Source organism: Lepidothrix coronata, unplaced genomic scaffold (assembly GCF_001604755.1).
Source record: "Lepidothrix coronata isolate B3197 unplaced genomic scaffold, Lepidothrix_coronata-1.0 Scaffold17, whole genome shotgun sequence".
Taxonomy (NCBI): domain Eukaryota; kingdom Metazoa; phylum Chordata; class Aves; order Passeriformes; family Pipridae; genus Lepidothrix; species Lepidothrix coronata.
Window position 1 is genome coordinate 7,091,122 of NW_016690197.1, and position 288,358 is coordinate 7,379,479.

Below are 288,358 nucleotides of genomic sequence, written 5' to 3' on the forward strand. Positions count from 1 at the left end.
TCTAAGTACGCCTTTCGTGGGCCAACACCAGTTAAGAACCATAAACAGCTGCACTTGAATGCCATCTATTAAGGCATTCTTGCTATCTCTCTCATAATGTAATAACTCCATTTCTACTTTACAGATCTACTCAGTCTGCCTTTTGCACTTTTCCTGAAATGGAGTACCCCATTTCCAGCATTTATGGTGTTCTCAGTTTAAAAGAGTCTGGAACCTGATCAAACTCAGGAGAAAAAGTCATTAAAAGGCACTTGCCCTGAGGTGGTGTGGAGCATTCCTGGTGGATTACAAGGCATTGTTTTGCTGTTGTGAGGTTTTATGACATGAAGTGTGCTTGATTACTTCTAGAAGGACGGTAGGTCATGGCCATATGGTACCAGAGGACCAGATGTTCCAAGTACAGCAGAACAGCTGCACCTAAGCAGTGGCTGGGCAAACTTCCCCAAAGCTTGCTTAGGAAAAATGAAATGGGGACATATTTCAAACCAGTTAATGTTATACGTTATAGTTATCATCATTATTTAGTCTGTTGAACTCGTTATCAGAACACTTGGAGGCAAAGAGCAAAGAAGAGTTAAGGAGAATATCGGATCGCCACATAAATTAAAAAAAACCACCACCAGAGACAATTTACACTGGAAGAAAATAAATAGTTTTGGAAAAGCTGTAAAACTTCATGCTTCAGGCTTCCAGCCAAGCTTCATCTAAGGAGGTGGAGTGGGAAGAGTAAACAGATTTTCTGTGAGGCAGAAAATTTATCCCATAAGTGGGGAGCACATATTTCATGTAGTTTCCTTTAAGGGGTTTGTTACTGACCACTGGCAGACACCAGACCAATGGCCCCAGCATGACAACTCTGGTGTTTCCCCATCTGCGTTGCCAGCAAGCTGGAAGCCTGTACCAAGTGGACTGCAAACATCAATCCAATTTCTGGCTCTCGGCTCTATTTGAGTCTAGATTTGGCACTCCATATACCATGAGATTACTCTGACCTGAAATCTGCTCTCAGCACGTCTGGGCAATTTTTCTGATCAGTTACATACCAAGTATCTACTATTTTTGTTTATTTTTTTAAGTGTGTTATGCTTAGGAAATAGGCTGGACCACACATTTCTGGAATCTCTGCAGCAATATGTTATTAATGATACAGAGAAGTAGAAGAAAAAAAATCTTCTTATCCCCATGAACAGTAAGAGTAGAAACAGACTGTGGCACTTTCCCAATTCTCTTCATCAAGACAATTAGGTGCAATCCTATGTGTCTTACAGTGGCATATTAGGGACAAAACCACTTTGAATTTTGGCAATGCCATTTTCTTTATAGGGCACTTTAAACACTACAACCAATTGGAGACACCCCATTTTTGGATCTGGGGAGCACATCAGGATGTCCTGCACAGCACAGAATGATGCACTCACTGGTTACTCCCTCTGTGCAGGATTTCTCTGGTAGGTGCTCTTCTCACAGGGCTTCCTCTTAGCACCGACTGAGCAACAGGGGAGTCAGCAGCTTGGGGCCCCAGGCTTTTCCTGTTCCCAGCATTCTTCGGTAAGGAGAGGTTACAAGAAAGCCCTCAACCCTTATTTTCCACATTACTATGCCTTGGGATCTATACTCAATTTCAACACAAATCTCCCAGAACAATTTTTCTGCTGACAGTGAGAGAAAAAGCAGAACAGTGAACAAAACGCCTTTCAGAGCCCTGGCCTCAGCCTCACCCTATAGGCCCAGGGAACCTTGTTCAGAACTGGGGTCCTTCCTTCCTAACTCCTCAAGAGCTTGCTTCATCCCTGGTCTCACATGCTGTGAGCTGTCAGCCCTCACTACTGCTGGGCGATTAGCCCTGTCACAGACATAGCAAGAGATGCACTGGCCAGTAAATTTGACTCCCATCAGGTCAAATCTAACTTACCCTCTTGACAATACTGCCTAAGAAGCTCATAAAACAGCATTTCTACTTGTTAAACTGCTTGGACAAACAACATCAACTGTTATCTACAAGAACACTTGCTTATTGACTAAAAAAAGAAAACAACTGCAAAACATAAAAAATGTACCACGAGCGTATAATTTCTGATGGATCTTTCAGTTCCTCCTATTTTGAAATTTCAGAAATGCTCCTTAATGTGTCAACTTAAAACACTCAGACTCCAAAATCCTTGCCCTGTGAAGCAAAGCTGCCCCTTTGATTTGATTTGCAGAATGGCCTCACAAGTCAACATAATTCTGGTTCCCCCGCTGATAGCAGCAAGCACAACCGACGTCCAGCTGAAACACAGTAATGAACACGACAGACAACGCTTATTAGGGAATCAAATAAAACTCTGAATATATCAATCAAAAATAAGCATACAACAAATATTTTCTGGAAATCCTTAACTAGGAGACGAAGAGAGAAGCACAAACTCAAACACAAACAGTAGGTTACCTAGGGCAGCAACTGTCATGTTTGTTCGATGGGTCTGCAATGCCTGGCTCAGCAGAGCCCCAACCCCTGATGAGGGCCATTAAGCAATTCTTCAGTATAAAGAGTAATTACACGAGTAACGCCAAACTAGATACTCATGCACGCAAGGTATTGTCAAAGAAGTTTTATGTGGTGCTGCATAAATGCCAGTTGACTTCAGCAAGACTCAAGGGCATGCAGCATTTTGTGAGGAGGGTGCATAGTCATTGAAAGCATTTCTCTCTATCTGCAGCAATCAAAACAAGTTATAGCCAGGCTACAACTATATGTCTAGTTTGAAGACTGCTTGTCTGTGCGAGACAGAACCATCTGGATTTACTTTACAGTTAACTTTAAAATATATATATATAAGGTTTCTTAACTTTTGCCAAACAACTGGAAACATAATGGTTTCTGCATGCTGTTAGCATCTCAGTACAGCAAATGTCTATTAGGACAATCTTATATAATTACATACTTATTCTTCCCATGAAATTGTTAAAATCCCAACTTTTCCAAATAAGTGCATATTTTGTAGTGAAGAGGAAATCTTCCAGATCACCAGGTTGGAATGGGGGAGGGAAGTCTTCTAAAGCAGAACTTTACTCAAAGCTTTTACTTTAAACTAACATGAAAATTTCAAGTCTTAGTGTGTCAGATTTTTCCAACTGTACCTCTAGTGTGGTCTGGCCAGAAACGTACAATTTCTTTTCCTTTTCTTTGTGGAAGAAATCCATTCCTTCTAAGATTTTTTTTTTAAACTTTTTTTTAGGATTTCTTTCCCCCCATCCCAACCCTTCCCTCTGGATGGGACTTTAGTTCTCACCCTTCTTACAGCTCCGTACTCTTGTACCAGAAAGTGCCACTTAGGATGCTGGTCAGTGGCACTTTTTTGGCCACAGTCTTACTCATTCTGCTTCAGTGTCATCCTTTTTCCCATCTAAGCCTTTGTTTCTTCCATTTATAGCATCAGCTCTCTAGGCTAGGAATTGTATCATGTATCTGAACAGTGTCTGGCACTGTTCCTGGACGGCCCTTTGACAGTTTCAGAACACATGTGAAAAATGAAGGGATAATGAATTTTGCCCTGGGGTCAAGTTCTAGGGCTGGGCAGTGGCTGTGCTCAGACAGGCACACAGGGACAGCGGGTGATGGCACTTGAGAATCCATCACCAACAGCAGGGACCTGCCCATGGAACATGAGCAGGCTGACTGCAGGCAAGGTTCCAGGAAGGGGGAGTGATCTGTGTGTTCAAAGCACCATCATCAGCCTGGCCAAGATTTTCAGAAATTACCAAAAACATGGCAAACATTGGCTTTTAGGAGTCGAAGGCAACTATTCAACTTTCCAGAAGGGAGGTGCTCACCTCTTCCAAAATAAGAGCCTTCCTGCTGTGTTTTCCATGTGTCCAGGCTCCCAAGCACTCCAAGTGATTGGCCACTTTCAAAACATCTCAGCAGCTAGTATTTTTTCATTAGCAAAACCAAAACTAATGGAAACACAAACAACTGGTCCCAAAAATTGGACGCAATCCTGTGCAATGTGCTCTAGGATGACCCTGCTCGAGCAGGGAAGTTAGACCAGATGACCCACTGTGGTTTCTTCCAATCTTATGCATTCTGTGACTTTTCCAGAAAGTGAAGGATCTTCCTCACATGTTCGCAGGACCCTATGGAGAGAGGGGCACAAGGGTTCATATTGTTTTGACAGCCAGTCAGACAGAAAAATACTTCTTTTTCAGATACTTGCCTGAAAAAAACAATACCACAAAACATTGTCATGCCTTTGATCTGATATCAGAAAGACAGCCTTGGTCAGAGACAAGCAACAGACCACTGCCCATCCTTGGGGCACAAGAACCGTCCACCACACACCTCCCAGAGCAGCCTCCTCTCACCAGCACTGCTGGTCTGCTGTATCAACTTACTCATATTCCCCCATACTGGGTCACCTGCAGGGATAAAAAAGCAACCAGTGCTAGTTTCTATTATATGGGGTCTGTATTTCCTTCTCCACAAAGTTTCTCTGTTATCAGTAAAGAATTAATTTGCACAACAACCTTACAAGGTAACTTAGAAGGCACAGCAGGTTTCTAACATCTAAGCTCTTTCTCATTTTAAGAGCAACTATCTGAATAATTGGCAGGGAGGAGCTTGGCTGCTCTGTAATACAGAAACTTGGCTAGAGTGATGCTGTTTGCATGAAACAGCAGCAGATCTAATGCCCAGAACTTGAACTGAAACTGTTTGTTATTACTTCACATCTGTACTGCAGTATTAGCCACAGGCCAAGACCAAGTCTGGCCCTGGTCTTTCTGGGATGAACTTTTATGTTTTAAACAGACAGGGGATGACAAAGGTGATTGAAAGAATTCGAAGCAATATTAAAAATAACTGATATGGTCAGGAATTTGTGTCCCACTGAAAATTAATGGCACCTACTGTGTGATTTGGATGCTTTGAAAAAAACCACTTGGGCAACCTGAAACTTTGGTCAGGCACAGAAGATTGTTTCTGTTCTTGCAAGAAATGAAAAAAGTTCCACAGTAGGTTTTCATCAACAGTTGGCTGCTTTTTGCAGGTACTGTGGTGAGAATAGAGAGCACTGTGAGCCAGAAAGATAGGCAAGCAGTTCAGGCAGGTCTGCTCAGAGAGATCACTTCCAGGATGGTCATCTCAACAGAAGGAAAGCAGGTCCAGAGACCAATGGGCTACTTCTCAGTATCATGTGCTTGCCCTGACTGGTCTCTTTGCCTCCTTTCCCCATTCCCAGGCACAAGGCAATGGATCTGAAGAATTTCCCTTGAGAAATATCAATACCCATGTGACAGCTGGATCTTCTTATGTCATTGCAAGCCTAGCTCCAACAGCACCAAAATCTCATTACTCCTAATGTTGTTGACTGAGCTGGGAGCTCTGAGGCAGGGTTTGCTGCACAACAAATGCCCAGACAGAGGATATTGTGTACCAGCTGCTCACATGTGATCACCAATCCCTCTAGCAAACAGCCCTGTAGGCCAGGAAAGTCACCACTCCTTCAATGGACAAAGTGCTGGAGTGGAAGAGGTGTGGCTCTGACACCAAGGAACCCAGATCTGATCTTTGATGAATCTGGCTGTGACTTACCAGAGAAAGTTTTAGGCTTTCTTCAATAGGAAGGCATGGAGCTTTTTGGGGAACCTCTTTAGGGAAGTAGAGAAATTTTCAAAGGTTGGAGAGTGTACCTCTGCCTTTTTTTGGCAAGCTATGCTCTTGTCACCAGAACTGAGCAGGGCTGAGCACCACATTGCTTTCTCAGCAGAGAAAGGCATTTCACAAGTCAGATGGATACCAGGAGTGTTGGCACTGAAAAAAACCAAGACAGTAGGTAGGGGAAGATGGCTTTCTGGTTGTGTGCACCAAGGGCCTTGCCAGGATGCCACCTTCCCTGTTGCCCATTTTTGTGCCAGTGCCAAACCACTTGTGCACAGCATGACAGGAAACAGCAGTGCAATGCTCCTCGCCCACGTGCAGCAGTAAACATAGCATCAGGCTTGACAAGGGGACAAGATAAAAGATGAGTTCTGTTTTATTACAGTCAACATGTAGGCATCATATTATCTTAGTCATACCAAGACTAGGTAACTAAATTGCCAGGTCTAATGTTTCAGGTCACATCAGGGAATAGTTTTACCAGCAGATATAAAGATCGTCATTTGGAGGGGGTAGCACTCAAGGTCAGAGTCAGCAAATCCTCCTCTAAAAATAGACTCTAGTTGCAAAGCTAGTAAGGTTTCTTTTGTCGTTCTGCTGCACTTCACAGGACCTGCTTACCTACAGCACCCACCTAAGCTTACAGGTAAGACTAAGCAATATACATTTTCTGCTGTACTTCTTGTGCTCCTTTTCTTCCTTTTATAACCTAGTTTAGTAAACCGGGGAGAGGATTGAGAGCTTTGCAAGGTAACTATTAATTTCATAAACTTGTTGCAGAGAAAAAAAAAGTTTAAAACTGTTACAGCATCAGAAAGGTTCTGAAGGTATAATTTATAATTTTAGAAAACCAAATTTGTCATGTTACAGGAATCACTTTAAAAATTAGATAATTAGATGTCAAAAGGGTATTTATTTTAGAGATAATTACAATTGAAAAGTTAGGAATAAAAATGCAATTTAAGATTTGTAACATCTGTCCCAGAATATTTTGCCTATTCTTCAATAATTACTCCATCCTCCAGTCAAATCTAACTTTTCCAATTGAATTGCAATTCTCTCAAATGATGGTGTGTCTTAAGTTTCTTTGGGCACTCTCACAATATTTAATGAAATCTCAGCTTAATCTGTTTTAAATTAACCAGTCCAGTCAACAATAAAGAATGAGGGCAAAAATAAGTTTTTAAAGTCATCAGTGGCTTAGAAATTCATTGAAATAACTGGTTAGTTTTGAATATTCACAGCAGGAGGGTCTGGGAAATAATTGCACAGAGGCTATGATTCTTCTGGTTTTAAGCTGTTTAAAGACAAATGCATTGGATGAACTATTTTACAGTCCTTGAATGCTTTAAGCACAAGAATGCAGGGGTAAAATAAAGGAACTGAAGTAAATGAATTTTGGTGAAGACTAGAACAGGAAGAGGGAACACAGGACTGTGTTATTCTTTGGCTAAGTATACTGCAGGTACCTGGGGAATTCCAGTTTTGGAATTCGCTTAATTCTTTTAGAGAAAAAATTTTTAGAAGGACTTCTCCTCTGTCCCAAGAAGTATTTGGAAAAGATTAATATTTTCATCCTCGTATAAGGAAGGGGGGGGGGGAATAGCCAAAACCAAGTCAAAAACGCACCCAAGGAACCTTTGCAGCACCACAGCTCTTTGCAGTACCCTGGGGTGCAGCAAGTGTAAGGTTACACAGGAAAGCACACAGCTCTCTCCATGGCTGCTGCCAGCCTCTGGAGTCTTAAGCAAAACATCATGGGCATGGCATATAAGGGAGCACCATTTTAAATTCATTTAGTTAAATCATCTGACAAAGCAAGCCTATGTTACTGCAGCTGACCAGCTCTCAGCTCGACTGATGTACTTTGAGTCACAAAAAGCTTAGAAACCCAAGCACTGTTTACCCTCCTCCCAAGTGCAAACACTGCACTCCAGACAGCATGTGCATTGGCTTCTGCAAGAACTTTCCAGTTTATAAAACAGTCCTCTGCTTAGTCATACTCAAAAAGGGTAGGAACTTTTTCACCCTGAAGGGAGGTATGTATCTGGCACGTGGGCTGGAAATGGAAGAACAGAACATTTCTTAAAAATTCAAGAACTTGCTCAGTGAAGATCCTCCTTCACTATTTCTGAAGACCCTCAGTCATTAGATCTGATTTTTGTCCGCCTTCAGCACTGTGCAAGTGCTTACCTGGAGACAGATTACAAAGAAGATTCAAGCCATTTTCATATTTTTTTGAAAGTATAGAAGAACCGGTATTCTCCATCCTTATCTTCTCTCAAGTATTTCCCTCTTGTACATACTTGTTACAGACACTGTATCTCCATGAAGGTCTTATCTAAGGTAGTTATTAAACTGAAAGGAGGAAGTAAATAAAAATAAAAACATTATTTTTGCAGTTGTCTGGAAGGCAAGAAGGTCTCAGTTTTGAGTCGATAGAAAATAGACATCCTTCAATTTCAGTGGTGTTGAATTCTACCTGATAAATAAAAACATTCAAATAAGTCAGCTCTCCATGCAACATCAGAAAAATGGGAATCAATTCTTAATAACAAGCTCTTCAAGCTCAAAAATAATTTCTCAATCAAAATTACAGAGTTGTTTTCCCCACTTTTTTGTTCTTCTGTCAAATTTAGAGTTCATGGCAGTAGATGAACTATTCCGGGCCCTGGACCTGAGGGTCAAACCACCGATTAATTTCAAGGGCACCATGTTTATCTCCCCCTGCACTGATGCAGGTGTAAAGTCTAATGGATATGTCATTACTTCTGTAGACTCCTCATGAAAGGCTCAGAGCTGACAGATAGTCTGCTTTCATTATTTTCTTTCCCTCCCTTGGCATCTTGGAAAAAACTCCCAGAAATACCACAGCTCCACTCCTTTCTCAGAGCTGACATGAGGAAAGAGGTAGGAAGCAAAATCTGAAAGCATCAAAACAGGAATTAGATTCAAATCTGCCTCCACATTTACAAACAGGTTATATATTTAGGTGTTTGCTAAATGTTGAAAACCTTCACTTCCCAGCTAAACCAGATAAATTTGTAATTGCTGGTATTTTCAAGGAGAAGTAGCTTTTAGATAACTGTGACTACAAAACCAAGCCTGGTACACTTGTGCACACCAAATTAAATTTAATAAAGCCAGCATCAAAAGCCCCACTAGCACAGGTGATTGATGTCATATGGGCTGGGAGAACTTCCAATAGCAGGAAACATGGGTGGCAAAGAATTTCAACTATTCTGTTATATAAATATGGACTGAAGTGGACATTAAGTCAAGGAAGCTCCATGCCCCTATGACAGGCAAGATAGAACAGCTCATACATCTGAAGGGAAGAGCGAGGAAAACTGTCCTCTGTCTCCATTTTTCCTCCAACTTTTTACTTGTTTTGCCTCTATCTTTGCATATTTTTTACCAATGCCACTGGGCTCTGACCTCATAGAAGATCAGTAGCTTCAGGCACACAAATACAGCCACAAGTTGGTGGCCGGAGTACATATGCTTGGGACAACAGCAGTGATGGAGAAACCCCCTGGGTCAGGGAGGGGTGCAGAAAAAAAGGGGAGAGGGTATTTAGGCCCTTGCAGAGGATAAGGGCAAATGCAATCCTTGTCTGTGCATGTCTGCTTTTTTTCTTTTCTTTTTAAGTCTCTACAGCTGACTTGGATCTTAACTCCCAGTCATAAATCTTGCCGAATTGTTTGGCATCTTTATACACAGCACTAGGGCTTGCATAGCACGTTGAGCCAAAGATATTAAGAAACACAGTATTTTGTTAGGTAGCTAATGACTTATAGCTTTCAGTCTCAAAGTACTCAGAAACTTCCACTACATGTGGAAAACCAGCATTAGAAATGTACACACCATCACTGAAGCTCTGACATTCACCTCTAGACATTAAGCTCAGGTTTTCTCCCCCATCTGTGGAATTACCAAACTGTAGAGCTCATGACTGACATTCCTAAAAGCATTAAGTAACCCCCTACAAATTTTGTGGTGAGGTTGCATATCTCTCCTGTTGAACATATTTGAAAGTGAGGACTACATTCTGTGACTTCACAGGGCTTTACTGGAAATTTTGGGTTAATTTGAATAGTTTAAGAGACTCCAAACATGGTGCAGAAGGGAAATCTTTCACTGCCATATTACTGCTTCAGACACTAGACTGTGTTCATGCTCTGAATTAAACAGCAGATAGACTGGCAGATTTTCCTTTTTCCCCCCCCTTGCACTTTCTTTCCTCCCTCCCTGTTTTGTTAAAAATAAAATAAAAAAAGCTAAAGAGCTGCATAAGAAATTCCATCTGGCAGCTGTAGAGTGGATAGTGAACATAAAGAAGAGATTCCTTTGCTGTGCCTAATGCATGCTGCTTATCCAAATTAGCCACACAATTACTTCTATCAATGCAAAACTAGTTTAATGTTTTTTTTTCTAGTGCACAGCACTTGAGAACGACTTAAAATGCAGTGTAATTTGCCACAGTGTATGTCCTGAAGTGGCTCACTAATGAAAAGAGGATTAACTCTCCATTATTCTGAATTACCATTTTGTGAAATCACTAACAATATTTTCATTTATATACATATAACCCAAGGGGGAGAAATATTTCAGCCATCCAAGTGATTAACAAATAAAATTTATTAGATAACATGCACTTTGGTCTTATTTATGAAGAGAAAAATTAGGGTATAAAAATGCAGATGACTGAATTTTTATCATCCTTGTTCTGATAATACACTTAAGCCCATGACAGCGCTGGCAGCTCAGTGTTCCCTGCACACGCTGGATTGAGCAGCAGAACCCACAGGATGTCGGGCTCAGCAGGTGAAATCTCACAGGCTTGAGCATCTGCAGGGCCCCACTGAGGTGGACCCAGCCCTTGGCTCCTGACCAGCACCACAGGGTGGGAGTGCGAAGGTCTCAGCAGCTCACACAGCCTGGCCTTGGCATAGCCCAGCAAGGCAGGAGAGAAGCTGTGGTTTGGGCACAGGGAAAGAGTGGGATGAGCCACAGATTGCCCTGCCTCACTGGAAGGGAACTCCTGCTACCAAGCTGGTACAGGGAAGCTGCACTGGTACATCATTCAGCCTGCACTAACTCATCTATAATGCAAAGTATTTTAGCCCAAATGAAGCACCACAGGGGGTGTGAGCCTGCTCCAACAAGCCTGTGCAGAGGTAACCCTGCAATCTGTCTGCCATCTGACTGCAATGGGTGAACACTCTGTAAGGGATGGTCTCCCTGCCCCAGAGGTCTGCAACAGAAATCTGAGCTTTCTCTGCCTGGGCTCATGCTGAACAGTCGTCCCTTATACCCACAACAGCATTAAGAATACCCACCCCCAAAAAATCCAGTCTACTTTACACTTTTTTTTCCTTAGACGGTTGGCCTAGGGAATAGTCTTCTCTCAGCTCTGTTTGGTGTACAGAGAATAACCACTAAGATATGAAGTTAGACATCTTTGATTCCTGGAAAAACACAAGCCCTTCTGCCCTTCTGCCACAACCAAATGTTTCATGGTAACTAATGCCAGAGTTCAAATAGCAAACCAGTCCCTTTCCCCCCCTTTCCCCTCCTGTTATTTAAACTCTGTTACTTCTTACTTAGTCTAGAGTCAAATCTGAAATACATGTTTTATTAGAGGAATTTCAACTGATGTTTTCCTGTGCTCTAACTCAATTTAAAAATCCCCGCAGCAGATAACATTGGCAAGGCATAAAAGAACACAGCGTACTTGAAAGTTCAGGGAGCATATGGCTTCCCAGGACAGACAGAAACAAGTATTTCTCAGCAGTGGTCTAACTTTCAGAGTGCTACCCAAGCTTCAAACTGCGCTGGTGTTACAGTACCACAAACGATCATCTGCAGATGTAATCGCCCTGTTCCAAGGTGTAACAAATCAATACACTGTGGCAACCAACTGTGACTACTGATTACACTGCTTTCTCTTCTTCCCTTCCTTTCCTCCTCTCCGTTTCATGGAGCCATGAATAAAATTAGTCAGTCCTTCAGCATCAAAGCAACAGCCTCTCAGTTAAGATAATTCCTCAGTAGACAAACAGCAGTTCTTATCAAGTTCTAGATAACAGCCTAATCACTCCCAAAGTCAGACTGTATTAGATTTGTATCTCTGATAGTCTAACATTATCTACAGATAATAATAAGTCTGCATGTAGAATTAGCATAATTCTGGAATGGTAAGGGAGAAGGCTGTCCTGGGGCATGGCTGCTGGGGCAGAGAGATGGGATTTGATGCTATGCCACAGGCACACAAGACTAAGCCCAAGGTAAGTTTGCTAGAAGCTGGAATTCTCAGAGCCCTTTACAAATCTCAACAGAGGACCACTTAGCTAAACATCATCATCATGTTTTAGGAAGCTTGTCTAAACCACAGATCCCCTTGCCAGTGAAAGCAAGCCAATTTTTGAACAAAGGTGTACACTTTGCCAAACAAAAACTGACTCCACAATCTTGCACAGCTTTGGAGTAGGAAAACAGGAATCATTTGGCTTTTTCAAGTTTTGCAGAGAAACAGAACATGACAAGTACAAAAGAGCCCAAACTGAACTAACAAACCCCATGGGTACATGGGATGTCAGTGAAATATGGTCATCCTGCTTTCAGGAGAACTCTACAATAGCTGCATGAAGGCATTAGCCAGATTTTTGGAACTAAAAGGACACAAACAGTCAACACAAAAAAATTTTGGGAGCCACTACAGGATTTGTTGCCTGCAAGGTAGGTGGATTTTTGGCAGGTTGTACTTCCTCACTTCATAAGATCAAGCCCAACTCCACATCTTCTTATTAGGAATCTCCTACAGAACCCCAAGGTTCAACCTGTCCCTTCAAGAGACATGAGCAACTGCTCCTCTGAGACATCAGGGAGTCCCAGTAGGAAAAACAAGACAGAGCCCACACATAGACAGAGATGACAGGAAAGTTTTCAGCTGGCAATATAGGAAACAGAAGAGTAGAAGAGAGTAGAACAGGTATAACCAACATTCACCTGAATACACATTTCATCTCCCTGCATTGCTGAAAATCACAAAAAGGACAAGGTATTAGAAAATTCTTAATTAATGACTAAAAAAAAAATTAAATTTCCTCCACTCAGTTCCCCAGGTGCTTTAGACCCTAGCTGTTAGACCTACCAAATTCTTACCAGTGGATTTTCCAGGAAACAAATTCCCAGTGGAGACTGAACTTCAGTAATCACAAACCTTTGGCTTTTGTTCCGATTGCTGGTGAGCTCCTCCAACAACATATTCCTTGCTTAGTCTGGGGGTGGGCAGAACTCTGGGTGCCAGTCTGTGATTGCCACAGAGCAGGGTCATCCATCTCATACAACATGCAGCCCAGTCGCACCTGGGCAGTGCTGTTCCCAGTGTCCCACAGCTGGAGCAGAAGTCACTTGCTTTGTGCTTCCTCAGGTTAATGATCTGCTTTGGTTGCATTCCAGTTTCTTGCACATCCCAAGAGCACTACTCCATGGATAAAATGTCATCAGGAAGTTGGAATGCTGGGAAGAAAAACGCATACACAGCAATCAAAGTAGATCCTGAAGAGGACTACTGTACCCCAGGGGCATTTGAACTGGAACGACTCCTCTGGAAGGGATGCCCAAAGTACACTCACGTCAATGAAGTCTGGCCCAACCTCTACATAGGAGATGAGTAAGTGTACACAGTACATCTGCCCTACATAGGAGATGACTACGCTGTAGTAAGCACAGCTCACCAACAGAGCAAGGTGTTTTGAACTACTGACAGACGCCAGCGTTCAACAGAGCAATCAGAGCCTGGTATGGCCCTTACTGTTATAGGCACACAGTGTCTGCTGCTGCTACAAAAAAGCACAGGTTAAGTGTGGCTGGGTCTGCTGTTAAAGGCAGAGTAACAGCACTGGTTGTGGCACCACTGTAGGCTGCAAAAGTTGAAGCTCATTGTGATCTATTTTTAAATGGTTCATATCAAGGAGTGATTTGTCATTCACCTCTGAATGAAAGTTATTCCACAGTTAGCACGGCCTAGATGTGTTGGACCACACCTTAGGTTAGTTTAGGCCTAAGATGTAATTCTTGAAAAGTGACAAAAGAGACCGCTCACCCTGCAGTGGTATTTCTGAATTTCCAAGCTTGTGTACATGGAACACTGTGCATTTCCAAATTGCTCAAGAGATTAAAAAAAAGAACCCTGTGGAAGGCAAAGCTGCAGAGATGTGTCTCACTAATCAGACCAAATGTGATGTGGAAAAAAACCCACAAAACAGACTTAGTTCTGCCAAGCACAGGACTAAACTAGAATCAGCCTATTCCAACAAGCAGAGATGACTGCTGCAGCAGGGAGACGTGCCATCAGAAAATCCCCCAACCCAAACCCTGAGCAGAGCAAGAGAGCTTTCCTTACCCCTTAGGCATTATTGGTCCAATTCCCACTTTCCTCTACACTCTGCACTAACATGACATTTATTTTACACCATCACTGAAAGGCACAAGTAGGAGTCCCACTGGCTCCAAAGTTCTCAATAATTTTTTAAAAGGTTCTAAAATTCATCTGTTGCCAGCTTATAAAAGAGGAAAGATATACAGCTTTGAGAGTTACAAGACTCCTAATATCATCCACCAATTACTTCTGTGGCGCCAGAGGCAACAGAAAGACACAGGAGTTCTGGGCTTGGACCAAGCCAGGGCTCCCACTTTTAGATGTGGGAGTGGGAGTGTGTGCATGTGGTGTGGGATAAAACAATTAAGCCATGGGAACAGCCTGGCCAAATGATTCAGGAACACAAGAAAAGGAGGTCTAGTTTTCCTTTCCACATCCTACCCTGCCCCTCTTTTAGACATTTCTAACTCAAAATTCACTGTAAAGAACAGCCTCTTCTGGCACTTATTTCCTACTTTCTTGTTCAGAATCACCAGCAGAATTATCCTGAATGAAGCTGTTAAAAGAATTTCCCTCTTATCTCTGTGATGAAGCTATAGCTGTGCCCTCTAAGCAAAGGGATTTAACAAGACAAGCAGTCAGTCTCTAAGCACAGGACACCAGTCACTGAGCCTTTCCTGCAATCATTCCTGTAGCAGTGGCTTGTTACACCTTGCAATTCAGTAAATGCTAGGAGGTGCTACTCTGAATACAGCACACACCTGGCACTTTGCATTAACTAACAAGAGGAACACAAACACAAGTTTCTTGAGAGGTACTTGGAGCTACACTCAGGCTGGGCAGCATATTTCTGCAGGGGACTGGTCTTACATCAGGAGGAAAACCAGTGGTGCTCCAAGGGGAAACAGGTCTCACACATGACAAGATAAAAGAATGAGAAAACCAATGGAGAAGGAAAAACAAGTGAGAAGCAGGTGGGGAGTGAACAAAAATAAAACTTCACCAGAAAATGCAACTCCCTAAAAGGGAATGACTATTGTCAGCCAGGTAAGGACAAACTTGACATGGGAGGAAATCTGAGACAAGAACTGGTCTGCAGGAAGGATGCAGCCTTTCATTACGATAACTAAAATTTGATTTGAAGCAGGCAAAGACCAGGGACTTCCATATCTTTCCTCAGCCAGTTCCACATATTACTTCTGACCAACAGCTTACCCCTTCAGTGTGGCAGGGGTTTTTTGTATCGTTTTATGTTAAGACCTAGCTATAGCACTGGTGGCCACAGAGCTGCCATGGAGACACTAACAGATGTTGGGTGCATTTGCATCTTTAGCCATGCTAAATTAAGATGGATCTTGAAAGAATTTAGTGGAACTCATCAACAAAATCAAGGGAACGCGCATGCAAAGTTTATCTTCGGAGCCTTCACATCTGTCCTTTATTCCTGCCTCCTGCATTCACAAGGTTAACAGGACTTGTGACTGCTTATGGAAATGCTAATTAATTACCCTGACTAGTAACCACATCTTCCTTCTAATGCAATACAGGCTATCAGGGAGCCCTGTGAGGCCACTCAATCCTTTTGTTACAAGGCTTTGCTGCAGATGTTGCCCAGAGGCAATGAAATCTCCATGAGCCTGTCAGACCCAGAATAATCAAAGCCTCAAAATATAACATGCTGTGTTCAGCTCCAATTGAAATTTTCCTCCAGCAAGTTCCAAGGACTTTTAAAGACCAGACACTGGAACTTGTATGAGACAGCTCAGTGATAGGAATAAAACACTTTGCCAAGATTTGATTCAACTGTTACCAGGATCAGTGGTTGCATGTATCCTCCTCACATCTAGAAGCCTTCTAAAGGGATAGAAAGCAGCTTTGTCTTGCTTCTTTCTTTCACTGGTCACCTGCTTACTTCCACAGGCAGTTTTACTGGCTAATCCCAAACCTGCTTGTTCCACCCCAATCACCTGGAAAATCTCTGCCAGTTACACATCTTGTAGTTTCTTCTTGCAGCTCTTCAGTGATGGCCTTATTACCTGCGATGATGTTAAGTGTTCCACATTTCTGGAGTTCAAAATTTGTCTTTCAGTTGAAAAGGTCCCCCAAGAATCTGTTTTCCTCTTAACTGTCCACTAGATCTCATTAGGATTTAAGGTCTGATCACAGTTTCAGTTCTTCCTGTGTTCTCAAACTACTCCCAGAAGAAAAGAAGTCTTCTAGGGTCTAATTCTCTACAAGTATGAAAAATAATTTTCTGGATATGCAGCTGAACTGAGGTTGCACTTTATGGTCTGTGCTTGTCCCAGACTCATGGTCTTGAGAACAAATACAGGAAAGGTTTAACAAGACACACAAGTAACTCAAAACTACAAACTGGAGTGCATGATAATTAAGATAAATAACTAAACACTTAAATACATGCTTAGCTAAAACTCATTCTATCCTCTTACCCTTCTGCAGAAAACCAGTACAGTATGGCTTTTTCCAAGTGACTAAGTAGAAAGACAATTTGCATTAACCTAGAAGGAAGCAGATTGTACTCACTCAGGGTGGAAAACAGTTACTTCCTACCATTTAGCATTATCAACCCCTAGCATCTACACCAGTATTAATCATATAAAGAGAGAAGGGTATGCAGATTTAGATTATAACAACACTCTTGAGGACATAGTTTCAACTCTGTTAATATGAGAATCTGCCAATTGTAACAGCAGTTTAACAATCCAGAAAATCAGATCTGTAACACTGGACCATAAACCTCAAAGCTCCAATGGTTTCCAAGACAAGTAACACTTTCCCACAAAACATCTCTGTCTGTAGGTGATTTCTAAGACTTGATGAGTGACTGAAGTCAAGACCAGGAACTGACTAACTACAACACATGTGCCTGGAGCCTTTGCAGAAAGCTATTTGCTATATCTAGGTTGTATCACTTACAAAAACTACATCCACCATTTTGGGCTTTAGGAAAATGAACTACTAAATCTTTCTCTACCACATATTCTGAAGATCCTGTTCAGTATTTTCAGTGGTACCTAAAAATTCTTCTAATTCACACTGAACAGGAGGTATCCACAGAAACGGAGCAACACCTCGGAAGGAAAAGGGGATACAATGCTGTGCTATCTCTAGACTCCCTTAGTGCTGGAGTTACCAAAGAAAATTGGGTCAGTATTATTGGAAATTCTCAACATCTCTCCCCAGGAGGGAGAACTGCCAGATTTTCTTCAGAAAGTGTCAATATTGCCTATATTCAGGAAGCTTCTTTCTGACACTGACCATCTGGTAAATTATCATCCTGCATCGAGCCTTCCTTCAATGTTTAAGAAAATGGAAAAGTTTGAGAGAGACAATTCCTCTCCTAGTAACATGTTGCCTCAGATTTCCCTGTGTTTTGTCAATCTGGGTCATGAAAATCTGTGGCTTTAACAGTCTATACTGAAACATCATTGCATTGCACAAGAGAAGATTGCATGAAGATTAAGAGGCTTGGCTCTACATAAAGTTTATAAGCATACCACTCATCTGGTTGACCAGTACCAGCTGTAAGGTGCTGACTCTCCTGTGGAAGGAGTTGCTCTGCCCATACCCTCATCAGGTATTTTGGAGGATTACTGCCCTTCCTTCAGATGCACTTGTGTTTTCATCATGAGCCGCCTTCTCTTCCCTTTGTTAGTTGCTTTTAACATACTTAATACTTCATGTGGAGGTGCAGGCTGCAGTGTCTGTAAGTTGTTTTCCCCTCTCTTCCAACTCCATTGGTTTGGGCAACTTTCTGATGAAAGCAGCTGGGACTAAAGCTTGTTATGACAGTATTTTTAGAAAGAGAGAGCAGGGATTTGGTACACTGGAGACAGCAACCTGAAAGAAAGCATTTCTTTCCTGTTATAACTACTTACACTGTTGCTTCCAGAAGAAGGCAGACTTTGCTGCAGCACTTGCCATTAATCCTATGAATCTTAGCCTTAAAACTGACACCAGGCACAGTTAAAGCCTTGGACAAACCCTCTACTTGCCCTTGCACAACCCAAGTGATGTAAATAGTCTTTTGAGAACCATCTGAAAATGGATGACACTTTTGTTTGGGTCAGTTTTCCCTCTTGGTGAGTTTCTTAGTATCAATATATCCCTATGTAAAATTGATTTTATTTCAGATTTTCACCATTTAGGTGGCATTCCCACATCAAAGTACTCCCCCTTACCTCCGAACTTTAAAAACATGTTTATGAGCCCATCTGCCCAACAGTAAATGCAGGGTCTGATTCAGAAAAGCACTGAGCTTTTGCTTAACACAGAGGAAAGGACTTCTGGGTATGCTTAACTTTTAGCATAACTTTATGTGCTCCAAACTGAAGAGCTCTTACATGGGACCAATCTGCCCAGCTCATCTCTTACTAAACTGAATTATACCGAAATTTTCACCATTCACACCAAGTGTGCCCAGTGGCACACTTCACCTTCCCTGCATAGGAACACATTCAAGACAGATACTGGAAACCTCAGCTGTGCCATGTAAAAGGAAATCAAGTGCTAATAGCACAGATGGTGGAGATATACAAAAGGAAAACAATTGTAAGAGCAGTCAAATGCTTATGACTTCACCTACACTGGCATTTGTAGCAAACTCTTCTTTAAAATGGCTACTTAAAATTCAACCATAATCACAAAAATGGAAGTATTAATTGCAATTTAATAGGAAACAGCAGCACCCAAGGAGGGGAAAAGAAGAATGTTGTTAGCTTGACTATTACATTCTGGTAGTGAGCCAAGTACAAGGAAAAAAAATCTGTGCCATTTCTAGTTGAAAGTGAATTAGAAACAAAGTTATAAATCCTTCAATAAAGTGTGTGAATCTTATACCCCTGAATGATCCTAAGCTATTAGTAACTTCAACCAATTGGATATTTTCAAGTATTTATGCTTGATTTATTCCTCCCTTTCCTCTAAAATACTGATATCTCAGGCATGATAAAAACTGCAAGGAAGACCAAAAGCACTCCCCTCTCCTTGGGGTGTAACCAGAACAATCATGCATGATGAAACACAAAAACCCCGTAGGCTCTGATTACAGTGGGCAGATAGAGGGATGCTTTCACAGTGGCATCTACACTACAGATTCAGTTGAGGTTGGAAAGCAAGCCAGTTCTTCACACAAAGCCAGAGCTCACCGATGGCTAAACCCAGTGCAAGCAGACATGTCGAGAGGCACAGTAACATTTCTTTTTACAGGCACATAGGTCCCCTCTATGAGGGCTTAACAGACTGCTTCTTGCTCTCTGTTAACTGGCAATCAACAGATTGCAGACCCAGAACGACCTCAAGTTTAACTGCCTATATTATGGCAGAGTCTCAGCACAGGCCATCTCTGCCTGGTAATATTTAAGATCAAAGTACAAAGTGAAAACATGGCTGATGGGAGTTGAAAAGGAGACAGACTTGACCCAGTATGAAAAGTGGTAGTCCAGCTGGGCTCTTTGCCTAGTTTTTGGGGACAGATTTTACAAGGAAAAGAAAAAAAAAAAAGAGGAAAAATTTTCAAAGAACAGTAGCGAGGATCTTCTATGAAAATATGATTATCCAATGCAAGACTGGGGGGATGGTGAGGAAGAAGAAAGAGCATAAAGTGCTTTCTAATCTCTGTATTAGGTTTGAAACTAAACATTTCTGCTCTTCAAAAAGACTAAGTGTCACTTCAGCTTTCTTCAAAAGACGCACATTCTAAAGCCCAAGGCAAGCACCTCTTGCAGTCCAATGAGCCCTATTTTCTGTTACACAACAACTGTTTCTTCATATGTCTACACAACATTATATGTTAGAAACCTTAGGAAAAGCTTTTCATAGAGAAAATTGTCCAGGATATCTTCTGTAAGGAAAGTGCCTGACATCCTCTTCACAGATTGCATGCAATAGCTCAGCCTGCAGATGCACTAGCCACAGAGTCACAGGGCCCATATTGACCCTGCTCCAGGTAGACAGGGCAAGTATTTTAGGTCTTTGTTCACCTAACAGGTTCTACAACACCTACACACAGTCTGAGTGATAGCTATTCCAGTGAAAATGTGAAGAACTTAACAGATTTGAGTGCTCAACACTGAGCATTCATTTTCTTGAAGTTTTTCAGATTAGCAATGTCAGTAGAAAGGAGAAAATGTGTATCTATATAATAAAGAAAACAATTTCATTGGGCAAGGTTCCATTCAGTCTAAAGGGTATTGCTGAATCAGTTTGCATATCAAGCACAATTAAAAAGCAGATGACATTTTAAAATCAGCCTATCCCAAGCATTGAGGAGAACAGCATAAATTCTTCAGTGTTAAAGACAGAGGAGTAGAAAACCTCCTAACTATTTCCTTGGTACACTTGCAATTTGCTTTAAAAAAAAAAAAAAGTTATTTCAGAGAAATTGACTTAGTTACATTTGAGCATTTATAACAGGCTTTTTGCAGCAGCATTCAAGGTTGATTCACTGCTGCTTTGGATTCCATTTCTAGCCCAAGTCATGGGAAACAGAGGGAATTAAGAGAGTGTATATACAATGTGTATATTCCTAAACTCCAGCAGGTCAAGGGCAGAAGAACAGCTAATGCATTTGTGGTGCAAAACCAACACCAAACTGCCTTGCCTTTGATGAAATAAAAAGGCGAAGCATTAAGTTCATCATGGGCCCCAAATTCACAGAACGCAGCTACAGGCAAGACTAGGAGGTGGAAGGGGAAGTTCTCAGGAGCTTGGCCAGGCTGAGATGACTGCTTAGGCAAGCTACTGAAAGACAGTATCCCTTCTTTTTCTGAATAGCTATTGGAACGGAGGCCACCAAACACTGAAAAATGAGATCCTAAGACACAGAACACGATGAAGTGTGACCGTCAGAAATAAATGCATTAGTTGCACCCACTGTGTCAAAAGGTAATCTCCAATCAAGGAAACAGGAAAATTTGATTTCATATAAATACAAGTGTCAAATGTTAATGATTGTCATGCAACCTACTGTTTGACGATGTCCTTGCTCAGAAAAACTTGATCATTTAATTCAAATGCTATTTATTAGCCTGAGCAATGCCTGCAGAAGCCAAAGCCTGGTAGTACTTACAGTCCATCAAAAACTTCGTTTTTCTACTGATCCTAGCTACTCCACAGTCCTACTTACTACTCAGCATGTAGAAGTTCTAGTTGAGCACAGATGTCTGACCTGAAGCCATCAGCCTTACACAGTTTGTTGGATACATGCTTTGGGCCAAGTCTGGTGAATGAAGAACATATTTCAGCACCAGGGAGACAAAACAAAACTTGACTTGAAAGCAGGTACATCAAAATAAAGAGTAGTATTCACTACAACCTTACTCTTTAGCCAGGACATTTAACTTGGACATTCAATTTTAAATACTGTCCATAGCCCAATACAAGGGGAAGGAGTAGGCACGTTATTTAACATGAGGTGAAGGTGACAAGGCACAGCACTGGCAGCAAGATGCTGCTGGTTCTCTGTCCTCCAGAGTCTACTGAGCTTATTATGTAGGCATCACTACATTAACTGGAGCTATTTACTTTTTCCATGATTTTATAGGTGACTTATGAAATTATTTCCTAGCAAAAATACAACTAATGTCAAGACATTATAATTCCTGACCAGTAAGGAAAGGAATTTCTGCATGTCTACTCAGAACAGCCAATTATCATGAGCTTAATTTACATAACAGCAAGCACAGGTAAAACCATCAGTATCCATATCCATTAAATGTTCTAATCACTAGGTCCTTAACTGCTCAAAGAGGGTTTTTGACTTAAAGGCTGGAAAGGTAGTGAATTTCAAGCTATTCTGGGCTATCACGGCTAGAATTATGAAAAAACAGGTAGTCCAGCACAATATCCTGTGTGACAGCAGCTGCATTTACACATGGAAACGTTGAGGAAACATTCCTGGAGAAAGGTACTTTTGGTTGGAAAAAGCTGCTGCACATCATTCAGTACTTTCGTGAAAATATATTAATGGAATAAAGCCTATGCTTTTTTTTTTTTTTTTTAAAAAAAGCTTAATAGTTTTCCTAGGCACTAATGAAACTTGACAGCTTTTTCAGAACAAAACTTCTCAAAACTAAAAGCTTTCTGTAATGGAACAGAAAAAGTTTTACATGCCTGTCCACAAACTCTGTATTTTTTGAGGAATTTCATCCTTCTGGCAAGCACTTAGCATGGGTATTGAGCATACAAAAATCTAGGATTTCCTCTCCTATCTGACTTCCCTTGTCCAAGGAAAGAGAGGACAAGAACATATGAGAACATTTGGCTAAACTACTAATATATGACTTTCAGCTTCCTCTGAAAGTTAATATCCAATCTCCATATCCAGTTCTTTTTGTTTTAGACCTCTGGTTTGACCAAACATGACAGTAAAATGTTCACAGAAGGGTGGGTTTTTTAACATTTTGTTTATTTATTTTTTAAAGAAATGGAGAAACACTCAGTAACTTCTTTTGGGGAAGAAGAGCTTCTTTTTGAATACCAGATGATTTTACTACTCACGTATTACTGACTTTTTATTAGTTCTGCAATACCAATTGGTGGGACAGAAGGGGAAAACAGCATTCGTGGGTGCTGTTTCAAGTTCTGCCACTTGATTTGCTTTTATGACTTTAAATAATTCATTCTATTTCTTTTTCTAGCTCAGGTTTCTTCTTGTAAAAGATGGATAGAAGCCAGTACTGCCTACATTACAAAGGCAACAGGAAAATAAGTTAATTTTCAACAGGCTCTAAGGACCTGGGAGATATAGTTATGAACTCCAGAAAGATTATTCACTCCAAATGGCAGTATCTTAAGATTCTTAAAAATGGTAAATGATGCATTATTACAGCATTATCATTTACATCATTAACATTTAGAATATGCCAAATCAGAGGTTTTCTTAAGTTTATTTTCTAGCTTGATGAATAAGAAGCTTCTTGACTTACATGACAGCTCTTGTTTTAACAGAAAAACTGCATTAGATCGCTACAGCCTGGAGAAGGAGGGATTCACCCACATCCTCAACGCAGCCCACGGTCAGCGGAACGTGGATACAGGACCAGAGTATTACCACAACATGGCTGTGGAGTACCATGGAGTGGAAGCAGATGATCTCCCCACTTTCAACCTCAGCCAATTCTTTTATTCAGCTTCTAAATTCATTGATAATGCGCTTCAGGATGAAAGAAGTAAGGAGGGTGCTGAAAATGGTTAAAAACAGTTCAACATTTACTCCGATTAAAAGCATAGTTCCACAGCATTTAACCTTGTAGGAACAAAACAAGTCCAATACAGGTTAACAGAAAGTACAAAGCTAATAGTAGGGAATCAGCTTAAGACAAGGTAGTGATGTAATTAGGACCTTTCTCACTAATACTAGCCCAAGAGCCCCTTACCAAGCCCTTTGATACAAGTCCTCAGCACAGGTGTCCTGTCTGATAGAGATTTTTTGTTGTTGTTTTGACTCTGTCATAAACACATCAGAGACAACTGGGCATTGCATGGGTGCCACAAATTAGCTGTTTTTTCTTCAAATTATCCTTATTAACATAGGTTTAATGAATATTAGTTGCATAGCAGCGGGAGTAGGACACAAGTGCTCCCAGAGATTCCATGCTGTCACTCCACAGCTTCATGCTCTACAGCATTAGATTCACTCTATAAACATAGAAACCACCCTTCCTACCTGACCATCAGATCTACCCCAACCTATAACATTTTACTCTCCGCCGTCTTCCAAGCAGCAGGGAACCAAAACAGCTCTGACAGCAGTAATCTAGAAACATTTCATTAAAGTCTTTGTAATTTCTCAGCTTGATTGCTACAATTCATTATTTGCTGATCTCCAGCAGTGTTCTATCAGAAAGCTTTACACTGATGTGAAGTGCTACAGCTAGGCCTCATACTGACTTTCAATATTACTCCTACTCCTTCCCCCCTCATACTTGTTAAAAAAAAATAAATCTCTACAGGATATTTTACCAGAAACCAGTTGAGAAACTTAAGACTTTCCTGCTGACATATAGAGACCTTAATATCAGAGGGTCAGATATCAAGTTTCTAGCCTTGTGTCAGCTTCTGTTCTTGCCTGTTTAGCTCAGCTGTAGGCAGCTACTACCTGACTTGCTTCCAGTAGCCAGCCAGGCCTTTACAATTCTACCCTTTCAGCAAGTAGAGTCCACAGCAACAGTCCCTTCCCTTGTTCTGGAGAAAATCTTGAAAGCAGATCAGTTTTAAAAATCAAAGTCCTAATAGCAAGAGAAACTGCTCCAGGAGCTTACTTGCTTGTGAAGAAATGTACCTGGCATTTCAAAAAGTACGTCTGAAGCACTGCCTTTGGAAAGGAGTGGATAACTAACACTCACCCGTGTCTAGCCATGGCTGGAGGCCAGAGGTCAGAATCAGACTGGAGTAGCTGGAATAAGAAATGCAGACTTTCTCATTCCCACCACCCTCCTGTTCCTGTAAGACCTTTGTCTGCTGTACTGAGGTAGAGAAACAAGCACAAGGGAAGCAGCAAAGGCTAGGAAAAACCCCTTGCATTCCAATAAATATTGTGGCAGGAAAGGACGACATGGTGCGGGGGAGTATTAACCTTTTTGTTTCAAAATCACATCAAAGTCCAGGAAGTTCTGAGACAGTATCAAGCACCAGTCCAGCACTGAAACATGAAACCAAATCCAAAAATGACTGAATGAACTACAAAACAAAAAAAGTAGATACTACCAACTGCAATAATTTCTGTAGCTGTGCAGTGCCTGCCACATTCACAGGGCTTTTAAACAAGATAGACAGCTAAGATCTATTCTGATGGAGACCAATAAAATAAAGAACTACTGTAATACTCATGAAGAAAAAGAGGAAGCTCTTAACTTTATCATGAGGGAAAAGCACACTACATGTATGCACATCTTATCCCAGTCAAAGACCCGCATAAAGACACTATGCATGGCCCAGGGAGACACTGAGGTTTAAAAGCATGACAATGGCTTTCCAATAAACATTTACAGAACAGAATGACTCCAGAAGCTAGACTGAAGAGTGGACTGATGCCTCTCAGAGAGAAAAGAGTAGAGGCAACTACTGCTCTCCTCCAAGAACATAACTGCACAATTTGTGGATGCACATCTAGTGTAGAAAGGTGTTTTGCATTTCAAGTGCCTAATGAACAGGTTTATTTGTGTGCACCTTCCTGACTGACAGAGCATCCAGATTCCTAAACAGGATTTTATACTAAGTACTTATCTCCAGTGGTAATGACATGGGATTCCAGCATGTAGTGTTAAATACTTCTGACCAGTAAAAACATTACACTGCTTTGCTGCTTTGTATTAGAACTGAGCAAATGTAGAGAGGGAAAAGGGGGGAAAGACATAAGTTTCAACTTATGTGACCAGAATGTATGTATTAACGATCTATGTTTTTTTACTTCAGCTGTATTACACTGTTTGGTATATGACCTTCAGCCAGTCAAGCGATCAAATTAATTGAATAGATGCCTGCATAAAATTATTTTTGCTGGGAAGGTGCTCAACAGCCAATGTTATTGAAACAAGTTGTCATTCAAATGAAGAAGGCTCTTTCTGCAACAGACCAGAAAGCTTGGCAATTTGGATGCTGCCAAAACAGTCCTAATGCAGTAATTCTGACTTAACATTCAAGATCTTTATGATGGTAAAGAAATTCCTTGATCAGAGCAGTATTTGCAGAGTTTAAGCATGGGCTGCTAGACTTAAGAACAGTTATAAGTTTTACAAGCAAACTGTAATGGTTCACAATTATGCATGCTGTCATTCAGCTGTGCATGAAGCTTTCCCAAAACATGCAATTCAGACCATAGGACAGATTAAAATTTTTATCAGAGAGGCCTCACTAACATGAAAGGAAGACATTATTTTAAGAGGCTTTTAGGTTCCATATTATGCTACAGATTTAGTACTTACTCCTTTGCAATTTTAGTTCCTCAAGATGTAGAAGGGAATGGCACTTTCACTCCATGTGAAAATGTCACAGGAAAAATACATTAAAGACACAGACAAAAAAAAAAAAAACAAAGTGAGAAGAAACATATGAGACAAAGACCCCAGGCATTTGACCAGACACCTCAATATTCATGGCTCCATCTTTGCTGCATCAAGAGAGATAAAGTTTCAAGAAACACAAATCCAAGTCAAGTCAACAAAATAGTGACCTGTCACCACTCAGCAGACCTCTACCTCTATGCACTGATACTGGATATTCAGGCACTCCTTGAAGGATGTAAGTGGTCAGGATCTGCAAAAGTAGACTCCTTTCTGAGGAAAGAAAGTTCAGAGTGGTCTTTGCGCTAGAATGAAAGAAACTACAAAACAGTACAGAAGAGATGTGGCTCTGCAGAAGAGTACCAGTGTTTTGCTGTAACAGGCAGTCAGATCTTGACTATTCACACAGAGCAAACAATAGACTTCTCTTCAAACCAGCAGACATTTCAGAAAATTATACAGCCCTTTTTTGCCTTTGTTAACAATATAAAACCACATTTTCTCCTAGATCCCCTGCATTTGCCACCCACACAAAGCAAAGCATTCCTTGTCCTATCATGTATTTTATCACCTCAACAGCAACCCATTTACAAGGTGGGAAGCTCTAAAGAGAAGCAGTGAAGGGTTGAACAAATGAGTTTTCATCCATTTTAAATATTTGCAGTAATAATAGAATGGATTATAATTTTCCAGGAGAGGAAGAGGCACTTTTAGTTATCAGAAGGACTGGAATTTTGCCAAGATGCCTCTAAGACTATCTGCTGGGATTAGGATACAGACTGTAACCATTAATCCTCTAGTGTTGGCAGTTCTTGATGCATCCATTACACAGCAATGCTCCTTGTGCCAAGACATCCTCTTGTGCCTGGAAGTAAAGGAGTTAATCAGCAAGAGTCATGGCTTTGCACCCAACACTTCTCACTAGGCACAGCTCACAAAGATAAACTATTATTGGCCCTGATACTGTTGTTTGTTTTTTTTTTTTTTCTCCTGTGGCAATTGCTTAGCAGGGTGTTAAAGAGAATGCTCCAGATCTACTTCCTTCAGCAGTTCAACCCTTTGTGAGACCCCCTCAAGGGCTCTGAATCATTTTTGGAAATCTTTTGAAGTGTTTCAAAACCTGTCAATCAGACCATAACCACTTACTGTTTTCTTTCTCCACGTCCCACAGACACTGCAAACATGGAAGTCTCCACTTTGACTTACCACCTTGCTAGTATCCAAAGCCAAGGACTCTCTGCCTCTGGAAGCCTCAAGTTAAACCAGGCAATGTCACAAAGCTAAATCTAAATCTCAAGCCACATTTATCCAGAGATGAAAACTATTGGCAAAGACACTGCATTCACAGGATACAAGACAGGCTCCTACTGCAAGGAGATGATCATATTAGAACACTCAGAGAGATGATAGTGGGTGGTGGTGGTGAAATATTACTTTCACTAAACACAACAGGGTGACTAGCCAGAGATTTCTACAGAAGCATTTTTACAGTGTAAGAGGTGGTTTCTTTCCACCCCCTGGTTATATGCCTATGGCCTTTCTTATCCTCTGCCCTCAAAAATGGGCATAAAGTGATGCAATCTAGATCTCAAAGCACATCACTGTCAGAACAACAAAACAAATTCAAGTTTGGTTATTTTGTGTCTAGCTAAGTAGAACTGAGAAAGGCACCCCACATGCATCCCATTTATCCTCATGGAAGGAGGGTATGACAGCATACCAAATCCTCCCACACCCTTGTGCTTTGTTCATTATTCCCAAACACAGAATTACATGCACACTGTTTGTGAGGCATGTAAGACTGGGCTGCAGTAGAGCTTGCTATGCAAGGTTGTAGCCCCTAGACCTTCTCTGTAAGCTTTGTTCACAAGTAAAAAGATACTTGGCTTAAAATTAAATGGATCATCTCTACTGTAGATGCTGTTCAGTTACTACAGTAAGGTTTACAGCCTCAGATTCCCCATATGTGAAAAGACAGGCCTTACAAATTGCTGGTAAGGGTATTCAGACCATCAAACAGAGCAGGGGCACTACAGAAACCTTCACTGTCAAAGAAAAGGATTACCCAGTGTCACCTCTGCATCACTTCTCTTTGTTCCCACAGACAAGGTTCTGGTTCACTGTGCCATGGGTCGCAGCCGCTCAGCCACACTGGTCTTGGCTTACCTGATGATTTACAAGAACATGACAGTGGTGGATGCCATTGAGCAAGTGTCAAGGCACCGGTGCATCTTGCCAAACCGGGGCTTCTTGAAGCAGCTGAGAGAACTGGACATAGCGCTGGCACTGCAGAGGAGGAACAGCAAAAACAGCCTACCACCTGACGGCAAGCAGAACAGCACCACCATCTAGTATTGCTCCTGGCAGGGCTGGAAAAGAAACTCCATAGAAGGAGGGGAGGGAAGGTGTAGTTAATTACACAGTCACAAGGATCATTTGTTATTTGCTGGAAAAAAACAAAGTCATTTCAAACGCTGTCAAGATGAGAAAGAAGGGAGGCCAAATTTAAAACCCATCGACTTAGAAAGTTCCAGCCTTAGCAGAATTCTTTGTTACATCAACAAATACGTTTCTCTCTCTCTTTGTGCTTTTACAGCACAAAAACTTAAAACTCTCCTCTAGCTGAGTACCCCCAAAATCCTGATCCTAACCCAAGGACACTGCCTTTAAACAAGTGCAGCTAGGCACTCCTGAAGAAATTTTGCAAGAAAAAAAATAATTGTTTAGTCCAGAGTCCTGAAGGATTTCACAGGAGTTTGCCTTTTTGTGTTGTTTCCTGCCATCTCCATGTCTTCTTTCAGAGCAATAATCTACGGCAGCATAGTGTTTAAAGAGTCTCCACAGGAGGATCAACTACTCAGCCTTCAAGATGTACTTTGCAGCACACCATGCAAACTAGAAACAAAGGAAAACCCTTGACAAGGTCAAATGCATAAGCAGCTACAACAGACAACAATTTAAGGAGATAAATACACATGACATTTTAGGAGTTTCAGTTTTAACTTGCTTAACTTGTCCTAAAACCTTCAATTACCTAAATTTTATAAGGTTCTATCTATACATAAAGAAGTGCCTTTACATTGTTATGAGGAAGTTCAGTGCTGAACATGTGGAGCCCTAATATAGCCCTTAAATAACTATGGATTATAACCAGTTCTAATGAGGTTTTAGAAGAGGCATGAGACACCAATGAAGCCTTTAAATAATACCAGTGACCTGACTACCCTGGAAAAAGCTGCTGCTGTGCTTCCAGACTGTTTATACTTATAACTACCACATGTTTCCTCCTATCTCAGCTTTAGTCACCTGAATAGGTCATTATGCTCCTATGTAGTTGCATTTGTTAATAAAATCATTTGTTGGCAGAAGTGGTACAAATACACTAATGGGGACACCAGACCTACTTTTCTGCCCAACCTTATTCCATTTACCCTATTCGACATAAATTATCAAACTGTGTTTTGACACAAATGAGAGTTTTGCCACCCCAGCAGCATTTGACATTTTTAAAATGTACTTTACAGGAGGATCACAATTAAGCCATGTTTACCTTTCCTGTATCTGCTAAAAGCTCAAGTCATCACCCTCTCCACCAGAATTTTCCCTATTTCAATGTATCAGGTAAGAGCTATTTGCTGCCTCAGTGCCTGAAAAGAATGACTTGGCCATCAAGCACACAGGAAAGTTCTCCTGGTCTTTACCACCTGACACAAGACCTTGCAGCTTCGGTGCAGTATGAAGTGTAGAAGGCTTGTACACTTAAAAAAGAAGAATACGGGACACAAACGCAACACTGAGAACTGTGAGTATATGCTACAAACCAGAGTCGAGCACAACTTTATACCATTTTTATATATGTTAACAGATCTTCACAGGCTAGCCATCTCTAGTGCGAAGACTTTCCTATTCCTTCACATCTTTTTGGGGCCCAAAACCCAGGAAATCATTCATCTCTAAACACTAACTGTAGCCAAGGCTGCAGACACCCATAATACAATGCTTTTGATTTATCATTTGTATTTATCTGCATAATAAATACCTTATCTTTAAATTCTCAGGCTGCAATAAACTACTGCTAAAAAACAAATGAGACATCACAACGTGAAAAATATTCATGATAGAGACACACAAACTCTGGGACTTTCAGCAAATTAAGTATCTCTACACTTAGATTGGGGGGGGGAAAATGCTCAGAAAAAAACCCAGAAAAAAATAGGAAACTTGGAAGTAATCTGACACTTCAAAAATAAATAAGCACTCACAGTATGGGGTTAGAGTAAAAATATTTTCAGATGAGGTCCCTCAACTCTTTCCATCTACTTCCACAGACATTCAAATGTAACTTTTTAGACCACCTTAGTGTCTACTGCAATTTAATTCACAAACTCAAATATGGAACAGTTCTCCCAGCCTTGTGTTAGACAAACCTGCTTTCAGATACATGGCCCTGCTCTTTCATTTAGGCTGATGGTGAAAGCTGAACACTCTCGCCTCCACGGCAGCAGCGTGTTTCTTCTCATTAGCTTTACAGACAGGAATTCTGTACCAAATGATATACCACAAGATAACAAATATCCACCAGGATTTCCCTCAGTCAAATTACATGTATCCTGCCATATAGCTTGATGACTGCTGTAACTGAAAGAGGATTTGTTGATTTACATGCATAATTGATCACTCTCAGCTCTACAGCCAGGGCCATTCTTTCTAGTTACCATGCTGGATATAAATGTAGTTTGTTTCCATCAACCAGCCTGCCTGATGGATAAATTAACAGCTTATAAAACTGAAAGATATTGACAGTGATCTAATATGAAAGATTAGTATGTTTAGCAGAGCATCATTTTCTGCTTATATCACAGAGATTCTTATAAAGTTAGTAAAAAACAGGTTATATTTTGTCCACTGTGAGGGCATCAGGTAGCCTGAGTGCAACAACACTTACCATTCCTGTCCTTACTAAAGGGCCAGAGTGCAGCTTTCAGTACTGCCTTTTGACAGCTTCTAGAGGAAGTATGTTCTGCTTCAAAGACAAGTAAATATCTTCCCTAGAACCAGGTCTTGCCTGAAGGACTCAGCTGGTACAGCTGTGCCCATTAAACAGCTCTGAAGTAAACATATTTCTCATTTACTTCCCAACTTTCTTGCCTACCATTCTCCCAGAATCCATTAGACTAAATCAGAAAAAGCAGAAGTTCTGGAACATGTGACTTCCACAAAGCAGGCAACTCTTGCAAGCTGCTAACTACCTACTAACAAGTGTTAGCAGCACTGATTTCATCTACAAACCAGGTCTGTAAGAAACATACACAGAACAAGGCAAGTTTACCTCTTTCCTGCCAATCACTAGTGGTATGGAGTATTCTATCTGTCAAACCAAAGACTAAGATTGCATGGGCAAGGAAGCCTCCTGCATTCCACAAGAATAATCTATTGCAATTCTGTGAAGAATTTTCTGGGGACACTAAAAGAAACGGCTAATTCTCATCTCAGATGGTGTTAGACTACATAGTCAAAACTGACACTGCAATGGGTACACAATACATAAAACAAGTATATCTGTAAAGGAAAAGACAGCCTTCTTACAAAACAAATTTTAGTGCAGTAAGGCAATTCATAGCTAAATAGTCACTACAGGAAAAGATGTAGCAAAGCTCCTCGTCCTCCTGACAGGAATTCAATTCCGAAATAAAAAAAAATAGATTGGAAACTCGCCTGTTGTGCACACGCTATACATAATTTTCCAACCAACCTTTAATTCATATATTGCAAATACAGAATTTTGGCAATATACTGGAGTCAGGATGCTCTGTTTCAGGTTAGCATAAATTTGAAACAGTAAGAAAGTCTGATTTGCTTTTATGTTACAGGCTTCGAAACTCAAAACTAAACAGCAGCAGATAAAAGACCCAGGTGCCTTTTTCATTCACTGTAAAAACACACAAATGAAAAATCACAAAGCATACTGCTACTTTGAGATGCAATTATTTAAAAAGATATGGTCCTCGCTAAACATACCTGAAGGCTGCAAATAACTGTGTTGAGTTCACCTTTCCCTTTCCTAAGCATAAAAAAGTTGACAGTTATTTTGTGAAAATGAAAACATAATTTAAGTACTATTAATACTCTCTGCCTTTAATAAACAAATTTGACAACGTAAGTGGCATGAACCAAGATCTTTGTTGTATTGTGCTCTCCTCATCAAGTGTTCTGAAATCCTAAGACACAAGTTACTCCAACTTACCATTTCATCAGCAATTTTAGCTCCCATTCAGATCCACTATCTTAAACTGCTGCTCCCCTGTACTAGAACTGAACAGGTTACACGCATGAATCTGTAGTATCAGTTTCTTGACTTGGCAACACCATACAGTAATGGTTTTATTTGAAGAAACACACATTTTTTTGACATTTGGGTATGTTAAATACTACCTATAAAGCTGCTTTATATACTGGAACAGGGACACAGTTTTCAGTCAAGATGACCAACGCTTTCACCTCAGCCAACCACCTTCCTGCAGTGTCAATGGGCTAGAGGGGGAATTCAGTGGCAACAATCACATTAGAAGCATTTTGAAAAATTGTGACAAGGATTTTTTTCTGGTGTAGATTCACACATACCACATTTGAACTTGTCCACTCACAAGCTACATGGATAGACAGCCCTCTTGATATTTAGAGACCACCTACTGCTAGATTAGAAGTGTTCATCTATATGTGTATGTTTGTGTGCACCCATATCCATATATACACAGAATTTGCATCATCTTGTCGCCCAGCAACAGTGACAAAGAAAGAGATTACAATTCTATCATTAAAATACAGTTCAAACACCATGTCAGTTACTATCATATATCCTTTTATATATATATATATATATTAACACTTTCTATAGGAAAGAAGTTTCATACATTAAATATTGACAACCTTTTAGCGTATTAAATACATATTTATTCAATATTTTATTAAGATTATTTAAAAAAATAATCTTAGATACTCTTTATTTTCACAAGATGTATGCAGTTATGATGAGTAACCTACACTTAGGCTCTAACAGCCTAATCCAAACCCCACCAACTTTAATGGGCTTTAGATCAAGCATGTGAGAGCACCGTAACAAACACTGTTTCAGAGGTAATTCCCATGCAACATCAAACTATGACAAGACACAAGAGGCTAAAAATGGCTCATCATAATTTATTTTATGTTAAAATGTACAGCTTGGGGGGGTTGTTTTTTGCAGTTTTTATTTTTGTTGCTTGGGTGGGTTTTTTGTGGATATTTTTTTTAAGTGACTGACTAAAAAGATAACAGATAAATACAAGAGTGTCACTGGGTCCTATTTTTACATGTATCAAGCCTCTTCTGTTCGGCCCTTACAGTCACTCTGTACAGGTACAAAGGCTACAAAAAAGGAAGCAATATAAACAGACACAAATAACTCTTGCCTTTTTACATGCGATCTGTAAGCTTAGTTTGAGCTATTCACACGCTACTGCTCTATTTTTTCCCTTAAAAAATAACTCCAATATTTTATAAAGATAGAAAAATCTACAGATGGAATGAAAATGTAAAGTTAGAGGCATTTCCATAAAATAGCAACTTTACACCAAATTCACTACTTTTTTTTTTTTAAATCCTGCCAAGTATTTGGACATATACGAAAATGTTTCAAAACTTGACAAATAAACACTGAGATGTTTCAATCAACAAAAAAACATAACAGTATTTATAAAACAGAAAGCTGCCTTTTTTCCTACCCCAGCCCCAAAGAAACTGGTCACAAAAATGGAAAAGAGTCTCAACTTTACACTAAACATACAGCAATAAAACCCTTTGAACTAACCAAAATGTGAATAGCTTTTGCAGCTTTTTTTATTATTTTTACAAGTTTTATAATTAACAAAAATATAGTTCTGAGTTTTTAACCCTTCAAACTAGGGTAACCTAATCAAGGCAAAAAAATTAAGAAATGGCTTACTGTTAAGCACAACACTTGTACAGTACTACAAAATGCACTGTCACTAACAAAGACATTAGCGGCATGCAGAAGTGTCACCTTCAGAAACAAAATAATACAATAAAAGAACTGCTAAAAGGCATTTACATGTGGGGAAAGGAGAGAGAAAAAGCTCATGATCCAGTACTGTCTGATAGTTTTGGAGTCTATTTATCCACATTTTTAATGGGAGCAGGCACATAAAATGGCTCTGAACCATCAGCTGCTGTGTAATTGCAGTTCAAAGAAAGAGTTCTTCCTTTCCAGAGAACTTCAAGTTCGATGAAATAAACAGAAAATGGAAAAACATCTAATTCCCCCCAAAGAGAAGTTAAATCTCACAAAGTTAAAAAAAAAAAACCAAAACAAAAAACCCAAACAAACAACCAAAAAAACAGAACAAGAAATAAAGAAAAACTTGTATAAGGCTTTCTGCTGCATACAGCTTTTAAATGGTGCCAACAAATGTTTTTGCATTCACACCAATTGCTGGTTTTGAAATCGTATTCTCCAAAAAGGTATTTGTGCAGATCAATCCGATATGCCAGTTTGGTAGTGTGTCTCTCCCAAGGGCCTACCTTCTCATGTAGGATCCATTGAGAGACTGTTTAGACATGCCTGTATTCATGTAGCCATGATGGCCTGGAGGAGTGTACATCATGTTACTGTGGGGTGCTGTCTGCATTGGCTGCTGTGCATATGGCTGAGTTCCCATCATTCCCATCTGCATCTGCATAGGGTACTGGGGGGTTTGATTCATATACCCATGATTACTGTGATAGCCACTATTCATCATTGGCTGGGACATGCTATAACCATTCATAGCATTAAGGGTATTCATATTCATGTTCACTGAATTGACATTATAAGCTGGGGCTGGCATCAAATTTACACTCATGTTCATACCACGCTGCATTGTTAAGGTCCGTGCAGGCCCTTGCATGGCCACAGTCTGTGAAGCACGCCCATAAATTTGTGGCTGATGGGCTGCAGCAGCCGGTGGCAGAGGCGTGGATTTGGTTCTTACAGAAACATGACCTTTGCCAGTCATCTGAGTCTGCAGTCTTTGGGTGTGGGATATTCCAATATTCGATGAAGTCATATTACGCTGCAAAAGGGGAGGTGGCAAATTCATGGGAGGAGGAGTAAGGTTGGGGGGAGGAGTCATGGTAGCCTGTGCTTGGGGTCCTCCAGGAACAGCATGTGGAGACTGAGAAAGCTGAACAAGCCCTGTGTTACTTAGGGGGGCAGACAAAGAGGCACTGTTTGCATAGGAAGTTACAGCAGCTGAATGGCTGTAAGGCAAAGAATGATCCATAAGCGTATTAGTTAACTGTTGCAGTTTGGCAAGGCTGAAGGTGGCAGATGGCTGTGAGTAATGCCCTGCTCCAAATTCACTCTGCCCCATTCTTTCATATAATCCAATGTTGGCATTGCTAGTCTCAGGGATTTCGGTTAACTGCATAGGTGGTGTAAAATTAGCAGCCATGCTGCACTGGGATAACTGTTGGTTGCTGCTGGGAGGCCTTTCAACAACACAACCTTGGGGAGATTTTACATTACAAGTGGGAGGAGAATTGATGTTTGCTTGTTGCATCATACTGCAGCTTCCATTAATGCTAGACATCTGCTGGGTCACTGCACAGCTACTCTGTGTTAGGTTACTAGATGTAAGGCTACTGTACGAGCAACTGTTTTGAGACGAGTTGTTTCCACAGATACTATTACCCATTGTAGAATCGTAACTGCTTGGGTTTTCATAGTTTTCTGTTGTGCTCTCAATACTTCCTAAATCACTAAACCCACTATCCACAACTTGTTGCGAATGATCAGAAACTGAGGGAACATCCATCATTGGGCTGGTCTCCATGTTCTGTAGAGACGGCACAGAAATGGCACTTTGATCTGGGCTGATCTGAGCATAGCTGTTCTCTAAAGGAGCAACATTTGGACTATTAACAGAACGAACTGACTGGCTGGGATGAGAGTGCACAGATGAAACTGGGCTACTGTGGTCAGACTGCTGACAGTCATCCAGTGTGGTCATTTGGGGACTTTGGTCATTATGGGCATAGTTCTGCAAACTTCTACAGGCCTCTTGAGTCTCTGCACAGTCCTGAAATGTATCTTCGTGTTCACTCGCTTCTTGGGTTAGAGACTGTACTGCTTGAACTGTCTCTGAGTCTATCTCCATGGTCTCAGTACTCTCTCCCTTGAAATCGGAATGTAATTCTTCACCAGCTTTTTGGTCCTGGTTGTTACCTGTATGATCATCATCGGATTCAGGCACTGGGTCTGAATCTGTAGCAAGTTCTTTCTGGTCACTTTCACACTCATCAGCTGCAAGGTCAACACCACAATCCATTAACTCCTCCTGATTCGAGTTACCAGTTTGAACATTTACGTCTAAAAAAGATTGTTGTGTTTCCAGCATTTCCTTGAAAGCTTCACCAGGCAATTCCTCTTTCTCTGCTTCTGTTGAACCCATGTGGCTATCATCTTCATCATCTGCATCATGATCCTCATTGTGAGAAGGTTCTTCATCCTCCTCCTCCTCTTCCTCCTGATCATCCAAATGCACGGACTCCTCTTTTTGCACAAACACTTCTTCTGCTTTGTCTTTTTCTTGATCTTTTGAATTGATTCCACCTTCTTCTATACTCCTTTCTTCTTCCCCAGCTTTCATGGTATCATTTTCTTGTTTTTCGAAGGGTTCACTGGGTGGATGCAGAGGTTCAGGTTCTACGTCTTTCACCTCATCCTCTGGTGGTGGCAATACTTCAAGGGGTTCTTTAACAGCTTCCTCTGTAACAGCAGAAACTGAGCAGGGCTTGTCTTCAGCCACTTCCTTTTGTTCTTCCACCAGCACCTGATAGTCAGGCTCCAGAGGAGTCTCAGGTGGAGTGTATAAATTAAGCTTAAAGCCAGGTTTTCTTTCTTTGCTTTGCCTCCATTTAGATGGACCACGCTTAACTCCTTTGGGCCAACCCTGCTTACTCTTTAAAGGTTCAAGATTGTCTTTAGTGCTTTCTTCCAACACAGCTACGTCCTCTGTATTATCTTTGGGAGGCAATAGAGAAAAAAAAAAAGTCTTAGCTTGCACAAACTAATCAATATTTTCAAATATAAACCCAAAAGTAATTTATAAAATCAAAATGTATTAAGAAACCAAGAAATGAGCTATAAACAGATCTCAAACCACAATGAAAGGATATAGTATCTACAGCTCAAACACAGCCTACTCAGACATGCTATTGTTTGGTGGCCTTTTAACAGTGGCTATCAAAACCACCATTTATACACTAGGAGAACCCCAGAGATTTAAATGACATGTAAACTAAAGCCAATATTGTCCAAATATTTGATTTTCAACATTTGATTTTAGAATATAAGTATGCCATCACGTTATACAGACATTGATTTAATGCATATTCATCTTTTTTGACAGTGAGAGTCTAGAGTTTCCTGTTTGACCATTCTGGAGGACAAGCCATAATAAACATACAATCATCTTTTAGTACCAACACTGAAAAAAAGTGGTTCATTATAGTATCTTCTCATGGGCAATATATCATGACACAGTTTGCAATAGATGATAGAAGGCAAAAGATAATTGAAATTAAACAGAGCGCATCAGAATACTAAATTAATCCACTGACTATAAAAAAGGTACCCAAACACATTCACCTCTTTCCTTTCTCCCCAGATAACACTTACATGTACACCAAAAAAAGGGAGAAGTATCAATATACAACATGCTGCACTTGGGAGTGTAATGGCCTTAGTGACACTCCTTTATTGTTATAGCACTCCCACAGTCAGTTAATGTGATGAACTGGTCCACGGACAAGTACACAACATCAGTCTAGTTAAAACAGTGCAAACCTGACCGCTGGGACATAGCTGGAACACTCAGAACCTGCTACTTCTAGTCTAATTAATTTCTGTTGAGAAGCAGGAAAAAGTGGTAATATTCTAATGCACCTGTGCACAGGTTTGTAACAGAACCAACACAGTTACTCTGGTCACATAAAAGCTGTTTAAAATAGAAATCAGTGCATGATCCCTCAACTGAGGACCACAAAGATGAAACTTCCCATGCAATTAGAAAAATACTGAAGTAATACCTACTTGCTTCTTAGAGAAAATACACAGACCTGAGAATCTAGTCATTCATTCTGGAATTGAAATTTATAAGCATAATTTGAGAGCCAGGAGGTCAAGGGATGAGTGTACATTCAGAATAGCTCATTAGTAGTTTCACTATTCATCCATTAGCTTTTCTGACAAGAAATATCCTTGAAATCAAACTAGATAAGCAGCTTTGAAAGAACACGGTTAAAATTGCCCGTCTCTTTTGTGGGGAAAAAAATAGGGACTCTGGTGCTGAGGATCTATTGTGCCACATAAGCAACAAAGATTTCACTGAATTACCAGCAATGCTGAATAGAAAGATATTTGTGTAAATCAAATCTTACTTTTGCTTGTACCCTTTATCAAGGATACAAAAACTATATTAGACAATATTCCAGTGATTCTCTTTGCTCTGTTGAGTATGAAAGGCCCTGTTGTAGGGACATAACAGTTGGTTTTGACAATATGACAAGGACTGCAATGGCTCAGACTGGAAAACACTTGTTTCATGAACACAAAAAGCAAATTATAATATTAATGGGTCAGGAATAGTAGAACTAAACAAAATAAAAAACAAAACAAAAAATCTGAAGCCACCACTGACTTCTGAATTCTAATAAATGACGTGAGATTAATGAAGAGAGCATTTTTAACAATGTAAGATTTTAAGACCAAAATGGCTAAATACAATAAAAATTTCCAGATTTATGACAAAAATAAACACTTGCTTTGAAGGCCACCCAACCAAATTAATTTTGCAAAGATAAGAACATTTTAAGTCTACCTGTGCAATTTTCATCACTCCTGTAGCAATGAGTATCTTTCTCCTTGTTCTGTTCCTCTTCCTCCTCCTGTTTCTGCTGCCCAGGTTGATACTCAAAAGCTTTTCTAATCACAGGCTTCAAGTCATCATCTTCTCCATCCATCTCACAGGTGGGTTCCAGCTGTGGCATGGGACGCTCTTCGTCTGAGTTATCAAATGGCTCGTTCAACACCTCTGTTGTTTCAGAAATTGTCTCTGTTGTAACACTGCTATTTATTCTTCTGCGTTTACGGCCCCTTTTCTTTTTCAGTATGAAAGGCCTCTGAAAAATAATTCCACAAATGTAACTCTTCTTACATTCCCATTTGTTAGCTGATTCTGGACATAAATTTTTGTAAAGTGAGTTTACAAAATCTATTTACTCATTCAAAAAACACCTTACGTTGCATCAAATTCAAATGTAGACAGAATCTAAAAGCAAAATGTCTAAACACTTAAAACAGGTATGTATACATGTACCCAAAGCTTTCTCTAGGTGAAAATTAAGACTAGAATTTCCTTCATATTGAAGTGCCTTTTGCCTTCTTCTGTCAAATAATATTCACAGCACTATTACTTAAATTGTACTTACACATTTTTCCTCTGTAGATTTACAATTCCCGAACAACCTTCACAAGTATCAAAGCTTATACTTCTACATTTCAGGTTTCTGCTATTTTTAGAAATAAGTATGTATACAGAAAAATAGATAACAGCAAAGAAGTGCATGTCAAGAATCCTACAGTTGGCTGCTTTAAAGAAAAAACTGTTCAAGGTTTTTTTTCTATTATGCATTCTCAGACATTTACAGTTACTTTAAAGTTTGCTCTTTTAAAGTATAACTAAAAGGACACTCCAATTTCCCAGTTCTCACCTGAGACACCTAAATACACAGGCTAAGGTGAGTGTTTTAAAATTTTGGGATTCTTACATTTACTAATTTAGGCCACTCAAAGAGCTGACTTTTCAAAGAAATTAAGAACTATGCAAATACAGCAGTAAGCAGAATTTAACATTTAGATCTCCTGTAAATTAGAATATGGCTAAAAAAACCCTTTTAAAAGGATTTCTTTTGAGAAACAGTACTCCACTTTAAGGAGTTCCTATATTAAAAAAACAATAAAAAGACAAACCCCACAAGCTGGACTCCATCCTAGTACGAAAAGAAGAACCATTCATATACTGAACCAATACCAATGCCAAACAGCAGAGGGCAATCACTAGTTTAAAAATTAACATGAAATTCTGATTTTTTTGTGTCACTAATATTTTATAGTTCCATGAAACATCCAAAAGATAAAAAATTGAACGGAGGGGGGGAAAAAAAAAAAAGAGAAGAGAGGAGTTGATAAGTGTCCAAATAACACAGAAAGGATTAATACAGTCTAATTAACGTTTGTAAGAAAACAGATTGTTAGTTTGATGATAATCATTTGATTGAAATCAGAGACAAATGACTTTATACCAAACCATTGAAGCAACACACCTTTCTTTTTATGGCCAGTGACTGTGGCTTTGTCAGCCGGGGAGGCGAACTCTGTTGATTCTCATCCCCGCCATCCTCCTCACTGCTTTCTTTAGATTGTTCTGTGGATTGCCCTCGCTCCCCCACCACTGCCAAACTTTCTGGAGATCGCAAATATTTATTTTTAGATTGTACTTTTGCAGGTGATTGCCTACTATTAGTTCTTGTGGAGAATATTTCTTGCTCTTCCTTTTCCCAGCAGCTAGCTTGTTCCATAAGACGCTCAGCCTGAAGGGTCGAGGTTAAAATAGCAGGTCACTGAAACAGCATTTACTGAGCCATATCCTTTGCGTTCAGCTAAATAGTTAAAGTAAGTCAACTCTGATTAGCACTCCTGGTTAACCTAGCAACGACATTTCAGCTGAATCATCTAGTAGCTCCTGTACAACAGTTAACAGATAACAAACCAAAGAAGATTGCATTTCATGGGATATTTAGCACTATTAATGATGCAGCGAATTGATTTAAGTCCTTCAGCACTACATTACATGCCCACTGACTGGATCACTTTGAGCAAGTTCAGAACACAAAGAATCGATTGACAGTGCAGCCCCTGAGCTCTGCACCAAATTTGATCTGATTACATGCTCTTTGACTACCTCAAGAGTGATAAATACAGCTCCACGACAAGTGATTCACATTTCAAGTTTTCATATTCATCCCCTCAAAGTTACCTCAAAGATCTTGCTGCACAGCTTCCAGAAATTCTGCATTACAGTATCAGTACCTTTTACCACTAAGCACAGTGGTCAAAGCAAAAACTGCTCTATTTAAGGCAGCCTGAAGTTGAATATTCGGAGTTATGAAATCCAAAGGAAAAGAAATTCAGAAGTCTCTGATATTACCTCCTTTTCTGCTTCTCTCTCTTCTTCAGAAACTGCAGCATTAGAAACTAACAAAGGAGTCCATCTCAAGCTTTCAGGATCTACTTCATTGATGCGTGGATTTGCTTTCAGTTTCTCCATATGACTTGAAATCAGCTTTTCCCTTCTAATAATTACAAATCTACAATCAAATAAACAGTAATTTAATTTAGAAAGTGATCACCTAAAACAGCCTTTCTGTAGTTTAAATCCTTTTGCACAACAACCTGTGAAAATAGATGGGTGAATAAATGGATACATCAAACTAAAAATATGAGCTGACACACAGCAATAACATGCTTAAACTAGAGACTGTTTACTAGAGGAAGTGAGGAAACAAGAGTTTATGAAGTGAAAGTTCTATATTAAACATCACTAGGGCAACACAGAGGAAAGTAAAGGTTTTATAGTTGACTACTCTATTCAAGAGATTTAGTGTTGGCATTTGTGTCACTGCCAGAATGATCTCCGATTTTAATATTACATACAAGCACAGACATAAAACACTGTGATCATCATGTCAAGAGTGAGAAAGTTGTAATATTACAACTGAAGATGTCTGTGAATGGGACAAAAAAGTAAGCTAGAAACTTAAGTTTTCTAACAAAGCATAAAAATGTACTGTAGTCCTGTGCTAATGCAGTACAAAACAACTTCCAATTAACTACAATCAAAACTAGGTAAAGCCTAATAAGATAGGACACTATACTAATACACTAGCATATATCCCACCAAACTCCTCTGTTACAAAGAACTATACAATTCCAAACAACAATTAGCAAGAAATTCAAATGCTGTAAAAACCAGGCTGGTTAAGGAACATTATTTTTCACTGAGATAAAGTTTAAAAACAAAATCAGATTCAGGTGAACCCTTTTCACGGAATTGTGACAAATATCTATTTCACTACATGTAAGAAAAATTAACAACATGTAGAAAACAAGAAGCCATACCCAATTCCCAAGGTAAGTGCCTGACAGAAATTTCAAAGATGTAGTTTTTTTTCCTGTCTCAGTCAGTGACCTTCTGGATACCTTTAGCCAGGTTAGTTGATGTCCCTGTCTAAGCTTTAGTATCTATGAAAAGAGACTAACTGACCTTGTTCATAAAGTATTTTAAATTCTGTAGGTGAAAAAAGAGTTATTTTCTAATTGGGTGTCAGTATTCAGAGCCTATAATAATTTGTGACAGGGCAGAAGCAGCATAAAAGTGATGAATACGTATTTTATTCTCCCTTAAAACACATTTGTCCTCAGGTTGTCCATAACTAAGTACCTCAGAAAGCTAAGGTTTTAATACAATGACAGTACTCCTCTTACTACTCTCATCACAACATCCTGAAAGCCAACTTCCTTTTCGAAGGCTTACATTCTTACTAGTTCAAAATTTACTAGTTTTGAATACTAGCACTGGTACACATAAAAACTAACAAGGTCAGCCTTTTCCTGATTTTAATTTTATTTTTTGGCAACCCAGTGTTCATAAGGCAGCTTTGTTTAATTATAAAGTTTCTATGATGAGAATATCCAGAAAGAATTAAGAAGCTCTTCAGAAACACAAATACTAATGAAAGTCATTTAAGACATTTTATGGAAAAAAACCAGCCCAAACAGGAACAACAACCCACTTAAATTCTGAAATATCCATCAAGATCATTAAGATATTCACAAAACAGGAACTCAGAAACTCACCTTCTCAGTGCACTGACTTTCGATACTGATTGTAACATTAAATAGAAACTTGCATTACCAGTACCTTGAGCAGGAGGACTTCACGTAGAGCTGATCTGATCCCACGGTTTACATGATTCAGTAATGACTGAAAACAGGGGTGTGGAAAGACTGCCACACACAAACCCAAATTTATCCCTCACTGGTATTCAAAGCAAAATATTTGCACAGCAAGAGTCAGGAACTGTACTTAGGGAAGATTATACTGAATGAAACTAACTTCTTAAGTGAAAATGTTTTGAGCTGGCTGCACACTTCTAACAACCATTAACATGAAAGAAGATCCGAAAAATCACCAGGAAGAAAAACTCCTTGTATAAGACCCTATTTAACAAGACCCATCTGTACTGACTTCTTCAGTAAGATGGTTATCACTCATTTTAAAGTCAGACTTTTACACAGACATTTTTCACATCAACGGTTTTGTAAGTAGAGAATGTTTTGTCTCAGTATTTTAAATTTTTTTTTTCAAGATTCACTGACCTATCTTCTCTTTTATCTATCATGCTATGTTGCTGCAGGGTTGTGGCAATATCATGTGGACACATTCCAGTAGCTCGGCTCATTCCTTTGATGCTGATTTGTTTTTCATGGTGGCAGTTCAGGTATTCCAATATGACACTTTTCCAATAAGCCAAGTATGAGAGACGACCCAGATCAGACAATGGCTTTTCAGGGGATCCTGCTTGACCCTCTCTTCTAGAAAGTAAATAGCCTAGAAGAAAAATCAACAGGACACTTTATGGAGATAACAAAAGTGAGGAATTTTAACTAGCCCTTAAGAAAGTTGGAATTAATATAAGGATCATCAGCATGATTGACTGAACTACTGGAAACTCTTGCAATTAAGGAAATCCTATCTGTAAAAGAGATGACTTTTCATCATTACAGTGACATAGGAAAAGATCATATCCTTGTGAGAGACTCAGCTCTTATGAGAATCAAACACAAACCAAAACCCCTCTTCTAATCACAAGGCAAGGAGGAGAGAAAAAGCCAACACGTTCCAGAACAGGTCCCATCATACGTGTTCTCATTTAGAGCTACAACTGTCTGGCCTTTTTAGAATGTGAGTTACCTCATTGAAGCCAAGAATTTTCAGAAGAATCTCAAGAGGAAGTATCATGGGTAATATCAGTTAAGTCATTTTTCTTCAAGAAGCCCCAAGTGACATAAGTTTTTGATTAAACAGTTAGTAGTTGTATTTCAGAGGTAACGTATAATTCACAAGATGAATTACTTGGAGAATTAGTTAGGAGAAATAATTAAAAAATAATCTCCCTTAATTCACTTTTAAGAACATTCACATAATTCCTGGTTGCAGTCTTCAAGACATTAACCAATCCACTATTATACAATATACCCCCTTCAGTTTATATTCTATATATGTTGTAAGTAATTTTTAACTCTTCAGCTTCAAGAAGATTTTACAATTTGAAGTAGTACACACCTTCTTGGAGATAACAGAAGATGCCATCAGCAAAACTAATTCATGATAGAGAAAAAAAAAAAACTAATAAAATGTATCCTTACATAGTAATTCATCCCTCCATGATACATATTCTACACCATGCCTTTATAAACACTACCAAAACATGGGCCTTATACACCAGGCTTACAAAATGCTTACCCCACCGTAAGCACAGGCATTATATTTATGGAATTATGTTACTCAGCATCATTTGGAATCCACCAACATATACAGTTCTTGTGCCTTCCAATTAATACTTCTTTTCCCCTCAAGTTTTTCACTCCTTTTATTTTTCAAAGCTTGCTTTAAAACAAATCTAGTACAGTGATGTCATATTTGCTAAACAAATCCTCATAACCTCTTCACAGAGTTTCACCTAATCAAGTTAGCCATAAATTAAAGGTATGTGATTAACATCCAGGTTTAAGGGAAGCAGTGACTGTTTCCTTATTTTGCTGTATGGTCTACCATATGCAAACTGTATACACACAGAGCTTTTTTTCTTAGATCAAAACATGAAAAACACACAAATATATCTCTAAATTTATTCAGCTTGAAACACTGGTCTTCCCTTTCTCAGATGCAATACAAAAGGTCCACAACAGAATTCAGAAGACACATATGCACAGGTAATCATAGTCTAACCTCCAGTTTGCATAAAAAAATATATACAGAAAAGCAGACATCCGACTACTTTTCAAGTGATCGCTAACAACAGAGATACTGAAGTAAGTAGTGCACTTTTCATATGTATTAGCATGATTGATGATAAAATGCTAGAGCTTCAGCAGGAATACCATCCCACATCTGCCTACTTCTACACAGCCACATAAAGCCTGCCTACATCTGCATAGTACCACTAGAAACTCAACAAGTAAAATATTCTGTTCTACAGAAGAAACAATATCATAAAACCTAAGAAAATTAAAGTGGTTTAACATTTGAAGTTGCAGCATATTAAACTATTTTATAAGTAGATGATACATCTTCGTACATCCTGGTACTACATGCAACTATTGTTGACGGGAAACACCAAACTTCACATTCAAAACCACAATGCATCCTGAATAGTTTGAAGGTAAAGAATTGTTGCTTTAGTTTCAACTGCACAAAAGCAGACCTATAGCATAATTTGCATAATTTTTGACAAAGCTTCACTTGTATCAAGAAAGAATTCTGGATCAGCTTGTTTGTAACATACAAAGACAAGTTTTATACTGAGACCTCACCGCCTATAGAAATACATGCAAAACTGAGGCAGTAGAAGAAGTGATAGAAGTCTCAACACAGGAACAGAGAGGGAGAATAACATAGATTTTTTTAAAATAAATCCATGAGAACTTAGTTGCTTCAAGTGACTTTACAGTTTACCCTACCAACTTCACATTCAAGAAATCTTGGGCACTAACAGAAAGTGTTTGTGCAGTGTTTGCAAGACCTCGACCTCATTTTTGTGTTTCACTATACTTTAATGTTACTTTGACAAAAACTCTTCCCTCTTCCTCCACTGTCATTTTCCTCATAGATAACAGGGCTGTGCCTATATTTTCTTGGCAATCATATGAAGCTTAATAAGAAACCACTATCAAGAGTTTGGAATCATTAGTTAGGCAACCACAAGTAGCTTTAGAGTTTTAATAGTATATCCTGGCTCATTGTATCTTTCCTGTGTCTGGGGATTTACAAACTAGTTCTTAGTGGTCGTTTTCACTCTACATTAAGGCAGTGAAACTTCACATTCATGGCAGTAACATCTGTCAGTATTCTTCTCCTACCATTATAAAATATAACCTATGCTTTTTCAAGATACTCACATTCTACAATAATACAAATCAGAGGTAACAGTGTCGATTACATGTAGCAAACACTGAATGGAAACTCTCTTAACAGATTCTGCAATTTGAATGACACCTATTAAATTAAACTTACCAAGAGACACCAAGTAATTGATCTAAGTTGCAGGTAAACAAAAACCACTGATCTTGGTAGCTCATGTAAATATCCTGAAGCATCTGAAATAAGCACAATATGCCCCTGTTAAACAGATACCCCCAGTCTCACTGTGTCTACCTAATCTTAATAATGGATAGCCTCAAAGTGGTAACCTGAAAGAACTTTTTTAAACTATAATCCCTGATATCAGACTATGAGCAACAGCAACGCTCAACAGGAAAAAAAAGAGCTCTCCATTCACCCCGAAGTGTAAACAAGTCAGACTGTATGCTACACAAAAAAGAAACCCACAACAAAATATAGGACCTAATCTAGAACCAATAGTTGTCTATCTCAGCTTCTGGGCATATGAATGATAGTATCACAAAATCCAACAGCCGAAATACCAATAATGATTTTTATTTCTTGCTTTATCTCCATCCTTCATAATGAAGCAACACAGCACATGCAATTTACAGCCTTCCATTTTTGTCATGCAAACCTCTCCAGAAACACTAAGGTTTTATTTTATTCAAGATTTAAAACAATTAGAAGAAATGCAACCTGAAAAAGGGAAAGTTATTATAATATACGTAAATTTTATGCCTTCAGCACAAATTCAGAAGATAATTAGGCATTAAAACATACATTTAAAGAAACTGACTTTTAATTATCTTGTACTTTCAATCTACAGCATTCCTAGTAACTCCACTGAAATAACTACAGCAGAGTCCACAACACACTTACGTGAAAACAATAACTTTAATACATCTTTGTCAGTCTCCAGAAACTTTTTTAGTTAACTGCTGATTTTGTTATGTTTGGTTCTGTATCGTCAAAGAAATTAAACAGCATGAGATCAGAGGTCCAGCTTAACAGTACCCTGTTCTGACAGTGGCCAACAGAAAAATGGAAGGGACAGACTAAAACTAGCAACCACCACATGAAACTCACATGCAAACAGAATTAATCTGGCTCCATGCAAACAACCAGGTGAGGATAACGTCCACACTTTTTGGCATTTTCTAAGAACTTGGTAAGATTTGTTAAGTATCACTTCCCTTTGCAAGCAGCGCAGAGTCCACCTTCCTCCTCCATTCACTGCATTTCCCTATGTGTTCCCTTGGAGGAGTCTTTATTGTCATGTCTGCTGATGTGAGGTGAACAGACTTGTACCTCATTAGCTCTCTCCTGAAAATCTTCTAAAAATCAGGATCATATCAGCCCCCTTTCACTCCTGTGCCATGAAAGCAGTTTTATGCATACTCCAAGTTACAAACTGCCATGAGCAGCTATTTCATTAAGTCTCATATCCCCAAATCCTCAAGACATATCCTTCTTTCCCTACCATAAACTCTTCTCAACATCACTACCTCAGCTTTATAATATTAAGCATAAATCACAACACAGTTTTAAATTTAGCTTGAGACAGCTGAATTGAATTTTATTATCTATTGAAGAAATAGACTTGTCCCTTTGCTTTCAACACTGTAGCAAAGACAGCCCTCAAAGGTGTAAGATGATAGAAATGTGGACTACACAGAGGCCAGTGAAATACAAAGCAGCAGCAAACAAAGACATTAAATAACATACTGAGAAAGACCAAGTGAAGCATTAGGCTTTCAGTAAGCTAAGGAATTAACCTTGATGCAAACAAAGAAAACAAAAAAACCCACCAATTTGTGACCTGGATGTAGGTGTTTCAATTACACTTTTTTGTGTTCACACAAGACAGCAGGGTCACACTCTGGCTCAGTTATACACAGAAGTACCCAAACTGTGGTGTGCATATTGCACAGGATTAAATGAAGACTTCATTTGTGGCTTCCTATTCACCTGAGAAGCTAGGGAACTTAGATAATATGAAAGTTTGAACAAGTATTTTTGATGCAATTATATTTACTATTTCTATTTTACAACAACTTTATACCCTAGAACAGTCCTAAAAATGCTGTATTTTATATTAAATACAAAGATTACTTTTAGCTTCAGAGTAAGCAATAGCCAGTCAGTTAGCATCCACACTTTGGAAAATAAATAATTGTAGCTGAGTATGTTCTAAGAAGGTGAAATGGAGGGTTATATTTGGCTTATAAGTAAGTATATCACTCCTCTTTTATGAAAGGATCACAACATTTCTTGCCTTCTTCAATGGTCAATACAATTGTACTGAATTTTACTGAAAATTCCCTACAGCCAGAATATAATCCATCCAGAGCATCCTGAGGCAACTTCAACACATCTTCTCCAGAAGAGGCCACCAGCTGAAACTCCAGTATAATTTCCTGTGTTCTATTATCCATGTGCTCCCTTAAGGGAGTATCTGACATAGCAACCTCACCACAAACAATAGTGCCATAGGCAATGGACACTGATCTAACACAATTCCTCCTCTCCTTGAACTTCATTGCTTACAGACAGGCAGGTTCTTTGAGAACAGTGCCACAAAGAGAGGCACTTCACTCTTTTGAGAACATCGTGTATGATGTTAAACTGTTGTTTTAAAACCTCAGTGCATTACATTGCAATGAACTGCATTGTCTTCAGCAGAAACAGAATCAGCAAAAAAGTACCTAAAGGGAAAACAGTACTGAATCTCACTCTGTAACTGGACAAGTACTTAGAAATTGCAGTTCCTTTCTCCTATGCTACTAGTAACAAATCTGTGTATTTGTTTTCCACTTATGGAAGCTAAAAACTAAAACAAACAGTCTTCAAAGTGGACCCTGAGGGTAGGGATTAATGAGTCCTACTTTTCAGCTAGGACAGATTTTTCTGTCTTCTACAAAAATCTGGAAATAATAGTTTACACAGAAAATTTGAAAAGAAATTCATCTGAGAGTCTATGATCAAGGAAACAGTTTTATGTATCTTATGTATCAATCACTCTGGAGACAAAACACAGTTCTGATCTTGTGTAAGAAGTCATGTTCCAATATCACTTTCTCAGAAATCAATAACATTAATCTCTCTGAACAAGAAAGTTAAAATACTAATAAATAAAGTCTTTTATATTCTAGTAATCAAGACAGAACTTACTTTACAGAAAAAAAAAAACAAAAAGAAAAATATCTGTAAACTGTGATGTGCCCTACCAGAGTATTCCGGAGTCCTTACTTTGGATTATCCTACCTGTTTTCTAGAGAACAACTTTCCACTCCAATTTTTTTAATTCAAACTTGTATCTTCACTTTTCTTAAAATCATCTACAGATTAGATTAGCTTTTACTTTTAAAAAAAAAAGCTGTGACCAAATGCAGTCTTTCTTTCAAAAACTGAATCACATTGATGGTAGTTTAATGCAAGAAAAGGAGATATTTGCTTCACTGCAAATACTCATTCCTGAGAAATGTTTACATCCTGTTTCATACTTCCACATTCACAGAATTATTAATAAACATAACATACCTAGCTCTTTAATAGGAGCAACTCTTACAGAAACAAGAACAACACAGAAAATGCAACATAGCAGAGGTCCCTAAGTGAGAATAGCTCCTGAGTCTTTCAGAAGTAACCCTGTCACTGGCTAGCAACCTACTACTGGTCTTTGAACAAGAGAGCACTTAGTCTAAAAAGCACAAAAAGAAGCTGTCTTGATAAAACCCTCCTGAGCAGAATAAAGATTTCCTATTTGCTATCATCTTAAATGCGTCCTAGTAAAATCACTTGATCATCATCGTGGTACCTTGCTTCAAAGAGAAAAATTTCTATTTTTCTGTACTGGGAATCTTTATTTCATTTACATGGAAGAAAATGACTCTTCATTTCCTAAAGTACAAAGGATCAAAATTTACGAGAAGTATCATTGCAAAATCATTATTTTATTGCTTATGTATTAAAATACCCACAAAACAAACACTATATTGTCACATTTGAATAATTTTCCAACACATTTAAACACAGAAAGTCAGGTGATATGTTTGTAATAGGTAATGACTGAGAATCAGGGTGGGGAATAAACCATATGATGAAGCAAATTCAAGTCTTTTAACCTTGGTTTCCAACATTAAGTCTCTTTTATCACTCTAATTTGCCTCATAGCAAAACACAAAAGCAAACTTAAATGGTTCCAAACTTGCACAAGCTTTGCCTGCACAGAAAGGCTATTTTAAAATCAGGTTTCAAGTCACAAACAGGAATGACGTGGCTTAGAACAAGCGTCAGGTTCTCAGTTCTCACAGCCATGAAACAGCTACTGAGCTGCTACAATATACAGCAAGTCATAATAAAATAAACTGTCACCAGCTTCCCTTTGCCTATGAGACGTGTCATCTGTATGTGCTGGTATTCAGCAGCCGAGCTGTAAACGGCTTAACTGCCTGAGAATCAAGGACAATACAGACAACAAAGACAGAATGTACCATTCTAAGGGACATGCTTCCTCTCCAGCCATGCACTAAAGCCACTGCTATCAGTTTGATTTGAACAGCTACACGGTATTGGGGTCAATGCACAACTAAACTTCATTTTATCTTTCTGGACATGTTCAGCTATACTAACAACAGTAATACATCACTGATCCTATAAACAGGCTTGAAGAAAGCTGCCCGTGTTAAGTACCACATTATCAAGTCCAGTTCAAAATGCACCTATGCAAGACAGCACTTAAACAACAGCCTAATGACAGCACTTTACTTCCAAACTTCCTGAAGTTTACTTCCAAAATAAGTTCTCCTATTATAAGCTAATCTAATGCTAATGACAGAATTTTCAGAAGACAGCATATATGGAAATACCTGTAGACAGAATTTATAGACTCAGATGCACCTTAGCATTTTATATGACTTATACCAAGTCATATACTCTGTAATCTTTGTAATATCGTGATGATACGGATCCATTTATTTCACTCATTGATGTAGTTGTCCGCTCTTCTTGACTATCTTCAAGATGCTTGTAACATTTGCCACCCTTCAGTTACCGAGGACGTTCCTGAATTGCACTGACTTCTTAAAGATTATAGGGAGAGGTCTTGCAGTCATGTCAGCCAGTTCTCTTGGGTGAATCTCACCATTTTCCCTAAGTACTCTATAACTTGACCTTCCTCTAGCAAAGATGGCATCTCACTCTGCTCCATAAATTCTGTCATACCTGAGAACTGGCCCCATCAGTAAAAGTCAGGGCAAAGAAAGTAGAGTACCTCAGATCACTTCTGAGATCACACCCCCATGTTGTCACATGCTTATTCCATTCATCAGCAGGGCCATGTTCTTCTTACTCTTCCTGTGGCTGTCCACATACTCTTCAGAGCTCTTCTATTGCTCTACACATCCCTCAGTTTCAACTCCAGCCAAGCTTCAGTTTAACACTGCTGCACATGTAAGTAATACCAGTGCCTTTTGCAGACTCCTTCTGCTCAACTCAGGAACTCTCCCTGTGGCCTAGCAGGCTTACTGCAATGCCTGCTATTTTCATGACTATTAGAATGAGTCATTTTTGCAGTCTGAGGAAACTGCCTACAGAGATCAACATGTCCTGTGTTCCTTTGCTCTTCACAGCAAACCTCATTGAGGACACCACTTAGCAGTTCTCTAAACAAAGTAAAATTCTGGGCCTTAGTCAGCTAGTTGCCCTTATCATTTCTCTCAGGATCTGAAACCCTACTATCTCCCAGCCACTACAGCCTGGACTGCCAAATGCAAAGCACTTGCCCTAGCTGGTCCTTCGAAAATCTATGTTTAAATACTGTCCCAAATATCCTGCTGTGCTGCCCTTGCAGAACTGTTTCAAGTAGTCCTTGGGAACAAAGGCCTTCCACTAGCAGATGTCACTCAGCTGCTTGGAAGGTTCAACCTCTTCCCTTTTTTGATCAGGCTATCTGTAACAAATGCCACCCACAGTATTAATGGTTGCTGCCCTAACCTCTGATTCTGAGGCACAGAGACTTGACAGGCCTATGACCCATTCCATAGCAGAGAACTCTGCTTCCAAGTTATTCCTTTGTGTAGAGCATGAATTCCTCTCCTTGGCTTCCCTGCCTGTCCCCGAAGAGACTGTTATCCATCTATAGCAGCAGTCACTCTTCTGAGCTACCCATTGGGTTTCTGTAGCCCCAATGAGGTTATAAGCTCAATGACAAAGTACAGTCTTCCAATTCCTCCCTTTTGTCTACAAGACATGAGAAATTGGAACAATGTAATCTCAAATGCAATGCAAGAGGGCCCCCTTCCCCTGCTCACTCCAATCACATTGTCTCCTACAAACCCACTCTTCAAGAAGGCCATGATCTGGATGGCTACTTATTTCCCTAGAAGATCTGTCTAAATTAGTTTCTGATGTGCCATCCAACTGATGCCTGTGAAACATCACCCTCATGGTCGTGTTAACTCCAAACAGCCCTCTGGACCCTCAGAGCAGCCAATTCTGGGTCAACTGTTCCATTAAACTGCAAGGTTTGCATGTCTTTGTCATTAATGATATTCACCTCTTTGTTACATAGTTCAATCACCTTCTGAGCTCAGGATCCATACCCATGCTTCATCCTTCTATGCTGTGCTCCAAAATGCACAAAATGAATTTGTTGTATTTTCTCCTTAACCACTATCATACAGCTCTAAAATGCAGCATCTTGTTCCACTTCTGGCTATTTAGTCTAAATATTGCTCAGTACATGAAACTATTACAATTATTCTATCATATTTTACAATGTACTGAGTTTACAGCAAAGGTCACTGTATTTGTATGTTTTTCTGTTGTTACAAAGAAGTGAAAAAACCCACAAAGTATGGGTTTCTCTATAAAGTGTTAAGATAGACACTTATAAGAAACTTCACCAAGAGGCAAATACATACTCCTATTATTTAGGATTCATCTTGGAGAGCACTTCTATTAACTTGTATCCAGACAAAGGCTGGGGAGGGTTCAATACATCTGTGCTTTTACATTAATATTCTAGATGCATTTCTGCCCATTTTAAGCAGTATTTTTCTATCAGAAAGTATTATATGTAGCATGAATATGCCCTCTAAACTATATATACTCACAGCTCTTTAAATACCAGATGACTCTCGGGTATTTCAAGCAATCATTGGGTCTAGAGCAATTACATAATAAACAGGGACATTTGGACCTCAAAAGCATGATGCACCTCTGCATCAGCTGTGTGGATTAACTGCATTACAAATTACAGGAACAATACCTGTAATTAAGCATTTGGATCATATTGGTTATTAACATCATTATGTTATGGACTTAAGCAGTCAGCAATCAAGTCCACTGATCTAGTCTATCTGCCAGTGAAGCCAGATCAAAAACATCAATACTGATAAGAGCTGCTGGAGAGTAATGAAGGGGTAGGAACAGTGTATTGAAGTCATGAAAATGGGAGTCAAATAGGAGCAGGTTTGTTTGGATCATAAGAACAGATTTTAGTCTACTGATCTTTCCAGAATTTTAGACTGAATGTAGCCTTCATAGCAGAAGTCCACTTGGAACTACACTACACTACATCCATAAAATAAGAAAGTAACACTATGCCAGCATTCTGGACTTCAGTCTGATTTATAAGGGTAATAGCTTTTTGCTGTGCACTGTGTAACTTAAATTTATCAATCTCAGGTTCACACTTATGCATGCACATCACAATCACACATATCAACATTTACATACACTTCCATGCATAGCAAAGGTATCCCAACACCATCAAAGTAACTCTTATATGGAAAACAGAATTTTATAAGCTACTTATGAATGCTTTCCAGATATACACTTTAAAGATGCCAATACACGTGACTTCTGGAAGTTGGAAACAGTTTAAAATCTACTTCTGAGACCCCTAGTCCCAAAGCAGAGCCTAAGCAATAGCTTGTGCTCAAAATATAGCCCTTATGTAATCAGCACTGTTCAGTTCCTATATATATTTTGTTAATATTTGTGTCAGAAGAAAACATATTCATGAGAATCTATCCAGAACAAAAGAAGCAACCAGTGAACTATCACACTTGGTATGTTCTGAGTTCTTCTCCATCTCTTTAAAGGCCATCCCCCACAAACTAATTACCAAACTCAGACAGATGGAATCAAGCTAAACTTCGTTTTGTTTGAAACAAATCCAAGTAAAATAAGTCCTCTAATATGGAAAGGAAGAACTTTTAGGTTTTCATGCAACATTCTGTATCAAACCAAATATCTGAAAGAACAGGAAGTACTAGTAACTGTTTTAATAATACACCAGTATCCCAAGTGAAGATTTACCCAAACCAGTGCTTCAAGTTATTCTAATAGATAATGTTTTTTGTCTTACAAAACATCATGTCCTTTGTTTTGATATTATATGAACAAGTTGTGAAGACAGGTTCAAAAGGGTGGTCAGAAATATCAAAGCAGCTGAGTATTCAGAAAGGACAGCTCAATACAGTCGGGTCAGCTCAACACTGCAAGTTCAGAGGTATGACCAGGAGTGGAAGGCAGAAATAGGAAAGGTGAAAGTGTGCACTTCTTAAGACTTACAATTCCTAAAACTGTAATTCATGTTACCATTTTTTCCATAACTATTCTGTGTGCCTCTGAACTGTTCCTATCTATGTCAATGGGAGGAAGGTCAAAGATAGAGGACCTTAAATAGGTGCTAGTACCCTCTTTGAAAGCACTTTTGAGACAGCTTCAAAGGACCCCGATCCCAAGATCCACAAAAACACTATTAAAAAAAAAAAAAAGACTAGCTGTAACTTGAGATGCTCAGATCAGTGAACAACCTGCTACATTCCCTTTTCTTTGTCTGAGTAAAGAAAAGCTTTCTTCACGATGAACAGAGTAAGCCAAAGATTCTCTCATTATTGTTACAAGAAATAATGTAAGCTCTCATTCCTCTCCACATCCTCAAGTAAACCCAACACAGGAGGCCCAAAACCTTTAGCTTCTTTATAGAAAGCTTCACAGAAGAGGTTAGAGCTAAACAAATTCCCTTCATGAAGGGAAGGAAAGGTAAAGATGACTGCATTACAGTCAGACCTACAAAAGGTACCCTTTGAGTGAATTAATTGGCTAACACTTATTTTACCTGTGCCAGTTGCCACTAAACCCCTTGAGTGGAGGTTCTGTGTATGAAGTGGACTACTTATAAGCAGAGTGAAAGCATAAGCAAGAGAAAAGGAACTGAAGTACCCTTAAAAGCAGGACTTATGTGCAGAGGGCATCAGTCTTGAATACCAATTGGATGAATCAATTTGTTGATAGGTTAAGTAGTTTAGAAGATCATTAAAAAGGCTGGATTGTTCTTGATTTTATAAGCAATGTTTTAAGTTATTATTTAAAGTTACATTTTTTAAATTATTCAATAAATGACACTGAGTAGTAAATTGTTTATTCAATTATAATTGTTGAATGAATTTCCTCGAAGAACTGCCATTACCCTCTGGTGTTACATGTTGACAGCACATGCATACTGTGTTAAAAATATATCTATTGTGCTCATTAGACAATACTAACTGCTTGCCTTCTTATAGGCTCTATGTACCTCTACAGCACTCAACTGACAACACAGGAATATGGACCTAAGAGGCTATGCCTAATATAACAATGTGCCCAGAATCTTTACATGGCACTGAGGCCAACCAACACAGACAGATGGCATCCATACCACTAAGCTCTGACTCTCAGCTGGAGTGTTAACCTGGCTGTTAACATAATTCTCCCAGATTCATGGCTTAGGAAAACTATTATCACATTTGGAAAGTGACAGATGCCCTGGACCAAAACTGTATCAGCGATGGTTTTAAACAGTTTTAGAGTAGATAATGACGTTCCAGAGCCCAAGAGCTTTTCCTATCATTATTTTATTCCTACCTACAATGGATAGCCTAGTAGTATTAAACAGCATGAACAAAAGAGAAACGGGGAGTTGAGTGCTGAGAAGCCAAAAGGCACACTTAGGAAATCACTGTAAATATTGTGTTTGCTCAGGTAAGTGGCCATGACACACATACTCCTTAAGACACTACAGAAGATATAAGCTGCATTTGTCTTATGTGAGCAGCAAAATGTCATTGCTATTCATTTGCTCTACTAAAGCATGCTGTATAACAAAAAATTAACCAAGTAAGATTCAGAAAAAAGAGTCACAACAACAGGTGAAGGAGGTTATTAGGGAATTTGATGGCAGTATCTGATTAGTTAGCAGATACAGAAACTGCATGATAAGAAAGTGCACATTACCTGCTAAGCACTGAACACAAACTAACCTATTACAGCACACTTCAAAAAGCTAAGCCTAAGACACGGTAATCTGCTAAATATCTACTGTTACTCTTACTAGAAGTAAACAAGGAAAAAATACAATTCCCTTAAAAGAAGGTAGAACTGACTGATAAAAATGCTGTCTCTGAAAACAAGACATGCCTCAAGAAGACCACAAGGTGTCCCGCTGTGCCTCAACAACAGGGTGACAGGGACTGCCTTCTGCAACTTGCGCACTGTGGTTGGAACACTTGCTGGTGAAGAGGCTGAAGCAAGGAAGTCTTGAGTACCTCAGTCTTTTCCATATCCTGGGTAATCAGGTCTCACATTTCCTTCCAGACAGGGCTCACATCTTCCCTATTCTTCCTCTTATCACTGGTGTATCTATAGAAGATTTTGTTACCCTTGACATCTCCAGCCAGATTTAACCCTATCAGGGCTTTAGCTTTCCTAACCTGATCCCTGCTAACTCAGACAATTTGTTTTCCTCCCAAGCTACCTTACCCTCTGTAAAAATTCTAATCAATAAAGTTGCAGTAGTTAATTAAAACCTGTTTTCAGCCACCAGTCTTCAGCAGATGGCTTTCCATGTTCACTAATGCTTATGAAGACAGCTTCACCAACAAATACTTGTTATCATTCTTACCGTGTTTAGCCTTGTCTTTTTGTTGTTTTTAATGCTATCTGGAATAAAGATGCTCTTCAGTTAAAATAGTCTTAACTTCTGCACCTTAAGTGACATCTGCTTTCTTTTGCAGTTCTGATAAATGTACAGTGTCTTGAAGCTATATAAAAGTGATGCCAAGAAATCCCAAGGGGTTGATTTTCTTGGAATAATCTTAAGTCAACTAAGCTTGATTCAAAATCCATCTTCATTACCCCCTCATCTAAATCTCAGCTTGACAGAATGCTCCTTATTAGTTATTTACGAGAGGCCAAACTCAAGCCTTGAGGTCAGCAACACAATCAATCATCAAGAAAAGAACAGAAAATAAGCAGCAGCAGTCAGGCTCACTCAAATTCACAGCTCTCAGAGACACTTTAAATTCCCTCCTAGAGGGGAGAAAAAAAAAAAAAAAAGGCAGATAATTCAACCTTTCCTTTGGACACAATGCACTTGTAAACACACCAACAGAAAATGATGAGGAGATTGACAAAGTATTCTGTACTGGGGTACACAAGTCAGTCAGTTGTAAAATACCCCACACCAGAGAATGATTCAATATGGGCCACCACAGTTAATGGCCACCACCGCAGGCCTGTTTTACACAGATCCTTAATTCTTCAGAAATGTAGTTTGAGAAAATACCTTTCCCATAAAGCCTATTAAAAAAAAAAAATCCTGTTCCTCTCTACTCCTAGTCTCACCTTCTCACCTTCAGTTGTTTGCCACTCCCTCAGCAGTAACAAAACAGTCCTTGTAATGTGAGAAACTGTAATGTGAGAAAGGGAATGCTAAAATGCTCTTAGTTAGAATAAATTTTATCTTAACCCCCCCCCATTCTGTTTAAAGGCCACAGCAAAGCATGACTGTAAACAACTGTTTTAAAAAGTGTATTTATTCCTAGGTGGTATTTCTGTTATATTTCAATATTTGTTAGAGCAAACTGCAAAACATCTCAACATCAGATTTTGGAAAATAACAGTGTAAGAGGTGTTTACAGAAAGAGTTCATCACTCCACAGACATCCTAATTTTTCAAATGCTATTTATACTTCATATCCATAATTGATTAAAGTTATGAGATACCTAAAAAATTCCTATGATTCTCTTATAGTAGGTTTTCAAAAATATTACTTTCTGGTCAACACATTACTTCCCATTGCTCATAAGGAGATTTAGACTATCAGTGCTAAATAAACACATACCAAACAAGTAGATCCAACTGCTTGCAGCCCACTGCAGCTTAGGCTAGTTCTAAACTGCAAGCAGGTATCAGACAGTGGTTCCCAGTAGTTGCATAATAGTACCAGAACTTACATGCCATACATGTGAACACACTTCCATCTAATGCATTTCCTTCATTACAGCATCCACCTTTACATTTTTTTCGAGTTTGCTTTGTTTTCCAGAGGTTAATTTATTAACTACTATAAAGAACACAGCTTTTCTCAGTTCAAGGTCTATGTCTTGTTTCCATCTGAATAGAGTTTTAAGCTAGTTACCCACCCTTGACCTGTTACTGTAAAAGAAGTCTACACAGCTACTTAACACAAAGTAAGGCTACACAGCAAATAAACTGTGTCAGTTCATCATAATGAAGAAGAAAAATACATATTTTCACTACTTCTGCTCTTTCTTGCCCTCATGGTGCTTCTGTTAATGGTTTGTCATTGTTTCCATTTTCAAGTATTCTTTAAAGAAGAAAGAACACCATTTCTGTACTGTAATGGCTTTGCTCATTTTCCTCATGCCAGCTTCCTACTAAAAAATTAAAGCCCTCAGTCAAGAAAGTCTGCTACCTTTTCCAAGGCTTTTTCTTTACTGATACACTACTTTCTCAGAGGCACTGTAAAAATCTCAGGCAGCATTTTTACTCTTATTGCACCACTTATTTCCAACACATTTATTGCATTTTTTAAAAGTTACTTATCTTCCAAACAGTCATGACATTTTCTCTAATGCTAGTGTCTTATCAGCAATATGGTGCCCTAAATGAGAGGCCACATGTTAGTCCATTACTAGTTTCAAGTTTTGCTCAATTAGATTTTTTTGGATGACTGCACAAACATAATACTTCACAAAAAATCATTGCTTTTCAGGTTTCCACAAAGGAGTAACCTAATTTGCTGTTAAAGCAGGAAACCTAAAAACACTATAGCAAGAACCACAGATAAGCAAGTTATAAAATTGATCTTCTGGCACAGCAACATTTTGAAACCTTCTTGATACACTAAAGTACCGCAAAGCCAGTTTGGAAGATGAAACTAGAAAAGATGACTGTCCAAACTGCAACTAGCCATGGAAAGCTCAACCCTCACTCCTGCTGAAGACAATGCAAAAACCCAAGACGTAGTAATGCACACGAGTGAGAAAACAAGGCTCAATATTGTCCAAAAGGAATTCTTATTTTCCATCAAAATAACCATTTGTTGATATCAGAAGATAGAGCTTTTCAAGTACTGGAGCCACAGAAGTTGGAAATAACTAGCTGACCCTAGAAGAGCAAATGCTGTTTGAATTGAACATATTCAAAAATAAGCAGTTTTATTTTTGAACTATATAATTTTCTTCAAGTTTAACAGAAACCAAACCTCTTTCCTTTCACAGAAATACTTATTTTACAGGCTAGACAAGCTCTTTAACAAACTTGTTGGAAGAACAAAATTGCATTAAACAACAAAGGAAAATCTCATACTTTTCAGTCTCCTTAAACTGTGCCTGAAGACTATCCCAGGTTTCATGTAATGCAGTTTTTTCAGCTTGTTTCAAAAGTGTCTCAAAACTGCTGGCTGTAAGAAGTAAACACACTGACCCCATTCTCATCAATACAGATGCTTGTGGGACAGACAACTTCTCTGCCTAAAGCAGTCTCTGGACTCAACACACAATGCTTACCACTTCTGTATTACTGAGCACTAAGGAATGAACAGTCTTCCACATTTCCACAGAGGGATGCAGATCTTCTGAAACAAGTGCAAACTGGAAGGAATTCAAGAATGCACTTTACAAAGCTATGCATCCTTTTTTTGTCTATTCACTGCCCCATCATCATCTCTTACTTCTCAAACAAAGTCCATACAGGATCATGGGTATAACAAACACCTTTGAGGACATCTGTACTTACTCCCCACCCACTTTCAGCACAGAATATTTCACTGATTCAGCTTTTGTGCACAAGAGCCCCTAAATGGTTATATGTGGACAAGGGATTGTAGGAATTTGCAGTCAAGAAGACAGGATTAAAACTGAGAGCAAAGAAACAACTTGTAGTTCCAGGTCTTCAATCGATTTCCTGAAAGCTGTACACAGCAAATGAACACTACACTGATCTTGTTCACGGGCCTTTGCTGAGCCATTTCCTATTGAGAAGCAACACAGACTAATGAATTTTGCAACTAACTGAGCAAGAGAGGGAATCTCTCTCTCCCTCTCTCAGATACCATTTTAAAAAGATCAGTAACAGTACTGACATCCTTTATCAATGGCTCTGATGCTCATTCATGAAAAGCATTTAGAAGGAAAGAAATGACTTCTCATCAACAGTTTTCCCCTTACTTATACAGTCAACTTTTCCTTCCTCTCATCCCTTGGAAATTTGCCTTCCCTGGTGCTGTACATGAGTTGTTGCCCAAGTGCTGATACTGCTCATACTCTGCTGCTTTTGCAAATCAGGACTTGAAGATTTATTCACCTCTTTGACTTGAACAGGAAAAAAACCAAACACGTGGCCAAGAAACAGATACCAGATTTGAGGAAATAAGCAAACAAGGACATTTAACAGAGCCACTTTTCCTACACCAGAATAAAACTCCTCAGGTACGACAAATTCTGTTTGTTTCTTTCACTGCCAGACTTAATTGCCCTTCCCTGTCACGGTTTCCCCACAAAAAAATCTGAGCTACACATCCCAGAAGGGAATCTGGGGTTAATTCAAGCTAACGGGAAAAAAATCCAGCATTAAAAGTTGCATGCAATAAATGATACAGAAGTTCAAAAAGTCAGCACCAACTTTCCCAAACACTCAGACAAGTGAACCAAAAAAAAACCCCTACACACAAAACATAGAATGTATGTAGCCCAAATAGTATGCCAGCATCCTTAAAACATGTTTCATCTCTCTAACAAGAATAATAATTTCACAGTGAACAGACAACCAAATGAAAAGAAGGAATTCTGAAGGGGAGTAAGAAACTGCTATAATCAGTTGGACCAGAAACACCCTGAAGATAAATAACAACAGGCTATCAAGGACTTTGCTCCTCAGCATTAAAAGCCCGGTTTTATAACTGTAATGTAAATGAATTGTCAGCATACTGGCCAGCATAGTTGGAAAGGTTTATCCTAACAGTCACATGCATTTCTTTTCCTTCAACTGCTGGCTAGGCCTCCAGCACAGAATTTGCAATCCAGTAAGCAGAAACACAGGACTGTAACAAGATGAGCTCTGTGAAGAAATGTGAATCAAAAGATGACTTTAAACTTACAGAAAACAAATATGAAATACTGCTGTATTCCATTCTAGTAATATTGAACTCCGTGTTAGATATGCCAAATAAAGAAATACTAGTATGTCCTGGCATTGCAGCCTAAGGAACAGAAATAAAAACCACGTGAAGATTTGCAAGAGCTCAAATCAAGAAAGCAAAGAAAAATGTCTTGTATAGAGAAGTTGATAAAGTTTATAAAAGAAATGGGTCTGCACAGAGAGAAGTCACAACACCGTAGCTTCAGTGCTTGCACTGTCAAAACCACAGCAGCAGTGCAGGCTGAACTGACAGAGGACATATAAAGGCTCACCCAAACGAAAATACATGTAATCCTTGTGACAGGAATGAGAGCTGTCTATTACCACAAATGGACTTGAAGTGAAACAAATCCAGAATGGGCTCTTACACAATAAAGCCTGCTTTATGGAGTCTACTTGCCCAAAAATTTTATTTACAACACATACAAAAGATGGGTGCAGAATTCAGTTATTCTCCCTCAGGTACGACCCTGCAATCACGATCCAGTCAACCTCACTGAATACAAGAACAACAAGGAAATGAAAACAAAAAAACCAGCCCAAACCTAAGAAGTTTGGCAAGAACTTTCCCTCCTGTAAAAGGCAGGAAGGTATAAATACAACAACCAAACTAAGACCTTTATTTATTTTCAGGAAATGCTTTGTACGTTTAAATACACTCCAAATAAAAATTAGGTTCCCTATCCCTACGTGAAACATCAATCATTATAATATTTATTAAAGTATATTCAGTGTAAACAAAGTAAAGACTTCATGTAAACCACTTGGTCTGCAGCATGACAAGCTTCAAGAACATAAAATAGGTTAAACTGATTTTATCTTACAGAGAATTAAGCAAAATGAAGCAGTATCAAGTCTTCATTTTTACAGATTGACAGTTTAGCCGTTTAATAAATATTTATAACAACTTTTTTCAATTTCCAAACAGCCCAACAAACTTCTGTAACAGTCAAAATCTCTAACTTCCCTACAATCAAAAAAAAAAAAATCTTCTGGTTTTAACAATAACATTGCTATCTAAATGATGAATGACATACAGAAAACTACAAATGAAATTTTTGCTGAAGACAATCAAGACTAGCGAACTCAGGCATTTTACAGCATGCTTGCTTCTCACAAAAGTTAATTTCTTCTTTTTTAAAATCCTTTCCCCACAGGTGAGATTACAGATTCCTGAAGAAACAGACAGATAAACCTTTACAGTGGTGTCTACAGAGTAAGAAATAACAGTATTATCAGTTTCAATTTGAAATATAGATACATTTAAATGTAGTTAACAGAATATAAGTTGAAAAAAAACAACCAAAAATCAATGGTCAGAAAACAAATACCTATTTGTCTTTCAGCAGACTTTCCCATTCAAGTTACAGCATGACCATATAAGACTCATCTGTGAACATTAAATTAGTTCAAGGCAAAAGAATGCACCACAATCTGAACAAACAAATGCATTTCACTTACCAAAAAGGAAGCAAATTTTTACCACAAAGTACATTTACACCAGACTGCTGACAAAGCAGAAGTCATGGAGTGGCTTAAGGCTGCGTGCTTTCCAGCCTTTCTATCAAGTGTCTAGATGTACACAAAGTAATGTGAGCAGCCAGCTGCTCGCACACGGTTTTTAAAACCTTCCCTTTTGTGTTTTTTAACTATCATTTTCTGAAAATTACTTGCTCAGTTACATTTTTATTATTGTAGTCTAAAAACTATTCTGGTTACTGTTATGAAAAAAGACAAGTATCAGTGACTGCTTCACAGATTTCAAAATAGAGCAGTTTACAAGCATTACCCACATAACAAATGAAGACTTAACATTCAAAGCATAAAATTTATCTTCCAACAACTTTATGAGAACATGACAGTCTCAATAATGTCACCGGCAAAGAATGCTTTAAACGATGATAAACTTGCTCTGTTCAAGTTTAGAATAATAATCGGAATTTTGTTATATCACATCTTCTCAGGCCAGCTAGAGCAACTTATACACAGGAGACCACAATTGCACAGAAAGGGTAAAAAGTACCAAGAAGATGGCAGTTAGTCAATTATAACATAAAAAGCAGAAACACAAGTAAAATTCCAAAAAAGAGTAAGTAAAATTGATTTCAAAGGGTTCTTCTGTATGAAGACAGATTTTGGGCTCAGTGATTCAGATGAAGCTATGGTTGCCACATTTCATGGCACAGTCTAGGAAAACTAGCCTGATAACTTGCCCTTCTCCTTTACACATCTAGGGAGAAACAGCCACAAACTGTTCTCTCACTACCTTTCATGCAATCTGTACCTCACTCACACTACTGAGCCAGATTTTCTCAGTCACCTCTTGGTTCTTTGTTCTGTCGGCAACTGAGACAGTCTGATTCCCAATTAGTTAAGGGAACCTCTGTCCAGAAAACAAAGGGAAAATACTGTGGAAAGGTACTGAAGGACTGATTGTGTGGTCATGAAGTGGGCAGTGTGTTAGCTACAGCAGAAGCTGAAAGTGTTCTCTGGACTATGCCCAGTTTTCACAGCTGCAGCCCACACCTGTGATATAAACATGTCTGCGAAGAGGAAAGACTGTAGGAACAGCACCAGATAAACACCAAGATAGAACACCATTAGGTCCTGTTGTAAGTTAACACATAAAACCTAATGATTCAAACAACTCAATGGGCTTAAAGATTTTTCCAGTAGGATAAGAAAGACAGAACACCTTAATGATGTTCCCAGATTAAGTAGCACATGGTACAGTAACAGAGCACATATCCAAAGAGACACAGCATACTCATATGCAGACCTTCTGTGGAATCTATGGGTTTCATGGCTATGCCATTGGTTTTGTAAACATAACTATTGCAAATTCAACCAGAATAACATTTCTTAAGAGTGCTCTTTTTTTTGAGAGAGAGATACCACATAGTAACAAACAAAGCCAAAGCCTGGAAGTACTTACCAATTGTGCCTACTAAGAGTTCTCCATCTCCTTTTGCAAAAAAGTATTTTAATCCTAAAACAGGGTCAATTTCTACCTAAGTGAGCCTAAAGTTCACTCCACAGTTCCAGAAATATGTGGTACTTGTCACAGCCTTTCCTAAAAGGTTGCAGAAGGTGCACAATGGAACAGCTGCTGTGTTCCACTCCAGTGATGGTTACATTTCAACGGCAGATTAAGTGGTCCAGAAACATCCTTACCTGATTCACAGGGGTATAGTGAAGGCTGTTTGTAAAGCCATACAATGATGAGACACACTAAGTATCTTTATACATTCTAGTGCAGTCATGCTGGGTAGAACACTGCAAGACACAGACCTTGAAAACTCTACAGTTACAAATTATTGTCTTTGTCCTGCTGTTATACTGCAATGTATTATTATTTGCATTTTAATGTTCTTGCATACACCTTCAGGGCAGGAATCCTATTATCTGAACTATCTCTGCTGTCATGTAATTCAACAGTGCTTTAAAAAACATAATAGTGAAAACCACCCACACACAATATACACTAATTCCTTGTCATCCTCCCTCTAAATTACAGTAGAAAGTTGGATTCAGTAATACTGAGGACATTTAACTGAGAAGGTTCCTTAGATAATTTTGTCTGGAGTTCTGCACCTTAAAGATTTGGAGAATAACAAACCGATATCTAAACAAGTGTGCCTGAAGCTTTCTAACAGGTCAGACAACTCAGCAAAACAAACCAGCAAGTACAGCCATGAGCACCTATACTTTTTTTGATAACCATTTTCTCTAAGGAAGTGATGAACACAAAACCCAAAATACACTCCTTCTATGCGGCAATTCTTCAATTAGAACAGTTTTCTAGCTAAAAGAAGATACAAGTTAAAAATATTAGAATGTAGACAATGCCTTAGACTAATACCTTCTTAGCTACAATCACAAATAATTGCCTCCTCTTATACTAATGAGCAAGGCAAAATGGAAGGTAATTTAGACAATTCATTCAGGGTAATAGCTTTGTGAGCTAATATTACTGCCGAGAGATCCATTCTCAATTTCCTTGAGTACAATAACAGAGTAGCACTAAGTTTTTCACTTCAGGGAGCTTTTCTATCCTACGTAAACATAAACAGAAATCCCATTATCTATTGATAAAAACAACAAAGCAAGTTAAATAAAGTTTCACATGTTATGCTTTCTTATAACAGCTGTCAGCTCCTTGGATCACAAGTGTAAATAAAACACTTCACTTACTGAAATCAATGAGAAACCTTCCAAATCCTTGCCTTTGGTATTGGGGCATGATCATTATGCAGGAGACATTGTACTTCTGCTGGCAAAGCTTTTCCTGTGGGAAGGAGAAACAGATCAAGTATGTCAAAGCACTGCTGAAGTGGGCAATTGCCTGCACCTGCCACTGTCCTTGTAACATATCCCAATAAGGTGAACAGATGTATGGGGTCAGTACCAAAGTCAAATAATTCCACCTTAACATTTAATTGTAAGAAGGAAATATTAGAAATATCCTTCAAAATATTTTTTAATTAGTTAACTACTCAGCATCTTAAAAATTAAATACATTGTCTGAACAGCATAATGAAGTTTAAGTAAAGGACGAAGATAGTAAGAAGAGGGAAATATTTTCATGCTTCACTGACCATTCTGTCAAGGATATAAAAATGGAATGTAATATCCACACACATGGTGAGGTTGTATTTTATACAACTGTTACACTAAGTGCCTGCTGGTTTTCATCTTTATTTTGTCTTCTCTCTCTGAATGAGTACGTGGTCAGGGTGCAGGGGAGGAACCCCATAACTGCAGAACTAAGAAGTTACACTTGCAATACACTAACTTTTCAAAGCTGAATGCTTCTCAACTGAACCAAAAATCAAGGCTCAGAAGCAAAAGCCCTTTCAGATCGAATGAAGTCATATGCAGGCAACGATCACACTGATTAACACAACAGGAGGAAGAAGCTGAACTAGGAAGCTGTTCTAACTATACAAGTTTACAGTTTCTTTCCAATCTACCGATAAAAAGGAAAAGCCATGTTACCTTTAAAAGATTACAAACAACAAAAACACCCTAAAAATCAGTGATACGTAGTTTTGAGGGAGATGAAATAAACCAACCAAAAATATCCAGGTCAGTCTAAGCGACAAGAAGTTGTGGTAAGCACATGTATAGTTTAAGACACCCACTATCACTTCAGCCTCCACACATAAGATGACACTAGACCAGTGATGATACTGACAGGATCACATGCCAGTATGCTCATTCCCAAGTATTTCTTCAGCTGTGAGAGCAGATACCCAAGCCATATTTCAAAAGGTTTCCTATTTTCTGCAGTATGGTTAAGTATTTTCTCTGTACAGACTTCCCAAACTCTCAAGAAACAGTGACACGGGATGGGGAAAAGGCTAAGGTGCTTAATGCCTTCTTTGCCTCTCTAATAGCAAGACCAGCTGTCCTTGGGGTATCCAGCCCCCTGAGCTGGAAGACAGAGACAGGGAGCAGAATGAAGCCCCTGTGATCCAGGAGGAGATGGCCAGTGACCTGCTGTACTACATAGACCCACACAAATCCATGGGATCCACCCAAGGGTACCAGGGGAGCTGTTGGAAGAGCTCACCAAGCCACTCTGCATCATTTACCAGCAGTCCTGGTTAACCAGAGAGGTCCCAGGTGACTGGTTGTTAGCAAATGTAAAGCCCATCTATAAGAAGGGGTGGAAGGAGGATTTGGGGAACCACAGGCCTGTCAGCCAGACCTCAGTGCCAGGGAAGGTCAGGGAGCAGATGATCTTGAGTGCCATCACACTGCACATGCAGAACAGCAGGGGATCAGGCCCAGCCAGCTTGGGTTTATGAAAGGCAGGTCCTGTCCAACAAACCTAATCTCCTTCTATGACAGGGTGACCCACTTGGAGGACGAGGGAAAGGCTGTGGATGTGTTCTACTTGGACTCTAGTGAGTCAGTCTCTTATCCCTTGTAACAAGTGACAGGTCGAGAGGAAAAGGCCTCAAGTTGCACCAGGGGATGTTCAGATTAGATGTTAGAAAAAATTTCTTCCTTGAAAAATTTCTTCCTTGAAAGAAAAATTTCTTCATTATCAAGCATTGGAACAGGCTGCCTAGGGAAGTAGTAGAATCACCGTCCCTGGAAATGTTCAAAAAACTTGTAAATGTGGCACCTGGGCACATGGTTTAGTAGTGACCATAGCAGTGCTGTGTTAACAGTTGGACTCTATGATCTCAGAGTTATTTTCCAACATTAATGATTCTATGATAAGGGGGAAAAAAAATAAAATCAAGAGAGACTCGCCTTAAACTGCTTTACCTTAAATAAATAGAGAAAATGTGCCTGAATCAAAGTTGACATGTTTTTAAAACACAAGAAGTTCTGACTGACATAAAAAACAGTGTAAATTGTGCCTACATTGTTGTGCCTCACTGTTACTTTAATTCCAGCAAGGCCCACCTCTCAGAAGGATGTGGTCAGACATCCAAGAGATTACTTTACAATATCCGGGTAATCTGACAAGACTTTTGGACTTTTCCAAAGTGTTATCTTCATACAAATCACTTCTTCAAGAAAGAAAATTATACAGTCAATAGGAGGTGGTGATACTAGGGGCAGGAAGTACTGAATTTCTGAGTAACTGCATCTATTCATCCCATCCCTTATTGGCAAATTATGGACAACAATGGAAGCTTTTCCTGTTGCAGTTACATCTAACTACACTGCATTTCTTGGTCATCTTTGTCACGATAGTTCCCATAAGTATTATTTTTGTATATAGCAGCCACCTATTGAAATTCAGCCACAACCAGAGGCATCCACTCTAAGCAAGACATCCACCATGAAGTTAAGCAATGCAATCTTACATCAGTGCAATAAGTAACTGCATTAGATTCCACTGTACACAAGAGAGGAACATCCCTGGCAATTTCCATCGAAATAGCCAGCTTGAACTGCTGGCCTCAAGCCCTGAAAACACATCAACATTCCAAGTACCTGCAACTTTTACAAGTTAGATTTGGCATACTAATGCAAAAACGTTAGGGGCAGGAGAAAGATTTAAATATTCAGCTGAAACCACAACACATTCTGGGAACAAACAAAACAAATGAATAAACAAGAAACCCAAATCTAGGAATAAACCACCCAAAACCTTGTGGCTGAACGCATTCTCAATTTGCATCACTAGCCAAGTACAGTGTATTTGAGACACATAACAGTTGAGATTTACAGAGAGGCTTTCAAGCTTCTGATTATTTTTTTTTAACTTGCGATTTTTTTTCCTTGCTGTTGACACAAGTATTAAGGAGAACAGGAAATTACAAACGTTAAATAAAGCCACTTTTTTTTTCTTTTTACCTTAGAGAAATATCCAACTAAATGGCAGCCTTTCTCATCATTTTTTGTAAGGACATAGAAGAGGAATGGTTCAACATCATAATACAAGGTTTTGTGGTCCAGAAAGAGCTTCGCTAACAGACAGAGATTCTGACAATAAATTTTGCTCACATTTCCATCAACCTAGAAAAGCAAGACAGATGCAGTTACTTGCAAGACACCAACAAGTTAGGACAAAACAACTTGTTCAATCAATCATATCCTAGAAAGAAATGTGAATAGTATGGTGTTAGGGAAAAACACCCAATAAAACACATTCAGGTTCAGAAGAAAAATGCCCCAGTTTCTTATTAAGAAGGAAATCTCCAATTAGTACTAATTACTTCGCATTTTTATGTAACTGAGTATCCAGATTTATTAAACAAAGTAACTTCACCTTTTAATTGTTCAAGATAGACTGACCTCTTTCACTTTATTCCTGGAATGAAAACGACTAGCAGACAACAAAACAAAATGCACTAGTTAAAATGCATTAAACTGTGGTTTGCTAGAAGGCAGTGTGTACAACAACTTAAAAAAAAAACAAAACAATGAAGTGTATTATGTTGAGTCCTTAAGGTGCAATGCCAATAAATGAGTAGCAAATTACATATCAATCGCATCAATGTTTTGGATAAATTAGACAAGACAAAATTTCCATGCCAGACTAAAACGCTACTGAGTGAGTGAAGTAAATTTTCAGGCTAAATACTACAATTAGTCTAGGTATATTATGAGTGTAAAGAGTCAAGCTGTGACTCAGCTACAGACACAGATGCAGATTTCCTAGATCAATTAGGTACTCCCTGAAAGGAAGGCTCAGTCAAAGGCAACAGCATTTTTGAAATAATCTTCCTAATAGAAAGGTTTGCTTGTATGATGTTCTTTGATAATGACAGTAGCTGTATTTCATTCACAGAGGCAGACAAATGGTATGCATACTGTGCTGAAAAAGAAGTCATATTCTATTCTAATTTGTTTTGAGTACAAATCCTAGTTAGAATTCTGAGTAAAATCCAACCTTTTGGACATACTTAGGGATTTTAAGGCTATTTCAGTAGTATAGGTGCATTAACTGGATTTAAAAACCTCAACATTTACTGGACCCTCACTGCTCCTAAGTGCAGCAGAATAAATTTGCATACAGCTCTTAAGAACCTATCAAATACATTAAGCTCTCGTAACACACTGTATTTTCCAGGTGCTTTTTTTACTTTTCACACTTACTAGCAAGTGTGCAAATTAAATGTGAACATTTAGAAAGTAGAAATTACCACTGGCTAAGCCATAAGTCTGAAAATGCAAATTATGTGAGCTGTCTTTTTCAGCAAGAACATTTGCACAGAAATGTAAAAAAACTTAAGTTACAGGCAAACACAGCTTGTTCATCAGTTTTAAATGTGAGAAGTGGGGGAAAAAGAGGAGCGGGCAAGCTCAAAAGCAAGCATCTGTCAAAAGTTTCCTGGCTACAGCATAGCAGTAAGCTATGTCAAAGTCTTCTCTCAAATCTGTTGAAGTCATGCTCTGGGCAGAGGTACATAAATCACAAAATGCCAAACTTATTTCTATTCCTCTCAAAAACATAAAGCATGAAGGAAATCACAAACCCTTCATTCTGCTGAAAAGAAAATGGTTGCACGGAATTCTTGAAAGGATCTATGAAGAAGGACATCAACTAATGACTAAGTTTCTACAGTAATCAGAGTAACAATCAACACTAACCTTGGAAAGAAAAAAACTCAAACCAACCACATTTATTTCAGAAGGCTTAACAAAAGTGCTTACTGAAGCACCTAAAACAGAGAAAGGGAATAAAAGCAGCGGAGTTGGGACGTTGCTCTCACACACACCTTGTCTGTCGTGTGCTTTTTGCAGCAATTCCCCACCTCCCCATCCCCTGTACTTTACTTTATTTTTTAAAGAATTTTTTATTTACATGTCGGGAGTAGTCAATGAAAATAAATGGAAGAGCACAATTTGCCTATTGTATGCTGCACAGCTCTTAACACCTCTTAATAGAGAAAATAAAGTTATTTTAGACTGGCTGGGACAATTTCACTTCTCGATAGGAAAAGAGTTAAGTCTGTTTAAAACATAAGTCCTTTGCTGGCAGATGTACAATATTTATAAAAATTGCTCAAGTCAGGAAAGAAGTAACCTTGATGCAAATAGCTATTTTTTTAATAGTACAAACACGAACAAGTGAACCAAACACTAAGATCTTGTTCTAATTTAAGTAAGAACTTCAAGACTGCATCTACCATTGTTTGAACCGATAAGGGCAATGATCAAGCAAAACAGACACTTATACAATATGAAAATACAAGTTTGAAGCAGAATATGACATTTGGATTTAAAAAGACATTATCAATATACACATCTAAATAACACTGTTGAGAAACAGTCTCAAAAGAAGTCCTAGTAACCCCAGCAGCCTCTTCTGTTAATGCTATCTGTAACAATGCTTGAGAAACAGAAATGTGAAGGCTAATGCATAGTTTTATATAAGTGCAGGTATGCTATTTGAAACACAGAATTCTATTGTCTGGGATACCCACAAAACCTCAAACTTACAAGAAGTCATCTCCCAAGAGAATAATTTAGATTAATAAGTCCAGAGTTGAGTTTGTGGATACATAATTTTTTATTAATTAAAGGCAGTGTGTTCTGGCCAAAGTTGGCCTAAACCTCTACCACCCAGCCAGGATGGTTTTGGCCAAGTTTCTCAAAAGGAAGGCAAAAGCACCCAGCAGCTACATTCACGATTTTAGAACACACGAGAAGCTGCTTTGCTTCCTTTTTTACTTTGGGAGCACGGACACTGTGATTAAGCCTTCTCCCTATACCCAAGACACTCAAACAGCCAGAAATGAATGGGTGGAAGAGGTACTTTTGCTGAGAAGGGAAAGGCAGACCAGCAATTGAAGCAAGAGGTTGGCTAATGCATGAAGCACAAGTACAAATCATGAAAGAACATGGCCCCAAAGGATAGAACTGAATAGGGAAGATGGACTTGTTTTTGCAGTATAAGAACAATCTCCAAGGAAGTATTTAAGCATGTTAAAGTTTTCACTAGTTCTACAATTGGTCTGCAATGTCTACAAACTGGTTACTTCCAAAAAGTTTACATTTTTGATAAACCTACCTCAAATACTGAAAGGTCATTTCTTCTGTAGATTTCATTAGCTGGAGGATGAAACCAGCCACATTTCTCTGAGTGCCTTAACAAAATGTTTTTACTTTTCATGTATTTAAGACAGAATTCACACAGGTAAAGCTTTGGTAATCTGTATGAAAATTAAAAAGATATTTAATACACAAAGTTTGTTACATTCTGTAAACAAAGTTACCACAAATGAAAAACTCTCTCCATTCAAATATAAGGTACCATAAGTAAATGCTGCTTAAGCATAACTAACTAAATAAATATAACATTAGAGTGAATGATTAAACATTCACACACTGTTCATCAGAAAAGAAAGATAGGAAAGGTCAGATTCAACCAATCACAGTGAACCTAATTCAACAGAGTTGAGGTGTGCTCAGCTGTTTTGTGATCCAGCCTCTAGTAGATCCCAGTTACTTCCCCCTTCCCACATTCCACCTAAGCTTTTGCTGTGGTCTCCATCAAAGTAGACACACTGGAGTAATACCTCAAATTTCACCCTTCTGGTTCCAAGTGAAGAAAAAGGAGGCACAAAGCAGAACACAGGGGATCTCCTTCCCTTTAATTTTCCTTATTTTTCATCTGGGGAAGGCTAGGAAATGATTTTTTCTTACAAGATTAATTTGTCTAAATGGCCACATGTTGGATATAAGTAATTGCAATGGTTTAAGACAAGAAAAAAAAAAATCCCCACCACCACAAACAAACTAGCCAAAACCAAATAGATAAATGAAAACAAAAGCAATAAAACGAAAGCATAAACAAAAATAAGCTCCAAACAAAACCACACCAATACACAGTGCAAGTTGATGTTTATGCAGGACTAGGAAAAAAAAAAACTCAGTCTTTTTATTGCATCTTTGATTAGAACTAGCTAAAAAGGAATTCTTGTTCTGTAATTTATAATTACAGAATAATTATAATAATTCTTAATAGTGCTTGTTTTGTATTTTATAATTAAAATGGCATATCTACTTTTAAAGGTTGTAAATTATAAATAGTTACAAAAGAGTAAGAAAATAAATTATAATTATCACGTCAGTAAAAATTCCAACCATGCAATCTTGACAACTTGCTACCTTGCATATTCCTGTGGGTAAGGTGAAGAGTACCAAGTCTGGATCTCGTATTTTCCAAACTCAATCACTGAAGGGTATCTCCCACTTGTTTCACCGGTGTTTTTACACCCAATTTTCTGTAAGGTGCAATAAAAAGAAAATATTAGTTACAGAAAAAGTAAAAGAAACTTTAGCTTTATATCATCATTTTCACCACTGAAGGCATGAGAAACCTGACGCTTCAGCAATTCAAAGCTGGACAGTTTGCAAACAGCAAATACAAACAGCAAAAGTTTCTTTCTAGTTGCCAAACAACTTAACATGAAGGTGAGTGATCAGTGTTTACAAGTGGATACAAATAAATGGTTCATGGCCCAGCCAAATAAGAGGAACAAGAGCCTCAAGTGCTCTTCTCCCACAGCATCTAATTCGAGGATTTCTCTACTGTTCTGATTCAAACTCAAAGCTGTCCTTCTGTCAAAATAATGAGAGCAAAGGTATCAGCACAACACTCATACAATCCTTGGAATTTATCTCATAACAGTCAACAGTATACTAACACACACTAATCTTAGATATATTGCAGTTGAGCTGATCAGAAAATGACTGCTAGACTCGAAAGGGCTGGCAAAAACGAAAGAGTAAGAAAGGTGGGGAAAAACAAGCAATTTCAATGTCACAAATTATAGAAATCTCACCACCTAACATTTTTTGACTGCATATCAAAGATAAAGAAAACAAGAGGTGGGAACTACTTCCATGAGCAAACAGAAGGACAAGCTAATAATGAAACAGAATCTTTAAACTCAATTTGAGTTTGTTGGTTAACATGCTCTGAATGAAGAATGTACAAACGTCACTGCATTGGACCCATACAGAAGGTAATGTCAGTACTTGTACACTAAACCTGAAAAAAAATTAAGTGAATTCTGTTACTGAAAAAGCACAAGACAGTCATTTATGATACCATTTTAAGAAAGCAGCAGTTGAAACATTACATGCACCAAACTTCTGACCCAGGTTCTCAAAGATACTGGTTATTCATTTCATGGACACAGAAGAGTAAAAGTCTGGTTCACTAGTCTGATTCAGCTCAAATAATTTCGCTGAAACTGGAAAGTATTTAAACTGAAAGTGCGGTAAGTAATCGTGTAAAATAAACTTACGAACTCACTAAACCCAGTTTTCTAACAAACAGTATTTTCTGGGACAGACTTAACTTCTCACAGCTTTTGCTTGATCTGCAGAGGAAAATCACCATTCTTACTGACCAACATCAACCCAGGATCCTGACCTGGATGTCTGCTACTTTTAAACCCTATGTTAAATCCTGTAGTCCTGTGTCCAAAATGCTCAAATATATCTTTCAAAAATCTATCCTAGGTGTAACTTACCATCTGACCCATTCCAAGACCATACCTTGTCTCCTATCCAGGAGAAGGTAACTGTTTTTATAGCGTCTCCCAAATAAAATTCACAGCAAGCATGACATATTAGATAAAAAGGAATATATTAAAAATTAAGACGAACAGACTATGAAAATTAACTGAGTTTTTATTTATAGAAATAACCGCATTTTATGCAACATGATTCTTACCTCCAGGGAAAGTTCTCGAGCCTGTTTAAATACTTCCAAATCTTCCTGTGTAACAGTGTCCTTGCTTCCCAACAGAAACACATCCGTATTTTCTTGTTTGATGCTTAGTTTGATTTCAGTATCTGTTATTTAAAACCAGCAAAAAGTTTATTCACAGACATGAAGGTTACATGTGCCTTACCAAATTGATACTCCTAAATAGGATTATAGCAACTATAGCTGTTATGACTCCCCATTTTAACTGAATGTGGGATTACTAAGCAACAGAAGTGAAATCTTACCCCCTTCTTTTGTAGTTTGCTGCTGTATGAGCTATTTTTTGGTATTTGCTATTATTTGCTTGTCTGTCTGTATAAGCCTTTATAGTCCAGTTCTAATAAATTAGTTTTGAACCTCATGAAATGAAGTATATTCTATCACTAGAACTATGCCACCTGATAAATTCTAGTGTACTCTAGAAGGTAAAAATAAATATAAGAGCAAAAAAGTTGCCCTTACAATTTGGAGATCAATGCTAAGCTACATTCAAACACAATAAATTAAATGTATTGTTTTCTTAAATAAAAGTAATTATAAAAAAGGTAGTTCACAGCAGTAAAGATCAAGTGTTGTGGAGACTAGTACGATGGAACTGGTCATGAAAAAGCAATGGAGCAGAGGGAAATGAATTGAAATGCCCACCATTATAAGCACTGACAGCACACAATCATGATGACAGCACTACTGCCAGAGAAATGGCAGGAGAAGAACAAGAAAGTAGCATGACAAGTGGCTACTCATGCGGTACTACACAGCCATAAGCAACATTATGAAGGCATTTGGGGCTCCTAGTGTCACTACAGATGCAAAAAATAATTAAAAGGTGGTGTGGTATTAGTCAGAAAAAAAAAACCAAAACAAAACCAAAAATGTTTTGGAGATTTAGTCAGTATTAGATAAAAGGTCAAAGTTGTGTTGCTTTTGTATGAAAGTGAAATAAGAACAAGAGAAATAGCTAAGACCTATGTGACAATATAAGAATTCTGGTTTTGGACGGGACGCAGGTTTGGTTGGCGCTTTGACCTTTGCTTACCATCATCCTGATCAGGTTTAATCCTTCCGTCTGTCAAGCTCCCCTTCCCTGGTGAGGGGGTCCCCATCTGAGGGGTCACTTTATACTTTAATCTGCTTAGAGTCCTGTGCATTTTAAGGAAAGCTGTTCTCCTGAGGTGAGCAATTGCTTTAAAAGCATGTCCTCTAGACACACCCCATCCAGAGGCACAGGCATGAGAAATAAACCTACTCCTAACCTCTTTCTTTCCATAGAAATTGCTATCAGATAGTGATGTGGAAGATAATTCTGGTTTACTACACAAATGCTTGGGTGGTGCATAGCTTGGGTGACCCTTTTTTCGAGACTGTCCCTGAGTGGTATAGATATGAGAGAGTCCATCAAAGAGTCCCTTTAGCAGACTGCTATTAGGAAGGCTACTAAAGGAGGGTATGCTTGACTGATTGGAAGAACTTTGGGGAGAGTTAGAAGTCGAAGTGCTGGATTTTTGAGAACTGGGGCTCTGACCAGAGATGGGGGTTGGGGGTAGAAGTGAAGAAGGTGGAGGTTTTAGCTTTTGTGTGGTACCTGTAGCCAACACAAGAGAAGTGCATGACTGTTTCTGAGAGACCTTTTTCCTTGGACGATAGTGCTTTGAAAAGTCTATTATTTCACCTCGTGATCTGCGACCATCAGGTGATGGTGTAAAGAACTTAGTAAGGCCATCAATGAGCCCTTTGGTTTTCTTGTTAACTTTAAGTGTAGAGGCAGATATGTAGGTGGAGGTGGTGGTGATTTTGGTGGTGGCACCAGGCCGAGTGGGGTCTGTAACAGGCAATCTGCTGCTTGAATCCTTCACAGATGCAGCATGACCAGATGAAGGTGTGGTACAGACTTTAGTCTTTTGACCCCTACCAGGTGACCCCCTTCCTGTGAATGCATTCACGGATCCTTCATCACTGGTTACAGACCTAAGCAAAAATTTGAAAAATAAAAATCAGTATTAGAAATCTTTACTGTCAAAAAGTCCTACAGTTTATACAAGTTACTTAGGCCACTGTACTTAATCTTTAAAGAAATTTAAAGACATACACACTTTGGAAATACATTTCACACTATGACATAATATCAAGCTACTTTTTTTTCCTTTTCCTTTATGTTCCTCCTCCCCTCTTTTCTTTAAAAGATAGTCCACAATACATATAACTGGAAGCAGCTGGCATAGCAAGACCTTCCAAGTATACAGCCTTCCCACTTACTTTTAGGCATAGTCAATGTGTGCTTATTTGGAGAAAAATACCAATGCACCATGTCTGTAGAATAACTGCTCCATCACCATAGTTTATTTTACACACAAAGGAGATGAATGTTTTCAGTGTTAATATATTATATCAAAACACTTAACTTCAGACTACATTTGCTTAAACTGTAGAAAAAGTCTATTAGTCCTTTAAAGCAATGCAGTCAATTTTCAAGAAATTGCTATTTTTCCCACTCTTGTTGGATTATGTATGCCAACACTAGTAGTAAAAATTACCACCAAAGACCTAAAAGCAAAATAAGGTAGTTTATTAAGAGGATTAAAACAAAACCAAAGAAATACACTCTGTTTTCTTTAGAAATGCTAACAATATTAAAAAAAAAAAAGGCAAAGGAAAGAGTAAAACTGTAAAGAAGGTGTGTCTATAGAAAAATCATGAACTACTCAGGCCTAACATGGAAGGTGTTAAAAAAAAAAAACAAACAGTGGAGGATCTTACTTAAATGCTAGGAATAAAAAAGGCACGCTGAAAGCCAACGTTTGTGACAGCAGAATTACAGGTTTAACTAGTTGCTAATGACTGAAGAGAGGAACTATACTGAGAGAAATACTGAATAGTATATTTTAGCACATAGAAACAGAACATTTAAAAATATCTGCAGTAAGAGAAATAGCTATCAGGATGCATGATCCAATTACAAAGGCAAACAAAGCTATATAGTTGCATCACATGCTTTCTTTCATTCCCTTTTCCATCCTGCTCTTTGAAGTCAGCTTATTTACTTTGCAGCGGAAAATTTTCTTCCACAGATTTTTGCCTTCTTAATTGAGATACTGAAGTAATTAATTGCAACAGGTTACATCTAATTAGAGATTTAACAGCCTAGGGCTACCATCTGGCTTACTGAACTCCAAAGGCCCACCATTTTAAGAAGTAGTCCCTTTTCCACCCACACATCCTTAAATTTGGTTAGCTCCTAAGAGGCAACAAACCCAAAAAACTTCTAAGTCTTTTGAATCCTTTGGTGTCATAAGCTTACATGTATCACAAGACCTATTCTCACTACCAGATGTAGTGGTGCCAGAGGCCAGCACACACCTGGTTTAAGTTAATCTTACACAGTAATTTGCCTGTGAAGAGCTTCCTACACATGGTCAACAGGCAAAAAATTATTCCAGTCCTCCTGGACAGATTTTCTTTGTGCTACACAAGAACTAAGTGGCATTGGCTAATGTTCCTGCACTTTTTATGTATGGCACTGTTGTGTTCTATACCCTGCAATCACTTTTAAATAGGATTTCACGAGGAAAAGTCTTATCTCCTAACCACTATTTTTCCAATACAAGATTACTTTGTTTATATTTATATATATCTAAAAAATAATAAAATATATATATATATATATTAGACATTGAAGTAATACAAAGAGCTCCCTAAAGTACTTCTCTAACATGCTCATACACCACAAAGGAAACCTTTATGAAATTATTCATAATCAAATACTAAAACAACTTCCACATCCTGCAGCATGATGTTCCCTTTAAAAGCTGTGGTTCAATATCAATAGTAAAATATAACAGTAAAACCTTCACAACATTTTCAACCTTCAAGTTCCTAAGTTATTTATTCAGGAGGAAAATGGAGAAGTAAAGCAACGTTTCACCCACTCTAACAGCATGCTCTCACGAGACAGTACAACTAGATCTTTTACTTTCACGTACTGCCACACTTTATCCTCGTCCTGCACTACTTTCCTAGAGCAACATACACTGAACTTTAGGATGAGGACCAAAAAGGGAGGATGAAAGATCCTGGCAGAGAGAAAGGGAAAAGAGAATACGGCAAGCTGCACAGCACCGAGTACATCAAACTTGACTAGTGCGCTGTACTGTGAGTACTTTTCTTTCTATTTTCTCATGTTGGCTCTATTGGCTTCAAAAATCCTTATTTTGCAAAATGCAAAGTTTTACAGCAGCTATCATGCAATTCTGGATAACATGAGACAGGTTTTTAGACCATAGAGAAAAACGGTTGGGTAACAATCACATGAGAGAATGAGTAGTTCATAGAGTTAGACAGCTGCTGAGTTGACATAGCCAAACAGTTAAATAATAGCTGAACAGGAGGAAAGAAAGGCATACGAGGATAAGAACATGGGATAGAGGGCAACATGCTACGTAGTTGACACACAGAACCTGTTCCTGTTTAACACTCAGTGCAATGTCAACTCAGCATTCAAACACTACTTAAACAATCCTCCAAACAAGCTTTACAATGTCCACCTACAGTGTTTCCTGGAAAGACAAACACCAAAGAAATTATAGCACGCTCTTGTCTTAGACAAACACAGTCCTGAGAAACAAGAGGAATTGCAACCTTTTCCTAGTAACCACTGGCAGCTTAACAGCAAAATTCAAGTAATCATCTTTTCCAGAGCATCACTGAAACCAGAACTTCTGTAGTACTTGCACAGTTTACTTTTTGGAATGGGTTTTGTGAGCCAATATTAACTAATAAAGTAATTTTTATATAGTTTTTGAACAGGTCTTTGAGCAGAACAGTCTCCTGAAGTTGTATATAATTGCCTTGTTATTATCCACTTAGTATAGATTCTGTACATACTTCAGTTATTTGAAGCTACACTTAAAATATAGCTGTGGCATATGTTATCATACAGAAATTCCTTTGCATCTGTTTGTTGTACAATTTTTGACAAAAATGTATGGGATCTGAAAAACTAAGTTACAGGAATTTTCTTATCACCTTCTGACGTGACACAAAAAGCACTTAGCATAATTCAGAAGGCCATTGGGCTGAAAAGCATATGTATTAAATCACTTGTCATCTCTTTTCCCCAACTTGAAATACAGTTAAAAACTGTACTTAAACCTGTATCCAACTCTTATCTGACTACATTCTCTAAAACATATAAAGAAATAAACCCCAAGAGAAACCTACAACATTCGTTGCTTTAGTTTATTTTTCGGTCGTCCAATAGGTTTTGCATATCGTCGCCTTATTTGGGCAGCTTTCTCATGAAGCAGCTTTCTCCCTTTCTTCTTTGGTCTACAGACCTGGCAAATCCACATCCCTACACAAAGGAAAAAGAGTTTAGTTGTACACAGTTTATCTAATCTGTACTGCGTGCGTCTACCATGATACATGCCAAGTATATACACAGTCAGCAAATTAGCTCTTGAACAGGACAGAAAGAAGGGGAACTGGACAAAAAAACCTGATCCACTTCTACCCGTTTTAAAAGCAAAGTGTTCAAGGAAAAGGCAAAACAAGAGGCAACAAGGACCACAGAAAACATTATAAGCAAATGGGCTCTTAGAATTTCTGTTCTAGCTTGTCCCTCTGTAAACTACCTAGATCTTCAAACACAATTAAGATAGGGGAAAAAAATGACATGTGTGTTACAAAGCAATCTACGTTAGGGCATGCTGAAGAACATATCAGATCACACCTAGGTATGTTTGTTTCAATCTACAACAACTTGAATTTAGCACCCTTTTAACATTAGTTGGCCATGTTTACACACTATTGTAGGTAAGACCGAGGAGTAGGAGGGAAGGAACTCAAAAAAACTCTTTAGTGTAACTTTAAAATTAAATAGGCAAAGCCATAAAGATGTGAGAGCAAAAGTGTGGTGCTGTATATCAGAAATCTAGAGATCAGGAAACCTGAAGACAAATGCATTATTTTGTTTGTCTGTTTTTTCAATTACTCTTACAAAAGGCATGAACGATAGCCTCTTCCATCTGCTCTAAGGATTTCTTTGTCAATATATATACTTCAAACATTTTAACAGCCTGTCTAAAATTTCACCTTCAATAGACTGGCCAACAACACATTTACACAGTGAATTTATCTGGTCAACTGAATGCACACCTTTATTATTTTCCTGAGAAAAAAAGTCCTCACGTAATGACAAAGTTGGCTTTGACATGAATGAAATCATAGTGTTTATCATTAAAAAACCCATAACAAATCAGCATGCTCAAGAGGTTTTGGTCACTTAACGTAAGAAAAGACTGCAAATGGGAAGTAGTATCATGGAAAGGATTTTCATGATCACCTTTTGGCATTCGGGATAGTGGTGGGTCACAGCACTCCATGTGGAACCCTCTATCACAGGAGTCGCAAAAAAGCATGTTATCCTGAAGGGTGGGCAGGGATGAGGGGATGGAGAAGAGGAAGAGGAAAAAAAGACTTAATACAGCATTGCTTGAAGTTGTACATCAATTATTTGTATTTGCACATGTGCTAATTATAAAGCTACTATAAACAAAGAAAAGTCAGGTAACACTCAAATCTAACTTACTGCATTTTTGCCTTGGATCCTACACGCACTGCATGTCTTGCATTCAATGCACTGCCATCTCAAGGCCTTCACATTTGTTGTTAACTCAGGACAGAATTTCAAACATGATGGATGTCCTAAAAAAACCAAAGTGTTTAAAGCTTGAGATTTAGGATTGGTTAGATTGATTTTTAAGTTCAACAGGATGTAGCCGGCACCACCAGAACCCTGCAAGCACCAGCTGCTTTCAGGATTTTGCTACACATTACTTAACTCACCTACTACTCCATACAGAGATACAGAATAACTTTCATGAAACCCATTCTCAAAGACAGATACAAAACTGATTTCTACTGTAACTGACACCTGTGAATGGCCTACACAAGCACCTAAAACTGAATTTTTATTTTCACTATGTTATTTCCATAGCATATTAAACTGCCATTGGTTCTGAAAAAAATATTTTTACGAACTTGACCCCACTCCCCTTCTTAGCAGCTCAAAATAAAGAGAAAATATTTAGATAAAACCATATTAGTTGTTTTTCTAAATATACTAAGTATCTACCAGAGAAACTTCATAGTCAAACTATATGTGTTTTTCCAATTTATTGCTTAATTATATACAAAGAAAAAATTTAGAGCAATAAGAAGGGAAAAAAAATTAATCTGGCAATCGGCACAAGAAAAGCTTATTGCAATGGAAGATTTAAAATTGAGGAGGTCAGGGGCTTGTAAGTAGTTGAACTACTACCTCCCATGAAACTGTATTTTATTCCTTAGCAGGACCATCCTCTTTTCGCAGCAGCCTTGAAGGCCTACATGACTTTTCCAATTAATAGAATACACCAGACAACTAAACACATATAACACCTTAGGCAATACTGGCAGTCATTTTTTCATGTCTTCAACAACCTCAGAGTGTACCCTTAATCCAGAAAAGATAAAAGCACTGCTAAATAGGAAGGGATAAGCCTTCCCAGGGAAACACTTTTTGACAGTATTATATTCAGAGATTATCAAGAACATCAACCCACAAGTTGTCAGAGATAAGAATCCCTGATGCCATGCTGCACTTATAGATGGCTGCAGTGATGTGGTGCACATGAAAGGTGCTTTCTTCTCCCTGTCAGAGTTGGGATGCACGCTTTCTTCTAGTAATGGCCTAGTCACGGTGATTCAGACTTTCTCCAGCGACTGTTTCTCAGTCCAAGACCGAGCTAAAAACACTACAAATAAGAACACAGTCTAATCCATGAGCATTTGTTATTTTTGTCTTCTAATGGACTGAAGCATGAAAGGCAAAGATAACTGACGGAATGCAAAAGCCACTTCAATAAGTGCAAATTTCAGATTTAACTTCCTTTTATTCCATGTACCCAAGGCTTAATCCACTTTTTGTTATTCTCAAAATAAAATGCAGGAATATAATCTATTAGTGAAGAGCAATCAGTAATAAACTCAAAGAGTAGTTTCAAAAACAAAGCTGTTGAAAAAGCATTGCCATTTGATTCTTAGCATACAGCTTAAGATATATCAACTAATTTTTGTGATTAAAACAGAGCATGCACTTTAAGTAACTATTTTTCTTGAACATGACAGATATACTGTAACTGTACAGCTGAGTTCAATGATACACTATTCCCTTCAATAAAACTTAACTAAGAAATAAGAAAAAAAGCTCCCTAGAGTGGTTGATATTAGTAATCAATATCAAAGAAAGACTTATTCCATCAACCATGACTTAACTATATGAACACATTAAGTGTAATCATAACCCAATCACCTCCATGTAAGTATATTTAATTCCAGTTATCTACCCTGCACAGAAGTGATTTATTTCAAGGAGCAAGAAAGTTGCAGTTAAAATTGTTCATTTTAATTTTGTTTTAAATAAATAACTGGGAAGTATAAGCATTAGAAACATCCATTCTCACTGGTTGGTAACCACTGGTTGCACAGATTAGGTGTAACTGTGTTACTTTATTTCTCAGTTATCTACCAACGCAGCATTTCTCATTCAAGCAATTACACAGCTTAATACATTTGTTAATATCCTTAAGTGCTAGATTTTATTATTGGACAAAAATTCAAGAAAAAATCCCATTGGTATTAAATATGAAGATTTTTTACTGCAACTCCAAGTCCTTGAGCCACAAGTAACTAACAAGAAGCTGGAAGGGTGCAAATAGGAACCATCACTATACATTTTTCATGTTCTTTCACTGTCCTTCCTAGGTATGGCACTAGCAGAGACAGCATAGAAATTTTTAGATTTCAGAACACTATATGGTATTGATCTATAACAGCTGATAATACTTACACTATTAATTTTAGACCAAAGTGACACTGCAAATATAACAATAATAAGTAGAGGGTAATGCCTCCCAGACATGAAGTGGTAAACAATACAAGTTTCACTTTTAAAAGGAACTCTGTTTAACTACTGTTCGTAGTTTAACAGATTTCTGTAGCCAATTAAACAAAGTTACTGTGCCCTTCATTGATTTTACAGCTAGTTTCTTTAAATCTGAAAGAGTTGAAGGAAAGCATGTTTTGGGCTTCAAAATTTGCAGTATTTCAGCTCTAACTAATCTAAACTGAAATAAAAAACACACTATCTTTTCCATATCCAGAAGCTGATAAATCTGCCAGGATTTATCAGCACTAGTTTGAAGTGTTTCAGCTGGTAATTTCTCTTGGTTCCATCACTTGACTTTCTTTTAAACCTCAGCAGCATCAATATTTTAACGTATCGCACAAGCTTAGCAGATTACTGGAAATTTAAGACCTTTGAAAGCTGGCAATTTCCACCAGGAATACATATAGGCTTATTTTAAAATTAAACATTTAAAATTCATTCTTATCCATCCCTGTTAGAAAAGGTTAAGATTTGCAATACACTGATGTGGCAGAAATAGGTGTGATCAGGAAGTCAAAACTGAACGTGTCATTCCTTTGTGACTGAAGACTCCTTTAACCTGCCCACCTCACAAAGTCGAGCCTTGTTTATTCATTAAAAGATTTGATGAAACAACTAGTCTTTAAAAAGAACAAGCATTAGATCAGTGACTATGATTAAGTACTGTGCTAAATTAGTTATGCTAATATCTCCAGTTATTTTTAACTTTGATACAAATGCTGGGAACTAACGTATAATATATTCACACCAAAAAACCCACCTCAACTTGTGTTTGACAACCTTTCAGGTAAAAAGCATTATTACTATTTAGCTACAAGCAGAGATGGTCAGAGCACCTACCTTGGGGATGTACTAGGTTTTTCCACCTGCAGGTTTCTTAGCAATTCATTTTATCCAACTAGCCAACATCCTTACACAGACAGCAATAATTAAGGCAATTCCTATATTCCCTCATTACTAAAGCATATCCTAAATCTCATTTAGAAAGCAATCTCTGCACAGTTCTTTCCAGACACTTTCTGTCTCTACTCCTCTTGACCTGAGTCCAACGTCTCTGTTGTTCTGTTCTCTAGCCTCTCCTACTCATCTTTGATCAGTAACCCTCTTGCCTCCTCAGGATAATATGTGAAAGGACAGTACCCAAAAGTGTTCTATTAGCTTTTTTTTTCCCCTTTTAAAAATATTTATTATAGTTCTCCAGTCACTCAACTTTTTTCCTTCCTCTTTCTACAACTTAACACCCTCATAAAAAAATCTGTCAGCAGCAGCTCTTTAATTGCTTCTGCACATCTCGACTGGAAAAACAGAAGTAGAGTTTGATTCTAGTTCCCAAGCGTATTGATTTTTCAAAATCAAAAGACAGGGAAAAAGCGGAAGGGAAAAAAACCCCAGCAAAACAAAATAACAAAAACCAAGAGGAGCTATGTCTACTTTCGTAATGGGATTTGTTTTCTCATGTCTGACATCCCTCATCTTACTTCTTCAGAAAATGCTCTGTGCAAAGTGACATAGCGCTGCATTTCATTTCCACCACACAAACACTTTATCCTCCCAAATACCACAAAAACGTGCAGATATCCAGCTAGTTTCTACTTTCAGAATGCATAAGCGTTACCTGGAAAGACAAAAGCAACTTGACACAGAAACAAAAAAGGAAAACAGACATGCCAGTAGTGGGCACTGCAATTTAATCTCTGATCAACTGAACAATTTGCTTGCTGTGCACAACATGCAATTTCTTTTCTATTTGTTAGACAGCAAGACCAGCTTTGAGATACACTCCAATGTGCAAAATTACAAATCCAATTACAATAAAACTCCACTTGAGTGAAGTTTTGTTATTTATAAATGGCATTGAGATTGGTTTTTATTTTAGTTAGGCACCAGTAGCTAAAGTTTAACCATCCAGCAAACTGATTGGCAGTCTCAACATTTCATTCTTTATATCTAATACATCTGAGGAACTAATTAAAGATAATTTAGTCTTAATGAGGCAGAGAGAATGTATCGATGTTAATTCAAATAGAAGCTGATCCATGAAAGTCAAGACTTCCAGTTCTAAAGTGTCTCAGACCCACCAGGGGATTATTATACAACAGAAGAATAGCCAGTATCTAAGCTCACCTGATTAATGTAAGCTCTATGCACCAGAGTTTAACCAAGCACAAATCCTATTAATTTTCCAAATATCAGAAAACAGATTTGAAAACATAGGAAACCTATAAAGCACTAAAGGAAGACAGGTTAAAATCTACGGGGTTTGCTGTTGCATACTGGGGTGAAAAAGTAATTTTCTTACTTCAGAGTGTAATAATTGGTTTAAATGTATTAAAAAATACACTGGCTAAAATACAAAGTAACTACTGGGGTGACAGATAAAGAAGCACACAGACAAAAACATACCCTGATGAACTGAAAAGACATTTTTATCCACAGTTTTGTTTTTACTCTGTCTTGGGCACTATGATAGCTATCTTCAGCACACCTACAAAATGATGATACACATGGACTCCGAATTCAAAGATAACAAAACTCTACTTTCACTTCCAGCCTTCTCAAAGTAGCATAGTACTGCTTCTCTGCTCATGTCCCTCCCAAACACCTCCTTCTTCTTCATTCTGGCATATAAGCTGGTAATAATTCTGCACGGAACTGGAATGAGGAACTGATTAACCTTAATGCATTTCAATTATATGTGTTCCTCAAGCAAGTTTATATATAAGGTGCCAGCACAAAGGGGCAGCACCAAGCACTTGGGTATTGCAGCCTCTGACTTTAGGCAGCATTGCTATTTTGTCTTGGAGCTGGGATGGGATAGTGTACACTGCAAAGCTTTACCAAAAGTATCTCCCAGTGCAGCTGCAAGCTTTTGGGAGCAAAAGTATTTTTACTGTCACAGCTAAAGAAAAGCAGTGCACTTAACTCACAAACTGTACCAATTAACTCCTCTTCTACCATAGCTATTTTCCACATAGGGTTTTTTAAGAATAGGTAAACTGATCAGAGAATTTTCACATCCAGAACTATAGAGTTGCTTTAGAAAACGTTTTATGGCACAGAGTTGTGGTAGAAATTTATCCAAGTTTCTTACCAAATCCCTCTGTGAACCAGCAATAATCCAGGCCAAGAACATGCTTGGTATCATCCATGCAATAAGCTCTGCACAGAGTAAGTGTGCTACAATATTTCATGTTCCAAGTTAACCTCATTGCTCACTTAGGGGAAGCACCTGCATTAAGAACAGCCACACAGGCTCGCAAGAGCTGCTGCAGCACATCGGAACAAGGTACACACAATCAGTAGAGTGTCACTATCTTGTGCCTGACAAGTAACAGGTGCCCAACTACTTTAGTATGTTACTTGAAACATTGTTCAAATTCCCACTAGAGTAACAATCATTTTATAACAAAATGAAGATTTGCAGCAGCAAAGACTGCTACACAGTCTTTATTACTATGATTACTCCTCATCTTCTGAAATGTTGCAGATCTGTGCAAGCAAAATTCCTGATGTCATTTGATGTCACAATGCAAAACTGAGTTTTCAGAGCCAACACAGATCTCAAACAATTCCTGCATTTCACAAGTGTGGTTTCCCTATTAATTTACTCAGATCTGTACTTTAACATAAAGATGAATTCACACCTCTCATTTATAATTATCCTAGTTATCCAGATGACAAAATTTGAGAGAAAATAAAACAAAAACCCCCAATCTCTTCTACACACCCCACCCATTTCAGTTCTCAGTCTATGTATGTTCAAAGACAGGATGAGGCTCACAAGTTTAAAATATTTTTTTAAAACATACTTAAATATGAACATTTCTAGTATTTGTAAATTCAGCCAACTTACCGCTGCTGCCACAGTCTGCACAAGACAAGAGCTCTTCTGGTTTTTTTTCACGATTTGATTCTTTCGTTCCCAAACAAAAGCTACATATTGGGATGGGATCAGCTCGTGGCTAGATTTAAAAATAAACAGACAGAGTTAGCTAGCAAAAAAAAAAAACACACACAAAACAAACAAAACCCACCAGCCTCAGTGGCTTTTACCTTGTATTTTGTTGTACCATATATTAATTACTAAGACAAACATTCCCTTTGCTAACTTCGGAATAACAAAGTTTTATTTCATATTTTTATAAAAAATGTTATTTTATTTCATAAACCTTAAGTTGGCCTGTAATAAGCAACCCTGTGCACTAATCCACATAAATGTCTCCAATACAAGATTAGTGTTAACAAAAACACTATTCTTGCACACACAATTTCAACTCCATTACACATTCACTTGTTCTTCAAATGTAATAGTGCTCAAAGATCAACACGTAAACTGGTCTTTATTACAGATGAATATGGTTCCTTTATGAAAGAACACAAACTTATTAAAACCTCTCATATTTAAGACATAATTTATTACTTGGAAATCCAATACAACTCACACCTCCCTCTGCAACTACCATTTTAGGGTAAAAACACTCGATTCAACAGATCAAGGGTTATCCATTCCAGTCTGATGAGTCCCATCAGCTATGCTACACAATTGTAATAAAACCCCATGCAAATCTTTCAATGTCCAGAAGCAACACGCAGAGAAGAACTTCAGAACTGATACAAATTTATTTCCCATTCTCCTAATCCACTATGAGACAAACTATTAGAGATTAAATACCTGTTAAAGAGTTTCTGCATTACATTTTGGAGCTTTAATGAAACTACTTACCTGTAACATCCAAAATATTAATGTATTAATGAATATGTGGAAGTATCTGTAAGCAGGTTTGCAACAAAATTATATGCAACTATTTCTCCCAAGTGGGATACTCAAATAATAGAGTACCTTCCCAGACTGGCATCCAGCAGCTCATCTCACAACAACACATAAATTAAAATAGTTTCTTCTGCATTCATAGTTTCCAGATTTAGGTAAGAAATGCTGTTAGTTTTATATATCAGGATAATTATTTATTGGTTTTACCTTCATTTTACATTTCCGCTTTATGATGTAATACTTTGAAAGTTGACAGACTATCTTCACTTGACCTATAAATCTCCATTCCATTACAAATCTGGGAAGTGGGGAATGCTTGTTTTTAAGGGTATTCTCATGAAGGAATTAGCTGCATGTAGATATGCCCTTATTTCAACATAATACAAAAATATTGAAACTACTGTTATGTTACTAAGCTTCATGATCACCTTAAGCAGAGCAGTAGATTCTGAATACTAACACCAGAAAGGCAAATTTGTCCTACCATCCAAGAGGAGCACACATATCCTTACCCTAGCCTACAACCACTTCCATATAAATATACTCCAAGGCATCCTACTTTTTCTGACAACTTAGTCCTCACAAGGTCTGCTCGCTGTTCAACTCTTCACAATCCAATTACTGAAATACTGACATACTTGTGTACCCCAAAGAATAGACAGAAAACATAAGAGTTGAAGTCTTTTCATAAGTATGGAAATGTGTGTTCTCTTTCATTAACTACAAAAGGGAACTGCTATTACCTTTTATAACTAGTAGGAACAAACATCATCTGCACTCTGTCATATTACTAAGACCTCCATTATGGATTGTATGGATAGCTGAAATATTAAATTGTTATGCGGATAAAAAAAATTGTTTAGGTTATAAAACTGGCAGTTTTTTGAAACAGTCATTCTTCCAAAAAAAAATTATTGATGTTCTTTGTCAGTTTTAGCAGGATGGCATTGAATGAGATTAGTAATTCTATAGGTGGGAAGAGTTTTACCGATTTGCAGGATTTTTCACTTGTTAAAAACAAATATATATACAAATAAAATAAGATTAGTTATTATTCTTGCAAGATATCATAATTCAGCAGATCTGTCCCATAATTTTGCTTTTATCAGATATGTCATTGGAGTAAAATGATATTAACAAAAAAACCCCAAACATAAACATATCAATAATCAGCAGCAGAAAAATGGTCCAGAGCTCTCCAAATGCAACTTGTAGCATTGTGTGGACATTTCTTAACTGCTAGTTAAAAGTTTAATACAGATAATTTAAAAAGAAATATTATTCTTTTAGTGGAATCTGGTAAAATCTCCTCTTGGCAACCGTACCATTCTCCTTCCCTTTGATATAACAGAGCTTTAGCCATTTCAAAAATGCTCGCGCTGATAAATAATTCACAAAACATCACATATCATTCAAATCCAGGTCCACAATCTCATCTGTCTTTCCAAGATTATTTTTTTCTTGCTCTAGGAAAAGACATGGCCATTAGCCAACATTCATTTACTTCCCTATTTCAAACCACCACCGCCCCCCGCCCTTTTTTACTGAAGGTAAAATAAAGGACAAAGGTTGTTGGCAGTTCAGGGCTACAAAGACTGATGTTCCCATACCAAACCTCATCACAAAGAGCTCGCAAATCCTATCACTTTGCACACAAGTTTTCAAGGAACTCACAGGCTCCAACATATATTTTGAAGCCATTTACATTAATAACTGTATTACAGGGGCTGATCCCTTAACTACTGAAAGTTAAGAACACACACACATGCTTGTCAGCACAGTAAACAAAACGGAGTTTCTTACTATTTTAGCTTGCACAGTCAAAATAAAGCTAAATTCATACTGGCAGTATTAGTTCTGGCCCACAACTGTCTCATTTAGGATAAACTAAGGGGGTTTGGGGTTAATATTTTGGGGAGGTGGTGGGGTTTTTTGCCTGGTTTTCTAACTGTAGCAGAATGTAGGACCAAACAGCATTGCACCTCCTACCTTAATCTATGAGAATTCCAAAAGAAAATCTCTTTTCCTAGTCATTAGTTTATCTTCTAAAATATAGCCATCATATATAATTATCTTTTTAAAAACAATGATTAGTCTTCAGGAAGGTTAATTTTATTTCATCTCCTACAGGAAGTAGTATAGTCAGTTATTCAACACTGCAACATTTTATATCAGATGAACCAGTAATATTTTTCTTGTTTTTCACTCTCAGTTTAAAAGGAAAGTACCTTTTTTATCTAATATTTAAGAACCACATTAATATTTGTGTTACAAAACCTTTAGGAGTATGGTGTCTGCTCTGTCACTCAAGATAGGTCTGAATAATGCTTACCCAGCAACATACCATTACTTCAACAGAACTAAAGCTGAAAAGAATTTTTCATCCCTTTGATTCCGTGAACAAGGTAAGTCACAACTTGCAAAACCACTTAGTTTTTCAGGTCACTGGAAATTGTACATCCAAATTTAAAGGGCTGCCTTGTTCTAATAACTGCGTTTCCAATCGCACTGAGACCAAATTTACAGAATATTGATACCTTATGCCAACACACACTTGTGTTCAGAAACTGAAGCTTCAGAAAGAGCAGTCAGGCAACAGGATTTTAAAAAAAAAAATAAATATATACAGACATACATACACACACACACTTGAGCAATAACAGACCATCAACTCAGCACCTGTAAACAGGTTGGGTTTTTTATTTAACTTTCCCAGTAGAAATTGAACCATATTTATTTAAGCACCACACATCCAACTGCCATAGTCAATCAATCCCTTAAAACCTCATACATACAACCACTGCAGTCCATCAACCCTCTAGTGTTAAAACCATGTACTGTATCATGATACAGCACCACCAAAGCACATCACAAAAAAATAATTTCATAACATTAATAATTTCAAAACCATTCTAAACAATAATTGATTGTGATTATCCTTATGCTTAAGACAGTTTTCACTAAAAATTTTATGAATGTGTGCACACTCAATTTTGTTTATAGCTTCATCATTTCAATCACTTCAGAACATAAGAATAAAAACCATGTTTAATAAATTTGTGCTAAAGACTAAACGTAACAGAAACATATTGGTTTAGTGCCTTCAATAAGTGTTTCATTACTGATTAAAATGAAAAAACCCCAAACCACCAGAAACTCCACCAAAGAGTTTCAACTATTCAGCATAGATTACACATTCTGAAACATTAAGGACTCACTATCCTTACTGCTCTCAGTCTTTATATATTTTGCATTCTGACTGGTCTACAAAAAAAAAAAAAAAAAAAAAAAAAAATCATAAAATGGTTTGGTTGGAAAGGAGCTTAAAGATCTAGTTCCAAACTCCCATGCCATGGTCAAGGACACCTTTCACATCATCACTAATTTAGAAAGAACAACACAGTTAACATTAGTATTTAGTTAAACTAGTACAATTCCCATATTTACGCAAAGACTTAGAAGTCATTTATGCAACCAGCAAATTATTTTATTTATTTTAATGACTCCCAGCTATCTATTCTGAGAAGCTAACAGGCTTTGCCACTGCATAAAAGCAGTCCTTGGTGAAAATTCAGCTGGATTTCTGTTACCTTACATCAGAACTTGTCTCAAAACTCCAGCCCAAAATAACAATTTTTTTACCTACTGTAGTTTCCGGGCTTGTGGAATTTATATGCTTATCTGACTATACTTATAATTCCCATGAAATACTTAAAGCATTTAGCATGTTCTAACATCCCACCCCCAAAAAGTCACATTAGGTCCTGAAAAGTCTTACTTTTGAGTATGCCATTACCCACAACTATAAATCCCACTGAAAGCAAGATTACTATTTGCATAGTATAGCACTCTGAGGCTTTGAACAGATTGTCTGAAAACTATTAGGCATTAGCTGTGTACAGACAATTACAGTTTTAAGTGCTAGTCTCATTAAGTGTTACACACACATTAAAAGAAATTAAAAGTTTAGCACACACAAGAAATTTAAGTTTGACTAGTAAACCAAAAACCTCAACTGTTCAGTTTGCAACTGCCTCTCAATACCTTTTCAGAAACTCCTCAACACCATCTGACAACCTGGCGGAAGACACGTCCTTATTCATGACACACAAACATTAGATCTCCATTACCCTATTAAAAAAAACAGCATGCAAGTGATTACAGGGTTAACAGGACAGAGAGGCAAATTTTACTGAAAACTAAAACTGCCATGACCTTCAGTACAGGTCCACTGTTCTGATCCCAGCCTATTTACAGCCTTAGGAAGGACAGAAGCAGCAAGTTTCCTTTCTCAGAATACTAACATTTTCACAAAGTACCTTCATGGGCTATCAATGCTCTTTTTTTTTATCATAGTTTGAAAAAAAAAAAAAAGTCTTTGAACAAGAAATACCACCAGTAGCATCTCTAAATACTGTTTTTTTAAATATTAATACCGAAAAGCAAAAGCTAAATCAGTGACACGTACTGATTTCTAGTCTCAGCTACTGAAGCAGCTGCTCTTGGTCACAGGCAAGACAAGGCAACATGAATATTTTCAGCTGCAATCCCTTTACTGCACCCATTCTGTGTGTAATAAATAGAGTTTACTTTCCACATCTGAAAAAAAAAAAATCCATCATGTTTCTGGAACTATTTATTCTAAGTTATTATAAGTTAAACTGAACTCCAGTTTTTTAAAACAACTTCTAGTAACTGTCCAGTAGCTTCCATGTCAGTTCCACAGGCCCACAAAGCCACTAAGTCAAACGATGGTAAAAACTATCACTGCAGAAGTGTGAAAACATTAAACCTGCTAAAAACCTTCATGTAGCCCATGCACTCAAAGAGCACAAAGCAAAAGCCAGCCCAAGGACAGTTTCAAGAAAAGAGGACTGACCAGGGTGCCAACTTTCTTTATTTCACCTTTAGGTCAAGAAATTGCATAAATGGTATGTGTTGAGGAAGAACTACAGCCTGAAACTTCTCCTCTTCCCCACGAAGATTATCACCACTGCTGGAACACAGATTCATGTTTTCTTTTGCTCTATAAAACCGATTTCTGTACTACACAGTGGCTTTCTCTTCTCACAGCCCTCTCATAGGCTTTCAAAGGTTATATCTGTGTTGGCATTATGATATACAATGTAACTGTCACAGTTACATAAATTATCCCAAACCGATAGGTTTAAAATGCTCCATGTCCTCCTGGATTCACACACCCCAAAGCCAGAGTAACACCAGATTTCAGAGTTCAAAGCACATTCTTACAAGTCCATGATCTCCACTTTGTGTGCACACCCCAAGCAATCAGCCGATGACTGCCGAAGATTGTAAGAACACACATAGGAAGATCGTCTCTCATATAATGTTCTTGAAATATCACCTTGAAAACTCGAAATCTCACTTCTATTCTGCACACCTTATGAGGTGGGAAACTCGTGAAAGTGAATCCAAATTGATATATTTCTAGAGTTAACAGCGGGAAGGGAAACACTCTCCCACACCAGCCCATAAGAAATCTACAGTTCCTTAAATAGATTTAGGAACTCTATTCACCTGAACACACCAGTGTTTCTGATTGTTTGGTGGGTTGGTTTGTTTTGAGTTGTTTTTTTTTTCAACAAAAGCCGAAAAGTGCAAACCAAAAAAAATTTTGCCTCTTGCTCCCCCCACCCAGAAAAATATGGCCAGGCCTACAGTGTGATCTTTCATGCTTAAAAAGTTCTCTCCTAAAGTGTTTTAACTCACTCTTACAGGAAAATACATCATCTATGTCCCTGGACATGATGTGTCCAACTTGATCACAGCTCCCCATGTGTCTTTGTGTGCCTCAGTAATAACTTCAGCAGTCCTCAAACAACACTACTGCTGATGGAACTGAATAGCAAAAAACTAATCTGCATCTTCATAAAAAAGCACTGTACTGAGGAAGACATGCATAAAATCACATACACTTATAGACACGTTTCTAAATACAGTTTCTTTTTTTATGTTACTAAAAGGAACATTCCTGCTACCTCTTCCAATCTGGGAAGCAATACTACCTACAATAGAGGAACTTGCAACAATTACTGCTTAGAAAACAGAATGCAACTTCAGGCTTCAAAAGTCTCTTTTCCTTGAAATCTGAAAAAGAAAATAAAAGTAGAGTTCCATTTCAAAAGACTTCTGTTGTTTCATCAAATAATACAACATATTAGAAACAAAACCAAAACTGACTTCAATTTATTACTGTTTGGAAGAAAACCACTAAGAATAGTGGTCTGCACAGTGAATATTGACCAACATGCAGGGAAGAAACCCTGATCAAAAAAAAAAAAAAAAAAAAAAAAAAGAAAAACCACAAANAAAGATGAATTCACACCTCTCATTTATAATTATCCTAGTTATCCAGATGACAAAATTTGAGAGAAAATAAAACAAAAACCCCCAATCTCTTCTACCCACCCCACCCATTTCAGTTCTCAGTCTATGTATGTTCAAAGACAGGATGAGGCTCACAAGTTTAAAATATTTTTTTAAAACATACTTAAATATGAACATTTCTAGTATTTGTAAATTCAGCCAACTTACCGCTGCTGCCACAGTCTGCACAAGACAAGAGCTCTTCTGGTTTTTTTTCACGATTTGATTCTTTCGTTCCCAAACAAAAGCTACATATTGGGATGGGATCAGCTCGTGGCTAGATTTAAAAATAAACAGACAGAGTTAGCTAGCAAAAAAAAAAAACACACACAAAACAAACAAAACCCACCAGCCTCAGTGGCTTTTACCTTGTATTTTGTTGTACCATATATTAATTACTAAGACAAACATTCCCTTTGCTAACTTCGGAATAACAAAGTTTTATTTCATATTTTTATAAAAAATGTTATTTTATTTCATAAACCTTAAGTTGGCCTGTAATAAGCAACCCTGTGCACTAATCCACATAAATGTCTCCAATACAAGATTAGTGTTAACAAAAACACTATTCTTGCACACACAATTTCAACTCCATTACACATTCACTTGTTCTTCAAATGTAATAGTGCTCAAAGATCAACACGTAAACTGGTCTTTATTACAGATGAATATGGTTCCTTTATGAAAGAACACAAACTTATTAAAACCTCTCATATTTAAGACATAATTTATTACTTGGAAATCCAATACAACTCACACCTCCCTCTGCAACTACCATTTTAGGGTAAAAACACTCGATTCAACAGATCAAGGGTTATCCATTCCAGTCTGATGAGTCCCATCAGCTATGCTACACAATTGTAATAAAACCCCATGCAAATCTTTCAATGTCCAGAAGCAACACGCAGAGAAGAACTTCAGAACTGATACAAATTTATTTCCCATTCTCCTAATCCACTATGAGACAAACTATTAGAGATTAAATACCTGTTAAAGAGTTTCTGCATTACATTTTGGAGCTTTAATGAAACTACTTACCTGCAACATCCAAAATATTAATGTATTAATGAATATGTGGAAGTATCTGTAAGCAGGTTTGCAACAAAATTATATGCAACTATTTCTCCCAAGTGGGATACTCAAATAATAGAGTACCTTCCCAGACTGGCATCCAGCAGCTCATCTCACAACAACACATAAATTAAAATAGTTTCTTCTGCATTCATAGTTTCCAGATTTAGGTAAGAAATGCTGTTAGTTTTATATATCAGGATAATTATTTATTGGTTTTACCTTCATTTTACATTTCCGCTTTATGATGTAATACTTTGAAAGTTGACAGACTATCTTCACTTGACCTATAAATCTCCATTCCATTACAAATCTGGGAAGTGGGGAATGCTTGTTTTTAAGGGTATTCTCATGAAGGAATTAGCTGCATGTAGATATGCCCTTATTTCAACATAATACAAAAATATTGAAACTACTGTTATGTTACTAAGCTTCATGATCACCTTAAGCAGAGCAGTAGATTCTGAATACTAACACCAGAAAGGCAAATTTGTCCTACCATCCAAGAGGAGCACACATATCCTTACCCTAGCCTACAACCACTTCCATATAAATATACTCCAAGGCATCCTACTTTTTCTGACAACTTAGTCCTCACAAGGTCTGCTCGCTGTTCAACTCTTCACAATCCAATTACTGAAATACTGACATACTTGTGTACCCCAAAGAATAGACAGAAAACATAAGAGTTGAAGTCTTTTCATAAGTATGGAAATGTGTGTTCTCTTTCATTAACTACAAAAGGGAACTGCTATTACCTTTTATAACTAGTAGGAACAAACATCATCTGCACTCTGTCATATTACTAAGACCTCCATTATGGATTGTATGGATAGCTGAAATATTAAATTGTTATGCGGATAAAAAAAATTGTTTAGGTTATAAAACTGGCAGTTTTTTGAAACAGTCATTCTTCCAAAAAAAAATTATTGATGTTCTTTGTCAGTTTTAGCAGGATGGCATTGAATGAGATTAGTAATTCTATAGGTGGGAAGAGTTTTACCGATTTGCAGGATTTTTCACTTGTTAAAAACAAATATATATACAAATAAAATAAGATTAGTTATTATTCTTGCAAGATATCATAATTCAGCAGATCTGTCCCATAATTTTGCTTTTATCAGATATGTCATTGGAGTAAAATGATATTAACAAAAAAACCCCAAACATAAACATATCAATAATCAGCAGCAGAAAAATGGTCCAGAGCTCTCCAAATGCAACTTGTAGCATTGTGTGGACATTTCTTAACTGCTAGTTAAAAGTTTAATACAGATAATTTAAAAAGAAATATTATTCTTTTAGTGGAATCTGGTAAAATCTCCTCTTGGCAACCGTACCATTCTCCTTCCCTTTGATATAACAGAGCTTTAGCCATTTCAAAAATGCTCGCGCTGATAAATAATTCACAAAACATCACATATCATTCAAATCCAGGTCCACAATCTCATCTGTCTTTCCAAGATTATTTTTTTCTTGCTCTAGGAAAAGACATGGCCATTAGCCAACATTCATTTACTTCCCTATTTCAAACCACCACCGCCCCCCGCCCTTTTTTACTGAAGGTAAAATAAAGGACAAAGGTTGTTGGCAGTTCAGGGCTACAAAGACTGATGTTCCCATACCAAACCTCATCACAAAGAGCTCGCAAATCCTATCACTTTGCACACAAGTTTTCAAGAAACTCACAGGCTCCAACATATATTTTGAAGCCATTTACATTAATAACTGTATTACAGGGGCTGATCCCTTAACTACTGAAAGTTAAGAACACACACACATGCTTGTCAGCACAGTAAACAAAACGGAGTTTCTTACTATTTTAGCTTGCACAGTCAAAATAAAGCTAAATTCATACTGGCAGTATTAGTTCTGGCCCACAACTGTCTCATTTAGGATAAACTAAGGGGGTTTGGGGTTAATATTTTGGGGAGGTGGTGGGGTTTTTTGCCTGGTTTTCTAACTGTAGCAGAATGTAGGACCAAACAGCATTGCACCTCCTACCTTAATCTATGAGAATTCCAAAAGAAAATCTCTTTTCCTAGTCATTAGTTTATCTTCTAAAATATAGCCATCATATATAATTATCTTTTTAAAAACAATGATTAGTCTTCAGGAAGGTTAATTTTATTTCATCTCCTACAGGAAGTAGTATAGTCAGTTATTCAACACTGCAACATTTTATATCAGATGAACCAGTAATATTTTTCTTGTTTTTCACTCTCAGTTTAAAAGGAAAGTACCTTTTTTATCTAATATTTAAGAACCACATTAATATTTGTGTTACAAAACCTTTAGGAGTATGGTGTCTGCTCTGTCACTCAAGATAGGTCTGAATAATGCTTACCCAGCAACATACCATTACTTCAACAGAACTAAAGCTGAAAAGAATTTTTCATCCCTTTGATTCCGTGAACAAGGTAAGTCACAACTTGCAAAACCACTTAGTTTTTCAGGTCACTGGAAATTGTACATCCAAATTTAAAGGGCTGCCTTGTTCTAATAACTGCGTTTCCAATCGCACTGAGACCAAATTTACAGAATATTGATACCTTATGCCAACACACACTTGTGTTCAGAAACTGAAGCTTCAGAAAGAGCAGTCAGGCAACAGGATTTTAAAAAAAAAAATAAATATATACAGACATACATACACACACACACTTGAGCAATAACAGACCATCAACTCAGCACCTGTAAACAGGTTGGGTTTTTTATTTAACTTTCCCAGTAGAAATTGAACCATATTTATTTAAGCACCACACATCCAACTGCCATAGTCAATCAATCCCTTAAAACCTCATACATACAACCACTGCAGTCCATCAACCCTCTAGTGTTAAAACCATGTACTGTATCATGATACAGCACCACCAAAGCACATCACAAAAAAATAATTTCATAACATTAATAATTTCAAAACCATTCTAAACAATAATTGATTGTGATTATCCTTATGCTTAAGACAGTTTTCACTAAAAATTTTATGAATGTGTGCACACTCAATTTTGTTTATAGCTTCATCATTTCAATCACTTCAGAACATAAGAATAAAAACCATGTTTAATAAATTTGTGCTAAAGACTAAACGTAACAGAAACATATTGGTTTAGTGCCTTCAATAAGTGTTTCATTACTGATTAAAATGAAAAAACCCCAAACCACCAGAAACTCCACCAAAGAGTTTCAACTATTCAGCATAGATTACACATTCTGAAACATTAAGGACTCACTATCCTTACTGCTCTCAGTCTTTATATATTTTGCATTCTGACTGGTCTACAAAAAAAAAAAAAAAAAAAAAAAAAAATCATAAAATGGTTTGGTTGGAAAGGAGCTTAAAGATCTAGTTCCAAACTCCCATGCCATGGTCAAGGACACCTTTCACATCATCACTAATTTAGAAAGAACAACACAGTTAACATTAGTATTTAGTTAAACTAGTACAATTCCCATATTTACGCAAAGACTTAGAAGTCATTTATGCAACCAGCAAATTATTTTATTTATTTTAATGACTCCCAGCTATCTATTCTGAGAAGCTAACAGGCTTTGCCACTGCATAAAAGCAGTCCTTGGTGAAAATTCAGCTGGATTTCTGTTACCTTACATCAGAACTTGTCTCAAAACTCCAGCCCAAAATAACAATTTTTTTACCTACTGTAGTTTCCGGGCTTGTGGAATTTATATGCTTATCTGACTATACTTATAATTCCCATGAAATACTTAAAGCATTTAGCATGTTCTAACATCCCACCCCCAAAAAGTCACATTAGGTCCTGAAAAGTCTTACTTTTGAGTATGCCATTACCCACAACTATAAATCCCACTGAAAGCAAGATTACTATTTGCATAGTATAGCACTCTGAGGCTTTGAACAGATTGTCTGAAAACTATTAGGCATTAGCTGTGTACAGACAATTACAGTTTTAAGTGCTAGTCTCATTAAGTGTTACACACACATTAAAAGAAATTAAAAGTTTAGCACACACAAGAAATTTAAGTTTGACTAGTAAACCAAAAACCTCAACTGTTCAGTTTGCAACTGCCTCTCAATACCTTTTCAGAAACTCCTCAACACCATCTGACAACCTGGCGGAAGACACGTCCTTATTCATGACACACAAACATTAGATCTCCATTACCCTATTAAAAAAAACAGCATGCAAGTGATTACAGGGTTAACAGGACAGAGAGGCAAATTTTACTGAAAACTAAAACTGCCATGACCTTCAGTACAGGTCCACTGTTCTGATCCCAGCCTATTTACAGCCTTAGGAAGGACAGAAGCAGCAAGTTTCCTTTCTCAGAATACTAACATTTTCACAAAGTACCTTCATGGGCTATCAATGCTCTTTTTTTTTATCATAGTTTGAAAAAAAAAAAAAAGTCTTTGAACAAGAAATACCACCAGTAGCATCTCTAAATACTGTTTTTTTAAATATTAATACCGAAAAGCAAAAGCTAAATCAGTGACACGTACTGATTTCTAGTCTCAGCTACTGAAGCAGCTGCTCTTGGTCACAGGCAAGACAAGGCAACATGAATATTTTCAGCTGCAATCCCTTTACTGCACCCATTCTGTGTGTAATAAATAGAGTTTACTTTCCACATCTGAAAAAAAAAAAATCCATCATGTTTCTGGAACTATTTATTCTAAGTTATTATAAGTTAAACTGAACTCCAGTTTTTTAAAACAACTTCTAGTAACTATCCAGTAGCTTCCATGTTAGTTCCACAGGCCCACAAAGCCACTAAGTCAAACGATGGTAAAAACTATCACTGCAGAAGTGTGAAAACATTAAACCTGCTAAAAACCTTCATGTAGCCCATGCACTCAAAGAGCACAAAGCAAAAGCCAGCCCAAGGACAGTTTCAAGAAAAGAGGACTGACCAGGGTGCCAACTTTCTTTATTTCACCTTTAGGTCAAGAAATTGCATAAATGGTATGTGTTGAGGAAGAACTACAGCCTGAAACTTCTCCTCTTCCCCACGAAGATTATCACCACTGCTGGAACACAGATTCATGTTTTCTTTTGCTCTATAAAACCGATTTCTGTACTACACAGTGGCTTTCTCTTCTCACAGCCCTCTCATAGGCTTTCAAAGGTTATATCTGTGTTGGCATTATGATATACAATGTAACTGTCACAGTTACATAAATTATCCCAAACCGATAGGTTTAAAATGCTCCATGTCCTCCTGGATTCACACACCCCAAAGCCAGAGTAACACCAGATTTCAGAGTTCAAAGCACATTCTTACAAGTCCATGATCTCCACTTTGTGTGCACACCCCAAGCAATCAGCCGATGACTGCCGAAGATTGTAAGAACACACATAGGAAGATCGTCTCTCATATAATGTTCTTGAAATATCACCTTGAAAACTCGAAATCTCACTTCTATTCTGCACACCTTATGAGGTGGGAAACTCGTGAAAGTGAATCCAAATTGATATATTTCTAGAGTTAACAGCGGGAAGGGAAACACTCTCCCACACCAGCCCATAAGAAATCTACAGTTCCTTAAATAGATTTAGGAACTCTATTCACCTGAACACACCAGTGTTTCTGATTGTTTGGTGGGTTGGTTTGTTTTGAGTTGTTTTTTTTTTCAACAAAAGCCGAAAAGTGCAAACCAAAAAAAATTTTGCCTCTTGCTCCCCCCACCCAGAAAAATATGGCCAGGCCTACAGTGTGATCTTTCATGCTTAAAAAGTTCTCTCCTAAAGTGTTTTAACTCACTCTTACAGGAAAATACATCATCTATGTCCCTGGACATGATGTGTCCAACTTGATCACAGCTCCCCATGTGTCTTTGTGTGCCTCAGTAATAACTTCAGCAGTCCTCAAACAACACTACTGCTGATGGAACTGAATAGCAAAAAACTAATCTGCATCTTCATAAAAAAGCACTGTACTGAGGAAGACATGCATAAAATCACATACACTTATAGATACTTTTCTAAATACAGTTTCTTTTTTTATGTTACTAAAAGGAACATTCCTGCTACCTCTTCCAATCTGGGAAGCAATACTACCTACAATAGAGGAACTTGCAACAATTACTGCTTAGAAAACAGAATGCAACTTCAGGCTTCAAAAGTCTCTTTTCCTTGAAATCTGAAAAAGAAAATAAAAGTAGAGTTCCATTTCAAAAGACTTCTGTTGTTTCATCAAATAATACAACATATTAGAAACAAAACCAAAACTGACTTCAATTTATTACTGTTTGGAAGAAAACCACTAAGAATAGTGGTCTGCACAGTGAATATTGACCAACATGCAGGGAAGAAACCCTGATCAAAAAAAAAAAAAAAAAAAAAGAAAAACCACAAAAAACCCTCACAAAAGTACACACATACCTTTTCTAGAAAGAGTTTTATTCATTTGTCCCAGTCCCCTTAATTACTTGTACATAAGCCATCCTGCATTTATGTTTTGTTTGCAATTTATCCACTGAAAATTTTTTAAAAATCCACTTTCTGCTGAAAAATCACCACCCAAACCAAGCACAGGATACATCTTCCAGAGAAGGGTGCAAAGCAGCAGCTCAAAAATACAGATAAGTCTCACAGTCCTCTGGAGGCTCAGCTTTCATTTTCAACAGAATTAATATAAAGCCTCTACACTTACAGAAGGGAGGCTTTCAAACTATAGTCCAATTTCAATAGACACACAGGGCTACTGAAGTCAGCCTAAAAACAACCCTTGGATACATGTAGGCCCCGCTACCATTTCTGTCAACAAACTCTGATACTTATTTAAATTGTATCCCTTCTGTGATCTTTTGTTGATTCCCATGTGTCATGGTTAAACCCCAGCTGGCAACTAAGCTCTACACAGCTACTTGCTCACTGCCCAGACATCAGGATGGGAAAGAGAATCAGAAGAGTAAAAGCAGAAAACTCATAGATTTAGATAAACACAAGTTTAATAGCCAAAGCAAAAAACTAAGGAATTCATGCACCACTTCCCATGGGCAGGCAGGTGTTCAGCCATCTCCAGGAGAGCAGGGTTCCATCATGAGTAATGGTTACTTGGGAAGACAAACGCCAACACTCAATGTTCCCCCCCGCCCTCTTCTTACTCCCACTTTATATAATGATCAAAATATGTTGTGCTATGGAACATCCCTTTGGTCAATTGGGATCACCTGTCCGAGCTCTGTACCCTCCAAGAGTCCTGTGCACCCCCAGCCTCCTTGCTGGTGGGGAGGGGTGAGAAGCAAAAGGTGCCTTGTCTCTGGGTAGACACTGCTCAGCCATAATAAAAGCTATCCCTCTATTATCAACAAAGTTTCCAACACAACCCCAAAATACAGCCCAATACTAGCTACTATAAAGAAAATGAACTCTATCCAGGCAATATCAGCACCTACAGGATAAAGGTGGCTTTTCCCTCCTGAACGGGAGAAGGGAATTTGTTGTTTAATGTGTAGGTTTCTTGCTTTTGTCCTGCACCTGGGACTAAACAACAGAAAAATGTATTCACCTTTCCACTGTAGTAGCAAGAAGTGTTTTTAAAATAATAAAAGATCTTCTGTAACCAAGGGTCTTAACAGAACTGAGCTATGAAGAAGGCTATCATCAAGTCTCCTCTTCTGCATTCTCCACTCTGAGATTGGAGTCTAACTACAGAATCTGCCACTACAAGGTAGTTGTGCTTAGCAGTCAGATTATCAATAGCTCAAGCTGTAAATACATCCTATATACACTGCAGCTTTCTACCTTCCTGTAATTCTGATGACCATCATCTACATTGTGTAAACATAAACTTGGGCCAAGCAGTCTTCAGACTTCTTGAAATTCTATCTTCAATGGTTTTGAAGTGAAAAGGGGGAAAATTATTCTAGCACTTTTCAGATATGTTATTAATACCTGTGGCAATATAGTTTCTTCAGGAATACACATTTATAAGTTGTCTCTATCAAATAGATGAACCTGAACAGACCATGCAACATCAGTACTGCACATAGACAACGATACACAATTGGGTTTGTGCCCTTCTTTCACCTTCTGCAAGGTACCCTTGGGAAATTAATTCAAAACACATTTTTAAGTTAGGTTTTATACAAAGATAACTCCGTTCCATTTTTCTCTGCACCTAAGACATAAAACTTTTGTCTTCTTCAGATTCATCTGAAATGATATTTTAAGAACAGTTAAAATTTGAGAGGCTCCAAAACCTTTTTCCTTTTCAGCACCAAATTGCATCCTTTCTGTTCCCTTAGTTGCCTACTATGAGATCAGTGAATGCTTCAAAGTCCAAACATTTTAGTGCCTAGTTTCTTGCTAAAAGACTTTTTTGTTTGTTTATTAAATTGCACTCTTCCATCTGGCACACAAAACAACCTCAGGTGTACCAACAACAGGCTTGCTTTTCTTCAAGCCCTCTCCCAGGTAGTGCATTGAGTCCCAACAAACAACAGTCAGATCACTCCTGCAGATCCAGTCAAGCAGGTTATACGTAAGTGGCATTACTCCTTATATATCTATTACCAGTGGAAGTATGTCACATCTTCCAAGTGACACTTTTCCATTTTATGTATCTCAAATTTTTCTTTTTCCAAAATAATGAGTTCTTACTCTTCCCAACTCCCTCGAAACTTAATCCTTTAAATCCATTTAGATGTCTTTAAGAGCATCACACATTTCTGTTATTAGCCATGCACTCTCTATAACAAAAACTATGTACTTAAGCTTTAAACAATTACATATCATTATCATCCCCATCATGACCTCACCTTCTGCATCACTGGCCAAGTCATCCACTGTGTTTGACAACACGCAGTTAAGCATCCACATCATTAATGTGTAACCCTTCCAAAAAAATCTCACCGTCCAGTACACTTCTAGGTATTGATTCAGAGCTAAAGTTCATTATGTAGCTAACTTTCTACAATCTTGCTCATCACTCGCAAACTTCCATACTGTCTTCATATATCTCAGTTTCTTCATAGGCTTAGGAGACTGTACCAACTTTTTAGTATGGAATCCATCGGGTTTTGTCACATGTGTATGCAGTTGTTCAAATGCACTTTCCAACTCAACATTTTATCTTTTACTGCAATGCAAGTAGAATGAAGCAGGTGACACACGTAATCACAAGCAAGCAAGCAGTGGTGCAATTCGCAGATCATGATCCCATGAGCATGTCAATTTTTACATTCTTTGGGGAAAGGTATTGTTTTTAAGCAGATTAAATAAACTCCAGTATGAAAAGCACACGCTTCATTGCCATGATATTATGTTTACTCAGATGTTTGTATACATGCATATTTTTATTCATAACTTATTACCCAAAGTCATCCTACATAAATGCGTATAATGTTTGCAGTGTGGCACAGGATAATTATTAGTTGTCTTGATGCTAATTGCTCAGGGAAAATGTTTAATTGCATATTAAATTGATCATATGCATATTTTATCTAGTTTACTCTTTGGGGCAAGTTTACTGTCAACATGATCTAGATTTGAATAGTGGTATACTAAATACAGAAGTAGGTATTTTTGAAACTGGGCGAGTGTTTGAAACGGAATTCTAAATAAAACAAGCAGAGCCCTGTTCTACTCCAAGATGAAGTAGCTGAATTTCTGCACAAAGACAAGACATATCCTGCCTAGTTGCCTCAAAAACCTGAAGGGAAAAATATTAGGACCAAAGCAGCATTATTAGGGCTGCAAATTTCAGAATCTGATACGAGATTACAGGAGAACTCTTCCCTTAGATTTCTTCCACTGATGTGATTAGGAAATGGAAGCTTTAAATAGAGAGCGCTATGGTTTGGTTTCCTTGTTTTATTGTGTGGATTTTTTGTTTAAAAAGTATTTAGTTTTAACTCATGAATATAACTTGACATCCTTTCTGCTCAGTTATTTTGAGAGTCTCTTACTGAGGCCCAAGTACCAGAGAACTAACATAGCTAAGCACATACTCCTACAGGGAACAAGTGGCAGCAGCCAGGCCATTGACCTTTTGTTGCTTAGTCACTGGTTTCTATTTGGTAAAAAACACCGGCACAAAGATACTACTCTACCAGGTGAGCTACAGAGCAATACAAGTAATGAAAATATACTTATTCATTTATTTATTTAAAAATTAAGTCATTCCTGGTCTCCTTTCTGAAGGCAGAGAAAGCTGGACAAATAGCTGATTAAATGATAACAGCTTTATTTTTTTTCCCCTGTGACAGGAACTGAACTTTATTCTTGAGGGAAGAAAAGCAGTTTATTCAACAGCAAAGACACTGAAATGACTTGCAGGCATTTACCTTTACAGATCATCGCTCAAAGGACAAAACCACTGAAAGTCTGCCAGATCCGTAAAGCACATCCAGCATATTTTATACAAGACCTGGAAGGGTAGCAGTTTTTTGCTTGATCAAGTGCTGAAATCCAGGGCAGAGAATAATAAAGGTGAATAGGCACGGTAGCCCAATACCCCAGGGAGATACCTAAGAGGCTGACACTTCCAACAAATGAAACAGATTGCTCTCTAAGTCCCTGCTTATGTATATCGTGCTATATGTATACCTCACTTTTGATACTGACATACTGTGAAAAATTAGCCCCCCCTAAATTGAGAAGCCATTTCATAATTAAAAAACTAGACCACTGTAGTTTATTTTACAAATAGAGTGAAATAATCTCCACTAGAATATCATAAAGCACTGTTAACTAGCCATGGGATGTAAAACAGAGCTCAAACAGCTCTGAATAAAACCAGTAAACACTTCAGAGAAGACCAGTTTTTCTTAGAAATGCTTTCAAGTAGGCCTATTATACAAAATTAAATGAAAGTCTCTTGAAGGAAACAGGCTTAAAATTTGCCTAACTATTACATTTAATCTGGCAGGGGAGGGGAGGAAGGGGGAATGAAAAGAAATTATTGCAGCAACTTGTACTGCTGTGATGCCTTCTAAAAACAAATCCAGTGAGGCTCTCAAACACTTGTTTTTAATGTATCTTTAATACTAGGGACTTTGCAGTAGTGTAAAACAAACTCTGTGAAGTCCATGAAGGCGTTCTCTGCCCTACCAATAATATTAAATTGCCATACTACTCAAGGAAAGCATACGAGTTCTAGCATCAGCATTTGTGCAATGGGACAAAAAAAAAGTACAGGAGAGGGGTGATAACAAAGTTCATTCAGCCAGCAGATTGTTGACTGTAATTTTGTGAGGTGTTTTTAAATAGTGCTTCAAGGTGTTTATGCTCTGCCTTTAAGGAGGCAACTGTACTGCTGATAGCCTACAGGTGGTGGTAAGCAACTTCACTCCAAAAAAACGGCATAACCAAAGGAAAGTATTAAGAAATTGTCCCTTAGCAAATCCATCTAACAGCCCTATTGGACTGTACCCAAGTCTGAAATGAAGTCTTCTAGTATCAACCTCCCTCCAACTCTGACAGGATTATTTAACAGGAAGGAGTTCCTGTTCACTTCCATTCAGTAACAGAACTAAGCAGTGAAAGAACCTCTACCTACAGCATCACCCATAGTTAAGGGCCCTGGCCATTAAAACTAAAGTCTTACTAGTGATACTTAAACTACTTCCACTGCACGTTTTCTTGTGCAGTGCAACCGCAAAAACAGTTTCTTTGATCTAATTCCAAATGAGTGCAGAGCATGGTTGGGACAAGACACTCTGATAAACTCATTTAAGACACACTGCAGGAATCCACTTAACGAGAAAATTTTCTGTGCAGAGATTTTACCCTTGCCTCTTCCTTTAGGAGAAAATGTGATATCTCAATGGAGAAGCAGCACAACGAGCTATCCCATATAACTTACTGAGCAGTCTTTAGGACTAGATTAACCTGTAAAACCAAGAAACATGTAAAACAGGTCAATGTTTCATTTTGTATACCCACTATTCAGCTGTTTTAGCACCAACAAATAAATACAACAAAAAACTTCTTGCCAGGAAGCCTGAAATCCTGATCCCTACAGCCTACATATTTGAGGCTCCCATATAGGCTAGCGTCAGAAAAGTATCTCCCTCAACCAGTCCAAAGTACCAAGTAGATAGTCAATCCTGAGACACAACCAAGAAGATTGGCTATACCACTGTTTCTTAACAGTCTAAATAAAACTATTATTCACAGCTCTTGTCTGTTGGTGGCTTAAGTCTCTAGTATTTAAAATGCTTAAAACTAAGCATTTATACTTAGACCATGGGAAAGAATGCCATCAATTTAGTGAAAACAAAAAATTACATATGGTATTTTTTAACAGCAAAGTTAATTCAAATGAGTAATTACATATAGGGTGAGCACAGTACTTCCTTCAAATTTGCAAAAAGCAAAGATTTACGAAATAGCACTTAAGTGATGCAAAACAGAATTTTTAAAAAGTATAGAAAAGGCTTTGAAAACTACTTGTCTAAAACATGATCGCTTCAATAACAGGCTAAAAAGAACTCTGTATAATCCAACTCAGAGAAGAGGCTTTTTCTCTCTCTCTCTCTCTACTTTGATGCTTACAATGCAACCTAGAAGTCTTCATTACTTACATTTCTCCCTTTTTTAAATTCTGGCAAAATTTTCTTTGACTATGGCTTTTAAAGGGCGGCTCAGCTTTAAGCAAACAACTGTAAAATTTACAATTTGGGAAATAAGGCATACCTGCAGCCCAAGCTAGTTTCCTTTAAAGGAAATGGGAGGTTCTCATTAAGTGACCAATAAAAAAAAACATGTATTACATGTTCCAAATGTAATAAGGTAATATATAGAATAGTTAATACAAAGCATGCTAAAGTTACTTGGTCTGGCCAGAGTGCCTTCTACCACTGCCAAATAAATAAAAAATACGATCTAGTTATTCCACACACACCAAAATAGTTTCATGATAGGCTAATTAATCATGAACATAACTTTTCAGACATTACATAATTTCACAGACTTGCTTGTAGGTCCTGCCAAAGAAAACAAGAGTTTGAATGAGAAATAAATCTACACTTGAAGAGAGATGACAGCAACAAAACATGACGAAAGTAGGAAAGAGAGGGGGGAAAGGAAGGGGAAAGTATTAATATCACACAAAACTCCCTCTATAACTTTATTACTCAAAATATAGAAAAGCTTAAAAGCCAAAATACATGAATCAAGCAACTGAATCTAACTTTTCACTCTAATCTCTCTTTTTTTTTTTTAATTACAAACTATTTACGGAAATTATGTTTGATAGAACTTGAGAAACAAACCAAAATCACACAACTTATTCTTTGGTACTTAGATGAGATCAGGAATCTCCTTGTAACAGCTGTGGGTTTATTTCTCATTTGGAATACATGTAGTAGCACTCAGATCACTTTTATATCTCAAAACAGTCTTAGATTTAAATTTTCAACCTGCCACTAAATTAATATTTGATTAATTCAAACTATATGCCAAAAATACGCAAAGAAAGTAAAAAAATCTATTTTTCTTGGTAATGTACTTTTAATCCCCCTTGTAGGTCCCTCTGATAATGAATTCAAACCCTAAGTGGCCAAGGCACTCTAACTGATACAATAAGACTACGAAGGCAGGCAAAAGTGTTGCTCCAGGAAGTCAGAAGTAAAAAAAAAAAAAAAAAAAAAAGGGAAGGGGGATCAACTCGTATTCCAGAAGTGTTAATATCAACTCCCTAAAGGTTTTACATCAGCTACGTAAGTCACAACACAAACATGCCAAAATGGGACTCCGCTCTACGACCCACAAAAACCTGCCATGTAAATCTATGAAACAGCTATGTATTAATATAGCAACCAGTTTGCTTTCTTCCATTAAGAAGGGAAGAGGGAGAATGCTGGAAGAGGGAATGTTTCCAGTCATTTATGACATCTCTATACTATTCTTATCTTCAGTTCTGTCGACTGCACTGAGTGAACAGCACCATTCTTCAGTGCCACCCGGGAGACTCGAAGGCTGCACATGACCCCTGCCAGGTTTCGATGCACTGCAGCAGGAGTTCCACATTTGTTAAACAAGCAGAAAGGACAAGTACCTTTGCATCACAACAAATGCTATATTCTTCACAGTCAGAACCCTTCAAATGTTACTGGCCACTTAGTACAGATATCAGTTAATTTTGACTGAGTTTGTTTAGCAAGAGCACGAAGTGGAAGCTAAGGAACTAAGTAATGCATTCTGAAGAGGATTTTCCTTGAAAGACAAGTAAGTTGTGAGTGGTTTATAAAATTGGCTTACACAGTCTATTCTTCTTAAATGCTTTCAAAGACATGTAATCCCTAAATGATACATGAGAAAAAAAGGAGAGAAATCTACAGCAGAGTTTTCATCACAAGGTGTCAGCTCTGAGAAAGTAACATAACAAATTAATATTAATTCATTCTCAGCAGTGGTTACACCAAGAACTTTTCAGCTTAGAGACTGTAAGTTTACAGAGACAAGGAACCTCCTTTCCACTCCAAACTCCCAAGGACACTGGAGATAAAAGTGAGAAGACTGTGCAGTAACTGTCAAAATGAAGAGTTTCTGGGACATCTGCAATGTAAAGCAATTTACAAGTGATTGTCAGTCTTTATTCCATGCTCTAATTTAGCAGAGTTAATCAACATGCACTCATCTGTACTTGATCTGTTCAGAGATCAAAGCAAGCATAATTTCTCTGAAAAAACTTCACTATTTGCCCTAGACATAGTATTTTAAAGTAATTCTGAAGCAATTCTATTCTTAAGACAATACACCTGCAAACTAATACATTATTCATAGTTTTAGACTATCCTTCCTTGCTTTACCTCAAAAAATGCAATAACTTTTTAAACTGACCCTTCCACTTAATTCTTCATGATATAGCTGAATAAGTGAGATGCCTTCATTTTATTTCAGTATGAAAAGTGATCATCTGGCAAACAAACCTTTTCACTTACAAGTAAAAACTAGTACCTATTAGGTAAGCAAAAAAACTGTATGGACTGTGTAGTTCAGAAAAAAAAAAAAATCGATGAAATTATTTGGTTGTGTGATTGGGGGGGTAGAGGGACGCCCACCAGAAATACCAAATTTCTATTTTGACCATGACAGAGAAAAAGGGGATTTTTCAGTGTCCCAAAAAACATCTGGCATTTGTCTCCTACAGCAACATATCTCTGCATAAATAGTGCATGGGGACAAAAGTACTGAAGTTTAGTTCACACTACTTCAGTGGATGAAGTAAATAAAGCTAGAAAGAGCATTTTTGCATAGCAATAAACGTGTACAATAGTTTCAAGCCCATTAACGATGTTTTTGAAAACACACTTGTCATTGAAACTATTTTTTATACCAGTATGTAGCTCTAATGTACACTTCCTCATTGCATGAAAGGACCTTCTGCAAAACTCAGATTATAGAAAAGGGTTTGTCTGGACATTTACATTGCAACATACATGTAATTTAAAGAACTGATGTCTTATGTATAGGTTTTTGCCTCCTGAACAGTTTTTAAGCCCACATCTTTCCCAATAGATCCTCAGTTGTAGCTCTGCAAAAGGAACAGCATGCCAGAGCTGCAAACTCTTACAACAGCCATCTAAGCAGCAGTAACCTAATCACAAATCAAAAGTTACAATAATTGATGATGCTAGAAATAAAACAGCTGAATAACCCCTGTGAACTTGGAGGCTTAAGTTATACCCACCTGATCTAATGTAACAGCCCTCTAAATTCCCCAACTTCATACAACAAATTCTGTTAGAGCAACAAAATACACAACATGGGCAGGAGAACAGGTTTATATCCAGATGAGCAGGGAGGCAGGGGAAAGGGGAAATGTGTGTTTCACACAGGTGCACATCCTTGAATTCTACATGTAAGGCAATGGATGCAACCAGGTTCTGTTGCAATATCATCACAACTTTGACACTACTGAGGACAACAACTACAGCCAAGCACTTCAACTGATTTGCCACTTCAAGTTTCTCAATTAAGTATATAATCATGATGACAAGAAGTGTATAAAGCAAGACTGCAGGGTAAACATAAGATCAGAAAACATTCGTGTTTTACTAGGAAATTCAAGGGTAATGGAGGGGGGAAGTTTCCCTGACAACATTAACCTTCCTGGAAGACTATTAGATCTCACAGTTAAGACAGCAGAGAAATACACCAAGAGAAAACAGTGAAATAACGTATTGTAAAACAGGAATAATACTGAAATAATTTTTGGCTCCTTCAAGCTTAGTACCATTTATTTCTGTATGAAGCTACTAAATCATATTGCAAAAGTAAGGAAGATTGAGCTTTAACACAAATAAAACTCTCTCAAAACAAGTAAGCAATAAAATGTTAATAAAATGTCCTGGATGAGTCTTGAAGTAACAGTTTAAAGTGAAGAAACTCTTAAAAAATGTAATCCCCTCATTCATAAGTACAAAAAAAAAGAAAAAGCAGAAATGATACTATGAGCTATGTTCAATGCTTAGACTTATAAAGAAAATTCCAATTTGGGAAAGGTCCTACCCATAGTTAATGCCTTCCTGAAAGAAGTAAACATATTTTGTTTCTTTGTTCCTTTTTATACCTAAAATGCACATTAGACAGAAAGTCATGCAGAACTAATAATAAAAGTACATTTTTAGTATAAAATTGTATGATTATTTGAAGGGGATATTTTTGCAATCAGATAAAAAAATGTTTTTACAACACAAAGAAACAGATGGTATAGAATGAGAAAATATGAGACTGAGTTAATATGACCCTGATCTTAGATACAAGCACTGCAGTAAAACCTATGACCTTTTTTATGAATAAGATGCATCGAGAACACCAACAAATGCACAGTATATTAGACAACATTACTTTCAATCAGTTCTTTTCTAGATCTATTTCTCCCCCCAATTTTACTCCACTGTCAAAACCAAGTTACTCTTTTTTGTAAATGAAAAATTTTAAAAGTTTAAAGCATTGTAATTATAACCCTGTTAGGAAATGTATCAGATAGTTGAGCAATTTCTTTAGTCTGGTCATTCCTACTGGTAGCTATGTTCAGCAGGGTACAAGAAGCAATTATATGCATATACAGGTCACAATCATCTTATGCAACTGAAACAGGTGAGCATTCATGTCTGTAACTGCTAAATTCTGGTAAGCAATTAAGTTTATGCACTAAGTCCCCAGCATGGTCCAGCTGATGATGTTCAAATCCCCTTCTCCAGCTGCCAGTACAAACAGATATGACCAGCATCTCTTTCACAACCCTACTGGACTACAACTTTGCAAGAAGTTTGTGGTGTCCCCTCTTCCTGCCTTCATCCCCTTTCTATCCACAAGAAGAACGTTGTGGATTGTGGTTTCCACTCAGTTTTACTATACCAATATCTGGAGTGACTCCAGTTTTCCCCAGTTTCGCTGGATTTATCAGAGAAGAGTTACTGCTTTCTAATAATATATGCAGGAGTACATACTACCAAGTCATCTGCTTTCCAAAGAAGCCACAAAACATAGCCCACAATCAAACCACTTTCAATTGCTTAGATCCAAAACATCTTTTCTAACTTTCAGCTTGTGCATTGAGCATTTTGATAGCTTCTCTTCCATTGTATCGTAATAGCCATCAGATCTCCTGCACTAAGGACCAATTGCATTTTTGAAGAAACCACATACAAGCTGGGACAAAGGTTTCTTCACCAATTATGTAGATTTAACTCTAATTAACGTGACCTGCCCAAACTAAGTTACAATGCTGAAAATCTGAGACTGCAACAATCCTGGACCTGCTATGCCTTGAAGGAAACCCTATTTCCAAGTCAACAACAAAAATACTCTACCACTAGTTAATTTGAGGAATACATTGTGTGAGGTGGTGCCTTTGTTTTTAAAACAATAGATTATAAATCAGTTTTCCACAAAATTACTTCACTATCTCTGAAGCTCATCCACACAGACAATTCAAGCACTTCAGCTAATCTAATCTTTCAGGGGAACAGAAAAGGCAACAGTAGGGAAGGAGGATGGATTTTGGCACTTCTGGAAGTCTGACTTCCAGACTGTTCTGCCTATATGATTTCTTAGAGTAAATTACAGTTGGTACATATATTTGGAGAAGGCTCTGTGGACCACACTGAACAAAGAAATTAGGATCTCCACAAAGGATCTTCCCATGATGTATAACCACATATTTAAAGAATAGGAAAAAAGTACAGAGTGCGAGGGAAAAAAAAAGCCCCTTAATCCTACCACCTTGTACCAAACCCTAAAAACTGGTGAGATGAAGTGGTAACAAGGATTCAAGAGCCTAGTGTTGCGAGCACAACCTTTTGAGATGCTGTCACCCCTCAGATCCAAATCACGTCAGATTCCATGCTGAACAAGCACAAGAACACTCAGCCAGGAACTCAGAGGTGATGCCGTTCTCTACTACTGCTGCCAAAACATTGGCTATGCAATACAACAGCAACATTTAGTCCTCCCCTTACCTGACATTTATCAAATAGTGACTTGGAAAGAGGGTCCTCCCATCCTTATATTCAAGATGCCTTTCTTTAAGTGAGCTGTGTAAGAAGTATCCAGACCAAAGAAAAAGATAGGAGCGCAGAAGTCAAAGCAATCTCAAATCCCAGAAAACATTAACACCAGCAATGCCATCTCATTCATCCATTTTAGCCTGATGATACCTAACAATCAGGAGATCAAGTGTTAGAAAGGTCAGCTCAAAGTTCATATTACACCCCACAGCACCCCAAGAATCTTCATTTCAGCAGAGGAAAAAAAAAAAGGAAGAAATAAGTTAGCTTTCCAAAGAAAAAGTAACATGATACAGATAGCTTTAGAGGTAACAGGGGGATGAGATGGGACAACATGAATTAACTGACTGTGGCTCCAAAACATACATATGTTATTTCAGAGCCGCTCAGTGCCAAAGATAACCATCCATCAGACACCAAAACACTGGAAGACTGAACCCACCCCACCAGTGAAAATACCAGCATTACTTCCAGTGCCTAGACTAGAGAGCAACAGAGAACAGTGATTTGGGGAATTTGAAAGAGAGGACATATGTCATTTTATGGCTATTTGCACCTGTTGTACAGAAAGATCTGGTTCATATTTATTAGCTGAATTTAATTTAGTGTAGATGTACAAAATAAAACATCTATTTTTAAAGTATTATTAGCCTAGTATTAGCTACACAAAAACCCAATATTGGATTCCCCCCATGCCACTCCCCCCAGCAATACTTCACTTGATACTCATTCATCTCCAGGATTATCATATAACTACCAGTTTAAAGCTGGATCAATGTTTTTTCACTTCGCTGAACAATCTAATCAATAGCAACAAGGACATTCTGCTGTCAAAAGCAAGCTGCTGCTCATGCTGCTAGTCCCCCCTGGGCTTGGTGTTACAGAACTATGTTAGATAGATCCTGCCACAGAGCACTCAATGTGACACTGATCACTCTGTAGGCTCGGAGTGAGGTATTGATACCAAGCATACAGCTGAATCAACACAATTAATTGCGCCTTCAGAAAATAAAGCTGTAGTCATGTCAAACAAGTTGTAAAAGTATTTGCACCTCCTACCAAGGAAACTAACCTAGTCTGATTTCTAGTTTCATTACCTATGCATATATTGATTTTTCAGGAAGGCAAAGCAAATAGAGAAGCTTAAAAAAAAATACTTCAAATGCATTTCTCTAATCAGTACTACATACATACGTTTTAAAAATTTTAATTTTTGTTAACATTTAAAAATTTTCATCCCAGCCACCAGAAAGCATACTACTCTTATTACAAGTCTACAAGTTCTGGAGAGCTCTACAAATCAAAAAATATCACTGTACACTTTACAGGCACAAATAATGTTTTATACTTACATTACACAAGTTCTAAGAGGATAGAGGGCGGTTGTATATACAAGAGATTCCACCTTAATCTCTTACAAATACATGCCAAACAGTGCAACCAAAGCAAAATCCTGGGGCTTCAATTTTATATTCAGTCTCTCTGTAGCAACAACAAAAAAACCCACAAAAAAAAAAAAAAGAGAGCTTAAATTTGAATCCTGGATCATCTTTTAAAATAAAATTAAGCAAATCCTAGCTTTATTGCGTCTTTCATTAAGGTAGAGAAGTGGAAAAAAATGTGGGTTTTGAAACCAGTTCTGTGTAATAGGAACATAATGGGAGAGAAGAGGTCAGAAAGGCCAGGAACATCACACCAAAGAAATGGAAGCATTGTTCCTTACCATGTCTTGCTATCCTAGCAGGCTAATTGCACGGAATTTGCAGATGTTTAAACAAGATGGTAAAATCTGCTTCTATTGCTATAAAGGCAGAAAAACCACACTCACCCTTCTTATTTTAGCTACGAAATATCCCTTAAACCCAGGAGATTTCGGAAGTATTTAGTTTCATACTAAGAAACATTAGCTTAACCTAGAATCTTAGACATTTATGAACAGTTCATTTCTCAGAACAACACACCTAGTGAAATCTGGCTTCTGACTGGATTACCTATCTCATATTTCCTTCACTATCTCCTCAGCTCCAAATTCTCAAAATATATCCCTCATGCTCACACACTTACAACCCCAGTATTCCTCCTCCTTGCTATTTACCATGGCTATCCAGCTCACCAAGAAGGACCATGTGCCATATCTAATCCAGTACCATATATGAATTGTTTAGCTGACTACCACCTCTACCATTATGTGAAATATCAAAAACAAAAATGCAGATAGAGCTGTCCCTCCCTCCTGTTTCAGCAGTAATGCTTCCAAAGGCATCTACTTGCCACTCTCAATTTCCATAAAACCTACTTGTCAGCTTTAGTTGAGTACAAGTTAACTGTTTGATCTGGCCATTAAGTTCAACTTCACTAAAGGAAGATGGGCAAAGTACATCTGACTGACATTGACTGCAGTTGCAATGTTGCAATGTAAATGCAGTTGCTCTCTTTTTTTTATGTAGGAAAGTAGAAAGTAAACCAGCAAGCACATGTCCTTAAAAAATGTACCATTTCCCCCCTTCACTGAAATTGTAGCTCCAATATCACTACTTCTTCTGCATACTGGGCCAGAATCACCTTAAGCATCTTGTACCCATTCCAGCAGTGTATATCCAAGATGGATGCATTTCAAAAGAAACTAGCACTGTTGAAAGAAGCATAGAAACTGGATACTTCCCACTCATACAAAACCTGTCAATCTGCTACAACACTGGAATTTCCTTTTTTTCCCCTGCCTATGGGAAAAACGAGGTGGTGGTTCAATCACATCCAAATCAAGCAAGCCTGAGGTCAAGCCTCTGTCCTATTAGCAAAATTAGTTACTACATCTTTGGTCTAAGAAGCAGCCACGTCTGTCCCCATGACTCAAGCAGCAATTAACAGGCAGTCACCCGCAAGGCCCCAGGTCCTACCAAGAAAGTGAGATAACAGAAGAAACCTGCCAGCTTGCTATATCACACTGCAACAAGACTGGGAAATATATTTTTAGCATGTACAACAAGTACAGCTTCCTCAAATGTGTTTTTCAGATGGCTTCAGACACTTTCTAAGAAATCAAAACAGGAATGACTGTGTTAAAGGGCAATACCTAACATATTTCCTGTGCTATAGGGAGTCAACAGGCCAGACTATTGAGATTTGCAATACCATGAAATTACCCTGATTAAGTCTAAAATGGATGCCTGTTCTTGAACTGGACTGAGACTCTCCATCATTTACATCAACTTGTGAATAGCCAAGATAACCTCCCATAGTAAAGGGCCAGAATCGTATTTCTAATAGTCACCCAGAGGTGAAAAGCATCATGTCATCAGCCTTCTAAGGTAAAACCAACAATTACGTGCCAAAACACTGTTAGCTAACATTTCAACAGCCAAAGCAGAATCTGAAGAAGACCCACAAAAACACAGACTGAAGCTGACATCTTGCCAGAGGTTCCCAGTACTAACACACCATTGACAGCCACTTTCTGTCACTGGTGCCTTTATATGCACTCTAGAGTCTTAGTAGAAATGCAAGGTTCAGAAGCAGCAGGTTATGGCACAACACAGTGATGACAGATCAGAGAAGCAAACTCAAGACTTACAAATCTTGATCAAGCTCTCAAACCACAGTAACAGTTAAAATCCTTAAAGATAATGTGCCAATAAAGTAAGTAACTATTAGATGAAAGAACACTTATTGTGGACTTTGTTCTTCTTTCTTCACCCACACAAGTCAAAGACCACCCACAACCACCTTCATCAAGGTTTAGGAGAACTCTGAACAGCTATATCCTTTTAATGCCTTTGCAAAAAAATGACTGAAGAAATGACCGTGTGCTGGATCCCCTCTGGGGCACCAGTCAGTATTACTGTAATTCTTTATAATGCATGTCAAGCTTACTCTGACCCGTTGCTTGATTCTAGAATAAAAATGTTGTGTGCATCCATATGTGTCATGTTTATCAACTGCATCCTAGGAATACAAAGAAACCTGTAATATAAAATCCTATAAACTCTACTACATTAAAATTATAATTATCTTACTCAACTTGAGAATAGAAGTCATGTTTTGCTGGAGTGAGAAAAAGGGATTTTAATAAATAATTGTTTTGTTCGGCATTGGGAGGCACATTTGTTACAGTTTGTGGTAGCTTTCCTGTCAGTATGTGCAGTCCTCATACTTTTAAACTATACTAATACTCTTTAGCAACAAACATAGGATATTTTACAACACTGTAGCTGTTAAGTGTTGGTATATTTTGGAGTAAAAATTATTTTAAACTAATTCTGATTTTAGTAGTGTTATTTAAAATATGTAGCCTCTGGAATTACATATGCTTAACCTTGGTAAACAAGACAGTCAAACTGTCAAATCTGATGGCAAATTTTAACAGCAGCACAGTTTTGCCCAGTCAATCTTTAAGTAGTCTATTTTTATTAAGTCTTTGAATATACACATAGAACTAGACAGATACGGATCCTGAAGTTTTTCTATCTCTCATTTCATTCCCAGCTTTGTGATGATGTTTAATGAATGAGAACAACTCTGTCTCAGGACCTCTCTCTCAATATTATATAGCCACCTTCATTTAGACCCCAGATACCAAACCTACTTTGATGCTCACTGGTTACTGCCACCTCTTTTCACAAAAGCTTAGCTAATACATTGACACTTGTTCACAACCATTGAAGCACTTGTTTCCCCCAGTCCCATTCTTTCCAGAAACATGCCAAAGAAACATTTTTGTAGCAAAACAGGGGGTGGGGGTGGGGGGAAAGCAAGTTCTGATTTTACTGAGGCCAAGCCAATACATATCACTCTAGAAACAGAGCTTCTTAACCTTAAGAAAAGTTCTGGCAAGAGATAAGCTACAGTACAGCAATTGCCAAGGACCCGTCAGGAAAGAATGCTGAAGACATTTGAAGAAAGTAGATATCTTTTGGAATTCCTTCTTCAACTGTAATCTTGGACTAGCAACTATCATACAAAACTTCTTTTGCTATTTATTTCATTTTTATTATTTCAGCCGATTAAAATCTTTTTAAGAGCAGATACCAAGTTTTTCCACTGCAATAAAAAGCAATCCTGGCCAAGAAAGGATTTGCCCATTAGCCACACTATCTCCACAAAGACAGCAGCCTTATTAAATTACAACTGTTTGAACAAGGTCAAGCACTCAGGGTTTAATTCAAAGTGTTTCCAGGTATAATGCTGTCAGGTCAACTTAAACAAGCCAACAGAGGCTTTGAGCTTGATTAAATATTAAAATGGAATCTTTCACATCTGTTTTTACCCAAGGATGAAATTACTGTACATCACTTCAACCAGCTCATTAATACACTAAACACATATCTTGCCTCAAAAGGTTACAGGAATATCAATGCTTTCAGAGTGCCTGCAGTGAAACCTACACAACTCAGCTAGAAGTGAGGTCACTGCATACTTTAGCAGGATGTCAATATTTTTTTATAAATGTGAGAGGTAATCAGTTAGTCATAGATACATATTAAATTAAAAGATGGGAGCCTCCAGTGTAGCTAAATCAGTTGCCTTTGATCTGAACCTTTTAATCGTTCATCTTATTTTCTTTGATAGATAACTTGATAACAGACACAGAACAGAAAGTTTGATCCAACAGTAATTATTTTTCAAACTGGAGGGCTGTCATGCCCAACTAGAACTCTGCTTTTTTTAAAAAAATTGCAAAGCACAATTTTTAATTGAAACATAAAAAGGTCTATCAGGATCATCTGTTTCAACACCTCTCATTTCTAATGATACTTTGATGCCATGTTAGGGTAGGGGAGAAGAGAATTCGTTTGAGGATACAAGTTCTTTGACAATGATAAATACACTGTATTAACTACTCCACATGGCATCTGCAGCCCTTTAAAACACAACCAAAAAAACCAGATACTCCTCTAGCATTATCTTTGCATGAGGCAGGAGACATTAGTCAAATCATGTTTCCTGACTGCAATCCATAAAATGCACAGAGACAAATGAAAGTCATCTATTTAGAGCAACAAATGTACAAGATGGGATTTGGAAGGGAAGCTACAGGAAGTGTTTTGCATCTAAACTATGCTTATCCCAGATGAGAAAATGGTCTGTGTATTTGTATACACTGAACTGAACCTAAACATCTTATCACTTGTAAAATAAAATAAACCAAGCAGTAAATTTACCACAAAACATTCACATTTACTATGTAGTCTTAACACTGTGCTCTTCGGGCAAGGGAGGGGGAAAACACTGCTTGAATATGTAAGTTCTTACATAATGAATAGGAGAAACCCACTAATAACACTTCTGAAAACCCTAGCATCTATTTCAAGAGTCAGAAGTATATACTTTAAGCACTGGTAGTTAATAAGGCATGAGACAATTTGCTTAAGACAAAATAAAATCCCAATACAACACAGTCTTCTACCACCCACTAATTTACACTTGAACAATATAATCAGCTAGACCAAACTATGCTTAATGTAAAGTCAATAAATTCCTTTTTGGTTGTTGACACAAAAACCTACTGGGAATTAAACACTTGAGGAAATTAATCATTATAACACCCTGGCTCGAACTGAATAGACTAGAGTAAATAATATAAGAGGCAATTCAATGCACATCTATATTGAAATAATTTGGTCTTTAATTCACTTTATTTGTAGTTGGGTTTAAAGCAGTAAATTTGATAGAAGCAGGCCTCATTAAACCGATCTAGTTCAAACTGCTTTTCATTAAGCTTGGTGTATTTGAAGAAAGTCAAAAAGATTAATTTCCTTTTAAACAGTTGTGCATTATAAAGTAACCCAAACAAACCAAGACCATTAATACATAATACAATAAAGGCATTTACATTCGATCTGAGCAAAAGCCACCATTAATGATCTGTTTGCTTTCGATACATTTTCTTGAGCCACAGAAACTCACACGGACAAATAGCAGGAAGACCACCAAAATAAAGCGTCTAGAAGCTCAGGCTATTATGACAACCTCACAGCTTCCCGTTTTAAGAGTTGTGTTTAATACTTTCAACACAGATGTGGTTTAGCATTGTGGCTCCCAGATTTAGTTAGCTTGGAAATCAACAGCAGCAACAGGTGGCTCATGCAAAGACACTTTGGGAGACATCACATCCATGTGTAAGAGAAACCTGTGCCAAGTTACCTGCCTGCACAGAAGTGATAGATCCAGTGAAGAGAATTATTCCAACACTTCTCTGTATATGAATTCAAAACCAGAAAAAACTCTGCAAAAGGTGGCAGCAATCACAGCTCCACATGTAGCCAGGACACGCTGAACACTTCAGCAGTCTGAGCGTGTCTCCAGCTTGAAGTCTTTACCCCAATCTCTTCCAGGACAGGATGTGGAGGTCACTGTATATTAGTACACGAGCCCTAATGTCTGCATAATGCACTATGAAAACTTCTGGCAAGGCAGACAGTTACACTAAAAATGTACTTAAAGACACATGCAGTAACTAAAGAGAATAATGTTAATCACCTTCACATAATATTCACCTTTCTACTCTGTTCAAGAGACAAGATAGGCAGTACATTCTACACAAAGGGACTGCTTACTCTCAGGTAGGCACTTAAGCAAAATCCTGGATGGTATGAGTAAGCTGATATCTCCAGAGAAATATTTTTATTTTCTCAAAGTGGACACACATCTTCTGTTTCACACAGAATAAATATTTTTTGTGATTTCAAGAGGTGGAGAACTTTTCAAATTAAGTTTCGACCTTCCCAAGACAATGCTGCATCCTATCCCAATCCCCCTGCTTTCACCACACATAGCTCATGCCCCCGTGTCCGCTTTTTCGGAAACAGAAACATGCACCTGTGAAATGCTAGGCCTTGCTATGAGATACAGTACAATACATACACTATAACTGAGTTGTAAATAGCAATCAGATGTTAAACTGGGGTGAGAATAAAGAGGGAGATAACCAAGCATGAAATAAAACAGTATTCTCAGCAATTAAAAAAGACAGCAAAAATCCCCACTCACCCTGAGGCCTTATGAAAAGGTCTTCCCATTCCTCAAAACATAAAAGTACTATCATCCAAAGCTATTTAGTTATGTTACTTTCTAATCAATCTCAGTTAACTACTACATGGAGGCAATGAAATTACTCTGCATGAGACAATATAGGACAAGACACGTGACACCATAAGTAACAGTGAGATGCTAAAAAAGAAGCCAGTGAGAAAAGTACATCCCAATCCTTGCAGCTTTGTAGCACTGTCTTCATCAGCAGAAGTCTGAAAAGCAGTTTGCACAACAGCAAACTGCTTTGTTACAGCCTGAAGGCAGAGATACCACCTTCCAGCCTTACTCCCTGTCTTGCAGTAGTAACTACAACAGCAAGGCCATGGCTGTTCCACGCCGTTTGCATGTCAGCAACAACAGCACTGCCTATGGGGAATGCTCCAATTCTGATGAACATGGCACACAGGAGACATATGATGAAGACTCGCTGTCAACAAGCCAGGATAGTAGCAGATTCATTTTGGAATTTAGAGTCCTTAAGATAGACCAAAAAAACAAGGAGCAGTTCTGCAAGGAATATAAAAATCTCAAAAGGCTTGATTATTCCAAAGGGACAATTCGGTAAATGCAAGGTTTTATTGCAAAAAATACATGTGAAGGTGAAGGAAAAGCAGCAATTGGTAAGCTGATGATCTTCACCTGTTATCACAGGATTTCTATGAAGCACCAAGTTCTTAGTGAGTGACAACTGAGTTCTTAGTGAGTGTGCAGAACATCAGCTAATTCTCTATCACTCTAACCAGCAGAATAATCAAGGTGTTCCAGGTAAACAAGTAATATTCATGTAATTATGAATACTAGACTAAAATAAAGAGAGAAAGACATAAATAGTTTGCACTCCTCACCACCTTTAACCTTCCATAAGGCTTAGGCTGATAGACCTTTGTGTTTCCAAGCTCTGAATTGGGATTCAAGTACCAAGAAATCCCTGCCCACCTTCAAAAACAAACATCACAGGGTTATTTAAGTCATGTTCAGGTGACTACGACTTATTCCATAAACGAGCACTAAGCAAGCAAAGATCATTCTTTAAGTTCTTACAACTAAAAGAAGAACCCACAACCACCTGAATGGCTGTACTACTGAGTTTCTCACACCCCTCACATGACTTTGTCATAAAATTACCTCACAGGAGAGCTGAAAATGAACACTACAGGTCCCAGAACAATTTTGCCAGCGATTTCACAATGCCAAACATAGAATCATAGAATATGCTGAGTTGGAAAGGACCCACAAGGATCAAAGTCCAACTCCTGGCCCCACACAGGACACCCCAAGAATCACCCTCATGTGCCTGAGAGTGTTGCCCAAATACTTCTTGAAGTCTGTCAGGCTTGGTGCTGTGACCACTTCCCTGGGGAGCCTGTTTCAGTGCCCACCACCCTCTGCATGAAGAACCTTTTCCTCATATCCAACCCAAACCTCCCCTGACACAACTTCAGGACATGTCCTCGGGTCCTGTCACTGGTCACAAGAGTGAAGAGAGATCAGTGCCTGACCCTCCTCTTCCCCTCAAGAGGAAGATGTAGACTGAAATGTCTCCCCTCAGTCTCCTCTTCTCCAGGCTGAACAGACCAAGTGCCCTCAGCTGCTCCTCATACAGCTTCCCCTCCAGGCCCTTCACCATCTTCATTGCCCTCCTTTGGACACTCTCTAATGGCTTAATATCTTTCTTACACTGTGGTGTCCAAAGCTGCTCACAGGACTTGAGGTGAGGCCACATATCAGTAACAACTGCAGTTGGACATGGTGCCACAACATTTTTTACAGCAACCCTGCATCTTCTGGCCCAAGTATCTGCAGCTGGCTGCAGCTATCATCAAGTTACTCAACTAACTTGAAAAAATAAGTGAAAAAACCTCAACACTGCTAAATGGCTGACAGTGCTTGCAGAAAGGAAGCTGCTCTCAGTAACAAACATTACCATTACAAAGTTTAAAGAAGACAGTATTTTCTTCATTCACTTTTCTTTCATTCTCTGCAGCCTTCTGCTTTTCCCTTCCATCCTCACTCAAACTTGCACCTCATTTAAAATCAAAGTCTGTCAGTCTTCACAAGACAATAAGGTTGGTAAATCCCTGGATAAACAAGGGTGGTGCAAATAGAACATTTTGTACACATATATTTGTGTATGAATACGTTTAAAAGTAGAGTACCTCAAGGCATATAAAAATCACTTCTGAGAAGGAAAGAAAATTCTCTTCCCTGGAAGCTGTTTAAAACTTATTTGCATCAATTCCTGATCGCTACTGCTAAGTGGCATTAGGATGTAAAATCACATTCTACAGTTTTCTTCTCTTGAGATTTACAGTTAAATGATAAGAAAAATACTTCCTGGTTAAATTGGACAGATAATGCAATACAGCTGTTATCAAACCAATAAATATGTTATAATACACAAGCCTCTGGCCCTAAGAGACTTCCTTCTTCAGGTGCTGGCAGTCTATAAATTAGCTAATTTGTAGCACAGAAAAAGCTTCATAATTAGTACCTAGTTTATCATTAAAACCTTGCCTTCACTGTATGATGTCACAGACTACTGAGTCTGGCTCTCATTTACACACTCAATTATTTTCTGGCATCCCAGTACAGTTGATCCCATTATTTCTTATATAATTGACCAACTTCAACAGCTGCAATTCTCTTGTAAATACAGAACATATTGCACATGACAGGATCATAGTTATCACTCCTAAAAAAATTCCACACAATGTACAGTTTAAGTTTGACAAGGCTTAAGATGCTTTGCCCTGCAGACAGTAAAAGTTTGATTTAAAAAGCACTGTACAGTAATTAGATTTAGACCACAGAATTACTTAAAGTACCACACTCATTGACTGGTAGAGCTTTTATTGCAATAGATTAGACTCATTACTTAGAGACTGAAAGGCAGTTGAAGATTCATTTACCTCTAGTACTAGAAATGACTACATTTACTTTTGATTACAGCTGTGAATGAGACATGCAGATAGAAGTGCTGGAAGTCCAGCCATGCCAGATACCATCCTGGACCAATGGAGAGCAGGAAGTGTCCTAGCTGACTCAAATCTCTGTGACCAACATGCTAGATTCTCTTAAATACTTCTGGGAAAACCTGAAATGCATGTTCTTAGAATTTCTTCTACCCAAACAGCTTGAAATGGCAGTCCCCTGCAGTGTAGGCATGGAAGACAACAGACGATTCAGTAAGTACTTAATTTCAAATAGTCATGAGAACTGCTGAGATGTTTTCATCTCTTTCTGAAAAATCTATATCCAAGAACAGTAAGATCTGGGAAAACACCTGTATCTTGTTTAGCATAAAATGCCTGAAAGTCTTAAAGTCAAGAAGTCCTTTCTTATTGGCCCTCAACACATGTCAAGAATGGTCTCAATGACCACTAATAAATCTGATGATTCATTAATCAAAAGAGAATACAGAAGAGACAGGACTCAACAGCCTGCAACTGTACTGTGCAGTGGCATTTATCCCTACAAAGTAAAAAAGCAAAGAGAAAAACATGCTTTTGGAAATCCAACAGTTTGCATACTGCTGTGCATACACACTGAAGCCAACTTTCATAGGAAGGTAGTATTTTTTACCCCTTCACTTCTACCCTTTATTCTATAGCATAAAAGTAAATTACAGTCCTTTTACATTTTGGGGTTTCTTTTCCCACACCTGGCTTGGAATTTAACGAACATCACCCGTTCACTGCATAATACAGCTTTTTGCTGTGGACTTAAGGTTATGTTAACACCATTTTCACATCAGGTATATTCATGAAGGCTTGGAATTTCAGACAATTTCAAATCTTTTTCTTCGTATTACTAGGAACAACAACAACAAAAAAACCAACCCCAAAACACAACAAAAAGCAACAAAGCTGCTTCTGGTTAGGAGACAAAAGATTCTGCCTTTTGCCAAAAGTTGTTGCCCTTTTAACATGTGTCACTTGTCAATCCCAACAGCCAGGATAGAAAAACCCGCTAGCACTGAGGACATTTTCCTCCAGAGAGAATTTATTTTATCAAGGATAACACACTAGCCAAACATCTCCAGAAGCTGTCACACATAGATGCCCACCAGTACTGATGACAGTTGAAAAGCTGTCTCAAGCATCTGCTGGTGTGATTGCATTGTCTGAAGCATCATTCAGATGAAGCTATATGATCCATGGGCTAAGGGAAAAGAGGGAAGGAGGGAAGATGCCACCTCAAAACTTGTACTCTGCATTTAAGTCTTGATCTGGCATTCCTGTTTTACACCATTAAAGATAATTCAGGTTTTCAACCCACAGAAGAATGCAAATACTTACGGTCACTATAGATCTTGCACATGAAAATCTGTACTGACCAAATTCAGGAAGACTTCAAAAATCAAGGCAGATACCTCACCCAATTCTAGAGGATAGCCACAAGATGCAACAGCACATCAGTATAACTGAGCTCCACAGCACGTCATCCTTTCCTTCCAGCCCAATATTTTATCACTTAACATAAATCATTCTAGTGTATCAGTTATGACACATTTGTGTTAATCTGCTACAAACACAAAAGCAAACCCGCAGCAAAGCCTTACAGCAAAAGAAGTACTTTAATTACATGGCACTACAATTTCAGTATGCTCTGACTTAGGAGGAAGAAACATTGACCTTTGTGGTGCAATGTTAGTAACAAAACGGGAAGTTCATAGCACTCCATTAAAAATATTTAAATATTTGTGTTCAAGACAAAAATTCAAACAAAACAACCTTAAGAAAAATGTATTCTTTAGACACGGATCAGACAGCTAGTGAGGCTAGTCTTCAGAGTCTTGTAATCAGTGACCACAAAATGAATTCCAAGCTAACTAACGTATATTGGTAACTAAAGTCGAGGATAGCATGGTCCTGTATTAGGAAAGGTTACTTTTTAACTTGTTATATCCTGGAGGAGAGTTAGGATCTTCTTACATCAGGCACATTAAACAGAAAAAAACTACAGTACTAAAGAAATGCTTATGCAGCATGAATCAGGCTACTCAATTCCAAGTAATGTGCTATTAACATAACTCCATCTTTTTTTATTTGTTTGCAGAACAGCTCTTTCCTGTAATCTAGGTAAGAACCTTTCCACCCTCAAATAGAGCATCCCCATGATATCTCTCAAGACAGAATCTTCTCCTGAGTCAGAATAATTAAGCATTAAATTAAGCTCTAAAAAACTGTCTTCACTGAATCCACTCAGTCTTCTGATTCTACTCTAATGGATTATCTATTTAACTTGGGCAGAATTTAATCCAGTGTTACAACCTACGACCAAAGAAAGATCATTTTAATCCAGCTACAAAAGCTTGAGCTCTTGAGCTGACACATTAGATAGACCTATTCTAAAGCCTCACCTGTGCTACTACCACTGCAGACCCTGCAACACAAAATACCACTAGACAGGACTCATCAGTCCCTTCCCAAGACTTTGGAAACTTATATAGCACATTATCCCTGCATTTTTTTAGTCAATTCCACTTCAGCCAAGACATACACACGTGTAGTCAGAGCCTCAAACCAGTTTTTTTTAACCTGTGTGAACTGATGATGGAGTGCATGCAGGTGGGTGGAAAAAGGTAATGCCAGTGAAACAGGTGAAAAAGAGAACACTTTTTCCTCCTTCAGCAGCTGAGCAGTCTAACACTTCCTATGTATGCTTCCCAATTTCCCGAATTATCGTGGGCTAAATATTAAAATATTGAACTCCGCAAAAGAACCTAATAAAGATTATGACATGACAGGAAACAGCATGAGCTGTACTGTGTTCTATACCACAATGGTAAACTCAAATCATAGTTGGCTTTTTCCTTCCCCTAATCATGAGCAGTCAAACCACAAAAGCTATATTAAGATCTTATCAGTAAAGGTTCCCTCATGGGAAAAGTCAGAAACAGCTGTACAAAGAAATAAACACTGTTCGGCTTCAAGTTCCTTAAGCAGTCACAAATTGAGAAGAAAGAAATCTGTCCATCTTGACACAATAGTTGGGCCTCTTCTATCACTTGTGGTATTTGTATTAATGACATCCTAATTAACACTGGAGAAGCATTCGAAGCAAATGCAAAAGTAACAAAAAAAAAAAAATCACAGTATATTGTTTTCACTGATACTGATATCACCTCAGAAGTATAAAGTCTCAATACAAACCGGTAATTTGGGCAAAACACCCCAGAGAATGTAGCTAAATTACATGTCATATGAACTGGTTGTATATAGATTATATGCTCCTGACTCTCACTTTGATAGAATACTTGTCAGTACCCTTCATGGGAGCTGCTAATAAAGTCTTTACTATAGCTTTTCACTCAAGCTATATATTAATGAGACTAAACAACCAACACTATTCTCAAAAAATACTTTCAACTCACTTCTGCCATGTCAGCATAAAATATATTTAAAAAACCCCAAACCTCTGTGTTTTGCTATTATTTTCACTAAGTGGGTTATTTTTTCTAGATTATGCTACTCTTAGACAAGTCTGAAAAAAGTACATGGAAACCCACATCTAAAAAACAAAAAACCAAGCAGTGAGCATAAATACCAATCCTCTGTTCCTTGGTAATAACCACAGAGGGAGTAAGTGCTTATGGCAAGTATAATCTGTATCAAATAGACCTGTGATGGAATTTAATAGATCTACTAGTAATGATACTTTTGTAGACTAATTTTTTACTGGTTTGTGAATACAAATGAATTAAAACTGCAAATAAAATGTAAATATCACTGTCTTGTAGAACTATTTTAAAAACATAGGAAAACTGGTATTTTCACTTCTATATAAAAGTAAACATATCAACCTACTACAGGAGAAGAAATGCACCTTCACAGAGCTCTTTACAAGCAAGAGCTACTGCCTTAGTTTGAAATGCAGTTCTAAGTCGTGCTTCCCTACTGCTGTTTTGCTCATATCAAAACACTTGTCCTGTACCTTTGCTAATCAGCCCCAAATAAGAATTTTCATTAGTCTCTTACTGGCTTTATAGTCTAACAGCTCATTTCGAATGAGGAGTGATATAATAAGGTAATATAGAATATTCCCTGTAGTACCTCCTCCTAGTGAAACCCCTTCCAAGAAAACTGTTTACATTCAGTATTATGAAGTCAGGGTTTTTTTTCTCCAGCTGTGGCATTTTGCAATATTTTATTAAAAAGCTACCCAAAAGCAAGCACTCTATCACAGGACTTAAAAACAGGACTGGTAGATCATGCAACTAAAACTCTCCAGGTTGTAACAAGTATGCACAGTGCTTATCTGTGCCATTTTGGGCTAGACTGTAACAGCACCAGGAAACAGTAGTGCTAGAACTAAGTCTGTGTCATAAGCTGTCATTTCAACTCTGACACTGGAAGCTGTACACACAGCCTGCCTTACCTTCATCCTTATCTCCAGTGAGACCACAGTCCCTCAACTGACAGACAACACTGCAGGAGCTATTACTTTGCTCTGATTTGCCTGAAGAAAGCATTAATATCACTTTACCTTAGTCACCCAGTATAACTGAGGAAAGGTTGCTAAGAGATGAAAGACTTAATTTTCATATATACTACTCTGCAATAGTTAGTTTTAACATGAGGAAATCTCACAGGTGGTAAGATGACCATTTTAAAAAGATATTTATCTACGGCGATATCTCAGATTTTTATACAATTAACTTTCAAAGCATGAACCAGGTCACAAAAGAAAGCTGTTAGATACTCAACAGAAATAGAGAGGAATTATTGGAAATACACTGGAGTTAGAAGTCAGCATGTCAGTAAACCAGAAGGCGAGGGGGGGAAAAAATGCATTAACAATTCCATTACATACAAGAACAGAGTGATTTCTTCAGTCTGAGCAGCTATTTCAAACATCTATGATGGAATGCATTCTGCTAAGTGTTTTAACACTATTCAGAAATGGAAATCAATTTGATTATTAGGGGAAAACTATACTGGGGATAAAGAAACAAATTAAGCAAATTAAGTAATTTCCTTTTTTTTCATTATTTCAAAGATCTATCATTTGACTGTGTTTTCTCTGCTGTAGAAATACCACTTCAGCTCCTGGGCTTCCTGCAAAGATTTCTTGAGAATATCATATCCCATTGTGTAAAACTGTAGCTTTCTGTAACAAATAAAATTCATTCAACACAGAATAATTTCTAAATTCTATACTCCAAATATTGGTTTTTAGTCAGCTTTTTCACTACAGTCAAAATAGACTTTCTAGTTTTTGAACAATATAGTTTCAATAGAAACAGCATAGAAGATGGGCAACTGTTTACTGGCAGAAGTCTAATCAGTATGTGATGTTGGTTGAGAGGAAGCATAAGAATCCATTAAAACACTATATATTTGGAAAAAAAAAATTAATCCCCCACACTTGCAAGAATGAAGTCAAAGTTTCACTTAACTAGGGCAGGGAAGATGAACCTAAACTGGATCTCAAACATTTTTCTATAACATACATTAGACTGTGACCCTTACACATAGACCTTTATTCCTTTTCTTTTTTACTCTTACCTTGGAAAAAAGAGGTACTGTAATACCAAACACAGTTACTTCTAACCTGTTTTTAAATCTCACTGAAGGACCATAATGCCTTGAGAAAGCAATTCTCTATAAGATATGTTAAGTCTACAATCCATTATGATGTTACTGAAGAGTGTATATTACTCCCTTCTATACACATGGTATACAAGCATACACCTTTATATATAGCTGCTATAACAACACCTTATTCCCTTTATATTTTATCCATTGTATTTCTGGAGCAACTGAATTATTCTCAGAACAACTCACCTTTCAGGTGCTTACAAAACAAAATTTTCTTGGACAAAACTACACTCATTTGAAGACCTTAACTGTTTTTTGAAAGTCTGTAAACACTAACAGTCCAGCAGTATTTTCACTTTCTGCAATTCAAGTATTTCAACCACCGTCTGGGGAATTCTCTAATTCCTTCCCCAATTCCTTTCAAAAATCATTCTAGAAACTAAATACTTCAAATCTTGAAAACAGTCTTTAATAAAATACTGCCTAATAATTTGTTTTCTAAAGGATGGAGAAACAAGTTTAAACAGAAGCTTTAACATGACAGTGAACTATGACCTTTAAATATACTCCCATAGACTAGGTGCACATTCATAAATATAATCCAAAATAAACGTGTTTATGAACTTGATAATCATTCAGATTGATTAAAATGCATTTCAGGCAAGCCTTATCAGGCAGAAACAAGAGTTATTCCCCTTGGCACCACTTATAGAAAGGCAGAGCTTTCAAAGTTTGAAAGTATCAATGAACACGTGGTGACAATGAAGTTGAAAAACACAGTTTTGTTAAAATGTTGAAGATACTGTCTTACCAGATTGTTCTGATTATTAATACAGCAAAGGTAGTATTAAATAAAAAAATTCTTACAGTGGTCCAATGCTCAGTACCTGGAACAGGACTAAACACCCTTTAGCACAGTCCTTGTATTCACCAAATCCAGAATTCAACAGTAGAGCAGCTGCTCAGTGCCTGGTCTGCAGAATTCAATGAGTGACAAAGGGTTACCTTAATTCAATGAGATAATCAGCACACATTTACCCACTACCGAGAGTTTTCCAACCATCTGCAAGGCGGCAGGGCTAAACTGCCTATAAAACAACTGGTAGCATGCTGACATGTCCTTACATCACTCATGTCAATGAAAATTTATCTCTTAGCAACAGCTAAAAGAAGCTGAACTTCCAGAAATATTTTAGATGCATCACGAGCCAACAATTTCTTCATAAGTGATTTTGATTGCTACTGATCTCCAAACAGATGTCTTCTCTAATTGGTAAAATCTATTAAATATATACTTTGAATGAAAAAAAAAAAAAAGTCAAGTTGTCATCGCTTAAGAAAGCAACAACAATGGGAGTCATTATGGCTATGCACATAAAAGACAAAAGCTAACTTTATTTAAAGCTGCTGGCCTCACAGTGATACCAGTAACCGGGAAGTAAAAATGCATGTGTAGTGAGGAGAGGAAAGAACTTCCTATTAAGGCCACTGTCAGAAACTGAAAGCTAAGACACAAGTCTTCTAAACACTAAGATAAGTATTTTTGATAGGAAAAGCAAAATAAGGGATTCAAAGTTAAAACTACTTAACTACTGAAACTATTCATATTATGATTCCCTCCCCTGCTACACAGGAGCAAACACAAAATTTTAAGGCATTAATCTTTACAAGTAAATTCCATATAAAAGCTATAATAAAATTAGAAATTCTCTTGTTTTAGCAAAACATCACATAAATTAAAATTTTACCACCAGACAGAGATAAGGAAATGGAAAAAGCTTGTCCCCAGCTATATTAGAAGTTCTTCTCTAGAACTCAAGTCATTCAGAGGTCTCTTCAAAATACATTCAAAGACAATACTGAGAAAGAAACAACAGAAATCCCTCATATTCTGGTTAATGTTAGCAGATTATGGGCAGTTTTGTTTAAAATTATATACAGAAAATTATATGACATGTTCATACCACAAGGTCTGAACATCCAGCTTTTTTTGGCAGAATAGAGGTTCCAGCTGCCAGAATAGTTTTCTCAAATTAAGTCAATTCCAGCAGGTTTATTAACATAAGAACAGATAAGTCAGTTTTACTTCTAGTCTAACCTTGAAAATTATCATTACCTTTTCCATAACAGGCTGAAGGTGCTTAATAAACATGTTGGAAATGTTATTTAAGAAGGCAGAGATGTCAATGGTAAAGAGAGGTACCAAAAAAAAAATTCCAATACATGCCTCTTCCATCACCAGTATCTTCTAGGAGACATAAAACAAAATCTGTCAATCCTGGGCTGAATAGAAGCCACATTTATTTCCTTAAATTCACATGCAGAATTGAGGTATCATTTTGAATTCAGAGCACTACAGGAAGTTTGGAACACAGAGGAAGATTCCTCCAGTGGTTTATTATTCCAAATAAAAGACTCCTAGCATCCATCTCATGTTCGGATCAGAAAAGACTTCTGCAACCCTCTACTGAAAAGCTGAAAACATGCCTGCAAGACGAGCAGCTTCTCACTGGTTTTTAAATACAGTGCACAGATTCACAAAGTGAAAACAACTGCCCATCGTCACATGAACTCCAAGTAGCAAAGCCCAGAAATTATTGGACATAAGTACCAACAATTTCCTTCCTCCAGCAACAGCAGACAAGCATGTCAAGTGATCCAACAAGAGAAATTCTATGAATTAGTCACTGAACAAGTCACTGGTTTCTAAGAGAGGGTGAGCTCCAGTACTTTTTCATGTAGTTAAACGTACACACATTCAAGCACAGTAACTGACCATTTTATATGCATTTGGAACATGCTGCCAGTGTGAGAACCTACCCTGTGAGTGGTTTTCTCTAGTCATTTCTTGACTTGTTTATCTGTAGTTTTTAGACCTTCAGTAAACATGTATAAATCTGAAATCCTACTGTGCTAGATCAGCAGAATCCATGCCAAATATGTAATAATAACTAGACATTGTTTTTACTATACAGTTTTCCAATATTAAAGAGGATTAATATTTGTAAAATAGCATTAACAAGTTTTGAGTGACATTCAGTTTTCACACCTGGATAAAGACGAAAGGGAAGAGAGCTGGACAGTTCAAGGCAGAACAAAAATATTCAGATCAGAAAATACCACCTTTATATATAGCCCCATTGTTTATTACAATAACCTCCATGTTTATATTTATAAACTGGCTGATAACCAAATACTTATTTGCAGGAATCAATGCACTGTTCTCTTCCTCTATCAGTAATATATTCTTGTTTAGATTGACTCCTACAGCAGGTATAGTAGTGTTCAGAGGTCAAAACAGAAAAATTAAGTAGATGAGTATCTCTTAAATTTGGAACAGAAAGGAGGGATAGCAGCCTTCAAAAGCACAGAACTTAACTAGCTACTATTAAATTCAGTAATTAAAACAGAGATTACTGTGGTCTTAAGAATCTTTTCAGGCTCAAACACTGACTTTTTCCTCACCCTTTAACTGTACTTTTGTATAAAGTCTTTGCTAACTACTGCTCATTATCCACTAATCCTAAGCATTTTAGAGAATTCCACAGTACTTGCAAGTTAGGCATTACTCACATTTTTACAGATCAATATAAAGGACAACAGTTCTCTAAGCAGCACCACATAAGGTATCCACACATCATAATGGTGGAACTTAAATAAACCCTAGCAGGCTTTAGACCCAGTCTTCTGAGTCTGATATATAAAGCTAAAAAATTCTTATTTTTTCTGATTTCAGGGAGTCTCAAAAAAGCAGTTCAGGATGTTCACTTTTCTTAAAGCAACACACACCAAATGCATCTATGAAACAAACTTTAACAACAACACCCCCCCCCACCCACACACACAACCTAAACAAACAACACCAAACAAAACAAAAACCCAAAAACCAAACCAAAAACCACAACAAAATCAAAAACTCACAGCAAAACAAACCACCAGAATAAACACACTGAATTCTCCAGCAATGTTTTTCCCAGGTGAAGTTTCCACCCTTCTTAAAACATCTTTAGCTTACACTTTGGCTGTTTGATGCAGCTGTCTGCAAATCACCATCATAGTCTTGCATTAAGCAACTATACTTTCTGTTTTATTAGCCAACAGTTTGAAGCAGCAAAAAACTTTTCAATCCCAAGTTAAAATAGAATACTCTGGGCTGGGAGAGAACACTGGAGCATGTACCCAACATACCATTCAACAAGACCAGACTCAAGCGTTCCAGGGCCTTGCCTAGTCAAGCTATGACCACCTCTGAGAATGGAGATTCCATAGGCACTACCAAGTTCCTGTTCCATGTCTCTCCATCCTCATTTTTAAGGATTTTTTCCTTCATCTATCTACAACTTCCCCTGATGCAACCTGTGGCATTTTTTTTTTGCCACCTGAGAAATAGTAGACTCCATCACTACGATCATTCAACATATAGTGCTGGAAGAGGTACTTTAACACAACAGTCCCACATATCTATGACAATTTTCACTATACTTCCTTCCCTGTTGCCCAGGGAAGTGTTAGAATCACCGTTTCTGGAAGCGTTCACAAAACGTGTGGATGTGGCACTAGGGAACACGGTTTAATGGTGAACATGGCAGCACTAGGTTAACAGCTGGACTCCATGATCTTAGAGGTCTTTTCCACCCTAAACAATTCCATGATTTTACATATTTGTTAGTTGAGAACTGCCTGTACTCAATGTCTGAAACACGGGTGCCACTGACATTTGTCTTTTATTGAGCCAAATGTAAACACTGCTGGTTAGTGTTGCCACGGATACACGGACACGACATAAAAATTATTTCTTAAAACTACAGTCAGTCATCTGCACCATTTTGGAAAAAACAGATGTGAAGTTGAAGCCAACTTCAAAATACCACCAGTAATGAAATTAACTCCTGGAGAGCATGTGAAAAATGTGTGGCAAACTTATCACAGCTTAAGCTAAGGATTTTTCCTAGATGAAGGAACATCAGCTATGCCTCCCAGACACCTCTGCTGAGATCATACACAGCTTTTCTCCTGTGCCAGAGTCCTGTTGCAATTAAAACCAGAAGTCTGAAGCCTACACTATCTAGTACTGCATTAGTTGGTAACTGCTGGACTACCACCCCAACCACAAGGGGAGATAAATGGGACTGTCCTGCTAGACTCAAAATACTTGAGAATGAAGAAATCTCTATCTACACATGTAGATAGTACTGCAGAGACAAAACACAGGAGTAAACAATTTACAAGTCTACAGTTTCCCTCACCCCAAGAAACTTTTCCTTATGTAACATCTTATCTACAGCACAAACTGAAGTCCCAGTAACCCACACAAACCTAGAACTAAGTGCAGCAGCCCTGGAGTTGCCTACACAGATATCCCTGTTAAAGGTCACACCATTCTTTACAAGAAGGCTGTCCGTGCCTGCAAATTCAAAACTTTAACCTCTTCACACAGAACAGAGAAGAAAAAAAAGCCACAGAAAAATCTGTGGGACACCAGTAATAATTTTCCTCGATGAGTAAATCAGGAAAAACAACAACAAACACACACAAGTGATTTTGCAACTGAAGGAAGTCACGTTAGTTTAAAAGTTGATTTGTCTCTTATCAGGTAACCACAAAGGAAAGCAGTGGATCTCTCAACTAAGTGATGCCTGATTTGATGTGCATCACGCTCAAAATTCTACAGCCACCATCTGAGCCCTAATACTGATGTTCCACTACACAACAGCAACTCCTTCCATAAAGTCCTATGACTTGAAATTAGACTGGGAGGAAAAATGCAAAGAGTAAAACCTCTAACTGCAGTTTAAGAATCAAATGTAACTCCCAGTTAAGACAGAAGGTTTCACAGACAATAGCATAGATGAATAAAAGTGCTGGAACTACACAGGATTTCTTTAACTCACTGCAGACAGTTTCAGTACAGGATTTACCGCAGAACATCACACCAATTAATTTTTAACGGAAACTACCAAAAGAATCAAATTTTAGCAAGCCTTAAACAGCTTGCAGTATAAGGTTTGGAATCACTCCTTGCAGTAAACAAGAACCATGTGCACACCATGCAAAACTATGTTCAGAACATCCAGCTTTGGGGAAAAAAAGAATCAGTAGGGTCTTCTCTCATGGTTCTACAGGATACTGCAAATAGATGACCTGTTTGCAGAAACTAACTCACATCAGACATTGAAAACTAACCTCTGCCCTGCCTTATGAAAGAGTAGACCAATCTAACTCAGGAAACAGCAGTATTTAACTTACTTCACACCATACAATTCAAGAAAACTTTCACAAGCATGCTTCTTGGCTTGATCCAAATGGGCTGAATTGTACAACACATAAAAACCTCCAAAGCCAGATATATCCACCTATAGAGTGGCATGAGCTGTTTCTTCACAATATGGGATGACAAGACTTTTCCCTTTCAATTTTAAGTACCCAAAAGATGGGGTAAGTCATTATTCAATTTCTGGTAAGCTTCAGTATCTCAGGTGTTAACAGGATCCATTTCCAAGTGTTCACCTGGCTTGTGCATGGAGTTGGTACCTTTAGCATTTCAGAAGCTACAGGGATAGCAAAAAAATCCATGAGAGCAGCAGAGCCTAGCAATCATCCCAGAACTTCTAGGACAAGAGCTATACACAGAAAGGTGCAGGCCACCATTCCAAGAAATAAAAGTATCTTTTATTGAGATAATAAGAAGCACAAATATTAGACTTACTGTTTGTCAAGTAACGCTAACATTCGTCAGTTTTTTGTCATCATGAAGATGTTTTGAGGAAACACAGGTTGTGTCTGAGGGCAACAGTATTTTATGGACTTACAAAGTTCAAACCCAGATGTCTTTTTCATTTCCTAGTCTACAGTCTCTTCAACTGTAGCACTGCAGACACTCTCTTACAGAAGCTTCGCCATCACTGTATTCTGGTGCTCAGACACCATGTAAAGCCAGCTCCCAAAGTCCAGCATTAAAAATATCCCCTTATGCGTAAGTCCGCAAGATACACTGAGCAGCAATTCCTTTCTGCCTCCCTTTTCTAGGAAAGTCTAGAGGACAGAGGCAACTAGAAGTCTCAACCAACAGTGTCTTGCTGCCTACCCACAGGAAGGCAGGAAGCTGAAAAACTGAGCAAGGAGGAGCCTGGATGCCAAAAAAGCAATTCGCTATAGATTGGCCCTTTGCCTGAAAGACAGAAGGAGGAACACCCAGTGTCTGCACTGGCACAAGCTACATACCAGAAAACTGAAATTCAACCCATGCCAAGTTACACTTTGAAAAGCTAAATGTACGTAGGCCAGTGAAAACAAAATTAGATAGGAGTTCAGGGTATAAAAAATTAATAAAACAAGTTCGGGTTTGCATGAAAGTCAGCTTAGAAAGACAAACTGAAAGTGAAAGAGGGATTAATAAAAATTTTCATGCCAAGAATCAGATGGAAACCACACTTGCTGAGCTGTTCAAGAGAACCAAGATCAAGCCATCTCCATTTGAACTGCTATTTTCTAAGTACTAATTATTCTGAACATAGAGACATAACTACTGAGATACACTACACATTCCTAAAGCCCTCTGAAAATGTTACAATGGCCACTGCCTCTTCACCTTTTAAAGCTGGATTTATCCTTCTAGATTATGTTTAAACACAAGCAAATAAAGTGCTGCCTACAGCCTACAAACATCTGTGTCTTTGAGTTTACAGTCACATGGCATTTGTGATCAGAAGATGGCTAATTCCTAAGATCTAGTAGGTTACATGGGGTTCCCAAACTGTAGAACCTTCCTAGTGGCTATCCAAGTGACAAGGAAAACAGGAAGCAATACAGCCCACACTCAGAAAACACAAGCAAAACTGCCTTTCTACAACTGATGCCATTACAGATAAATTAAACACCCTTTTTAAAATTAACCATGACTTTTAAATACCACTTTGCTGCATTTTCAGAAGTGTATTTTAATCTTCAAACGCTTATTGAAAAGCTAAGTATCACTCAATTTTCCTCCCTGTTCACACCCTTCTCTACTATGTAACGAGTTTTTACACTGCATTTTCTGGTTAACATACCGATACAGCCCTTTTCAGAAAATGTTGGGTGAGAAAAGGTGTGAAGTGAGAGAGAAGACATCTATGCAAGATACTCTGAACATAAGGAAGAGCACATAAGAGCAGTTACAATGTTTAGCTATGCACCGCAATATAGTGAAGTGCACGAGATCAAATTGACACAACAAAATTAATTCTTATTCTGCTTTCTTGTCTGTGTGCTTTTCTGGGGTTTTTTGTTTCTTTGTTTGAGGGGGGTTTTGAGGGCGAGGGGGGATTGAGGAAATAAAAAATACCTCCATGTAACCACCAGAATACTTCGGATAACTGGAAAGTCCTTTTGAAATGCAATTTATACTACTCGTTACATTTATGATGTACAGCCTAGACACTATACCTGCTGATAAATACTGACCTCCCAACAGAACCTGTCCTACCATAGGCCTTGTACTTGTATCTCTTCATATAGAGGTGGAAAAGCAACCTCCACATACACTAGGGAATGGAGAGGGATGGAGCAAAAAGATTTAAACAGCTGCACTGCTTGCTTCCTCTTGCTGTAACTCAGAGCTGACATACCTTTGCCCAAATCCAGGAGAGTCAGAATAACACTTGAAGGAAACATACCATTTTTACACAAATGCTTTCTTCCAGGCCTGTGGATAACAGGAGGAAACATGGCAATGCAAGCTATATTGCTGTAACTAACTGCAGCTACTTCTATATACAATGAAACAAGAGGACTATTCTAGGTGAAATGGATCACCCAGTTAATAGAGAGACAAGAAAAGCAGCTCCATATTATCACCACTAAGAGAAAGACTTAGTATTTCCAGCTCCCCGTTCCAGGTACTCCACAGAATGCAAAACACTCAACACTCCTGTCACGGAGTCAAGGCTCCAGCTCTGCAAAACTAACTTCAGTGGCACTGCACAGCAACAGTATTTATCTTCTCAGTGCACTACATACTCTGATGCTTTGGGTGGGTGGTGAAAACAAACAAAAATAAAAAATCCCAAAACCAAAAAGCCCCAAAGCAACACAACCACCCTCCCCCACACAGGTCATACTATATCTCTTCTGATCACCTTTCCCTCAGGAAGAAAGGTCTGCCTTTGGTACTATGAGTGAGTGATCAGATTGACAAAGAGAGATCTCTGATGCACTTCCAGTGTACCAAATCCTTTAACTGTCTCATCTCAATGACATGCTAATTATGCATTAAGAAAGAAAAACATTCCAAATTACTCAAACTTCCACAGTCATCAAAACAGATTTCTTCTGCACATCCTTCCATTTGTCCTTCTCCTCAAGCAAAGTCAACAGAAGAGATACTAGAACTTCACCTCTAATACTTGAAAACAAAAAAACCCCAAAACATACAAAATTAGCCATACAAAAAAATCATATGTTACTTGCACTAGGCTAGAGAAAGAGACAAAAACTTTAAAATACTTAACCTCTTCAAGAACTAGTCATTCCCAAGAGATGCCAGTTGGATACATTTATTGTATAAATGGCCAGTCTTTGCGAGCGAAGATTTGGGAAAGGTCATTGACCCTTCGAGCCTGCGCAGTGGATTTTTTAGGTGAGACCCAGCGTGCGCTGAACTGAGCCCACCCTTTAATCCTGAGGTTCATCTGCCGGGGTTCTGAGACCCTCATTTATTGTATAAATTTCAATAAATAATCTTGACATGCCCCATATTGTCACTTAAATATTTCCAGTAAAAACAGCCTAACAGTGTCATTTTTCTTATTCCAGAATTAACATCAATTTCAAATGAAGATGGAGTCACATCCCAGTAACAGGGACAATCTATGTACAGTTGCTTTCAAAACTGTCCCTTAAGAGTATTTAAAGCTACACAGATTGACAAACAGCAAAAATCATGTATTTTAAACAAGTCTCTATATATTTACCCAGTAACCTGGGACACAACTAGTACAACTAAACAGTGCACTACACTAATGTGCAACTACTGATTCACCAACCTCACATCAAAACTATTTTTGTCAGGCAAAAACGCGTATGTTGAACAGTTTTTAAACACGCAAGTCACACTGCTAATTTTGAGGCACCCAAATGAAAGCTTATTTCTTGCCAAAGCACTTGCTAGAGAACAGATTTGTTTGGCTAACTTCTAGAAGACAGATTTATCCTCATACCAGTATTTTAATGTGGCAGTAATGGCTTTTTCAGCAACGTGACCCAACTAACATTCCTTGCAATGGGTGCCAGTCCCAGTAGGTAGCCTAACAAGGGAGATTTTTGTTTCCACGGAATTCATGCTACTTTTGTTGCTCAGTACTCCAGCCTTCAAATTTCTCAAGCTATTACAGTGTCAGAATTACAGTAGAAACTCTGAAAGTACTTATACAGCTTTACCACTACAAGTAATTAAATATTTATGGCTACAGCAGTAATTGCACAGTATGCAGCACTTCTGAATTTCCATTCTGATTATGGAGCGTGAAGCTCCATGAATCCCTCAAATACCCAAGAATTCCAATGGAGAGATGGATATCCATATATAAAAGCAATCATATTTAACATCTATTTAGAGAAGCTCACAAAAATCAAGCTACAACAACTGACCTTGGTAGTGTCACCTCTGACAGTTCCATAAACAACTGTTCTCACAGACCTCACTCAATAATTCTAACACAAGCACTTTATACTCAGCACCCTCCAGCATCTAACAATCAGCCAAAGGAAAAAGACAAGTGAAAGCCATCATGCAGTTTCTAGGAGACACTGATAGCACCTCGACAAGCTGTCTGGATTATTTCATGTCTAAAACAACTGCCATTAAACTTGACCACTCAGAAGGGGGGGAAAAGGGGAGGTGGAGAAAAATAAACCACAAACTTCCAGGTATTTTAAGTAAGCCAACTGGACTACAACAGGTAACTTTCTTTCCCCTGAAGTACATTGAAAATTCCAAACACACTTCACCACACTAAATAGGAAATGATCAAAGAATGCCTGCAGACATGTCTTTGACATTATCCTTTCATAAACAAAATACTAATTGATAGCCCTTTCTCCCTCAGGGCTTAAACTCTGTAAACAATTAACTTTAAAACAAGACACAAGTAATAGCAAAAATAAACCCACATAGGTAGTCCAACAAAACTGAAACAGGAGGAGAATCCTGCAGCTGAGCTTAAATCGTCACTCTAAAAACCTTCACTCCTCTTACTAGAATATTTTAATTAACTACAGTTCATATTAATTGTAATTCTAAAGCTAACAATTTTAAAGCTAACGATACAAACACCTTTAAAAATAATAATTCCGACAGCCTTAAACATCAAAAGTCCTACCAGTCCCATTTCAGATTCACGTTCACAAGAAAATCAGTATATCCAGGCAGAAAATGAAGGTAAAAGGCCACAATCAAATTACACTGCAGATTTCAGCTACACCAGTCTGCCAGGCAAGACAGAACAATCTCACACCTACAACAGAGCATACAGCTGTACTCTTCCCTGCTGCTCTGTTCATCTACCGAAAATCCACAGAGCAAACTATCCAGTGCAGAACCACAAGACATAGGGAGCTAAGTCAACTTCATTTACCAGAACTGATTCTGCATGGATCCTGGACATGCATCCTCACTTATATACATTTAAATGGATAAATAAAGCAAAAGGAGAAATATTATTTTTGCATTAGGTAAATAAACAAAGAATAACAAGAGCAATTTTTGCATTACTACATTAGCTCGTTTTTCAGACTTACCTGGTCTTTTTCATGGGGTAGAAGGCTGACAGGTGGAAGAGAAGCTGGGAAGGTGCTGGAGTATTTTGGAGCTCCTTTGCTTTCCAAACTGCCATAATTCACTCTATACTGAGGACCATCCTTCAGTAACCTCCCATTGTTCACAGCACGTTTGGCCCCCAGGCGCAACCTCTGCTGAAAGGCAGGATTGTTGAAAATATTTGCTAAGTCATTTTGACTTCTCAAATACTTCTCTATGTTTTTTAGGGAGGAGCCATTAGGCTCTTGAAGCCCTTCAATTGCTCTTCTCAAGAGTTTATTCCAATCCACATTACGAAGCTCATTACAAGCTCCTCTAGATCCCTTAACAGATTTAGGAATAGTGCCAGGTTTAACACATGAAAACCGTCCAGGATTATCTGGGTCCTTGTAGGATGCAAGACCTTTGTTAGTAACTTTAAGAATAGAACCATCTTGAACACTAAGTTCCAGCTGTTCCGAAACAGTCTTCTTATCTAATCCATGGGAAGCACAAACAGCATGACATATTCTCTCTTCAGAAGGCCTTTGCTTTTGCTTTTTAACTTTTTGTATAGCTTCTAGAATCCACTCCGTATAAAGAGGGTTGGCAAGTTTTACCATGGTTGACCAGTAATTGTTTCCAGCCAAGAGTTACCCATAGAGGTTCCTCCTTATCCTTTTAGCAGACCTTTCAGAGGTTGTTCACACCTCAAACACAAATGAAAGGATTGCAGACTCTGCTTGGATGCATCGCAAAAATATCCACCCTGAGGAGTTGGAAAAGGCAGGGAAATACCTTCTGACTGAACCTTCCAATTACTTTACTGTCATGGAAAGGTAGAAAGTATTCATCCGTGATGGTACAGGTACGTCCTTACAAGAAAGTTTGTTGCAACCTTTAAGAAAGAAAAAACAAGAGGCAGGGAGAGAATATAGTTAATGTTAAGTATTAAAAAGAAACAGAATGCATTCAGACCACGCATTCATACTGTAGATGCTGCAGTACGCAAAAATCTTTGTGAGATTACATAAAAGTCTCCAATTCCCACTCCACAATGAACAAGTCACCATGAAATCCTTCTACTTCCCGTAACATTCAGTGGACTTGGCTTTCCAAAACTCCATTACCCCAACACTTAACCTACTACTGAGTTGTTGGACAATTTCCATTCAGCCAGGGATCTGAAAATATTCTCTAAATCAAATTGCCCACAAATCATTTTTGCATGGATTATACATGCACTAGAAAACCCAAACAAACAAAAAACACAAACCCTCAACCAATGAAAGATGAATTATTAACCACTGCCTTTTCTGACATTACACTGTCTCTAAGTGTCGTGCCATGTCAATTATACAACTCAAAAATCAAAACCAAAATATGAGAAACAAGTTACAAATATTACATCCTTCATTGATACTTAGGCACCCTACAAACCCAAAAAGAATCACAAAGGCACTTCTCATTTTAAGACATGCAGTACAGAGGCATTTTTGATACAAACTCTTAGGAACAGAAATGAAAGCAAAGTAACAGGAGGCATTTTCACATAAATAAGCTGTCAGCAGGAAGATATATAAAGAGGTCATATTGACAGAATATGTTTTGGTGACTCACAGTTTAACAATTTTATTTACTTATTAAGGAATACATCACTCCAGTAGAAAATTCAGTGGCTACAAAAACTTAAAGAAATCTGAAAGAAAATTTGATCAGGAGTTTATTCATTCTGTAGGAAAATATAAGAAAAAACTCTAAAAAATTTAAAAAGTCACACAAATTAAACTAAGACACTAGTTGCCTAATGAGTAAACAAATATATGTGAGGTATTACTTTTTTCTGTCATGAAATGTGAGAGAACTTGGAGACATTAACCAAATTGTATAATTACTTTGAATCAAAGGAAAACAAAAAACAGAAGGGGAAAATTTTCATTCTCAATAAATGGGTTATCTTGTAAAGTAGAAGATTCACAGCAAAATCTACAATGAGTTAATCTGCAACTACACTTATAAAGCTATGGCAAGCAGCCTATAAATAACAATATCACCTATAAGTACACAAATCTTGGACCTCCTCTTTATTCATGTATTCAAGTCATCTCACATTTCAATCATGTTCAAAAACTTAAGTAAATTATAAACACGAAAAAACCCGAATTGATGCAGCAATCTAAATTATTTTCAAACTGTTAAAAAGATTTCTCTGCAACTGCGAAGACAATGAGTAAAAAACCCCCACTTTTGGTCCCATATCTTCTCCTCCCTCTACTGCCTCAAAAATGTCTTTAAATACAAACTCCGGATCGTGTTTCACACATTATTATACCTACAAAACAGGATTAGGAACAAAAGAGCAGCTGGTTACTGGTGAATATAAAATTCTTCTTTGTCCAAAGAGTCAAAATATTAATCAATTCATTTTATGAATCTGATTGAAGCTTAAACATTTTTCAGATTTATAAATTTGAAAATTCAACTTACTGCCAGACTGAAAAGATACATTCCTGATGCAAATGTAGGGCCTGAGTGTTTAACTGGTTCATATACTGAACCCTATTGATCTACATAGATTGGATCCTGTTTCTTGCTTCCAGACTGTACTCATGTAAGTTGTATTTGATAACAGTTCTGTGTATTTCAAGTATTTGTAATCAAACAATAACTTGTTCTGTAAACAGACATTTTAATTTACTCCAGCTACCAAAAGCCATTCTTTTCCTAACAGAATTGTTTATGTTCACTGCTGTCAGATAATTCCAAAATAACACTGTAGCTACAAAATGCAGACAAATACAGGGAAGAAAAGAGTTTCCATGGTACTATGAATCCTACAAATTCTCTCATATCTGACACTGAAAATACAGTAACACAACACAGCAGAACTCTATATAGCAAAGCTCACTCACATTTAGACTATTTGATACACTCTGCCTATAGATTTGGAAGTTCTCTGTAGCTACATATAAAGCCTCAGATTCCTAGAAAGCTACCTTTACAGTTATTTACTTAGGTTGTTCTACTACGAGTCTTCATTAAGAAAGTCACGACTTAATTAAATTCTGAACAGTGCATTTGCTGAGTCAGACGTACTTGCCTCATTTTTACATCTACTGCAGTACTGTTGTATTAAATTTCATACAAGCAACCACATCACTTCCATTAAATTCCAGAACATACAGTACAGGGTCTGTTCCAAGCACCTGGAAACCGAGGAACATTTCAGTATAAACGCTGTAACGTGTGGGTTACAGGAATTTTTATAGGCCAGTGACTGTGGCAAAAGGTTAGCATAAATCTGTATCTTCATATAAAGTCTGCTGCCTGGTACAGGAATTTCACAGCCATATACATTCAGAACTAAATTTTTACTTATTTACTTAAAACTCCCTATGTGTAATACAACCTCCTGCATGGTGGAGCCTACTAAATCAGCACTAGTAGAGTATATCAGCAGGAACACAGAGTTTCCAACACACAGAACAGGATATTTCTGGAGAAAAAAAAAATCAAGACATCTTAAATTTACACCTTGCAACAGAATCTAAGTTCATTCTGCCTCAGGAAACCATGCAAAGCACATCCAATCCAAGTTTATAATTGTTTTGCCACAATCTAGAGCCTCTGTTACTTTGCCACTTGGAGTGCATATGTACCTGAAGTGCAGCACCCTGACCTCCACAACGGGCATGACAAGGTCCACCATATGTAAAATTCAGAATAACCTCTTACTAACATCTTTCCCAGCAAACTAATTCAGGTGAGTGATTCTGGAGCTATTCATTAAAAAGGTCTTTCAAAAATCAAGTTTAGACAGATTAATCCAAGGTTGGCAATACACACGTTTACATGCCAAGTCACTGGATAAAAAGAAAACAAATCATTTTAGAAACAAATGTTCAAGATTCAACACAAGAGGACACACAGAAGTTCAAAATTACATTCAGGTTACTAAGTTTAGAATGTAATTTTACCAAAAGCACAAAAAGGTGGTCATATGTCATTTAATACAAAAAGTGTGATGATTACCCAAACAGATTTTGAGGAAATACTAATTTTAAAGAAGTGGTTATAAATTACTATCAGGCGCTCGTCTATTTATTAGTCTTCCTCCCCTTGTAGCTGACTAACTTTTACTCAAAGCCTCAACAGCACCATCCAATCACAGATTAGATTTTCCATTCTGTTAAATGCACAGGACAACTTCCAAATTTCATGGCAACAGTCATTAAGTTCTTCCTACATAATTTGTCATATTTCAGCTTTTACTTTATGGTATCTTCCTTTGAAAATAAAAGCATTTGAGAAAGTCTATCTGTACTACATTACTGACCAAGTCTGACAGTAAGTCTGCTACCGAAGAGCTGAAGAACATAAGCATTCAGAGGGTGAAATACAACACATTACCTTTAAAATATGAAAAGGGATCTCTAGTCAAGGCTTGTCCCTTGACTAGAGGGACTGTCATAAATTATCAGATAAATACAAAGACGTTGCAAAATTGCAGCTTGGGATTTAGAATGAATGCAAATATGTCCTTTATAAAGCACACACCTATTGCACAGCTGATTATAATTAAAGAATGCACTGACTGAACACTTCAATCTCAGGTGTCATCAGTAATCCCATAATCCTCTAATAAGGTGGTTTTTTGGCCTGAACTAGTACCTGGAATTACTTCCAAGTGATCCAGATTGCGAAAACAAGCTGTGTAGTCAGAAAAACAGCAACAAAAAAACTACTCTTCTCTCTCCCAGAAACAAAACAAAGTTACTACACAGGTATCATAACATACAATCTAAAGTAATTTTGTTGAAAAATGAATGAAAAAATCTGCTTTGACTGTCTTAAACATAAACAGAGTTAGACTTTTAAAAACTGAGCTTAACACAGGTATTTAAAAAAAAAAAAAAAAGAAGAAATAAAAGGCCGGGGAAGAGGATGCAGCAGGGGGAGATGACAGCAACTTGTGCAACCTGAGGGTGACCTGTGAAGCACAGTTTCATTCTGCTCCCTCCTACCTGCTCTGCACACACTCAGGAGAAGCAGCAGCAGGGCCAGCTCTCTGCTGCAGCATCAGGGTCAGGTAAGGATTGCAGCAGAGGAAAAGGAAGAAGACTGCCATTGCATTCCATTTTTGCCATTCTCCTTTCCTCCAAGCCATTGCTTAGAATTCTGCAACTAATCAACTCTGTATTCCACCCCCATCTCAATTAATGATGCAAAACAGGCAAGATAGTTGTTTCACTATTGCAAAATACATGCACCTACAAAAGACAGGAAGAAAGCAGATCCTGGCAAGGACTCCCAGCACACATGTCACCCTTAAAATTACTCAGATCATAAAGCCAACTATTGTTTTATTCTTTACACAACAGTTTCCAATAATAATAAGGAAGGGCAATGACACTTGCACAGGCTTTAAAGAGACAGATGTGGACACATCACAGTAACTTCAAAACTACACCTAAGACTTGAGGGTGTGGAGAGAAGAATGGCACATGTGAACCGAACTGATGGAAGTGTTTGTGCTCTGAGATACCCCACAATCTGGTTTGTCATCTCACAACGTGACAGCAGCAAGCTCCACCGGAGGGAACGGCATCAGCACATCATGACACCAAATTCAACCTTCCCACCCTCTCCCACTGAAGTTCTGAGCACTTTAAAACACGGTATCGAGGAATGCGGGAAGGTCATATTCAGTGCCAGCAGTTCACCTGGAAAGAGGGTTTCACTGGAAACACTTCTTCTTGGGACAGTGATTTTAAGCAACGGGGTGGGTATCCATCTGCTCTTTGCAGAGCGGGTTATTTCCAAGTGCCAGAGTGCTAAAGGTGAGGTCCAGGCAAAGAACACACAGTGAGAACATCACTCCCCAAACGCGGCATCACAGCTGGACTATCCCCCTCCCCAACTTACACCCCAGTCAGGGAGACGTGCAACGCCTGGAGCCCGGGGCCAAGGCATTGTTGCCTGTGACAGGGGCCGAGCCGGGGCTGGCTCCCGAGCCCTCCCAGCCCTGATCCGGGATTTGTCATCCCAAAGGCAGGGACCCCCATCCCGCAGGCTCTGTTCCCCGGGGCACGGCGACCCCGCCGGCCAGGCAGGGCGGCCGCCAGAAGACGAGGACGAGCGGACACCCGCACCCAGACCGCGGGGGCGGCGGCCGCGTGTCCCCCGCGGGAGGCAGGTGAGACCCCCCCGGTACCACTCACCTCCGCGGGGGGAGGAGCCTCCTCCGGGCGCCGCAGCGGCTCCCCCTGCTGCCGGCTCCTCGGCCGCTGCCGCCGCCGGGCCGCCCGCCCCGCTCTGCGCTGCCCGCCGCCGCCGCGCCCGCCCCGCCGCCGCCGCGCGCGGCTCGGCGCACCTACGCCGCCATTTTGTCTCGCCCTGTTGTACTTAACGTGAATCCGACATGACACTGATTACAGCCCAATGGAGGCTCATTAAAACCTTACCTACCCCGCGCCCCGCCCGCCGCCCGCCGCCATTGGCCCGCGCCGCGCACGCCGCCGCGCGCTCATTGGCCGCGGGGCGCTGTCCATCACCCGCCCACACCGGGCCCGTCCCGCCCAGCAACCAGTCGGCCTCTCCCATTGGCGAGCGTCGGGTGTCAATCAGGCGGCGCGCCCCTTCCCTCCAGGCCTAGCCCCGCCCACCCGCGGGCAGGGGCGGGGCCGGCGGCTCTCCGTGGCTCCCACTGGTCGCCGCCGCCGCCACACACCCGCGCGTCCCGCCCTCCCGCCCGCCCCGCTGCCGGGCCTCGGGCGCTCGCCATTGGTCACCCGCCGCCAGCGGGGGAGGGACCTCCCGCAATCCCGCCCTCCCGTTGGCCACCTCTGCCGTCCGTCCGGGCTCCCCGGCCCCGCCGCCCTCCCCTCGCCGCCGCCCCACCCGCTCTCTGCCGAAGTTTGTTCGGGAGGGCGAGCGCTGCCGAGACACCGGCGGCGGCCTGAACCAGCGCGGCAGGGCGGGCGGGCGCGCGACACACACTAATGAGCGGCCTTAAATATTGAGCGTCACGCGCGTGCCTCAGAGCCTGCCCCTCGCCCGGGCGGGCGAGATGGAGCAGCGTGCTCCCAGCATAACCCTCCCAAGGTGCCTGGCACTGGCAGCCGCTTATCGCGCACACACACACCCCACACCGCCGAGGGAGGGGAGGAGGGGGTGGGAACGGGGACGACGACAATGACTCCCAGCTCTACAGCCACATGCAGGTCCCTGCAAGTTTCGCCATGCGAAGCACAGGGACTTCTCTGTCACCCCGTCTGCGAAGGAACAATTACCGCCTCAGAAAGACAGGGTGGGAACATGCAACACAAAAACCTCAGCCATCCCCTGCTTCCCTCCGCCACTCCATTCCCCCTCTCCCCACCCCATCCAACCCAGCCATCACCTCCTGCTGCTGCTGCTCCCCCTCCCCTGCAAAACGCAGAGCATTGCAATGCATTTACCCAGCACAAGTGTCTGCAAACACGTGCATCAGCCTCCAGTGCAAAAGGAAAAAAAGTACCCAGCCTAGTGACAAGCCCCCTGCGCTGGGAGAGGGGAGGGAAAGGGGGTTATTATGGCAAATTGCAGCCTGTCACCCAGTGCAAAACAAAACCCATCGCATGCTCCCTGCTATCCCCCGCATAAACTCCTGGGAATCTAACCTCCGATGCAGGTTCCCCCCTTTGCTTGCAATGACCTCCTTTCTCTGCCCGTGTGTGTTTCTGCAGCAGCGGTTCCTGCGGAATGTGCTGCCCCTGAAACGCGATCGCGGCTCCTCTCTCTCTCTCGCTCGCTCGCTCTCTCCGGTCTGTCTCTCGCTCGCCCGCTCGCTCTCTCTCCTGGCTGCAACCAGAGCCAGGAACACAACAACAACACAGCCTCCCCCCACCCCCTTCCCCAAACACATACACACTGAAGAAACCCAGCCAGGAGAGCCAGACGAGCCGGGGAGGGGGTGGAGGGAATCCCCAGCCAGCGGATTGATTGCACCAGTTACCTTCCCTAAGCCCTTCCGCGAGAGGGGAAAAAAGAAGATGAATACAGAGAGAATACCTTGTCTCCCCTCCTCCTCCTCCGCGGGGCTCCTCTTCTCACTCCAAAATACTAAAAGGTGGACGGGCAGATCAGACACACGCGTTCAGCTCTCGGCGGGGGAAGGGAGCCACGCGAGCAATTATCATTAATTTAGAAATTAAAACAGAAACCCACCCCAGACCTCCAGCCTCCCCGGTGCGGGCGGACGCAGATTGCGGGGACTGGTGCTAAGACACAGGACCTGATAACAGCTAATTGAAAGGTTAATCTACATAGGCTGTGACAGAAGAGGTCCCTCCCCACTTTTTTATCTGCTGTTGGCAAGTGGGAAATTGAGCTCCCCCCTAGCTTTTTCCCTAAAAAAAAAAAAAAAAAAAAAAAAAAAAAAAAAAAAAAAAAAAAAGCCGGGGGGGGGGGGTGAGAGAAAGGGGGATTCCAGGCGATAAAGTTTGGGGGGCGGCGCGTCCCCAGGGCGGGAAGGCGGCTGTAGGGGAGCGGCCACCGGCACCTCCCGGGGGGCCCTTGGCCGCTCTCGGGGGGTCGCGCCGGGCTTCCCGTCCAACATGGGGCGATTTAAAACGTCCCGATGGGAGCACCACCACAGGCAGGCTTTGGAGAGCCAGTGCTTCCCAAAGGGCTCGAGCACTCTCGGTCCGGGGGAAAGAGGGCTGTGCTTGAGGCGACCATAATTAGTCCGAGGGATGGAAGCAGAGTGAACAAGTCACAGATGTTGTCCTCCCATGGAGTTTGTACATGTAACAAGATGTTACGAGGAATGCGTTTTAAAGAACAAGGTGATAACACGTATGGACTTAAAACTCATTTAAACGTTTTCTCCACCCTGTCTTGAGCTGTGTTGCCAAAGGCCACTCACCACGTCAAAGTTTTAGTACTACATGTGATGGTTTTCTCAGTTACGTCCAGCAAACACCATTTTTACCCAAACACCAGTTTTCACCCAAGCATGGCATGACAAAATACCATGGGGTACATCCCACACGGTACCACGCAAAGGAGAAAAAGGCAATCTCCTACCCGAACATCTACTCAAGCAAGAACCAAGTAGACATCCCACCATCTTCCCAAACTTGACCATCTCAGAAGTTTTTCCTCAACATCCTCTTTTCCCCATCTTGTGGGTGATGTGTTGCGTTAGGTGCCTGCCTGCAAAGTTTTCTAAAAATATCTGGTCCCAAAGAAAAAAATATAAAAATAAATTTTTTAAAAAAAATCTTTTACAGTGGGTGGAAAATTACCTCGTACAATAAATTTCAAAGGTCCTTCCTAGATGATGTACTGCATGAGAACCGGCAAGTGAACAAAGTTTCCGTTATAAAATAATAAGCATTAAGGTTTAGTGCAACTTTTTCAGAGTCAGTTGCTGGAGATACTGTAAAAGGAAAATCTTTGGTAATGTTTCAGAGCACTGTAAAATTGTATGACCTACTTACAGAAAGCTACTGGGTGAAAATAATATTCCAGCATGTATCTATCATACCATAACCATTGACTGAGGTTTTAGTCTTTTAACTTCCAGATGCAGCCTTTTAAACATAGAGTGGGAAATCGAAATGTGTAGTGACCTAATGCCCATTGGAGAATCCGTCAAGGTTTATGTATTATGCAGGACCTGGCTGTGATTTAAAATCACTTTTAAATTATTGGAAACAATATAAGTCATTACAGCACAATTTGTAGCAGAGTGTCACATTTGCAACACTATTCTGAGTGTTGTGTCAACATTTCCATTATAAACTTCTTTTTTTTTTTCTTTTCTGGGAAATTTACAACTTGGTTAGTGGTAAAAACATAAAAATAATTTTTTGAAACTGAAACTTGGCATAGCCACATCCCAGTTCGGGAAACAAAACACTCTAGAAAATTCGATAATCTGTTTGGCCATTTTGAAATTACAAGTGGGTTGAAGACATAAGTAATAGCACAGAGAAAAATCATAAAATCTCTGGTTTAAATAATTCCATTCTTTTTTCTTAATATAACCCTTTTCCTAAAAATAAATTTTATAGGACAATGTCATTGGGTCTTGTGTTCCAGTTTTTAACATATTCAAGAATCTTTTGTTTGAAGAGAGACTCCTATGGATCTTGACATTTGTTGTGTACCTAACATTATGTAAATTGTAAAGTTAAGCACATGACCCTGTTTATACATGAATCATCATCCAGCGAACTTAGATCCACTATCACTGTAAATTATACTATTTCCCAGAATAATAACTTCAAAAAAATGACATCGTGGGAATTTAGTGCAGTTCAGTTTGAGACAGTGCATTTTACACAGAGAAGCCATAAATACCTGAAACACTTTGGATGCAATTGAGAATGTCTAATATGTTGTGTGCATTTTGGTTTGTAATCCACATAAGAAATATTTTTGGTTTACTGTATGAAAAAACCCTCAAGCCTATATTAAAAGTATCTATGGAAAAGTTATAAGCCCATCAACAAAGTTAGTGTAAGCAATAAAATTCTAAAACATTTAAGTATATCTTCTATGGTCAGACTTCGGGGGATTTCTCTCCCATAGCCACCTAAAACTGATGAAATAAAACAACTAATTCCCCTGATCAGTAACAGGTGCCTAAACACCAATACATTGAATACATCCACTCCATCTGCTAAAAAGATGTCCTTGGTATTAAAAGAAAAGTATCTAAAATCAAAATTACTCTCTTGTGTCTGCTTGTAGAAAGAAGTACTGTGGCCCATTTCACTTTATTCGATTAATCTCTTCGCTTTTATTATGTTTTAAATAAACTTATTTAAAGGATAGTCACCCCCACACACACCCCAGGGAAAAATATATTGCATTGCACATCTATATTGTAGTGTATGTAGTAAGCATATCCTTCTCCCCAAAAGTCATTAGAATTATTGTAAAATTGCATGTATGCTGCTATTTTTGGATCCCAAGTGAGAGAAAGCAAGAAGTTAAGGGCTGAGCATGGTCTGAGTTAAATTCAGTTCTCAAAATCAAAATCTGGAAATTGCTATATGTATAGTAGTGGTGTAAGACATGCTGGAGAGTACTGCTTAAATGAAGCCCAGACATATGCAGAACAAATTCATCAGTATACAAAAAAGAATGCTAAATTAGAGTTTGAACACTCATTCGAAATCAGTAAGAAAATTCTTGTGCATGAAATTACTGCCATATTAAGAATTTCCCTGTGAGGGCTTTAATCACTGATGCAGTTCCATTAGAACTAGTGGGGCTGTTACATATTTAGAAACAATTATACAGTTGTCCGTGTTGGTATGGTGACAGATCCCTATTTATCTTTGGAGCTTCTAGAGGGTAAAGTCTTGACCCCCACCAAAGTCTGGCAAAACTTCCTATGACTTCAACAAAGCCAGGATGTTCCTTCTAATGTTATTACACATAACCACATATATGACTACAGTCACCTGGAAATTGCAACCCCTGGCATATGCTGTCGAAAGAAGTGACCTTGGGGAGAAAATTAATCTTAAGAGTGCAGCGAGTTTCTTCCCAGCCTCTGCACCCCAGCATGTCCCTGTCAATGAGCTGAACACATGTATTCTTTACCCATAACACCTCTTCTACTTAGCTCATCTGCCAGCAACTTCCCTGTAACCCTATCCTTCAACCTCATATTCCTTCTGAACTGAAACAGCCTCTTCTTTTTTTTCATTTGTGATATTTATTACCAGCCTTTTATATTGTAATTTAATCTGAAAGATTAAGCCACAAAACTAACTCTGAATGCAGTCAGAAAACGTCTTGGTTTATGCATAAGGATGTGCATTGCTGCACACAACAGAGCATCACTGCCCAATTTAAACACTATAGATTACATTAATATATACATTCACATATTTATACACAGACAAAGTGAATAACCTCTGGGTATATTTTCTGATCATTTGCTGTCTCATCTATTACATTTAATAAAATTGAATAATAGTATAAAATAGCCTGCTGCTGCCATCTTACTGATTCAGGAGCTTTTTAATTCCTGAAACTAGCAGATTATAAGGTAAATGTTATAGCAATTTCAATTCAGGAGTTGTAATTGGCATAATACTGTAATTTGGAAATAAGTGTTTGTGGTAGATCAGCTGTCATCCCACAGGGATGAAGACAGTGACTTTTTATAATAAATCCCACATGTTTCTTTCTACTCTGGCAAATATACCAAACTGCTATATCAAAGCACTTTACAATCCTTAATGAATTAGTTCCTGTAAGAGCTCTTTAAGTGAATGTATATTACTTTTCCTGTTCTCCAACCAGAGATATACAAAGCATAAAGCAAAGTGGTTAGAAGAGAGTGCTGGCTTCAGGAAAAACCTGGTCACCTGAGTTCCCTGGGCCCTACTCTAGCCACAAGAGAGCCACTTACAGAGTAGCTGTGCAAGTCATGGAAAGGAAACTAATGGACTGTTAACACGTGTATGAAAACTTAGCAGGGGCATGTCTTTTTGTTGCATTAACTATTATACATGTTAGAGAAGCAGTGGGATAAAAAGAGTTTAGGAATGCAAAGGAAAAGGCTAAAAGCAAAGCAGAAGAAACTCTTATACGTGGCAGTGTCCTATAAGTTGGTGTTTTCATGTACACAGTATCTCACAGTACTGTAAGTGGAGGTTCTATTTGTAAATGATAAAGGATTAGTAAGTGATTAATAGATGTTTTAATAGATGGTAATCAATTGTTATGAGTCCAGTGGGTCAATAGGGTTTTTTACAACAATAGCTCATCATCGTCTAAAACACTCTGCTGATGTATTTAAACTCTACACACTTTACTTTGAAACACCTGCTAATCTTGTGTTAAACCTCACAAATGAAATCTTAATATAAAGTATGACTCAAAACAAATTTGCTGAAGAAAAAAGGATTAGCACAGTAAATTGTTAGTTATAGCTGCACTGGATTTAAGTTTCTTCTTTTGCCATGTAAAAAGCACTGATAGGATAGGAAGCGTTTTGTTACTGTGTGCAAGAGTAGTGTTCATGAGGCTAATCCCAAGAGGAAGGCCTGGGATACTGCAGGACTCTGTGTCAACCAGCATCACTGAACTCGATGCAGCTTTGTGTTTTTAAACAATTTTACGGTAATACTTTGTGAGGGCAGCTGATGAGATAAAGAACGGAATTGAAAATGAATAAAGATCACTTTGCTAGTGAAAGCTGCCATAATCAGGAACTGCTTAGGTCCTTCTTGCTACAGTCCTGCTGCGATTAGTTAGTCTAGGTGAAAGGGGAGGATGCTGGTGTTTGTAGGAGCAATTTTAACACCTCAGCTTGTCTTTGTGAGCTCTAAAGTAATTAACTCTCCAATCATTACCGGTTGACTTTGTCGACAGGTTTAGGTTTCCCTCCCGCTGTTGCCTTTGGGGATATTGGGTTGTCACTTTACGGGGGATTCATTTTAGAGTTCACACAAAATCCCCTTCACAGCTTCCCAACAGCTTTTTGTGGTCTCCATACTGCTGGAATAGTCTCTTGGTCTGTGTTTTAATGAACATGACTTATATAACTTTCTCCAGATCCAACTAGACAAGAAGGGGGGAGGGGAAGGGAGGCTGAAGCTTCTCCAAAAAGGCTGGTAGCACACTTGCTGAGCGCTTCAAATGAAAAGAGGGCCATCCTCGGTACTTAGAAGTCAATAAAAGAGACTGCAAAGGTAGTTTTGCTAAATAAGGTTACTTTGAGTTGCTAAAGGATTCTGACAGTCCTTAATGTAACTGAATGAATCCTCACAACTTCCAACTGTGATGTGGGTGTACTACATTCTAGTTCAGTTTTAGCCGGGGGAAAATTTCCAGATTTGTAGTTGTTGCAATCTTTCTTTAGTCAAAGATTGCCAAGAAACCTGGAGAAAAAGAGGTAGGAGAAAGCTTGACCATACTTTTGTTAATCCCATTTTCATCCAGTTTCCACTATATTTTTTTTTTAAATCCTATTAAGAAGCTGAAAAAATTGTAATGACCAGAAAGGCTATTACCAGCTGCATAATTTGGAGCTGCCAAACTCTTGCTGTACAACACCACCATACCTGTAAGAAATATGACTGCAAGGCACACCTCCCACTTTTCAGACTCAATGGACAAAGAAAGCCCTCATGTACCACAAAGCTGGTTGGAGAAATTCCACTTTCATCTTCTGCTCGGCATCTCCTGGCTCACTGACCTCCTCACCAAGGGTGGGAGTTTGGGAAATAATCTGTGTAGCAAAACAGCTATGAAATTGCTGAGCCTAGGCTTAGAAATCCTTAGGTCTGCTTTGTAATTTTTGGAAATTGAGCAACATCCACTCTAATCTTTTCCTTCTGCAGCTTGAAGCAAGAGGAGTTTGACTGGTTTCAAGGACCATGCTGCTATCTCCAGCTGGAGTTTTAGCTATGTCTGTATGATGTTTTCTTTACTTTCTTTGTTGGCAGCATTAGTTGTGAAGTTCCCTTGCTAAATAAAGCTCTGACTGCACAAACAATTTATTTCAGTCACTTCCCATAGCTGCCGGTACTAGAGCAACTCTACCTCTGTTAGCTAGACTAGGAGGCCTGTCAGAGTCAGGTGGCAATATACCACATCATTTCAACTACCCTTTCAGAAACCTTTAGATTTGCTCAGTGCTCCTTTAAAAATAGCCAGTGGCTTGTATTAGGGCTCCTAACCTGACTAACCCTGGTTTTTAAATTATTGTCACGCACAGAAGGATTTTGTATTAAATATCCTTTGGGAAGGAAAATCTGAGTGAAAAGGGATTTGGGGGGCAGGAGAGACTTGTTTTTCTGTGTCAGGTAATATGAGAATGTGAAGTAGTAGCTAGGAAGAACTAAGGTAATAATATATCACTGCTGGAAACATGAAGTGTCTTCATACACATGGAACTACCCAAACTGTCTCCTCAGTGGTACATAGGATAGGTAGCTGTTGATTTATCAAGATTCCAGGGATGGAGTTGCATTATCTAGCATAATGAAGCCCTTTGTTTATTTAATAAAAAAAAATAAAAAAAGGGAAGTTCTACTTCTCAGCTGATGGCAGGACCTGGGCAAGCAGTGAGTTTGTTTCCTTAACACTGGCCAGATCCCCTCTGTTATCCTGATATTATTCCCCTTTGTTATTCGATATCCCACAGTGCCAGCTAAGTCAGAAGTTGTCACACTCCTCACTGGTGCAGCAGGATACAAAATAGCTGGGGGTGGGGAGGAAAACTGGAATGGTTAGGAGGTGGAAGGGAAAAGGCCTTTTTTTTGTGAAAACAGTAGCACCAGCTGCATCCTGCAAGTCGCTAAATTAGCCAGTCAGTTGTTTTGCTTTTAATTTTTGTGTGAATTCAAGAATAGGTTGTGGATGTCTTGGCAACTCATGAATGAGGCTCTTTATGAAAGAATTCACCTTGCAGAGGGGCTGCTGTCAGATGCACAAGCCTCTTTCCATTAATTAAGCTGCAGAACATCCCCTCTTTTTTTTCCCCATCCCTCTCAACGCCTGGATAATCAGACCCTATGTCTTTCCATAACATCCACCACTGCCTCTCTTGCTCCTCACAGTATTTTACCCACTCTGTTAATTCTGGGCTGCCAGATTTTTTTTTTTTTCTAACACAGCTTATTGCTGCTAAGTGAGATATCATGCTGCCTGAGCTAACAACTAAGATGAATATTCTGCTCCACTGCAACTAGTAGCATTCTCTATGCATTATATTCAGCTGAAGGGTGGCCTAAGAGCAAAGTTGGATATTTTCAAAAAGCTCAGCTGAGAGTCAATTGACTCTTATTGTTTTTTGACAGGAGTCAGATGCTTAACTTCTGTCCAGTGAGTCATTCCTTGGATTGTCACCTGCTCACAGGGAAGCAGCCCCACAGAAGGTGCAAAAAACTTTCAGACATCCTAGAAATGACCTGCCATTAAAAGTGTATAAGCCAAACTGTATCGAGTTAGGGAGTGATTACAGATGTAATTATGTCTGAACAGACAGTCTGGGGAGAGGAGGAGGGTAGTACCAAGAACCTCAATCAATCCTCTCTCAGCTTTGCTGTGGTCTGAGCAAGATATGTGACTGCAACTGAATAGTCTTGAAGTTTTTGGTGGGATACTCGTGTGCGTTTATGAAGTTACACATCTGCTTCAGGGAATAATCCCAAATATTTTAAACCCAATTAAAGGTTTCCATTGGCTGAGGAGCTCACTATCATACCTTAAGTGTTTGCATGTTTGGGCTTAATTTTGTATGGCTGAATTAAATCCTAGTCATTAGGAATAGAAATATATATATGTGGTATTAATGGCAGGCTTTTATAAATGATCTGTTCATTTTCCTTCACTTCCAAGTAATGCTGAACATTAATTTCCTGAAAATGAAACAATCTGAAGTAGAGCATACCAAATAATTAATCTTTGGAAACTCTGGACTAAATTAAAATAATTTTAAGTTAAATAAAGAGCTCATCTGTGGCCTCGGTGCTCTTTCTGGGAAGCAAGGGATACATAAAAGAATAAAAAAGAAAGCAAATACCGAATTACCTAACGGAAAAGGAATCTACAAATACATGGAATAAATTCCCACATTACATCATAAAACTAGCTTTCTCACAAATGCTGTCATTGCAAATGCCAAGACACATAGGAGGCCATTCAATTAGTAGTAAAACTGAATAAGCAAATGGGAAATTATTTGCATTGGACATACGCATTTTCTATTTTTGGGGCTTGCTGACTTTTTTTTTTTTTAGATATTATCAAATCATCTATTATACTACAGGTTTTCCTTATACTAAGAATTGGGTGTGGTAGAATTTGAAATATCATTTAAATTGTAAACCTGTGAAATTAGAAATTCTCTTTATTACTTTAGGCAGCACCTCAAAGAATGAGCACTCACAATAAACAATGTTTATTATTAGCAAATGTTGAGTTTTTAATTCAACACTGTAATTTGATTAAAATTAAAACATAAATGTAGTTGAATAGTTATCTCTAAGTGGAGAACATTCAGTATTAGACCCAGGAAAAATGAATGCCTACATTTCAGAAAGGACAATAAATGAGATCTTTTTATTTACCTTCTGTAGAAGGATTCAGTAGAAATAAGTAATTAATATTTGTAAATAGCTGTGACATCTTCATAGAGAAATTGTATACAATAACATATTTCTAAAACCCAGAAATTTCCAGAAAAGCATCCTTGTTTATATCCCTTTGCCCACTCAGCCTTTGTTTCCTCCAGTCCTACTTGGCTTTTTTTCCCCCCCCAATCTTTTCTTGACTTCAAATCCACAGCTATCTGGAACTATCAGAAACAAAGAGTCTAATGGAAAATCATACTGGTGAAGAGACTGAATACAATAGTGGGCAGCAGGGTCTTCTGAGTTTTAAAGGCATGGCACTGACTCTAAACTTGCTGAAAGCTCCTTGCTACAGTTTTCTTGTTTGTGAAATAAGAAAGATATTATTAACCTGTCTCTTGGTGAAGCAGACATGGAGCTCAGAAATGCTCCTGTCTGTATAAATGCTGAGGATTATTAGAGAGAAGATGTTCATCTTGGGAGGGGGGTTCTGAATGTAGTGATGAACTCAATTTCAATTGCTGCATATGAGCTTTTTTCTTCTTGTAACAATTAACCTCTTAGAAAAGAATTAACACTGAGTTTACATGTTGACTCTATAGACATTGGAAAATTGCTTTTAAAAAATCATATATAAGTCCAGGAAATTACATTTCTCCTTTGCTTCTAAAATTACAAACTTCTGACTTCCCAGCTGGTAATGCAAGCAATCAAAATCAGGTCTCTTGAGTGCAGTTGCATGACACACATGAACAACAATCTCATTTCATAAAGAATTAACCCACAGCCAGCTACATTAACTGGCTCCAATTCATGCCACAAAGCTCATCTGATCCAAGCACTGTAGTTTCCACTGTGCAAAGGCAGCAATGTACTGGCCAAATAACAGCAAAACTTCTCAGACACCGACCTTAACAAAGCTCCCTGGCAGAGGGGAAGAGTTTGGAATAAAGCACTCAGAAGCTTTGTCTCAACTTTCTGTTTTTGTTACAGGCTGCCTATCAGTAACTCAGTCACTTAACCTCCCAGAATTTCATCTTCTATCGTACAGACACAGTAATACCTCCTTTGGCTGTCTTTTTACTCCAGAGCATAAAGAAAGTAACGTTACCCTTTCCCCCCAGTCTCAGCTAAGACACCTCAGCACTACTGTGATTCTAATCAGTAACATCATTAACAACTGTCTAAACAGAAAGACCTTCTTCAATTTGAAATTTCCTGGATTTTATCTAGTTAAAATTCTCTTTATAATTTCTCAGAAGTTTTGAGAGAAGGTAGGAGGAAAGCAGTTACTTGTTTTGGGTTGATGATTTAGTTCCATAAATGTTCCAAGTATAGGGTCATAGAAAGGAAGCAGAGAACATAGATCCAAATGAGGAAAGCCTGGCAAATTTAACTTCTTTCAGCAGGACCACTCCTTAAAATGCACCATTTAGAACTTAAATTTAAGGATGATGTGCAAACGAAGGTCCAGAATAATGTATAACTCAGTTGTGCCCTTCTCTCAGTGAGCTACTTTAAAGTGACTTGGGGGAAGGTTCCCTCAATTCTTCCCCAACATTTCACAGAATAAACACCTTGCAGCTTTCCAGTGTTTTTTCTTGATGTTCAGTCTAAGTCTTTCTCTACTGTGTTTCAAGCCACTGCAACCTTAATTACAGTCCTAAATCAGTTCTTCTTCTTTATTAGTGTTTACTGCAAATGGATATCTTGGGTAAGCAATTGCCATATTCCTCACTAGTAGGCAATTAAGCAACCTGTAGCCACTTATCTTCCCGTTTTAAAATAGTTTTTAACTGAAAGATTCAAACAAACAGCACCACATTAAGTTGTGCCATTCAAAAGGTTTCATGCTACACTATCCAGCCTGGAGGAAGGTTATTCATACATTCAGAAGACTGACTTTGCTGGCACATGTACACATTTTTGTTTGAAATTTCTAGATTGACAACCCTTCAAAACCAATTGCCTTCTCTTGGGACAGGAACATGAATCTTTATTCCTCTTTATTTGGAACTGACACCACCGTGATCTCCATCATGATTCCAGCAATATCGTGTTGTTCTTTACAGGCGGGACTGACTGCTTGAGTTGAATGACTACATGTTGACCTTGGGGGAGCTGCAGGTGTGAGGGGGGGTGTGTTTGTTTGCTTTTTAAATTCGTCTCCTCCAGGTTGTGGGGAAAGAAGTTTTCAGACATTGCATGATCCATGTGGATTTAAGCAATAGTTGATTTCAGCAGCATCTTACATTTTTCAACACTGCTTTATGAATTGATGAGGCTTAGTGCAGCATTTTTTTTAAGATCAAAAGATGCAATAGGCAGTGAAGAAATAAAACTGTTCCCCATACAGATCAAGAAGCACCACTACCTACCAGAATCCCCCAATAAAGGTTTCTTTAGCACTAGTCCAGAAAATCTGTGCTCCATACTGTGCACATACTTCAAGACAGACAGGTGTCTGCCAGGGACAAAAGTATGTCCTCTTATGAAGAATTACAAGGGAACACAGCAGTCACTGCAAGTTCAGCAAAAAGGGAGGCTGCATGTGACATGCTCAGCTGAGGGCCATGGGAAGAACTGAGTAAGAGCTGGAGCTGGCAGGTTCCTCAGGGCTTCTGCCTCCAGCGTGCAGTTCTGCGTTCCCTAGTCCACTGCTGCAATGCTGGGCAGAAGTAGCCTGTCAACTGTTCTAGGTACAAGGCTTCTCTGTTATGTGGGGAGCCTTATGGTTGTATTTAACAAGGCAGAATTATTATCTCCTATGAGTAGACAGATTTAAACCTCCCCTCCCCAAATTTTAAATTTTAAAATCTCTAATGAGGGAGAATCTGAAATTCAGGGGTCCCTGAGTCTAATTCAGAGACAAATCTGAGCATCTGTGACAGTGACAGATGAGTTACATCCATTCATGGGAAAAGAAACAATTTTATGATCATGCAACTGAATTGTTTCTAATTAATTCATGATCTATATTTCATACTGCTGAAGCAGGGTCTGAGACACACTAGAAAAAATTTTTCATGGGGCCCATCCTAATGGTGGCAAGGGTGCCAAGACATGGATTCCATTATTAACAAGTTTTCTAGAGTTTGTAACTCATCTCTTAATTTCATGCTCTTGTTCCTGGGCACACATTATGAGACGTTAGTACCATGTCAGGGAGCAGCTGCTCCCTGCAGCTCAGGAGCCAAGGGGTATGGCAGGACTGGCAGTGAGAGAGCAGGGTAGTATGGTCAGTCTTTGCGAGCGAAGATTTGGGAAAGGTCATTAACCCTTCGAGCCTGCGCAGTGGATTTTTTAGGTGAGACACAGCGTGCGCTGAACTGAGCCCACCCTTTAATCCTGAGGTTCATCTGCCGGGGCCGAGCAAGCTTGGACAGTGGCAGTGAGGGTCTCAGGACGTAGGTTTGTTTAGAGTGACCTTCTCTTAGATGGATTGCCTTACAGGGCTGACGAGCTCCATCTGCCCAGGGGGCTGGGAATCGAACCCTGGACGCAGCGGTGAGAGTCCTGCACCCTAACCTCTAGACCACCAGGGGCCCCAATGAGAGAGCAGGGTAGGGCAGACCTAAAGATTAGGGCCCAGTTTAACCAAAACTCAGACTTACCAGGCAAGTTCATGGTGATGAGGCAGGTCCGAGGTCAAGCCTGACAGGATCTGCATTAGGTATTGTGATGAGCAGGCAGGTCCACGGTGATAAGGCAGGGCCAAAGTCAAGGTCAAGCTGTAAAGTTAACATGTGGCTGTGGTCTGGATAAACAGGGCCCATGGCCAGGCACAGGTACAGCTGCAGCTGAGCTAGAAACCAGCACTCCTACTACATAACCTAGGGCTGAGCTGGAATGGGGCTCCTGGGCCAGGGGTGGGGTGCTGGGGAGGCTCCAGGTGAATCTGGTCAAGGCCATTAATGCTTATATGCTCTGATATAGAGATGCACTGTATCTTCAAGTTTTCTTTATAAATAGATGCCATGAAGAGTGCCATACATTTGCCTGCCAGATAGAGCAGGACTTTAATGTTACACAAATAATAACCTGATCCTACAAACCCGTGTATATGTCATTGAGATCTTATTACAGCCTGGGTAAGAGGATGCTGGGTGTTTGCACTGATGAGGCTATTTCAGTATGATAAGCTGCACTAAGTGGGCTCAGTTTTGCATCAGTGGAGTGTATTTGCATATTGCACTGCCAGGGAAAAGAAAACCTTACATTTTGCAAGAGTTTGCCACACACAAAATGCTGCTGCAAGTATCTGAGTATGGGAGCAGTTCCCATGAAGGCAATACTGCATGGAAGTCTTGCCTTGATGCTAGCAAGGTAAAATTAAAGGGTCCATGACATTTACAGTTTCTGGGATGCTCACTGGAAAAGTCATCCATATAATTTCAGGACTTTTTACAGTGTTCATTACCTTTTGATTTATAAAATTTCACATAGAAAAGGACTGGCAAACATTTTTTGCTATGAGAATTTAAGTAGTCTTTTGGAAAAATCATTATTAGAACCAACCTTAAGTCCAGCCAAATATTCCTATTCTCTTTTGCTTCAACCCTTGATATATGCTTTCCTGTTGAAAGGCATCCTGAAAGACTTTTTTTCTTCCTATCAGCTGCCAATTTCTGAATTTGGTGTTTCTTTGGTTGTTTGTAGTTTTTTTGAGGTTTTGTTGGGTTTGGGGTTTGTTTTTGTTTTTGTGAGACTGACAGACCCGTAGTTTCTGGGGTCCTGCTTCTTGCCTTTCTTGAAAATCAGGACAACACTCACCTGCTTCCAGTCAGCTGGGACCTCTCTGGATTCCCAAAAATTGAGAGAGGTTTTGCAATTACATCAGTCAGGTCTTTGAGGATTCTGGAATGAATTCTGTCAGGACCCATAGATTTGTAGGGATCCAAGTGGAGTAGCAGATCCTGCACAATTTCAGGGTTGACTGGGAGTTGATCATTCTTGCAGTCATGGTCCTCCAGCTCAGGGCACTGAGACCCTCTTGGTCTGTCATCCCTGTTGAAGGCAGAGGCAACAAAAGCATTAAACACCTCTGCCTTGTCTCTGTCCCTGTTTGTGAGGTGACCATCCTCATCCTGTAAAGGGCCAATGATATTTCTATGCTGCATATTGCCATTAATATATTTGGAAAAACTTTTTATTGTCCCCCATATTTCTGGCCAGCTGCAACTCCATTTGAGCTTTGGCCACACAAATTTTGTCCCTACAGCAGCAAGCAGCACCCCTGAATTCTTCCCACGTCACCTGACCTTGTTTCCACCGGGCATATACCTTCCTTTTTTGCCTTATTTCCAAGAGAAGATCCCTGGTCAGCCAAGCCAGCCTTCTACCTCACCTGCTTGACTTCTGACATTTGGGAATTGCTGCTCCTATGCTTTTAGGAGGTGATGTTTAAAAAGTGACCAGCACTGATGGGCCCCAGCACCTCCAAAAACATTTTCCCAGGGGACCTTACTTACTAATTCCATAACATGAATAAATTCTTTCTGCCTCTACAACATTTGTTTTCACTACTTTATCTACAAAACCGATTTGGGGGAGCGGGGAGAGATCCTAAGGCTCCAAGATTGTTTCTGCAACCAGATTCAGGCTGTGTCTTTTTTGACTGCAGTGTAAATGCATCTTTTGCAACAGATGCTGTGTCTGAACAAGAGACTTACCACATCCCTTCAAACAGCAGCTCTGACAGAGATACCGGTGTAGGAAAGTCCTTTAGGCATATGTTGTGCCCTGGGATTTAAGCAGAACCTTCAATAGAAACCAGTAGCCCGGTACAACTGTTCATCCCTCCCTAGACCATCCTGGAAATGGAGCTAACAGCATGGACCTCCTTCCCCCCGAGAGGCACCACGCAGTTTGTCAGGACAGTGCTGGTGCAGAACAAAGCGTCCCCTTCAGGCAAATTGGAGGGAAGGAATTAATAAACAAAGTTACCCATGAACTGAGAGTGCAACAGTAACAAAATGAAAGTGATTGTAAACTCTGTTAATGCATGGATAATTCATGTAGCAAATAGAACAGGAGGCACACGAAACATCACTTTGGTGAATGGTGTAGAAAAGCCTGTCAGCAATAGCTGTCAAATATATCCTTTGTAGTTTCGCTGAGGTATTTTGCAGCAAAACAATCAAAACAATCACGACAAATATGCAGATCCCAATTATGGGACAAGAATCTTCTTGTAGTTTGGTGCTAGGAGTTCCCTGGCAGTTTGCTTTGCAACATTCATTTTTTTTAATGTTGTGCTGGGACTGGCTGAGACCTCAGATCCCAGGTAAGACCCCAGTCCAGATGCAAGGTGAGTTTGTATAGCCCTGAGAGCACAGGGGCTGCATGGGTGAAGTGAAATCACTTTTCCACTTAAATGTTGCATGTACAGAAAGAGCTTGGTGTTTGGGGTTTTTGATTTGGTGTGTATTTTTGTTTTGGTTTGTTTTTTTTGTTATTTGTTTGTTTGTTTTTGTTTTATTTCTTTTTTTTGGTTTTTATTCTTGTTTGGCTGTAACAATGTGCTTCATTTCTAGCTGCTCAGCTTCTGTACTTTAGTATTTATGACTCCACACCTTGGACTTCCGTGGTGGTCATCCATCTCACATTGTGCTTAAGGACAGGGTCCTTTCTGTCCCGTGTCCACCAGAACGTTCACCAGCAGGTTCTGAGTAGCTTCATGATTTCCTCAGACACCATAGGTTTGGAAAAACCATTTACTGGACCACCAGGCAACAAGCAGCAGTTATATTTGGCAAGCCTAAATCCAAAAGGGAAGATTAAGGGTTTTAAAGCCATCAGGGACCATTCCACATCACATAGCAACTTTCTGACTTATTCCATGCTTCAGCAAGGGCAGACACAGAGAGATGAGAGCCCTGTCTAAGGGCCTTGAGAGTCCCCTCCTGGCTGTTTGACTGTCTGGGCTCAGGGCCAGCCTGGAGCCAGTGGAGCTGAGAGCTGCCCCAGCTCCTTTGCTTCCTGATACCACTTCCTGTGGGACCTGCTTTTAAGCTAAGCTCCTTCCATTGGGCCCCACCTGAGCTAAAGCTCCTGCTGAGTTGCAGCCATGCCTGTCCCTGGCTCTGGGCCCTTTGCTCCAAACCTAGACCCTGCCCTGCTGCTGCCTTCCAGCCTGATCCCAGACCTGTCTTATCACCATGGACCTGCCTGGTGTTCACTGGGCTGTGCCTGATCCTTGTTGCCCTCCCTGGACCTGCCTTGCTTGGCTCACTTGGAGGCTGTGGGACTGGTGAGACTCCTGCTCTGCCAGCTGTGTTAGTGTGCTCAGCTTCCAGCTCACCTTCCCTTGCAGAGAGCTAGCTCTTGCTGCTCCCTGACAGGCTGTTCCTCTCAAAATCTCCATGGCTTTCAAAGACTCATGATCTCAGCAAAAACATTAACCCATCTTCCTTCACAGAAGAGCAGAAATGGTGGATTCATCCAGGAATCAAACCCATCACTTACGTTATTGAACCATGGAAGGAGCAACATTAATAGTCTTGCATTGTTTCCATTCTTTCAGGGCTGGAAACTTGGGAAACTCTTGTTCTTAGTCCTCCAGCCTTTCTATACCCAAAGTATAGAGACATCCTGGAAATAAATACCATGAACTCACAAGCAGAAGAAAATAACTTCTGTGCACTTGCAACTCTTGGAGTCCAGTGGATCTTTCAGTTACGTGCCCTTTGGACCAATGTTACAACTTGTATCACACAGGCACCATGAAGAGTATCACTGCACCAGCAAGTGGCATGAGACTAAAAAAATATTAAAAAATCCGTTTTGAACAGTAAATAAGTCAGAGGGAGTCTGGGGAAGCTGTGGTCAACATATCAGGACCCTCTTTTCTTCTGCCCCTTCTTTTCTCTCATACTTTCCTCCCTCTGCTCCAGCTGATTTTGCTGGAGACTTGGCACTGTTCCTCGAAGAAGTCTATTTGTGCCTACTGCTAAACTCCTGCAGCAGCTGCTTAGACCTTTCCCTACCACTGTGTTGTGATGCAGTCATGATTTTACCACAAAAGTGGTGTTCGCCTGCCATGAACCCTAAAGAGTTCAACACTGATTAGGAAGGAAGGCTGGCTGGCAGGCAAGCAGCATGACTGACTAAGCCTGGTTTCCTTAGGAACCCAGCCTGAAACAGTGAGAAAGTAAGAGCATGTGTGTTCTGGTAGGCAGTGAATAATCCATTAAAACTCTTAATTAAAAATTTAAACATGTGTCTGCTAATTACATCACCCTTCTTCTGCCCTCAAAAAGCAGTAAATGAGCATGGCTGCACACCTGCCTGTGTGTTTATTTCCTTAGGACGCTGCTCACTTGCTCAGCAACCCAAATACCAGCTCAGGTAGCAGCTGCCATTGTAAAAACATTCTGGGGAAAAGTGATGACAAATATTTTCTTTTTGTTAATGAATGGCCAAACTGTTCACAGAAATCCCGCTCACTGTTGCTGCATGTCCTGAATTTGTTGATGTTTTTCACATACCAACCCCGATGCTATTAGTTCTCATCTCTCAGACAGGGCTATTTAATGCCAGCAATACACACCTGGCTGACCAGCCACCTGAAGACCTGCGAAAAGAGAAAGAGATGGGGTAAATGTTTTAAAAAGTAGGCAAGCATATGAAAATGAACATGGGCGTTGTCTGTAAACTCAGAAACTGCAGAGTATGGTCTGCAAGGCTCAAGGCCCTCTGGAGAGGCTCAGTCCTGCAGTGGTAGTGTGGTGCTCCACATTTGAAGCACACATGGGGTGAGGAGCCTTAGCAGGTCAGATTAACTGTTCTCCATGCAAATGAGCACTCACAGCAAATGAAACTTGTTTCTCCCTCTGCAAGTTACCCTGCAGTGAATTTCCTCTGGTGTATGTAGCCTCCTCAGCTGCTCTGAGTTGGCTGAGTTGCAACCACTTGACATCGGTCCACAGCCTCTGATTTGGGAAGGCTGTTTTATTCACTGCCTAGAGGAGTAGGATCATGTTCAACATTGCTGTTGTTATTTATTACAGTCATGAATTTGGCAGGAATTAACCAGATCCTGGCAGGTAGCGTATGTTTCTGTACATTAGCATAACTGTGCTGTGCTATAGTGGGTGAAAAATCAATTCCCTGATTTTTGGCTCCTCTCAAAACAGGCAGAGGCCAGAGCATGAGGGCATGTATGTCCACTGGCACATATGCGGACATTCTCACCAGATGCTCATCCAATATGCTCTCCTCAAGACCTGCCTTTACACCATGGTCCTACTGTGGCACAGACTGTTGAACCTTTTAGGAAAGGGTCCAGCTGGGATGTGGGTTTGTTTTCTTGGGGGCACTTAGAACCTTACTGGTATGTCTCAAGGCTCTCTTCAACTCAACCTAAAAAAGACTCAACAGACAGTAAGAAGCTCTGAACTCCTACACCTCAACATTGTGTGTCACTAGCAAAGCACTGCCTCAAGACTGAATGGCCTTATGAGGTTATCTTTAAAGTGATATTTTAATGCTTTCTCTGACTGTTTTAAAGCTTCACGGGTGATGCCTTGGGATGATGTACCGGAGAAGGATTCATTGTCCTCAGGGGTACAGACTAAGAGATGGCTGCCCTATTGCTGAGTTTCCCATCTTGAGCTCACATCCATCCAAGATGGCTGGAGTCAGGCAACTTAGTTTAGGGGCTGCCAGAATCACTGCATGATTTTTCACTGAGGTGAAGCATTATTGCAGGGTAAAGAAATTAACCAGTCCTTCCTTTAAAAAATGGGGGTTTGTTAAAATCTGAGGTATATGTAGAGTTTAGGATGCCATATGGCAAACCTAGGGGCATATGAAATCCAAAGCAAGGCCACTAGGTTAATTGCCTGTATTCAGAAATACTGGGGCTGGCAGGACTGGGCTCTTATCATGGAGGGAGCCCACATGTGCAATAAAAAAAAAGGCTGGTGTTTATAGGGTGTCAGCTCCCAGTCCCATGGCTTGGTCATTCCCTGAAATCTCAGGCTCATCTCTGCTCCTTTTGCCTTTTGCTGACAGGAGGGTGGTGCAAGTATCTGTGTGGTTTGCTGGCAGGACCCTGCTGTACTGTGCTGCCCTGCTATGTGGCAGTCAGGGTAAGAGCGCTGGGAGGACGGAGCTTTTCACACGGAGGTGTGTTCCATGTGTGGACTCCTTTGCTCCACAGGCCACTCTCATGGGCAACAGGCCACTCTCATGGGCAACAATCACTCTGCTGACCAGGCTGAGCTTTCCATATTGTTTTTTCCCACCAGGAAGAATGCGGTGGCAGAGCCATTGAGGACATGGCAGTGGCAGAAAAATTGGGGACGGCCTGATGCACCTCCCTTGTACGGGCCCTCCAGCCCAGACCGGGTGGCACGGGGTGCTGCAGGGTGGTGGGGTGAGCAGGGCATGGAGTCGCAGGTCTGTGTTTCTGTGGGTCAGTGTCACTACCCTTTGCACTGCAGTGGTGGAGGAGAAGCACTCGAAGCTTAAACCAAAACCTGTTCAAGCTGGGAGTGGGAGGATGTGTCCACAGCTGGGCTCCCCGGACAAAGCTCAATTACTTTCCATTTGTGTAAAGAATGAGTGCATTTAATCCATAAACAGTAACAACCAAAAAGTCTTCACTAAGTAGCAAGATCATCCACCACTTGGGAGTAGCTAGAACTATTTACAAAATGTTTTCATACTTCAACAAGGAAGAGGCTGCATATTTCTGACTGTGGAGCAGAAGGCAATCCTATAATAATGCCTCATCTTTACCAGTCATTCCAAATTATTCACATGAAATATCCTGCTTTCTCTCTTGGACTTTGATGAAGCTCCTGTTGAACCAATTATTCACTAGCTATTCATGTATTGTCAAGAAGGAAATCGCAGAAGCTTTGTCATTAGGAATAAGATTTGAATGGCAAGGCACATGGCTTTGGGGTGGGTTTGCTTCTTCCCCCTTTTTGCTCTAAAGCCATAGCTTTTAGCCAGCAATTTCCATTGCTATAATATGATGGAAAGTGATAAAATGCATCAGACTGCAGTACTCAAATGAGAAAATACTCCAGATTAGTAGGAATATAATTATGTTTTTCATGACATTGATTTTTTATTTTCTAACTGATAAAAGTAAACAACTAAAGGAGGGGGGGAGTGCCAAAACCCAACATTTAGACTTTAGTAGGATAATTAACTCAGCAATTAAACATATTTTGTATGCAGCATTTGTCCTCCATAGCACACAGCATATGTGACGTTTGTCCTTCATTCAAATCCTTGCTTTTGCAACCTTTTTATTTCAGCAGGAGTGGCAGCTGGAGGGAGTCCTGTATGGAGGCCCCTTCCACCAGGCTTTACTTTTAAAGATGAGTATTCACAGCTAAGATTTGGAAGGTAAGGAACAGCTAAAAAGAATCATGAAATGAGCAGAATTGAGAGACAAGAGGCCTGTGCAACAGGCTTTTCTGTCTGTTTTCTTTTTGCCAGTGGTGTTTGGAGGGGAAGTAAACCAAGCCCATTGCTGCTCTATGCAGTAGCCAACAGCTGTACAACTCAGCTGCCATCTGGGGCTGCAATGTCCAATGTCCTGTGCTCTGCTCCCATTTGATATCACAGCATCAGCATGGGCAAGTAAAAGGGCAGGGTATATCCAAGGGAAATTAAAGAGCAAGAATTAAAGCCAATTAAAGAAAAGAGGCCAGTCCTAGGGCTCCCTGCTGGTATAACGGAGTTGATTTCTCACTACTGTGTGAAATACAGGAAGAGGCATAAGCAACAATAGATTGTTAGAAATCTCACTGGCCTTTTTAGCACAGAGTAATTCTTCCCTCCTCAGTTCATCAAAGAGTGAGTGAGTCTTCAGGGAAGTTGATTTTCTCAGAAGGTATGAACTATGATACAGGGGAGATGTCCCCCACACTGCCCCATCTTTATCTCTTTTAGAAAAATGAGGTCATTAGGAAAAAGTTCCAAGTCTAGGATAAATAAAACACACTACTTGTGACTTTGTAGGTAGGATGAAGAGGGACAAGCAAACACTGTGTCAGGCAGAGGTGAGCGGATATGTCATGCACAGGATGACACAGTACTTCTGCATGTCAACACTAACTGCAAAGCTGGAGCTGATACTGTGCCAGTTAATACCCAAGCACACTACAATTATCTTTTTTCTTTGAGACAACAATATGTGAGGCTTTCTTCAGGGCAGAACTCTGAGCCTCAGGGAAACTCAAATATTCTCCCTACTCTGTGAGACTCCCATGGCCCAATTTAGCTGCTGCTGCTGCTGGGGGGTAGAAGGGCTAACTTCTGAGCTGGCATAAATTTCTATAGTAAACACACTATGACAAGTCATTCCAAATTAATTTCTTCCTTTCCAAGCTGAATTTGCTGGGTTATATGCTAAAATCTTGCTTTTTGCTTTGTCCTGAAACACTGTGGTGCATAATAAACATGAAGTCTCAAAAGGTCGCTTTACTGCTAATTTTAGGCAATTAAATATATCATGTATGTATTCAGGATACACACAAAACACCATGTATTTGGAGCACAGCCTTCTCTAAATCCAGAGTGTTCATCTTGTGAAATCTGTCACCATTTACGGAATGCAAAAGTTGCACTGATAAATGCTTTTTACTATCAGACATAAAATGTGTTTGTTATTGTACTGACCTTGGGAGACGAACAGGAAAGCGCTTTGTCCTTACCCTGCAAGACAGCCACAGCAGCTGGCTATGCTTTAGGACAGGCCAGACTAAAATAGGTCTGTCCATGTGACAGGTTGATAGAAGAACCCTGGAAATTCTGAAAGTTACTTGAGTGCCATTAATAGTCCCACCAATAAGTGATATCTCTGAAAATGAAACGCAAAGTTGGATCGATCATTTCATTTATAATTCACTGATCCACAGATATGACAACAATTTAATTTTGGGTAAATCTACTGTGATTGGTAACTGCCTCACCCCTTAAAAAACCCCAAATCTACTCTTTTTATAAAGCTAACTGGGGCAGGTGTGTTTGCAGGGAAATACTTCAGGAGATAAATCCTAAGGAAACAAAAGGTATGTAGGATCTGAAGATGAGCAATGTGGTTTTGTGCAATATCTACCTCAAGTATTAATATGATTAGGAGAGATTAGAAAAATCATCATAAACCTGAAATCTGAAAAAATTTTAAGAAACTGAGATCAAAGAAATTTAAATGTGAGTAATTTTACTGATGGTTTTAGATTTTGCTGCTTTTTTTATCTGTTTGTTATTTCTTTTCCCTCCTCTTGCCTTTCTGTGAAACCTTCAATACCAACAGAGGGAAAAGGCCAAGGAAGAGCACTCCCACCCCCTGCTCCTGCTTTAGATGGCCAGCAGTCTTAGAGTAGGTAGGTCCCATCCTACTTCTCTCTAGAGCCAGCAGAGGCGTGGGCAGAGATTTTTGGGAGTTGTTGTTCAGCTCCCTGTTCTACCTTGTCCTCTCTGTAGCCAGGGCAGCATGACCTTCGAATCACTTATGTTTGGTACTTACCATCACAGAAGAACAGCCAGCAAACATATAGTGAAAGAGGGAATGTGACTATTCCCAGGGACCCAAAAAATAGGTATGTTCCAAGTAGAGCAATTTTTAAGTACGGTGAAGTGTTACTTCTGGCATGAATAAGAAAAATAAGTAGAATGAGGGGTGATTTTCAAGCTGAACCTATTTCTTGAAATATTCTCTCATATTCTGTTATTATTCCACAGTAATGCTTCTTTTAGGGCAATATTTTACTCCAATGTTACCATCTCCATGGCACCACAGACAGGGAGGCTTTCCAAGCACACAATTTCTCTCAGTTTAAGAGCTCTTCCATTTTTCTGTGCATTTATGCTGCACCACTGATTTGAGATATTTGATCCAGAATAATGATAATGCTTTGCTTTTCCTCATTCCAGCCCTTACTCAATCTCCCTTACAAATGTCACTTGAGACTACCAGGGCCTCGGGAGGCAGCAAGCCCAGCCAAAACTTGCCTGCAAGTACCTGGCAAAGCAAGGACCTGAAGACAGATGCACTCCATCCTTCTCTCACTTGAGAAGCAGCTCAGGTCGACATGGCTCTAAACTTCGGAGATGATCTGCCTGCTAAGCTACAGCACATTTATGATTTGCAGGTTTCTAGTCTGACTTGGCTTCATTTTTTAACTTTTCATTTTCTTTTTGGGGAACCAAACTGTTCACTGCATTTGGCAGCTGACGGCTATTAACTGTCACACTCCAATAACCAAGGGATAGTTAGAACAGTATTAAATATTTGCACTGTGCAGCAAGGCTATACTTCATCTCAGTACACATGAATCCCATGCTCTTTTCACATTGGAAGAAAACCCACCTTATTGCTATTCAAATCTATCTGTCTGTCTCTCTCCCCATACTGTCATTTACACATGCAAGGCTTGTCAGTGCCACTGACACAAAAAACCCCTCGTGCTTTATGCCAACACCAGTGACACCTGAAAAAAACCCAAGACACAAAAGAATTACTGCTTTTAAGAATTATGTTAATTTGGTCTTCATTTTCTAATAAGGTCACTTATTTCATGTCTTCATAAAAGTATTTCTCCTGCCCTGCAAGGCTGAATGTTTTCTTTCCCAGGAACAACTTATAGATAATTCTATATGAAAAGCAGGTTTTGGCAATTGAGGTTTGTCCATTTCGTATGTCCCTGGTTAAATTGTGAAGCTTTGTTTTGAGCACCATTTTTTCCCCTCATCTGCCATTTTGAGTCTAATCTTTTAGGAAATATCCTACACAGGCACTCCTTGTGGTCCGCTTTTTAAAAAGCAAAATTTATTTTGGCCTCTGCAGGAAGCATTTAAAGCACATAATGAATAATGTTTGACACAGGAGTCAGTTAGCAGTCATTTTAGATTAATAACACTGCCCAGAAAAAAACCTTGCAGGGGATTAGACCTAGGGAAAGATGCTTAGGCAATAACCTCTGAGCCAGTTGGTTGCTGAACTATTCACAATAGACATAACTATCTCTGAAGGTCTTAAGTGTGAGAATTATCTCTGGGAAGAGAACAATGAGTTAGTGAGATATAAAACAATAGCCTCATGCTCTAACACAAGCAGTTAGCACTGCACATGTTCTCTTCTCATTTAATCTGCAAGACTTTCAGGCAGTAGCAGTTGGTGCCCAAATTAAGACTTCCTCTTTCCCTTTGATCTTATGTAAAAACTAATGAATTGTATAATCTCCAACACCTCTGAAATCCCGCTGGTTAAAGGGAAACTCTCCCTACCTTTCCCATGCCTGTCTCAATTCGCTAAATGGGAGCTATATTTAACAGCAGGCCAATCACATGATCACTGAAAAGGAACAGCACAAGGATCTGTAATCCTAATGCTCTGGAGCTGTGATTGCTATAAATCCTTTGCAGAATGATTTCCTTTAAATCCCAAACATGTCATCACACTTTTAATTAACATTTCTTTATGAAAACTGCGGATAAGACCCTTTAAATTAAAGATTGTTCCCAGACTTGTCATCTTAAACCACTGTGCATTTCTATTGTCATTTTCATGTAGCATATTTTACTTCACTGTCACATAAGTAAAGCTTTTTACCCTCCCTTTCCTCTCCTTTGTCTCCCCAGCCTTAACCCTCACACAAGCATAAAAGCCACCACTATTTTTTCAAGGGTAAACAAATAGCTTTACATTACTTCATATACAAAAGAGAAAATTAAAATAATCAAAAGACCAGCAATGAGCACAGGCAGCAATGTAGCTGTTAGTGCCCTACTTGAATTCTTACCAGCTTCACTTCTAAGTTCACTATCTAATTGAGCTTATCATCTTTACAGAAAGACCTTGAGAGAGAGGAAAGTGATTTGCACAAAGGAACATGGTTGATCACCTGCAGAAACAGAAGCACAACCTTTATTTCCAGATTCCCAGCTCCTCAGTCTTTTCAGCTATTTAGCATGTAGTTTTCTGAATACCGGGCCTGTTTCCTTGCCTGTTAATCTCAGCAGCATTGCTACCCACTTCCTTGGTACTAAAACAAGCCTAAAATGCATGATGCTGGGCACAGGAGATACAGTTTTATTTCCAGCAAAAGGGAAGCTTTATCTAAATGAGAGATGCTTTGGCCAGTGACTAGTGGGAAATGGATTTCCAATATTTGTTTTCCTGATAGTAACCTAGGTAAGAACTCTGGGTTTGAATAATGGCTCAAGTTCAGTGACAGAGTCACTTCAGTCATCCCATCTGGGATTTGAGACAGTGGCACATGTCACTGGCAGACAACTCTTTCAGTGATGTTTTTCAGAAAGCCCAGTTTTCTAACACGCCTCTGTGTGGAATAAGATGGTAGACAGAGGAAGACTATTTCTGAGAGAGAATATTAAGGGTGATACCATCATACATTATGCAGATAAATCTCCCCTGTACCAGTAAGAAGAAGGAAAGGAACACATATCCTGAAAAGAATCCAGAATGAAATTGTCAGGCAATTTGACAGCACAAACTGAAATTATTTAGCATGATTTGGCAATGTATTTCTAAGTAGCTATATATCATCCAAAAATACGCATTGACAGATATTGGAGAAATAATGAATGGCTAAACAGAGCAGATCAGACTCTGATTGCCCTTCTATGAACTGGGTAGCAGTTTATTCCTCAGATGCTCTCACTGCCATCAAATCATGCTTTGTAGCTGACACTCGGAGCCAAATGTCAGGAGCCCAAGCTCACCAAGCACATCAGTAGGAAAGCTCAGAACAGAACCTCTGACTTGACTCTCTTGCATCCTGAATTGAAACCAAGGAATGGCTGAAGGAAGGAGGGAAGGAAAAGGCAAGACAGAAAGACAGAAAGAAAAAGAAATAAAGAAAGAAAAAAAGAAAGAAAGAAAAAGAGAGAGAGAAAGAAAGAAAGAGAGAGAAACTTTTGCTATGTTATGACTACTTTCCTTTACATATCCTCCCTTCCTTTACTGTAGTTATGCTGTCCTGTATTTTCCTCGGTTATGGTAAACGATGTTTACGTATTTATATTCTGTTTTAAATGAGCCATAATTATCAGGCCAGGACACTGACAAAGTTGTTTCAAAAGGAATGGAAAGTGTCACGGGTGCAGAGCAACAGGAACAGCAAATTTAACCACTAAATCATTGGGGCTTTCCTTACTAACAGCTGAAGTCATACACTAAGTGTGGCATGGCATATGTGACCATACATTAAAAGCAAGGACTGCAACATATCCATCTTTGGCCTTTCTTGATTAAAATATATCACATGGATACATCAAGGTAAATAATTAAAGTTAACCATGAGATGTAAAAAAAATAATCTTCCGATCAACCCATAAAGTCTGAAGACCATGCACACTGTACTTTCTTAGTTTTCTTTGCAGTTCTGTTTTCATTCCCACATATTAATTTCTCTTCCTCTCCTATGCTAGAACATGAGAAATGTAAAGTCTAAAGCTCCTCTGAGAAGAGCACTATGAGGAAACCAGACAAGTCTGATTTGCACAAAGCTGTTCCCGAGATCTGCAGACAGACGAGGCCTGCACACGCAACCTTTCTCAGGCAGAGAAACAGGAGAGCCCGAGTCCTTGAAGGACACGCAGTACTCACCAGGCAGTGCCCTGTGCTTGCGACGATGGCATTCCATGGATGCACGAGGATTTTCAGGAGTTGCTGGTTGATGTATTGCAGAAATCCCACAAGGTGAACTCTGAAGTGACAGAGCCTATTGTCCATTGTGTCAGATTGGATACTGGGCCAAACAAGGGAACTGGGACCCCAGCCTTGATTTCTCCCCATGTTCTTTGCAATACACAAACTGTAATAACAACATTCAGTCTCTGTGTGTCCCTTGTTCCATGCTGGGCAGTAAAATGTGAACCCTGCACTGACTTAACACTCTTTGAGGAACCCCAGCCATTAATTTTTCATTTCTCCTTCAGTATAAGCACCAAACTGATGTTCCCTCCCTTGTTTACTGCTGATATCACCCTTGAACACCGACCTAGACACTGAAAGTCATGTATAAAATCTTGAGATATAGCATGTGCTGGAGGTTAAGCACCCATTTCTTGTTCCCATTTCAGTAGGATACATGAAAGAAAAACAGACACGTGCTAATACCAAACCAGGAGTTACTGTATGACAATTATTTTTTATTTATCAGTATCAAATTACATAGCAAAGTAATGAATGCAGTGTAAGATCACCTCCTTGAATACTGTAAATACAAACAAAATCCACCATATTGCTTAATTATCCAAAGTAAATTAAAAGTTTAAAAATGTGCGTTTCAGAGATTCCATTTGGCATATCCTGTCAATATATCCTGCATAAATATTTCTGTACCTCATTTTCATTATGTGTACCTTAATACAGCCTCTAGGAAGCTCACATGAGGAGATAGGACCTATCTGTAAGTTTATGTTCATCATCAACTCGTGCATCTGCCCTGAAATCACTGAAAGTACCTATCTGCTAGCTCATCTGACAGATAAAAGTGACTGTACTTATAGACCTATAGATGTACTGACAGATAAAAGTGGCCAGAGCCTGCTCTCACATAGGGCCAGACCCAAAGTTATTGCCATCAGTGCAAGACGACTGAATGCATGATATCAACTGTGGGTCAGGTCCTTAAATTACGGACAAAACAGCGATGTACTTTCATGGAAGCTGGGCTGGATCTGATGGCCAGATCTTGTACACTCCAATACATATGGAAATTCTTGGGACATTTACACTGCTCTTTACACTGGTCTGACTCCACTGTATAGAAAGAACAATTCCTGGTTTATGATGTTAAGTGACAAATAAAGTCAGGTCTGTTGATTTCATGTAAGTTGAATAGGATTTGGCCACAGCTGGATACAAACTAGAGAATTCAACAGAAGTATTTTAATGGTGTTAATCAGCAGTGTCATTTAAATGGTACTTCCTTGTAAACAGTGTAAATAGAACATTTTTTCCTGACGGATGAGATAATAAGCTTCACTTAGCACTGTTTCCAAAAGTTAAGACTACTGAGACATTGTAGATGTATGAAATGGAAAACACCATAGAAATATATATTTTGTTTAGGATACAACAAACAGAAGTACAGAAGCGTTGATGCAGGTATTGGAAAGGTGAGGAAAGGGAATGAGGAAAAATTTAGGCAGCAATCCCATGGCAACACAGATGTTACTCTTGATCCCTCCAATTCACCAGTATCAGTGGAAGTCAGGTTTCTCTGGGAAGGTGCAACCTGACCGCTTGATAATTACGCTGGCTGCGTAATGTCCAGCCCGGATGCACTCGGTCACTGGCCGGTCATAGACGAGCTGGGACAGAAAGCCTATGGAACAAAGTGGGAGCGAAAGAGAGGGAAGAAAAAGGTTAGATTAGGGGTTTTGGGTGTATCAGTTTCTCACTGGGAAAAGCACTGAAATACTGGTCTGTCTGTACGTACACAGGCAGCCCGGCTAGTTTAAACTGAGGACTGTGCTTGAGTGACCTGCAGAGCTGAAGTGGTGCTGCTGCTATTTCTATCTGAAGTCTCCATTTGGTGGCTTCAAGTAAATTAAAGATTATAAAGACTGATCATTATTAGTGTCCTCCAAATGATTTTACCAGAGTTATTGCTCTCTTCTTTTCTGGAGATAACCCCTGATTCCTCAAAGGCCATTTTAAAAACAAAGAAGCAGTTCTGAAGGAGCTCTCTTTCAAGAGAACTCCTTCTGTTCTTGCTGGCTACAGCTACACACAACTGTCTGCAAGCTTTTCGCCAAAAAAGAAAAAGGCATGTAATAGAAAAACATTATCTATATTCAGAGTTACAGGTGCTCGCAGTGCAAAGAAGGCGAAAAATCTTTACCTGATGAGGAAAGCTAGATGACATCTGTTGCCTTTGATTATGGGACATTTAATGTAAGACTTCAAAAGCAGTGGGTATCTCTGAGCATCTGCAGATACCTTCACAAAGAGCAAACTGTACGGAGAACCAAGCGCCTCTCAGGGGCACGTGGTTCACAGCTGCAGCTAACACAGCCCTGGCATGCACGGCTTGGAAAGCCAGAATTCACTGGGAGCCAAGTGCTTTGAAAACCTGAGCACCTCTTTAAATGATTAGAAGCAGAGAGTCCTGAAAAGGTACTTGGAAAAGTCAAGTACAAGCAGCACCAGAAATTTTATGGATTGAGTCCCTCATTTCTGAAACATTTTGTCTTGGCTGAAGCTATTGTGATCGAACGCATGGCAGAACTTATGGCAGAGGTGAAATATGTATTTTAAATTTGGAAGAGGTTTTCAAGATGTGAAAAGTAAATTTAGTATCTTATAATTTAAAACTCCATTCTGTCATTCTAAAGGTAATATTTTATTCACTTTTATCGTGGTTTTAATATGTTTCAGATGTATCTCTCTTCCTCATCCAATCACAGATGGAAAGTGAGTTTTGCCCAAGAAAATCAGAATTCTAGCAAGCTGAAAGATGTTCTTTTTAAAGCTTTCATCCACCATTTCCAGTTTCTGTGTCATGTTCAGGCTTTGGGCCTTGACAGCACAAATGTAATCTTGAAACCATGTCTCTCTTAGGTACTATGTAGCTCATAGGTACCAACTTCTGACATATTACAAATTTTGATTCAAAGCTGATATGTTTTGCTAGCTTGCTTTCATATACACTTTCTCTGTTCACCTTGGTTCCTGTTGGGACAAAGACTCTACATTATATTGTGAAGCTCTCATTCAATCAGTTCTCCTTTTCTAAATATTTCCTTCTGTGGCACATTACAGCATAATTTTAGAAGACGGTGAAAATATTTTGTCCTATGCAATAATGTTTGCTTGTTGGAGATTAAAAATCATGTAAAAAATGAAAACTAAGGTTAGATTAATGAAGGATAATACTGGTGAGTGAAAGACCTGTTTTCATGACTTACCAAGATCTATCTTGCCTTCTTGGTCATGACTGGCAGTGAAAAGAAGCCTAGTTGATGTACAGTTTTCTCTAAAGTGCACTGAATGGGAGAAGAGTTTGAAACTACAAAATCTATAAATCAAATACTTTTCATTGGAATAGGGAGGCCATAGAGAGCAGGCACATTAGCTGACAACCAGGAGAAAACTTGTATGTTTTTGATATCAATACTTTTCTAGAGAACTACATATTGCCTGGAATTTCACAGATATTGACTGACAGTAGCTGGGGAAAAAATGAACTAATAAAAGTTAAGTCCACCAGCAAAAGTGAAGAAGACAGGAGTTATCAGTATACAATACAAAGATAAGAATCTGAAACAGGAAGAAACTGTGCTGTGAGTGCTATCACTGATGGCAGTCAGGGATGACAGACAACACAACTGTGGCAGGATGGTCCAGCTGCAATAGTTGGGCAACAGTTGAGAAATTCAAACAGCATGCCTGGCAGAAATCAGCCCATTTCTGAATAACGAGATGAAAATGGTCTGCTCTCCATTACATTAACATGCATTCTTAGGAGAAACTTTCTTGGATATGTGGAGAATGTCAATCATTAAATTTAAACTGCCTGGGAGGCAGGAGCTTGCCAGTGTGCTTCTGGGTGGTTAAAACTTGAGAGCAAGTTGTAACCATATGTAAAATGAGGCTGTTAAGACAGTCCATTTCTGACTCAGTAAGGATCGAAGATGCACTGGGCAGGCCTCCAAAGGCAAACACTAGGTTTTGTGCAGAGCATGAATTCAGAGAGAGGTTTATACAAGAAAGAACAACTGTCCTCTACATTTATGATCAAGGCATCAAACATACATGAAGATAAGAAAATCCACAGAGCAGAAGACCATAAAACATGAATTATTTTTCAATACCAACTAGATCGACACTGTCACCACCTCCCAGGCTCACTGTAGTTTCAAGCTACTATGTATCTTTTGTCTTCAGTGAAGCTACTTCTTACTTATTCTGATTTAAGTGAAAGCAGAGTCAGGTGAAAAAACATCCTGTTCTAATTGGGGATAGAAATGAGAGATCTCTGTGATTTCAGAGTGGTGGAGAAATGACATTAAGTACAGCTGTCATATATGAGATATGAAGAAACTGCAGTGGGGAGTTTGCCCTCGAACCATTCTCTTGTCTGTTGAGTTTCTCTTAAAAGGTCTGTGTTTCATAGATGAAATAGAAATAGTAGTATCTGACACAATAACGCATCGAATGACAATACAAACACACATATCACAAACACAGAACTACATCACATAGTAAGGCGAGGCAGTTGGCAAAGCAGACCCCGAGGGAACACCAGAAAGCACTGTTGTTTGAGCAGAGAAGCAAAGAGCTCTATCAGGTTGGCTGCCTTAGCTGCAGAATGTTCATTTTAGTTAATGCTGTAAAAAGCAACATGGTCAGAATATAATTCAGGGTTTGCCTCCTCCAGTGCATAAGGTACTGTGATGCAAACCCCATGAGTCACACTCTCAAGGAATGGATTCAGAACTTCTGAGTTCCAGCTGAAGTAGTTACTCCCCCATCTGTTTTTCACTATGCTTCTTTGCTGCTGGTATAACCTGACACCCTGTCAAAATGAGCCAGATCAGTTTAAGCAGTAAGCTGTCGAACAGTGGATCTTTGCTAACCCAGCTGATTTAAACTGAAGTTGGTTAGTGAGTATTCAAACAGCCTGACCAGTGAGCAGGGCGGTGGAGGGAAGATGATAAGCAGTTGAAGTGTGTAATCTCTTTAAGGTGCCATGACTGGAAATGCAGAAAGATAAATGAACATGGCTTCAAACTTGCTTTACACTCCTACAACTTCACAGACCAGAACAGCAGAACCGAACTCTGATCCTGTATCACAGGCCTGGGATCACAGAACTAGATCATCCCAGCACATACTAAAGTAGCTCAGCATCTACTTTCACTTCTGCGTGGTTTGAACTAGTCCCTGGCTATCACTGGAATGGAGTGCAGAAAGCAGTAGTACATTTTGCTACACAAGACAGCTTCAATTCAAATATTTTCCCCAAAAAACTTCAGGCAATATTGCTTACCATCTTCTACCTGCAGCTATTCTGTACTAGCGTTTCTGCACTGCTGAAGCTATGGATGATGTTACATGCATTGTGTACCACTCTTCACACTAGAACACAAAGGCCAAGAGCCAGACTCGAAGCTTTCCCACTGTCTGACTCCTGCCCTGACATCCAACGTGTGTAACTGTTTATGGGGTAAGAGAAGAGGCAGTTGCAGGATGTCTAGCAGGCCACCTTGCTGTATTGCAGGATGTCTAGCAGGCCACCTTGCTGTAATGAGCCCTCTTGGTAAGCTTTCAGAGTACATGGGATGCCTTTTTGTCCCTCATGGGCATGGACAGCCAAGTAACCCCCTTGCACCTAGTCATGGTAAGAACTTATTTGAAACTGTGTCCAATTCGTCCCACTTATCTTCCTAGAAAGAAAAGACAACTTTGCTTCAAAAGTTGCTTTAAATGTTAGAGTGGTGCAAAATGTATTTGCATTCCCAAAGGATAGAAGTGATTATAACACACCAATAGCTATTTTTGGCCCTTAATTATTTCTTTTCTGCTCAGTAGAGAAAAGCAACTCTGAAATCACTTTACTCTGAAAAGTGTGCCTGAAATAATTGAGAGTTAATCTTTATTATCTCTAGCTTGCTTGCTACATATTCTCAAAGACAATGTTTATAATTGTGAGGTCTGCAAACAGAATGAGGGATGGAAAAATCAAGTTGCTTTTTTCTTTTTTGTGCTTATCACCAAATGGAAAGTCCTGTAAGTCAAATGCCAGAAGTAGTGCTTGAGCCTTAAATCCAGACCCAAATCAAAGCCCTCACTGAAACCAGCTCAAATCTCTTTGGGAATATCAATATGATTTTGAAAAGAACAGCAAGACAGTCCACTGACTGACACAAAAGGTGTTGTCTTAACTTTGCTACTCCTAAGAGCAGAGTAGCACTTAAAAACCATTAAAGGAGAACCAAGTTAATTTTCTAGGAAAACAGACGCTTCAGAGGCAATTTCACCAAAGTCAGTGATTTCTCTGAAAGTTTTATTTCCAAATTATCAGTGGTAATTCTGAACGAATGCCTAGTGCTAGTGCAGTTGGGCAGGAATGTGGGAGTCCGATAGTGAAGATTTTAAAACAGTTCTGGTCTGCTTCAGTAATGGTTTAACAACACTTAAAAACAGCTCATATTGAAGCCAAATGTTTCATTTCAAATTGTACACTTGACAATTAATTTTAATGACTGTTAATTACTAATGCTGGCTGGAAATCCGTTTATAGCCTCCGTCACCCAGGTCCCCCACTACTCGTCTTTCTGCAGTTTCTCTCACACTTCCAACCTTTATAAAATGCCCATGGCAAAATTAATGTGGTTTTTTTGCTTGTTTGTTTGTTTTTTTTAATACAAGAGAGAAAAGCAGAAAAAACCAATTATCAAATGCATTAATTATAAACAATTACAAGCTGACCCTGAGTCAGAGTCCCTCAAAACCTTTTGCTATGTGATGTTCCCAGACAATACTGAAGCACCTAATATAATCCATGCTAGCCAGGCCATTCACCAGCAAAATTGTCCCAGACACAGAAAGGATCATGAACAGCTGAGCTGCCTCCTCTTTTTTGTACTTAAAATTTCTACAGCCTAATTTGTGAACTGCATTTTTTAAAATGGTGTTATTCTACCATGGGGACAGTTGCAAGCACCTTTTCACACTCTTGTTCATATACAAAATTTATCACAGTTGCTTGAACGCTCATCTATTTTTATGTGATCCCACTAGATTTCCAGGCCAGCAGTGTGGGAAGATGCAGTTTTCAAGAAATATTACCCAAGCAATGTAAAGCCTTGTAGCTGATGACTGAGGCTTTTTTGGATGTCTTTTAGCACTGTTGGAGTGGGTTAATGTTGTGGTAGCACGAGCCTGGTCAGTTGTAATCAGGTGGTTGGCAATGCTGCTGCCAAGAGCCAACCAGTCAGCCTAGATTTTGTAAAAGATGTTGGCATCAGTTGGTTCCGCAAAATAGTCACTGAACGACTGTACGTCAACATGCTGAGGTTTCTCCTTTTTTAATTTTGTGGCAGATGGTGGATATTACAGCCAAGAACTGTGGTAAGCCAGAGGCCCTGCCCATTGCTATCAAACCAAATGTTGGCTATTCTAAATGGAAACGTTTTTGATTAAGGGTGGGATTTGGCTTCTGTTTTCATGTCTTTTGGCACTGTGGTCTGACACATCAGACTTACAGTATATAAGACAAATTAAATGTAAGCATCTTCAAATACACTATACTTCTTTCAACCTTCACACACCATAGCACTTTCTCTCTCAAAATTTACTGTAAGCATTATTCCATACCTATATATATGTTATTAACTATAAATGTATATGCATATAAAGAAGTGTCTTTCTCTCACCTTTAAAATAAAATGGCTCTGTGCTTATACAGAACTGTAGTGCCAGGCTAATTACAATTGAGAGAAAAAAGGTTACCAACCCTTTCGTAAAAACAGTAATTTAAGATGTATATCTAACAAGTGGCAACCTTGAAATCTCTCACTGAAAAGAACATTAGAAAACCCTTCCTGACTATACCACTGGAGGAAAGTTTTAATAAAAACTAATTAAACTACAAAAATCTCAAGTGGTTAACTGATTTTAGGGGCTACATTTCTGGCAATTCTAATTATCCTCTTGTGGCTTCACTTAGTGTTTCACAACCATGACAGATGACAATGAAAAACTGCAGTTAAATTCATCCTCCCTGACACCATGCTAAGCACTAGCTTCTCCCTCTCCAAGTAAAATCAATACCATGTTTGAGTAAACACGTTTACAGCTTTATTAGGATGTCTCGCTTGTTCTGTAACAGCTCCTTGAAGCTGTGGTAACAAATCGACTCAACTCAGTTAAACCTAGAGAGCTGAGTAAGAGGCTCATCGATAAGGTTGTTATATAAATAAACTGCAGGAGATCAGAAAGCTGGAACAAACAGCCTGGTAAATGTCAATATTTTTGCTTCCAGAGAATGACAAAACCATGAGATCAGGAATAAAATGTCTCAGAAGTCTATATTTACTCTATTTATAAAATGGTCACGTGCTAAACGCATTTCACTGCCTGTGTACAACCCTCTTACAGAAACTTCTTATTTTCTAATCATCAGCATGAATATTAAACCAAGCATGTTTTAAGAAAAGCAGTGAATACTGGTATTGCTGTCCCTATCCCTCTTGTTTTCTTCTTATTTATGAACACATTTTGAATGCATTGAATTTCTGTAAGGATCACTGAGATGGTTATATGTCTTCCTCAGTCTGAGGTTATACAGTCATTTATGGACACATGCAAATAAAACAACTTTGCATTTACTAGACAACTATGAATAAGTGAAAGGAGTGTTTTGAGTTTAGCAGCTTTTTCCTGGAATGGAGAGGAGGTGTTGAATACACAAAGCAAAAAAAGAACTCAGTCTCTAATGCTTTAAACCATTACATGTGGAAAATGTTAATGAAAGATTCCTGCAGAAATGTGACAATAAAAAAAAAACGAAATAAAACTTCATTACATCCTTGTTATTCCGTTAGGAATCAGTTACTCGAGGCTGAATAATTTCATTGCATTGCATATGTGATTACCACTGTTTGGTTCTACCGGACCAGCTCACTGCAGCTTGTAGAACAAGGTGTGATCATACTTCCCAGGGCCTGTATAGACACTTGGGCCCATCAGAGGCTTCCTCTAAGGAAAATTAGCAGTCTTGTTTCTCTGATGCTTTTGTGCAAGTAGGATCAGTTTGTAACTCTATAGTGGTTTGGTCCTGAAGGCTGTGCCTTAGATCCTCATGTGAAGCCTACTCAGACTGATGGGAGTTTTCCTATCGCTGCCTTGACTGCGGACTACCCACCTTCTGAAAGGGAATAGCTCAAGGCTGGAGGGGAGTCTTAAGTGTTTTTTAGTCTGACACCCTTCCACATAAATCATCCTTAGTGGACTCTGTATATAATCTGCTGCAGATAATTTCTATTAAATTCCCTAGAGCATCTTATTGCCCAAGAAAAGAACCATTTCAGTCTATAATACACTCCAAGAAAGATGTGATTGAGTAAACTCATAACCAAGTCACAACTTCTCATGGTTTAGACCTATTTTTGATTTTTAAGTCCACATGATGAGCTTTGGAGAATTTCCTTTAGGATCAGAATCTGGTTGCATTAGGTTTGTCTCCACCAGCCTCCAGTGGAAACATTTGATTAAAAAACACCCTCCAAGTTTACCAGGAGTATTCAAGGTACTGCACATGCCAACCCAAATACAGGTATTTTCACTGGAATTCCGTTCTCTATCCGAAAAAAATACTTTACGGGCTGATATTTCTCTTTGTTTTTCCTAAAAACATTCTAGAGAGTGTTCTTCAAAACCTAGAATTCTTCTTAGTAATTTTTGAGACAGCAGAGTGAAATAACCTTTCTTTTATTAGTACCTGAGGAAATTTTCTGAGCTTCAAACCAGATCTGTTGTATTGACATTAAATAGTGCAGATTACTACACCATTACCTCTTGGAATAAAAGTAAGAGAACTGCCCTAATTGAATGTAGAAATAATGACTTTCTAAGGATAATAAATTGGAATAATATGTACTATCCTTTATTCAGTTTTTAACATATATTCAAGTGCAAAAAAGGCTACATGAATGTAACTCCATAGCTGAGACTCATATGCACAAAAGCCAGGAGATTTGAAATTGCGTTTGCAGAGCAACCATCTCTCCAGAAGGTTTTATTTGCAGGTGTGCTTCCACACAGCCAAGCCAGCACTATGAAAAGAGAATCAAAAAGCAACACCCAATGCAGTGGGAATACAGGAGCTAGGCAGCCTATGAATTTTTCGACTTTTGTGGGCTGAAATAGCCTACCCTAGCATTATATTAATAATGTTCCTATTTTAATACAGTGACATTTGATATCTTTTGCCTCTTTAAATATCTGTTAAAGTCCTAGGTTGATACTAATAACTTACGATCACCAGCAACAATAATGTCCCTTTCTGCTAAGTCAGAGATCAGTGGCAAACCAACCTACAAGCACTGCTACTACAGCTGCTTTCAACTTGTACCATATTTTTTCTTTTAATTCCTTTTTACTGCAATCTTGCCATCTTCCCACTTCAAGTATGAACCCATTTCAGTGTGGGGGAAGTGAACAAATTCTGGGAGACGTTACCATCCTGTTATATAACAGAGCAGCTGCAAGCAAGGACCCAGCTAGCAAATACCCAGTCTGAGAAGTACCTTTATGGCCATTGTGTCAATCTGCAAACCACCCCACCAAGGCACATTAGATGTGAAACACACAACATATTTCAGAGTATTTTTATATTTCCTGGTGTGGTGTTTTATCTCCTGCGAATATAGCATCAGCCTAATCTGACACATCATTTCTTAGGGGACTGTATCCTGCCCTGATTCCCAGGGGAATGTTCTTGATGATCCCATCTGACGAGTGCCTCTGTCTCTACTCAGAATACATTAAAATAACACAAAAATATTGCCAACAGTCTGCAAGCAAGGTAATAATAACTCATTAAAGTAATTTCTAACCTTCCATATGAACATTTTCTTTATCGTTACATGATTTTCTTACACATGACACATTAACATAAAATGAAATGTTATGAGGGTAGGGATAGTAGGCATGACAAAGTATTTTAAACGGTGATGATTTGCTTTGAGGCGTTAAGTCAATTTGTAATTGTCCCATAGCTATTACAGCAAAAATTGGAACTTTATAATTGGTTTTGAAAATCTATTTTTAACACCGTAGGTTTGTTTTTTAAAATGTATGCAACCTATTTGATGTTATTTCTTACAAAGCCTGTCCAGAATGTCACTGAATTTGTGGTGAGGTAAATTACACCTTTTAAAACCCAATTTTGCAAAATATTAATCCTCTTGCTGTGTACTGAGGCTCCCTTAACGCTGACGGTGTCACTGACAGGAAAAGAGACACAGAGGCTAAAAGGATCAGGTCCTGCTTCAGTCTAATTAGAAACTTCTGAAGGTTTTTAATTCCATACACTGATCCTTTTAAGTGGATCTCTCACTTCCACACGTTATTTAAAAAATGACAGCAAGTATACTAATGTTCTGCCTTACATGAATTCTACTATGTCTTTTTCTGGATTGCCTTTACATTGAATAGGTGAAAATGTGAATTACCATATTTAAGTTACTACATTATGATAAAGAATACATATGTAATAAAATTAAGAGGAACAGTTAGAAACCAAGAGAAGGGTAGCAATTATAACAAAACAATTAAACCAGATTGGATCACAAATATACTTGGACAACACTTGCAACCAGTTTTAAGTATAATGTCAGCACAGAAGAGTGTATTCTTTCCAAAGAATTAATTTAGGATGGCAAATTGGTAAAAAGAGAAGTAGGGAATTAAAAAAGAAAACAGAAATATTCCATGGTTTTTTTCTGAGTTATATTTATTTTTATGGTTTTGTTTAAGTAGAGACAATTCAAACTGTGGCAAATTTCTAAACTGAGCCAATACTAACGTTGGAATTACTAGCGACTGGCTACACTATTGATCAGAATAATGATGCGCCTCTAGCTGAGACTGAGAAAAATCAACTAGGAACATATAATCTAGTAATTTTCTAGTTCATAGAAGGTCAGTTACAGAGATAACGTGGTCATCTAATAGCCTGGGTTTACGTGTGATGNTTACAAATGCCATCACGAACATGTTGACAAGTTATCCCTTAGCAAGCAAAGACTGATGTCCTATCTGCAGCTCAGCTATTATACTCATGTATCCTGTTTATAAACCAGGAGTATTAGACGGGCAAAGCGGGCTGTCAGTCAAAATGCTGATGACACTAAGAAAGTATTTTTATTTCAAAGCTTCATATCTCATTTGCCATGATCTCAGTAACAACAGGATTGCTCAGAGGCAATTAGCCATGTTGTATAAATGAGAACTAAGAGAGTGCTGCTTTCTGTTATAACTGTTATCTTTACCTCAAAGAAAAGGCAGAACAATTCAAAGTAGTATCCCCTCTCTCTTCGCTGGTGAAGATAAATGTTGTTGCAAAAATCAGCCATTACAAGTTACATGCACATACATACTTAATTGATATCACTAAAAAAATACCTCTCACTCACAGCTGCCAAATAAAATGCAGCTCAGAGCTCTGGTGTTATCAGAAGGGAGTACTTCAAGCAGTGATATTTTATCCACTGTATTTCTCTCTATCAAACGTGATTAAAAAATGATGACAACTTCCCAAGGTATCTTAAACAAGTATAAAAACCTTATAAAAATTAAAGACCTCTGTAAGTGGATGAAGTAGCTTCTGATATCATGCTCCTGCTCTTCAGTAATGAACCGTTCCTAGCTCCCTGAACTCTTATTTCAACAAATCTAGAACACTTTAGGGGGGGTGAGTACTGGAGGGAGGGCAGCTCTTACAACAGAGATTTCTACAGAGAGGAAAATACAACAAATAAGAGGAATATTTGTTTTTAGTGCAAACAAATTCTTCCACAATATTCAAGGGCCCTAGAAATCCATTAAGTAACTTTCTTTTTAATATAGTCACAAGCTTATTAATAATTTAGTTTTCTGACAAAACATTCAACTCTGTCTCAGCTGAAGGCGTTATCAGATCTTTCTGCATGTTTAGCACTCCTGGAATAGCCATATAGCAACTATTCATAAGAGCTTATTTAATTTCTCACATGTGCACATGCTTCCATCCACACAACTGCTTCACAGGAAATACATAAGGGACTTAGTAGACAAAGTCATGAATACAGTCTCTCCTTGCCCTAGATCAGATTTATTGCAAGAAGACGGAATTCTTATTCTATGAACTTCATTTCTTAATTCAGTCAGCTCCTACTCTTTAGCCACCAACATTGCCCTCTGAAGATGATTGAGGCTGGATTTCCAGAGGAGCAAGAACTGGCACCTGGGAACATAATACCTATAGGATTAAACTCATAGGACTATAGGACAATTTAGGTTGGAAGAGACCTCTGGAGGTCACTTGCTTGAGCCCCTGGCTTAAGGTAGGGTCAATTCAGATGATGTTAAATCCCCCCAAGATGACTTTTTATTTTAAAAGTTGTTGGATTCCTTCCATAAACTACGGATTCTGAAGAATAAAATCATAAAAATTATTATACTGGTCTCAATTACATTTCCATTCTTATCAAGAGTATACTTGTTTCAATCCACTGGCTTCAGTCAAGCTATTCCAAAGCTATCCTAGTGTGTTGACAAAACAGAATCAGACCTTTTTTCAAAAAGGTTTCTGAATCAATCAAATTTTCAGTAGTTGGGCAACTGTTCTGTGGACTATGTATTCTTTGCAAACTTATATTTTTATTTCTTGTGCTGTGGTTTTACAAATATACATACATGTATACGTAGATGTATAATATAGTCAAAGAATGTGTCACACTAAGGACAATATTTTAAAATTTTGATAATATAGAAGTATGCCAAATATTACTTAGCTCTGAAATCAAAGCTGGATGTCAGTCTATAGAAAATCATTTGCATTTACCTCATGAAAACAGGCAAATCTGAACAATATGAGGACCTTTAGGCAAACTCCTAAAAGTCCAAGGTCTTTATTTAATTTGTAGAGACATTTAGATTAAGATCAAAAAATAATGTTTGGAATTAATGTCTATATTAAAGATGAAGGAATGGCTTTATAGAGCCAGTTTGGCTCAAATAGAAACAAAAGGAGGGAAGTATCTTCACTAAGCCCTGTGGTCTCTAAAGAGGAGATAAAGATGCCATAAGGTCCACTCACACAAGGACACATAAAAGAGGACAATTCCTCTTTTGCTGCTCTCCGTGTCTCTATCAGAGTAGTTCTCTGATAGTTGAGACAGTTGTTGGCCATCTCTTAAGGTTCATGCTGGGCCTCACAAGTAAGACAGAGAACTGCTAATTCTGTAGGTATGTGCACAAAAAATGAATGTAGCTTTCAAACCACAGCCAGAAGCTTTATGAGATTCCTCAGTACATGAAAGCTGCCAATGAGATTTTTAAATTGACAGGTGGTTTGAGCCATTGACCTCTGCTTTGATACTGACAGAGGCAAATTGCTATCAGCTCGTATTTGGCACTGTACCATGCTTAATGAAGAGCTCCTTCTACCTTGGGATTTCTTTTCCTTGAGAATGGTGTAACATCTTTATAGCATGGTGATAAGTAATATACATTTGCTGTGATCATTCTGTCACTGCTTCATCACACTACTTTAAAATGATTTGTGGCTCCATTTCATACTCTAGTACTTTTCATGTAGTATATGACTAAATCATAGCAGATTACTAAGTCAATACATTTATATTGATGGAAGCTGAAGAAACATTGATTTTACACCTTCTCCTATTCATTTGTTATGAACTCTCTACCCAGTTCCACTGAGTAGACAGATTCTAGGGGAAAGATTTTGCAGGGAACAATGGCAGCAACTATCAGAACAGATGCTTATTGTTTTCATTAGTTACGGTGTCAATGACAAAGGGGAGTTCAAACAGAAGGCAGACCTACTCTGGCTAAAGAGAGCAGGATGGCATAAAGGAAAGCATAAGATGGTAAAACTGCCCATTTTTCAATCTATTTGTTGTCATTAAATATGCTTTGATTATCATTATTGCAAAGGTTCAAACTGGGGCTGACTAGTAATAAATAAATGTTAATTTAACGAGCAACTGAACGCTCCCCAAACGCTACAAACGAAGGCTGTAATTCCATTAAGAGGACTCTTGTGACATAAGCCACATCAGCAAAGCTCAAGTGATTTGTCAACGTCGTAAGAATATGGAGGTAGAATTGCAACTTCAATTTATGGATATTTCAGGGATTTATAACCAAAAATCTGTGGTACCCCTGAAAACCACAAGAGGTGCTGAGATGCTACAAAGTAAATCATTATTGCTTAAACTTCTAAAAGGTAGCAGTGTAGCTAGAAAGCAATAAAGGCAGAAATGTGATAGTATTGTTTAGAGAAGTGTTTTTAGCATAAAGGTACCTGCAGCAATTTTAAAACCCAGTTTCTCATTCATGCATTGCACCAGCCTGAGTGGCAGATGACTTGATGTCTGCAGTAAGAGGCAAGAAATTCAGAGATATTCCTGGTGCCAACTTAATAAAAACACATTTCAACTGAAGAATGCAGTTTATTTCTTGCTGCTAGCTGTTCGGGTGAGCTAGTTCTCCTTGGAGGCCAGCGGCTTCGTGTTCAGAAATGCCGAACTCATGAATCAACTCACAGAGTTACAAGTGCCCAGAAACTTTGTGTCTTTAAACTTTTTCACGACTTTAAGGCTTCAATACCTTCAGTAGTTAGAGTGGTTCTAGTAAAAAAACCCCAACAGATTTCTTATTTTCTACTTTTACATGGAGAAATACATGAGGGGTGATTTGCCAAGCTGGCATAATTATTGAGAAGGAATTTCCTTACAGTCTGTGAGTTACACCTCTGGAAGAGAGTGCCTCTGTGAAAGACCTTTCAAAATATGATAAGAGTCTAACAAACTTCCCAATGTAAAATAAATCCTGCTTGATGGGGTTAGTTCTCATTATATCCCACATTTCCCACTCAGTCAAAACACTTGCTTCAACAAAACCACTGTTCAGTCATGTTAATATACTGGTCACAGAGAAGTATGGGGAAGTTTGTCATGGGAATCTTGTTCTCTGCTGTTTGAATAAAGGAACTATGCTTCCAGGAGAGTATATTATCACACTGGGTGAATTTTTTAGTTAAGGGATTAATTTTGAAACATTTTACTACAAGGATGCTAAAATCAAAACATTATATGTACTGTTGCCTAGGTAGTAACAACTGATAAAATCCTCAGTCAAAGAAAAAAGCTAGAAAAGCTTCTTTCTGAAGAGAATATAACCATTCTGTTATAAAAATTCTGTCAGGACAATAACACTGCAGCTGGTTCGATGCTAGAACCAATAGAAGATATGTATGTTGAGCAGCATTGCCAACATTGCTGAATAGGGCTTGCTGGTAAGGAGACAATAAAGAACTTTTCCTGTTGCAAATATGTACTTTGAAAACACATGAAAAGTGTGATACAGATAAAATACAGACATTTCCCTCAAATGAAACACAGACCAAATCAAAGCCTATCCAGTCCAGTATCCTATTTCCCACATATGGGAAGGAAAATTAAATGACACCATGAAGAAGGAACCAAAGTACATAAGACTAGAATCAGCTGTGTATCTAGACTGTTATGACTCCCAATTCTTCCATCTGGACTAAAGGACTCAGGAAAATGTATTCTCTGAGGAGAAAAAATGATCAATTTATTATTTATGGAGTGACAGAGGAGAACTAAGATATTCCAGAAGCTAGTGGAAGAACTACAGATATTCTAAAGCTCATGTTGCTTTGTGTCACAGGAGAGAGAGAGAAATATGGTGCAACAAGAGCCTAAGTTCACACAACAATACTCAGGTAAGTGTCTGACCACAAGGGGAGTTCAGACAGATTTGCAACTGTTGAGCTAACTTCCATTGCAGAGGGAAAACCAGTTGTGGTCCTTTCTTTCCCTGGCAGTGAAGGAGAACTGTAGAATGCACTGTCCTGCATTGCACCTGTACTCCATAGGAAAAGTATCTGATGACTCAGCGTTATTTGTGGGGCAACTGAGGAAAATAATATATATACATCCATAAATAGGGTACAGGACCTTTGTTAAGATTACCCCAAATATACAGAAGCTTGCTGTATCCAGACACATTATGTCAACACTTAGATTGACAAAGGAGAGTTGATCCTTTATATCTCCCTCCTTGCTTTCCTCCCTCTCTCCCTGAGTTTAACACTGTCCACATAATTTTTCCCTTTGAGAAAGGAATCTCACAACTGATCCAAGACCAGCCTGACAGGATGTGACTGAACTCCTTACACTGCTGGTGAAAGGCAGTAGTTTGGAATAGAGACTGATGCAGCTGATATAATTCAGGATATTCTGAATAACTACCAAAGTCAATGTTTTAGTCCTTCTACAGAAAAACAACATCTATGACAGTACCAGGGAAAAGGATGTCATTTAAAGAGGAAGGTTTTTTTAGAGATCAGGCAGTTCTTAAGGCCCTGATTATTTAATTGCAATAGTCTTCCCACAGGTAAACTAAGAAAGAACAAAAGTAGGATTATTAAAAAAAAAAGTCTTGATTTCAAAATGCCTAAAATCTGAAGAACTAGGAATAAATACATGTATTTACATGGCTGCCACGGAAAACAAAATAGGCAAGATCTCTCTGTTTTCCCCCCCACAAGAACAGCAGTTTACTGGCACAGCTGACGCACAGAGCAAATGCATACAAGGACAAGCACTTGAAAATGATCTTATTTATGTTACAGTCACTGTTACCTACTCCTTCAAATTTAGTCTTGTTTGCGATTTAGCAACAATAGAGAGTGACAAGCATGCCCTAAAAGGTGTATGAATAATATGACCTAATGTGTTTCCCTCTATTTCTGTCCTTTTTGATTCATGAAAGCACTGAACTAATGAGTGAAAACATTCCTATCTTCAGCCAGATTTAAGCATATACTGAAAATTTATCATTGGTTTAAGTGCTGTATTAAGTAAGGATGGAATTACTCACATGCTTAAGATTAAGCTTATGTTGAATACTTTATTGAAGTGGGACACAATTCTGAAGCTTTAATTTGGTAACACACTGCTTGTTATCCCTTTCACAGCTACAAGACTGAGCCCTGCAATTCTATTTATAAAGTCTCTTTGGTAATGTTTCCAGTAAATTAGTGACTAATGGAGCTCCTTACAGCTACTACATACTGGATATTAGAGCCTTCAGGATGCAACAGTGCATCACAGAACTACATGGATGAAGGTTACAATGAATGACAGAAATCTTGGATTAGATTGGTTTTTGGCTTATATTGAATAATTTTTAAAAACAGGCATAGACATAACATCCTCTTTTTTCCTTAGAGCTTGTGCCAAAAAAAATAGTAAGTTTGCAAATGTATATTAAGCAATGCCAGATATTTTCTGGGTTTGTTTTAACAAATTAACCCTTTGCATTCTTTTCTGATGTCCAAATAATTGTATTGGAAGCAGATGTTCTACCAAAATTGACATGATCAGAGACATTATGCTCACTTATTAACATACTGTTTAATATTCACTACAACCTGTTTTAAAGAACAACAATGTGTTAACATTTAAGCCAGGAGGGATTTCTGTACACTATATAGTACTTGATGCAGCTTGTTTATGCAACAGTCTGACAGATACAATTAATCTCATGAAAACGACCAGAGTACAGCATAACGGCATATTATTTTTGAAGTAAGAGAACACACTTTCCCTTTGGAAATCAGAACTTAATTAAATCATATAACTTCAGGATGCAGAGAAAAGCTGTAAGAGAATGAAGCTCGTTTTGAAGGACAGTTGAATGAAAAATCAGTAGATTTTATACAGAAAGAATAACAGGATAATCTCCAAACAACAGAAAGAAGTAAGAAATACCTCCAACAAACGCATCTCCAGCTCCATTGGTATCCACAATTTCACTCTGATCACTCACCAACACAGGGAAAGTAGTCACTTCATTTTCTGTAGAGGAAGGGAAGAATAAAACATGAGTTACTTGGAAATACAACTTTGAAAAGCACAACAAACAGTGAAAATCAAAACAATTCAAAACTGGAGCTCTGACCTTCAGCATGGTAATTTGGATAAAAATAGATTTGGCTTATAATTCTGTCTGTATTTACTGCATAGGGATATGGAAACACATTGACTCAACCTATTTGTTGTGGGCATTTTCATTATTTACTTCCAGCCTAATTTATTTTCTCTACCTCCTAATGTTAAGGACAAGAGGAAAAAAAGTAAATCAGAAGGAACAACATAAAACATCTGGGCATATGGACAAGACTAAGAAAAATGTGTCCTGCCAAAAACAGTGCTTCCTATTGGTTGCATAGAGGTGATGTAGCTTCCAGAATGGCCAGTACAAGCCTCCAAAAGATCAACAGAAATTGCTGCACTGTGAAAATCAAAATATACGTCAATTAACTAAAATAAAGCTGTGAAATAAAATGCAGAAACAAGTGTAAATCAAAGTGCTCTCAAATTACCTCTTTAAAAAAACCCCATATATGTAAGAAGCCTTACAACTTGCCATATGACTAGGTTTGGTTTCAAGATTTCAATCACTTCACCCCCTTTCTTGGTATTTATTTAAAAAAAACAACTATTTCCTTCAGCTCCCTGCCCTCTACTGGCACTCCTTAAACCTATTGCAATAGGTGGATACTCAACATCTTCACCTTCAATTCGCTGCCACACCACAGTTCAACATAATTACACCACTTAGGTATGATAACTTTAGTGTTCTAGGGTTATAAATTTAATATATGCCACTAATTAATCAGCTATGGCTTTCCAGGTGGTAATGTCATAATGACGTGATAAAAATATAATTACCACCTTGTCACAATACCTTGTTAAAGTGTAAATTACCCCTGTAACGGAGCCAATGGAAGTTCTGCCTCTGGTAGTCAGTATGCATTAAACTGTCTCAGAGCAAACAGATTGTCCTTTGGCAGACAGTAGGAATTACAAAAAGGGGAGGGGGAAGAAAAGCCTGTCAACCAGTGAAAATGAAAACCATCAGAGCTGTTTTCTCTTAATTTTTGGTAAAAATAGAAATAAAATGCAAAATAGATCTTCCAGTCGCTGAAACCTGCAGATGAGTAGTTTCTTCACTGTCCAGCAACAGAGCAAATCATAAAAATCGCTCTTACACTGATGTACACAGTAGCAAACAAGGAAACCTAGTTTGGAAGGCATATAAAGAATTCACAGTCTCAAATCAGGCAAGTCTGTGTATGCTGCAGAGGTACCAGAAGGATCCTGGTTTCTGTGAAATGCAGTGTATCAGCTCTACTGCTCTTCACCATCTGCTACTAAGTGAACCAGGCAGATATAATGATGCTGCCTCCAGAGGGAACTGTTGGCTGGCCCACCAGGAGGGGAGGGGAGGGGAGCATTAGCAACAACCATCCATGAGAGGCAAAGGAAAAAGGGTAATGAAAAACATAAGATGAATATTCCAATTAAAGAACAGGTTTCAGTCAGTTCTCAGTGCATCCTACTCTCTATCCTGTTAAGAAAGATATTTAGAAATGTGCTTCAATGCTGTGTTGTGCTCTTAAGATAGTCTTCAAGAGCAATGTTTTTTAGTAATTTTAACAGGATTCATTTGAATTGGAAATCAAGAAGGAGAGGTCTTACATTAAACTCTGCCAGACGAGCAGAGTGTATTCATCCATTTCACAAGAAGGTATATTGATTTGCTCTAGATAATACTAAAACAATGAACAATGTGATGAGTCTGTTGAAGCCACATTGTAATAAACTAACCTGCTTCCATCCCAAGTGTGCACAGGCACACACAGATGTTCTACGTTAAATGCACAGTAGACAATTGCATATGCATACAAATGTCTGTGTTTGGGCACAGAGAGTGAATAATGCACAGACATTGTATTTTGAATGCTGTAAATGGGACTTGGCATCAAGTAAGATTCTATTCAAGCAAACTAGCACAAATGAAAGTTCTCACCATCGTCTTTTTCCTTTCTTTTCCTCCTCTGTCTCGATTCCTTCCCTCAGCTCCCTCTAGTACGTGCAGGTAAGTATTGCACTATGAGCTCTTATTTTATTCTTTCTGCAGTAGATATAATTGTTTGTAACTGAATTAGTCTAAAACCCCAAATACCATCAAGAAATTTGTCCGGTGAATAGTTGTTTTCAGGTTTTTTTTCTTATTACAGTTTTCCATCTCTGGGTCTTACATTTTCTCTATATAACTTTATATATATTTTCAAGAGGAGCAATAATCTCATATTTTGAAGTTTCAGAAGTTTCAGAAGGAGCACATACCACATTACAAAGATATTACTATATGCACATATCCAATAGGCAAGTTATCTTTCTTTAACCTTAGGAGAACTTCTTCTAGCACAGTAGAGTCTACTACATTATAGTTGACAATAATTTATACTGAAGTATCAACAAAAGAATACTGAGGTTTAGGTTTTTTTTCCTTTCCTTCACAATAAATGAAGTCAGTTAGAATTAAAGCTGCCATTAAATTACATTGTATTTAGGTGCTGTGTATCAGCACCTAAATAGCTAACTCCTCTGACTGAACTGTGTTGTGTAACAACCAGGCACAACAGGGTGAATTACGATGAAGCAGAAGTCTCCATTCTGAATATCCTTGCTTTTGTGACTTTAATTTTGCTTTAACTTCATTTTTGATCTATTATGGTATAAAACTCCCAAATCCATCATAGTGAACATTAAGACACCTTGGCTAAGTACACTGGTTGTCAGTGGCCTTGCTTTTCAAAGTCAGTTCTGATTTCATTCATCATTCTGAGAGCTTATGAAATAAAGAATAATTACGTAAGTGTTTTGAAGTCCAAGTGCCGCTCCTCTGGGCATAAAATCCAGTGTTCTATTTTTAAACAACAAATATCTTCTGTGATACAACACATTCCACTCGGATATCATTTCCTGGAAGCCCAGAATTGTGAGTGCAAATTGCAACATGGTGACTATAACTAGGGAAATTTTAGTAACAAGCAATAATAAAATCTAAAATTTTGGGACTTTGATTCTATTCTCAATGACTTTACATTAGTCAGGAAGTCAACTCCTTCAGAATGATATAGAAATAATCCAACCCAAACATTAATGTAGTGATTCCATAGGCTGAAGACAATATTCACAGACAAGTCAAAAGGATTCAACTCATTGGTAAATTCAGTTATTGCTAATCTCTTGCATTATGTATATAAACATCTGAAATCTATATTTATTTTCCTCAGGCAAAAATATGTGCTAGCATACCTAACTTAAAACATTTTTGTAGGTAAAACAGTCTAGAAAGATGATAATTGGAGAGCAATATTAACTGAAAAAAACCAGTGCTCCTTCCATTCTAATACATTTAAGCTCCCAAATGAATATAAGCCTATTTCACAATGTTAACAGAAACAATCGGACTCTGATGATAGCTGCAAATATTACAGGTCTGTCTTTAAACCAAATTAGAATCACAGACTACATGTCTACTCTTAGTACAGTAATAAACACCAGCAAGCAATCATTACATCCAATTAGGCTGAGTACTTTCCTTAACTGGGTCATTTACCAGTCTCTCTTGCTCTTAAAAGTAGATTAAATGTGTAAACTTACATTTAATTACCTGTAACAGAACTCTTATGGGCAACATGTTGGAGTGTCCTTAATTTTGTTTTAAAATAAAATAAAAGGAAGAAGGGAGACCTAAAATAAATAACAAAAAAGGTCTAGCTATTTCCTCAAATAATCTTTTGATTTTGGGCTGGTAGTGGTAGTACAGATGCTTACAAGATGGAGTAACAGTCATGTTTCTTTTGTGAGCTTTAACTTGTAAAAAAAGGAACAACTTTGAAACAGAATTCTGTCCCATCTCCTCCCCACCTCCATCCTCTCTAATTTTCTTTAGATCAGGGGCCAAAAAACAGATAAAAAGAAAGAAAAAAATGAGACAGGAAGAACTTAACAGAACATAGAAACCTGAACTCATAACCTATAAATGTCTCTGGGCAGCTGTAAGGTAAGTAATGAGAAAAGTATTTGAAACTAGCCCATGTCTGTTTGGATGATCCTTAGCTCTCACCTCACTCCAGAAGGTAAACCCCAGAAGCCTACAGGTTCTAAGTCTCTGAGCACATCAATACATCCTTAAAACCCTTAGTATAACAACACTTTCTCCTGTTTTGTTCTACAGTAAAACACTGCTGCTGTTCCTGTTCTTCACACAACAATTCCACACTGGATAATGTACATCAAACAGATACCACAGCCGCCCCACCACATCAACAGAGCACTGTGCAAAGCCATCAGGCAACGTGGGGCAGGGCACTGCACGCTGAACCCCCCTTAGAAATCCTTAAGATTTCCACTGATGATGTATTTCAAACCTCGCAGAGCTGATTCAACCTGTCACTTCTAAGCAACCAGAAGGAGATCCTGCATTTTCAGGCTAGGACTTTGAGACAGTGGCACTAGATGGACACTCTGGCCCTCCTGGCCCTTTCTGTGTGCACATTAAGTTTGCCTTGTTTTGCATGCCAACATCTCCTCCATCTAGGTCTGTGCACTGCTGTTGGCCTGGTGCTGTAGCTATTTAGGGCTTGTCAGAAAAAGAAGGAATTTATTTCTGCAAGTCAACAGAGTCGAATAGCATAATAAACAAGATGCAAGTCAGCTGCATGCTTTGGGATTTTCTACCAAGTATTTTAATAATGCACAACAAATGATGTGGTATTGTAACAAATGCAACAAGTACCCAAGAAATATTTATAACTAGTAATGTAGAGGTTGTTCATCCTTTATCCCTATAATAAACAATGTTACCCTAAACAAGTTACAGAGCAGCTGTACAATGCTTTAATGTCTATGGTATGATACAAGTAATACAAATATTAATCGATTTCCATAATAAAGGACCCAAGTAATGGGTCTCTTTTGCAATAGGACTAAAATTCTTTCTGTAGCTGGCTAAGCAAAAGTGTTGGTCAGGATGCAAAGTGCTATCCCTCAGAGACAACTAGTTCATTTTCAGTAGAAACAGAGAAAGAATATGATGCCAAAGACTTTGAATCTTCTATGGCTCTACTCACAGAGTAGATATGGTCCTACACCTATCCATGGGGGGAATGACAGTGTGCAGACACCATTCTCCCTGTCTTCTATGAGGTAAATGAGACTTGTCTTCCCTTTATAGCTCTCCTCAGACGTACACATTGTACCACTATCTGGTCAAGAGCATTTTTATTCAGAAGACATAATCATAGCATCTTATTGAAGTGTGATTCATAGGATTAGAGTTAACAGGGGGATGAAGGTTCATCCAAAGGAACTTGTATACTCATACATATCAAATAATAGCAATGATGTGAAATTAAACACTATTTTTGCACACAGCATGTATCCTCTGAATCTACGTCTGATCCTGTCTGCACTCCTGTTAATTCAACACCACTCCTTTGAAATAACTCTTGATTTATACCAGCACGAGATTGGACTCAGAACTCTGTATCTAGTTACAATTGTAACAAATGTAACAGCATCAACTAATGACTCATCAGCTTCTATAGGCCCAAATGTGTTTTATTTTACTTCGTCAAAGGTGTGGGACAGACTTAAATGTCATTATTCTATATATCACCACTTGCCAGTGCCATGAGTTGAATCTCTCAAATTAAATCTCTTATAATAAATTAATATTAAATAATTCCTAGAACAAGTAAACAAAACACTGTGTAAAAGATGGAGAAGCAAGAGGTCAACAGAAAATACTAGTTCTGCTTCAGTTTGTTGCTAATATAACATTTTTTTAATATATATATATGTGCATACATATATGGAAAAACTGCCCTAAAGAACAAGCTGCTGAATTTTTCTGGCATGTGTCACAATGTTTAAGGTTTAGAATGGCAATGAACTCTGTTGAAAAAGCCTTACAAGCACACAAGAGTATTGCCATTTGCCCGCCAGGCACAGATTTCAGAGGGAGCTGAAACTGCGCCCACTGAACTGCCAGCAAACACACTCCTCTAGCTCGGCATGGCTGCTGGAGACATAAGGTAGCGTTCAGAGCTAAATCCTCTTCCTGTGATTCCTGTCCGGACTGAGAAAGGGGTTGAGGACTCAGAAAACGAAAAGGGTGTGAAGTCATAGGCACCAAAATTAAGAAAAGCTTCTGCAGATACTTCACTGATACAACACGACGACTCTCTGGGGAGTGCTATGAAGAGCTCAGATCAAAATCAGTCCTGCAGACAGGAGAGATGGGTTACAATAAATGAAACCCATGAATTGTATGATCCCAGTCTCCCTCGAGAGCAAGCTCTACTGCAGGGAGTTGAGTCACACCAATGAGCACAGGGTGACACAAAACCAGATCTGGCCTTGGATATTAACAAATATAAAGCATCTCGTTCTGCACTGTAAATCCTACATGTATTGGTTTGACCACTGTACAACTTATTTGATCCTCACGTGTAAAAAACCCAGCAACATCCCCCTCCCAATTATTTTCTGAGCTGTATATGGGCACTGGAAATAGAAACAAATCTATTTCTATCTGTAAATAGATAGCTCAAGAATTGAAAACACACAGAAACAGATGACAGCTGGAATATCAGTGTCCAAGGTAAGGAATACATCACATACATGTGTCCAAATTACACCAACACATACGTTCTAGCTCACACGTGCTCTTCAGCCTCCTGAAACCTGGCTATGGGGACTGTGCAATAATGAAGCACCTTTCAGCTCAGAAATCGGACTGGGCACTTCACTTACTGTTTGCCCTGACCCACACACTGTCAGGAAAGCCTGTATGCTTGTACTCCATTTCATGGTATCCTACAGACACATTTGATACCACCGCATAACTGGGCGATCAAAACACTCTCCTATGGGAGAATCTTCTGACAACTATCAACCTATAAATCAGGTCAAAGCAACTCCTACCCAAAAGCTTATCAGGGCATTGGCTAAAAACAAAACAAAATGAGAAAGAGAGAGAGAAAAAACCACATTATAATTTGGTTTTGAGTAGGACAAAAACTGTTTTCTGCCTCACATTTTTCATACATTAAGCATATTGCCCTAGCGGGGTAAACACACCTGTCAAAACTTGCAAGCTTTCTTAGCTATACCTCAGTTTCAGAGTGGTGAACACAGAAATCACATCATTTAAATAAATGCCATGTTACATGACAGCTTTTTTTATGCTACATGATAATCTGAGAAGCATGGGTTGTCAGTGGAGGCAGAAATGGGCCCAAGGCACTTCTATTTCACTTGAGCATCAGTAAGACTGAAAAGAGAAGGAGTGAGCATTAGGTCACTACAGAGCAGCTCTGAAGGAGCTTTTTCTTCTGGGAGAATTTATATTTAGTTTCATAAATAAAATCAGTCCATTGGAATGAAAGAGACAGCCTTCCCTAGAAATATTACTAAAAATAAGTTAATGTATATCTATTTCTCCTTAAAACAAATTTAATTTGTTACTAATTGGCCATTTCAGAGGTAGCTATACCATAGAAGTTCTACTGCACTGCATTTAAAAATTCAAATTACACGTAAAATTTTCAATTTTTCATCCTTTTAACTCAGAGCTAAGCTCTAGAACTTTTACAATTATATTTTTCTTCTCATTCAGTATTTGAAAATTCCATGTTGGCTTTAGTTAGGATCTCCCTAGACTACTTATTTATTTTTCAAGAATGAAACATGCTTACTAAATGAATTTTCTCAGGCTTTAGCAGGTTTTAAATCTATTAGAAGATGTCACTGCAGTGGAGGCTGAAGTTTGTTCTAATCTCCATAAGAAAGTATTTTGCTCTTAAAAATCCAGTTAAAACAGAGCAACTTGAAGGTTTTTAATGGAATTCTGTAAGGGTTATGTCAGTCTAAGAAAAGAATCTGTCCCAAAATGCAGGAGTTTATATATCCCCTACATTAGTTGCAGATAATTTCTTAGATAATTAAATACCCCAAACTATGCTCTCTGTAGTATCATTTTATCAGTTTGCAAGTATTCCCTAACCATTGATGTAAACAGGAAGGCAAATCTACCACCTTTTAAAAATAAAATCGGACACATTTTAATGTAAATTATGCAACCCTGAATTTATACAATTATTGACTACATAGTGCACTAAATTCATTTGGATACAGTTACTGAAATAGCAGTTTTGACAAATAGCTTCTGGCAAGGGTTCTTCAATCATACGTTTGTGTACCAAGGCCTTGAAAGCATGGCAGTACACAGGTATACTTGTAAAGGCAATACAACAGGCTTTACAGGGACTGTCATTTAATGTAAACTCCAATGATACAAAGTCAGGCTGCTTGGCAAAACCAAAATAACTAACCTAGCAGAAAAATTAAAAATTTTCAGCCTCTATCTCTGCAGAACCTTGTCAAACTCCTACCACTGCCTGTCACTCTTGGTTGTCTCCTTTAAAGTATTACTTCTGCAGTATTAAATTGCTGAATAATTCAATTTTAAGTTAGTTCAAAATTATACACAAACCAACACACTGATCTTTTTAGAAGCAATAAAACATTTTAAAATGAACTTTAGTTGGCGCATCCAGGCAAGTTCAACTCATGATCTTTTAAACCTAATGTGTATTCTTGTGTCGTCAAGGTGATCACCAAGGTATGTATTAGAAGCAAAAAAAATAATTCCTGCCCTGAAGAGTTTCCAACCTGAAACGCAAGATTGGTAAGCAAGTAAATAGATACATATAATGAAATGTGGACACTCTGCTGATATAAATAAGTTATGAAAAGTTGTGAAGAAAGTCAAGAAACAGATATGGCTTTAAAAACTAGACAGATATGCAGGAAAAACCTCTGGTTAGTCTACAGAGTGAAATAATTTGAACTGCAACCTAAAAATGCGGGGAAAAAAAAATGGAAAAATGCTTGTTACTTGTTCCTTTGAGAACCATTTCAGTAGAAAACATATACTGGCTATTTAGACAGTTTGACTGCTTTTTTTGTCATTTTTTCCTAGCAGAAATAAACCCAGATTTAAAAAAAAACAAAAAGGGTTTCAATTTAACATTTTTGAAGAAAAACTTTCCTTTTTTTAGGGAAAGAAAATTAACTTCTGTAACTCTCAACTTGCCAAATCCATACTTGTACCAAGCTTCTACTCATCTTTGCTGCTTACTGTGTAAGCACTCTCTTTTTCAGCCCATCCTTCTCCATTGCCTGTTGATTCTTGATGATTAAAGCAATGACTTAAGTGTTTACTGGTGACACAGAGGCTGATTGTAGCTAGTAAATTTGGATTTTTATGCCAACAAAAACTTAGAAGGTTAAATTTTTTTCCATATGAATACAAATCTGATCTGATCATCGCTACTTGGTGGCAATGGAGTCAGGAGCAGACGGTGCCAGGAAGGAACAAAGCTGCTTGGGAGCAGACTAACATTTGGAGCAGGTTTTTCTGCTGAATGCACTTGTCAAGCTCGACCTTTGAGCCTGTATTGGTTTATTCATCCAGTCTCCTCTTTCTTTTTTCTGTTTTTATTCTTAAATGCCTGTACATTTGCACATTCAGGGCAAAATGGGAACAGCAGTAGCTGTTCCTCCTGTAGCTCTAACCTTTCATGAACAGGCCTCTGGTTCCTTGTTCACCCAAAGAATCCACCAGTGCCCCCACCTCAATGGAGAAGAGGGCTGGCATTCCCCACCAATGTATCTGATTCCAGCAAGTGGAGTGCTTCAACCCCAGCCTATCCCCAGAAGTTTGGCTTGGCCTTGCAGAACCAAACCTTGTTTCTCTCCGTTATTGACTTCTTTAACATATTTTCATTTCTGTATTGATTTCCCTAAGCCATTGGAGACCACAGCTTCACATGCTCTTGTCTTCTAGACCAGTGATGTGACTCCTCCAAAAGCCAACACACAATACATATCCAGTACAGATATCTAACATGATTTACTTTGTTCCTCCAAACATGTTTTGATTGCACACATAAAAGACCATTTGATGTTTTCTGTATTCTATTTTTCACAACAAAACAACAGTCCCTTCATTTTTGAAATGAAAATCTAAAATCGATCCTTAGTTTTTTTATATTTGGTTTTAACCAAATATAAAAATGTCAGTACAAAAAGCAGATACTTATAGTGCATGATGCACCAGAGATTAAAAGAAAATTGCATTTTGAGCACTCTACTAACTAAAGTGTTTAACTGCTCACAAATGGATTTTCATATTTTTGTAGTAATTTACAGGGGGTAATAAGTACCGTAATCTAATCCACCACAATTACATAATTTTTGGCCAACTTGCTGTTTATAAATACTTGCAAGTATTAGGTTATTAAATTTTTTACAATTAGGTGACTAAGAAAGCTGTTTATTGCCTTCCGTTATACCCTCTGTTAATAAGATCTTTGTTGCAGATGTTCATGTATGCTGCATTGATGTTTAATGGTGCATGATGCTCTAGGTGGTTCCCATAACCTTGCTTTGTCTACTATGAGCTGACTCAATTGATATGATAATAGAGAAAAGAGGTCTGAAACAAGCTGGGCTGTACTGGCACAATTTGCATAACCTTTAAATTTGCCATCACTTGATAGCCAACTGCTCCTAAAAAATTCTTATTCAGTTGTCAGCGACGACAATGTACTGTACGAACAGCATTCAGCAATTGGACAGGTGCGGAGGGAAGAGAGGGCACGCACAGTTTATTGCACTTTTATATTCTATCAGGAAATGTACTTATTATCAAATTTAGAAAGCCAACAATTTGGAGTAGAGTTCTGTGGTTCCATTTGTGATCAACTGCTATCAGCCACAACGCATGGCCTGGCATCTTTTCAGGTTCACAGTGCAATATCACAGTGTCTCATTACAAGGGACATAAATATTTGGTTCCGTAGACTCTTCTCTGATTTAGTTTTGACTGCTAATCACGGGGGCAGGCAGAAGAATCAGGATGGATTAGGAGAGCAGTGGGGGGCACAGGGTAGCAGACTAGAGCAAACAAAATCAATGTAAGCAATCTCCCAAACTTTAAATCTGGTTTCAGAGGACTCTGTGTATTCTTTTTGAACAAACATTAGTATTATATCATTCCCTAGGTATAGCCAAAACATAACAATATAAAAATAGTCCGTGTTTATTCTATTCACTAAATCTGCTGTCTGTATATACTCTATGCCAGGTCTGCTTACTTTACTGACTTTATTATTCATAACAAAGAAAACAGCTATGGTGAAAGTAAGCCAGAGCCTACTTTCATTCAAATGGGATCAACTACATAAACATTATTTTTGTGGTATCCAAAAGTATGTGTATCTTAAGTGCCACTTCATATTCTATATTATGCTCAGGTGTGTCAAGGCCAGGTCTTTGGTACCAGACTGACAGGCACAGTCTACTTTTCAGATATGACATTTAACCAATTCCACTCTGCATTATCTCTAAAACCTACTGTGGAAATCATTGAACCAAACTGATCATAAAATCTCACAATTCCATTTTTAGACAATTAACCATTTCCAAGCACTCCAATTAACCTCCCACGCCCTCAGCGTTAATTCTAGATGTTTTGTCATCTTACACAGAATAAATCCTAAATCCCCAAAGTCAGGCAAAGCAGGACCCATTCAAACCTCCCTCTTTGTCTGCTTTTTCCACTAGACAGGATCTCTGCTCTGTCCCTGCTGGAGCTAAGGATTTGTCTTCTATTCAGCCATCTATTTCCCACAACTTTCATTGCCTGCAATTGGATGCTACAGCAGAGAAACTTCTAATCAAAGGGTCAGTTCCTGCAGTTAATTTTCATCCAGGGACACCATACATACCCACATTTTACTCTCCTTCCATTCCATGCAATTATTTTATAGGGACTATTTGAGCAGGTGAAGATTAGAGGCTTGAAAACGTAAGTTCCATCATTTATGACAAAAGCATGACATGGATAGCTACAATTTAAACTTTTCTACAATGTTCATTCAACTGTAATCACAAGATGGGAAATAAAATCTCTAAATTAAAGATGATAGGTTACAAGAGTCTGTAGGGCACCTTCTGAGCACAGATTCTGCTGTTCAAACTCCTCTGTGATGATTTGCTATGAAGGGAACTGCTGCCTAGTAAAAAACAGGCTAACTCCGACAAAATAATGGGAAAAAGAGATCTCCTATAGAAGATAATGTGCCTGGATGCCAGTGGTCAAAAGGTGGAGTTCTTTATGCCCCTTACTTGTGCCATACAACATAGAAGACACCCCAGGTAAAATGTGTTATCAAATCTTTCAGCGTACATAAAGTTCGCTTTTTCTACAACCTCTAGGAAGACTCCAAAAATGGAATCGCAGATTCCAGACAAAGTACAACACACAAAAAGACACATGGATCAGTATAAGCCATTAATATTCATGAATGTTTTAAGTTCTCCATGACCATAATCGATATCCAATGAAGTTAATGAGATCTTTCCATTGATTTCAAAAGACACAGGGGTGAGCCTCACAGACAATAACATCTCATTCTCTCAAGCACTCCAGCTGATAACACACACTTTGATGATTTGCTACCTTCCCATCCAGAATTCCAGGAATAAACAAAAGAGATGCTATCTTATTTCAAACTGGTTTTGCAAAATGAGCAGTATATCATTATAAAAGTCCATACGAAGCATTTAGTATCTTTAACTGAAGAGCAGTCAAGGCCACAGCAGTTAGGGGTGTTGTTAATGCCACCATGAGATCCATAAACAAGACCTCCGTTATTTATTTAAGAAGGAAATGTAAAAACCCCCTGAATGTGTCATCCTCCCAGAAGGTTAAGATTTTGTTTTGCTTTAACTTTGGGCCTCTGGAAAGCAGTGATTAAAACTCTTATATCTTCTAACACATCTAAGAGCATCCAATAGATTTAAACACTGATAGGTAGAGTTTTAAGTTCAAACTGGCCTTGACCTTGGGCAGTATGACATTATCTGAAAACCATTAATGGTCTGAAACTAAAGGAAAAGCTCATTAATAAAAGCAAAACCATATAAAGGTACAAAGGCAAAAAAAAAAAAAGGAAAGAGAAAAAAAAAGAAGTTTTATTAAAAGTATTGATCATGACCTAGGGCACTACAGACATTGATCTTCCTACATCTCCACAGGAAAAAAAAAGTTAAGGCAACAAATTATTGATCTCTTATGAAACCTGCTGAACAAGCCATACATTTAATTTCTTACAATGAAAAAAATAATCACACCAAATTAGGATACAGAGAAAATCTATTTCTTAAAAATTATTGGTAAAAAACCCCCTATATGATTAATTTCAAAAAATAGCCACCCTGTTAGTATGATTTGACCCTAAGTGTTGGGAGGTGAGAAGCCTATGCACTGTAAACCTTTAAAGCACGGGTTTCAGATTTCAACTCATTAAAGCATATGCTTTTAAGGAGAAATGTCCATTGCTGAATATTGCAGCAAAATAGAACGAATGCACAGAAAAGGACAATGCTGGACTTTAAACTTCAAGCATAAATTTAATTAAAAGTTTCTGCGATTATTATTTTCTATGAAGCAGAATACTGTAGTTTTGGATTTTCTTCAGTTTGTTCAAAAAGTCAGAAAGATATTTAGACTGACAGAACACTGTAGCTCTAGAAACAGTCTCTGAAAAATCGAAGGTCACCAGAATTCCCTCTTTGGTGTACGTGGAGAGGGGTAGGTGTCATTTTCAGAAAACAGGGATAACCTTGACAAAGTTGCATTAATTACATGTGTATGTGAAAAGCATAAATTAAATTTGGAAGGCTGTCATTAGTTCCAGTGCTTCCCAATTACTGAATGAACAATTCTGCTGTCTCACTATTCTCCTAATGGAGATAACATTGGTGGTTTTCAGCACATGAGATGTTAAAAGAGTTGTTTCCCTTCTGATAGCATATCAATGGCTCTGCCATCTGTATTTGCTTTGCAGACATCATTCTACAGTATTATCAGGTGACGCTGAAGCAACTCGTGTTCCAACTTTGGAACTACAGCCTTTGTTGCTAGATGGAAGTTCAAAACAAAACACCATGTTTTATGACTCAAAGAGAGGCTCCACAGCAACTTCAGCCACTACAGCTCGCAGATACTGGAGCCTCATCCCTGCTCCCTCTATGGCAAATGCCACGTGCACTCCTCCCATGCTGGCACCAGCATCCAGACCCTGCCAGGAGCTAGTCCAGAATGCTCCACACCTCACCAGGGCAGCTTTCTGCCAGTCTGTGCAGACTGCTGAACTGCCCCATGTGGGTGGAGAAGTGCTGGTAGGGTGGGGGAAAAGTAGAAGATGGAAATGTGTGTCCCAGGAGGAGCATTTATTTTGGATTTTTCTATCAGTTTAAAATTGCCAGGAACCCCAGTCTCAGTATCTTGTGCTCTGAGAACCACATAGTCACAGAATGAGTAAGGTGAACCCTCTTTCCTTCCATGGCTGCCCAGAACAGTAGGGGCCTGCCTTGGTAACCACAAAGCTTAACTACTACCATTCTCTCTTCTCAGGATTTCTGGTAGGTAGATTTCTGTTGCTCCATAGTTTGAGCAAATAGAGTAATATTGTACTGATGTAACATTTTCTGTACAAATACCTCACAATTCACTCAGGTCACCAGTAAAATGATACCAGTTTTAAAGTATTACAGCCATGTATACAAGAGACACCAGAAATTTATGATGAATTAATTCTTTGTGGATGTTTTAACTGAGTAATAACATCACGGCGAAAGTCTAATTTCTACAAAAAAACCCAAAACCAAACCAACCAACCAACCAACCAAGAAACCCCAAACAAAACCCACAAACCAATTTAAAAAAGCTACAGTGCACCTAGGTACCTTCTTTCCTGAACAAGAATGTCCATTTGGGATTTAATAACACCTGAATCAGTAGCTTACTGTAAATTTAATTCAATTTTGCTCTCCAGAGTCAAGCAAGGCAGGCCTCAAGCGGTTTAAGAGGTGGCCTGACCAAAATCCCCCTGCCTAAGTCCAGTTTCAATGTTAACTGTGTGCACATACTATGGGGTAGCACCTCCAGGCTATAGATACCATGTCTGAGGGGAGTTCTCCAGTGCATCATGTGCCATCTTCATGTGAGACATTTAGATTCATTCAGGATAGTAAAAACAAAAGTTGAGTGTGAAGAATGGCAAAAGTGTCTAACATTAATGGGGTATAGAATTCTTTGTCAATCGGTGTAAAAAAGGTGCCCATTTAAAAACCAACTCTAGCTTTAAATACACAGTGATGGGTTCTAAACCATGTATTACCAGACCATAATGAAAATTTGAAGTTACAACAGATAATTCTATGAAAATGTCAGATCAATCATCAGTGGCAGCCAGAAAAGCAAATAAAATGTTAGGAATTATTAAGAAAGAAATATAGAACAAAGGAAACAACAAAATTAAACCACTTTGTAAATTTCTCAGGCACTTGCAAATTGAACATTCTGGTCCCCCATTCACAAAGAGTAAGCAGACCTGAAAAAAGGTGCAGTGAAGGGTGGCTCAGGGTGTCAGAATTATGGATCAAAACAGAACAAGTAAACAGAATAGAAAAAGAGTCTGGAAAAAAAAGACTAGTGCAGGGACATAAGCAAAAGATCTGCAAAATCAAAAGTAAAAAGATATTGTACATGGAATGATTGTGGATGAGCTGTGCAATACAAGCAGCTGGAGATAGCCAGGAACATTCTTAAGTGCCTGAATCCAAACAAATAGGGGAATGTATTTCTTTACATAACACAGAGTCTGTGACACTCATTATCATAAGATATTATGAATGATAAAATCCTATTTTGGCCTATTAAGCACAAGGAAAATATCTCTAGTTCTCAAATTCTCAAGCGACATTTTGCTGGAAGCTAGGGGAGTGTAACATGGAACTATTATTATAGATTCGCTCTGGTTTTATCCTCTTTTACAAGCACCCACTGCTTTACACTGTTGCAAGCATCAGGTTAGACAGACCTTTGGTCTGCCTCAGTCCTGCTCCCAACTCTTTCACTCTATATTGCTACTCCAACATCATATAATTTCTACTACAAAAACAATGGATTTGTCTATTAGCAGTTTTGTCTCAAATTTTAGAATTACGGTATAAAAACTGATGTCCTACATCAATGTATCTGTATCTGAGAAACAAATACAGAAGTTCTCTGTGTAACAGTAAGTATTGCCCAGCCCATATTTATTGTCCTTCAACAAACATGCATTTTCCACAGCTTAAAGGGGTACTTTTTCCTCAGAATGCCAGAATGTGAATTCATTGTAGTGCCTGAAATCTGAGCTAAGTTTAATAAGAGGCACAGTTTTGCCTTGAATATTCCTTACTACTAGCAATTGCACATGGAAAGGGGATTTCCCAGTTTCACGCTCGATTTCTGGGCTAAACTAGCATGTTAGCACTGTAGACTAGAAAAGACATTCTTTTCTGAAATCAATATGAAATTACTAAAACACACACATGTATCTATTTATATATGTGCATATGCATTCTTTGAGATGCAACAGCTGATACACTTTTAAGTCCAGTCAAGATACCTGTATTCAGGAATGTAGGTTTTAATAATGTGTTTCAGCTGTCTAATAAAATGCTCAGTCTTCTACTCCCACACAGCATGAAAGTGTGAATGGTCTCAGTTACAAAAAGGTATTACCAGCTTTGCTATTCATTAATCCCTATAAACAAACGTTCATTATTAATTTAGATTTTGTGGTTTCCTAAGACACAAAAACCCTAATTCTTCTGGGCTTTCTGGCTCATTTGTTATACCATTAGGGGACTAAAATTTCCTTTTCTTTTAAGTCCACTTTTGGTTTTGAAACTTTTCTTTCCATTTGTGAATATAAATAGATAGGGAAGAGTGAAAGTGTGTAATCGTGTGAAAAAGAGAGTACATGGTAATATAATTCGACTACTGTTTCCCCAGGTCCAAGGCACTATTCTTGTTTGTGTAAAGCACATGAAGCCTAGCTGATAAAAAAAGAGCTAGTAAAGGTTTCCCTGTCTGGAAGGCTAAGCATGAAAGCTGTAAGCAAGGAAAAAAAATAACACCTTTTCCTACTTCTTAGAGAAGAACATACAATACTCAGTAACTTACAGAAAGAGGAGCCACAAACAGACCCACCATAAAATGTCAACAGTGTCAATATTAATAAATACTTCTATGTTTTATAGATAGGCTTACAAGGTAACACACTGCTCTGTGATTGCCCCACAACCCGTCAAAGAAAACCTACTGACCCCTGTTTGGACCAAGCTGTATACTTGAACATCAGCCCTTTTCATTATCCCAAAAAGCACACAGCATCATGCTGTCATGATCTAAGAACGGCCCTTAAAACCTCTCATTTCTGTAATTATGACAACCCTTCTCAAACAAATGCTTTAAAAAAATCTACTAAAATATTTAAGATCTAACAGATCCTTACAAAGTAAAAGAAGCTTCATCATTCATAAAAACATACTATCATTTGTCAGTATTTTAATTTAGATTAGGTTTTAGTTCTATCCAAACATATAAACTTTTAATTTATGAACATACCTGTATATATTACCTTAAAAATGGTTGTACTGGGTGACACCAACATCTATTTAGCTCAGTATTCTGTTTCAGAATAACATCTAGAGGCAAATGCCTGGTATCACTCCAGTATCAAAAGCTTGGTAGGCAGGCTCTAAAAGTTGGTAATGTTGCAAGTTTTATTGTGACATATTAACTTGCCTACACTGCAAATGCTGTTTAATTTATGGAATAGATAAAATAACAATAATAACACACAGAAATTCACAAAACTCTTTTTCTATGTAGTATGTGGTAGGTGCACTAATAAGTTTTTAAGATGAACCTCTGTCTTTTTACCACAATAGCCAGCACTGCTAATAGGTTCCCTGAAATATCTCAAGTAATGTGTCCCAAAAAATGAAGATATAAGTAGTTAGTAAGTACTACCTGAGCTGGCTTTAAAGCTTGAATCCTCAGAAAAATCCATTTTTACTGCCATATTCTAACAAACGAGGTTATTACAAACATGACCTTAAATAGAGGTGGTCCTGCAAACACCAGGGGTTGAGAGGGGAAAAATGGAAAATTCTGTGTTCATCCCTGAACATGCCAAATTTCATCATTCATAACTTGAAAAATGCTGAAGTGATTTTCTTCAAATTTGGATTGTTTTTCTTTCCTCTATTAAAGCTATAAAACAAGCCAAGTTAAAGTTTGTAGCTTCAGCTGTTCCTGAATTATGCAAATATTTCAATATAAAAGTATGTTTTTCCATTGCTGAACTGATTTTGCTCAGACTTTCTGAAGATTTCCCTTTGGGCCAAGACCAGTCATAAAATGTATCTGACTAAAAGTAATTTGCTTAAAGTTATGAGCAACTCTGTAAAAGGGATATCTTTCACAGCATTTGATTCTGACAAATGTTATAGAACACGTATAGATATGACATATATGTTCCTGCCAGAGCTTGTGATTTTTGGTGCATTTTTAAGAGCTCCAGCTGCTGAAAACAGGAGATTGCATGTGTTCATTAACTCCACCTGCACTCTCCACTTAGGTATTTTTTGTGGCTACAGAAAAAATATTGAAACATGAAATGTATCCCATAAGCTTAGTCAAATCTCAAACCGCAGTCAAATCCAGAAACTTAGGCCTGGGAAGAAGGATATGATGGAAGAAGGCTGTGATATTGAGACCAGAGTCTTGATAGCCAAGTAATTCCTAGTACAGATGAAGAGCATCCACACAAGGAATTAACCCAGCACTGTTCCTCAAATAAAATTCTCTGATAAGCAAGTCCATAGATCCCATTTTCAGTTACCAGTCCCTTTACCAAAGCATAATCCTCTGTACTGAAAGGTTTCATCACAGATGTCTCTCACAGGCTGCTTTTTCCCAAAAGAATTTTATCAAAATTCAGTCATGTTGGGGACCAATGCTAGAAAAAAATGTTTTTCTCAGTGCTCACTTTGAAGGTCACTGAGAAGCTCCAATGCCTTCCAGTTTTTCAGTAAAAAGATAAAACTTGACATTATCGAAAAATGCACCTCCAATTTCCCAGAGAAGATGCAGATATTCCCACCCCTGGAAACATTCAAGGTCAGGCTGGACAGAGCTTTGAGCAACCTGCTCGAGTTGAAGATGTCCTTGCTCATTTTGAGGGGGTTGGACTAGATGACCTTTAAAGGCTCCTTCCAACACAAACCATTCTATGATCCTATGACACGAAGAGGAGATGGTGATAATTTGCTTGTGCTCCATAGAGTCTTATTAGAAACTGATGGTTAATTCAGTCAACAGCTCATCTGCATCAGCTCCTGTGTGCCAATCCTAAACACTCCTTTCCTTGCCTCTAAAACACACTGATCACACTCAGCTTGAATTTGAGCTTGCCTCTTCCTTGCAATTATTCCTACTGACAGAGAACAGGAAGGAAGGGGAGAGAAAAGGGGCCTTGGGGCTGGAGGCTGTGACGGAGCAGATACGAACAGACAGCAGAAAGACCCAATGCGCTCTGTTATAAAGACAGAGAAATTTTTCCTCTGAAAACACAAATAATTCAGACAGACAAAGAAAATGGACTGACAAATGGGAATGGCTTAGATTGAGGCTGCTGATGCAGTTACTGCTTCTCACTGTTTCCATGATGTGACCCAGCTGCATGGACCTCTAAGTTGCCTGTCAATCCATTCCTGAGTGTCTACAGCTCATAGTCTGTTTGAGGTGAGCCACTAGTCAGAACTCTTTGGTCAGTCTTTCCTTTTGGCAATAAACTGTGCCTTTCTGCCCTATGCTGTGCTTCTCAAATACCTGTTGATACTTCCATTCTCTGGAACATCCAGGAACAGTAACTGTTGTCATAATTCTTTCCACCTGTAGTGACTAGCTGTGTCTGGCCTCCTTCATATCATATACACCCCCCCCTCAAAGAAAGTCCATGTTAAATTTCCAGTATATATAATTCTGAGCTCTTTCATGAATGACCTGGCAACCTGCAACAACTCCTTTTATCCATCCTATTTCCTCTCCTTCTACCCAGAGCTGTAACAAAGTGTATCTCCTCATTATTTCCATTACCTGATCCCCATGCAACCTACATATAATTCACTGAAGATGTGCACCCTTCTCTCTTAACCCAGCCCCATGGCTGCCTTCTCCCAGATCTCTCCCCTAGGGAGCCTGTTCCAGTGCTCAACCACCCTCTGGGTGAAGAACCTTTTCCTGATATCCAACCTAAACCTCCCCCAACTCAGCTTCAGGCCATTTCCCCAAGTCCTGTTACGGGTCACAAGAGTGAAGAGAGCGAAACATGTCCCTTTGCTTCCCCTCATGAGGATGTTGAAGACCATAATGAGGTCTCCCCTCAGTCTCCTCTTCTCCAGCTGAACAGACCTAGTGCCTGCAGCCGCTCCTCATACGGCTTCCCCTCAAGGCCCTTCACCATCTTCATTGCTCTCCTTTGGACACTGTCTATAAGCTTAATATCTTTCTGATATTGTGGCACCCAAAACTGACACAATATTCAAGGTGAGGCCGCCCCAGTGCAGAGCAGAGCAGGACAATCCCCTCCCTTGACCAGCTGACGATGCTTTGCCTGATGCCCCCCCGGACAGGGTTGGCCCTCCTGGCTGCCAGGGCACTGCTGACTCATATTCAACTTGCTGTCAGGACCCCCAGGGTCCCTTTCCTCAGGGCTTCTCTCTGGCCTCTTGTTCCCCAGTCTACACATGCACCCAGGGTTGCCCTTTCCCAGCTGCTGAATCCGGCACTTGCCCTTGTTAAACTTCATATGGTTGGTGATTGTCCACCTCTAATTTGTCGAGGTCTCTGCAATTTGTCACAGTCTCTCTGCATAAACATGTTGTTCAATATAATAAGCATGTTCTTATTATTAACCTGGACAAAATATAAAGCAGAAGGTTTGAACAAGGATGCTCAAATCCATAGCTGACTTTGCAAATACTATTTTAATCTAGGCACAAACTCTATGAAACTTTACTGTTTCCTCAGAAAGGCAGAATAAACAACTTCACACAATCTGCTTTTTCAAAAAACATACTCCTGTAGATTAGAAAAAAAGGAATTATTTTATACTGGTAACTCCTAAACGCAATAATTCTTCCAAAGATCATTTAGAAACTTTTAGACTTTCCACTGCAGGTTTGAAACCCAGACCTAGTTAGTTCTGAGTGTGTTAGCAGCACTCTATGCCATCCTGTGGTATTATCATATGCTAAATAAAGGGATGCATTTTCCTTCTTTCATTATTATTTTATTGTGAGGAGGTGTGAAAAGGATGGTCCACACCAAAGGAAGAGAAAAGGGGGAAAACAATAACAAATTGGTATCTCTTTCGAGAATTGCCCCACAGGCCAAACATTTTTATGTTCTTAATCATTATTAAATGACTTAACATGACACACAGAGCCTGGCGAATGATTGCATCCTGACATGAGAATGAATTACAAATGAAATGAAAGATCAAGCTGTATTAGAGGACTGCCTCTGGGAAATGAAAATCTTTAATTCTCTTTTATTATTGACATTTATTTGGCTGCCATGAATAACAACATAGCAAAGAGATTCAGCTATGCTTGTGCACTGAATAGCTTATCCCACGGCTCAAAACTGCCTTAACATTTATCATGTTTGCTTTTGTAGCTGACACCATTGCATACACTCTCTATCCATCTTGCATTTATCATGCATATAAAGTGCATTCTCTAATATAAGTTCATTTCATAGTGAACAAACAGCTAAGATTAGCAAGTGTCAGTCCTCAAATAAGCTCCCAGTTGTAAAAATATCAAAGAAGGGATTAATGGATTTGTTAACAACTCCAGTTTGAAGAATAAAAAAGTACTCAGTTAAAATTAAATAAGAGCACAGGAGGGTTACATATAAGATTTAGGTTTACTACATTATTACTAGCTCATGTGTAAAAACATTTCTATACTGCTATTTCTCAGCCAACTGTACAATACTCAAGGGAAGTGCCTCCATATGGGCCATTCACGTTATGCAGTAACTTTCTGGGAGGAACACCTCCATCATCATTCAGTGAGATACACATACCCAACTCTCAATGACTGGTTTCTATTTCCTTTAAAACAGTTTGTAGCTAACAAAATAGGGGAAGCAGCAAACTATTGGAGAAATCATTCAAACTGCTGCTAGGAATGATCTATATAGCAGTGACATACCTGCTTAGTGCCTAGGCCTGCAGCCACAGTCTGAAGCCAATTCGGATTTCGAGGCAAATATTGTATGAGTGAGCACCAGTCCCTCAGGTGCAAAGCTTCCTCAACTTCACTTGATTTTAAAAGGAGGAATTCAGCCCTGACTAATAACTTAACTTGTGAAGGAATGAGCTACTAAAATGGCTTGCCACAGCACATGTTTTTAATAGCTTTATTTAGTCTAGAAGCATAGGTGGACAGAATTAAAGAGACTGTCAAAAGGTAGGCAGTCATGTTTATAATGCTTAAATCTGTGCATCGTACTTCATCAATTTAGACAGCAGAAACTACTTGTATCCCTGCTAGAACACCTTTTTCCCACGTACTCCTTTGAGAATTGAAGAGCAGACGGCTGAGAAAAGCTAAAGTGAGACTTTCTGCTCAAAGCAAAAAAGCCTGGAAATTCACTTAGTACTGGATTTCACTTCCTCCTCTTCACAAATGTTTAAATATACTACACTGTTGCACAGCTGTTCTCAGCAGGCATAGTGTATTCTTGTTTGCAGCAAAGATGGCTACACAGATAAAATCTCAAGTCATAAAAATCTGAGTAAAACCAACTGGATCAATATTTTAGATCTATGTTATAAAAAAAGAACTTAAGATGTTCAGAACTAAATTCTCAGGCATCCTTGTGAAGTATTAACTTTTTAAATTCAGAATCTTAAAACAATTAAAAGCACAAAAGATGAGAAATATGGACTAACATCAAAAGGCAAATGCTCTGACTACCATTTAACAGTTAAAATTTGTAAAACCACAACCTGTAATTGTTTAACTGGAATATTTACTGTGAGCAATAATGGAGATTTGAAAAATATACCTGTAGCCATTACAGTGTCATCTTTCCCCTGGGTAAAGACCACGATCCGTTGCCTTTTAGTGTTCACCTTCGGCAGGGCTTGTGTCTTCCGGGCTATCTCTTTAATGTCTTCAGTCTATTCACGGAGAGAAAGAAAATTCTTGTTACCAGCATACTAGAGGGGTGAGAGATTAGAACTTTATTAGCAGATCAAAGATTTATTTTCTTACAGCTAGGTATAAAATAGACTTTATTGTCAGTAGAGGAAGATTTTTAAAAGGAAGAATACTTCATTCTCTGAAGGGTTTATGTAGTACTATGAGACCACTGTTTTTAATCTTGATAATGATAGTTCAGCTATTCCAATTGCTGCAAAACCGCAAAGCTAACAAAGGAATTAAAGAGCATTTCTTAATGAGTAATTAGTGGGTTTCTTTGCTGATGACTGGATTCTAACTGTACCTATCATAAAATTAAAAATAAAATTGGTAAGAGAATACTTTGGATAAACTCTGAGCCTGATTTTCATCCAATTTAGCCAGGTTTTATACTACTATAATCCCTCTGATTTCAGCAGGATTACAAATACTGTTTCTCTAACTTCCCTACAAAAACTGGTCTCATCAAGCAAACAGCACCTGAGAGGGTGTGCAGCCCAGGTGCCCCCTGGTTGCATAATTGAGATGCAAGGAAGTAAAGGGCATAAGGTACATTCAGTGGGGCACAGAACATCACCAATTTTCTGACATAAGGCTAAGGTGCAAAACTTTCAGAAATCTTCACTTTAAAAGGATGTTGTACTTCTCTGTGCACGTGAGTAGGAACAGAGAAACTGGCATATTGAACTGAATCTCTCGTCCATCCAGCACCTTTGACAGCAACAAGCTCGGAATGTTAGAACTGATGCACAAAACTCTAACAACACAACTTGCCATTAGAGTGTTATACTTTCTATTATCACTGTTGCCCTATGATCTGAAACACAAGAATTTCAATTTCTAATTGACTTAGTTCTCAATCTAATCTAAATATAGGTATTCCTATATTTAATTGTATTAACATCAAACCCATTTACAATGCTATATGGGAACCTTTGGTTGTCAGATTTATCTCAAGTCAGTAAGTTCTGCAAATTAACTTTGGTATATGTAATCTATTTCTTTCCATAATTGATGTATTTTTCCTTTTTTTTTCTTCCTTTATTTCCTAACGTTATTCTCTGTGCTACTTACTGTGTCCCACTTTATTCATATCTGTGTTAAAGAACACCACACTGCTTTCCCAGTTTGCCCTTGTGTACAAGGAACTGTAGTGAAACATGGCGAAGGCCCAGCGGTGAATATATGAAAACAGAACAATACTTTCTCATTGTTTTGTGTACTGTTTGTTATGAATCCGAACTCATTTTTTAACACTACTACATATTGAATAGAGTTCATTTATAAAGGTGTCCAGAGGGGTTTCAAGTCATTTACCAGAGTTGTTACAATTATTTTATATTATTATTAAATTGATTTGTATCTTTCAAAATCAGCATACTGTGTTATTTTGAAACCCAGGTACAGCATGTACCATTTTGACAAGAGTCTGATTATTTTTCATCAGAAGGTCAGGTAAACGCTTCAGGAACTATAATCTACATATCACTCTGTCCTGGTTACTTGCCTTTTTTTTTTTTCTTTTTTTTTTTTGTTCTTCCAGCACTTCATCTTTCCTATGGACAGAGAATATGCCTGGGCTATATATTTACCAACACCCATTGATGCAAAAACTACATACTACTTCTGCAACACTCTTGGCCTCCCTTTAATTTCTTCCCCAACTGTGGCAGTTAGAGAGCCCACTGATTTATGCACATTTGGCAACCATGAAAGTAGTTTCCCCTTTCTTATTGGCCTCTTTATCTCTTCTTAAAATTCTCTAATACTTTTAATTTCCATATACTGTGCTCTCATTTGTGTTATTTCTTTCTCCCTCCTGCTTAGACAGTTAACAAAGCTTTCAGAAGGCAATGTCTTCCACCAGAGAAGAGAAGAACCTTGAACCCCCTCTGTGTGGACTGAGGACAGTAAAAAGGGGCCATCTTACCCCTAATTCTCAGAAGGTGATGAGTCCCTTAAAGATGCCAGAGAAAAGCACTGAAATTGCTGTTCCTATGTTTTGAAATGTCTTTTTAAGAGGTTTAAGAACAGCAGGTATCAGCTGGCGGCACAAGCTGTTGAACAGGGGATGAATGGAGAATATAGCCCTTCAGCTTGCTAATATGTAGGCTTCTGAAGGTTAACCTAAACCCTGAAATATTTCAGGCCTTGATAATTAAGAGATCCACAAACTAGAAACTGCAATAAATCATCATGAGGATCAAAGGAAACAGGAGAGAGGTGTTTAGTTTTTGCTAAGTTGGAAGTGGCTACTGGTGACTTTATTAGGCTCATTTACAGTGGAGTAAAACAGGCACAGAAATCAAAGAGCTTGAAGATATTTGTGCAATGTATTTACATGCACATTGAATTTTGAAAGGAAAATGATGAAGTTATAATAGGAGAAAACGGCATGACCAGAAGATGATTTTTTCAGCTTAAGGAAGAATAAAGATTAACTTACATGAAGAGAGGACCCTGAGGAAAGAGATTAGTGAAGAATGATGGTAAAGGATGAAATAAAGTAGACAGTGCAAGAAAGTAAAAAGCACAAATGTTTTCAGGAAGAATTAAATACATAAAAAGGATGTAAAGCATAAGTACAAGGAAGGTATTTAGGAGGAAAAGGTAATTTAAAAAAAAAAAAGCAGAAATTTCCAGACAGAGTGATTTGGAGATTTTTGTCTGACTGTGCAGACTTTAAAAGTAACTGAATAGCATTTTCTGTGAAAATTAACTTGACCATTTTCAGACAAAATCACTCTCTATATTAATTTTTTTCAAAGGAAGAGAATAAAATAGAGCTTATATAGTGGAAGAGCTTCAACGTCAATGCTGAGGAGGCTTCAACTTATGCACAATATATCTCCATTTTACCATTATGTTGTATTTTGAAGGTCAACTGTGACCTTATACAATATGTGAATATTTACAATTTAAGACTGCAGAGGTACTATGCCTCTTATTTCATTGTCATGCAAACATCATGGAATGTTGTCATCTGCTATTTCTGTTCAGAATATATATAATATTTTCAAATAATATAATATATATATGTATAATATTTATTTTGCACTGACTCGTACCTGCCCACATACTGAGACTTTCTTATACATCCTTTGTCTACAGACATGGCTGATAAGACTGTACTGTTTGTGGTCCTAAAGCCTCAATAATGGGCCCCAAATTCACAGGATACTCAAACATATCCAATTATATACTTGAATCTGATTTAACAAAGCTGTCATACAAATCTCACTAAAGCATGATTTGCCTATTGATGCTGCAACTGAAAAAACTCACATGTGGCATTCATTCCAGCAAGTAAGTGGAATATGTGCATGTGAAGAAAGCACATCAGATATCCCAGGATCAGACAAAATATGTGAAAAACTATGCTAGACAAACCACATCATCTGATTTCTGCCTCTGAACAGATACCCAATAGCTGGGACTACCACAGCCCTGACCTAGACAGGCCATTAAAACCACTGAAAACAGTGGACCTGTGCAGTGTACCTTGTTAATTTGAAGACCTAAATCCAGTTCAGGGTACCAAAACTCTGATTTTGTTCCCCAGTCAATATGTACTTAGGAGGAGACCTCTACCTCTAACAAGAGAAGTTATTTTGTATGGCAGCTGCTACCAACCCCTGAGATACCTACTGTTCCATTCACTTTGTTTTCCTTCTTTGGTTGACAGACAGAATTGAACCCTAAATATTACGTTTAAAGTAGGATTTTGCTTTCCTAATTCCCACACAGAAGAAACAGCAAGTTATCCTTTTGTAAAAACAAAACCTCATAAACCTTTGTTATCTGAAACGTATTAGAAACATCCAGTTAAAATATACTGACAACCATTCTACCACTTTAATGGAAACCATGTCTGAGAGCTTCCCTGGGATAAAAATTGTGCCTGTTACAATGGATTATGGAGATGACTGCAACGTACAATTAGGATGAAGCACTGTCTTTGCAGACATTATTTAATAGTTTTAAAATGTCACAGAACGTGAAATTCACAAAAAACCCTCAACCCCACACTGACGCTCTCCAGGAAGAGACCACATCAAAAGTAATGTTCTACTTCTGATTATTACAGATAAGTGTTGATCAGAAGATAAAGTGAAAGAAATAACGGTCTTCAAATATCGTGATTGATTTTACAAAAGTACCCAGTATTTCAGCAAAGTACAACGGAAAACTAACTGCTGGTAAGGTGAAACATAAAAATTTCTTTCAGTGGACTTTCCCTTACAAAGGAACAAACCAGATTTCTGTCACTGAAGCAGTTTCTCCTGTCTATGATAAGATTTTATTTCTCCAGAAAAGATGTATATTTTCCTGAAGCTGTCTTGATTGAAACTTTTTTTTCTCTTCAAAAACTGTTCCAGATACACTTAACTCAATCCATGTTTAAGAGATGCATTTAGTATGCAAAACTTTTGAAATTACTGTGAGGTAGAACACCTGATTCTCTATGCTAAAATATTTCTGATTAAATTCAATTGCAGCCACCAGCAACTTTTCATCACTTCTATGATAAACATCCTCTTGTTTTTTGCCTTGGTCTGTCAAGTCCTTTCCATCCCTTTGCCATTTTTACCAGTTTTCTATTCTCAATATAAATCACATAATCAATGTATCAAGCTTTTGAGAGTTGCTGGAAACTTTCCTTGGTTTTAATTGAAAGCCTAACTGAAGCTCCTTTGAGTTTTTTGTAGGATACTTTATTTAAGTGTGATTTTTATTTTATTTTTTTTTGCCTCCACAGCACAATGGGAAAACACAACTGTGGATGCTTATCAAGTTTTACACATCTCTGTCAGCAAACTTGACATGTGAGTCGTTGCCAAGCAAGGGGGCAATAAGAGATAAGATCATAATCATTGTGCACTTTACTGATATGCTGTAATCAAATGTGGCAGATTTAGGATGTTCAGGAGGAACTGTGCTAAAATCTCTAAGCAAGCACTAATGGAAAGGTTAATATGATGGTAGTTAGCAGACACCAGCAAAAGCAGTTTGTCACTAGAGCTGAATTTAAACCAGGCACATTCAAAGTCTTTAGCTCAAGGGGGCAATAAAAATATAGAATGGGTAGACTTAATACACTACTTCCTTTCTTTTTATTGTCTAGCTACCAGAGGGTACCAATAATTTCTTATGCTTCATATTTTGGAGGCATCTGTGAAATTCATTCATTTGCTAGTATAAACTCAAAGTGTATTTTTATGCTTAAGAATATAGATTATACAAATGAAAATTGACAGTGATAAAAAGTCTTGATTTCTACAAAGCAGCCACATGAATTTGGGAAACATAAAATGAAATGGGACAGCCCACAGTTTAATATCTGAAACAGTGATGGCATTGATGTACGTGCTGGTGTATGGTTCTAAAGAAATCTAAATTGTAGAACAAAAGCTGTCAGTCTTTCCCTCTTTTTTTATATGCAACCATCCACACACAGAAGTGGCACATTTTCAAAGTGATGCAGTTTGAATTGCGCGGCTTCTATTATTTATGCAAAAAGGGTGTTGAGCAGTCAAACTCCTCTCTATTCTCTCACACTGCAAACAAATCAATTAAGGTGGGTCTTATTCCAGTGAAAAAAACATGTAAAAGGATTTATGTGTGTTCAGTTCTGCAATTTAGATTTCAGTAAGATCACTTACTATCTGCAAAATTAGCACAAGCCTTGTCACATTAATTATAGTATTTAAAACCTGCCTATTTGAATTCAGCATTAGAGACCAATAGCTGATGGCTCTCCAGATTAAGCTATCTGAATGTAGCCAATGGGTGGTACCAGTCAAATAAATACCTTGAGAAGATGAAATCAAAAGCTCTGAAAAGCACTGTAAAATCAACAGTGTTTACTTCAAGAAAGTAGAGGATCAGACATTTTTAGAGCACAGATGGAAAACACCAACTCGAATATGTTTTGAAACACAAATTCCACACTACCCTTTCTAAAAGAAGCTGTTTGTAGAAGCATGGTTTACATTAATCAGTACCTAACAATTTTATATACAACCTTTCTAAAATTCATTTGCATAATGATAATCCGCATATGGCAGGGTTTAAGTTATTTAAGCGGTGTTATATTTCACTATTTAGTCTTGCTTCACCACTGCTTTAGCAGTGAATCCTTCTGGAGTGTAATGCAGCTAATGAGGTAGCTTTTTAACTGAACAAACTGACAGGTCCCATATCTGCAGAGGCAGCTTGAAACCGTGCCCAACCTCTCGGCTTCCCAAGAGGCTTTTCAAAATTCAATAAATAACATCTGTAGGCGATGTTGGGTGCAGACCTAGCAGAGTGCGTCATAACACTGAGCTGGCAGAACAAAGAAACCATGACGACTGCCAAGTTTCCATGGCAACCGCTGCGAGGCTTGGAGAGTATAATAGCACATCAATCATTGTCCAAAAGAACTTCATTATCAGCAAGAAAAAAACCTTTAGGATCTGTTTAGTGTGCAATTGTGGGTTAACTCACCTCAAAGCCTTGCTCTCTAGCAAAAGTGGCAGCTTCCTGAAATAATAAAAAAAGAACAGTTAATTATAAAGTGCTAGATAATGAAGAAATAACACATTTTGAAACTCATTCAGCCAGTTTTCCTTTTACACGATTATCTCAATATAGCCATATACAGTTGTTCGATTCTGATAGTCGCACCAAAAGCTTCCCCCTCCTTCCCTCAAGCCCAACAACGGTACAATGTCAACACATTTCACAAGTTCAAATAAAGAGGGTACAGTATTTTTTTTCCAAGCGAGGAAAGTTACTTCTGGAGATAGGACTTTGACTAGGAAACCACTGCTTCAAATCCAGACAAACACCCTTCAGACATATTTTTAATTGAAATTGTATCGTATCTCCATTTATGTATGGCACACGTTATCAAGCCATTTAAAAAAATCATGTGTCATCTACAGTGCATTAAAAAACCAGGATCACAAAATGTGCTCAAACCCTTGTGGTAGAATCAGATGAACATTTTAAAATACTCTTGATGTCTTAATCACTGCTCTAGGCAATTTAACTATGTTCTTTTCCTGAAAGAACAGAGGAAACATCAGGGTATCAGAATGTCCTCATGTCTTATTTATATTAATTGGAGCAATTAAAATCTGTTTTGAAACAAAAGCAAGGGGATGGAAGACAAGAGCAATGTTTTTCCCTTACTTTCTACCTTAACATCGGAAATATTGCAGAAAACCCTCAAAGTCTCTATGTTTTAACTCGCATTCTTCCAAATTATCTTTGCCAACTGATATTAACTGAGAGATAATCTCGAGCCAAAATGGTGAGCTGATCCAACTAAACAAAAATAACTATCACACCAAACCAGTCCAGTGTCCCTACAAGAGGTTTTAGTGCTGCAGAGGTTTTAGCGCTGTGGACCTACATTATCTGTCAATTTGGGGGCAATAGAAGAATTTGATGTGGGTACAATTGATTATAACAACAGTAAGTTGAGGTTAATAAAATGTGATAAGCTGAAAAGCACAACTCCTCAGGCTGCTTCACTGCAGAAACATAAGGCTGACCGGGTTAGCCTTAGCTGATGTTGACAGAAAAACTGAATCATGGTCCTGACAATTGGGTGCGGGCAAGGTTAGCCACTTTGACAATTTACTTACAATTGAATCCCTTCTTGTACATCACACAGGCAATGACATTTGCTAGCCTGGCTGTCAAGAAGGAGTCCGGGGTTCAAAGATATCATGCAGTGTTTTCCTAAACCAGCATGTGATTAACAAAGCCTATGCTCATATGAAAAAAGGAGCCTGCAAGCTTCCACTCTGAAGTGATGCACTTACAATGAACTGCAATACAATCAAGAAAGCCTCAAATGGGATTGTGACAGAGGGGAAAAAAAAAAAGAAAAATAAGGTAGTGATAAGGGGGAAGAGAATAAGAAAACTGACTAAAAATTATTTCTTGTACCCAAATAAGTTCTTTAACCTCAGGTTTTTGGTCATGTAATTGAAATATGAAGTTACACTGATTTGTCCTAAGAGGATTTTTTTAAAATCCTAATGCAGTAGGACATTAATATATGTGTTAAAATATTGTCTGGCCAGGAAATGGGACACCAGTACATGAAATAAAAACCATTCCAGTGAAGTGATGCTTTCTTGTGTGTGAAACTTTGAGAGAATTCATCTTCATTTTCTGTACTGGGGCACCCATGCATAGCACATGTGGTTTGAAAGACCTGGCCCTTCCACAAGAAAGGATAAATGATTGCACATTTGTTAAAAAGTATCTCGTCTTCAGATTCTCCTGTTAGAGCGTCATCTTTTAGCCTGGTCTGCTGCCTGGCTACATGAATAATGGCAGCTAGCATACAATCATAGATTTTCCTGCAGTTGACCTTTAATCTCAGGGTGTCTGAACACGCCAAAGAACAACAGCAATCTTAATTTTCTTCTCTCCCATCGACTGAACCTCAGAACAACTCCTGAGCAGCTTATTTCAGTCAGGACTGCACCCACGGCCCCCTAAAAATCAGCCTCTCTCAGAATGAGATCCCTTTAAGAAGTAAGGCCCCTCCAATAAAAAAAGCTAATAAAGCTCAAAACACACATTTGGATTCTACAGTTTGGTGTTTGCAAAATGCTGAGAAATGTGAGGCAGTCTCTGAATGCCAGGGACAGTTCAAAGTAAATTAACCAGATAAAAGCGATGAGAACCTTTTAGTATCTATTCACAATAACAGTGAGAACAGGAAACAAGCAGAACCCATCTGTGCAGCCCTAGGGCACCTCATACTGAGCTCCACGTCTCTAATAAAGTAGTCAGGTTAAAATCTAAGTGGCTGTAACATGTGGAGACTGCTCGGGTTACAGCGGCCAGCCGGGGCGTTCCCTGATGCAGGTGATAATCAGTATGATAATCACTATATTTACAGGCTTTCCATTTTATATCTGACATTGAAAATCACGAAGAAGGAGGGATTAAGGAAATAAACAACCTACACAGAAGCTTTACTGCTCCCCAGAGAATGCAGCATTTTCATTCATGTGTGACATGCGACAACAGCAAAGCAAAACAGCGACAGAACAGAATTTTCTTAGGAGGCTTCATTTCACATCAGGAGTTCTTTCAGTTTTGATAAACTTTAAACATTATTCATTCATTACTCCAACTCAGCATTTTCAGAGCTATTTTCTGTTATTGTCTACAACTGAACATCTCATTTCATAAAACACTCTCCCTATCTTTTCACTCTTTCATACTAAATATATTAAAAACTCACACTCCTTTTTCTATATAATCTTTTTACTAACCATGACAGCAAATTTATTGTTGCACCACCTAAAGTAGAAATGGGATTTGGCTTTAGTTGTGAAATGTCATTTGACTCATGTCATTTGGGGCGAAAAAAATACTAAGTACAGTCATGCTGAAAGAACCTGTGTGCAATGTTACTTAATGGGAGTAACACAATGTCACCAAAGTTAACACACACCCTCTCTTTGCGTAATAGTGAGCAGTTTACACAGGAAAGCGAGACAAATTAAAGAGATAACAATAAAAAAGACAACTTCCGTTAGTGCTGGCCTTGTTGTTATGTTGAATTTGTTTCCTAGCTGAAAACTATTTCCATTCTTGCACGTATTTTATTACTGTCGGAGTCCCAGCATTTAGTAAAAGGAGCTGTTTATAATCTACACACAGGTTAATTTTAACAGGACTTGTTAAAATTCTGAGCCCTTTTATCACCAGCAATACAAACTATTTGTTTATAAGTAAACAGAAACATACCCTCCAAACACAGAATCCATCAGCATCTGCATTCCTAGGAGTATTTGTTAGCCCCCTGTGTTAAGAGACTTTTATGTTTATAGAGTTAAGATGGCTCAACTTCAATAATCTCATGTTTGGTTTGCCATGAGACACAGAAGGCATGTTATATATTAAATATTCTTGATACGTCCAAAATTTTTTTTGTTGGTACCAAGGTTTTACGATTACTTGATCAAATTAAAGCCAAAATGGTAACAAATGCATGCTGGGTTAAAATTAATTCATGTAGGCCAACATAAAACTCATGCAGTTGCATTGAAGAGCATTTAAAACCACGTATTGCCAAAATTAGCTGACAAAGGATGTTTCAAAAGCACCACCAACATTGTTATCTACAATATGCATTTTAACCTTTATATGGAAAAAAAGGAGCACTGTAAACTAAATTTGCATTTCATTGCCGAAATCAACATTATCTCATAAAGAAATGATAAAACAGCAGGACAGCAATGATACCCTTGTACACTGAATGCATTTCCCATAATTACAAATGAAAGCAAATGCAGGGGACACTGAAGCTAATCCCTCCCTTGTCATCCTTCTTGGTAGAGAAAACATCTCACAGAATAACCTCAACTCACATATTACAGTACTACCCCCTGGATTTGATTTACCATTTTTAATTTAATTGGGAGATTACTGACAGGTTTTGAGGATGTTCCTACTGCATTAACTGTAAACTTCCTGACTTACCTAAAATATACCCTATTCAGGAATATCATCCTCTTTCTCTGCATAATAAATCTGTGACTCGGTGGGTTCAGACCAGCCCATGAATCAATGTAGTCTCAAGCTGGCACACACACATACAGCATGTGTAACTATAGAGGAAGATCCGTGCAGTACAGTGCAGAGCAGAGTGCAGAACAACAAAAAGAAATAGAAAAGCAAACTTGAGTGGACTCACTCAATGAGAAATAGTAAATGACTATGAGGACCACAGACTTCATGTCTGCATTTGATAGGACCATTCCTACTGGTACCAACCATGTTTGATTAGAATTTGAATAGTGCTTCCAACACTGTACCTTACAAATCTTTCTAAACTGCTGAAGTCTTCTATAAATAAATCTTAAATATTTCCTTCCTTTTCTACATTTCAGAAGTATGGATTGTAGTTTTCCTCCATTTACATTGTTTCCTTGAACACAATTAAGGCCATGATAATCTCCCTCAGATAACTCCCTTTTTCTTCAGTATAATTATTACTACTATCCATCCCACTCATAAGTTCAGCTCCAATCCTGATATAACTTTGTGCTCTTTACATCCTCCCTTGCTTTTCTACAGATTGTGTTGTTTGTGGCAACAAAGTTAGTTTCACAAATCTTTAACACTAAACCCTTGTTATCTAAATGGGTGACAACTGAAATAAACATACGGGAATACAGAGGTAGGTGCTGAAGATCTATATTTCTGAAACAATTTTTTTCATTATTTCCTAAAGGACAGTAGACTCGTACAACAAAAACCAAAACCAAACAAACCCTCCAAAAATAATGTATTATTTGTCTCATTGCACTACAGAGACATGAAAGTCTTTTCCTTCATTATAATGAATAACACTCATAGTTTATCTTTCCTTAAGCAGGCACATTTGTCCCTTGTATCTCTTCATCCCTTCTATCCTCTTTCCCTGTCCCTAACGAGGAGCTTTCGCACAAAATTCTGTGCTTTCAGAGCTACACCCTTGTTTTATATACTTTGTAGGTACTGGGAATCTCAGATTTCAACAGTATCTGTTGTGCCCAGTAATTCAGAAGATGGGTCAAAAAAAAGACATCTTTTGTTAAAATTTCCCTCCTTTTTTTGCTGGAAGATAAGTCACGAAGAATGAATTTTCAATATCACCATGTGCCCTTCTTTTGGTACTTCCTTCATAAAACATTGGTCACAGTGCAAGAGCTAAGCTAGTTTTTAAGGAGACTTGAGTTGTGCCAGTCCATGTTTTCCACTCTTCCAGTTTCAACCCTGGAAACAGGTTTTAAGGCACACACAGGACAATGGATTTTTAATTGCTGCCTTTGAATTATAACAAAGATGTCATAAATATACCCACTAACTTCATGACACAGTTGGTGAAGTGCCCTTTTATCAAATCCAGGTATTTAAGGAAACCAGTAAATGTGCAACAGTATGATCCACCTTTATGCCACTCTTTTCTGTATATGGTACACAAAGCCAAACTAAGTTATATCTGATTTTACTACCTGTCCCAATTTTAAGAAAATAATACATGCATAGATACACACACACATAGGTATCATAGCAAATCCACAGTTCTTAATGTGATGAATTAGCAGCATACAAGTACTTTCATGCGATGCAAAGAGGAGTAATATCAAAGCCATGGTAATGATGATCCTGACCTACCTCGGGAATCAGAGGCAGATTCTGCTGAAGACCCTCTGATGATCAGTTGAAAATATGACTTCAACAAATGACCGCTATATTTAAAATGAATGGATGGAAAGTCTACAGGACACAGTTCCAGCTGGATCACTAACCTTTAGTGCCAACAGCACATTTATTGTGGTTAGTGGTAAGATACATATGTTCCTCTTCATTCAGCGCTAAATAGTTATCAGCAGTTACTCAAAATCCTATCCAGCCTTTCATGTCATTGCAGTCTGATTTAGGCATTACCTTAAGGTCAACTATTACTACATTTCACTGCGTAAAGGCAATACAAGCTCATATGCCTTTATTAAAAAATGGCCATTTATAAAGGCATTAAGGGCTCAAGAGGCAAATGTCATTTTATGCTTTTTCTTTTTTCTTTTCTTTTCCCCAAAGACAGTTGCTTTAATATGGGTCATAAAGAGTTTGAGAAACAAAAGACAAAAGAACCACACAGCATATTTTCTGAAACAAATGGTGAAATTCTGCTAAAACTGAGCAAGTTTGTGCTATACTTGGGGATGTGGCACGTGGATGTAATACTTCAATATAATTGTTGTTTGACAAGCACAAAGGACTAATCCTTGATTCAGTCAGTAGTGTACACCTTTCACGTTCCAGAGAAGATCAACAGAAGTGGTCACAGAACGGACAGACTCTGCACACAGCTTGAGAATCAACACTGAGAATCAGCAAGTATCTACCCCTCACTGGTTGTTACTGAAGAAAGCACAGCTGGCATCAACTGGATGGGTAGATTACCATAAAGGAACACTAAGGTGATTTTTACCCCTCTTTCTTTTTACCATAAGCAGTGCCGGACTCCAAAATTGCTTTTCTTTCTAAACGACAGATAGTAAGAATTTGTATCATATCCTAAAATATTATTTCAGCTTGCTCCAGCAATACTAAAGACACCGGTAAATATATGTACACTGCCTTCACCCAGAAGGTGAAAATATAAAATAATAATAATCAGTTCAAGTGAATAATCAGAACAAATATAAATACCATATGGGGTTAAAATTGTAATGTTCAGAGGGATTCTGGCACAGTATCAGAGGGTTTTGTCTGAAAAAGCCTAGTGTGAAAAGAATTGAAAAAGAAAAGTATTTCCTGTCCTGCGTGGGTTCACCCTGGAGTGTCTGTATCATGTACAATTCATTAATATTCAAGCTATTTATTCTCCTATTCAGGTTAGCACCAGAACTATAGTTCCTGCTAGAATCTTCTCTGGTAAGAATCACCCTGAGTCAGAGCTTAATGCCATTACAGGGTCTGCAACAGCTGCAGCAGGAATATGCCTCTGAGCCATTTTGAAATTTTATGATGGATAAAGTGCTATTACTTGTATCTACCTTACATCCTTACCTAAAGAACTGAACACTCTGCATGTGTGTCTCTTCTCACATATTATAAGCATCAAATGAGTGAACAATACTTACACCATTTCTCCATACAAATATGTCTGTCTCTACCTTAAAAATAAATTCATCATGATCAGAAGAGAGGGAGAAGGAAAAAAAATCCACTCTTTCCTTAAATATCATTGAATCAGGAGAACATAACAAAAATGAAAACAAATATCTTAAAACTAATAGCTAGAAGATAAGAGCTTTATATGCATATAAAAATAAAAGATGTGGTGGTCTTTTGAAGTCTTTAGTACTGTTCACTGGATGCTCCCAGTGCTAACTTTCTGGCTGGAGGGTGACAAATGGAAATAAAAGATTGCATCATTTTCAACAAGGCCTTCTATGATTGCAACCACTCAAACTAGTCTGAAATCAGACAAGATATTCTCATCTAGCAATTTCAGATGAAGAGAATAATCAGATTCTGTGCTAAAAGTGCTGGGATCCAGCAGGACTTGTCTCTAGCCCAGCTAAAGGGGTAACACATTTTTAGCAGTGAAACTGAGTTGTTTTGTACACTTTGTTTAGTGTGATGTCATGTACAGCCATTTAGAATTATAACTAAGGCTCTGGTATTGGGAACCCTGTAAAAAGCAACCATCATATAACACTCTTCTTGTGCTGGGCTGGCTCTACTTGTTAACTCTAGGAAGAAAATAAAGTTGCTCACTGCATCCTCTAGCGATAACACTAACTTACAACTGATCTTCAAAATACATATTTTACCCTTTCAATGAATTTTGAAGCCAGCTGACTTTAAGATTCTTACTGGAGTTTCTTGTGCTGTTTAATGCTAATTCAATGATGCATTTATCTGCGTTCAAAAAATGAATACACAAGATAAATTTTTTTTCCTGAAATTTTCTGTAGCTACTTTTTGGAAGGAAAAACCTAGTTCTCAGTCTGTACTAGTAGTGCTCTCTCACAACATGGTCATTGCATGGAAAAACAAAATTTCAGTCTGACCACAGTTAGATCACTGTGGTCCTGACTGTAGAATATGAGCTCTAATTCCAGATGTGACTGAGGCACTGTTTATCATGTTGTACAAGTTGCTAATGTCTTGCACCAATTATTTAAAAATCCTTAAAAGTTAGAATTTAACTGCTTCTGACAATTAAGTGTTTAAGGATGAGTGGTTTTTTGGTATGTTTGTACTTTTTCTACAAGAAGCCACCTTGCACCTGAGATCAGCAAAAGAGATTGCAAGAATAGTCAAATAATGGAATTAGAGGTATATGATTCCAACATATTTTAGTGGTATTACAAAAGGCACAGGGTGCATGAGTTTGGAAGGGGCCTCTGAACATCATGTAGTCCAACCCAACTCCTCAAGCAGGGTCAGCTAAAGCAGGTTGCCCAGGAGCACTGGATTTTGAATACCTCCAAGGATCTCCACACCCTTCCTGGAAAATCTGTTCCAGCATTCAACCACCATTGCAGTTTTTTCCTTATGCTTAAGTGGAATTTCCTGTAGTTGAATTTGTGCACGTTGCCTCCTGTCCTGTCACTGGACATCACTGTGAAGAGCCTGCCTCCATCCAATTTACTGCCTCTCATTAGTATGCATTGATAAGATCTCCCTGAGCCTCCTCTTCTTGAGGGTCTCAGTCTCCTCTCCTCAAACAACAGACACTCCAAACCCTCAATCATCTTTGTGGCCCTTTGGTGGTATCACTCCAGTAAGTCTATGTCCTTTCTCATGCTGGGGGCCCAGAACTGGACCCAACACTGCAGATGTATCTCACCAGGGGAAGGATCACTGCCCCCCACCTGCTGGCAATGCTCTTCCTCAATGCAGCCCAGGATGCTGTGGTATTTCTTCTTCACTGTGAGGCACACTGCTGGCTCAAATCCATTTGTTTTTCCATTAGGATTCTGAGGTCCCCTTTCGCCAAGATACTTTCCACCCAACTGGTTCCCAGCCTGTCCCGGGACCAACATTCCTCCCTAGATAAGAGTATGTTCCATTTTCACTTGTTGAACTTCATGAGATTCCCATCACCACATTTCTCCATGCTGTCAAGGTCTTTGGAATTCTGATATTATCCTTTGCGTTGAGATAGTAGCTACTGACTGCAAGCACAGGATAAAATCCATGCTGGGGCTAGGTGGACAGGGAGACTTTATCAAAGACTTACTGATACACACAGAAAAGTCAGGATGGAAAAGAAATAGCTAAAGAAACAAAGCAACGAACCACAGCCATGGAGCAGGTGAGGACAGTCATGAATCAGGCCAAGCTGCACTGACAAATAAGCAGTATCTCTCAGAGACTTGGAAAAATCCTCCCTCCAGCTTCTGTGGGCCAAAGGACTGCTCACATCAGTACAGAACACCAAAGATGAAGGAAACATGGAAGTCCATTAATGGGTTCACGTGGGTTAGAATATGCTTGGCAGCAGACATTCAAATTATCCATAACCAATTGCTTCATGCATTCAAATCACTCTCATTTCATTATAATTGCTTTCTCCTTTAAAATCTGGCTTAGATAAAAAGATCATGACTATTCTGTTGGTTGGGTTTGTTACTATGCTTTCAAATATAATTTTTTTTAAGAAGTGGGATACAGAATTTCTATGACAGAAATGAAACTATAAGCATTCTCAGCACTCCTTTTTACTTTTAAAACACCATGCTTGCAACAACAACAACAAAAAATTATAAAATGTAAGATGTAAAAAAAAAAGTATGAATATGCATTAATTCCTATAGAAAAAAAATTGAAATTATATCATGTAATTATGGTAAATTAAATTCCTGCATCAAAGATCAGCAATCTTTCACCTAATACATAACAGCATGATTATGACAACAACTTATTTGTTGAAAGTGCACAGTTTAGCAGTACATTATTACATGGATAACTACACAAACCCCTTTCTTTCAATGTGATCATCTGCTCTAAGATGCACCGGATATGTAGCAGTAATACTGCTAAGATGAATTCATAGTGGTTTTGTCTGTCAGGCATTTGCCTTCCCCGTTAAATCAACCTTATGTACACACACATACATGATTTTCACAAATGCATATACAGATCATGACAAAACAAATATGATCTCCCTCTCTGAAACCTTCTGTGTTTCAGTTTTCTGTATGCCCCCATTCTCCAAACCCTTCCAGGTTAAATCAATGGTTTTTACAAGCACTTCTATTAATAGATCTCTAACTAGGGAAAACAAAAAGGTGCCTAAAATGGAATCACAGCCACCAAAATACCAATACTTATCAGCACTTTCACATTTTCTGAGCACTTGAAGGTTATAAAGACCTACAGCTCTAGTTTGAGATATACTGGTTACATCACCATGCATGTCAAATAGTACTGATGGATCCTTTTGTTACTATGAAGTTATTTTGCCTTGTTAATATAATTGCAATGACTTATCTATTCTCTCTTAAAAATATCATATTCACTAGTTACAAAATATTAAAGTATAAATAGATTTTTCTTTCAGTATAATGACTGAGGTTGCTGTACAATTTGCTATGTACTATTTTAGTTCAGATCATAACTCACAGAGATAACTTTTAAAGCCAAGCTGAAAAGTAAAATTTGGACTCAGTCCACACAGAAAGAAATGAAAGATTTGGTCAACATTTGAATGAAAGAAAATCCTGAGTTTCAAGTGTGCTTTTTTTAGAAGAGCTGTTCTCTAAATCTCTGCTAAGCAAGGACACTCTCCTAGTGGCACCAGTTGCATATTCCAAAGGATTATAAAAATCTATCGTAGTTTTCAAGCAATAATGTTTAAAAAACTTGGTATGTAAGCATACAAAAAAATTGCCATCTCTGATTCCACCATATGTACATTCTCCACATACTCCCAGACTCAAATAACATTTTATTAATTCTCAGCTATACTTCAGAACAGTTACCATTTAACCTCTACTTCTGTGTCTTTAAAATGCTACATTTATTTTAGGATTTGTCTCACAACTATCTTTTAATTACTGAGATAACAGATTGACATTATATTTTAATATACATTTACATATTTGTTAACCATTACTATATGTTTAGTATATGTTAGCATATTGCAAATGAACCTGAAACCACACCTGATACATTTCTTATTTTATTACATGACAAATGTAATAAAATTATTCTGAAGCTGAAATTAGTAGTCATAGTAATAGTAATTCAGTTTTGGACAGGTTATTTTTAGCTAAGTACTTGCTCAAGCCCTTCACTGCAGATTTCTCACACCTCCTAAGTGTTCAGAAGTATAAATAATCTTTTTTTTTCCTCTGCCTGTAGTATTACATTTGTGTTTAAATATAACAGAAGTTATTTCAATCTATTTAGTTTGCCTCACACTTTCCAACACAAAGAATTCCTGTGATTTCTTCCAAGATGCTGTGTCTCTTTCATTTTATGCAAAATTTGAAAAGAGCTGTGGGGTCAAAGTAGTACTGTTCTTTTGTTCAGATTGCACTCCAATTCGGGCTCTTGAATATTTACTTCCTTCTCTTATATTAGTAATAATTTTTTTGGCCAAATACCAGATAACAAATGAATAGGAACATTCTAAAACAGTAGTGCTATGCTTTCAGAGCAAAAGTAGTGGCAATAACAGCACACCAGATGCTGCATTGGAAGTTTTATTTTAAAAGACAGCTATTTAGGGATTTAGGGAAATGAAGAAAGAATAGCCTGTGACCTCTGAAAAGTGGCATAAATTTGTCGAATCTCCTTGGTTTGAAGTTTATTTTTTTTTTCTAAAAGAGCTATGAGGAATGTGGTGCTTATATAATATAGTAAAATCTAATTATGTTATAGACAAGCCAGAACAGATATTCGGCACTAGCAGACATTCCTAATTCCTTATCTCTTGTCAGATTTTTATATCATGCATGTTCCTCTTTCACTCAGGTTAATCAACTCTTCTGAATTATGCTTCAAAAAGTCACATATGACATCTACCATGCCATGGTTTGAAAACCACCATGTTCTAAAAGGCGTTTTGATCTTAGGTTTAGACCATGAAAATGAACAGTTTATTTGGAGCCTGGTTGGCTTACATGGCGAGTGGTGAACAGTTTGCAGAGGATACTGTGCTAAAAGTGTCACTTTTAAAAATAATATTGAAGCAATTTTTTACAAACATGGCACTTGTCCAAAGCACATATGGAACATAAATATAACCATAAAATTTTATGCACCAGATTTGACCAAGGCCTTGAGTGTTAATTTATATTTTCTCCATTTTGCTGGAAGACTAGCTGCATTTGATAAAGCTACTTCATAAGGACTCTGTTCTACTAACATTTACACATCACACATCTGGACTTGGAAAAGGATTCTGAGTAAAAGAGCCAACTAATGTAGGTCTTGTTTACGTTATGTGCAATTACTCTTGTGTCATGAATCTCCCTGGGATATCAGAATGTGCTGAAGACACCCAAACAATATTTACTTCAAATAAAAGTGCAAAAGCCTGAGTGTTTCTGTCCTTATCAATGAGCTTGGTACACATGATTATGTATAAAAATTAATGGTATTTGTAGTTGTAATAATATTGCATTTCATTTTTATTAATTATTTGAATGTAATTAGAGTTGCCCTTAGCATTTGAAGATCTCTGTTTGGATTGTTTTTCTCTCACAACTCGCTCACTGCAGCCAAGGGAACTAAGTGATGGCAGTTGCAACACTCAATTCAGTTACATAAACACATCTTCCTTGCCAGATTCCCCTGCGGTGTTCCTATTTCATGAAGTCTGTCTCCAGCATTTAGTAATGTACTGTACCAGCAAGTTTCTTTTCATGTCACAAAAAATTAGGTCCTCTGCTTCTGGCAGCAGAGCAGCATGTGTGTGAGCATCACACACATGGAATCCACTCCACACCGGGTGGCTGCACCAGCAAGAGAACAGAGAAGAAATACAATACTCGAGTAGCTACAGAACAAGAATTGGATGTCAGATTTTAGCAGGAGAAAGACAGCCCTCATGCAGAAACTGAAGCAGATTTATTCCTAAGGCTGTTGCAGCGCCAACAAATGTGAATGCACATTACACCTTTAACCATACACAAGATGCATGTGCTTCCTTCTGTACTGAGTGTATTTGTCAGTAATGATAAATAACACTCCAGCCAGACTATCCCTGTAGGTGTAAATGGAGTTACACTTTTTAACATCACAGCTGGAACAAACATACCTTTGACTATGAAAGCAGTATGTGGTAAAAGAGGTGAGACATAGACAGAGTGACTTAATCTATCACACAGCCCATCAGCTGCAGGGACAAGGGGCTTTCTGGACAAAGTTCCCCACCACACCTGCCCACCAGTATGAGGCTGGGTGGTCATACACCACTGACTCGCTGGAGCTTCCCCTCCCCATGGACAGGTCACTGCTGAAGGCTATCTGGTAAATTATATAGGGACTAGTGGCTGTATGTCTGTGCAAGGGTCAGAGATCTTACAAGTCTTTGGGCATGTTTATAGAAGGCGGTGGAGCGTCACAGAGGTCTAAGAGCTACCTGAGCTACCAGCCTGCGATGGTAATTCACACAGGATCACACAGCTTAAGGTACTCTTGAAGCACCAGCAAACTGTATCATCTACTTTTGGGGGTTGCCTGTCCTGGGTCAGTTCAAATGTCTTTTGTTGAAGAGCACACCTATGCATTTAGAGGGTTATTTGTAAATTCCACTTACTTCCTAGATAAACATAAAAATACCGTGGGTTTTTTTTCTGAGAAAGAAATAGAGGAGAACAGAGAGAATCCAAATAAAAATCGAAGTAGCTAGAATTGCTTATTAATGGTTAAGAACTATAACACAATGAAAGAGGCTTTTTAAAAAAAAAAAATTACACACTTTTCAGTCAACATTGAAGCTGTGTAAAGAAGTGTCCTTTTAAGACTTCATTTTCCTCTGGGGGTCTCTGATCACACTGAAAGAGTCTAAACAGCAGCATTGCTAAATAGAGCTGGAATCTGAACCACTGGGTGTCCACCTCCAGTTCAAGGACTTAAGCAGGTTGGATCAAACTTCCCAGTTAAAGTAGTTTTCTAGCTCTTCACTACAACCCCTACAGATAAATGTATTATCTAACAGCACCATGTCCACTTTCCTACCCAGCGAAGTGAGATTCCTTCTTTGTGGGAAGAATTCTGACACTACGCGATGCAAGGAAGACAAGATCAACCATTGCATGAATGTAGATCAATTTTACTTTTGCATCTTCACATGGAATTGCTAATGGCTGGCTCCAAGTGTTGACATGTTTGTTCAATAACTCATGTGCCCTGTTCCTCTTTAGTTAAACACATTTTCAAAGTAAGTTAAACAGCAACAAACCACTCCCGTTCCAGCATAAGATTGTCCACAAATGGACACAATACAAATCTGAGTTAAAGCTGTTGTGCTTAAAATAATGTGCTATCTCAGTTCAGATTAATTTTTCTGTATAGACAAGTCTTTATTAAAGGAGAATGACTGAAATGGTGGATTAAGTCTGCAGTCCTACAAACTGCTTTTCTTCAAATATCTGTATTCACAATTATCATATGTACATGTTATTATAAGTTAGCTCACATCTCACAAATGAGAAAACATAACTCAACTATAAGAAGCAGCAGTCTAGATCTGTGATAAAAGACTTTTCACATTCACTTGCCCGCAGTCACAAGTCATATTGAGGTAACTCACCACTGTGCTTAATGATGATTTTGAAAATCTAGTACTTGGCTTCTCAATTCTACTGGTGTTAATGAGCTGCACACCAGAGTATACAAGTTACTACCTAAATGCTTCATAAATTTGCTATTTCTAAAGTCAAAGAAGCAGCAGGTGAAAATCGCACCACTTTCTGTGATGCTATTTCACCTAACACTAACAACCTGTGATTAGCCAAAAGATAGCTTTGTTTATGAGTTCACACTTAGAGAAAATGTCTTCCTGAATACCCCACATTATTTTCTTGAAATATTGCAGGTAAGTACCAATGTTTCACAGGAGCCTAGAGGTTAAGTATATACTAGTTGAGGCTCTGCTGCTAGAAGCCACTGAGGCTTTCCTTCAGGTTGGTAGCCAAGGATTTACAATATTAGAGATGCTAACATTTGCAACATAAAGCCTTCTGTAAATCAGTGTGTAACTGTTTGTTTAGAAAAGTGTGTGATACTCTCAACTTCTACTTTCAGTACTTGTGCAGAAAATAATCACGGTTCAGGTGGCATTTGGGTATTTTGTATTTCAGAACTAGCAAAGCAATCTGGTGACATGGTCATTGCTATGGTAACTACACTTTTGTAGTGAACATTGAAGTAAATAGGTACATAAAACATGTATAAGTTGTCACTATGTAAGTTACTGTTGCCCTGGGGCTGCAATAATTTCCTTCCTTTAAAATCGTTAAATCTAGCCATAAATACTTGGTATCTCTCAATGCCTTATTATTTCAATAAGATGACAAGGCTCCTCTTACATAATATAGTGCAAACACACAAGCACATCAATTTATCAAAATAGGAACTTTTTGAAGAAGTAATTTACTGGCCTGTAAGTAGCAAACTATGAACAGGCTTCTGGCCTGGATAAAGAAAATCACTCCCAGGTTTGCACTCAGGCAAGGCTGAGCTTCTGTGGAAGGTCTGAAATGCTAAGAAATCTCTCCATCTCTGGGAAATATGGAGCCAATTTCAGGAAGAGAGCTCCAATGGATGTTCTCAAGTCTTCCCTTTATTCTTTGTCTCCTCTTCTCCTCAAATAATCCACCAATGGCTGAGATGTGCAATTAAAAAAGAACTCCTTCAGCAAATAGCAGTTATGGACAGAAAAAGGTTTTGGTCTTTTTTCATGCTCTGCTCTCCAGCATAAAGAATGTTTGGCCTAAGGGGGCCCTCCTTTTGTCCCAGCAGAGCAATATAACACCACTGTTACATCTTTCATACACAAACTCGTTTTGGACCAGTGAAATGCAAGCTTAACACGTAGTTTAACACAGGCTTCTCACACATAGTGACAATGAACTGATACTCAGAGAAGAGAAGCACAGTTGTCTTCCAATTTAGACCAGGACTGTAATCCTGCTGAGCAGAGAACCAAAGGGACCGGTCTACCCATGGCAGAGAACGAAGGCAGCACTGATGGATCAAGTGGATCCCTTGGGATCATTTCCTTGGGTTAGATTATGTATATGGCTTGGAAGTTCTACGTTTCTGAAACAAAGGGGATAGTGTTTTATGACAGCTGCATTATATCATCATATCATATGGATTAGGATGGCCATGGAGACTGGAAAGCCTGCCCAGTTATCAATGATGAGGGAGGAACAGCTGAATAAGTCTTTAATAGAACATATACCAATGTATGTCCAGGGACTGGATCAACATCAACAGACACCTTTTTAAACTAGAGAATCCAGCTGCTGCAAGACAAAAAGAGAAAAGGTGCTAATTTTATGTGTGATGAGAAAGCATCCACCTTAATGTATCATTGATGTTCTGGTCATTACTCTAATGCCAATATTAAGTTTTGTTTTTCACTAAAAGCAAATATTTGACCTCTTGTTTACTACGAAAAATACTGTGTCAAAACTGTACATGTTTTGAATGTACTTTCTGAGAGTGTACAAGAACTTTATTTACGAATAAATTGGCAACTAGGTCCTTTACCACAGATACACACTGGCTGTACCCCGAAAGGTTTAACAAATGTTATAAGTAATTATTGTTTGAAATTTGACATTCAGGCTACATTTAAAGCTGGAAATTCACACAAACTATTCATGATTGTTTTATCTAATTATATCTAGAGGGACTACAACAGTGCAGGTAGCTCTAATATGGGACCACTAAAATGCTAGTTACCTGTCAGTCCTTGCCTCATGATTTTATAGACTGTAACTATTTTGCTCTGAAAAAAAGAAGCCCAAGGACTGTATTTTGGTTTCTTTTTTTTCAGATGGACTGTCTCAAAATACATCCCTGTTCAAAAAAAAAAATGTGGCCACACCCTCTTGGGCCTTTACTTTAAAATATCCCCTATGTCTCTGCTGCCTTAGCTATGCTGTACAGAGGGAACCTGAGACAGAAGTTACAAGTCTGAAAATGGGAGCCAATAGGGAGCAAGGTCTCCATCTTCCTCCAGCAGTAAATTCCTAGATCAACTCAGGCTGTAATGTGCAATTTCACATTAATGTAACTCCACAAATCACCTCCTCAGAGGCTTCATTCATCAGTAATGCTCTCACTTCATTATGCTGTTCTGCTGATAGAAAAGGTACACAAGCATAGGTTAACAGGTTGGTGTACTGTGGCTGTTTGTCTTATGCTCTGTTATATTTGAAAACCTGTTCTTATGAGCCAACACCAATACAAAATGATTTAAGGTTGAGAGAGGTAGAATTTTTGCATTGCTATTTAATCCTTGGGTTTTTTGTTTGGAGTCCACGTATGGTGCTTTAAAAAAGCCATACTGATGATGATAATAATGATGATGATATTATTATCGTATAATATAAAAATTATTATTATCAACACATTATATAACTACAATTATATATAATTATTATATAACGATATATTATTACTAATAACAATGGAAAAAACCTACATCAATATATAGCAAAAATCAGGGTATGAGTCAATAACTTCAGTATTAATAACTGCAAGTATGCTATAACAATTTTGAAATCCATAAGCATGAATATAAATTCAGAAAACCCAGGGTTAAGTTTACACTGAAAAAAATCCAATTACATTAAAAGATAGACAAGCAAGTTATTAATACATTAACTCCTACCTGTCTTGATACTGCAAATGAAAACACACACGAAAAAAATGTAGCATTATGAAAACATAATTCCTAGATAATTCAGTACCCCAAACAGTAAAATATTTAAGTAATAACAATAGTTATTATATAGTTTTACTACAGGATACTCTATCATTACTATTCTCAACAGTAGGACAGAGACATCTCCCTGACACAGCTCTTTCATGGTGCTCTTGTGCTGACAGAGGACCAAGTTAACAAAGAGCAATGAACCTTTCACAAATCTTGCATCACACAATCCCTGCTGCCACATTAAAGATTAATGTGGCAATACAGGGAAGCCCAACCTCCTTTCCCTTTGCTCTCCTGCATAAGACTTAGGCATAATACAATCAGTGTATTCTTAGCCCACAATCTTTCACTCTGTTCTGCTAGAATTCAACAGTTGTTTTAAAACATGGGGACTACTATTAAAAGTTGCTGGAAGTATTCATGCAGAAAGCTGAAAAGATTGACAGTGATTTTTTTTTTACTTATAAAGCAAAGACTAATTTGTATTTTACGCTGTTTCAGCAGTCTTTAACTGTTTTCTTCAAAATCACTGGCTCAGTGGCACCATATGGAGCATGTTGAACTTAAGATACCAAGAATGTGTCCAAGATATATCTCACTCCAGTGTGTTAAAACATTCCACCCTGCAGCTGTCATTATAGGAATATAATTCATACTCTAAAGTTTAAAGAAAAACAGTGTAGCTTACTATGCTTATAAAAATATAAGATTCTTTTGGTTCCAAGTAACAGTCAGTAAATGGAAAACAGTTAATCTTAAATACTGCTGTCTTAAATATTTGAAATTTTAACTGATCATGAACTGCTTTAATTCTGCATGATATTTAAGACTATAATATTTAAGAAAGCAAACAAAAAAATCTATAGTGAAGGGACTCATATATCTAGCCTTAGCATAGACCATCATTACTTTTTTTTTCTTTTCCATTCATTGCATTTCTTTTAAAAATTGATATATGAGACTACAGAGCAAAAACCCTAGCTACATTGTGTAATGGCACTGAACAAGCATATCATCATTATTATGACATTTCACCTCTCTCTGGTCATTACTTCTCCAGTCTTTTGTTTGATATCTCTGCTTGAAATGTAAGTTTCTCAGGACAGGACATGCCTCTTACTCTTTTTTGTACAGTGTATAGAACTCCAAACATCATCTATAAAGTTAACTGCTGTAATAATAAAGGTAGAAGATAGGCAAGAAAAAAAGAACACGATTTCTTAGAAAAGCTGTCTTGGGATAGACACATTATTCAAATAGTCAATTTGCAAATAAGATGCCTTAGAAAAGGTCCCACAAAACCATTTTAACATGCCAACCCATTATATATTCTGTATATGATATGTTTCAGAGAAAAACTGTTTTAGAGAATTTAACCATTTTATTGATACAATTTTTCATACGCCTTTGTCTGCAAGGTCAGGAAGTTGTACGAGGCTCAGGGGAAAATGTTTTAGAAATCTTCTAAAGTTATCCCCTAATAGTTTACTGATAAATGGTAAATACATATGTAAGGCTTAATATCCTGGAGGTCTTCACTGGTAAGCAGTAAGCTGTGTGTGCCTTGCTGGCAAGGTGGTGTCTCCCCTGTCCAATATTGTCAGTGTTCCATTCACAGCCACCCAGGGACCAAAGATACTGATGCAGGCTGAGCACTGCATACCTTATGTCTCTAGCCAGTACAATACGAAGGAGGCATTTCATATTTGCAGAGAGATTACTGGGAGCAGGAACGTGCAAATGGTTTTTGCAGGTTGGTTTGTTACAGAAAGATGGCTGGTTGGGGCAGCTGAGAGCACAGAAGCTGGCTGGTGACAGAGAGCAGTAACTCAGTCGTAAGTACTGCCCAAGACCTTGTTATACCTTCCACATAGCTGTGACGGGCAACGTAAGATCCACTGAAGTGTTTCAAAATGTGGAATTAAAAGAGGAAAACATTGCAGAGTTATACCAAATTTGCGCCCCTGGCTGTGGCTGGGTATGATGTGTTTGATTTCAGAAAAATGAAATGCAAGAAATACACAAGAAAAAAAAAGTAGTTAAGGAAATGTTACGAAAAGGTTAAGCATTGTAACTCACTTGGATGTTGATTTAAATTAGTAACACTGTTGGAGCAGCTTAACACAGACAAAATTAGTTACATTTCAAACAGTTTGCAGGATGAATTGGACATATTTCAAATCTACTTTTGTGAATTTTATCTACATGAAGTATAATTTTTCTTACTCATAATCCCGAACAAGGATTAATTGCAAGAGATCTTATTAACAGATGAACAAAACAGTAGCACTGAAAACATTTTTTCAATTCTAATTAAAAAAATCCATTAGAAAACTTTCCACATACTGTATAAATTACCCAATTCTCTCCATACACCTAAAAAAATCATTACTGTATCACTAGACATAGAAGATTTTGAAATAGAAAAATTAGGGGTTTGCTTTGCTTTGTGTTTTGTTACATGAGACACTGTTCTAAAAGTTGTTACCTTGAACAACATCCACAAGACAGAATGTCTGCACAGCTTACTCCTGAATTAAGCATTTTCCTGATCTAGAAACATTGCTCATTAACTTAATACATACTCTTCTCTCACTCTAAATCTATGTAAATGCCCTCCAAAGTAACTCACTTCTGTTAATTTACGTTGCAGTATTTTACACAGTGCATTTTTAAATTCCAAATAAAAATAAAGAGAACCTGTTAAGAATGGTAGAGGTGAAGGTTGGTTAAAAAGTGATAACTGACATTTAACTTTCTAAAATAAACAACTCCAGTGGAAGATGTGCAAAATGAATAGGTATTGTTTGAATAAAGTCTGTTACAATGAAGATTCTCCCCTAAAATACTTGATATCTTTACCATAAATGAAAAGATAACTTCAGGATGTGTTACATTGTCATTTCCATGCCAACTTAAACATTATCCCAAGAACATATCTGTAACACACAAAACACTTTGATCTTGATTTTAGCTTGCTCTACCTGAAACATATACATGCACCACTCATCCTGAGACACAGAGTTCTTGTTTGAAATATGAAAGGAACTCATCTGCAAGTAGAGTTAATATGGACTCCTGAAACTCATGGTTTCCATGGAGTACTCTAAATAATGGGCCCACCTGTGACCATTCTACACTTCACAACACTCCTAAGTGTGTCCACCCACCTTTCAGATAACACATGGTCAGAGATGGGTTACAACTGGCCAGCATAAGGCTGTCTACTTCTTCAGTTCTTTTCATGAGTTTAGATTCTAGAAGAAAGATATTTGGTTCCAGATGATGAGTGTTCTTTTTTGAGCAGTGAGATTCACTAGTTTGACTCATTATCGTAATTCACATATACCAAGATGCAGCTCCATCCAAATCTGGCATTTACTTTGATGTTCAAATCAAATGCATAGTGTTTGGCAACTATATATGCAGAATTTAAATTGACTGATCCATTTATCTGAAACTGGTATGTGTCCAAGACCACTCACAGATGTATTTCCTGCTCTAGTAGAAATTCCAACAAGAGGAAAAAGACATATTAATTATAGCTGCTCCAAAATAACATGCAGATCAAATACTGTGTGTTAAGACCATCTGACTATCCATCCACATAGGTCATACATGTTTCAAAAAAAATTAGGGAAAAACAGGTAAACTGATGGTAAAAGATCCTGCAATTCCATGAAATTTCAGATATTTTTCCAGTTGCAGGAAGGTTCTCCTTACAGAGCAATCAGGACTGCCCCAACAACACATTTTATGGCTACAACTTCATTTCTCATGAAAATTCCAGTTCTTTTAAGAAAGAATCTTGCACAACCTGGATAGGTCAACAGTCTGATAGACAAGATAAAAATACCCTGGTCTCTCAGAGGAATTCCAGAGGAGAAACACACTGCATTAAAAGAAATCCTGAAGAGAACCTAATTCTGTGAGGTCTCCTACCTGCCAGGGATCAAAGCTACTGTCCATAGCTTGGCCTCTCAGATTTACAAAAATAGAATCCTTCAGAAGGACAGTCACAGGGCAAGAGAAATGAACAAGCTCTTGACCTGCAGACTGGCTTTGACTCAAAGGACAATAATATCAAGATGAAGAAGTAGAATTTCTCGATTTCTCAATAAAAATGAGTTTCCCTTAAATCGAGATATCAATCTTTAGCATCAGAAAAAATTAAAATAAAACTCCTAATTCCAGAGATATTTGGGATATCTTCAAATAGTCTAGCAAGGCTGTACCTTGACAACAGAAGAACAGCTTGAAAAGTATCACAAAGGACAGGTTAATTAATATCCTAAGGGTCTTCCATTGGAATGTGTACCACTTTTCCATTGCTTTCAGGTGGGTCTCTCAAATGCTAAAGGTTTTTGCTTTTTGACAAGGACAGTCCAGGTCCTTACAGAGCAGGGAGAAGTAGCTGGCTCTAAGGCTCGGACCAGAAGCAGATGCTGATGGCCAGTTCCTTTGTAAGGATGGAAGGGAAGTCCTTCTCCTTAGCTGTGGGTGGAAGGAAGCAACATACTGCTAGTGACACTGTTGCCTCCAAATGAAGATGAGGAATACAACTGTTTGTTGAATTTCAAGTTCAGAGTTGGGAGTCCCCCTCTGCACAGTTAGAAAACTAAGCAACTAACACACAGTTTTATATAATACAAAATTTCAGTTGTCCCAACCATTAGACTGTTACAGTTCTCTCCTTCAGAGGAAAGCTCCTTCACCTGGAAGCCACTTCAGCATGGAAAGCAAAGTGAGCCATGTATGCGTGTTTCTCTAATGTGACTGCATATGTTGTTGGTTTTGACACAGAATATGAGGAGTCAAAGAAAGGTTGACTTAATGTTACTTATCACACATGGATTAGCAGTAGTTTCATTAAAGTAAAGGTTTTGTGGACTATTTCGGTGGAGAATTAAAAAAATTAAAATGTAATGACCAGGAGGGATAAGTTCTGTTAACTTAGAACAAAATCCTATAGAGCAAAGCAATTTTTCCATGTTGCTTCCCTGGGAGGTCAGTACTTAAACAAATGGTATTGTAAGTCAGAATATGACCACTAAACCTGAAAATATAGCTTAAGGAGACACTTTCATGTGTCTGCAAAATTGTCACCCAAAGGCCGTTGTAAATGGGGTGGCTTAAGTTTATAAATAAGGCAAGGTTTTGGAGATCAATTAATGCCTTTGGGAAAACCATGGATGCTTTTATGTATCTTTCAGACACATTAGGTATCTGCAGTTGCATTTTTTTCTAATTCTTTTACAAGCTTATTTCCTGCCTTTATGACAACTCTTTGAAAAAAGTTTAGAAATTAGTAAAATATTTTTGCAACTCTTACATACATTAATGACCCATTGCATATGCTTCAAAATATATTGCACATTTAGCTTTCCATTTAATGCCATTTACAAGAGGGATAAATTACGTTTTAATTGTATCATTAGTAAATTTAATCAATGAAAATGTCCCATATTGTAAACTCTAATGTCTTTACTCTAAATTCTAATTAAAAATTAAAATATAGATTTTAATCAGTAACAGTTTAGCATAAATCAGTTCTAAATACCTTCAACATATATGTCAATGCATGAAGGAAAAATTTTTTTTGTGTTAATTTACTTATACTTAGCAACTTTTCAGTAGTCTTAAGGAAACATCAATGGGTTACATTTATTCTTATAAAATCTACAGTAGAGACCCCAGTGATGGAAGGTTATATAACTAATTAGAAAGAAGAGAGGTTCAAATGCCTAGGTTTGCTCTTCTTCATTGAAGAAAGTCAGAAAAATGAAATTAGTTAATAGATTTGTAATCAGATGTGAAACAGTCTGGATGGAATAAAAATATTATATGAGCTATATAAACAAAATGAAGGAAGGTTTTGACAGAGGAAGATAACATGATAAAAAACCAAGGTTCAAACTGTAGTTTTGAAAAAATAGTGCTATGTAATATTATAGAAAAATAGGTTAACATAATAAAGATATTGCCAATTCTATTCCAAAACCCCTGAAGTAGGTTTCCAAGATTTTGTTCATCATCATAGTCTTATTACTGGTTCCTTGACTATCCTTCCCTCTTCTCCCCTTTCAAGAACACTTTGTTCAGACTCAAATTTATAAACAAAGCAAGTATCAATACATACTCTTTAGGTAAAAAAGGTCTCTTTTATATAAAAGCCGCCGTCCAAGAACATTTACAGCTAATATCTGAACTCGTCCATGCATAATAACATTCAACTTAATACCTGCAGATAAAACTATTTAGACTGGCTGCATATATAACATAAGTCAGAATAAAAAAGGATATTGCTTTAAATACTATGCATTTAAGTCAGCCAATGACCCCAACTGTGTTTCTTTGCTGTATTGCTTGGGAGACCCTAACAGCATTGCCTGGCTAGATCTCATGAAACAGAGAAGTTATCAGGCTTTCCCTTTCAAAGTCCTTTGTACCACCATGTACTACCCTCTCATCTAGTCAGATCTATGTTGCCTGGGAAAGCTGGACCAGCTCAGTGATTCAACAGTAGTCCAGCCCACTGAATTCACTCTTGCCATAGAAAAAATTGCTGAATCTGAGTAAAGGGGGCAGATGACATCATGTGATAAGGACAGGGGAGAGCTCACCTGTCAGCTCACATTAGATGCTTTCTACGGGGATAACGTGGCACTGAATGGACAGTCCACTGCAAGGACTGTCTGTAACAATGGAGAATCCCCAGTATATGTTGGCACAAAAGGCTTTAGCATGTCCTAACAATACTCTGAATCAGAAACTGGCTACATCTGCCCTAAACAGAGCTCGAAATGTGGAGGTACTGAATTAACCTTAGCTGGATTGGAAAACAAACCTTTATTATAACTTACATATTTCATCTGCATTGTTATCTGCAAATATCTGTGAAATTGCATTGTTCTGAATTTACACTGATTTAAAGAAGTTTTTGTGAACATTTCTGCCTCCATTCTGCTAGTTCTTATCAACTGCATAACTCAGTTTTATTCTTTTATTTTCTGTGTTTCTTAAATTATATACTAGATATTATATATTACATATTTTTTGCCCTAGTGATCTGATTATTGAAAAGGCGTATGCAATTCACCTTCAAAAGGCTGCCAGAGACATACATTAGTATTACATTGAAAAGCCAAGTTCTACACCTCTTTTCCTCCAGACAGGTGAGTTTTGTCCAAAATGTAGCCAGCAGCTGACAACATCTCAGGACACTTAATTGAAGAAAAAAGTTAGAACTCAATTTTGCTTGTTCCTGGCTGGTGTGACCTTCAGCAAATAACCTTTCAATTGTCCACCTGTAAAACAGACAAGACTACACACCCACCTTTTTGGTTTATCCTGAGCATTAATGTTTATGAAGTGTTATGAGATGCTCTGGGAAGTGCTACAAAGTGAAAAGGGTTATCAATCATCGTCAGTAAAACACAAGCTGCTGAAATACAGTGGAATCTGCCTTCCTTTCTCACAGGACATGTTCTGTCTTGTGCTGCAAGCTCTCCAGTATTCACAATTTTAAAAGTATCTCAACACTGCATAGTATAAGGAAGGATAAATATCCCTAAGCATTCTGAGAGACCATCAGGAAATATTTTTAGTTTTAAGAAGTGAAGTCTGTTGGAAAGTATAAACTTTGCTTCTAAATACCTGCTTGTTTTCTGTAACAGGAAAGCCATTTCTTGAGATAGGATTCCTAAATTGCTTAAATATCTAGACATTAGCTGAAAGCAGCGCTATACATAAATTTAAATACTTGGCTCTCAATTTTCCTTTCATTCATAATGTACTAGGTAAACTATACTAAAATAATTACTTGCTTATTACTCATGAATTTCAGTGCAGCAGCTGAGACAATGTAGATAAATAAGATGATTAATTGAGACAGAATGAATCACAACAAAATATGTTGTTGTATAAGGTATGATTAACTCCACAGTGATTCATATCATTTCAGATAACAGGGCTTTTATCAGAAATGGCTGCAAGGTTGGGAAATGATTTAAAAGCATTTTATCTTAGAGAGCCACCGCAGTTCACATGGGAGGGAGAAAAAGGAAAAAAAAAAAAGAGAGAGGAGAGAAGGAGAAGCAGATTCAGTGTCTGCAGCTGAAATAGCCTTGGGCTGTTTCAGCATCCTTCCCACAGCACATCTTTGCAACACGCCATTGACATTATCCACCTCCCTTGTGCTAGAGATGCTCTCATTTTTCAGATCGCCACAGTTTATTAGATATTCCAAAACTGAGAAAGTTAATTTCATGAATTAAGGAGCAATATTACAATGCCATAGCTGTCTCATAATTGAAAACACAACACCTGCACCAGGAAGCAGGTATCCAAATTGTACAAAGACATAAAAGAAAAATAATATTTATATTTTCTCCATTCAGAATTACACTTTTTAATTCCCAGGCTCCCTCTAAAGACTGCATAAATCCTAAATGTAGGATTTATAAAAGGAAAATATTATCTGTTTACTGCAGTTTAGAAAAGCAAACACCTGCAGCAGCTGACCCTAAAAACCTCTACCTGTTAAAACAGAAGGAAAGATGAGATGTCTCCTTACAAAATATTTTCCCATGTGTATTTAACAAACTGGGTCAGAATATCTGACTACGATTCTTAACTGAACCTCAGACTCCCTGTAGGGAACTGTGCAAACCTCAGTCTCTCACCCAGCCTATGAACTGAAGATAATTACCCTCACCTGTGGGGCAAGTTTCTGAGAACTTCTGAAAGCATAAGGAAAAAGAAAATGCTCACATATAAACTGAAATGCAAAACACTGACACTCAATTTCATTTAAGATGATTAATGTTTTTGAAAACTTAATTCCAAATGAATAAAGATGTAGAAGCTCAAGGTAAAGGCTGAACTCCTAAGGATGACAGTTTGCAAACAACCACTGACTGAAAATGGACCAGGTCCAGTAAGCTAAAAAAAAAATGCTTTTTAAGGGCTCCTTATGTAACAAACATGCAAGTTAGCAGTACAGTAAAATAAGCCTCTTCAAGATACTCAGTTTCAAATATGATCTAGTATTTGCCTTCTACTAATAACTTCAAACATTTAAAAATAATTGTAAACCTTTACTTGTAAATACTTCAAACATCAATTTGGTGATATTTATGGCATGACCAGCCATCCTTTGCTATGTTTGTTACTTCTTGGTACCATCTGATACAGAAGAACAGACTGAAATGTTGGTCTCTCTTTCATTATTGAAAGTCAAACTGTATTTCCTTTCTTCCACACACCAAATTACATCTGTCACCTGATTTTCTTCTGACTCTTACTTCTTAATACTTTCCTCAGAATCAGACAACTCACCAATGTGACAGGACATTCAGGCAGTTGTGGGAAGCTATATGCTAGGTCTAGAAACAGTAGCAATTGCACAGTGTAAATTCAAATCAATTCACTTAGGCCATTATGAATGCACACTAGTTTGAAAAGAATTACAGTGAGGCTTATTTATCTGATGAAAGTGGTTATGTCTCATTCAAGATTCTTGTGGGCTGTGGGCAGATTCTTAAGCCTGTAGGTATCAGTCTGGTCCCAGGTGATAATGAAGCAGAGGAAATTTGCAGGTGGGACTGAAGGTTGTCTGCAGTGTCATATCTTAATGTAATATATCAAAGTATGTGGAGTGAAAGTTGTTTACGGCAAGGCAATAGACCAGTTTGTTTGGAAATTATCATTTAGGTATAAATCTTACCGTGTTGACACAGTTCATGCAAGAAAATTTAGCAGCATTTCCATTCATTCCCCTGGTTAAAATAAGCACAAAACTACAGACTGATTGCAAGTTTAAAATCAGGAGCACATTACCTCACCAAAACCTCAGTTTTATATTTACTGTTTTTCCTAGCCACTAAAGAGAATTTTCCATGTCACTTGCCTTTACAAAGGCCTACAGAGGGTCTTAAAGACTGTGTCCAAACCACCTATATTTGTAGGGATTTTTCTGTTAGTATTTGATACCTCACTTGAAAATATTTTAAATAAAGGAGGCACAATGTACTCTCTCAGTATAACTGTGAAAAGGAAATGATGACAAGACCTGTTTGCTATCTCATTCCATATAAAGGCACCCATCTCTTCAAAGCCCAGGATTTCTACCACCACTAAAGTTATTGTTATTGCTTCTTAAAATGTACAAGTCTTGCACACAATCTGCTCTCTTTTCAGTGCATTTGCTGTCACACCAGCATCAATCTCCCAACGAGCTCACAGATGCATCTGTCTTTGCAGAACTTCAGCTTACAATCCTGTAATTAATTTGTTCAGAAACTGGGTGTTTAGAAGTAACAACTCATTACAGTACAGATGATGAGGATCTAATTTCCAAGAATAATTGCTATCTTAGTTTTATTATATTTGTACTTTGGAAAAATTCACAATTACTCTTCTACATAACCTCCTCAACTTCTACTGGTGGCTCTACACTGTATACCATAAGTTACATTGTTGGCTTTTGCTTTTCATTGTCAAGCCCTAAATGAGGAGCTCAGCATGTCTGTAATTCTAAAGTCTCTAAATTCTAAAATTTCTCAGTGATGCCCTACCCACACATAGCAAGAGAACCCAGAAGATCTTTACCACATCAACATGAACAAATATTCCTCTGAGTCATGAATTGGTGCCATATGCAGGGATGAATCATGTGAAAGTCTTGCAGTGTCCCTTGAATTCTGAAGAAACTGCTATCCAGTTGCACATCCAAAAATACACAGCCTGTTTCCCCCCAAAGTAGTTCCTTCCCTGAGGAGATGCCATTGTAACTCACATCTTTTGGGGAGACTGGAAATTGAATTCAGATTCCTGTGCCCATGATTGACTTTGATGGGTCAAATATATCAGAGACATCAAGCTTTAGCCCTAACTGGGAAAGTGGAAAGAGGTCTGGGAAAGAAATATATACAAATTTAGTCTCCTTTACTTGCCTAGTATAATTTCTGTGTAGGAAACATTCCACAACTCTGTGTAATCATGTCACTTGCAAAGCTTTCACTCCTTTGACCATTCTGTTACTGGAAGTTACTTTGAGTTGTAAAATATGTATTCTAAGGTGAGCTTTTACAGCCAAATTAAGCAGCAACTTGTGACAAAGCAGTTATCATCAGGAGATAATTGACCTTATTTGAGAGTTAAGCATCCTAAGGCAAAGTAGAGTGTGCTTAATCCTGGCAGGTTAATTATCCAGTGATTATGGTAGCTTGGAAGGTATTACTGCTAAGAACCATTTGCAAAATGACACTATTAAAAAAATCTTAATTTAATAAAAATTAAAAGCAATGACAATAATCAAGTTCTTCAGTCATGTATTGCTACATAATGACTGCAGAATGACCCTAATTGGTTAGCAGCAATGACCATATAATTATTCCTTTTCTGAATGTGCTGTACTAAATTTATTATATGAAGTACAGTTAATAAATATCAAAAATCCAAGACAAGATGTTTAGGTAGTTATAAAAGTGATTTAAATAAATTATCAAAACACCAGTGGTCACTGAGTTAATGCTGAAACTGATACATGTTCTGAATTGTTACCACAGCATTCCATGACTCCACTGCAGTAAAGGGTATGCTGGCATTTACATTCTAAACTAGAACATTTATTCTGAGAGGTTTATAACTTGCCCATTTTAATTACCATCTGGCTGAAACTTGAAATAACCAATCTCCATTCAGATGTAAATTTTTAAGTAGAAGATGTAATTTAAAATCACTTTGCCAATTGTTTTTAGTTTAGGAATGGCAGCAATTTGGAATTTTGCTGCACTTGAATGTTTTTGTATTACTCAAAAAATAAACAGCTCAGTGCTTAACAACAGAATTGTATTGGTCTATAATGTGGAGTGAAGATAAATATAGGGAAGAATAAAAATTGTGTCTAAGAGTATTGTTTGTAGTAATAAAGTAACAACCACAACACTTAGTATGCCTTGCTTATATATTAACTTGTGCGCTCACACTGATGGAAATTTTAACAAAAAGAAAAAGAAAATCACAGTAAATGGGCAAAAATTTGGTGTTGGCTAGCTGAAGTGGTTCATTGCCCACCAGGACATACACAGACACAAAAAAATACACTTGTAGTAGCTGAAATTAAGAAAGGAGGAAGCTACTAGAAGGCACGACATGTCAGAATGGGCTTTCTCTTGAGTTTTGCAACCACTCTTTACCAAGAAGCACAGGCAGAGAGCAGAAATACTGACAATCAGAAAACACAGCAGCTACTCCAAACTAGAAGTACATGATGCCAAGAGTGTGGTTTCAAGTCACACAGAAGACAAGAGAATAAACCACCGCAAACAGCATTTCAACAACTCAAAAGCAGCAATAGCCAGCTTATATGGCAGGAAGCAGAGGCCAAAAAATGACAAGGGTTCCATGATTAGTATAAGTAGCAAAAAGGGTGCTACTCTGAAGTATTAATATATATTGTACTGCCAAGTTTAAGGATGTTCACTCACGTTTAAATAGCATCTATTATCCTGAAAGACACCAAAATGCTTCAGAAACCATTCACAGAAAATAGAGGGAGTCTTTCAACTTTAACAAACACAACAGTCCTATCTAATATTTTATGACAGCGGGGGAATAATGTCATAAGAAACTGAAATGACATAGGACACTTATGTAGACTGAATATAATTTCTAAAATTGCATGTCACCTTATAGCAGACTATTGCCTATAAATTACACAAATATACAAAATGTAACAACCTATAAAAAATAGCACCTAATGAACCACTGTGATCTGAACTATCCTACTAGGTTGATGCAGCAGTATTTATATTAAAGACCAGCAAAGTTTAATCCCAGAAGTTTCTATGAAGCCCATCTACCCCAAAATTGGCTGGACTTAGTATTACGCAATTTGTGAAATCTGATAAGACTTTTTGTGTCGATATTACACTGCTATTAAATCAAAATATTCAGTACCATCTTTGTGAGGACTGTATCATGAAAGATGTATAAAGGCAACGGTTAGGAATAGCAGCAGCATGTCTGGAAAATACTTATTCTGTATAGTTAACTATAGTTAAAAAGATTTTGCTTATCCCACTGCATTTAAAAATATTGCAATTTTCTTTGTTTTAAAAATACTTATTTTTAAATTTTTTAAGTCCTATATCTGTAACAATGCTAGTCCCTAATGTGGACATGTGGACAATAGTCTAAAGACTGACTTGTGTTGGTGCAAGTCCCTGTTGTCACAATCAGGAATAACCACTGATAGGAGTAAGTCGCTTTTTCATAATTTTCCTGTACTCATGTAGTTATCTTGAGCGACAAACCCACATTCCATTTAGGTGTGTCACACTTTCCAAGGCTTTTTTCAACCTTTTCCTGCTGAGCAAACTAATAAATATTTAAGAACACTTTCTAAAGTGGGAAAAAATCAAAAGTGACAGCACTAAGATGAGTGAAATCTGAATTAATTTCATCTATTAACACGGACTTCCAGGCAGAATTTCATGCAATCTGTTTGCCAACTTGCATAGCAAAGATAAGCCCTCCTTTGATGGACTGCCAGTCCATCTACCATAAAATCATTGAGAACCTTTTAAACCAATTATCTATTTCTTAGTTTTCTCCTTCTACTTCTCCCCAAAGAGTTGTCTTCATCACAGAAAATGCTATTAATAGCAGTAGTATGGGTATGGAATCAAGTTACAGAAGCTCAGTAGTAGCCAGCCCTTCAAATGTTTCCTTCCAGCAGACTTAACTCCAGGATGAGTACATCATGCACATGGGCAGTTATTCCAAAGCAGCCAATGTGCTGAGTATTTCCCGTGAGAATAAGCAGGTTGTAAACCTCTAACAGGTCAAGTGACATCTTTGACATCTATTGAAATATCCCAGTCCAGTGACCACAGATTTGATTTTGCAGTGACACCTCACATGGTCAGATTCCCTCTATAAAAAAAGGAGCAGGAATCACAGAATCATAAAATCATCAAGGTTGGAAAAAACCTCCAAGATCACTGAGTCCAACCTTTGACTGATCACCACCCCAGCAACTCGACCGTAGCACTAAGTGCCATGTCCAGTTGTTTCTTGAACACTTCCAGGGATGGTGACTCCACCACCTCCCTGGGCAGTTCATTCCAGTGCCTGACAAGCCTTTCAGCAAATAAATTCTTCCTGATGTCCAGCCTGAGCCTCCCCTGGCACAGCTGTGTTCTGGGGAAGCAGGCTCTGAGACACAAACACCTCGGTGCAAGAGATAGGAATACTTCAGTTAATTTCTTAAGACTCACCGTTTCATTTCCAAAAAGAACATCGACATAAGGCATGACTTTCATCATAGGCTCTTTGTAGAACTGGCTAATAAATGGTGCAGAAAGATTCAAGCTGAAGATCTTGTTGTTGGCAGAAGCCTGAGTAGCCACTTTTAATACTGCTTCCGGTGACACCGTCAGGAAGAATCCCTGCAAGCATCCAAACAAATCAATGTATGTTACTAATTTCATATTAGGTACCACATCAAGCATGCTGTTCCTATAAAGTCTCCCCCAACCCACATTTGTCATACACGTACACAGATAAAAACTTCTGGGAAATACTGCTTTTCCATTAAGGTATTAAAGAGGTGACAAAAAAAATCTGCATATGCATAGCACAGACTGCCAAAATTAAGCATAACTCCCTACCTCTGCATTCCATGTAGTACACTCTCCCACGGCAGCTAACACTAATGTTCATATTTTAAAACATGATATAATTCTAAATGCCCCTTTATAGTAATGGAGACAATGAGACTGCTGTTTAATTCCGAAGTCCAGTATGATGGCTCCATACACAGCTAGAAGACTAATGAAATCCTTTGCCTGAAAAATGATTACCTTATTTACAATAAAGGTCTTGAATATGCTGACTTTGTAGCAGTTGTTATTGTTTTGCAGGAAAAACCTAGGGGGTTTCATTTCCACATATGTATTTTATTTGTCCCTCCTCTCCCAAAAATATTTTTCTTTACTCAGAACATCAACATTCAAGTTAAGTATCAACTGTGAAACAAAATAAACAGAACTCAACCACAAATGACTACTTGTCTACTAAACAGTGAATGCTGATTTCAACTCTGTACGAAGAACAGTTCAAGGCTGCCATTTTGAATTTAGCATTGCAGATGTTACCTCAACCTGGAATGTGTTCCAGGAGCCATGTAAAGATCCCCTACAGTTTCCTTAGTCTACTAACTAGACAAAGGCTTAATCTTTGCACTAATTAAACAAGTTTTGTATGTTTCGTTTTTATAAGCCTAAAAATAATTTTACTAACTGTTCTCAAAACTCAGTGAATGATAGCAATTTTCAAGCATGAGCAGCAAGTGTTAAATTTAAGGCCAGAGGTAATGTCTAAGGCACAGTAATAAACAACTTTGAGGAAGGTCTGACAAACAAAACATCATCTCAGTCCTATCTAGAACACCACCACCAAGACACTCTACAAGGTGTAATACTGAAACAGTATAATGTTCCAGTTTTTATCCATATGATTATGCTTTGAATCACAGAATATCTGTGTTTTTATCCTGCATACTTCAGGTAACAGATCATCCTAGGCATTCTATGGACTGGAAAAAATAATATAATGGAGAGTCTACAGATTAAAGACTGCTTTGAGAGTGTATGTATTTATTTCTCCTTACTCCACACTCTCCAGTCTATCAAATACACGACTGATTTCAAAATCTGGGCACAATTCACTACTCTTGACAATAAAAGTCCAAAGGGCACAAGAATCCTAAGCAAGTTGTGGAGTTACTAGTACCTTGAACAACTGAAAGCCTGTAAACATCCAAGCTTCTCTGATATTTTTACATTCTGAAGAATTAGAATGAGCAATTTATATAACATCTTATCTCCATAGCAATCTCTACCATCTTTTAGTTTTTCCTTTAATGAACAGAGATGGATTTTGTAAAAACTGTTCCAAAGACAAAATAAAAACCTTTCAAGGGAAACATGTTGCCAGCTGTGGATAAATGACAGATTGCTCTACAGTGGTCTACGTAAACAGTAACCTGGTCAAATAATTAGGCTTCTTACCAATTTTAGGCTAAAAACTTCATCTGAACTAAAATACATCTGATTGTAATTTAAGGTACAGAACACTATCCCTATGGGATCTAACTCAGGCCTGCATCCAACTCCCTTTTTCTTTGGAAAGGCAACATAAAAGTACTGAGAGACAGATAGGAGAGCTTGTTTTTCAGATCCTGCAAAGTAAAGGCCAGGAAATCTCAAAGGCTATAGCTCTGTCTTCTGGGTTTCCTAAAAATCACTTCTGCCATTTAACTGCATTCTTCCATGACTTTATTTATATTTTTATTTAAATAAGTATTTGACATTAACAAAAGTTGTGTGTATGAGAACTCTTTGCCAAGTGTGACATTGCTTTGCAAAATGAAGTTGTAGCAATATAATCAACACAGTGGAATTAAGAAAATAGGGAGAAAATGTATAAAATGTATAAAATCTGACCTGAACAGATTTGGATTTAAAGACATCTAATTCAATCCCCCTCCTTAAGTATTTAAATCAAGTTTGTCCCTATTTTTAATGGAATTCCAATTGCAGCTATAACCAGTATAGTTACAGCAACCCATCTCTCCAAGTTTGAATTACAACTAGGCAAGCCACAGACCACCCTACTTCAGCGTGCTGCAACTGTGTACAGGAATGAACCCCACTAAAACAAACAGGTTTTCTTATATCTCACCGGGATTCCGAGCAAAGTCACTTTGTCACTTCCTTAGAAACTCAGTCCACAGGCTCTTGCAGCTGACACTGCTTTTGTCCAGACAGATGTATACAAAGGAATGCCTAAGTCAACTACTCTGACCTGCTCTAACAATTAACTACTAGCCAACATCAGCTCTGAGTGGGAGAATAAGTGTATCCTAGTATCACTGGTACAAAAGACTTTGTATTTCACTAGTAAGAAATTCTGTTCCCATTAACAAGAAGGTAAAGAGGCTCCCCAGAAGATGTTCTATAGCTACCTACACACCTTAGTCTAGTTCAGAGTTCTGGGAACCGATTTACCCTCAAAACCCAGAGGTACTTTAAAACAACTATGAGGAAAATACCTGTGATCAAAGGACGAGGCAGCTAACATACAGATATTCCGAAGGAAAATGAAATTACTGTGTATCTATCTTCGTGAAAGAAGGGGTTGTTGGTTGACAGCCAGCTCAATATGAGCCAGCAGCGTGTCCAGGTGGTCAAGGAGGCCAATGACGCCCTGGCCTGTATCAGCAATAGTGTGGCCAGCAGGACCAGGGCACTGATCATCCCCCTGTACTCGGCGCTGGGGAGGCCACACCTCGAGTGCTGCATTCAGTTCTGGGCCCTCACTTTGAAAAGGACATTGAGCTGCAAAGGGCAACAAGGCTCGTGAAAGGACTAGAAAACACGTCTTGTGATGAACAGCCGGGGGACCTGGGTTTGTTTAGTCTCGAGAAAAGGAGGCTCAGGGGGGACCTCATCACTTTGTATAACTACCTGAAAAGAGGTTGTAGGGAGGGGGGGTTGGTCTCTTTACCATGCCTACAGTGAGAGGATTAGAGGAAGTGGCCTAAAACCAATACAAGGGGAGATTCAGATCAGATTTGAGAAAAAAAATTTTCACTGTTAGGGTGGTAAGGCTTTGGACTAGATTGCCCAGGCAGGTGGTGGAGTCACCACCTCTAGAGGTGATTAAGAGGTGTCTGGATCTGGTGCTGGGTGATGTGGTTTAGGGGTTACAGTGGTAGTGCGGAGTTGATGATCTTAAAGGGCTCTTCTAACCTTGATGATTCTATGAGAGAAGGACATATGATAATTGGGCAGTGCAGTCACAGAAAGTGACAGGCAGCAATACTGTACTAAGAAAACCTATTAAACATTAAAGGCTATCAGACATATTAGCAGCACGCAGCATTCCCCTGGCGTGCACTTATTGAGACTGAGTGTACCAGATGCTACTGCTTCATGATGTGCCACTATTTTCTGCTGCCTGAAATGTAATGAGTGTCTTTTTTATGCCAGCAGGAAGGTACCATTGTACCACAAGCCAGACAGCAAGGCTGAACCAATACATACACCAGGAAAACAGCATGGTAGACTGAATTATGTGTATGCATGATGGTATGTGCATATGCACAACAGCAATACTGTTCTTATGCACTGTAAGCAGTACTTTTATTTAAATACAGTCCTTTGGTAAAGAACAAAACATTTTACTTGTGGGATAAAGAGAAACAAAACAAAAGAAATAAGAAAAATACATTACTGTTTTGCAGACACATGGCTACGGGAGATACAATCACTTGCTTGTAATTTAAAAGCTTTCAAAATTCAATATTAAGATGCACATGATGGCAGCGGACAGAGCCAATAGAGAATATCATATTAATCTCACTTTCACACTATTCAGGAATTTTTTGATGCATGTTTTAAAATATGGCAAGGTACTGTGAATATTGGATAGTCTTTTACATCCAAGTCTTTTTTTTATTTTGTAAACACTAGCATTACCAAAAGGATTTGGTGAGTCTACACACAAGCAATTTGTCTTTGAAAGCCATCTCTCTCTTTTTTATCACACATAGACCTAAAAGGTTTCTTCTGACTACACTAAGCTCTTACAGCACTAGCTAGAGCAGATGTGAGGGCAGCAAATTAAGGGTGTCAAAAGTGTCAGCAGCACAGAATCAGAGAGTGTTGAAAAGGTGACCTCATGAAGCCAGCACAACTCTGGCTTTGGTAAAAAGTAATTCTGTATAAGGTGTTCTGCCCAAACTCAGAAGCCTTGCTTACACAGAACTCGTGCTTACACTGAATTTGTCTGGATTACATGGAATGTTTGCACAACGAGGATCGAGATTTTTTTTTTCTTCCAAGTCAGTATTCCCAAACAAATTCAGGGCAAGATGATAACAAACAACTTTGCAATTTGGGATTTATTATCATTTAATAGCACAGAAGCAATGCTGTCTTTAGAACATACAGAGATAATAAAAATTAGGATTGCTTTCAAACCTTCTACCTGCTAAAATGCATTTGTCCTCTCTTCTTTCTAGCTCCTCCACTTTCCTTGCCACTCCCAGCGTGGGTTACACAAAAATAACTTTATCATATGAATGACAGCATTTTGAACCATGGTATTCTGAGCTGATTTTGGAATGCCATTTGGTAACAATGTAAAATCAATAAATTGTGAGTGCGAATCAAAATATTTAACTTTCAGAAAAACATATACAACAGTATGCTGCCATTTAAGACAAATTATATTCTGCCAACATGAAAGGAACACATCATTTAATCCAAAATTATTTTATAGCAAGCATTTACATAAAAATGCAATTATGATGACATCACGCTCTCATCCATCTAAAGGGTGGAATTTTTCAGGCACGTAGAAAGTTTGACAGTTACGTAGTGACAGTCCTCATAAATACAGTGATTCAGTAAAGCCCTACAGAAATCTGACTTTAAGTGTGCTGGCAGTTCCAGTGAAGAGCGTGACTGCTGAGGTGCCAAAATAACTTGCTCCATTACATGACAGACACAACCAAGTGAGAGCTTTCGGACCTGGCTACATTTCCTACATTCTGTACACAAAGAGAACTTCAAGGCACACACCTGGGCAGAAGAGAGTTCCCTCAGCTCTGCTCTGCCATCAGTCTCATCTGTTGCAGTCTAGCAGAAACACCAGGGCTTGGAAAGAGTGAAGCTGGAACGCATGGCACTTCTTGGGATGGAGAATGAACCAGTAGGTAACTGCTCCAGACAGAAGAACTTACAAAAGGTTTCCAGGTGCCCTTACAACCACAAAGGCTGAAAGACTTTCATATTCCAGCCCCTGGACTGCCACAGCACAGATGGGGTGCAGTCCATGTCCCACCCACTGTGAGACATGGCAATGAAATCCTCTTCCTTCAGAACAGGAATCAGAAGGAATCTTTTTGGAATGTTAGAGCAGAAGCTCTTCATCTGAGCACTTACATGGGTTTAAAAGAGCAGGGAACAATTTAAAAACTATCTCTAACATTGAAACATCTGAGCACAGTACCTGGAACGTGCAACACTGTCAAGTTAGCAGATTTATTGACCCCTTACCTCTCCGATCTCCGAGTTTCGAGCATTTATACTTGCAACCTGTTCCTGCTTGAAATTATTGTTAAATTATTTTCCTTACTAAGATATGACAAAATAGTCATGATGATAAAAATATTAAAATACTCACAGTATGGAGAAGAAAACCTCCATAAATAATTAACAAACCCCCCCACATTAAACAACATGACCTTTACTAGTAAAGGTGCTTGTGCATTAGGTAACATTTTACTTTCTCTAGGAAGGACAAAAGCTTTTTATAATTATCCACTTGGGAAGTGGTCAGTCTGTAAAATACATGAACTTTATTTTAATCTATGTACCTGCTCTTCCTGTAATGGGTAATTTAGGCATTTGGAAAGTACCTACACAGTATCAATTGCATTTTGGAACTATATTTTATCTCATAGTGATCAGCAAGCAGTTACTTAATGAAACAAAACCTGCTGGTTTTAGTCCAGTTCCTACTGGAGACAGTTGTTTTAAATCAGGCGGCAAGGACAGCAAGAATGCAACAATTTCTCTGAGTAATTGTTTTGGCTTGTTCCTGTATGCATTGTTTATTTTTATGAAAGTATTGCTTTATAACTGGAAAATTACTAAGCCGTAAACTATTGTTTTATCATTCTGAGTGGCCAGTGTTTCTGTTTTTGATAAAAGCCAAGTTTCAAACAGTTTTCAGAAACATAGGGAAAAACCTAACTGTCAGTAAATGTGCTTATATTGACCGTGACATTTTCCTCTATGATGGTGCCAACATGTCAGAGGGACAGGATTGCTTTCAGACTTGAACAGCTTCTTTGTTCCTGAAGTGAACTCTGATTGCTGCCATATTAGTATCTATCAGTAGCAGAAAACCTCCAATATCTGGCATTACATGTTAAAGAAACCAACTATTTTATGAATATATTAGCAATTTATTTTTAATTCGAATCAATTTGGAAATATTTTTTCCATTCTGATAACTATTGACTAAATTAAGCATTTTCCAGGAGTTCTTCCAAAATACATTTAGGACAAGATAATTGTGTGACCTTACCTATGAGATGTATACTCACAGAGTGTATAGGTAAGAACTTTAACAATGAGGTAGAGGTATAAGCACAGTTTTGGCGTTGGCAAATGTCATCCCCAATAAAAAAAGTCTCCTGTTTCCCTGAAAACCGCAAAGTTAGTTAAGATCTTGCCAAAATGAGCTTAAGAAGATGGTTTGACACAGCTCCCTGAAGTCTGCCTCTCTGTGAGGAAGCAAAAACACTTTTATATACTCTCTCAAGTTCAGCATATAGTTTTACATGAGTTTATTAAGCTCAGGGAGTGAGATGTATATATTTAATTTTACTGAATTTATAACAAAATTTTGGGAGACAGGAGCCTAGAGATTTTTATTACTTTGATTAATAATTCAACCTCTTTTGCCTCTGTTTACCCACTTGCAAAATAGTTATAATGATAAATACACCTCCAATGGCAGAAGCAGTGGGAGGTTTAATTACTTAACATTACTGAAATGACTGAAATTCTCTGTTGAAAGGTATTACAGAGTATAGGGTATTACCATCAATAAAACATAAGCTGCAAATCAAACAAGCTATGATAAAGAGCAAGCCACTTAATTTCTTCTAGTATCCCAGAACCACTTTGCCACACTTTTACTTCATTGAAAACCTATTTAATCCTTACTGAGAAAGCATCTTAAAAAATTTGTTAAATTGCTGATTAAAAAGACAAACTGTTTGTTTCATCTTTCATCCTTTTAAAATAACTCCTTATTGAGTTTGTTTAACTGATATATTAATATGAGGATAATGTTGTGTTTAGACCAAAAAGTAGATTTAGACATACCTATTATTGTTTGATGAAACAATATCCAGAAGTCTAAAAATTGGCAACAATATCAGCAATGTTGTTTGGAACAATGAGATAATTGGTTTTCAACCCTAATTTCCACATTTTTGAGCACAATCCCAGGATCCTTGTCCTGGCAAATAAGCACTTTAGGAAGGACAGAGTAAGGTATGGTTAATTTAGGCCCTTGACAATTGTGCAATATTTGCTTTTTTGTATATGGCTAGTCCTGTTAATATAATGTGGCATCTCATTAATTATGTAAACATCAACCATATGTTGAATTCATTCAAGTTTGGTGTGTACATAATATTTACAGCATATTAGTAAATTGGGAGAATCTATGTAACTACAAATGCACAGAGAATTTCTAATTCTCTAGACAGTTAATCCTCAGTTTGAAAGCTCTCTAAGCAAATACTTAAAACAAGCCTATTTCTTGCTTATTCAAATAGCCTTGAACAAGAAGAGAACAAATAGGAGTATCTGCTTAATTAAATGAGCTTATATCAGCACAATGGTTTGTTTTATAAATACAGGTTAAACACTCAAAGAGTGAAACAATGACTGACCATTGATGTATTAGTAGATAATCATGACTGACTGGGTGTCTTGTAAAAATGCAGACTATTTGATATGGTTATACTAAGTCTTGTGGAGAACTATCCAAAGCTTGCACACCAGTACATCTTACTTGGCAATTTTGTTTTTACTATTCCATGACCTGAAAATCATAAAAATTCTGCTGTGTATACACAAGAGAGTTTTGGAATGTGTAATTATGCCCACAAATATTGTGTCTTTCGGAGTGGAGGGGAAAACCAATCTGGCTTGCTCTGCTGTATTTATAAATATTTGTTTCCCCACTCCCAAAAAAGGAAAAAAAAAAGCTCTTGCTCTATACCAGTATATACTGCTACACCTGCACCCTCAGTGTCAGGATTCCCAGGGGATGCAAGGAATGCAACTCTTAGGTAATATAAACAAACACAAGAATGAGTCCAATGGCTTGAAAAATAAGTCAACTCTGGCACAACTTCTGTATCTTAGAGATTTCCCTGTCGACAATGTGGTCATGCTAGGAAACATTTGACTTAAATTCACGTAGAAAGCAGATACAAGGTATAATAAAATATAGGTACGTTTCTCCCTAAGCACTCTAATATTGAAACACTTCAGCAGAAACCTTTCTTCCCTCCCCCAACTACCTTTGAGATCTTGTAAATTATAAGAACATAGCAGCATGGGGATTAAATATTAATCAAAGTCATTACCATCATCGTTAGAACATATTTCAAGAGCCCCAAAGAAAGAGTATATTATTTCACTAATAAAGATCATATCATCAGAAAGACTACACTAATACTGTAGCATGGTAGGTAGGAAGACAAAAAAAAGCAATGATCAAGAGGTAACTCAAAAGATTTCTGAAGCTTATTCCACTATTCTAATGCTAACTCATCCTTTCACTGAGTCTGTTCAAACAAGGCAAACTCATCATGGGCAAAATGGAGCTCTCTATAGAAGCACAGAAGCACCCAGTATATTTACAAAATGTAATTTTGCTGGGGAAAAAAAGCAACAAAAAATAGAACAAAAACCAACCAACCAAAAAAAACCCAACAAAACCCCCAAACAACAACAACAACAACGACAAAATCCAAACTCCATCAGTGAAAATGTGGAGCAGCTCCAAAGTTTCAGTGGAGATCTGAGTTCATTTACTGTTTAAAAACGCTACCCAATGCACAACCAGGGCACCTGAAACCAGCATCGCTGTTCACAGGATGACTTATTCTTTGCATTAAAGGAATGAGCAGCTTTATGGAATAATAGGACTTCCACTACTTGCAAATTAAGGTGTAAATGATTAATAAAACAAATACCTCTCCCACTCCCCGAGGTATTTCCTAGCTGATTTTAAACAGCCTACATATCCTTATGATACATTTAATTTCATGTTTAAGCACCACTAACGTATAAAATTAAGTGCATAGTAAAATGAAAAGCTCAGAAGAACTAAAAACATAATTGGCAAAATAATAAAGGATGTATTTCTTTCAAATTCTGACTTACCAAGTTAAGAGTGTGTTAAATATTTTGTTTAAATATCGCCCTTCTCACAACTCTAGCCTCAGAACCACAATTCCAAAAAAATGTCTTTCACAGCAAATATAACATTTACTATGAACATGCAATTAGGTCCTAATCACTTGGATTAATTACCACATCAGGCTTTACAATAAAACATTTATTGCTTACACTTCCACACATTAAAATTAATTATTTAAAAGAACATTAATGTTATTGCTTGGCCTTTTAATTTTCATTATAGAAAGATTCCTGCATTACTTTGTTTAGGAACACAAATAAATGAGGGTCAGGATCTATGCTAATTCTAATAATTATTAATATAGTTGAAATGTGGACAGTTGCTAAGCTCTAAACAGGGATATAAATTAATTTGGGTAATACCTGTCTGTAGAATACTTTGATTACAATGAGCTTCGTGTTTCGCATCATTATATTCTGAATGAGTACTTTGTTCAAATTCAAAGGGGGAGGGGTAAATACCCCTAACTATTACCTTTTTAGAGCCAAATAATATTTACATTGAGTTCCTGTTTCTAATGAACTTAGGAGCTCACACCTCAGAAACCCTCTTTTAATAGCAGGACCACTACTGTAACCAGGGAGAGTAGTGTTAGTCTTTTACTTCCAGACCTTATAATCTGAGGGGAAACTTGCCTGCTAAGACATTATTTTCTGTAAAGTCATTATTTTCTGTAATGTCATATTATTGGGGGAGTAGAAGGTTTTAGTGGGGGCTTCACTTTGCACTGCTATTCAAGATGCTTGAATACCCTGAATAAATTTTAATTTTCTACTGAATATTTTCCATACTTCTCTATCTGAAACTGATTCCACTCCTGTCACATTATTTGCCCATCTTCAGAGAAAATCACGCTCAAGATATAGGAAATATGACAAACATTTTTTCCCATTTAATTAAAATTCTATTTAGATCAATAGAAGATCAAGTTAGGTGGTCAGCCTATGACAGAGAACCAACCTTTCTTGATGCAGAATATCTCTTGAGTTTTCAATGATTTTGAGAACAGGAAATCCCTGAAATTTAGTGAGCAAATACTTATGTGTTCCCTAAGAATGTGTGACAACACCCCTTTTTAGCTGCACCCAGGGACCTTCCCAATCTCCATAAACAGGTATCCAAGTTCACCAGGGCACAGGTCCCTTCGGATGTTATGGTGTGTTCAGCACTGTATGTTCATGTGACTTACAGCTTCTGCACATCTCAGCTATTCCATTACAAACACTAATGTCTGGCACTGTGGGACTCAGTGACTCCTGAAGGAGGCTGCTCACACACATGCACCGTGATGGGATTTTTGATGGTGCGATTACGTGTTACTGACTTTAAAAATCCTGTGTAATGATACACATTTTTCCTGCAACGACAGAAACATATGGGCACTATTTTGAGTTTAATGTATGACAAACAAATGCATTTCATAAACAGCCATGTAAAATGAGGATTTATAGTTCCAAATCAATTTACAGATTAGGAACAACAATGCAGAATACAATTAACAATTAAGAAAATCACTGGGAACTAGTAATTAAGTGACTTCTTTGGACACATTTGAGTCTCCAAAACTTTTACTTTATGGAAACAATGCTACATTTTCAACATGGCAATTCTAGTTTTGGAACACAGGCCTAACTTCTTGAACCAATGTCTCTCCTAGTTGTTAGTGCCTAAATTAGTTTATCTGGTTTAATTCAATTTGCTTATTCTTGAAATGTTGAAGTGTATAGAGAGAAAGAAGAGAGACTTATATGAGTTCATACCCTAAAAAATTATATTTAAAATTATATAAATCAAACTGCTTTTTTATTGTAAAACTCACATGAGTTTTACAATATTTGAAGAAATTTCAAATGGAAAAAGAATTTTCATTATAGGGATCCAACATGAGAACATCCTGAGAAACACTCAAAATGACTGAACACAAAGCAACTGCGTAAACTTCAAATTTGCTCTAACAAACCTCTGAGAGTCCATTCCAACTTGAATTATTCTAAAAGTCTGTGATATACTAGATCTGTGAGTATTTGAAAATATGGACAAAAAATATGTGGACAAGCCATACAGTCTCCAATGTTCTATCAGTGTCTAAGAAAGTATCTCAAAGCAGAGCATCCCAAGTACAACATATACCTCTAACAATCATGTAAGAAAGTGGCTATTTTACCCTGAAATAAACACCACAAAATGTAAACACTTTGCAAATGAACCATGTAAATGCATTAGGAGTAGAACAACACCTTAGAGGTTAAGATTGTTCTACAGCCCTTCAACTTCACATGGAGCATCCCTGAATTCCAAATCATGAAGTCAGTATCATCTTAGCAATGCCTACAACCCTCTATGTAGACAGTCCTTTGAACAGGAATGAGCTCTGTTACGGAATATTAATTATGAAAAAATGTTCCCTGCTCTTTTTTACTCCATACTTGAATCTTTGCCCATTCAATTTATGTCCTTGAAAACAGACAGAATAAGAAAAATTGATACTAAAGCTATGATAATGCATTTAACAGTGTTAACTTGTGTGCTAATTTATACACTATAACCATGATTTTCTGGATTAGACTATCACTGAATAACTTTGACATATTAGACACACATAACAAAGACAAATGAAAAAGAACTTCTTTTAAAATCAGCATTTGAGCTCATGTTTCAGTGCTTTTATAAGAAAATGAAATTGTGATCTCTCAAAATCACCTACTTAGTTCTGAGAGTTTAAATCCCTTCCTCATGCTAAATAAACATAATTTCTACTTTTTAAACAGCCAAACAAGAACATTTTGAAACTGTATAACAAAATAACCTCATTTTAGGGAATGAAAATTACTGGTCCATGACAAAGCAAAATGCAGCACATATACTTCAAAGCAAACATGGAAAGTCTCTGTCTCAAGTTTTTGATAGATTTTTATGCCTCTGAATCAATGACATGCCTTCATTTACAGGAAAGTCTGAAGATTTGGTATTTATTGGAGCTTGCTCTCCATTCAAAACAGCTAACTATGGAAATCAAAGATTTCCTCCTTACTCCTGTCCCTACAGTGCCTCCTCTTCATGTCTATGATCCATTCCAGTCAGGAATCTAGTAAGAAACCAAAGCTGGCAGAGTGGAATCAAACACTTCTACAAAATAGGAAATAAAAGTGATGATGATACCTCCAAACCAGCGCTCAGAAGTCATGGATAAATCCCTTACATTTCTACAACTTTCTGATACTTAGAGGTCTAACATTCTTCAGTGGAGATGCAAATCAGCTATTTTCCCAAAACCTTCCCTGGAGAGCAATATCTATATCACACTACTTAAAACATCTTCTACAGTTCAAAATTAAGCTTAAGAAGCTTCCTTCTGAATCAGATGTTCAGAATTGGTACAAATCACAGAACAACATATTACAATAGTCACGTTTATCCATAGTAATAATTGTTGAAAATCAAAGGGTTAAGTAGTTGGTAATGACATGAACAACAAAAAAAAAATTATTTGACAAGATTCCACCCTCATTCCAATCTCTACCAAAGCGTCAAATGTAATTATAAATTTTCACCAAAGATGTCAGATTCTTATGTTAATCTTTGCACAATCTGACACTGCCATTCTTCTACTTTTATAGATGTGAACAGTTATCACTTTGTTTGTATGTCACCACAGACAACATAATCAATAGTTTTCATATCTTTCTGTTCATACTTTTTGTTAAAATGAATTTCGCGAGTGCTGCTTACTTTTGTTCCACTATGAAACTTGTTACTGCTTGAATAGAGAGTACTTAATCTCAACAATAAACATTATAATGTACGATAGAGCAGTCAGGAGAAAAAAAAAAGTTTCAACGTTTTTTCCAGTCCCCATTCTAACATAGTCTGTCCTTATCAAATTAATATCTAACAACAGTGCCACAGAAGCAACACAATGGATGGCTTTGTTCACATTAGACGTGCTAATCTGAAGCACAAACTGCCTTTCACTCCTTTTCCTTGTATCCTCTGTATTTCTGTAGTAAGGAAATCTTACTCCATGAAACTCAATGCAAAAAATTTATAACTGGAAATAACTGGTTTATAAAATATTACATGCCAGCATCAATAACTTAAAGATCCACAAACAGATGGATTGCTTGTTTATTGTTTCCATAACCAAAGAGCCACCGGGAAGGCTGGAGAGGTCTTTCTGACCTGTCACTCAGGAGAAAGTACCATGCAGGCACATTCCGTTCTTCCTGCAGTTCTCCAGAACTCCTTCAGCTCTGAGCACAGTCAGCACAGTTGCTCCTTACCAGTAACAGACACTGAGAGATCTCATGAAAGCTGCAAATGACATTTGTTGAAAAGTTGTTCACTGTCAGATAATGGCTCCTGTGAAGGTAAACTTGATCCTTACTGTCCTACCCACACACCTATTCTCTATGGATGCTATGAAGCACCGAGACTTTCAAAAAGAGAACTTTTTTAATCAGTCACCAGGGCACAAAACTGAAATGTAAAGAGGAGAATGAATTTCATGCTGGCATAGGTTTTACATTAGCCTTTACAAATGAGCACCACTGTGCCAACAGTGAAACTGGTCTGGATTTTATAACGTTTGTTGAACTTGAGTTTAGTAATTGACCTTCTTGATATGCAGTCAGATGGGAAGTTTTCATTCCAGGCACCGAAACAGAGCAAACTGCTCCAGCAGAAAGAACTTTTTTGGATGTGATGATTTAGCTAAGGCTTTAGGCTCTATCTTGACCAAATGTGTACTTCAGACACTTATCACCCAACAAAGAGAGTCAGAATTTTCTATTGCCAGCACCCAATTAATTGACTTTTTCCAGTGTGAACTAGAGCCAGTTAAGAGTTGGCTTCATCCACATTTACTAGCTTAAAATTGATACCCATAAAACACAGAATATGTTTATATCATGTAACTCTTAGGTTTAGCCAGAGGTAATTACTGTTATGTATCAGCAACTGCAGTCCTGATCATGTCTAGAAGCAGAGAAATAACAAGTCCTTCTTGAGTGAGAGCCTCACGTCTGTGAGGCTATCTGTAAACTATCTGATGCACTTAAGTCTGTAAATCCAACAGTATTCAAGTCTAGTTTAATGCACATCCATAACCTCTGAGTAGTAATACCATGGCATGCTTCAGGCTGCTGAAAAAGCAGATTTCAGAGAACGAGTTACAGCACAGCAGTACTTCTGTATATGTGCAACAAACAGTATCTGAAGTGTCTTCTGACTCTATTTACTCCTGATAAACTGCATCGAGATGCACAGGAATAGCAAAAGTCTTCTGTAAAGTTGCTTTTCTAGCAATCTACTCTCCACAGCAGTGATTGCTTATATCTCAGTTCCCTGCCATATCCCTGTCCACTCTAATCTCAGAGCAAAGGAACTTTAGAATACTCACTGTGAATAATAGTCCTTGGAAAATATTCAACAATTTCAAGACTATTATACATTTTAGAATTCAGATATTTAACACCACCGATGATTAGCAATTTTCTGCAATTACCACTAAAATCATTTAATGTCCCGAGAAGAGGATACAGATGACAAGGAGTTGTTTGAAAAACTAAACTTTTATAAAACATCTTCTGAATGTCTGGCATTTGGATACAGTAATACTTTGTCTGCTTTTCTGACTGCCTGTTACAAATTTGTATTTGCCTTTGGATATTCTTATGGCAAAAGAGTCTGTTCTGAGGAGATTTGTACCTTGGTTTTAGTACAGTGAATTATGTATCTACTCAGAGATCATGCTCTCCCGAACAAACATCCAAGCCTTTTAAAACAGTCTGCCAACATACCGTGAAGATCTGGGAAATGGCACACCCTCACAAATGCCAGATGTAATTCTGCCCACAAGAAGAGTCAGATGGATTCCTCCAATAAATTCCTACCTCTTTTGTCTGCCTCTTGGTTGATATATGATACCACTGCAGATGTATCCAATTTTATTAAAATTTGTCCCATCACCTCCACTCCAAAAGGAGAATTTTCAAATTTACCCTGAGTTTGTGCACATTTTATTACAAGTTATTTTATTTTATTTTTTATTTATTACAAGTTGTTCCTAAGCTGAAACCCAAGCGTTAAGTTTTATTCCACTTAGTTCATCAAGGTCCATATCTGGTGAGGCAGTGTTCTGTGTCTGTGGCTGTAAAAAACAGCTAATTTCACTAAGAGTACTTGGATTTTGGGCTCTCATCTCAGTAAATTTTTAAGCCCTGAAGCTGGAATTATGATGTCCATTTTGGCTGAATTCGAAGATAATCATAAATAGCAGTGGAGTTCAAGCAACAGAACATCCCACAGGACTACATGCAAGCTACAAAGATCTCATCACAGCCAGCTTTTCAAATCCTAGCAGAAGCTTTGTTGAAGAACTGAACTGGAAAATAACATTCTTTAAAGCTCAATACTGAAAGCTTTTCCTTAATGAGGGGCTAATAAAGTATTTCACAATGGAGATACTGGTAAATCTATAATTAAAGATGTCACTGAGTTTCTCCATTTCAAAGACATAACTTATATTACAGAGTATACAAGAAACTCACACAGGTGTCTATGATCTCTGCTCAATTTGACACTAATAAAATTGTGAACAACTCTGAAAACCTCATATCTGGAAAATCATCATGTAATAGAAAAGCATCTACTAGAAAGTTAAAAAAAGTAGCAATTAAAAGTAATTTTTAAAAGGCTTTTTGAGTGAATATTTACTATGAATTTAGGCATGATAATTTACAAGTAGTCATACACACTGAGAACAACTGCACTTGCTACACATTCAAGATTTTCCAGAGGGGGAACACAGGGGAGACTAGGTCAGAATTTTTAGAATTGGGAAGTATTAAGACTTGACATTGAGCTAATATCAAAAAATCTTGCACTGAATTACTCATACATTTAAAGACTGATGAAATAACTCCATATAAATAATTCTCCCCCTCCAAAATATAGGTGTAAAAATCTGCTGCTTGTTCTGCATTGCTTCATGTACAGAAGCTAAGCTTTTAATTCAACTTGTCTTGTGTTGTATTAGTACTACCCTGTAGAAAAGCAGGTGTTTTGTTTCTGAAAATGACATTTTTGGCATTATTCCCAAATTACTTAGGATTCTGAAGATATTGTCCACAGTCATTCTCCCACTTCCAGTCATTTTACTAGTGTTTGCAGAGACTGATGATCTAGAATGTCCCTTGTGGTAAGATTTTGTATTCCACTTTCTTTCTTCTCCACTGAGGGTATTAAGTTCGATTCCATTCGCATTTAAGAGAGAACAGAGTGTAAAAGTTAGTGATGCTCATGGGAAGATACTTTACTGCTTGGGATAAAGAAGAGATGAATATTGTGTGAGAAACAGGGAGATAAATTTTAATAAAATGTGAAAATGAATTGAGGTTACCATTTTTGTCATTGTGGTATCACTGCTGGCCTCATGACAGATGAGTCTTAGTCTGCATATGAAATCAATATCCACTAAAAACTTTATTAATGGAAGTATTAATTACTTCAAGACAATAACATACCTTGGATCTAAATCAGATACTGCTCAAGAGTACACAGGGGATAATTAAATATTGTTATACGAGTGTCTTTCTCACATGAGAAAAATACAGTAAAGATTCTGTACATTTTGGTCCTTGCAGAAAACTATCCAAAAGCATACTGGGGCTTCCTGTAGAAACAGAAAACCTCTAAAAGGGGCCTTTAAAGTTGGCAAAATCAGTAAATTTAATCTATCCACTTTCTTCTGACCTTTAAACCTGACCTGAAAAAAGTGTTCAGCAACATAAATTTGATCTCTAAAGGCCTGCTGCAGATCTCATTTTCTGCTGTTTTTCCATTAGGCATTTATGGGACTTGCTGGTGTTACAGGGGACTAGTAAAATGTCGAAGTAATCCTGCAGTTCCTGTGTATGAATTCAGCTTTTCCCTATGAGATGACAACATTTTTTTTTGTCTGCCAGGGCTTTTTCAGATATTAGAGTATAAGACTAATACCATAGGTGCAATGTTATTTTTTTTCATTTGGTAACATTAACCAGATCTAGCAGTTCAAGTGTTGAAACAAAAGAATTCTTTCCTGAGCCAATAAGGTGGCTTGGTGCACATCTGCACTAATTGAAATCACAGCATGGCTTTTCAGGATAGGAATTGTATCCAAAGCATACAGAGGATTTGAAGATCTTGGTTGTGTGTTTGTACATTCTCATAAGTGCAGAGGAAACCAGCTGCTTCCATTTATGAACTGTGCTGATACATGTGCCTCCATGTACCAATGACATAATGTGCAATTTAGCAAGCTAAAGATTTGCCAATTGTTTTAACAAGGAAAAGGAAAGGATGGGTACAGAAGGCAAGGCAATAGAAAAGAATTTATAATAAAGATATCTAATTTTTAAGTAGCACATTCTGTAATTTATGCTATAATTCTCAAGGATTAGAGCTAGATGACAAAAATAACAGGTTATTACATCATCCCGCCCTTTCATCCACTGATAACGGCCCTTGATTCTTTCCAAGTTCCCTTCTCCTATCTTTTTGGCTATTGCACTGTTTTTCCATAATACAGCCATCAACTTCCAATCCAAATTCACTTTCCACTCCTTTTATGCTGTATTAAATTTTGATGCAAATTCTTCTGTCCAAAGTGCCCTTTTTCTCTTGACTTCGCTAACTTTTCCCTTTTTGATGCTTTTATCTAATAACTTCTTCAGTACCTCTTTGTAAAAATCCTCTTCTATACTACTGAATATGGTTCTACAGATGGATTTAAGATATTCCTACACTATTTCTGGCTCCAGCCTATTTTGAGGTAATTACCAAACATATTTAAGCTGATGGTGGCAGGACCTTTGTTTCTTCCCCTCTCTCTCTGTTCTAGTCCTGCCTTATTCTGTCCAAGTTGAGATCCCTGCTTTCAAACCACATTTTCAATTCAAATCTTTTTTTTAGGATGTCACTTGAATTCTTCTAATAGTTTCTGCTTAACATTTCCTTTACTTTTTAGTCACATAGCTTAAACTGAGCAGACATCACCTTATTCCAACTGAGCTTGGAAAAGAAATACAGATCACTTTCCATTCCTCTCATTCCTGAATCGAGTATTTGGTACTTGGCTCCTCTTTCAGGCTTTCANTTATTCCAACTGAGCTTGGAAAAGAAATACAGATCACTTTCCATTCCTCTCATTCCTGAATCGAGTATTTGGTACTTGGCTCCTCTTTCAGGCTTAAACTTATCTCTGAGTATTCACCACTTGCTACTTCACTTTTGAAACAATTATCTTAACCCATTCTGTCCCACAAGCAGGTGAAGAGCTTCCCATACGCCTCCCCTTTTCCAGGTTCACTATAAAACTTTTAGCACTGGAGATTCTGGGAACACTGGGATACTCAGACCAACATCATTGCTATGTTCTTATTTCTATGTGCTTTCCCTACTACACTCTACCACAGGAAATATTTCTTTGAGTAGCACCCCAACAGAGCTTGGATCTGTCATTGGGCTCCAAGGTGCTACAATAATAGGATGAAAAACCAAAAAGTTCGTGTGAAATGTTATAGAGAACGTTCCAGGGACAGATAGGAGGGAGAGAAGGGTTTTATTGTGTTTTACTTAATGCATACTCACATAATACTGACCACAGTCAGTCCTGTCCATGGTCTGCAATTGTAGCAAAACAACAGAAGAAACGGAGAGGGGGTCTAGCTGCAATTCTTTTGTTAAACAGCAAAAATAAAATCACTCATTACTGACACTTTGATTCTGGAAAACCATAAATGCATTTCCATTCTAGAATTAAATACTGCACAGCAGAGGGAGTTATACTAAAGCCAGTCAGGATCCTGACATTGCCACAAGAAAAGTAAAATTTGGTTCAATCAATGACTGAATTGCAGTGTCAACAGAAGAAAATTAAGATTGTGGCCACACAGAGTCATAAGCATTCCTTTGAAAAAAAAATTCATATAATTAAAGGTGCTAGTTTCCACATCAAATTCCACTTTGGATGTGGTTAAATTCCAGCTTGGTTAAGTATTTCCTGTCTATTTAATTTCATCCTGTAGATCCAGCTGCACATAGTTATTCCACACTTCCTGTTCCAAACTATCACATACTACCATTGTGAGTTATTGAGCAGCTTCATTCTTTTTGATTCCTTATATGATGTATCGATTACATCATCTAGAGAGTGCTTTGAGACTCTCTGGGAAGTTACCAGAGATGTCAGGTTGTATCCCTAACATACAACATACAGTGCAGACTTTAAACAAACCAAACTTTTAGACAGTAATATAAGTCAAGTAAGAGTTATTAGACTATGGCAAATTATTCACAATGACCAAAAAATAAAGGCCAAATAAAAATTAATTAAAGACAGAGTTTTCAGAAAAGTTACCTCAATTTTATGATAAATAACCTGCAGTTTCTATGATGGTATTACGGAAAAAAAATCAAGGACATTTAGAAATAATACAAAACTAAAAACCTGATAAATGTATTTTTCTGTATTTTCTCTCTTTTATTCCTCTTTTTTCTTTATATATATTTATTATATAAAAAGTAGGTGACAAAACAGAAGTGTGCCCTGTCAATCACTCAGTAATACCCTAGCACACTTACCAGCTCACAAAGGACCAAAGAAGCCCAGTCCTCAGATAACACTTGGTCTAAAAGCCTTAAAAGCATATAAAAACACTGATCAATATATAAAACTGAACCATACATAATCCTCAAAGGGAATCAGTCACTTTACAGTAAGAACTAGAAACAGAAGTCCTTGACTGTCAAGCTCCCACAGACTTGGTAAACCCGGGCTTACCAAATAGGTTGCTGCTATTTACATTTTTAAATTTGGGATCTAGTCAAATAATCCAGTATCAATTGTTCATACTATTCTTTTATTTCCTCTATGAGTAATGACAACTAAGACCTCTCTGAACTCAACACAGAAACCAGGATTCTTTGCTAAGCAAAATGGCACAAGCCATCTTTTAAAATCTTCTACGGTTATTTGTGGGGGAAAGAAAAAGAAATAGTGCTCTAGCCACGAGCAGGTAACAGGTGGCACTCAAGACCATGACCAGAACTCCTGGTGTTTCTAAGTATTCTCCACAGGCACCTCAAACATGTAGTACTTGCTCAGTCTCAGGCACCAAGACTGTGCATGAAACAAAGAAAAATGTTTTTGGAGGACAAGAACATATTGTCAGTATGGATAAGCAAAGCAACAATAAATCTGAATGACTGATGAGTAAAACTTTCATCTACATGGGAGCTGTCCCACAACTCTTTTGTTGGCTACAGCCTGAATAACTAACAGGATAATTTACCTGAAGTTGGCCCCAATTCCCATTGCTTCAAACACCCATTTCTGATTTTACATCTGGAACATGGTTCAGGAGTTTGGGCCAGCTCAGGCCAGGCATCTTGGGAAGTGGTGCCCATTACTGCACTGAAGCTGCACTACCCAAGCCTCTGTGCTACAACTGTCACTGGATGGACTCACAAGAGCTCAATAACCAATGAAGCAACTTCAGCAAAAAAAATCCTCTCTTGACTGTGCCACAGTGATGACTAAACTCTCCAACACCTGCACCAATCAGCTGCTTCAACCTTTCCCTTTCTAAAGACTGTCAGAGCTTCTACAGTGAAGTCCTTAGTGTGCATCACCTCTAACCGCACAATCTGCTGATGGGCACATGACTCTTGTGGGGGAGGAAAAATGCCACAGATGTAACTTTGGCAGAATTTATCCTCCTGATGTTGATTCTTTATTAAAAAGAATAAACTCTTCTTAGTACATATACAGTTGGGAGCTACCTTTTTCTCTTGTAACCAACATATAGGAGCAGTGAACTTCTTAATCTAGTTTCAGCTACAAAACTTCCATAAGGTCAATCTACACAGCATTGCCATTTTCTCAAGAAACCTAGTTATCATCATTTTACATTGTAACAAACCGAGATTTCATCATTCAAATGGTTTGAAAGAAATTTAAGTCCTTAAACAAAGTCAGTGCTCACTGTGTCTCAAAACCAAGACAAACACACAAGATCAACATATGTTGATGATAGAAAAACCATTTTCTACCAACACAAGGGACAACATGTTAGGAAGACAAAGACTTGCTGTGATTCCTTCAGCACATTTCAGACTAATGACCCACAACAGTGAAAGACCTATTGGTTTTTCAATGCAGATCAATGCTTATATGTAGTGAACAGCTTCTCTTGACTTTCATTATACAAATTACGAGTTGCTCTGGAGAAATGGTAACAGCACACTAAATAAAAGTAATTTCTCTTTTGTTTACACTTCTGTAGATCACAGTACTTTAATACCAATAAAGTTTCTCTGCTCAAGTGAGGAGAAATAAGAGAACTTAACATCCAAAGTTGCAAACATATATTGCAAAGTTGCAGTACATGACAACGAATTCATGAATGTAAAAAAAAATAAAGACACAAACTGGGAGACTCTAGGTAAGCTATTTTCACATTCAATCTCAAATCAATTTTACTGTAACATACACATAATGTTTTACATCAGTATAACTTAAAATAAAATTTACTTTATTCTTTCTAAATGTACTTGCTGATATAGGGAAACATGACCAAACAATGAGTCTCCATTTAGCAGTGGAAACACAGAAATTATATTTGCTTTTTTATTAAAATAACATGTGAAAGATGTATTACAGATTGAACTTCCTTTTGGAAACTTTAGCTGCCCTGGGAGACAACACAGCCTATAATATTTCTTTACTAAGAATATCCGCAATTGTTTTGGAAAGGTCTTAAAATAAAATCTAAAATATGCATGAAATATATGTTTTTCATGAGTTTTTTTTCCCCTCTCTTTTCCTTATGAGCTCTAAACTGTCAATTTTAATGTTTTAATATTTAATTCTATTCAGTTAGTCTTTTCACCCTTTGCCTTATACAACTTAGGAGAGAAAGGTTGAAAAGTTAAAGAAAGGGGGAATTTATCTAATTAAATGGAAATCTTTTAATGATGTTATGAAACCACTCAGAGCAATGTTTTAGATTTGCTCCTGCTGTTGTTTGAAGCTGTGGTGTTAAAAATGCCCTGGTTAGAGTTACAGACTGTTCTAAAAAACTGTGAGGAATTTATGTAGGATTTAAAACAGACACATGCTTTTAAAGTCGAGAACCTTCAAATACTACAGCTAATCCACACAATAATTCAACAACCAACCATGCTCAAATTCCTAACAGATACCATATGCAACCTGTAATAAAAACTGCATCAAGGTATTTCAAGCAACGGGATAATTTAATTTTCCACTTAAGAGCCCTATTTACTTTTAATTAACAAACTCTTATAAGGTGCATGAAAATTATTCCACCATTTTGCATACAATGTTTACAATGAAAGGCTCCCAAAGATATTTTACTTTCTTAGGAGATTGAGTTATTAATAGATTCATTATGATAAAATTAGCTATCACTTATCTAAATATACTTGACAACCATATACCACAACAATACCTTCTGTCTTCTGTAACTACAACAAAAAGAAAGATGGGACAAAGTGACCCACCTGGTTCAGAAGTAGCGAAGGCTTAAGTTAAAAAGTAATAAGAAAAGCAACCTCCAAATTTCAATGTCATGTATCCTGTAACGGAAGATGGTGCTTTGACAATAAAGGAACAAACTGTAAGGATACACTCAATTTAATGGTTTAGCCTTTCCACTTTTCGATCTACTTTTGCATTCTAATATTGCCTCTCTCAACATGTTCCTCTTCCCAAGAATTACAGGTCGTCTGGAATTGGACTTTCTCACAGGAATAACTGCGAGTAAAGCTGGACCCAAATTCCTGCAGTAGTTAAAAAAATGTACTTCATACAAATAACAGGATGTAATTCCTCTTTTCACTGTCTCGTTGGTTAAGCAATATATTTAGTTGGCTAAATAATTAGGCCATTGCTAAATGTGAAGATTTTTCAAATGTGAATCTAATTAGCCTAAGTAAAGAAGGTATTTCATGGGAAATTATTTTTTTGCCTTCAAGGAGATGATTCTACACTCAGTGAAATTGTGTCATCTTATTAATAGTCAGTTTGTCTGGCATAGGTCCTGAATGATTTACTCTAGTATTCTGTTCCAAATTACGGATTCAGTAGTTCCTGATTACCAGCAATCTCTACTAAATTTCTCAAGATTATTAAAATGCTAAACAAAGCAAAAGTTTGACAATGTTAATGTCATAAAGAAAAATCAGTAAGAAATTCTATTGTGTCAAATGAAAAAAATCTTCAAATAATTGAATTAATTGTTAAATATCATGATGGGAGCTTCATGCTCTTGAGTGAGGAGATTCAACTTCAGATCAAGGAAGTCCATAACTGCTGACAGCCACAAACTATCGGGATACCACAGAAGACATTTCCCCCCCCATCTCCTCAAATATTTAAGGAATATCTGACCACTGTCAGATACAGGATATGTGGCTAGACGTACTTTTGTCCTGGTCTACTATGATGGAATTTGTTTTGCAGATATGAGCGGTTGGAAAGGTTTTAATGTATCCTTGGGCATAGCAGCCTTTTACTCTATGAACAGATTATAATTCAACACAGCACAACTATTTAATAAACACAGCATGCACTAAACAAAGTATTTAAACTCTTCCATAAAACACCAAGAGCGTAGCGGTAATTCCTGAAGAGAAAATAACAAGATGACAATACGACTCCAGATAGCAAAAAATCTCACACTGTCCACCTGAGGTAATCACAGTATTTTTCAGCAATGCTCACGGGAGAACAGGAAAAAAAGAAACAAAATGAATAAACAAACCACATGACAAAAAATAATTTACTGTGATTAAATCACTTTCTGATTAAGTCTCTTTATAATTAATTAAATGGCCTGAATTTTTGGGTGCTCACTACTTCTGCTTCTGACTGACCACATTCAACAATTCACAAAGCTTTTCTGAACTGCAAAGTATCATTTCCTCTGTAGTAACACAACCACAAACTTCAACAGCTTACTAGTGTTCACTGAGTGGAAGTATGATCACTCCATCCTCAAAGTCTGGTGTATATTCACATATCTTAAACAAACTATTTGGCACATAATGCTGTACTTCAGCTGTGACTTCCCCTAAAGAATTACTTTTCAGAGTCCAAAGTAGAATAAAAAAAATCTTATTCTTACAAATTAAACATTCCAATTAAAGTATTTCTAAATTATTGCTTAATTCCAGGTTTGAAAGCTGTGTTTCTACGTATATACAAGCTACTCAATAAAATGGTGCTTTGTCTTTCTTCTGAAGTTGTTTTATGAACAGATGAAGCAAAAATGATCATAAAACGATGAAGTAAATTCTAAAAGCAAAATTATTGACTTCAACTGAAATGCTTTCTAAAGGTTTTTAATTGCCCTAAATTTGTGAAAAACTACCCAGGAGATCAACAAATTCATATCAATGAACTGCATTATACTATTGAGAGAACCCTTGGCCTCAAGCCAGAGAGAACAAATAGAAAGGACCATTTTCACTTGGCTGCAAATTATCAAAAAGCTAAGAGAAAGCTATGGAGTTAAAGTGACATGTTTGTATGGTGGGAAAAAGATCAAATATTGATCGTCCAAGCTGAGGTAATTAGAGCAGTTGTCAAGGAGATGGGATGCATGTCGTTAGCCCTACAGAAATGCATCTTTGTTTTATATTGAGTGAATTAGCTGTTCAGCAGTTGGCAGCGATTTTTTCTTTCTTTAAAAGGCCATACACCATTCAGCAGTAACATATTCCTTCAATTCAGAATTTTAAAAAATAAACATACACAAATACACTTTAAAAGCTTTTTCTAAATACTGAAAGCTTTTCTACATAGACTTTTATGGATATTTTGTCAAATGGATATGTAAAACATGCACCTTCCCATGCTTACACCAGTGTAAAATATCAGGCTGTAAATGGAGAGAAAGATGCATGGCGTGGAAATGAGGCGCCTGCTGTTTTATGAAAACTCCTCAACCTCACCCTAGGTAGTAAGTCCTTGCAGATTAATGTCAGTCCACTGAGGACTGGAAGCTCACACCACTATGGACACCACAGAGACCCATCTGCTGGAGCTGGTGCCACTCATGCATGTCATTCAGCAGCCAACTGCTGCCGCTTCTGCAACAGCCCAGCCCGTGATGTCGAGATCTCAGTGTGCCTCCCCTCTCCTCCAGCAACTAGAGCTGAGTAGACCTTAGGCTGGCAGCAGCATCTTCTGCTGTGGCTCTCGCTTTGTCAGCGACCTGCCCGGGACACTTGTGCAACTGCACATCAGAACAGAACACGGCATCTCCCACAAATACGGGACTGCAACGTCACCACTCTGCCCAGAAAGACATGGACCAAACTGCCTACAGTCACAGCCCTGCAAACTGGATATACATACTTCAGTCATCAAATCTATAACTGTATCAACAAGAAAAATCCTTTGTGACAACTAGGAATGCGGGGACTGCACATGTCAGGCCTAATCTCTTTACACAAAGAAGTGGTGTTTCTGATAGACATTTACTTGATATCTTTACCTACTGGACTAGTGGCAACCCCCCCTCCCCCCGCCAAAAACCCCAAATCAGTTCCCCAAATGATAAAACGTGAGATGTAAAAGACCTCAATTCACAATTGTAAAATGCCCCCAGGAAAAACAACCCATCTGACACCTAAGAACTTGTATTGAGAACTTAATTTCCTATCTCAGGATCTTCCCTTCAGTGTCATACAACTATTAAAGTGGTTTCATACTTCCAATTAGAAGAGTGTTCTCAGTTATGTATGGTTTTGTAAAACTTCTCACTTGGGTCAAAATTTGGATATCTTCTTTAAGCTAAAATAACAATCTTTCCAGGAAATTTTAAGCAGAAGACAATGAAAGGAAGGCATGCAGTAACTCTGACTTGAATTTAGTTATCCATAGGATGACAAACATGGCAGGGATATGCTTTATCTTAATGTGCTGCTAAAGTATTTTTTTAAACAGTAAAGACTGAGAGATATGAATTTGATCGAGTCCAGCAATTTATTTTTCCAAAGGCAAAGTCAACTCTACAGTGCTATCTTGCAGACATTTCTCTCACAAAAATCTGGTCTAGAAATCCTCTGAAGAGAGTACAGCAAACAGCCACCTTTCAGTAGAACACTGAACTAAGCCTCAAGCCTTGTTTCCTTTCTGTGATGATCCCACATTTTTATTTTAAATACACATCACCATTTCAGAGTTTCAACAGTAAGAACTAATCATACATTTTCATACTGTTTTCAAGAATTCAAAAATTTTTTTATAAAGAGAAAACAAAACACAGCTGCTCAATCCACCAATAAAAAAACTCCCAAACCCTCAGCATATTAAAATACATATTAAAAAGCCTGTCTTTACTGCTCTGCCATGTCTTTAGTTTATTCCAGGTAATTCAATAAAAAGAACTAGCTTTAAAAGACACTGACCAGGTACTGGAGTTGATACTTCTTCAAGAGCCTTTGTTCCTTTTAAGCAGAGATGTACAGAAGGCACAACCCTTTTGCTTCCTTTGGTCATTTACTCTTCCCTACGCAGAAACAGATTCCTGGAATACCTCTTTGCTGGAAAAGGAACTCATTATAACCATTTAGTTCGACTACTACCCTTCTTATGAAAGACAATCTAAAGAAAAAACTTGAGTTAAGTACAATATTTCATCAGTCTAGATGTCATGGGGCTCCATAACATGGCAAAGCTCTATAAAGACCTACTAAGCAATCAGACCTGAGGGACTCGAAGCCATTGCACTGCATATTGTAATGAAACATCCCTGCCCAGCCATCCAGGAGCCCCTCTGGCAGTCACACCCACACCACCTGTGCTGGGACAGAAGCCTCTTCACAGCAGGCGGCTCCAGTGTTCCCTACACACCCCCCACTCACACAGACCAGGTTTCCCCACCAGCTCGACCCCAGGTTTCCCTTAGCAGAGTCTCAGATGTCCAGATCCTTCAAATAGGTTAATCTTGGTGCAGTAACTAAATAATAAAATAACAGTTCGAGCTGGTGCCTCCAAGGAGGCACCAGGTACAAAGGAACCCCCGGGCTTTTATACCCTCACAATTCATGCCAGGGGAAGTCTGGAGGTCCTTTGCTCCTGCCACATCCCTTGGTGCCCGGTCACCTGCCCAGGCCACAGGTCCCCAGGCCCTTTGTTGTGCAAAGGGTCAGCAGTTCACAGCATCCTGTGTGGGGTTCCCACCCAGAGCTCAACCTGCAGCTCCCACTGCAGCTGCACCCCAAGCTACCTGCACTGAATGTACTCCTTAACAATACCCTCCCTGATATACTTAAGTATCTATTTTCCATTTGCATTCCTGTCTTATCCAAACTCAATAAAGAGTCTTTTTCATTCTTTCTGCCATTAGAATTTGGTTGAAAACATGATGATATCAAAGTAAAAGCTATCCTTTCGATTACGAAAAATTGCCCAAAAGAACAATTTCTTGTTCAGACTGTTACAGAATTTTATTCCCTCACTGCATATAGAAAGAAAATATATTACTCATTTGTCAGTAGAGTAACAAGTTCTGTAGTTTATCCTAATAGACCCCCAAATTTAATATACCATGAAAATTAAAAGAAAAACAACCCAAAAGACCAAACAAACTCCTAACCCAATAACCACTGAGCACAGCTCTGATATTCCACTTTCTTATAACACACACTTGGTCAATACTTGTCACACGTAACAGCGCAATGATTCAGAGTAGTCTTGTCCTTCTAAGACAGTATTTTTACAAACTATAGAATAGGGTGATATTTATCCTTAAAAAGACATCATCATGCCCAACAGGAGCAATATAGTGGTAAGAGAGTCGTATCACCAAGAATATTGTATGGATGCTGTCAGCTAAATGTTGAAAGATGCTGAATTTTTAATGTAAGCAACTGCATATTTACTGTATTGCCATCTTGATCAATAATTAAGGTATACTTGTCAGAATACACAAACAAGAGACATGATTTCAAATATCTTCATTTATTATGTTTGTTTACTTTGCTTAATCCAAAACCTGATCATATTTACTCATTATTGAAGCTGAGAGTTTCAACTGCACAGTAAATACCACACATTGTGTTTGGCAGAATGAGACCTTTAGATCTGCACAGTATTTCTGTTTCATAACCAGTACTGAAATTGTGATTCCTCTTACAACATAAACCAATGTTTGGCCAACAGAAATGCTGTTTCAAAAACAATCAGCTCTTTTACTTACAACAGGCACAAGGCAGTTGGCCTCTGACTAGGAACAAGAGAAGGGCAGAGTTTTCCTCTTCATGTCCTGCTCACAACAGTAGACCTTTAATCTTACATGCTAAAAACTGCATCAATCTTCCAAATCTCTCAATAAAGAAAGCCCAGTAACGGGCTCTACCTCCATCTGCCTAACAGCAAGGACAGACAGTTCAACAGCTGCAGAAGAGAAATCATAAGGTGGCATGCACTGCCCTTTAGTGGTTGCAGAAATCCTCACCCCTAAAGAACACAACTGCTAGATTATCATAAAAGGAGCATAACTTCCTGTGCTTTTCCAGAAAAATCCCAATACATGCGTCCCAAAGCTAAAGATTACAGTAACTTGCATTTCTCAACAGCATGAAAACTACTAGTCTCATTTCAATGAAACAAATACTTCAACAGGAGTTTTGGGGGGTATGCCTAAATGTGCCATAGTTTCTGACTCATCAAACTGTAGGGTAAGAAAGGAGTAGGCTTGAGAAGACAGGAA

At 38.2% G+C, this 288,358-nt stretch overlaps 3 protein-coding genes across 6 annotated transcripts in view; 1 reads left to right on the top strand and 2 right to left on the bottom strand.

The window, feature by feature from the left end:
• The first annotated feature begins 6,113 nt into the window (after positions 1 to 6,113).
• On the top strand, positions 6,114 to 32,221 carry DUPD1 (dual specificity phosphatase and pro isomerase domain containing 1). Of its 3 annotated transcripts, XM_017807198.1 has the most exons (5): positions 6,114 to 6,284; positions 12,758 to 12,887; positions 13,103 to 13,316; positions 22,995 to 23,215; positions 28,152 to 32,221. In XM_017807198.1, the coding sequence occupies exons 3-5, from the start codon at positions 13,132 to 13,134 to the stop codon at positions 28,397 to 28,399; spliced, it is 654 nt and encodes a 217-aa protein (XP_017662687.1). In that variant the 5' UTR covers positions 6,114 to 6,284; positions 12,758 to 12,887; positions 13,103 to 13,131; the 3' UTR covers positions 28,400 to 32,221. The 3 variants fall into 3 exon arrangements, with proteins under 3 accessions (XP_017662687.1, XP_017662686.1, XP_017662685.1); XM_017807197.1 differs by lacking the exon at positions 12,758 to 12,887; XM_017807196.1 differs by lacking the exons at positions 6,114 to 6,284; positions 12,758 to 12,887 and adding an exon at positions 12,277 to 12,379.
• Positions 32,222 to 33,230: 1,009 nt separating this feature from the next.
• KAT6B (lysine acetyltransferase 6B) lies at positions 33,231 to 151,054 on the bottom strand. Its single transcript, XM_017807186.1, has 17 exons — positions 150,728 to 151,054; positions 143,069 to 143,964; positions 95,372 to 95,480; positions 81,646 to 81,761; positions 81,400 to 81,481; positions 80,277 to 80,409; positions 76,099 to 77,027; positions 75,027 to 75,148; positions 73,451 to 73,566; positions 72,351 to 72,492; positions 69,188 to 69,349; positions 66,059 to 66,152; positions 43,584 to 43,815; positions 41,353 to 41,512; positions 40,469 to 40,735; positions 38,965 to 39,265; positions 33,231 to 37,106 (listed from the first exon to the last, which is right to left on the bottom strand). The coding sequence occupies exons 2-17, from the start codon at positions 143,687 to 143,689 to the stop codon at positions 34,621 to 34,623; spliced, it is 6,072 nt and encodes a 2,023-aa protein (XP_017662675.1). The 5' UTR covers positions 143,690 to 143,964; positions 150,728 to 151,054; the 3' UTR covers positions 33,231 to 34,620.
• Positions 151,055 to 178,282: 27,228 nt separating this feature from the next.
• Positions 178,283 to 288,358, bottom strand: part of ADK (adenosine kinase) — a 279,602-nt gene continuing 169,526 nt past the window's right edge. For both annotated transcript variants that reach the window (XM_017806900.1, XM_017806901.1), the window contains exons 7-11: positions 258,764 to 258,934; positions 226,535 to 226,570; positions 219,909 to 220,023; positions 196,700 to 196,786; positions 178,283 to 179,484 (exon numbers count right to left, since the gene is read on the bottom strand). In XM_017806900.1, the coding sequence (XP_017662389.1) occupies positions 179,360 to 179,484; positions 196,700 to 196,786; positions 219,909 to 220,023; positions 226,535 to 226,570; positions 258,764 to 258,934 (534 nt within the window). In that variant the 3' untranslated portion in view covers positions 178,283 to 179,359. The remainder of the gene's footprint in view (positions 179,485 to 196,699; positions 196,787 to 219,908; positions 220,024 to 226,534; positions 226,571 to 258,763; positions 258,935 to 288,358) is intronic.

Coding starts and splice junctions, on each gene's coding strand:
- DUPD1 (XM_017807196.1), top strand. CDS start 12,286: ATGAAGGCATTAGCCAGATTTTTGGAACTAAAAGGACACAAACAGTCA. Junction 13,317..22,994: donor AACCTCTACATAGGAGATGA/GTAAGTGTACAC, acceptor TTGTTTTAACAG/AAAAACTGCATTAGATCGCT. Junction 23,216..28,151: donor TGCGCTTCAGGATGAAAGAA/GTAAGGAGGGTG, acceptor TTGTTCCCACAG/ACAAGGTTCTGGTTCACTGT.
- KAT6B (XM_017807186.1), bottom strand. CDS start 143,689: ATGGTAAAACTTGCCAACCCTCTTTATACGGAGTGGATTCTAGAAGCT. Junction 77,028..80,276: donor AAACTAAAGCAACGAATGTT/GTAGGTTTCTCT, acceptor ATTTTTGCTTAG/GTCTGTAACCAGTGATGAAG. Junction 41,513..43,583: donor ATAGATAAAAGAGAAGATAG/GTCAGTGAATCT, acceptor ATTTGATTGTAG/ATTTGTAATTATTAGAAGGG.